Source organism: Sus scrofa, chromosome 12, assembly GCF_000003025.6.
Source record: "Sus scrofa isolate TJ Tabasco breed Duroc chromosome 12, Sscrofa11.1, whole genome shotgun sequence".
NCBI classification, from domain to species: Eukaryota; Metazoa; Chordata; class Mammalia; order Artiodactyla; family Suidae; genus Sus; species Sus scrofa.
Genome location: NC_010454.4, coordinates 14324353 through 14612710, shown reverse-complemented (window position 1 = coordinate 14612710; position 288358 = coordinate 14324353). Strand labels below are relative to the sequence as shown.

General features: G+C 40.7%; 5 protein-coding genes across 12 annotated transcripts in view; 2 read left to right on the top strand and 3 right to left on the bottom strand.

Moving 5' to 3' along the window:
• Nucleotides 1–534, top strand: part of MILR1 (mast cell immunoglobulin like receptor 1) — a 25770-nt gene extending 25236 nt beyond the window's left edge. For both annotated transcript variants that reach the window (XR_002337062.1, XM_021066766.1), the window contains one exon: nucleotides 217–534. The gene's annotated coding sequence lies outside the window, so the exon portion shown is untranslated. The remainder of the gene's footprint in view (nucleotides 1–216) is intronic.
• Nucleotides 11135–30636, bottom strand: POLG2 (DNA polymerase gamma 2, accessory subunit). The gene is given in 9 exon segments (XM_021066763.1): nucleotides 11135–11338; nucleotides 14327–14427; nucleotides 19407–19487; nucleotides 22140–22280; nucleotides 23123–23296; nucleotides 24105–24216; nucleotides 24333–24459; nucleotides 29616–29873; nucleotides 29876–30636. Coding segments are annotated over 9 exon segments (1452 nt in total). The 5' UTR covers nucleotides 30168–30636; the 3' UTR covers nucleotides 11135–11172.
• Nucleotides 31971–40999, bottom strand: DDX5 (DEAD-box helicase 5). 4 transcript variants are annotated; one of them, XM_021066761.1, is made up of 14 exons: nucleotides 40926–40999; nucleotides 40111–40289; nucleotides 38786–38951; nucleotides 38311–38407; nucleotides 38095–38228; nucleotides 37916–37981; nucleotides 37530–37671; nucleotides 37290–37450; nucleotides 37024–37196; nucleotides 36577–36687; nucleotides 35958–36019; nucleotides 35747–35806; nucleotides 34277–34501; nucleotides 31971–34071 (listed from the first exon to the last, which is right to left on the bottom strand). In XM_021066761.1, the coding sequence occupies exons 2-14, from the start codon at nucleotides 40152–40154 to the stop codon at nucleotides 33668–33670; spliced, it is 1845 nt and encodes a 614-aa protein (XP_020922420.1). In that variant the 5' UTR covers nucleotides 40155–40289; nucleotides 40926–40999; the 3' UTR covers nucleotides 31971–33667. The 4 variants fall into 4 exon arrangements, with proteins under 4 accessions (XP_020922420.1, XP_020922417.1, XP_020922421.1 ...); XM_021066760.1 differs by having other exon boundaries at nucleotides 33364–34071; nucleotides 40585–40936; XM_021066758.1 differs by lacking the exons at nucleotides 40111–40289; nucleotides 40926–40999 and adding an exon at nucleotides 39383–39980.
• CEP95 (centrosomal protein 95) lies at nucleotides 41060–104870 on the top strand. 3 transcript variants are annotated; one of them, XM_021066755.1, is made up of 20 exons: nucleotides 41060–41217; nucleotides 42932–43060; nucleotides 44688–44795; nucleotides 48358–48465; nucleotides 52237–52342; nucleotides 55878–55993; nucleotides 74452–74583; nucleotides 75911–76104; nucleotides 78115–78227; nucleotides 78415–78544; nucleotides 79117–79270; nucleotides 97230–97369; nucleotides 98949–99038; nucleotides 99921–100050; nucleotides 100810–100979; nucleotides 101082–101156; nucleotides 102176–102328; nucleotides 103801–103947; nucleotides 104226–104297; nucleotides 104555–104870. In XM_021066755.1, exons 1-20 carry the CDS (start codon nucleotides 41199–41201, stop codon nucleotides 104729–104731), a joined length of 2463 nt encoding a protein of 820 aa, XP_020922414.1. In that variant the 5' UTR covers nucleotides 41060–41198; the 3' UTR covers nucleotides 104732–104870. The 3 variants fall into 3 exon arrangements, with proteins under 3 accessions (XP_020922414.1, XP_020922415.1, XP_020922416.1); XM_021066756.1 differs by having other exon boundaries at nucleotides 75914–76104; nucleotides 104555–104760; XM_021066757.1 differs by lacking the exon at nucleotides 48358–48465.
• On the bottom strand, nucleotides 120582–244028 carry SMURF2 (SMAD specific E3 ubiquitin protein ligase 2). Of its 2 annotated transcripts, XM_021066753.1 has the most exons (19): nucleotides 243908–244028; nucleotides 181898–181936; nucleotides 173760–173868; nucleotides 167124–167257; nucleotides 164680–164745; nucleotides 160051–160135; nucleotides 158051–158134; nucleotides 154321–154523; nucleotides 151375–151459; nucleotides 147087–147245; nucleotides 141226–141421; nucleotides 139679–139782; nucleotides 137113–137227; nucleotides 133922–134100; nucleotides 132832–132969; nucleotides 129437–129557; nucleotides 126248–126449; nucleotides 124618–124693; nucleotides 120582–123972 (listed from the first exon to the last, which is right to left on the bottom strand). In XM_021066753.1, the coding sequence occupies exons 1-19, from the start codon at nucleotides 243957–243959 to the stop codon at nucleotides 123873–123875; spliced, it is 2247 nt and encodes a 748-aa protein (XP_020922412.1). In that variant the 5' UTR covers nucleotides 243960–244028; the 3' UTR covers nucleotides 120582–123872. The 2 variants fall into 2 exon arrangements, with proteins under 2 accessions (XP_020922412.1, XP_020922413.1); XM_021066754.1 differs by lacking the exon at nucleotides 147087–147245.

The window sequence follows — 288358 nt, the reverse complement described above, 5'->3', positions numbered from 1 at the left end:
GCAATGCCAGATCCTTAACCCACTGAGTGAGGCCAGGGATCGAACCTGCAACTTCATGATTATGTGAGATTTGCTTCTGATGCGCCATAATGGGAACTCTGATAAGTTGCATTTTTATTTCACGTTGTTGATACACAGAAACACAATCTTGGTGGTTCACTTTGTATCCACCAACCTTGCTAACGTCTCTTTTCAATTTTAATAATTTATCCATAGATTTCCTTTCAATTTGGAGAACAGAGAACTACTGCTGCTATTGTTACCGTCATTGCCTCTGCCACAACTGCCTCATCCAGAAACTGTAGCCCAGTGGAGTATGGAGCTTTGCTACTTGGAGACATTTGCTTTTTAGTGAAAACCACCACCTCTCTTCTACTTTCAAGAGCCCATGCACGTGCATTTGATTGGTGGAAGATATCCACAGCCATACCCTGCAGCAAGGGAACTGTAATTTTTCAAGTTTCTGATCTCACCAAATAGAAGGAGAGTTATGATGTGGCTTAAGAGAGCTTAAAAAAGAAAAAAAAAAAAAAAGCGCCAATCAAAATAGCTATCACACTAGCCAAAATATCAATCAACACTGAGGGTGAATTAACCATAGCAATTATCTTCTCAGCTCCACCTCCTAGAGTAATGAAAATAAGAACAAAACTAAATGGAACCTAATTAAGCTTAAATGTTTTTACGCAGCAAAGGAAACCCTAAACAAAATGAAAAAGACAACTCACAGATTGGGAGAAAATACCTGCAAATGAAGCGACTAATAAGGATTAATCTCCAAAATATATAAACACCTCCTGCAACTCACTACCAAAAAAAACAGACAACCCCATCAAAAAATGGGCAGAAGATTTAAATAGACAATTCTCCAAAGAAGACATCGAGATGGCCAAAAAATACATGAAATGATGTTCAACATCACTAATTATTAGAGAAATGCAAATCGAAACTACTATGAGGTAGTTACACCAGCCAGAATGGCCATCATCAAAAGTCTACAAACAATAAATGCTGGAGAGGGTGTGGAGAAAAGGGAACCCTCTTACACTGTTGGTGGGAATGTAAATTGGTGCAACCGCTATGGAAAACAGTATGGAGATTGCTCAAAAAACTAAAAATAGAATTACCATTTGATCCAGCAATCTCACTCCATGACTTGAAAAGATACATGTAGCCAAGATATAGAAGAAACCAAATGTCCATTGACAGAGGAGTGGATAAAGAAGATGTGGTACACATACACAATGGAATATTACTCAGCCATAACAAGGAATGAAATAATGGCATTTGTAGCAACATGGATGGACTTAGAAATTATCATGCTAAGTGATGTTAGATAGTGAGACACAGTATCTGAGTATAACTTAACTTTCATAGGTATCTGAAAAACTTATGGAAGTTCCCATGATGGCTCAGCAGAAATGAATCTGACTAGCATCCATGAGGATGCAGGTTTGAGCCCTGCCTCACTCAGTGGGTTAAGAATCTGGCATTGCCATGAGCTGAGCTGTGGTGTAGGTCGCAGGCATGGCTCAGATTCCTTGTGGCTGTGGCTGTGGCATAGGCCAGCAGCTACAGCTTCCATTTGACTCCTAGCCTGAGAACCTCCATATGCCTCCTGTACGGCCCTAAGAAGCCAAGAAAAACTTATTATGGTTTCCAAAGGAGACAAGCTGGGTTGGGGGAGGAATGGGCCAGAAGCTTTGGATGGAAATGCTGTTAAATGGGGTTGTGATGATTGTTGTACAACTATAAATGTAATAAAAATCATTCAGTTTAAAAAAAAAAGTTAAAAAAAAAAAGACTGAGGGGGAAATAAAGACATTTTAAGACAAAGACTGAGAATGAGGTTTCCCAATCACAATCACAGTGAAAGAACTACACAATGCACTTGATGAAGAAGGAAACTGAATACAGAAGAAGGGTGCAGGGGGTTCCCGTCGTGGCTCAGTGGTTAACGAATCATGACTAGGCACCATGAGGTTGCGGATTCCACCCCTGGCCTCGCTCAGTGGGTTAAGGATCTGATGTTGCTGTGAGCTGTGGTGTAGGTTACAGACCTGGCTGGGATCCTGCATTGCTGTGGCTGTGGTGTAGGCTGGCAGCTACAGCTTGGATTGGACCCCTAGCCTGGGAACCTCCCTGTGCAGTGAGTGTGGCCCTAAAAAGACAAAAAGACAAAAAAAAAAAGAGAAGGGTGTAGGATCTGAAGTATGTGAGTGAACATAAGTGTAGGGGTGTGTGTGAGAGAGAGGTGTATTAAGTTTGAAAACATTATCAAACTGCCATGATTTTGGAGTTTCCATTGTAGCTCAGCAGTAACAAACCCAACTAGGATCCATGAGGATGTGAGTTTGCTACCTGGCTTTGCTCAGTGGGTTAAGGATCTGGCATTGCTGTGAGCTATGGTATAGACTGCAGCCCCAGATCAGATCTGGGCGTTGCTGTGGCTGTGGCGTAGGCTAGCAGCTACAGCTCTGATTCAACCACTAATCTGGGAATTTCCATGTCACAGGTGTGGCCCTCAAAAGACAAAAAATAAAATTGCCACGATTTTGAAAGTGTGGTACTGGTATCTGGTTTTACAAGTAGAAAAATGTATGTAACAGGGGTAGACAGATAGATATAGATCTAAATACGTATGGGAGTTTAGTATATGAAAAATGTTACTTTAAACCAATGGGGAAAAGAAGCATCATTCAATATGTTGTAATATATTGTAAAAACTAGAAAACCATACTTAATAAGTTGGCTCTCCACTTCATTCTTTACAATAAAATAAATTCAGCTAGCCCAAATATTAAGGTACCTAAAAATGAAGCTATAGAAGTGTTAGAAGAAAACAGGAGGGGAGGTCCCTTCGTGGCTCAGTGGAAATGAATCTGACTAGCACCATGAGGATGCAGGTTCAATCCCCGGCTGGCCTCAGTGAGTGGGTTAGGGATCCAGCATTGCTATGAGCTGTGGTGTAGGTTGCAGTCGTGACTCAGGTCTGATGTTGCTGTGGCTGTGGTATAGGCCAGTGGCTACAGCTCCGATTCGACCCCTAGCCTGGAACCTCCATATGCCTTGGGTGTGGCCCTCAAAAGCCTTTTTGCCTTTTCTAGGGCCGCTCCTGCGCGGCATATGGAGGTTCCCAGGCTAGGGGTCGAATCAGAGCCGTAGCCACCAGCCTACGCCAGAGCCACAGCAATGTGGGATCCTACACCACAGCTCACGGCAACGCCGGATCCTTAACCCACTGAGCAAGGCCAGGATCGAACCTGCAACTTCATGGTTCCTAGTTGGATTCATCAACCACTGAGCCACGACGGGAACTCCAGGAGGATTTTTTTTTTTTAAGATTTTAATTTTTCTATTACAGTTGATTTTTTTTAAAGATTTTTATTTAGAACTTTATAATAATCTTTAGGAAGGAAAGGCTTTTCTAGGTATGACTCACAATCCAGAAGATAAAAATGACTGCTACATTTAATTAGATGAAACATTTTAAAATTATATTTAAAGATCAAACTAAATTAAAGAATGGGGGATATACTTTGAACCCACGTCTCAAAAAAAGCACGAAGTTCTACAATATGTAATGAGCTTTCACAAATCATTAAGAAAATGGCCAACGATCCAATAGGCAACTAGGAAAAGGCAGTGTCTGCGCAGTAACACCAGGGCATTACAAATACGTTGCTGGGATGAGGCACTGCAAATAGGTGTGCTCTGACCAGCTGCCCCCAGTCAAGCGTTTGTCCCCTCTGCCCCTTCTGGCCCCAGGGCTGGGGGCTTCCAACCTAAGGAGACTGCCTTATATCAGTGCTGCCTCTCCTGAAGGATGTAAAGGGGAGACTTAAGCAGAGGAATGATCAACAGTGGTTCAGGGATGTCTGAATCTCATGTCTCCTTCTTTCTCCTTTACTGCCCTACAGGGACATGGACTAGTGCTTCCCTTTGACCTTTCCCAACACACACAACCAGAGACTGAGATGTCAGGTAGGTAGTACATAAATTTACAGGTTAGGACGTTTAGACGCCTAAGGATTACAATGACCTCCAAGCATGTCTCCTTGGTCCTTCAGACATCTCATGCAGAAAGGCACAGTTGGGGAAGGGCCAGAGCAGGACCCTCTAATGGGCAGGGCCCAGAGCAGGGGCTCCTCTTGCCAGATGTAGGAAGGGCAATGCTACCTCTCTTGTCCTGGCCATCATCACCGAGGCTTTGTCAGAGCCCCTAACAGGTCTCCTTCCGCTCTTCTTCCTTTCCTTTTTTTTTTTTTTAGGGCCTCATGCCTATGGAGGTTCCCAGCCTAGGGGTCAAATTGGAGCTGCAGCTGCCGGCCAATAGCAACTCGGGATCCGTGCCAGGTCTGCAACCTATACACCACAGGTCAAGGCCACGCCAGCTCCCCAACCCACTGAGCGAGGCCAGGGATCGAATCCGCATCCTCATGAATTCTAGTCGGATTCGTTCCCACTGCGCCACAATGGGACCTGCTGCTCTTCTACTTTCCACTCTCTGCAGTGATCTTTTCCCTGTGGGCCCTGGCCACCTCTCTGACCTCATCTTCTACCCTTTTATCCTCGGCTCGGTCATGCTCCGTATTCCTTGCTCACTCCCTTCTGTCCAGAATGTGTGGCCCCAGATTTCCACACAGCTGGGTCCCTCACCGGTTGGACAGTTGGAAGGTCCTGTCCTCAGAGGCTTCCCTGATCACCTATGTAGAGCACGCTGCCCCGGGCACACCTGAACACGCCCTCCTATTTTATAGCAGTATCGCTATCTAAAACTACCTGAAATCGCCCCGGCACCAACTTGCTTATTGACTATCCCCCACCTGCCCACCCCTAGAAGGGCCTTGTCTGCTTTGTTCACCGCTACATCCCTAGCATCGAGAGTCCCTGGGACTTGAGTGCTCAAAGATGCTTTGTGAGTAAACAAAATGAACAGATATCTAAGACATAAAACATCAGGCCAGGCTTTAGGAGAAGCACATCTAACCCTGGCACTTGAATCTTAGAGCAATTTCTCCCATGCTTCCTCACAGGAAGATGTAGTGTATCAGCAAATGAACGGCCTCAAGAACATTCTTTTTTTTTTTTTTTTCTTTTTTTTTAATAGGGCCACATCCGTGGCATATGGAGGTTCCAAGGCTATGGGTCGAATCGGAGCTGTATGCCACTGGTCTATACCACAGCCACAGCAACGCCAGATCTGAGACATGTCTGGGACCTACACCACAGCTGACAGCGACACCAGATCCTTATCCCACTGAGCAAGGCCAGGGATCAAACCTGCGTCTTCATGGACACAGATTCATTTATGCTGAGCCACGATGGGAACGCCCCTTAAGAACATTTTTACGGCTAAATCAAGAATGAGTTCCACAGAACTATTTCCTATAACATCTTCCATACATATTGATGTGGTGTAATACCTAAGAGGCGTATTTGGTCTAAAAAAAATGTATAAAAGCAACTGCGTTGAAGGAAAGTTCTGTTAGAACAACACCATCTAGGTATGCAGCTCTCTGATAAATTCAATCGTTGTTATCATGGGGGTGAACATTAGAAACCATCTATAAAAATTAAGAAATTTACTTACCTGGGCCCCCATGTTAAGACAAACAGTAGGTCTGTCTGGGATAGGGCTCAAACATATTTATTTTGAAAAATCTCCACAGAAGATTCTGATGTATAATCCCGGTCGGACACCTCTGATCTGGATAATCCTCCATAAATATTACTTACCTCAACTGCAGTGTAAACATTCCAGTGAGTGCAGTCAGCTGATCTGAGACCAGGAATACAATCCTCCTGTGAAGGCTGAGGCCCCTAAGAAGACAAAGTACCTAAATAAAGGTACCTGCAGGCAGGACTGACACTTTTTTCAGGAAAGTGATTTTAAAAATTTAGATTCTCAGAGCTATATTAAAACTAAATATTAGACCCCAGGAGTTTCCGTCGTGGCTCAGTGGTTAACGAATCTGACTAGGAACCATGAGGTTGCGGGTTCAGTCCCTGGCCTTGCTCAGCAGGTTAAGGATCTGGTGTTGCTGTGAGCTGTGGTGTAGGTTGCACACATGGCTCGGATCCCACGTTGCTGTGGCTCTGGCGTAGGCCGGTGGCTACAGCTCCGATTCGACCCCTAGCCGGGGAACCTCCATATGCCATGGGAGTTGCCCAAGAAATGGCAAAAAGACCAAAAAAAAAAAAAAAAAATTAGACCCCAAATTGTGAAAATGAAATTTAAACGTTTTAAATAGGTATATGGTGGTAAGGCTGGTATTACAAGTCTGAGAGTGCCCTGGTTAAAGGGCATGATAAATATGCATGATAAAGCAAATGATCAGTCAAGTGGCATGGCATTCTAATTTTATCACCCTCGGTATTCTTGAGCATTGGGCTTCTTGTTGTGGGAAGAGATACAGATGTGTATGATAGAAGAGGTTAAGGTAAAAACCCTAGGAGTTCCCTGGTGGCTCAGCAGGTTAAGGATCTGGCATTGTCACTACTGTGGCACGGGGTTTGATCCCTGGCCTGGGAACTTCCACATGCCGTGAGTGTGGCCGAACAAATAAAACCCCAAGTCCTAAAGGGGCAGGAGAGGACTTTTGGGGAGAGATGGAAATGTTCTATATTGTCACTGTGATGGTGGTTACACATTTGTCAGAATTCATAATTTATACATTTAAAATGGGTAAAGTTTGGAGTTCCTGTCGTGGCTCAGCAGAAACAGATCTGACTAGCATCCATGAGGATGCAGGTTCGATCCCTGGCCTTGCTCAGTGCATCCAGCATTGCTGTGAGCTGTGGTGTAGTTCGCAGACAGGCTCAGATCCTGTGTTGCTATGACTGTGGTGGAGGCCAGCGGCTATAGCTCCAATTTGACCCCTAGCCTGGGAACTTTCATATGCCATGGGTGTAGCCCTAAAAAGACAATAAATAAATAGGTAAATTTATTATACGTAAATCTTAATAAAGCTGATTCACACACATACACACTCACTCTGCAGTCCTGAATCTGAATTGCAAGTATCGGTGAATTCATGACGAATTTTTTATTTTTGGGGGAAATACACACAAACACTCCCCAACCCAACACACACATATTTGCTAGCTCTGAACACTGAAAAGGTCTAGAAAGACCAGCTTCTCATAATTAGCACTCCTGGCACTCAGAGTGTGGTCTCTAAACAGTTTTCCAGTAAAAGCAACCAGGGCTCCTTGGAGAAACACTAAAATATACAATCTCCATATTGGATATTAGATGCTAAAGAAGCTATCAAAGACTACTAAAGTTGTGTCAAAAAGACTCAAGGCCAACTTGAAGAGGCTCCTACTGGCCAAAGGTAGGACAATTTGTGTATGAAAAAGAGTAACTTTAAAGAGGGTAAGTCTGGCATTTCTCTCACCTTTCCCATACCCCTAAACAAACAATAGATGAAATGTTTTTCTTTTCCTTTTCTCTCTCTCTCTCTTTTTTTTTTGTCTTTTTTTTTTTTTTTTTTTTTTTTTTTTGGTTGTTGTTGTTGTTGCTATTTCTTGGGCCGATCCCGCGGCATATGGAGGTTCCCAGGCTAGGGGTTGAATCGGAGCTGTAGCCACCGGCCTACGCCAGAGCCACAGCAACGCGGGATCCGAGCCGCGTCTGCAACCTACACCACAGCTCATGGCAACGCCAGATCGTTAACCCACTGAGCAAGGGCAGGGACCGAACCCGCAACCTCATGGTTCCTAGTCGGATTCGTTAACCACTGCGCCACGACGGGAACTCCTTTTTTTGTCTTTTAAGGGCCATACCAAAAGTATATGGAGGTTCCCAGGCTAAGGGTCAAACTGGAGCTGTAGTCGCTGGCCTACACCACAGCCACAGCAACACCAGACCTGATCTGTGTCTTCAACCCACACCACAGCTCACAGCAACACTGGATCCTTAACCCACTGAGTGAGGCCAGGGATCAAACCTGTGTCCTCAGAGATACTAGTCAGATTCGTTTCCACTGAGCCATGAAGGGAACTCCAGAAGTTTTTCTTTATACAAGCATTCTAGCTAATAAATAATAAAGAAGATAGAATCAGAATATCACCACCTGCCACCTCTAAAGAACTAACTGATCTAGGCATTGGTCAATGATTGCTAGCATTTCCCTAAAGAGAAACAACCAGACATTTACTGCCTCCTGGTGGGAAAACTCAACCTATAAAATAATCTTGCTCCCTACTCCCGTTCCCTCATCAAATTGAACTTGAAGCTGATCAAGCCTCTGCATTCAATTACCAATCTACAGGAAATATGGAGAGAGGAACCGGTTAAACTACACCTAGGAATGCAATAAGCAAAATTCAAACAGTAGAAAACACCATAATAAATAATTCAAACGCCTTTAAAAAAACAGACTGCAAGTGAGCAAGAGCTCAAATCTATAAGGATAAGAGAGGCTAAAACAGGAGTTCCTTGGTGGCTCAGTAAGGATCTGGGATTGTCACTGCTGTAGCTTGGGCCATAGCTGTGGCATAGGTTAGATTCCTGGGCAGGGAATTTTTGTCTGCCACGGGCACAGCAAAAGAAAAAAAGAAAAAAGAAAAAAAAGAGAGCAACTAAAAGACCTAACAATAAACTTCAATAAATGGCCTTATTTGGATCTTCATTCAAACAGTACAAAATTATGAGACAATTGGAAACTGGATTGATACCTGAATTTAAAGAATTTTAAAGAACTTTTTATTATTAAAATCCTTAAACATATACAAAAAGTATAATGAACTCATGTGTACCATTACACAACTTAAACAACTCAGCACTATTTTTATTTTCCATCTACATTCTATCACTTTTTTTTTTTCCTTTTTAGGGCTGCACCTGCAGCACATGGAAGTTCCTAGGCTATGGGTTGAATCGGAGCTGCAGCTGCCAGCCTACAACACAGCCACAGCAACACCAGACCTGAGCCACATCTGCAAAAGCTCTGGGCAATACCAGATCCTTAACCCACTGAGCGAGGCCAGGGATCAAACCCACATCCTCATGGATACTAGTCGGGTTCTTAACCCACTGGGCCACAATAGGAACTCCCTCTATCACTTTTTTTAAAAAACTAAATTTTAAAGCAAGCCTCAGATACATGTATTCTTACTCAAAAACTTCTACGTATGTGTTTCTATCAGATAAGGACTTTTTAAAAAAATAAAGCCATAATACCATTAGCTCATCTAAGGAAATTGTCAACAATTCCTTAATATCATCGAGTATTAATTTTTTCAGGCATTGGAATGGTGAATTAACTAAAAGATTTACAAATGAAACGATAGCTGGGACCTGCTTCAAAATAACATGGGAGGGTGATATTGGGAGGATGAGGCAAGACTGGTCATGGGTTGATGGGTGTTGGTGCTGGGGTTAATCATACTGTTCTATATATGTTTGTATTTGAAATTCTCCCTAGTAGGAAAAAATAATAACCAAAGGGTGAAAACCTGCTAAGTCAACTAAGACAAGTCAGCCAAACTTTCAAGACATTTTACACAAATTATCAGTTGGAATTTCTGTCAGGGTGGTAATGACAGTACAGTTAAACATAATAGCACATAAAGGTTCAAAGATTTCTTACAAATGTGTCTATTAGAATCAGACATGAAATACACTGGAACATTACATTATGCCATTTAAGACTAACTTTAGGTTATTTTTCAAAAATCAAGAACTGTTCTAATTTTTTTTTTTTTTTTTTGTCTTTTCAGGGCCGCACCTGCGGCATAAGGAGGTTTCCAGGCTAGGGGTCTAATCGGAGCTGTAGCCGCCAGCCCACACCACAGCCACACCAACGCAGGATCTGAGCCATGTCTGTGACCTACACCACAGCTCATGGCAACACCAGATCCTTAACCCACCGAGCAAAGCCAGGGATCAAACTCGCCACCTCACGGTTCCTAGTCAGATTCATTTCCGCTGTGCCACGACAGGAACGCCTGTTCTAATTTTTTTTAATTTAGTTTTAGGTTAATCTTTGATATTTGCCAATACACATAAAGACCCCTATTTCCTCATAACAAAACCTGCTTCAGAGAAGATAAGACAGTACGGTAACCCCAGAGGACAAACTGTGTTTGATCCAAATTAATCATGATATTCTCATTCCCATGGACAGTGACTGGCCTAATAACCATGTGATTCAGTTCTGAAATTAGTTTAAAAAAATGTAAACAAGTCTTCTGATTGGGGCATTTGGGAAAGCTTTTACTTTCCTAATTAAGAAGAGAAGAGCCTTGGCTGTGTAGCTCTAATCTCTTTGACTGTCTTCCTAACTAGCATGTGGATGAAAGGGCTAGAAATATAGCAACGACCTTGTAACCAAGAGCAACAAGCACAAAGATAAATGCCATCATACTAAAGACGGTGGAACAGAAAGAAAGCAAGAGCCTTGGTCCTGGGAGTTCCTGTTGTGGCTTAGCATGTTAAGAACCTGACTAGTATCCATGAGGATGTGAGTTCAATCCCTGGCCTCACTCAGTGGATGAAGGATCCCTAGTGCCATGGCTGTGGTGGAGGGTTGGTGGCTGCAGCTTCAATTCTACCCCTAGCCACAGGTGTGGTCCTAAAAAAAAAAAAGGCCTTGGCCCCTAACTACTGCAGAGCAAACGACACAATTACACCAGCTCTGGAGAGTCTACCCCCTTGATTTCTTGTTAAAAGCAAAACAAACTCCAATTTGCTTAATCCAGTGTAGCAGTATTTTTGTCTTATAGCTGAACATATTCCTGATATCATGAAATACATCAAGAAATATAATAAAAAACCGAATCCAAAAAAGCACCAAAAATACCCACTTGTTTTTTTTGTCTTTTCAGGGCCGCACCACAGCATATGGAGGTTCCCAGGCTAGGGGTTGAATCGGAGCTGCACCTGCCAGCCTATGCCACAGCCACAGCCACAGCCATGCTGGATCCAAGCCTTGTCTGCAACCTATACCACAGCTGGAGGCAACGCCAGATCCCTAACCCACTGAGTGAGGCCAGGGATTGAACCTGCGTCCTCATGGATCCTAGTTAGGTTCATTAGCCACTAAGCTAAAACAGGACTCCAAAAATACCCACTTCTTAAGTGCAAAGGGGCTAGAAAAAAACCAAGTTACATAAGACCATCAAATTAGGAAAGAGGAGTATTTATTATACAAATATTAAAATCTATACATTCTTAGCTGATGATATATATTTAGTTAAAAAGTCTTTTACTTTGGATATATGCATCATTTCCCTCATTGTGGTGTCTCTACTTCTCAGATGTATTAATCCATTCTCCAAAGTAGCTTCGGTAATCAGCACTGTGAAGAGGATACTCATTTCATCATATCTAAGAAAAAAAGTAATTGACCAAAACACGTGAGCACAAACAAATCATAAGTTCACCACATTACAAGCTTTAATTACTTTAGGGTCAATGCCACTTTCAAGAGTCACAAAACTCAAAGGCAAGGCTTGAGAGCTGAACTCAAACATACTTTCTTGCAATTTCCTGAATCACTTTCAAAGTAAAATTTTCAGAAAGTTTCTGACTTATTGTAACAGCTGTAAAGTCATAAAAGAAAATAAAATCTAAGAAAGAAACACTGGGGAGTTCCCTGGTGGCTCAGTGGGTTAAAAATCCGACATTGTTACTGCTGTGGCACAGGTTCAGTCTCTGGCCTGGAGTTCTTGCATGCTGTGGGCACAGCCCTCCGAAAGACTAGTACCTCAATACACCACCACCATCTGGGGTGATATTATGGATGAAACTTGAAATAACCTCAGCCTTTTGGTATGTGGATACAATCCAAGAAAATTATTTTAGATTCTTTGGGCAGTGGTTAACAATCCGATAGAACATGAGGTTCGGTCTGCCTTCTCATGGTTAAGGATCCGCGTTGCGTGAGCTTGTGTAGTTGCAGACACCTCGATCTGCGTTGCGTGCTCTGGTAGGTGGCGTACACTCCAATTGACCCTAGCCTGGAACTCCATATGCGCGGAGCGCCAAAACAGCAAAAGACAAAAATAAATAAATAAATAAATTGAACGAAGCATAAAACTTTGGAAAAAAAAAAAAAAAAAATTATTTTAGACTAAACTCTTTTTTTTTTTCGGTCTTTCATCTTTTCAGGGCCACACCCGCAGCACATGGAGGTTCCCAGGCTAGGGGTCCAATCAGAGCTGTAGCCGCCGGCCACAGCCACAGCCATGACAGATTTGAGTCGAGTCTGAGGCCTACACTATAGCTCATGGCAACGCTGGATCCCTAACCCAATGAGTGAGGCCAGGGATCGAACCACAACCTCATGGTTCCTAGTCGGATTCGTTTCCGCTGTGCCACGACGGGTACTCCCTAGACTAAACCCTCTTATAATACTACTATAATAGTAGACTTTTAAGATCAATAAGATCCAGTGTACAACAAATTATACCAAAACTCGTGCGTAATATTTAATATATAACTTAGTATGCTAACTTACTTTTTTTTTTTTTTGCTTTTTAGGGCCACACCCAAGGCATATGGAAGTTCCCAGGGTAGAAGTCGAATCAGAGCTACAGGAGCTACAGCTGCCGGCCTATACCACAGACATAGCAATTCGGGATCCAAGCTGTGTCTGCTACCTTCACCACAGCTCATAGCAATGCCAGATCCTTAACCCACTGAGCCATGAGAGGAACTCCCTAACTTACAAAGTTTCTAGTTTAGCAGATACCTGAACATAATTTACACTGGCCTTCTTTTGGCTTACCCAGTCACACTATCTCATTAATGTTTCTTTGCTTTGTAGGACTCCATCAGAAATTACCTATCTATTTACTTGCTATTGTTTATTTTGTCCTTCTAGAATATAAGCATCATAAGAACCAGAAATTTTTGTCTTGTTTGCTGCTGTATCAAAGTACATAAAACAGGAGTTCCTTGTGGTGCAGTGGGTTAAGGATCTGGCATTATCACTGCAGTGGCTCAGGTCACTGCTGTGGTGCAGGTTCAGTCCCTGGCCCAGGAACCTCTGCATGCCATGGGCATGGCCAAAAAAAAAAAAAAAGGTACATAAAACACAGTAGGTGCTTAATAAATACCTGGATAAAAATACCTGGGACAATAAAGCCTTTATTTACCATGTTAAAAACAAGTATAACTTGATAATGTCCTCATGACTCAAAGGATAAGATTTTATAACCTGAGAATAGTGGAAAATTCAAGTACAACCCCTTCATTTTATATATGATAAACCATCAGTTGCTTTATCTACAGAAACCTATTTCTCTTCTGACATCATCCAAAAGGTCTATTTTAACAAGTTACTAAAGAACTGAGGAGCAAAACACTAAGCTTCACAACTTCCACCTGAAGGACGTGTATTCACAAAAAGCTAAAAAACAAAAACCAAAACAAATCTGAAGTAGGGAATAATGAATTACTTTGCTAAGAAATACAAGTCAATGAAAACAGCAGGGGGTAAGACTAAAACAGGAAAATTAATTAGGAGATTATTTCAATAATTCAGCCAAGAGATACTAGTGACCTCGGGTAGTGGAGTAAAGATGGAGAGATGTGGACGTGCAATGTTTTTAGGAGGATGACAACAGCTGGTGATGGACTCCGTGTGGACAGTAAGGAAGAGGGAGGAGTTAATTACAATATCCAGGTTTCAGTCTCGAGCAATCGTGTAAACAGATACAGACCAGTAAGAAAACTAGTTCTCTTTCTCCTAAATGGAATTATCTCCCACTTAGTCTCAGAATGAACCACAAGGCCAGCAGGGCAAAGGCACTCCACTTAGGTTCCCGAAGAACAGATTCAACAAATGTAGCCAATACACCAAATTCCATCCCTGATAAACTCAGGTACACATACTTCACCATGTTAGGTCTGGAAGGTGCACAGAGTATCTGCTTACATACACCCAATGAATACTGTTCCCCGCTAGAGCAACTAACTAAGGGTATGTGGTTCTACTAACCAGAAAGTTAAGAATAATTTTTTTTTCTTTTTTATTTAAAGCCACGCCTGCAGCAAAGGGAAGTTCCTGGGCTAGGGGTCGAATGAAGCTGTAGCTGGAGGCCTACACCACAGCTGCAGCCACGCAGGGATCTGAGCGGCATCTGCAGCTACACCGCAGCCTGTGGAAACACCAGGTCTTTAACACATCGAGTGAGGACAGGGATTGAACCCACATCCTCACAGTCATTGTATTGGGTTCTTAATTGGCTGCGCCATGACGGGAATGCCAGGAATAATTTTAAAATACAAGAAATCTGTTACTCATTAAAAAAAATCATATAATCAAAAACTCCGAATAAACAAGTTTTAGCAACAAAAGATAATTCTTACTTGGCATAAAGTTGTTCCAATGAGGACTGTACAGTTTCCATATAACCAGGCCATACAGAAATTCCATTTTCTAGTAGTTCATTAAATAGCCCTTGACAAACCTGGGGAAAAATACAAGAACTAAAAATATGAAAGAAATAAAGGTAGCTAGAGTTATTACCCTATTTTTGTGAAACCACCAATCATCTTTTTCAATCTTTATTATTTTTTTTTTGACTGCACTCACAGACTGAGGAAATTCCGAGGCCAGGGATCAGACCATGCCACAGCTGTGACCCAAGCCATAGCAGTGAAAATGCTAGATCCTTAATCCACTGAAATACCAGAAAACTCCTTTTTAAATCTTTAAAAATGGGCATAAATCCCTTTAATTACATGGTAATATTGTTGATAATTTTATATATTGTATATTATAAATTGTACACTTCTGAAGAACTTAAACACAGCAAGACTAAATACTAGATGTAAATCTCTGAAATTTTTGTACCAAATATAAGAATTTTTATCATTCAAAACACAAATATACACAAAAGCGAAACAGTCTATCCAAAAAAAAAAAAGTTAAGTCCAAAGGGCTATGTTAACTCTAAACTCCTCTGAGAATTGAGCACTGAGTTACAGCACAACATCAGGAAGAGAAGGAAGAGTCATTAAAACAAACAAAGGAAAAGGAGCCAGAAGAGTATGAGGAAAACCAGGAGAGAGCTCTTTGTGAAGCCAACTAAAGAAAATGCTTCAAGAGGAGAATGGTTAGTTTCAGTGGAATGCTGGAGACAGAAGCCTGACTGGAAATACAGAAGTAATAGAGTAAATGACATAGTACACTGTCTTCTTTTTTTTTTTTTTTTTTTTTTAATTAATTATTTATTTATTTTTTTGGGTCTTTTTTGTCTTTTTGTCTTTTGTTGTTGTTGTTGTTGTTGCTATTTCTTGGGCCGCTCCCACGGCATATGGAGGTTCCCAGGCTAGGGGTTGAATCGGAGCTGTAGCCACCGCCTACGCCAAGCACAGCAACGCGGATCCGAGCCGCGTCTGCAACCTACACACAGCTCACGCAACGCCGGATCGTTAACCCACTGAGCAAGGGCAAGGACCGAACCCGCAACCTCATGGTTCCTAGTCGGATTTGTTAACCACTGCGCCACGACGGGAACTCCTGTCTTCTTAACAATGTTGAAGCAAAACAAAGACAAATTTTATTTTATTTACTTTTTGTCTTTTTAGGGCCAAACCCGAGGCACATGGAGGTTCCCAGGCTAGGGGTCCAATCAGAGCTGTAGCTGCCAGCCTATGCCGCAGCCACAGTAATATAGATCCAGCTGCGTTTGGGACTGACACCACGGCTCACGCCAGCTCCTCAACCCACTGAGCGAGGCCAGGGATCGAACCCATGTCCTCATGGATGCTAGTCAGGTTCATTAACCCCTAAGCCATGATGGGAACTCCAAAAGAAAAAATTTAAATGCTCTTAACCTAGGACTAAAACTCTAAAGCAGTATTTTGTTCACTGGTACTGCTGCCATAGGATGATAAACAGCATCTCTGAAAGTAGGGAAGCAATCCCATTTACCATCACATCCAAAAGAATAAAATACCTAAGAGTAAACCTACCTAAAGAGATAAAAGACCTGTACTCTGAAAACTACAAGCCACTGATGAAAGAAATCAAAGATGACACAAATAGATGGAAAATATACCATGCTCATGGATTGGAAGAGTTAGTATTATCAAAATGACTATACTACATGAGGCAATATACAGATTGAATGCAATCCCTATCAAATTACCAAGGACATTTTCCACAGAACTCAAACAAAATATTTTAAAGTTTGTTTGGAAGCACAAGAGACCCAGAATAGCCAAAGACATCCTGAAAAAGAAAAATGGAGCTGGAGGAATCAGGCTCCCGGACTTCAGACTATACTACAAAGCAACAATCATCAAAACTGTATGGTACTGGCACAGTGACAGAAATATAGATCAGTGGAACAGGATAGAAAGCCCAGAATTCAACCCATGCACCTACAGCCAACTAATCTATGACAAAGGAGGCAAGAATATACAATGGAGAAAGGACAGCTTGTTCAATAAGTGGTGCTGGGAAAACTGGACAGCCACATGGAAAAGAATGAAATGAGAACACTCCCTAACACCATACACAAAAATGAACTCCAAATGGATTAGAGACCTAGATATAAGACCAGACACTATCAAACTCCTAGAGGAAAACATAGGCCAAACACTCTCTGACATACACAACAGCAACATCTTCTCAGATCCACCTCTTAGAGTAACGACAGTAAAAACAAAAATTAACAAATGGGACCTAATCAAACTTAAAAGTTTCTGCACAGCAAAGGAAACCCTCAACAAAACGAAAAAGACAACCCACAGAATGGGAGAAAATCTTTGCAAATGAATCGACTGACAAGGGATTAATCTCCAAAATTTATAAACACCTTCTGCAGCTCCATACCAAAAAAACAAACAACCCCTTCAAAAAATGGGCAGATCTAAACAGACAGTTCTCCAAAGAAGACATACAGATGGCCAAAAAACACGTGAAAAGATGTTCAACATCACTCATTCTTAGAGAAATGCAAATCAAAACCAAGATGAGGTACCACCTTACAACAGCCAGAATGGCCATCATCCAAAAGTCTACAAACAATAAGTGCTGGAGAGGGTATGGAGAAAAAGGAACACTAGTACACTGTTGGTGGGATTGTAATTGGTGCAGCCACTGTGGAAAACAGTATGGAGATTCCTCAGAAAACTAAACATAGAACTACCATTCGATCCAGCAAGCCCACTCCTGGGCACCTATCCAGAGAAAACCACGACTCGCAAAGACACATGTACTCCGATGTTCATTGCAGCACTATTTTCAATAGCCAAGACATGGAAACAACCTAAATGTCCACCGACAGAGGAGTGGATCAAGAAGATGTGGTACATAAACACAATGGAATATTACTCTGCCATTAAAATGAATGAAATACCAGCATTTTTAGCAACATGGATGGACCTAGAAATTATCATGCTAAGTGAAGTCAGCCATACAATGAGACACCAACATCAAATGCTTTCACTGACATGTGGAATTTGAAAAAAGGACAGACTGAACTTCGCAGAACAGATGCTGACTCACAGACACTGAAAAACTTATGGTCTCCAGAGGAGACAGTTTGGGGATGGGGGATGTGCTTGGGTTATGGGATGGAAATCCTGTGAAATTGGATTGTTATGATCATTATATAACTACAGATATGATAAATTCACTTGAGCAATAAAAAAAAAAAAGAAAAAAAAACCCCAGCATCTCTGGCCTCCATTAGATGCCTAGAGCACCCTCCCCCACCTTGTGACAACCAAAAATGGTCCCAGACATTACCAAATGTCCTCAAGGGGAAGGGGAGGGGTGTGTGTCTGAGCTAGAGCACTGTCTCTCAAACTTTAGCATCAGCATCAACTGGAGGTCTTGTCAAAACAGAGGTGGCCCGGCCTTCACCCACCCCGACCCGACCACCCCTAGTTTCTGATTTAGCAGGTCTGGGAAGAATCTGCATTTCTAACAAGTTTCAGGGAAAGACCAGAGCAAAGTAAATGGGTGTTAAGGTACTGAGCATTTTGGGGGTTAGATGAAAATATAGATATTAATAAATCTCAGAAATGAACAGGGAAAAATAAATATAAAATTTACTAAGTTAGTGGTTGCCAGGAGAAAATGTGCTCTAACAGAAGGTAGAAGAGAAAAAAAAAAAAAAAAACCAACGCTCTAAGCATGATTAAGCGCAGGTGAAGACACGGGGAAATGAGAGCCCCTCACACCACGTATGAGAGTCCAAACAGCTGCAGCCAATCTGGAGAGCAGGTCTAGCTCAAATAGTGAAATTGAGGCTATATATTCATTTTATCCAAAAAAATCTCATCCCTATGTATAAAACCAACAAAAACTCTTTAACAGCCCAGAAGGTTACATGCTAAGGATCTGCTCTGTCATATGCTAAGGAGAAAATTTTAAAACAGAGTAAGACATACAACACATTACTATTTGGGTAAAACACTCAAGGGACAAAATACTACAAATATTCTTATAAACAAAAAAAAACAAAAAAGGGCCTGCAACGGTAATGACAAAAATCTAGGGAGCAAAGTTCTTTGTCCTTCAAGCAAAAACAAACCAACCAACCGGAAAAAAAAAAAAAAAAAAAAAAAAAAAAACAAAAACTCAGGAACCTCCTACCTACTAGTATTGGGGAGCCTTCCACAATCCTGGGGGAAAATGAGGAAATTAAACCATTACCTTCCCTCACCACATAAGCCTGGCTCAATATTTCTAGTGTCCTCAGGTCTGTGTCGCCCATACTGAAACAACTGCTCAATGGGGTCCTGGCTTTTAAGTATTTAATTTGACCAGATAGATTAGAAAAATCAAAATAAGATTACAGATCTAGAACCTGTGCTTACACCAACAAGTTTCTCAAGTGTTAAGTTAAAAAGGGAAGGGGTGGAGTTCTTGTCATGGCTCAGCAGTAATGAACCTGACTAGTATCCATGAGGATAAAGGTTTGATCCCTGGCCTTGCTCAGTGGGTTAAGGATCCAGCGTTGCAATGAGCTGTGGTATACATGACAGATGCAGCTCAGACCCGGCACTGCTATGGTTGTGGCGTGGCCTCACTCAGTGGGTTAAGGATCCGGTGTTGCTGTGAGTTGTGGCGTAGGCCAGCGGCAACAGCTCTGATTAGACCTCTAGCCTGGGAACCTCTGTATGCTGTGGGTGAGGCCCTAAAAAAAGACAAAAGACAAAAAAAAAAAAAAAATTAGATAAAAATTAAAAAAGCACTTATGACTGGGCATGACATTAACAGCAAAATCCACTGAATTGTATTCAGCGTCTCTAATACACTGTATTTCAAATGATCTATAATTAACCATAGTATTTATCCACAGTTTATTATTTAATTAAAACTTTTAAAAATAAATCAATCAAAATAAAACTTTAAATGGCAAACTACTCATTTACTTGGAATAATGGTTATAATTGAAATCACAACATTAAAACTTGTTTAACCCACCTGTCTTAGTTCCACTGTTGGTCCTCTTCCCACATCCAAAGCAACCTTAATAGGGGCTAAACAAGGGTGAAGTTTAAGCACCTAAAACAATTTTGGGAGGGGAAGGACAGCATATCTTGTTTAAATATAACACAAGTACCAACAAACATAGAGCTTCTTAAACAGTATTATCTGTGTGAAAATGGAAGCTAGCTGAGGTCATAAAATACCGTAGAACGATGTATCGGTCGTCTACATTTAGCTGCTCATAGATTTCTCCATTTAGATGTTCTGCAGAAGTAAGTGCACTTGATACTCTCCCATTTTCTGACAGCTCCATTTTCCCTCAGTGAAATGCCCCTTCTAGTCATCACTGCTTTCCCTACCCAGTCTGGGCCACATGGCTCATCACTTGGGACTTTCTCTAGCCCAAACCCATCACTCGAGGCATTCATTCCACCATTCAATAAACATTTGAATGGCTACTTGGGACAAGAAACAGTTCTAGGTGATGGGACAAGTCTCTGTCCCTCATAATGGGGAGAAGCAGATAATAAAATAAATAGGTAAATAATATATTTGAAGGCAGTAAATGCCAAAAAGAAAAAAAAGAAAAAAAAAAAAAAGACTGTTAGTGCTGGCAAGGGGTGAGCTGGGGGTGGGCTGTTTGCAGTTTTAAATAAGGTAGTAAGAGAAAGTCTCCTTTCTGAGGTGACGTTTGAACAGACTTGAAGGCAGCTGAGGGACAAGACATGGATTTGGAGCAAGAGCATTCTAGACAAAGGGGAGAACTAATGACAAGGCTAAGCTCAGAGCACAGAAACAATGAGATCTGTGCTTCTGGGAGGAGATCGAGTGAGGTAGAGAGGAACGGGAGGTCAAAAAGGGAAAAAAATCTGTAAAACACTTTAGGGGCTTTGGTTTTTCCTCTAAGTGAGATGAGGAGTTTACCAGAGTGTTTTGAGCAGAGGAGCAAAGAAATGTGTAAAAAGGGCGACCTAGTGTGGAGAGATGAATGCCAGTGGCTTAGATCAGAGTGCAAGCAGTGGAGGTGGTAAGAAATGGTCAGATTTAGGATATATTTTGAAGCTAGAGTCAAAGAGGTTTTGCTGATAGTTTGGATGTCGGTTATAAGAGAAATAAAGCATGCCTCTTGTTTCTCTGATAATATACCCAATAAATCCCAACCCCCAGAACAATTCTATAAATGGTCGTATCAGGCTAAATGAGCACTGCATACTAAGTCACTAACTATGCAGAGCGGTGCTACCTATGTAAGGTATGGTGTCTAATCCCGTTTAGCACTCAGTGGTGGTTGAACTTTTTGATATGGGGAAGCTTCCTTTCACATCCAAGGGGAAGAATGACTATTCTAAACTCTTGCCAATTAAACCCCTGATCCTCCATATTTTAAGCTAATAATCTTGTTTTCTAATTTCCTAAGAAAGTAAAGAATATGAGTAAAAACTTCCTTCAATGGCTAACCAGGCCTGGTAGCCTATTTATAGCTATACACATTGTTTCTTTCCTCCCTGCTCTTTCAAATAACTCTTTTTCAAGACAAAATCCCCCACCTGTGTCCTTTTTTTTTTTTCTTTTTTCTTTTTTTGACTGCCCTGTGGCATATGGAGTTCCCCGGCAAGGAATCAGATCCAAGCTGCAGTGAAACCTGAGCTGCAGCTGTGGCAATGCCAGATCCCCAACCCACTGTGCCACTCTGGAGAATGAACCCATGTCCCAGTACTCCCAACATGCCGGCAATCCTGTTGTGCCACAGCAGTAATTTCCTCACTTGTGTTCTTGATTCTGTCTGGTTTTTTTTTTTTTTTTTTTTGGCCTTGCACAAGGGATGCAGAAGTTCCAGGGCCAGAGATCGAACCCATGCCACAGCAGTGACCCAAGCCACAGCATTGATGCTAGATCCTTAACCCACTAGGCCACCAGGGAACTCCTTGATCCTGTCTTTTTTCTTCTTAGGGCTTCATGTGCAGCATACACAAGTTCCCAGGCCAGGGGTCCAATCAGAGCTGCAGCTGCCAGCCTACACCACAGCCACAGCCATGGCAGATCCAAGTCATACCTGCAACCTACACTACAACTCTCAGCAACGCTGGATCCTTAACTCTGAACAAGGCCTGGGATCGAACCTGCATCCTCATGGATGCTAGTCAGGTTCCTTTCTGCTGAACCACAATGGGAACTCCATCCTTGATCCTTCCTGTTTCTTCCAAAATCTTGCTCCATTGGTCATTTCATTTTTCTCCTATAGCTTCAATCCCGCCTCTCTATTGATTTTGAACCCATAAAGATACTCAAACTGCACATCCTAAAATAAGCTTTTCCCTTGACCCAGACCCATGTCTATCTCCTGTGATCCAGTGATCAGCCACTTGGGGTCAGAACAGGTGCAGAGAAATCAATTCTACCACTCTTGCAGGTCTGTCTTCTTAATCCTACTTAACACTCAGCTTTTGATACAAGTGGGAGCCATCAGTGGAAAGGCCCCAGGGCTAAGAATCAGAGATCACTGTCTAGCTGCCCAAGATCAAACAGAAACTTCTCTAGGATTACTCAATAGGGATTCCTGGTTCTATTCTGTTAGAACCTGCTTAATATTCCTACGGCCAGATGCTAAAAAACTGAAAAATGCTTAAATTATGATTCAGAGTTTATATTAGAAACCAAGTACACTAACATAAAGAAGAAACTTATATTTTTAGTTTCTCAAGTCTATCCTTGAAATATCAAAAGCACCTTTCTATGAAGATCTTTCTTTCTTGTGAAGGAGTTCTCCGTTAGCTGGAAGGAATCATAGAGGTATGCCAGCATGCCTTGGTCTAGATCTCCGTTTATAGATAAAACAGAAGGAACCACATTTTTTCGTCCATCTCGACCCTTCACAGAAAAGTAGAACAAAAATAAAATACCATTTGGCAGAACTACCACTTGAAATGACATTTTAGACTTACAGAATCAGAATACAAACTGATCAATGCATCTAGAAAGATTAATAAAATTAATTTTAAAAATGACCACTTGGCAACCTTTATAATAATTGATGGAGGCTGCCATCAGTAGGTTGAAATTTGGTGAGAAACAGGTTATTTACATTGTCTTAAACTATCTGCCCACAAAACTTATTATTCATCAATTAATAAGTACAAAATCCTTAACAACTTTACATTGGAGAATCCTGGTATCATTATCTTAACCAAGCGATAAAAGGTAACAAATTGATGGATATGATGCATTGAGAAGAGGGTAGCACATTTCTGTGGCATTCCTAGCAAAGATACATAAATCACGAGGAAACATGAGAGACACTCAAACTGAGGGGCACTCTACAAAATAACTGGCCTATACTCTTCAAAAATGTCAAGGTTATGAAAGACAAGGAAAGATAAAAGGATTCATTCATTTGAAGGAGACTAAGGACACATAACAACTACATGAAATACATGATTCTAGACTGGATCCTGGACCGCTAAGGGGCAGGCTGGAATAACTGGTTGCCTTTGAAGGATTCTATGGATTGCATAGTAATAGCAGATTAGTGCTTCTTTCTGATTTCGATGGTTGCATTGGGGTTACATAAACGTGTCCTTGTTCTTGAGAAACACACAGTGAAGCATTAAGAGGTCATGGGGCACCACGTCCACAGCTTATTCCACAGTGGTTCAGGAATGATCACGGAGAATCTGGGTAAAGGATACATGGGAGCACAAGGGAAAACATACGTGCAATTGAGCCACATTTTCTGGATACTTATGTAAAAGTTCTTGATCTCCTAGATTCCACAGGGTTTCTATTGGCTCCTTTCCCCAGGGAAAATTGTAGTAAAGTTTGTTTCCCTTCCGGCCTGCTTCATCCTGACAATCACTGCTGCTGAAGTTAGATGGACTCATGGCAAACTGGAAAAGAAAGTTTGTCTTATTAACTTATTAAAATAATATTAAAAATTAAATTTGCCTGCGGCAACTGAATGAAACTGGTCAAGTCCCCCCCCAAAAAAAATTTAAGTTTAATTAAATATGAGTGAATGCACTGTTGAAAATACTGGTTTTTAATCTGAAAGAACTACAGAGAAAACCTGTTGATGTTATCGAGCCTTTCTGTGGTCAATTAACAAGAGGGAAAGGACCTATGAACTAAATGGGATAATGAGGAAAGTACCACATACCATTCTTATGCTTCTGTGAAGAGCTTGATTATTTGTGATTATCCCATTTAGTTTAGGTGTTTGGAGATTTTAAGAGTTAGAGAAATAAGACAATGGCAAGATAAAAACGCTTACTTCAACTCTTTTCTCTTTAGCATACACTAAAACTGGATTGTAAATTACAGAACAATTTGACTACGAGAGAGAGTTTCCGGTGGTGAGGAGCAAAAGCTACAGCTCTACGATAGGGCAAGTGTCCCACTCTATACCAGCCAGGAATGCCAGGCTAGGGAATCTGAACTTTACCCTAAATGTAAAGTCCTACTAACCAAAGTTTCTGAGCAAGAGAGATATCAACCAAGTCTTTACCAAAGAAATTTCGTTTAATGGAATAATGAAAATCATTACAATTGTTTTTTTTTGTTTTTGTTAATGTATCATATAGCTGTCTCCTATAGCTACATCAAATGAAATTTAACTTATTAGAGAGAACTATTACCTCTGACACACTAGGACACGCTGCCTATTAATTATTAAGTTAAGGGTAATGAGTGTCATACCTTTCTCCACCACAGGAGTCGATGACGTAGCCAGAAATCAAGCCACTGGCTTGCAGTTCTTGATGAAGTAAACCACACCAGTGAAGCTTCAGTCTTTTCACCGATTCTTTGGCTATCAGAAATAACAGATAATCATTTATTTGAAAATCATACAAATTCTCCCAAAGTGAAAGTGACTCTTTAAACATAAGGCCAAGTTATTTTGCCATTTTTTGTGTGTGTGTGTACCTTTTAACAGCATCAGATGTCTGTTTAGTGTCAGAAACAGGATGAAAACACACTCCAATCTGAGCAAGGCCAAAAGGTAGCCTCTTATTCATCAGATCCAGGTAATTAACATAATGCTCCAAGGCACCTGTCAAATGATAAACCAATCATTGTATGAATCTAGTCTATAAACCCAAGTCATTTTGGTATAATTAATACACAAATTAATAATATAATGCTAACACAGCAGTAAGTATAGTAACATGGAGTACTAAGGTAGATCTTAACTGATTACCATTTAATTTTGGGAAGTGTCCCCCAACTCTTTAGTTCGAAGATTTTTAAATTCATAGTAAACTTGAAAGGACAGTACAATAAATATCTGTAAACTTGGAAGTTCCCCTGTGGCTCAGTAGTAATGAACCCAACTAGTATCTATGAGGATATGGGTTTGATTCCCTGGCCTTGTGCAGTGGGTTAAGGAACTGGTGTTGCCCTGAGCTGTGTGGTGCAGGCTGAAGACATGGCTTGGATCCTGTTCAGATTCGCGTTGTTGTGGCGTAGGCCAGCAGCTGTAGCTCTGATTTGATCCCTAGCCTGGGAACTCCATATGCCATGTGTGCTGTAGCTGCTGCCTACACCACAGCTCATGGCAATGACAGATCCTTAATCCACCGAGCAAGGCCACAAGAGGAATTCCATGACATTTTTCTTTTTGAGTACAAGCCAGTCATGGATTATCTCACATTAGATTTGTCTGAAGCTTCCTTATAATTTGGCTTAATTATTTTTAGCAGGAATAAATACGACATTGGATGCAGTAAGATATACACATCAACAGGAGGAACATAATATCAAATTATCCCACTTTTAATGAAACGAGATTTGATTATCTAGGTAGTGACTATCCATTGCCCAACATTATCCTGCTCTCCAAGTGTCTCCCACCCAATACCTTAAAAAAATTTTTTTTTCTTTTTCAGCCACCCCATGGCACATGGAAATCTCCAGACTAGGGATTGAATCCAAGCCCCAGTTGTGACTTATGCCACAGCTGCAACAATGCTGGATCTTTAACCCACTGCCCCAGGCTGGGGATCAAAACGGGAGTCTCCACAGAGATAAGCCAGATCATTAATCCACTATGCCATAGTGGGAATTCCCTTCCACCCAATATATATATACACATGTATATATATATATATTTTTTTTTTTTTGGTCTTTTTTGCCAAAGGGCTGCTCCCGAAGCATATGGAGGTTCCCAGGCTAGGGGTCCAATCGGAGCTGTAGCCTACACCAGAGCCACAGCAACACGGGATCCAAGCCACGTCTTCGATCTACATCACAGCTCACAGCAATGCCCGATCCTTAACCCACTGAGCAAGGCCAGGGATCAAATCTGCAACCTCATGGTTCTTAGTCGGATTCATTAACCACTGAGCCACGTCGGAAACTCCAACACCCAATATTTTAGAATACACTGATGACCCTTGAATTATTATACTGGTGATTACAAAATCAAAGTGGTGATTCTTCTCTAATCTCTTTTTCCTTTCTATATTTATTGCAAAGCTTCTGTAAAACAAACTTTCTTCACCTCCTCCTTCTCAATTATTTTTTTGATTAACCCTGTAGATTAGATTTTTAATTTTATTTAATGTGTTCTTATCCATTACCATCAATATATATTTTAATTTTTAATTTGTCCCAAACTTACCCAGTGGGAATCTCCTACAAGCAGCTTCTGTATCCTTTTAACATAAATCTACTAGTCTTCTAGTAATTCTTTGCTTTCTAGCACCATAAACTGTCCCCAAATCACCTTGTTCTTTCCCTGCCCAGACTGGAGTGAGCCACTTCTCCCAGCACTGGTTCCTTAGAGAAACCAAATTCTGGGTGTTTCCACTGTGGTGGAATGGGTTAAGGATCTGGCATTGTCACAGCTGTGGCTTGGATTCATCTCTGGCTCAGAAACTTTCACATGCTACAGGTGAAGCCAAAAAAAAGAAGAGGAAAAAGAAACCAAATTCTGGGTAGGTACGCTCATTGCTAATGTAATCACTTCCAGGCCCTTTCAATGAAGAAAGTTAGAATATATATTTTTAAAAACTCATGAGTTTATACTGATAGTCAATTCAAGTTTAACCTTACAATGTTTATCTTCGCCTATTTATATATATATATATATATATATATATATATATATCTTTTCTCTTACAGTGAAAATCTTGGATAATAAATTGATCCATTGATCTATTCACTTTATCCTATAATACACATATGAAATAGCTTTAGAATTACAATACCAACATTTCTTTTTTGTCTTTTTAGGGCTCCACTCGTGGCATATGGAGGTTCCCAGGCTAGGAGCCAAATTGGAGCTGTGGCCAGCCTATACCACAGCCACAGCAACTCCCCGTCTGAGCTGCGTCTGCGACCTACACCACAGCTCACGGCAATGCCAGATCCTTACCCACTGAGCGAGGCCAGGGATTGAACCTGTGTCCTTATATAGTCAGATCTCTTTCTGCTGAGCCACAACGGGAACTCCCCCAGCATTTCTACTTAGAATAAATCTAAGTTCAAGATTTATTTGTAGTTCTTTACGCACTTATTTCCCACTAAATGTTAACACTGTGTTCAAGAGTTACTTTGAGATTTCTACATCTGGTAATAGTAGCCTAACATGTTGCTAACAAGAAAAGTTGGTCAAGAAACTTAAAAAAAATCTGTTTAAAGACATAAGAGAGCTATCAAGGCAGTAAAGACTTGAGGGTCCAAGATTGGGAGAGAAAAGAAGAGCAGAGAGGTGAATCCAACATGTGCTACTTTTCCAAATTTGAAGTAGCAGAGCTGAGAAGCTGAAATGCTGAGCAGAGCTTCCCATCTTCTGGGGCCAAGAAGTACAAAAATTGTAGTTCCTGGCTCGTGGCCGGGGCGGGCTGGAAAACATCCCAGCCTTTCACTAGAGACACTCAAAAGGCACTCTAGGAGTGGAGGTTAAGTGAAAAGACCGAAGCCCAGCCTCAATAAACTTAATCCTGGATTGTATCAAGATATGCCCTAGCTGCCTGCCAAAAGCAAAAGAAAACAATGCCACCCAAGCCTCAGTTTATCTCTACAGTGAACACACAAATTACCTCGAAAACCAAGAGAGAAGTCCAAATGACCAAAACACCCAGAGAAAAACAGATATTGGAAACAGACATCTGAGTTATCAGACATAGACTTTAAAACGTGATAATGTATTCAAGAAAGTTGCTAACAAGACTGGGTGGGAGGGAAGTCTAACATATGTGTAATTAGCCACAGAAGGACAGAAGGAAGAGAACGGGGCAGTAACAATACTTGGAAACACAATGGCTGAGAATTTTTAAAAACCCATCCGTAAGTAGAGGCTACCACAATATTTCAGACATGAAATAAAGACGGCAAGGGCATTGGGCATAGAAAGAAATGGCAAACTGGTACTTAAGCTAAAACACTAGACAACCAAAAGATTTGGCAAATAAGTGGACTTAAGTCTTTAGGTTTTTTTTGTCGTTTGAGAGCCGCACCCACGGTGTATGGAGGTTCCCAGGCTAGGGGTCTAATCAGAGCCGTTGCCCCACAGCCACAGCAACGCCAGATCCGGGCCACGTCTGCGACCTACACCACAGCTCATGGCAACACCGGATCCTTAACCCACTGATCAAGGCCAGGGATCGAACCCACAACCTCATGATTCCTAGTCAGATTCGCTTCTGCTGCGCCATGACGGGAACTCCGGATTTAAGTTTCTTAAAGGCAAGGAAATGTCTGGAACATCAATAAGTACTTTGATGAATCCAAGAGAGCTATGTTTCATTTTCTAAAAGGGAATAAAAGATTGACTTTGTTTTGGGATATGATAATGAGCAGAGATTTAATTCCCCCAAAGTAAAACTACCATGGAATAATTAAAGTAGTACACATTAAAACTGTCCTATATACTCACCAGTTTAAGCTTGCTTTATTTTATTACGGAAAAATCTTTAAAAGGTTACAATACAGGTACTAATTTTCAGAAACAATGGACATTGGTTATTTTAAATTACTTCATAGTACCGCTTAATAAAAAATGGCAAGGATAGCGCTTTGCAAAGATGAGATGCTGTAGCAAGTCTGTCCTCTAAAGAACCTGATTTTTTTTCTTTTTTTTTTTTTTGGTCTTTTTAGGCTGCACCCATAGCATATGGAGGTTCCCAGGCTAGGGGTTGAATCAGAGTAGCCGCTGGCCTACACCTCAGCCACAGCAATACCAGATTTGAGCTGCATCTTTGATCTACACCACAGCTCATGGCAACTCAGGAGTCTTAACCCACTGAGTGAGGCCAGGGATTGAACCTGTGTCCTCATGGATGCCAGTCAGATTCCTTTCCGTTGAGCCACAACGGAAACTCCAAGAACCTGATTTTTTTTTCCCCCCATGTTCTATTTGACTTGAAAGGCAAATTGTGTCAAACAAATTTCTGTGTATTCACTTGAGTCACTTATATAGCTTAATTTAGTCCTATTATTATTATTATTATTTTGGTCTTTTTGCCATTTCTAGGGCCTCTCCCACAGCATATGTAGGTTCCCAGGCTAGGGGTCGAATCTGAGCCGGAGCCACCGGCCTAGGCCACAGCCACAGCAGCAACACGGGATCCCAGCCGCGTCTGCAACCTACACCACAGCTCATGGCAACGCCGGATCCTTAACCCACTGAGCAAGGCCAGGGATCAAACCTGCAACCTCATGGTTCCTCGTCAGATTCGTTAACCACGGAGCCACGACGGGAACTCCAATTTCGTCCTATTATTATATTTCCAACTCAAAAATCACCTGAAGGGCTCTTCGAACTAGACTATTGCTCAGTTTTCACTAAGAAAAACTGGGGGAGGGCATTTTCCTGTTGCTCTAGAAAAATGAGCACTTGATTAGTCTATTGTATGTAAAATTCAAAACTGTGGAAGTATTTATAAACATTTTAGAAACAATGAGCCTATGATTAATACACATGATTTAATCTCCTAATTCTAGGGCTGCTCAAGTGAACTCCAAAATTCTAGGTTGCCCTATGAAACAGCTTTACTAGATCCTAGGGCCAGATTCTTCAAGGAACAATAACGATCCCATGAACTAATTTTCTCCAGGCAGCAGTTGAAACCCAACTATTTCAAGATGAGAACCAGATAACTTCCTTTCCACGTGCATAAAGAGCCAGGTGCAATTCGTTTTAATCGAGTGAGATTGCTTTTCCACCCCAACATCTATTTTGAAGCATGAAACCGTGGAGCATACCGTGAAGAAGGTTCTCTCGTAGATTCCCAGAAGTTTTTAATAAGTTCTCAAGAAATGCTACTAGCTGTTCCTTACTCAGCTCTTTGTCTTGCAAGATTTCTCGTAGCGTTTCTGCAGAAACTAACCTGAAGGCACTGTCCCCAGGCAGCGAAGGCCCCGGTTCATGGTGGAGGGCGTCTACCGGGAAGACCTGCTCCCTGAACACCACCACCGAAGACCACCATTCTGCCGCCAGGTTCTTCCGCAACTCTATGCCCAAGGGCCAAAGCCGGGGTGGCACCCGCTGAGAAGAGAATCTCGGCTAAGCTTCCGCTTGGTGCCACTGAGAAAACGCCTTTTCTGACAGATCTCTATCAGCACCTCGCTCCCCTCATCACTAGACTCAGGAGCTTCTCTCCGCTCGCTACCGTGGGGCTCCGCAAGCCCTACGAGGGAACCGGAGCCGTTTTCTCTCAAGTACTCCGGCTGCCCCCCATCTACTCGAGTCCCAAACCCAGAAAAAAAGCACCTGCAGACTCTCTGGCAGGCCCTGCCGGCTGCACCGGAGCGCATAGTCCCCGGGAGTTAAACTTAGACCAAACCCACACACAACTATCAAGCTCCCGGAGGCGAACTGCGCAGTTGCGACGGAAGTGAGCGTGCATACGGCTAGCCCCACCCACGGAAGTGCGTCACTGTTTCTTCCGGCTGGAACCCCCTTACCGGCCTCTCCCGCTTGCAAAGGCAAATGTGGGACCCTCGGTTCTTCTCACTTCCGTCAGGCCTAGTTCGCCCTAATTTGTTGCTCTTTTTATATGTCCTCATCAACACCAATAAAGATCTTTCCATCTACTTTTCATTCTCCTGCTGTCGCCTCTATTGAGTCAGCCTTACTTTCCTTTTTGTTCAATCAGTACTTTGTATGTTGCATATTCACATTTGAATACCCCTTTTTGGAGTTCCCTTTGTGGCCAGCAGTTAACAAACCCAGCTAGGATCCATGAGGAGGCAGGTTCCATTCCTGGCCTCGCTCAGTGGGTTAAGGATCCACGCGTAGCTGTGAGCTGTGGTGTCGGCCTGCAGTTACAGCTCTGATTTGATCCCTGGCCTGGGAACTTCCATATGCCCCGGCTGCAGCCCTTAAAAAAAGCCAAGGAGTTCCCATGTGGCTCAGTGGTTAACGAATCTATGAACCATAAGGTTGCGGGTTCGATCCCTGGTCTCTCAATGGGTTAAGGATCCAGCGTTGCTGTGAGCTGGGATGTAGGTCGCAGACTCGGATCCTGAAGTGCTGTGGCTGTGGTGTAGGCTGGTGGCTACAGTTCCAATTGGACCCCTAGCCTGGGAACCTCCATGTGCCACAGCAGCAGACCCAGAAAAAGCAAAAAGCCAAAACAAAAACAAAAAAAACAAAACACCAGCCAAGGAAATGCCCCTTATTAACCTTGTATTCACAAAAATTAAGTGGTCATAGTCCTTGCAGTTCCCTCGTTGCTCAGTGGTTAAGGACTTGGCCATCACCTCTGCTGTAGCTAGTCAATCCCTGGTCCAGGAATCTCTGCATGCAGCTAGCATTAGCTGGAAAACCCAAAATGTTGGCCTTTTATTGTAATTCTAGGCCTTCCTTGCGTTTCTAGGCAAAAAGGCTGGGGCTATCCTGCCTTCCCCCATACTTCTCTCCTTTGAGTGTGCATGGGGAAAGGGGCACACACCACCTTCACACATTGTTCAAAGGGCAGCCCTTGTTACGCAGCACCTACCTCACCTGTGAAGGTTAAACAACTGTTGGAAAGGCCCAGCAATATTTTAAACCTAGTTAATATGGACGAACACTTAGAACAAAGCACTTGTGTACAGGTAAGTTGTTCCACCAAGACTCTTCTAAAACAAAACATGAGACAAACTCATAAAAAACCTTCTTAAAACAGAGTGGCAGGAGTACCTGGCCAGCTTGATGACTTTTCATTTTTACAGACCTTAGGAAAACTGCCAATAGTGGAGATGTGGTACAAGTCAGCTAGAGGAAAATAGCTGATTCCAGACCCCGTAATTTCTATTTCCAGCTTTCCTTAACCTTGAAAGGTTAACCCAGGTGAAAGAGACTACTGTATTCCACTACGTACAGCAGCTTAGCAATTGAGTAAACACGCAACAGTCAAAATTCTTCATCATGAGCAAGGCGAAGGACAGGTTCAGGAAATCATTCCATACAAGAATGTGTATGAAGTTTTTCATATTAAAAAAACAAACTAGAAACAATATTGCCCCAAAGCAATTATAGTAATTAACTGTGGAGCTGGGTAACAAGGTGTTTTCCACACCCAGGAAAACACACCAGGGAAGAGGCCTATACGCAAATAAATAAAAGAGAGAACAGGGAGAAAAATCACATTTATTAGGTTAAGACAACCACAGGCTGGACACAACACACATGCTAAAAAGTGGACTGTCTTTTAAAACTTCAAAGGTAAATAGGTAAATGTTTTCCACAGTCCCACAGTCATTTCAGTAAATGTTTACAAATTAAAAGGCCCACGTTAGACATTAAACAGTAAAATATGTAATAAATACTCCAACCTATCCCAAAAGCTTCTTATAAGTTAAAAGTCATAATGAATTTGACTAATCATGCTATTGAAAACTGTTCAATTACTAGAGGCTGAATCAGTTTTCAATGTATTAGTCCTAAAAATGCCACTCCTTACCCTGCCCCAGGAAAATTCCCATTTTACACTTTAGAGATAAGGCATTAACACCAATTAAAGTCTCACTTTAATCATCAGGATTTAAATGAAATCTCAAGGAAGACCTCTCCTCTCCTTGCAAAAAAACCTAAGTGCCAGACTCTCTGGGAAGACATTCAGGCCTACTTCTAGCCATCACTGAAATTAAGTGTTAGAAAGGTTGGTGAGCCAAAGTTAAATCTAAAACTACCTGCTGAATCTTTCTAGCAATAAACCCATGATGACCCTCACGAAAGGACCTGGATTACAGTCACTGTGCTTTTTGGTTATGTGGCTTCCTCTAGGTTAACCATTAATTAAATCTTGAGGATTTTTTGGTGTATGTTTATTTAAACATGAACAGACCTTACAGTTTGAAGTCCTCTAAAGTTCCCTGAATTACTGGACATTCACTACTCAGTTAGGAGTCCCAGGAAACCTGTGAAGACTAGCATCTCTATTACTACCTGACAGCAGTCAGCACCAAGACTACTGAAAACAAACAAATTCAAACTTACTTTTTGGCCAACCACCCTAAAAGGTATAGCCTTTCAGCTTTGTTCAGTATTTGTTATTTCTAATATAGCTATCAGCACAAATATATAGTCTCTTAAAAAAAAAGGTATTTGGAGATTTTTGAATTATAAATTTTGCAGTATGAACAAAATCATCCACATTCTCACACTAAACTGCCAGAGGGTAGGGCTATATAGTTACATTATTTCCTATGTTGCAGTACCTCATTTTACCATTCTGCCAACAAATAAACCATTATTAAATGACTCACCTGATGTTGGAGGGTACTGGCAAAGCCTTTACAATTTAGTCTAGAATTGTTAACCTAAATCAATCTAATTTTAATCTTTTGCTATAGGAATAGATAACTGTAAGAAAGGCCTTCTGATCTCCCCACTCCCCAAAACTACATCATGGAAAGGAGCAGTAAATTTAGTTCTTACGATTAAAAAAAAAAAAAACAAAACACACCTTCTAAGCCAAGTTTTACATGACATTATATATGTAAAATAAAGTACCATTTCCACTTATTTCAGTCTTCAAATATTTTTTATTGGAAGGCCATGCATTGCCTTCATTTATTGTATTTCAAATCACTGTACATTTACTTTTGTGAAAACACTGCCTGCATTTTCTAGTACAAAAAAAACCTAAAAATTGTTTCAGGAATGTAGAGAAATATCCAACTTAAATAGCGAAAAAGTGCACCATAATTACTGCTGCACTGCAGTCATTTCTGCATTTCCCATGTTTCTTAAATAACTATCTTGTCTGATAACACACAATATAAAGAGCAATTATGAAAAACAGACATTTACATATACTTCTAAAGTCTTATTGAGAATATCCTGTTGGCATCGGATAACCAATCATAGGTGCAGCTGCAGTAGCAGGATATGCATATGCCTGTTGGTTCATACCATTGTGCATATTTGGAACATTACTTCCATATTGCTGAGTGCTATCATAACCATTCTGGTAAGTCCCTGTTGGATTACCAGTCCTAAAACTGGTCTGTATACCAGCAGACACAAAATTACTTCCAAAGCTCCCATTGGTGTAATTTGCAGCACTGTAAACACCATTCTGAGTTTTTGCTCCAAAATCTCTCTTAAGCAAACTAGAGTAACCTCGGTCATAATTTTCCCTGTCTCTAAATGTATTAAATCCACCCCTTTTGCCCGCAGAGTATCTGTCCCGACGGTCATCCTTCAGGCCTCCTCTACCCCTGGAACGACCTGTCAAGAAAGAAATTGCAAATCGATTATTTCTATGGCACAAATCACAACATAAAGGAATTGGTAGCTCTACTCTTGAGAAGTATTTTCTCAACTTCACTCTGCACTGAAGGTTTTACTCACCCGCCAATCCCATTTAAATGGATCTGTAGGCGATTAATGTGACCCAAGACCATCAACATTTCTCATCCAAAGCTGGTCTTACCTGAACCTCTGTCTTCGACCAACTGAAGCAACTTGGGATTAATTGCCTGATTAGCTTCACGAAGCACAGAGATAAGGTCGCTCACTTGCTTTATGTTATTAGGTGTAAAGAAAGTGTATGCTGTGCCTGTTTTGGTACTGCGGGCAGTTCTTCCAATTCGATGAATATAATCCTCTGAGGAGTTAGGGTAGTCATAATTGATGACAAATTTCACATCTTCCACATCTGTAAGGTGTTGCAGTGTGGCAAAATAGCAATGTACGGAGTTTTGCACACCACAACAGCCAGACCAAAAATAAAAAGTTAGACAATTGTATTCCCAAGAAGGTATGGGCTGCAAAAAATACAGTTAAAATGGTTATCCATTCCCTGTAGGAATACCATTGAGATTGAAGAGAGAAAAATAAGAAGCACACGTCACTTATACGCCTCGTGACCCACCCAATAACGGAGCCTGTCAAAAGGACGTGTGTGTATTCCCTAATACATTCCCAATTCAGCCAAGTCCCCTTACAGATCATCAAGTGACATCTGAATGCTTCTGCGCAGTAGGGCCACTTAAAGGTTCACAGCAACCTCCTCGTGTGCTCATTTTGAGGACCTTTCAAGAAAAAGGTACATGGTCCTTTGCATTACACACTCATCAGAAGTTCAAATTTCTGGCCACACTGCTTGTCTTGCCAAGACCTTACAACCGCAGCTGCAAGAAAAACATACCTGTCCCCCAAAAGTTGTTTTTATGCACTGTGTCTCGTCTAGGCAAGCGCTTCCAAGAAGCCAGGATTCACTTGAGAATGTGTCTCTCTCTGGCAGGTCTCGACATGACGACTACTGTGTAGGTGAGGGAGGAACTTTCAAAGCACTGCTTTCTTTTCCCACTGACTAGGTGTGAGAAGTTGTCCCTGCTCTAGGATCTTATGTGCCAGTACTCACCAATTTGTAAAAGGCTTAGTACCTTTTAAAGCTGCTCTCTCCATTTCAAACTTGGAACAAAAATTTCATTGAACATTGAAGTTTGGAACTATTTCTTCGACATTTCAGCAAACTCACTGAAACTCAAAGACCCACAGATCACAGTAAACAGTTTGCAACAATGCTGTACCATGGCAGTCATGCAAAGCATGGGACAGAAGAAATACCACGGCAGTGAACTGTGAGGATAACTTCCATTTTTTTCCCCCGGAGAGAACAGTTTACGGGGCAGAGGTGGTATGTTCTGCCTTTTGAAGATTACTGGCACACTTTCAGCTTTTCACCTCTCTAATCGACTGGAAGCAGCCAGCCGATCACTAGTCCTCCATCCCCCTCGAGTCCTCCGATTGTCATGCCTAGGCCTTGCCACAAAGACTGCACCTTTATATGAAAAAAACTTGGAAAAAATGCAGAGGTTAAAGAAAGCAATAAACTTTCTTTAAAAAATTAATGGAGATCTTCTGGGAAACCAAGCCATGAATTCGAGTTTGTACTAACCTAGCCCTCTGGAGGCCACATCTGTAGCAATCAGAATAGGAGCTTTTCCATGTTTGAATTCTGCCAAAAAAAAAAAAAAAGTATATATATATATATATATATATATATATATATACACACACACACACACACACACACACACGAAAATAACTGACCAAAATGGAATTTAGGTTCTGGTGGTGGTGGGGAACCTTTCACTTGAAATACTTACCATTTAGAACCCAGTCACGTTCCTGTTGACTTTTGTCACCATGGATACCCATGGCAGGCCACCTAAATTAAAGAGAAGTTGTATTAATACACTCACATTTAAACATCAAAGTCTAACTGTCAGAATTTAATTAAGCACATAAACATTTTTGGTCAAAGATCCTTTTAATTTCAAATAATGTATCTACGCTCTCATTTATACCATCAGATTATCCCCATTGATGAAAGTCAAAATCCATCAGGAGCTCCCTTCATGGCTCAGGAGTAATGAACTGCATTAGAATCCATGACGACGCAGGTTCAATCCCTGGACTCTTTCAGTGGGTTAGAATCTGGCAATGCCATGAGCTGTGGTCTAAGTCATAGACACAGCTCAGATCCTGCATTGCTGTGGCTATGGTGTAAACCAGCAGCTACAGCTCGGGTTCAACCCCCAGCCTGGGAACTTCCATATGCTGCTGCAGGTGCAGCCCTAAAAACACAAAAAACAAAACAGAAAAGGAAAAAAAACCAAAACAAAAAAACAACCCACCTCAAGTCTAACGTTACTAAAGTTTCTGCCCTCCCCCTAAACTCAGCTCTTATTAATACATCTGCTTCAATGGAGGAAGCCCACATACCCATCTCTCCTCATTTTCCTAGTAAGTTCATCACATCTTCTTTTGGTTTCAACAAAAACAATGGTTTTATTTTCCTTCTCACTCATGATCTCTTCCATTAGGCGAATAAGTCTTTAAAGAAACAAAAAATTGTGAATTCTAAGTTATAGTCAGCAAAACACTAACTTCAACTCATATGGCTACAAGTCAAACACCTGCTTAAACGTATAAACAGTCTATCCTTGGTCTTGCCCCTGTTAAGACAGATCTTTTTTTCTATAGATGATAGAAACATGATGACAACCAATTACATGAACAAAGGAAGCAAAACAATTTTCAGAACAATGAATAGACCAATTTCAACAGCCAGATTCCAGTATGACTGAAAGTCATGTTTAAGGTAACCTATAAATGCATGACTCAATTTGTACAATAAAGTTGTTTTTAGAGTTATTAAGACTGACTTACTTTTCATCCTTTTCCACATCATGACACACATCCACAATCTGAAGAATGTTGTGATTTGCACTCAGTTCTAGTGCACCAATGTTTATATGAATATAGTCTTTCAGGAAATCTTCAGCGAGCTGTCTTACTTCTTTTGGCCAAGTAGCACTCCACATGAGGGTTTGCCTATCAGGCTAAAGATTTTTGGAATAAAGAAAAAGCCTTGTATTCTAAGAATAAATTTAGAGCAAAGTTTGAAAAGATAGACACATTTAAAGAGTACTTACTCTTATCTGATCCACAATTTTCCTTATTTGGGGTTCGAATCCCATATCCAGCATTCTATCTGCTTCATCAAGGACAAGGTAGGTGGTCCGTCTTAGATTGGTTTTCCCACATTCTAAAAAGTCAATCAGTCTTCCAGGTGTCGCGATACAGATTTCCACACCTTTAAACACAAAAATGTAACCAAGACATCTAGAATTTTAGCACCACCAGTGACAAATCAAACACTTTCTGTTTTGTACCTCTCTCCAAATCACGTATCTGTGGTCCCTTAGGAGCACCACCGTAGATGCAGGTGGACTTCAAGCGACACGCTCTACAGTATTCAGCAGCTACTTGCTGTACCTGTTGGGCCAGTTCTCGAGTTGGTGCCAGCACCAAGCACTAAGAAAAGAGAAAGTGGAATGAATACCTTTCAGCAGAGTTCCGGAGTCTACTTTTGAAGTGATGATATATCAGTGTTACAGCAGCACATGACTTATTTTGCTGTCCAATACCTAGAGCAGATTTGTTTCCAGATAAATGGTACAAAACAGCTAACGTCTCCACTTAAAATCACCACAAATTGTCATTTGCTTTCTACTGGACAAATCTCTGTACTTTTAAACAAAGCTTAAGGTATACTTACAATAGGTCCATCACCTCTCTCTAGGAATGGCTGATGATTGATGTGGACAATAGCAGGGAGCAAATACTGTTCAGAGAAGGGGCAAACAGAAGTTACACATTAAAATATTTCTGGTTTCTTTTAACTTCCAACCCATTTCCTCAATCACTCGACACAGAATTACAAGTTGCCCAACTTACAGATAATGTTTTCCCAGATCCAGTTTGTGCTACCCCAACCATATCCAATCCACTTAGAGCAACAGGCCATCCCTGAGCTTGAATAGCAGTGGGTTCAGTAAAGTTCTGCCTCGCAATCACATCCATTACGTTTGCTGTAATCATAAACAAGTAAGTTAAAATTAGAAATGCCGAGAGAAAGAATTTTTTTTTAAGGTAGGGAAAACTAGCACTTACCAGGAAAGTTTGCTTCATAAAAATTCAGAACTGGCTTTGGGCAGTTGTGACCTCTAACTGTAATTTCCTTGCTTCTTCTGTATGTCTCTACCTCTTGCTACAAAACAAATTACAAAAATCCAGTTGTCTTCTCATGACAACTCCCCTTAACTGAAAATGCAACCAATAAGCTCCTAAATTCATAATTGACTTAACTACTTTAAGATGGCCTTTTAAAATTTGGATCCATATAAAAACCCTAAACAAACAAAAACCACTTATTACGTTACACCCAACCATTTTAAGTAGAAAAAGTCACTTGTCTCCAAAAGTGAGTAGTAACTCCTCTTCCCCAAAGTAAGTAAGATCCTTACTTACTCAGCATGAGTTCCCCAAAACTTAGTTATGTGCAGGGAACTTCTAGTCAGATTTTGATTCACTGCAAAGTTATTAATTATTGAATTACAGCCTGAAGAAACCACATGAAATTACTTACTGCTGTTCGCCTAGCCAAATCAGGGTGTTCTTGATAAAAATTCTTCTCAAATTTGGGCAGCTCATCAAGATTCCACTTCTTTTTAACCAGTTTCTCCCCAGGGTTTCCAAACTTCTTTCCAGATAAGGGCCCTGCCCTACTTCCTCCAAATCGAGGCGCACCAAACCTGAAATTAAAAAGTCACATCTTCGAACACGTACAGACATATTAACCACCCCTTGGCACATGCTAAATATCAAAGACTTCCAGGTGGAACAGACGGTCATTCTCTCAAAAGCCACAATTAGCACCGCATCCTTTTCATTTCCCGTTGTACCAAGTACACGCCATTGAACCCAAATCATCAGCCCGGGATTTCACAGGTCGGAAAGTGGCTGCCCGAATGCCAGAAGTTCAGATTACAAGGAGCGTCAATAGTTGGGGCTACTAATCTCTCCCATGAACTTAAAAACTAAATATCTGAGAGAAAGACAAGAAAGGATAAGCCTAACAGCGATGTTATCTACCAGCTGTTCTCAAGCAAAGGAGCTTTGATTTTAATAGATAACGGAACAGCACACAGAGCAGAAAAAGGTGGGTTATCTCGCGGACACTTACGCAAGCCGAATGACTTGGAGAGATGCCCCAGAAAGGACCGCGATCAAGGTAGCAAAATTATATAAACGTAAGGAAAAAGAAAAGGAGGCGTTGGAGACTACCGGGGGAGGAGTCCCTGCCGGGCGGAGTCGGCCGGGCGGCGTTCCCGCTGGGGCGGCGCTTCCCCCTTTGTCTCGCATTTCTCTCTGCGCCACATTTTCTCGACGCTGCCATTTTGAGCTCCTCCGCCGGGCGGGGTAACAAAGGCGCCGCCGCCATGTCCGATGCCGGCATTTTGTACCCGCGGCTCAGCCACATGGCCGATTCCCGCGGTGCCGGTCACCGTCCTGCCCCCGCCGCAATAACGGCATCGGAGACGGCCCCCTCGCCACCCACAAAATTCCTGGGGCCCCCAAAACACCTTCCGAAAGGTTGCACCTAACAGCAGCGATTTCGTCCGCCTCGAAGCGCTGCGCTCCCCTCCCTTCGAAATACGCTCCTTGGAATTCTCCCAAGAGCTGATAAATCATCGAGGCCGCGATGCCCCATCCCAGACAAAAGAAGAGATCTCGAGAACCATTAACATGAAACTCCCAGGCAGTTTCAAAAATATCAAAATGGCGCAAGCCTTTGAGGGACGAGGCCCAAACATAGGCTGAGGAAGCCGAATTCCCGTCGCCACCCCGCCCCCCCGCATCGGCATCCCATCCCCCACCCACAGGGCCTGACAGGTCAGTTCCCACACTCACCCTCGATCCCGGCCGCGGTCTCGGTCACTTGAATAACTCGACATGGCGTCAATGGTTGCGGTTGGCGGGAAACAAAGCACAGAGAATCGGGTGCGACAAGTCGCTGGAGGTGGCTTCGACGACGGCGAAGCCTTGCGGGGGCGGCAGCGGCGGAGGGACGGCGATGACAGGAGCCCAAGCTGCCCGACAAGAGACCGGTGGAAATGAATGAGGTGCCGGCCGCGTCCCGGCAGCCGGTTTTATAGCCTGGACCGCCTCCTCCGCCGCAGAGAACGCTGGGAGCTGCTCTATGACCTAATCACCCCGCCCCTGCGCCGAGGCCGCACCGCCCGCGGGCGTTCCGAAATCCGCCATGTTCTCGCCCCTCCTTCTCCTCCCCCCACCCAAACCATCCCTCCCGTTTTTCACTCCTTTCAAGGGTGGGTCCATCCACCCACTACTGGGAAGCCTCAGTTTTTACTCTCTTGACTTCACCTTTTCCTTGTCTTCCACACTTCAAGGAAGTCGCCCCGCCCTTTTTCAGGTCCAGCACGAACAATGAAATGGCCCACCCAGACCAAGCCACTTGGTTCTCTTGGAAATGTTTACGTCTCCAAAGGGCCCTCACGCCCACAACCCGGCGAGACGGGTAGGCGGAGCCTGACATTGTCACGTGACTCCCCCCCCGCCCACCGGGTGAGCGGGCCGCACTACTTTTCCAGATGGCGTCGGCGGAGGAGTACAAAACGAAATCGCTCGCCGGAAGTGCAGTGCTATTGCCCGGGGAGACCGGCCAGGTCGGCTGGTTGACCCGCGGGGCTGTTAAACCCACCCACCTGAGAACTCCTTAGCGGGATCTGGTCGGCGGAGAATGGTATTTAGAGCTCGCAAACCGCCGCCCCAGCGCGTGCTGCGAAAGGAAGTGGTCCTGTGGTGACCAATCAGCAACGAGAAGCGGTTTTAACGTCCCTCCCTTTTTAATCCCTCCTTCCCGGCACTTTCGTTTGCTTCCCCCTCCTGTCAGCACTGGGTCTGCGGCGTGCGGCCCTCCCTGAGCTCCGTCCCGCGCGCACCGGGCCAAGAGTCCGACAGCGGCCTGCCTTCTCGACATGGCCGGCTCAGAGGCTGGTGAGTCTCGGCCTGTCGCTCCGGTGTGTGTGGACGAAGTCGTCCTCTCTAAATCCCCTAACGTCCCTGCCACTTTTACCTTGAGGCCTCGGGCGGGTTTGGGCGGCCGGCGGGGCTGGTGACACCCCGTGATAGTTGGCGGGCTCTCTGGGTAGGGTCTCATCCCCGCTCCCTGGCTCTTTCCGGGTTGTGGGGTGCGGTTTTGGGGGTGGGTTAGAAGGGCCCTTGCGGTGAGGCCCGTAGCGCACGCAACCTGGCTGCGAAAAGGGCAGTCGCGTAGCTTCCCCGGACTCGTATTTTTCTGGGGAATCCACCCACTCACTGTGCCTGCAGTTCTTGCATTGCGAGGACTGAGGTAGCTAGTACCTGCATCTTTATTTGAACATTGGAGGACCGGCCCTCTTTAAGATCTGTTGATGCCCCCGGCCAATAGCAGAACCGTGGTGGACTTCACTCTTCTGTGATCTCTAGACTCATTCGCTTTGTCTAGTACCGCTTTTGAAAGGCGAATTGATTTGGTTGTCTAGGACGCTTTCATCCTTTTCTCCAAGACAGCGTTCAAACCTGTTGTCATGGTTTGGTCAGCTGTGAGTACTGAACTTTGGGAGAGGGAGATAACATGCCTTGAAGACGCTTTCACACGGAAACTCGCACTTGTTTCTAGAACATACTTAAGAGAACGCACACAGAATAAAAGAACGTTCCCGTCAATTGCAAATTGTTTCAGGTTTTTCTAAGTTTCCTTTGGCCGACAAACTCTTGAAATAACTTTGCTCATCTTATCAGTATCTAGGGTAGGGAGGGTGACAGCAGGAAACTTCAGCAGTATTGGTAATGTGCTAATTTTGAATGTAGAGACGTTTTTGTGTATTTACCATATTTCTTTTCATGTGCACAAAATATAATTTAAAAAATTAAAAACTGCAGTAGTGTTGGTGTCATTACTCCAGTTCTTAACAGCCTCAGTTAATCACCACTTATTTGGGCACCAGAGAAATTCCAACTTGGGCAAGATAATTGGGTAACATCATGACTAATGCTATTGGGATTTTGAAGCAACATCTATTAATTAGTTTCTGGTGACCTTTCGTATATGAGATAATGTTCCTGACTTCTTGTAAATATATTTTAAATAAAAATCTACGTATAGCTTCTAAAATAAGGTGTAGAGTAATTTGAGATTTTAGTTTGGAACAGTAAAAATTGAGTTTGCATCATAGTTTTGTGGGTTTTTTGTTTGCCTTTTTTTTTTTTTTTTGCTTTTTAGAGCTGCACCTGTAGCTTATTGACATTCCCTGGTAGGGGTCAAATCAGAGCAGCAGCTGCTGGCCTACACCACAGCCACAGCAACACAGCATCTGAGCCTCATCCCCAACCTATACCACAGCTCAGGGCAATGCTGGATCCTTAATCCATTGAGTGAGGCCAGGAATTGAACCCAGGTCCCCATGAATGCTGGTAGGTTTGTTACCAGCAAGCCACAATGAGAATTCCTGCATGATAGTTTCGACAACATTGAAATTATAGCATTTTGTAAATCATCCCAAAAAATTAAATACATTTAAAAAAAATCATGCCTAGGACAGTCTGAGATTCTCTAACAATCGAATTTCTTATTTTCTGTAGAATACAATGTCTGCTTTTGTGAGGTTTTTTAAATAAACGTATATACTCTTTGCAGTTAGGCTGATCTTTTCCCTTCCTTTCCCAACAGATTGGGTAACTGTTGCCAATAATCTTCTCTTGAAATGTCACATACACCTGAGGATTAGAGAACTAGAAGATTGTGATGCTAATGTTTTTATTGCTCTTTATCAATCCATTTTGGGAGAAAAGGTACCAGGTAAGGGTACTAAAAAATTGGGAGTAATAGTATCTGTATCAGAGGCTGGAAGTTTCCGGTGCTTTTAGTTATGTCCTGTAGCATATATAAAATCTTAAGCTTTCTCTTTGTGTGCATCTTAGTTATATCTAATTATAGGCATTCATTGTTTTAATACCTATGCTAACCATCTATAACAACAGCCTTGGTCATCCACTGTTTAATAATCATGCCTAATGTTCTGTGAAAGTCACACCTTTTCTGTAAATGTATCTTCATAGGTTCTAAAATTGAGTGGAACTTGGAAGTTGTTGTCTTGGTATTTAACCAGTGTTGTGGGTAAGAATTGTTAGCACTGTGTCCTTGGTTAGATATCTCCGTCTTATCCATAGGTTCCTTTGCTGCCACTGTATCTTTATATAATTTATAACCATTAAGCACTAAAGCTCTGTATAGTTTCTCTTATTTTCCCTGTGTTATGGTGCTCTCCTCACTTTTTGGAGTAATGGGATGGCCTCTAACTGGTATCTTTCTTTCTTTCTTTCTTTTTTTTTTTGATATCTTTCTCATTAGTCTCAGTTCTCTTTATAGCTCAGAGGCATGTAGTTATTAGATCAGCTTTTTTTTTGGCCACCCGGCAGCATATGGAGTTCCTAGGCCAGGGATCAGATCTGAGCCGCAGTCGTGACCCAGGCAGCAGCTACAGTAATGCTGGATCCTTAACCCACTGTGCTGGGCTGGGAATCAAACCTGCATCCTTTGTGTCCCTTGGTGTCCCAGCAGGAACTCCTAGATCAATCTTTTAAAATACTTTTTTAAAATCTTTCCCCAAAACATCCATCTTCTTGAATACCAGAGGACAAATTCCAAAGTAAGTTGTTGATAAAATTTTTCTGCACTCTGGTCTATACTGATCTTTTAAACCTTTATGCCAGTAATTCCCAATAGGCTGCTGTAACAGAATATACAAGAACTCTCCTTTCACATCTGTTGAGGGTTTTTTTCTTCTTCTTTCTTTTTTTTTTTTTTTTTTTTTTTTGCCTTTTTGCCATTTCTTGGGCCGCCCCCAAGGCATATGGAGGTTCCCAGGCTAGGGGTCTAATCGGAGCTGTAGCCACCGGCCCACACCAGAGGCACAGCAACACAGGATCCGAGCCGCATCTGCAATCTACACCACAGCTCAGGGCAGTGCCAGATCCTTAACCCACTGAGCAAGGCCAGGGATCGAACCCGCAACCTCATGGTTCCTAGTTGGATTCATTAACCACTGAGCCACGACGGGAACTCTGGGTTTTTTTTTCTTTGATGGAAAGCAGCCCATGGTTATGTACTAAAGTCTTAATTCATGTATTGCCTCCCTCATTAAAGTATTAACATCTACTTGAATTTAGGGACCTCTTTACCTTCTCTAGCTTGGTGCTTATCGTAGAGCGTTTATATATGTGTATGTTGCTTGAATAAATATTAAACCATATCCAATCAATAAATGTTCAACCAATAAAGATTCTACTGTATGGAATTCAGGCTGTGCTTATCTGTACTTTATAGTTTGCTCTGTTTGAGCTGCGCTCAGAGGCCTGGTCAGAGGCAGGTAGATTAAAAACTTGGACTCTCATAGATGCAAAATTATGTAGTTTTTTTCCCACAGACCTCATAGCTATTCCCAGGAGTCAAGAGGACGAAGCTCACAATGTACAAGCAGTAATTGATTCGCTGGCTTTGGATTACCTGCAGGTCAGCTTGTCTCACATAACAGGTTGGTATCTTTTTTTTTTTTTTGTCTTTTTGGCATTTCTTGGGCTGCTCTCGCGGCATATGGAGGTTCCCAGGCTAGGGGTCTGATCAGAGCTGGAGCCGCCAGCCTACACCAGAGCCACAGCAACGCAGGATCCGAGCCACATCTGCAACCTGCACCACAGCTCACAGCAGCGCCAGATCCTTAACCTACTGAGTGGGGCCAGGGATCGAACCCGCAACCTCATGGTTCCTAGTCAGATTCGTTAACCACTGCACCACGACGGGAACTCCAACAGGTTGGTATCTTAATCATCAGGTAATTTTGCATTTTACTAAAGTAATTTGGTAGAACCTTAGACATTGTTTAACCAAGTGAGTAAGCTTGTAAAGTAGACTAAACGGCAAGATTGAGCCAAGACCATTGGTATAGTTAAGTTCACCACCCTTGGATGCTTTCCTAGGAGAGTCAAACACTGAGTTTGTGATGGGTCTGAGATATAGGAATCCTAGATAAAAGAATACCTAGTTTGAGGTATGTTTTTTTTTGGTTGTCGTTGCTTTAAAGCTACCATGCTACTTTTTTGTTGAAGCTAAAAATTAGAAACCCCTAAATGTCCATTAATAGGGACAGGTTTAATAAGTTACCATAGCTCCATCTAGGGAATTATTCTGCAGCTGTTAAAGATAATTGATGATGCTCTTTGTGTACAATGTTCCCTATTAGTGGAATGATCTCCAATATATATCATGTGAGAAAAGTGCAATCAGTTACAATGATGAGGTGCAGAGTGCACTACTATTTGTAACAACAGAAGTGGGAAGCATACCCATGCAGTTGATAAAATGCAGAAGGCCTCTATCAAAGCATATGCAAGAAACCTGTAGTACTGATTGCCTCTAATAAGAGGAACTACAGGGCTGCAGGACAAGAGTGAGGTGAAGCTTTTCATTTTATACCCTTTATGCTCTCTGAATTTTAAATCATGTGAATACATAACCTATTCAAAATAAAACCAGTAAATTGTTTTTCATCCTGTTTCCAAAAAGGGTACATGCTTGTATTCTAAAGCGAAGGTACCAAATATATTTGTAAATCCTTCTTTTTTGTAGATAGTGTGAGAATGAGGGTTATTTCAGTAATGTCTTTCAAGCTAATGAAGAGAGGGTTTATACTGTTGACTTCTTCTTGGATAGTCTTTAAAAGAGATATGTTAATCAGGATAAGTCATTTACATTTTTTATTTTCACCTTAATAAGAACTCATTTTTACAGAAATACTGTCGTGAGTTTTTTAGTGCAGTGGTAGGTGAGTAGATGTGATAAATTAGTTTGGAGAAAATTCATTTTGAGGGATAATCCTCGGGTTTTCCTGTTTTTGTTTTTGAAGTTTCCAATGGCTTTATCACCCAAATAGGGCAATTTTTGGCATTTGTACTTACTGTATAAATATACTATATACTGCAAGGTAGTATCTGCCTATAAAACTTTTTAATGCAGAGCTGCCCCTGAGAATTCACACCCACCCCATGGAAGAGTGTAAACTGCTTACCTCCTCCAGTAGACTGTAGAGCAGCTTTTTACTCCTTGTGTGCTGTGTTTTCTCCTACATCAGGAAGCACTGCACTCTGGCAGGCAGTCTTAGTTGCTGGGTTGGCAGCATATACTCCCCATCCTAGAAACCAGAAATCCTGGTTATGTCCTTAGGGGGTATGCTTGTGTGTCTTGTTAAACCAGAAAACATAGGGCTTAAAAACAAGTTTTCCGTTTAATTTTAAATAGAAGAAACCTGTCAAACATTGACTAGCCTTGCCAGTAGTATTGTAAAACACAGAATTTCTGGTTTAGGTTTGTTTTGCTTCACGACTGAAGTTATGAATGGCTAGGTTATCTCAAATGTCAGATTTGAGATTGTCCCTCTGCCTCTCCCATGCTGGTTTGAAGTCATGCCAGGCACGATCATCTCCCAAAGGACAACCCAAGTGTCTCAAGAGTTAAGTTCCATCCCCACCTGATGTTGATTGAAGTCCCTTTTGGGTAACATTAAACTTGTCAAGTTTCCATGCCTTTGCAGGCCCATTTCTTGTCAACGTTTCAACTTAGTATTTATTTTATTAAAAACCTATTATGGGCCAGGTACTGTGCTAGGGACTGTTTAAATATTAATTTCCGGAGTTCCCGTTGTGGCCCAGTGGTTAACGAATCCGACTAGGAACCATGAGGTTGCGGGTTGGGTCCCTGCCCTTGCTCAGTGGGTTAACCGATCCGGCGTTGCCATGAGCTGTGGTGTAGGTTGCAGACGCGGCTCGGATCCAGCTTTGCTGTGGCTCTGGCGTAGACCGGTGGCTACAGCTCCAATTCAACCCTAGCCTGGGAACCTCCATATGCCGCAGGAGCGGCCCAAGAAATGGTAAAAAGACAAAAAAATAAAAAAATAAAAATAAATAAATAAATAATAGTTTCCAGGTATAAAGTGGGTGTGGTGGGAGGTAAGGCTGGAGAGTTTGGGGGTGAGGTGAGATTAGAAAGGGTTTTATGGAGTTCCCGTTGTGGCTCAGTGGTAACAAATTCGACTAGTATCCATGAAGACTCAGGTTTGATCCCTGGCCTTGTTCAGTGGGTTAAGGATCACATGCTGCTGTGAGCTGTGGTGAAGGTCACAGGTGCAGCTGGGATCCTGCATGGCTGTGCCATAGGCAAGCAGCTGCAGCTCTGATTCGACCCCTAGGCTGGGAACTTCCATATGCTGCAAGTGCAGCCCTGAAAAGCAAAAAAAAATTTTTTGAAAAGTGGGGGTTTATTATTGCAGGGAGCCATGGTCAGTTTTTAATCAAAAAATGGCATAATTTATACAAAGTGAATGATTAAAATTTTGGTTTTTTTTTTCTTTTTACTACCACACCTGCAGCACATGGAAGTTCCTGGTCTAGGGGTCAAATAGGAGCTACAGCCACAGCAACCTGGAGTCCGGGCCTCGTTTGTGACCTACACCACAGCTCAGGGCAACGCTGGATCCTTAACCCATTGAACGAGGCCAAGGATCAAACCCGAATCCTCACAGATACTGTTGGGTTCTTAACCTGCTGAGCAACAATGGGAACTCTTAAAATTTTTTTAAAATTAGGAATTCCTGATGAAGTATCCAAAGTTTTTTCGTTCTGTCTTATATTAGAGTACTGCTATTGTCTTCAAAACAATTCAGCATCTAGAAATAGGGTCCCATGATCTGAAACAGTGTTCCCTCCTGTGTTTTTTTCCACCAGCCTTATAAAGTTAAGCTTAATTGCTTTATATTTTGGTTTATAAATCTTAGAGGATGTTTTCTTAACTCATTTTGCTTCTTGATAAATGGACTATGCCAGTGAATTATCAACTGTAATATTCAAGACTATCCCCTTTTTCTTCAGATATAATCAAGCATTAGGAAGTTAATGTTTTTAATGCTTATATTACTTTTTACCCTGGATTAGTTTATAATCCTTGTATCTCGAGCAATATTTTCATAGTGTTACATTCATTTCAAAATTATGAGGCTTTCAATTTCTTGGTTAATTTTTTTTAATAGCTCTGTATTCTATGTTCAGGAGAAAATATAGTGAAAGGAGATAAAGAATCTATTAAGAATCTCCTAGAAATATTTGATGGGTTGCTGGAGTATCTAACAGAACACAGTGAAACATCTCACGAGAAAAGTAAGTTTAAGAATAGAAATTTGGTTGACTTTTATTCTGTGTTATGTCTCTTTTTGTCTTTTATCTTTCTGCCTATTTTTCTCCATAGGAATTAGAATCAGTGATACAGTGTATCTGATAAATTTAATTGTAAGTTTAATTTCAATTCACACTGTTCCAAGTGGTTGAAAACTCTGTCCTAGACTATCATCATGTCCTTTGTCATCTTGGATGTTGCTTATAAATGACGTTAAAGCTAATCCATAATAGAAAACTAATTTCTGGCTAAAATTACTTATTATCCTATTAGTACATGAAATTCTTTAATACAAAATTTGCTATGTCAGAACTGCCATTTTTATTACAAATTGGGATATTGCTGAGTCATCAGCAGGAAGAGTTGGTGAGCTACTGTGTCCAGCCTATATTTAGGTTTGTGACAACCTGAAAATTTTTTTTCTTTTTAGGGCCACACAGGCGGCACATGGAAGTTCCCGGGCTAGGGGTCAAATAAGAACTGCATTTGCCAGCCTATGCCATGGCCACAGCAATGGAAGATCCAAGCTGTGTCTGTGACCTACACACCACAGCTTACAGCAGTGCCAGATCTTTAACCCACTGAGCAAGGCCAGGATCAAACCTGCCTCCCCATGGATACCAGTCAGGTTCATTACCACTGAGCCAGAACAGAAACGCCTGAGTATTTTTTTATTTTACTCTTTAAATAACTCATTTCTAAAATAAATAAATACTCTTTCAGTGGACAATTAAAATAAAAAATAACTCATTTCTCCAAATTATAGTAGTTTATTGTGTGAAGTTTTGATTTTATGTTTTTTTAATGAAAATATAGAGATCATTATTGCCATATTATTTTCCAAAAGAGTTATGGTTGTTTAAACTGAGTCAGCAGTGTATAAGAACTGTTCATAATCTTTGGCTCCATAAATCCTGTTCTAGGAATTTGCTCTAAGGAAATACTACAAAAGAAAGCTAAGTGCTTGCAGGTGTTCATGCAGTGTTATTTATCATTGCCAAAAAAATAAAACAACCCTCCTATGTGTCCTAATAGTTTGAGATTGGTCGAGTAAATAATATTGTATGCCGTGGTTAGAATACTGTATGACCTTTTGAGAATGGGTGAAGTTATCTAAAACAAGTTTCCAGCAGCAATAGCAGTTAACATAAATTCTTATACAAGTGAAGACAAGCCTGCCCCAATTTTTTTATCATTCGTAATTCTCACATTGTTGATAGTGAGACCTATGCTATGATTGTAACATCTGAAATTAATCTTCTATTCTTTAGTTACAGTTTTCTGTGTTTTGCCTTTGTTACCAAAAAGATTTAAAAGCATATAGAGGTACTTAGAAGGAAAGATTGAAAGGCACGCCACACTGGATGTTTCTTTTTTTATTGAAAAAATCTTGAGTTTTGCATGTTTAGTATATATTAAATATCAACCCAGTTACTCTAAGAAGATTCAGAGCTGCATGCCATGGTTATTGCTTTCAAGAAAATTTATACTCAAGTCAGGGAGAGGGCCATAAACATATATAATAAAAAACATTGTAGGAGAATTGTGGGGGAGTGAATGACAGGTAAAACCTAATTCAGGAGTTCCCGTCGTGGTGCAGTGGGTAACGAATCCGACTAGGAACCATGAGGTTGCGGGTTCAATCCCTGCCCTTGCTCAGTGGGTTAGGATCTGGCGTTGCTGTGAGCTGTGCTGTAGGTCACAGGTGTGGCTCGGATCCTGCGTTGCTGTGGCTCTGGCGTAGGCCAGTGGCTATAGCTCCAATTAGGGAGCAGCCCAAGAAATGGCAAAAAGACCAAAAAAAAAAAAAAAAAAAAACAACCTAATTCAAGGCTGCCAATAGGTATTGCAATGCTTTGTGGCTTTTTAGTCATTTTAGCAGTGAGAGTAAAGACGAAAACTACCTTTAAGAGATTAATTTGAAGTGTTCCAATGACAGCAGTTTTTATGTGTAGTGTGTGATTGCAGGTAGGGGAGAGATGATAGACAGTGGGGATGGAGAGAGGAGGACAGACCTAAGAGGTACTTATGTGTGAGCCTTGTAATAATGAAATCCTGGAGGGGGTTTGAAATCTTCCCAGGGTGGGTCAGTAGGATGTGATGAGCTTAGTGCTGCTATTAGGGGGCTGTTTAAATGTGGCCTTTGTATGTGATAGTACAGTAGTTGGATAATGTTTTCTAAACTCTGATTCTCACCTTTGCAGATCCAAGTTTATATAGTATTACCTAGAACTGATCAGAATCTTCAAAATGCCAAGTAATAATGGAAAATAAATCTTTATTATCACTAGTTATATCAGATGTGCTGAACAGTTACTTCTAGTACCTGAGCTAGCATTGCCATTTACCACTGAAGAACAAGGGCTTTGAAGGCAGGCTCTGGACTCACTGATGCCCCTAGCTGTACAACTCACTAAGTTTCATCTCTCACTGTATGAGCAATGCTCTCTAAGTTTTAGTTTTCTCATCTGAAATTCTTTTATGAACGTATGAATGTTAAATAAGTAGATGTGGTTAAGTAGTTTAGTACTAAACCTAACTCACAATAAATGACTAATATTGTTAAAATGTTTGGTGAATAAAGAAATAGAAAAAAGTGAAGGTGCAGAGTTCCCATTATGGCTTAGGGGGTTAAGAACTTGAATCGTATTAGTAAGGATGCAGGTTCGATCCCTGGCCTCACCCAATAGGTTAAGGATCCGGTGCTGCTGCAAGCAAGCCTGTGGGTGTAGATTGCAGACACGGCTTGGATCCCATGTGGCTGTGGCCATGTGTCTGTAGGCCACCAGCTGTGGCTCCAATTCGACCCTTAGCCCGGAACGTCCACATGCCACAGGTGTGGCCCTAAAAAGAAATGAAAAGAAAGAAGCGAAGGTGGATATTTGAGTAGAAGAATCTCTTGAAGTAGGTTGAGAACATCCAGAAGGGTAGATGTGAAGTAGGAGATTTCATCCACATTCCTCCTGAAATCACTCCCCTCATGAGAAATACTGAAAGTGTATTTCTCAGGTATGTTGCAGTAGAAAAGAGGTTGATGATCTTAAGGAAAATTTCATCCATGCTTTGATATGGTCTCACTCTTAGGCTAGGGTTTGATTGTCTTGGAGCTTGAGGTAGGCTGACACAGTCATGTTTTTTTGAAGCCATTCCCTAGTCATCTTGCCTCAGAGAGATACAAAGAATAACAAATGAACTACTGCCTAACTTAAAAAATAAAGCCATTGCTAATATAACCGTAGAAACTGCTTTTAAGGCAGTACTTGTGTTTGCTTCTTTGCTATGCAAGTAATGCATTTTCATTGTAGACAATTTCTTCTTCTTTCTTTTTTTTTTTTTTTTTTTTTTTTGTCTTTTTGTCTTTTTGCCATTTCTTGGGCCGCTCCCGTGGCATATGGAGGTTCCCAGGCTAGGGGTCTAATTGGAGCTGTAGCTGCCGGCCTACGCCAGACGCATAGCAATGCGGGATCCGAGCCGTGTCTGTGACCTACACCACAGCTCACGGCAACGCTGGATCGTTAACCCACTGAGCAAGGGCAGGGACCGAACCCACAACCTCATGATTCCTAGTCGGATTCGTTAACCACTGAGCCACAACGGGAACGCCCAATTGTAGGTAATTTCTTATTTCACTTTCACAAGAGTCCAGTTTACCAGGAAGAGGTTGCGAGTATTTTACTGTCCTCACCTCTGTCTATCCCCTGTAGAGAAATAGTTGCATTAACTTGTCATTTATTATTTTTATCTGTTCTAAACAGGTGAAACTGGACAGAGTTTTAAAGAGTCCCATCAAGGAGAACCTATAGAAGAGCCAGAAAGTACTAAAGAATCCAGATCATCATGGAAAAGAGTTTCTTTTGAGAGGTAGCATTCAGTGTCTATGAATTTAATCAAAGAACTTAAACAAGTTATGCTTTTCCTTCTGTTAAGAATTAAAATTGCACACAGTATGCCGGAATGGCAGCAAAAAGCCAAACCAAAACAGAAAAAGCTAATGTGAAAATTTTACTAACCTCTCATATTTTAAACCTCCTGGAGGGAGTTTTAAGAACCTCAAGCTGTGGAGTTCCCTTGTGGTGCAGTAGGTTAAGGATCTGACATTGTCACTGCAGTGGCTTGGGTAGCTGCTATGGTGTCGGTTTGATCCCTGGCCCACAACTTCCATGCTGCAGGCACAAGGAGGTGGGGATCAAAAATATCCTCAAGCAATATGTAATACTTAATTCTCCCATTAACCACATAATTAGATTTTACAATTTCCCTCAATCATCAAAGTACTTTGTTTCTTGCAAAAATCTTAGAAAGTACCAAGAAATAAAAAAGAAGCAAAAAAAAAAAGAATAAAAGATAACCTCTTTCAGAACTGAATAATTGCTTGTCAACATTTTGTTGTACTTTAATCTTTTTTTTTCTTTTTCTGTCTTTCTAGGGCTCTACCCACGGTATATGGAGGTTCCCAGGCTAGGGATCCAATCAGAGCTGAAGCTGCTGACCTGTACCACAGCCACAGCAGTGTGGGATCTGAATTGCATCTGCGACCTACAACACAGCTCAAGGCAACGCAGATTCTTTAGGATTCTTTACCCACTGAGCGAGGCCAGGGATCAAACTGTCAGTTTCATTAACCACTGAGCCATGATGGGAGCTCCTGTACTTTAATCTTTGGTACTGAGTTTTTCTTTTTTTTGGATTTAGTCACCTTATGTGTGTAATTTTGTTTCCTGCATTTTAAAATTTAACACATTAGGAGTTCCTGTCGTGGCGCAGTGGTTAACGAATCCGACTAGGAATCATGAGGTTGCGGGTTCGGTCCCTGCCCTTGCTCAGTGGGTTAACGATCCGGCGTTGCCGTGAGCTGTGGTGTAGGTTGCAGATGTGGCTCAGATCCCGCGTTGCTGTGGCTCTGGCGTGGGCCAGTGGCTACAGCTCCGATTCAACCCCTAGCCTGGGTACCTCCACATGCCGCGGGAGCAGCCCAAAGAAATAGCAAAAAAAAAAAAGACAAAAAAATAAAATAAAATAAATAAATAAATAAAATTTAACACATTAAGTCTTTTCCTAAATGGAAAAGATCATAATTAATCACTGTATAACATACCATTCATTTGAGTGCATCATAATTTACTAAACCACTCTTTTACAGTGGTGGTAGTTTTTTCTGTTTTTTTGTTTGTTTTGCCTTTTGGCTGGTTCTAGAGCCGCACCCTCAGCATATGGAGTTTCCCAGGCTAGGGGTCTAATTGGAGCTGTAGCTGCCGGCCTATGCCAGAGCCACAGCAACATGGGATCCAAGCCGAGTCTTCAAACTACACCACAGCTTATGGCAACACCGGATCTTTAACCCACTGAGCAAGGCCAGGGATCAAACCCACAACCTCATGGTTCCTCGTCAGATTCGTTAACCACTGAGCCACGATGGGAACTCCTTTTCTGTGTTTCTTATATTACTGTTTCTTTAATGTGATACCTACTTTTATTTTTTCCTCCCTTCTCTTGCCCATATATATATATATATATAATTATTATTATTATTATTATTTTGCCATTTCTCGGGCCACTTTCACAGCATATGGAGGTTCCCAGGTTAGGGGTCGAATCGGAGCTGGAGCCACTGGCCTACGCCACAGCCACAGCAACCCAGGATCCGAGCCATATCTGTGACCTACACCACAGCTCATGGCAATGCCAGATCGTTAACCCACTGAGCAAGGCCAGGGATCGAACCTGCAACCTCATGGTTTCTAGTCAGATTCATTAAACACTGAGCCACGAAGAGAACTCCTCTCCTGCCCATGTATTAAGTTACATTCAGAGTCAAAGACTATAAGGCTGCTAAAAGTTGCCAAATTGCTTTCTAAAAGGGTATTTATACATTTACCAGCAATGTAAAAATGCTGGATTATTGCACCCTCATGAACCAGTATTGTTGACCAATACCAGAGTTTTAAAATTTGTGCTGTTTTGGGCGTTCCCATTGTGGCTCAGTGGTAATGAATCTGACTAGTATCCATGAGGTTGCAGGTTTCATCCCTAGCTTTGCTCTGTGGGTTAAGGATCTGGCATTGCTGTGGGCTCTAGTGTTAGTTGCAGACACGGCTCAGATCTAGTGTTGCTATGTCTGTGACATGGGCCAGCAGCTGCTGCTCCAGTTTGACCCCTAGCCTGGGAACTTCATGTGCCGAGGGTGTGACCCTAAAAAGCAAAAGCAAAAAAAGAAAAAAAAATTGTGCTATTTTCATAGGCAAAATACAGTGTTATTGCAGTTTTGATTGTAGTTCCACTAAGTGGGGGTTGAACATGATACTGTGACTTTCTTTTAAATATGGAGGTCGTCATGGTTTGAAAAGCACAGGCAAAGCCTCTTCTTTTTTTTTTTTTGTCTTTTTTTGTTGTTGTTGTTGCTATTTCTTGGGCCACTCCGTGGCATATGGAGGTTCCCAGGCTAGGGGTTGAATCGGAGCTGTAGCCACCGGCCTACGCCAGAGCCACAGCAACGCGGGATCCGAGCCGCATCTGCAACCTACACCACAGCTCACGGCAACGCCGGATCGTTAACCCACTGAGCAAGGGCAGGGACCGAACCCGCAACCTCATGGTTCCTAGTTGGATTCGTTAACCACTGCGCCACGACAGGAACTCCGTAAAGCCTCTTCTTATTTGAATATAGTACATTGTAGAAAGTCTTACCTTTTTTTTTTTTTTTAGCCGCCCCAAGGCATATGGAGTTCCCAGGCCAGGGATCAGATCCGAGCTGCAGTCGCAGCAATGCCAGATCCTTAACCCACTGTGCACGGCCAGGGATCGAAACTGCATCCTAGTGCTCCCAAAATGTCACCAATCCCATTGCACCATAGTGGAAACTCCCTAGAAAATAATATTTTAAAGGAGACCGTCATAAGATGAATTTCTTGACTTTGTTTATTAGGTTTTATTTGAAAGTACACAAGTGAAACAGTAGTACAAAGGAGTTCCTGCTGTGGCACAGTGGGATTGGCAGCGTCTCTGCAGCACTGGGAGCACTGGGGTGCACTGGGGTGCAAGTTCAATCCATAGCCCAGCACAGTGGGTTAAGGATCTAGCATTGCCTCAGCAATGGCACAGATTGCAACTCTGGGAACTTCATACACCTTGGGACAGCCAAAAAAGAAAATATGAAGATCGTTAGTGGAAAGTTAATACCCTGATTCTCCTACCTTCCACACTTGTAACCAGTGTTCGTTGTTTCCTCTGTGTATTCTTTTACGCATCTAGTCCTTGACATTTTATATGCAGCTTTTTCCACCATACATATATCAATTAAAACAGATAAGCAGCTTGAATGAAGCAGCTTTCTGGGTCCTCACGGAAAGGGCCCTTAGTGGTCAGGCCAGGCACTGACTAAGCGAGGGAACTCTTTCAGGTGTTCCTTGTCGTCTGAGGTGTTGGGCCCCTCTTGGGATGGAGATGAAGCGGAATCTACAGGAGAAATAATTAGACTTGGAGACACAGCACATACCTTTTCTCTGAGAAGTAATGGTGAGTAGTTAAACTTTAAATATCAGTTATTATTCAACATACAACTATGAAAATGTAAATAGATATGTTTGAGAGTGTTTAAAAGTTGAGAATAGAAAGAGCCCTAACTGGACAACAAAACTGAAATTTCGGAATACCACCATTACCCACTAACTATTGACAGTTGTCCAAAATGGGTCAAGTGGGAGCCCCAGTGGACTGATGGGTAGATGCAAGTTTGTCCTGTGATAGATAGGACCTGATAACCTGGGAAGAAAATTCTCGTTGCAGCTTAATGGTCTGATCACACTCAGAATACCGCTAAATGTAGTTTCCTGAGCTGGGTGACTGACTTTTTTTCATGATTTCAACCAAGTCTGTATATCCAGTGGCATTTTTTCTTCAGGCTTCAGGTCACGTTTCTAGCAGTCTACTGCCGTATACTTAGTAAATCTGAATATTTTTCAAGCCCATTTTGAGCCTCTCATTTTACCCTTCTCCAATCTTTCAAGCCCATTTTGAGCCTCTCATCTTGCCCTTCTTTAGCCATCCACCCCCTGTTCTGCCCACCTTGGTTGCCTTGCTTTTCTGTTGGCATCATATTGTTTCTTTTCCTTTCTGTTCCTGGCAGACTCACTCTGTACAAAGCCCAGCCTCTGAGGTTCTGTATTCTTACAGTGTGACCTTTTTGCCTTATTTCAATAATACCATTCTCACATTGTGCTGTAATTTTGACTATTCTGTAAACTGTGAATTCCAGTGAGAGTAACCATCTCATATTCATTCAGCAAATATTTATTGAGTGCCTCCCCTGTGCCAGGCAATGGTGATAAAGTGGTAAACAAAACAGACACAGGAGTTCCCGTCGTGGCGCAGTGGTTAACGAATCCGACTAGGAACCATGACATTGCAGGTTCGGTCCCTGCCCTTGCTCAGTGGGTTAACAATCCGGCGTTGCCATGAGTTGTGGTGTAGGTTGCAGACGCGGCTCGGATCCTGTGTTGCTGTGGCTCTGGCGTAGGCCAGTGGCTACAGCTCTGATTCGACCCCTAGCCTGGGAACCTCCATATGCCGCAGGAGCGGCCCAAAGAAATAGCAAAAAAAAAGACAAAAAAAAAAAAAAAAACAGACACAAATCCCTTCCCTTATGGAGCTTACATTCCACTTGTGGAGGCTATCAATAGATAAGACAAATAATAAAATTATTTATATTCATCTTAGTATTCTAAAAATTAGCAAAACATCAGGCCCACAATAAGTATTTTTTTTTTTTTTAATGGAAGCAGAAGAATTCTAGCGTAGAAGTAAGTCCATTAAGTTATGGTAATTAAGTGGCCAACATTCTCATCCAGACTTTACTACTGGCTTGTGACTTTGGACAAGGCCCTACTTATCTGACCCCTTGTTTCTTCAAGTGTTAAAAGTAGAGAATTCAACTAGACTGTCTTCTGAAATCCCTTTTAGCATTACTATTCTGATTTCCAAGGAGTAGACACTATCTCCATTCCAAGGAATTATGTTCAGAGAAGTCTGGAAGGTCAGACAGTAGACCAAAGACACGTATTTGCCACTAGGTTGGGCAAAGTAGTGGAGTGACCAGAGTCAAATGTAATTAATGCATCTGACCCTCTGCCTTGAAGAAACATTCTTCAAGGCAGAGAGTCAGATGGAAGGGATAGTGGTTTTAGAAATGGGGCTCTGTGATAGCAAGTGCCACATAGAAAGGTTCTATCTGTTAAAATTGAATCACTTGTTTTCGTATTTTAACTGTTTAGATTATAATGCAGTTAAAGAAAAAGGAAAGATTAACAGAAAAGCCAGGCTAAGGTGTTTGGGTTTAATGTCATATAGTAACTTCCTTTTACATCTAGATTTAAATTATCAGATAGGAGTTCCCGTCGTGGCGCAGTGGTTAACGAATCCAACTAGGAACCATGAGGTTGAGGGTTCGATCCCTGCCCTTGCTCAGTGGGTTAAGGATCCGGTGTGGCCATGAGCTGTGGTGTAGGTTACAGATGAGGCTGGGATCCCGTGTTGCTGTGGCTCTGGTGGAGGCCGGCAGCTACAGCTCCGATTCAACCCCTAGCCTGGGAACCTCCATATGCCGCGGAAGCGGCCCAAGAAATGGCAAAAAGACAAAAGTAAATAAATAAATTATCAGATAAATGCCATCATATATGTTCATAGACATCTAATTTAGGCTTTAATTCTTAAGCCTATAAGTTTTTTTGCAGTATAATTGACATATATCAGTTATACAGGTATGCAGTACTGATTCTTGTATATATTGCAAAATGATTGCTACAGTATATCTAGTTAATACTCATCACCACAAAGTTACAAATTTTTTTTCTTGGTGATGAGAACTTTCAAGATCTACTCTATTAGCAACTTTCAAATATGCAGTACAGTATTTTTTTCTTAAATCTTTTTTATTGAGATACAGTTGATATACAATATTGTATGTTATAGGTGTACACATAATGATTCACAGTTTTTTATTTTTGACCTTGCTGAGGCATGTAGGAGTTTCTGGGCCACACCACAGCAGCAACCCAAACCGCTGCAGTGACACCACAGGATCCTTAACTCCCTGCACCACAAGAGAATTCCTGATTCACAGTTTTTAAAGGTATACTCCAGGAGTTCCCTGGTGGCCTAGCAGTTAAGGATTTGACAGTGTCACTGCTGTGGCTTGGCCTGGGAACTTCTGCATGCTGTGGGTACAAGAGAAAAAAAATAATAAAAGGGATATACTCCATTTATAGTTATTATCAAATATTAGCTATATTCCCTGTTATACAATATATCCCTGTAGCTTATTTATTTTATATATAATAATTTGTTCCTCTTAACCCCCTACCACTATCTTGCCCTTCTCCCCACTGCTAACCACTAGTTTATTCTATTTGCAAGTCTGTTTCCTTGGTGTTATGGTCACTAGTTTATTTTTTAGATTTCACATATAAGTAATATCATGCAATATTTGTCTTTCTCTGACTTATTTCACTTAGCATAATACTCTCCAAGTCCATCCATGTTGTTGCAAATGGCAAAATTTTCATTTTTATGGCTCCCTAGTGTTTTATTGTACACACATATATACATATATGTAAAGCATCCTTTTTCTCCATTCATCTGTTGAGGAACACTTAGGTTACTTCCATCTCCTGGCCATTGTAAATAATGTTGCTGTGGAACATTGGGGTGCACACATCTTTTCAAATTAGTGTTCTCTATTTTTTTGGGGGGGGGGAATATATAGCCACTAGTAGAATTGCTGGGTCGTGGTAGTTCCATTTTTAGTTTTTGAGAACCCTCCATACTTTTTCCCACAGTGGCTGCACCAATTTACATCCCCAACATTGTATAAGGGTTTCACATCCTCACCATCATTTGTTATTTGTGGTTTTAAATCATAATCATTCTGACAAGTGTGAGGTGATCTCTTATTGTGGTTTTGTATTTCTCTGATGATTAGCGATGTTGAGCATCTCTTGTGCCTATTGGCAATCTGTATGTCTTCTTTGGGAAAATGTCTATTCAGGTCTTTTGCTCATTTTTTAATTAGATTGTTTAATTTTTTTGATGTTGAGTTGTATGAGCTGTTTATATAGTTTGGATATTAACCCCTTACTGGTCATGTTATTAGCAAGTATTTCCTAGTTTTAAAGGTTATCTTTTTTGTCAGTGGTTTCCTTTGCTGTGCAAAAGATTTTAAATCCAACTAGGTGCCATTTATTTTTGCTTTTATTTCCTTTGCTTTAGGGAGACAGATCCAAAAAAGTATTGCTATAATTCATATTCACATTCGTATATGTCAAACAAAAAGTATTCTGCCATTGTTTTTTTGCTAGAAGTTTTATGGTTTTCAGTCTTAGATTTAGATCTCTAATCCATTATAGGTTTTTTTTTAATTGTATATGATGGGAGAAAATTTTCTGATTTCATTGTTTTACATGTTGCTGTTCTATTTTCCCAGCACGACTTATTGAAGAGACTGTATTTTCTCCACTGTGTATTCTTGACTCCTTTGTCATAGATTGAGTGTAAGTGTATAGGTTTATTTATTTCCCGTGCTCTCTTCTGTTCCATCTGTCCTGTGTGGCTGGTTTTGTGCTGTTATCATGCTGTCTTGATTATTAGAATCTTGCAGTGTAGTCTGAAGTCAGGCAGCATGATTTCTCCAGCTCTGTCTTTTTAAAGATTGTTTTGGCTATTCAAGGTCTTTTTTTGTTTCCATACAGATTTTTTTTTGTTGTCTTTTTGCCATTTCTTGGGCCGCTCCCACGGCATATGGAGGTTCCCAGGCTAGGGGTCTAATCAGAGGTGTAGCTGCCAGCCTGCGCCAGAGCCACAGCAACACAGGATCCGAGCCATGTCTACAACCTACACCACAGCTCAGGGCAACACCAGATCCTTAACCCACTGAGCAAGGGCAGGGACCCAACCCGCAACCTCATGGTTCCTAGTCAGATGCGTTAACCACTGTGCCACGATGGGAACTCCTGTTTCCATATAAATTTTAAATTTATTTTTTCTAGTTCCGTGAAAAATGCCCTTGGTGTATTGATAAGGGTTGCATTGATAGTATGGTCATTTTGACAATATTAATTCTTCAGTTCATGGACATAGTATATCTTTCCATTTGTGTCCTCTTCAGTTTCTCTCATTAGTGTCTTATAGGTTTTGGAGTACATGTCTTTTAGGTCCTTAGGTATGTTTATTCTTACATTTAGCATTTGGATTTTTTTTTTTTTTTTTTTGTCTTTTTTGGGCCACATCCATGGCATATGGAAGTTCCCAGGCTAGGGGTTGAACTGGAGCTACAGCTGCCAGCCTATACCACAGCCACAGCAATGCCAGATCTGAGGCACATTTGTGACCTACACCACAGCTCACACTGAACAAGGCCAGGGATCAAACGCATCTTCATGAATACTAGTTGGGTTTGTTACCACTGAGCCCCGATGGGAACAACTCCTGTTTTTTTTTTTTGTTTTGTTTTGTTTTTTTCTTTTAAACTTAAATAAACTGTTACAAAATAGACTTTAGAAAATAAGTTCCAAATTGTAGTTAAAAGGCTCCCCTTCCATAGATGATATTGCCACCATCAGCTCTCTCTGAATTTGCCTTTCTCTGGTATTGAAATCTGGCTGGTGAGGGTAGCTCAGCATCGTGGCAGAGCTTGGCAGGGAGTTTCTTGCAGGGCTGGTCATAGGGAAGAGCATGGTGACAAAGGCTAGGAGAGAGGAGATCCTTCAAGGACAGGAGGAGTACCTCATTTCTCCTTGGGAAAGAAGCAAGATCTGGGTCATCTTCACAGGGGAAGAGGAGAAAAGAGCTGGGGATGCCCAAACTGCTCCTGAGAGAAACAGAGATCAAGCTTTTCCCTGCAGCCTGCCTACCTCCCACCTCCCTCCCAGCCCATATTCTGATTTTTGGAGACTCGAACTTCAGAGGGAGAAGCTGAGGTCAGTCAGTCACTAGGGTGAAGGGTCCAGGAGTGTGGTTTTGGGCATGGATGGAAGGGGCAGTGACAAGTCCCCTCTGTCCACTGCTGGCACTGTTGGAGTTCCAGAGCTGACCACTGTCCACTCCTCCTGGTGCTGCTGCTGGTGGAATATTTTATTATTTTTAATGGGATGGTAAATGGGATTGTTTCCTTAATTTCTCTTTCTGATATTTTGTTGTTAATGTATAGAAATGCACAGATTTTTGTATATTATTTTTGTATCCAGCAACTTTACCAGATTCATTAATGAGCTCTAGTAGTTTCCTAAAAACATCTTTAGGATTTTGTATGTCACAGCATCATGTCATCTGCATAACATCTTAGGGGAAATGCTTTCATCTTTTCACTGTTGAGCATGGTGTTAGCTGTGTGCTTGTCACGTATAGCCTTTATTATGCTGAGGTATGTTCTCTCTGTTCCCACTTTCTGGAGAATGGTTGTTTTTTTTTGTTTGTTTGTTTTTGTTTTTAAATGACAAATGGATGTTGAGTTTTGTCAGAAGCTTTTTCTGCATTTATTGAGATGATCATAGGATTTTTGTTTTTTAATTTGTTGGTTTTGTTTTTGTTTTTGTCTTGTTGTTGTTGTTGTTGCTATTTCTTGGGCCGCTCCCGTGGCATATGGAGGTTCCCAGGCTAGGGGTTGAATCGGAGCTGTAGCCACCGGCCTACGTCAGAGCCACAGCAGTGCGGGAACCGAGCCACGTCTGCAATCTACACCACAGCTCACGGCAACACCGGATCGTTAACCCACTGAGCAAGGGCAGGGACCGAACCCGCAACCTCATGATTCCTAGTCGGATTCGTTAACCACTGCGCCACGACGGGAACTCCGCATTGTTGGATTTGATTTGCTAATATTTTGTTGAGAATTTTTGTGTCTGTGTACATCAGTGATATTGGCCTGTAAATTTCTTTTTTTGTGGTGTCTTTGGTTTTTATATCAGGGTGATGGTGGCCTCATAGAATAGGTTTGAAAGTGTTCCTTCCTCTGCAATTTTCTGGAGTAGTTTGAGAGGGATAGTTATTAACTGTTCTCTGTTTGGTATAAACCCCTATGAAGCCATCTGGTCCTGGACTGTTGTTTGTTGGGGGTTTTTAAGTTGCTGATTCAGTTTCATTACTGGTAATTGGTTTGTTCATATTTTCCATGTCTTTATGGTTCAGTCTTGGGATATTGTACGTTTTGGAGAATTTGTACATTGCTTCTATGTTGTCTGTTTTATTTGCATATAGTTGTTTGTAGTAATCTCTTATGGTCTTTTGTACTTCTTTGGTGCTGGTTGTAACTTCTTTTTCATTTCTGATTTTATTGATTTGGACCATGTCTCGCTTTCTTGATGTGAGGCTAAAAGTTATCAATTTTGTTGTCTTTTCAAAGAACCAACTCTTAGTTTCATTGATCTTTTGTTGTTGTTGTTCATTCTCTATTTTATCTATTTCTGCTTTGATCTTCATGATTTCTTTCCATCTACTAATTTTGGGTTTTGTTTTTTCTTACTTTTTTCTAGTTCCTGTAAGAGTAAAGTTAGTTTGAGAATTTTGTTTCCTGAGGTAACTTCTTTCTTAGAACTGTTTTTGCTGCATCCCATAGATTTTGGATTATTGTGTTGTTTTTGAGCATCCTGTAGATTTTGGATTGTTGTGTTTTATTTTCATGTGTCTCCAGGTGTTTTTCAGTTCCTCTATGATTTCTTCAGTGATGCATTGATTGTTTAGTAGCATATTGCTAAGTCTCCACATGTTTGTGTTTTTTGCATTTTTTTTTTATCCTTGTAGTTGATTTCTAGTCTCATAGCACTGTGGTCAGAAAAGATGCTTGATCTAATTTCAGTTTTCTTAAATTTACCAAGGCTTGTTTTGTAGCCTGGCATGTGATCTGTCCTGGAGGATGTTCCATGTGCAGTTGAGAAGAATATGTATTCCACTGCTTTTGGATGGAATGTTCTATATTTATAACTGTTAAGCCCATCTAGTCTAATGTGTCATTGAAGGACATTGTTTCCTTATTTTCTTTCTAGATGATCTTTCAATTGATGTTAGTAGGCTGTTAAAGTCCCTTCCTATTACTGCGATAGTGGCAGTTTTTCCTTTTATGTCTGTTAATATTTGCTTGATCTATTTGGGTTCATATACTTAAAATTGTTACATCATCTTGAATTGACCCTTTAATGTCTTTAATGTCTATTTTGTCTGATATAAGTATTGCTACCCCAGTTTTTTAAATTTCCATTTGAAAATGAAGTTTTTGTTTCTCTTTTTTACTTTTTAGGGCCTCACAGGATATGTAGGTTCCCAGGCTAGAGGTTAATCAGAGCTGTAACTGCTGGCCTATGCTACAGCAACACCAGATCCTTAACCCACTGAGCGAGGCCTGGGTCGAACCTGTGTCCTCATGGGTACTAGTCAGATTCATTTCCGCTGAGCCACAACGGGAACTCTTCAAATGGAAGTTTAAAGTTGCTGATCTCTTACTTGCAAATGCATTTTAACAACCCTGCATTTATATTCTCCTTCACTCATGGTTACTGTTTTGTTTTGGTTTTGTTTTGGCTGCACCCATAGAAAGTTCCCAGCCAGGTATCAAACCTGTGCCACAGCAGCAGCCTGAGCTGCTACAGTGACAAACACCAAATCCTTAACCTGTTGCACCACAGGAGAACATCTCATAATTACTGGTTATGATATCATGTCTTATTTATTTATTTATTTATTTGTCTTTTTATGGCCATACCCACAGCATATGGAAGTCCCAGGCCAGGGGTCAAATCAGAACTGCAGCTGCTGGCCTACACCACAGCCATGGCAATGCCGGATCCGAGCCACATCTGCAACCTGCACCACAGCTCATGGCAACACCACTTAACCCACTGTTTGGGGCCAGGAATTGAGCCTCTGTCCTCATGGATAGTACTTGGGTTTGTTACTGCTGAGCTACAACAGGAACTCGATGTATATCTTAATTTTTTTTTTTTTTTTTTTTTTTTTTTTTTTTTTTTTTTTTTTTTTTTTTGCTTTTTTGGCGCTCTGCGCATATGGAGTTCCAGCTAGGTCTAATCGAGCTGTACTGCTGCCTACACCGAGCCCAGCCGGGATCCGACCGCTGCACCTGCACCACAGCTCCCACGCCGATCGTACCCTGAGCAACAGGACGACCCGCCCTCATGTCTATCATTCTTACCACGATACATCTAATTGTTTTGATTATCCCTTAATTACTTACTGTGGCTATAGATGATTTTACTGCTTTTGTTTAAAAAAATTTTTTTTTTCTACAACAAAAAGACAAAAAAAAAAAAAAAAAAAAAAGGAGTTCCCGTCGTGGCGCAGTGGTTAACGAATCCGACTAGGAACCATGAGGTTGCGGGTTCGGTCCCTGCCCTTGCTCAGTGGGTTAATGATCTGGCGTTGCCGTGAGCTGTGGTGTAGGTTGCAGACGCGGCTCGGATCCTGCATTGCTGTGGCTCTGGCGTAGGCCGGTGGCTACAGTTCCGATTGGACCCCTAGCCTGGGAACCTCCATATGCCGAGGGAGCGGCCCAAGAAATAGCAACAACAACAACAACAAGACAAAAAGACCAAAAAAAAATTTTTTTTTCTTTGTATGGCCGCACTTGGAGTATATGGAAGTTCCTGGCTAGGAGTTGAATTGGAACTGCAGCTGCAGGCCCTACACCAGAGCCATGGCAACACTGGATCCAAGCCACATCTGGGACCTACACTGTGGCTTGTGGCAATGCCAGATCCTTAACCAACTGAGCAAAACCAGGAGTTGAACCCACATCCTCACAGATACTATGTTGGGTTCTTAACCCACTCAGCCACAACAGGAACTCCTAAAAATTTTTTTTATTAAAGTATAGTTGATTTTTTTTAATTAAAGTATAGTTGATTTACAGTGTTGTACTGGTTTCTGCTGTACAGCAAAGTGATTTAGTTACACATATATATTCATTCTTTTTCACATTTTTTCCCCCATCATGGTCTGTCCCAGGAGATTGGATATAATTGCCTGTGCTATACAGTAGGACATCATTGGTTATCCATTCTAAATGTAATAGTTTGCATCTACTAACCCCAAACTCCCAATCCATCCCTCTTCTTCCCCCCACCGACCCCAGCAACCACAAGTCTGTTCTCCATATCTGTGAGTCTGTTTCTGTTCTATAAATAGGTTCATTTGTGCCATATTTTAGGTTCCACATGTAAGTGATATCACGTGGTATTTGTCTTTTTCTTTTTGACTTCACTTCATTTGAGAATCTTTAGTTGTATCCATGTTGTGGCAAATAGCATTACTTTGTTCTTTTCATGGCTGAGTAGTATTCCATTGTGTTTATGTATCACATCCATTCATCTGTTGATGGACGTTTAGATTGTTAACATTGACTTTTGTGAATAATGCTGCTGTGAATATAGGGGTGCATGTATTTTTTGAATTATAGTTTTGTTCAGTTATATGCCCAGGATCATATGGTAATTCTATTTTTACTTTCCTGAGGAACCTCCATACTCTTTTCCATAGTGGTCACACCAACTTAGAGTCCGACTAATAGTGTAGGAAGGTTCCCTATTCTTCACACCCTCTCCATTTGTAGACTTTCTAGTGATGACCATTCTGACCGGTATGAAATAGCACCTCATTGATTTGCATTTCTCTAATAATTAGTGATGTTGAGCATCTTTTCATGTCCCTACTAGCCATGTGTATGTCTTCTCTGGAGAAATGTTTATTAGGTCTTCTGTCCATTTTTAGATAGGGTTGTTTCTTTTGTTGTTGAGTTGTATGAGTTGTGTGTGTATTTTGGAGATTAAGCTCTTGTTGCATTGTTTACATATATTTTTCCCCATTCTGAAGCTTTTCTTTTTATTCTTTTTATTGTTTCCTTTGCTGTTCAAAAGCTTGTAGGTTTGATTAGGTCCCATTTGTTTATTTTTGGTTTAACTCTCTTGACCTGGGGAACTGACCTAATAAAAAAATATGTATGATTTATGTCAGAGAAGCTTTTGCCTATGTCCTCTTCTAGGAATTTTATGGTGTCATGTCTGATGTTTTAAGTCTTTAAACCATTTCGTGTTTATTTTTTGGCATGGTGTGAGGGTGTGTTCTAATTTTATTGATTTACATGCAGCTGACCAACTTTCCCAGCACCACTTACTGAAGAGACCGTCTTTTTCCCATTTTATATTCTTGCCTCTTTTGTTGCAGATTAGTTGACCATAGGTGTGTGTTTTATTTCTGGGCTCTCTATTCTGTTCCATTGATCCATATGTCTGTTTTTGTAACATTATCATACTTTTGATTACTGTAGCTTTGTAGTATTTCCTGAGGTCTGGGAGTTAAACCTCCTGTTTTGTTTTGTTTTGTTTTGTTTTTCCTTCAGGATTGCTTTGGATATTCTGGGTCTTATGGAAATTTATGGTTCCATGTAAATTTTTGGATTATTCTTGTTCTGTGAAAAATGTCATGGGTAATCTGATAGGGATTGCGTTAAATCTGTAAATTGCTTTGGGTTGTATTGCCATTTTAACAATATTAATCCTTCTAATGCAGGAGCATGGGATAGTTTTTCATTTATTTGAATCTTAATCACCTTTATTCATGTTTTATAGTTCTCAGTGTATAAGTCTTTTACCTCCTTGGTTAGGTTTATTCCCAGGTTATTTGGCGGGGGGCATTTAAAAGGTAATTTTTTTATTACATTCTCTTTCTAATATTTCATTGTTACTATACTGAAACACAACTGATTTCTGAATGTTAATCTTGTATCCTGCTACTTTACTGAATTCCTTTATCAGATCTAGTAGTTTTTTTGTGAAGTCGTTGGGTTTTCTCTATATAGTATCATGTCATCTGAATATGGTGACAATTTTACCTCTTCTTTTCCATTTTGGATACCTTTTATTTCTTTTTCTTGTCTGATTGCTGCAGCTAAAACTTCCAACGTAAGACTGTGTTGAAAAGAAGAGGTGAGAGTGGGCATCTTTGTCTCATTCCACATTTTATCAGAAAGGCTTTTAGCTTTTCTCCATCAAGTAGTATATTGGCTGTTGGTGTATCTTAAATAGCTTTTATTATATTGAAATATGTTTCTTCTATACCCACTTTGGTAAGGGATTTTTTGTTTTGTTTTGTTTTGTTTTTGTCTTTTTGCCATTTCTAGGGCCGCTCCTGTGGCATATGGAGGTTCCCAGGCTAGGGGTCGAATCGGAGCTGTAGCCGTCGGCCTACACCAGGGCCACAGTAAATGCGGGATCCGAGCCCTGTCTGCAACCTACACCACAGCTCGCGGCAACGCCAGATCCTTAACCCACTGAGCAAGGCCAGGGATCGAACCTGCAACCTCATGGTTCCTAGTCGGATTCGTTAACTGCTGAGCCACGATGGGAACTCCTTTTTTTTTTTTTTTTTTTTTTAAATCATGAATGGATGTTGAATTTTGTCCATTGCTTTTTCTGCATCTCTTGAGATGATCATGTAGTTTTTGACTTTTCTTTTGTTAGTGTGGTGTATTACATGGATTTGTGTATGTTGAACCATCCTGTTGAACCTGGGATGAATCCCACTTGGTCATGGTGTATGATCTTTTTTATGTGTTGTTGGATTCAGTTTGCTAGAATTTTGTTAAGAATTTTTGCATCTGGAGTTCCCGTCGTGGCGCAGTGGTTAACGAATCCGACTAGGAACCATAAGGTTGCGGATTCGATCCCTGGCTTTGCTCAGTGGGTTGAGGATCCGGCGTTGCCGTGAGCTGTGGTGTAGGTTGCAGACTCGGCTCGGATCCCGCGTTGCTGTGGCTCTGGTGGAGGCCGGCAGCTACAGCTCCGATTAGACCCCTAGCCTGGGAACCTCCATATGCTGCGGGAGCGGCCCAAGAAATGGCAAAAAGACAAAAAAAAAAAAAAAAAAAAAAAAAAAGAATTTTTGCATCTATGTTCATCAAAGATACTGGCCTATTATTTTCTTTTTTGGTAGTATCTTTGGTTTTGGTATTAGGTGACGTTGGCTTAATGGTCTTTGGGAGTGTTCCCTCCTCTTCAATTTTCTGGGGGAGTTTGAGAAGGATCAATATAAGTTGTTTGTATGTTTGGTAGAATTAGCCTGTGAAGCGTTCTGGTCCTAGACTTTTGTGTATAGGGAGTTTTGTTTTGTTTTTAATACAGATTCTACTTCTTTTCTAGTGATTGGTCCTTTCAGATTATCTCTTTGTTCTTGACTCAGTTTTGGTGGGCTGTATGTTTCTAGAAAGCAGTCCTTTTCTTCTAGGTTGTCAAATGTATGGGCAGGCCATGTGCACTTCTGGGGGTGGGAGTGGTGAGTGGACCAGTTACAGGACCCTTGGCAGCAGTGGCAACCCCTGGGGAGGTTGTAGCAACAAGTAGTGCTGGGTCGAGGGACCCTTGGCAGTGATGATGGAGAATGCACACTCCCAGGGAGGAGGCAGGTGGTGCCTGGTCATGGGACGCTTGGCAGCATTTGGTCGTGCCCTCCTCTGGAGCCTGAGATGGTTGTTGCAGCCTGCACCTGCCCTTGTAGCCCAGGCAAGTGGTGCTCTGCTGTCTGAGAACCTGCACACACAAAGAAGTTCCTATGGCAGCACCATCCCCTTCTTTCACACTCCTCAACAATGGTGCCTTCCTTCTCTGGTGGGCCCTGGTCTCCTCCTGCACTCCCTTGGCTGTGGCACACCGCTCCCTAGTCCCCTCAGGCCGTTCCCACACAGCCAGTCCTAGTCCTGATCTCTGAAGTCTGAGCCTCAGCAACCAGACCCTGCTTGCCCCAGCGAACAAACATCTCAGGCTGGGGTGTGCCAGGAGGCAGCACTGACCGTCGGGTGTGGCATTCTCTCTGCTTTGCTCTCCTCAGACTGGCTGCTGCCCTTTCTCTCCAAGGTTTTGAAGCTCTTCTTCTACCCCTGATGATCTCACCACCAGTCAGGAGGCCTTCCAGAGTGTGGAATCCTTTCCTCTTTCACAACTCCTGCTCAGGGATGCTGGTCCTGTCCTAATTCCTTTTTCTACCTTCTTTTTTTTCTCCGTCATTTTGTCCTACCCAGTTACATGGAGATTTTCTTTTTTCTTTCTTTCTTTCTTTTTTTTTTTGGCTTTTTAGGGCCATACCTGGGGCACATGGAAATTCCCAGGCTAGGAATTGAATTGGAGCTGCAGCTGCCAGCCCACACCACAGCCACAGCAGTGCCAGATCCAAGCCCTGTCTGTGACCTACACTTCAGCTCATGGCACCGCCGGATCCTTAACTCATTGAACAAGGCCAGGGATCGAATCCTCATCCTCATGGGTACTAGTTGGGTTTGTTTCCACTGAGCCACAGTGGGAACTCATGAGGAGATTTGCTTCCCCTTTTGGAAGTCTGAGGTCTTCTGCCAGCATTCAGTAGATGTTCTTGTGAGAATTGTTCTACATTTTTTTTTTTTAATGTATTTGTGGGAGAAGGTGCATCCACATCTTACTCCTCTGCCATCTTGACCCAATCTAATATTACTGTCTTTTAATCTTACAGCTTTGCGTGTGAATGATTTCCTACCTTTACTGTATATTTGCCTTTCTCAATGAATTTTTTCATTTTGCAATTTTCTTGTTTCTAGTCACAGCCTGTACATTTTTGCATAGGGAAGTTCCTTTAACATTTGTTGTAAAGTTGATTTGGTGATGCTGAACTCTTGCTTGAATGCTTTTGCTTGTTTGTAACGCTTTTGATCTCTCCATCAAATCCTAACAGGAGCCTTACTGAATAGAATATTCTTGGCTGTAGGTTTTTCCCTTTCAAATCACTTTAAATACATTGTGCAGTTCCTTCTGTCCCACAATTTCTGCGAAAAAGTAGCTGACAGCCTTATAGAAGTTCCCCTAATGTTATTTGTTGCTTTTCTCTTGTTGCTTTTAATATTCTTTTTAAGTTTTGCCATTTCTACTACAGTGTTGTTTTGTTTTGTCCTTTTTTTAGGGCTACACCTGTGACATGTGGCAGTTCCCAGGCTAGGAGTTCCATTGGATCTGAAGCTGCCAGCCTGTGCCACAGCCACAGCAACGTGGAATCTGAGCCATGTCTGCAACCTACACCACAGCTCATGGCAGCACCAGATCTTTAGCCCACTGAGTGAGGCCAGGAATGGAACCCACATCCTCATGGATGCTAGTCGAGTTCTCTAACCACTGAGCCATAGTGGGAACTCCTTTACTGCAGTGTCTTGATGTGTTCCTCTTTAGGTTAATTTTGTATATGATTCTCTGTGCTTCTTGGATTTGGATGTCTGTTTTCTTTCCCAGATTAGAGGAGTTTTCAGCTATTTTGTCTTCAAATATATCATTGGCCTCTTTCTCTCTTCTCCTTCTGGAACTCCTATAATGCAAATATTAGTGCACTTGGTGTTTCCACAGACAGTCTTAGATTGTCCTCATTTCGTTTTGTTCTTTTTTTCTGTTTAGCATTAGTGATTTTGCTTATTCATTACTCCGCATCATTCAGTCTACTATTGATTCCTTCTGGGTATTTCTCATTTCACTTATTGTATTCTTCATGTCTGTTTAGTTCTTTATATTTTCTAACCCTGATAAGAACTTCTAACTTCTCGCTTTGTGCATCTCTTCTTCTCCCAAGTTCTTTGATCATCTTTACAATCCCTACCCTGAACTCCTTGGGAAGATTGCCTCCCTCCACCTCAGTTAGTTCTTCTTCTGGGGTTTGACCTTGTTCCTTTGTCTAGAACATTTCTTCTGTCACTGCATTTTGCTTAAGTTGCTCTTTTTATTTTTATGTCTTTGGTACGTTGGCTTTGTTTTCCAATCTTGGATAAGTGGCCTTTTTTAGGAGATGTCTTATGCTTTTCAGCAGTGCATTCCCTTCTTGTCTCCTGACAAGGGGGGGTTCTCCCTGTTATGGTTGTGTGGGTCCTCCTGTTGTGGCAGGCTGACTGGGCAGTCTAGTAAGCTTGGTTGGCCTCTGGTCTAGTTGCTTTCCAGGTCTTGCCTCACATGGAGGCTGCCAGGTTTGCCCCAGAGCCTATGCTGGCTCACTGATGGGTGGAGTCCGGGTCCAGAAGACTCTGGGCCTGTTGCCTGCCCACTAGTGGGTGAAGCCAGGTCCTAGGTTAGTGCCAGCCTACTGGCAGGTAGAGCCAGGTCCTGGAGTCCCAGAATTGGTATTGGATCGCTGATGGGGATTGATCGGGAGGGTGGGGAGTGGGTGGTTGTGGATTCCTGATACAGTTGGGTATGAGATCTGGGGTGTTACTAGGCTGACTGGGCAGTCTAGTAAGCTTGTGTTGGCCTGCTGGTGGGCAGGGCCAGGGCACAGCTGCTCCCAGGGCAGGATCTTGTCTACTAATGGGAGGGCAAAGTCCATAGGATGGGGAATTGTAGCTTCCTTGAGTCTAGTGTCTGCCCCCTGGTGGGTGAGGCTGGTCCAGAAGCTAAAACAGGCTTCCTGGAGGCCAGGGAATTCTAGGCCTGGTCCCTGCCCACAGTGGTTAGAGCTGGGTCTTGGGCCCTCTGGTGGGCAGGGCTGTGGTACAGAGGCCTGTGGACTGAGGGTATCATTAAGGCAGCCTGTTTGCTGATAAGTGGGGCTGTGTCCCTGCCCAGTTAGTTGCTTGGCCTGAGGTGTCCCAGTGCTGGCACCTATAGGCTCTTGGGTGAGGCTGGGTCTTGGCACTAATGAGCAAGAGGGAGGATTCCACAGTGGCTCTTTCCAATACCCGTGTCCACATGGTAAATGCAGCTCTCTTTAAAATGGCTGCTGCCAGTGTCTTATGTTTCCAGGGTGAGCTGCTGTTGCCTCCTGCCTGTCTGAGAGTCTCTCCAAGATCAGCAGGTAGGTCTGGCCCAGGCTGCTCTCAAATTACTGCTTCTGCCCTGGGTCTTGGATGAAGTATGAGAGATTTTATGTTTGCCCTTTGAGAGTGAAATCTCTTTCCCCCAGTCCCCTGGGACTCCCAAAAGTAAGCCTCACTGGCTTTCAATGCCAAATGCTCTGGGGGCTCCTTCCCGGTGCACGACTACTGGGCTGGGGAGCCCAGTGTTTGGGCTCAGACCTCTCACTCCTTTTGGAGAACCTCTGCAATAGAAATGTTCTCCAGTTTGTGGGTTGCCCACCTGGGAATATGGGACTTGACTATATCATGTCTGCCTCTCTTGCCTATCTTGTCATGGTTCTTTCTTTATGTCTTTAGTTGTAGAACTTTTTTGGTAGGTTCTTGTGTTTTTCATTGATAGTTATTCTGCAGATAGTTGTGATTTTGATGTGCCCATGAGGGGAGGTGAGCTCAGGATCTTTCTACTCCTACTCCACCATCCTTGCCAGATCTCCCTTCCTTAAATCTTTTGTGTAACTTGAGGAGACATCCCTCTGTAAGCACCTTGTATACAGGATACACCGCAGGTTCTCATCATGGTGCAAACCTGGCTGGCTCCCAGACGAGGCACTGCTGCTCTGTGACTCAAGTGGGGGAGGGGGTGATGAGGCCTCTGCAAGAGCTGGACTTTGCTTTACAGGTTGTGTGAGCCAGACTTCTTAGAGAGGAGAGGTCTCCAGTGCCCAGGACACCTCTAATACAGTACTAATTGAAGTCACTATACAGTGCATTATGTCTCCAAGGACTCTTTGGGGGGTGGGGGGAGACGGTAAATGAGATGTTAGGTATTAATGTTTACAATAGAGAAGTTCACAGTCTCTGCAGTGATTAAAAAGAATGTTGTAAAACAGTGTGAAGATCTTGGAGAGACATTTGAGTGTATAACTTTCAATCTGAAAAATTGGAAGTTCCACATGATAACCAAGCATAAGATTTTAGGAGAAATCCCATCAAAAAGAAAAAGTCTATGAAATGTCATTCAAGAAACTGAAGAAAAAAATGCGCCAGATCGGAGTTCCTGTTGTGGCTTAGCAGGTTAAGAATCTCAGATCTGCTGTGGCTGTGGCGTAGGCTGGAAATTTACATATGCTGCAGGTGGGGCTCTAAAAAGACCAAAAAAAAAAAGAAAGAAAATGGGCCCAGTTAAAAATTAACCAGTCTGGGGTCACTGATGACAAATTCAGTATCAGGTAGTAGAGAAATTGTGGCCCAAGTTGTGAATTTTGAACATTATATCTTAGAGGATATGCATATGAAATGTTAAGTAGGAAGATTCACATTTGAAACATTTTGATGTGAAAATGGCTGTATTGCACTGGGTTGTGGGAAAGGAGAGCACAAAAAGAGATATTAGATGGTTTTTAAAAGACATGAGCATCAATAGTCTCAAAATACAGTGTCTTAGGATAAATGGTGTGGATTTTGAGATCTGAATAAGGTGAATTTTTCTGTCATTACTGATTTTTATCAGTTGACCATATTGGTAACATTGAGTTTTCAGGGTACATTCTCATACCTTCAAAGTGAGGAATAAATTTATGGAGAAGTCTTTCATAAAGTCGAATAAAGGATAGATAAATAGTCATTTAGAGAGAAGTCATTCATCCAGTTTGTTTATGAGTTTTTGTATTACAGATTTCCAAGGGAGCAAAGTAGATATTCCCTCAATTTCAGACTATGTAACTCTCTATGTGATAATATTATAAAACTAATGCAAAATATTAAGCATTGAAAAATTAGACAAAACAATTTGTTTGGCCTATACGTTTTTGATTATAGAACCAGCCAAGACCTCTAGCTCAGAGATATACTTGTGTAGCAGTCAGCATTTCTACAACTGTGGTACATATTTTTCTAAAGCAAAGAAATGAAACATTGTGTATTACTTTGCTTTTAAGTTATATGAATGATTCTGAGCTTCAGAACTACAAATTGCTGTTTGATAGTTATTAAAAGTAATTGGTATTTTGAACAATCAGACCAGTCATAGTTCTGTGTTACGTCATTTCTGAGATTTTTATCCTCTGGGTACAAAACGCTTAGGTTTTAGCTAACAGCAATAAAAAATTTTTACCTTTAATATTTTCTTTTCTAGGTGCCCAAGGTACCAACGAAATGCAGTCTAAAAAAGACCTAACTCTACCATGTTCTAACTCACATGAAGAAGTGTTGAATCTCCCTTCATCGAGTTTTTTGTCCAGGAGTAGAACATCCTTTGTCGAAGACCGTGAGTAGGAATGTGTTATGAGTTCTTGAGACTGTTGTTGTGAGTTGGAGACAGTAGTTCTGGAGATGATTGCTTATTACTTTGGTTGCTCTACAGTTAAGGCAATACTTTTTGGTTTTACATGACCTCATTTGTAAATATTTGCTATTATGAGCTCAGATTTCTTCTTAAGATGGTCTTTGGTCACATGTCTTGCATCCACTATTTTATTATCTAAATCCTCTCTCCTCAAAGACTTTAAGAGAGTAGGACTCTCTGATACATTAGTATGTCAGTTGGTAGTCTTGAATTATTTTAACATGAAAAATATTCTCATTTCTGTATTATCTCTGGGATTTTCATATGGTTAGTATTATAGAAAATCATTGTTGATGGCTGTTTTTATAACATGTGGATGAACTGTATAATTTGTGTAGCTGTTCTTTGAGACATTTATTTTTTATTTATTTATTTATTTATTTATTTTGTCTTTTCAGAGCTGCACCCTTGGCATATGTAGGTTCCCAGGCTAGGGGTCGAATTGGAGCTGTAGCTGCTGGCCTACACCACAGCCACAGCAACTTGGGATCCGAGCCGCATCTTCAACCTACACCACAGCTCACAGCAATGCCGGATCCTTAACCCACTGAGCGAGGCCAGGGATCAAACCCGCAACCTCATGGTTCCTAGTCAGGCCCATTAACCACTGAACCACTATGGGAACTCCAGGACATTTATGTTTTTAGTTATTTTTCATTTACTTTTTAGGTAACATTTTTATGACGGTAACATTAAAATTACATTCTTCCTGCTTTAAATAGGTCCCTACTTATTTACTGAGGGTGAGTCCCTAATTTAAAAAAAATTTTTTTGGTGTGTTTTTTTGTTTTTTGGATTTTTTGTTTGTTTGTTTGTTTGTTTTTCTTTTTTGGCCACAGCATGCAGCACCTTGATGTGGGATCTTAGTTCCCAGACTAGGCATTTAATGCAGGCTGCAGTGGTGAAAGCGCTGAGTCCTAACCACCACACCACCGGGAACTCCTTTAGTGTGCTTTTTTTTTTTTAATCAGGTTTATTTTAATTTCTTATAGTTTAACTTTCTGACTGTGCTTGTGGCATGCAGAAGTTCCTAGGCCAAGAATTGAACCCAAGTCACAGCAGTAACCTGAGCCACAGCAGTGACAACACTGAGTCCTTAACTACTAGGCCACTGGGAAACTCCTTAAATCAAGTTTAAAATATATTTTTAAGTTGTGTTTGAACATGTTTATATAGGTTTATGTTTCTATATAAAATGATTTATTTCTTGGAGCTTGATTTTAATGTCTACTTTAATTTGTCCAACTAGCAGAAACTCCTTCTGTGGATATGATTCCAAGTGCTAAGAAATTAGGGGAGCCTATTCGATCAGCTATTCCTTTACATCCACCTTTCCACCCTTCAGAGCCTCGAGCTCCTTGCCCCATAGGAAAAGAATATTTGCGTTCAAGTCACTGCTCCCCCACCATGAATTCCACTGGAGAGGGCACAGCATTTTCTGTGGTGAGTGGAAAAGCTTGATTTCAGTTGGACAGAACTGTTTATAGATTTTAATAGGTCTCTGCTAGAATAATAGTCAAGGATACTGCACTAATCAGAGCACTGTACTACTTTTTTTTTGGCTCATTATTTATGTATTTATGCTTTTTGTGGGGGGGCACACCCACGGCATATGGAGGTTCCCAGGCTAGGGGTCTAATTGGAGCTGCAGCTACCAGCCTACGCCACAGCCACAGCAATGCCAGATCCAAGCCGAGTCTGCAACCTACATCACAGCTCATGGCAACGCCAGATCCTTAACCCACTGAGCGAGGCCAGGAGTCACACCCACAAACACATTGTTCCTAGTCAGATTCGTTTCTGCTGAGCCACAACGGGAACTCCAGAGCACTGTACGTCTTAAGATTTACCTCTGCATACACCTGTATGTTCTTACTGTGGGAAGATAGGGACAGGATGAGTATAAAATTAAAACATGTTTAAAGTATAAGAAAGTGAAAAATAGTCTTTCTTCCATATTCCTTCAATTCAGCGCAAACTATTAATATTTTGGCCTATTCTTCCACTCTTTTATTTGAAAATTAAATTATTTTTTATACACTCATCTTGTTCCTGTCTTCCTAGAAATAAGAATACTTAGGTATATGTCAAGGGTAAATTTATAAACATTGATACATTCTCATTAGTAGAAATTCAAGCAATGCAGAAAAGGAGCAATTAACATTAGTGACCATCATTCTAAACATTCTCTGCATCTATTTAGATAAAGTGATGGATAAAATGAGAGAAAAAAGGGATCAAAGGATAATTGTTGCATTTGGAAAAGGTTTGTGGGGATGGTGGAAGGGCTTCTGAGTTGCTGTTAATATTCTGTTTCTTGACCTGAGTGTTAAGTGGGACTATTCATCTTGAAATGATTCTTGAGCAGGACACTAACTTCAGTTTTAAGTATTTTGTCTTTTTTAGGGCTACACCTGAGACATATGGAAGTTCCTGGGCTAGGGGTTGAATCAGAGCTGCAGCTGCCAGCCACAGCCACGCCAGATCCAAGCCACATCTGTTCATATTTTGGAGGTTTTTGTCCTTCTTTCAGTTTTGGACAGTTCTGTTGACTTCTTGATATGAGATATAATGACTTTAATACTTTGCACTTGTTATTTGATAATTTTTTCATTGTCCAGTTGTAGCTATAACCCCTAAATTTTCATATTTGGAAACACATCATCTACTTTTATTTATTTATTTTTTAAGGCCTCACCCACGGCATATGGAGGTTCCTAGGCTAGGGGTTGAATTGGAGCTGCAGCTGCTGACATACACCACAATCACAGCAATGCCAGATCCAAGCTCTGTCTTCGGCCTACACCACAGCTCATGGCAACATCAGATCCTTAACCTAGAACGAGGCCAGGGATCAAACCAGCAACCGCATGGTTCCTAGCCGGATTCATTTCCACTATGCCATGATGAGAACTCCTTTTTCAATTTATTCTTTTAAAATGACTGCTTTTTAATTTAATGTAGTGATGAAATCCAAGCCCCACTATTTTTGTTTTTGTTTTCTTCTCCCCTTTTCTGGCACCACGGGGCATGTAGAGTTCCCAGGCCAGGGATCAGAACTGAGCCACAGTGGCCACCTATGCTGCAGCTGTGGCAGACACCAGATCCTTAACCCACTGTGCCGGGCCAGATGGCTAACCTGCATCCCAGTGCTCCTAAGATGCTGAGGATCCTGTTGGTCCACGTGGGCATTCCTATCTTTATATATTTTAATGGCATCCTGAGCCACACTTTTTCTCCAAGTACAAGATTATAGATATTTCTCCATTCCTTTGACATTGGGGATCAATAGGGTATTTTGACCAATGTGTTTCTAAAAAGAAACCCCAGAACATGGAAAATAAAGGGACCTAGCTTTGTGCCATGGGTCCTCCTTCTCCCCCACACCTAAAATGTTCTTATTTTTGTGTCGTCTTTGTATCTTTTTCAAATCATCTCTCCTCTTTTCAATAGGAACCAGAAAATGGAGTTTTCTTATCTTCCAAGTTGTCTAAAGATAACGGACAGGAAATGTATCCAGCTCAGGTCCAAGGCTCTAGGACAAGGAAGCTTCCCAAAGGAAAAAGGTAACATTACTTCAGGCTTCAATGGTTATAATCTGTTTGCAAAGGGATTTGAAGAGGTAAAGATATTCTCTCCTAATGTATCTATGAAGACTGATATGAAATATTTGGTAAACATGTATTATAGTTGTTTTGAACTAAGTAACGTACACTTGTCTACCTACATGTCACATGGTCGCTTTTATTATAGATATGAAAACAGAGCTGCAGTCTCGTCCTGGGATTCACCTTTCCCCCAGAGGGCAGGAGAGAGGTTAACAGAGCAAGAATTACATGCAGTGTCAGAGAAGTTATCTCAACGCCTCTCTGAACTAGATTGGGCAAGTCTTATTTTTTTATCTTTATTGAGATTACCATAGTTGGTGAACATTTAAGTAATTTTCCAATTGAAGATGAAAGTTAAGCTAAGGTATTAGAGAATTAGTTATGTCTTAGTTACTGTGAAAATCTTCTATAAGTCAAGCAGGTAGGACATAGAATGTCCTCCTAGCCCTTTATGGTATAACTGCATTTGGTACAGATTTATCCAAAATTTTATCAAATTCTGATGAAATCTAAATTAATATTGATGATTGCATTAAGTCATTTATCTTTAGATACATCTGAATAGTTTCCTTTTGTCACTAAAGACACATTTGGTATAAAATTAGGTGTATCTCTGATTTTCACAAAATAGTGCTATGGTTTAGGGGTATCATTTAATGTATTAAATTTTTATCTGACTTTTAAGTTTATTGAAACTGAATAGTTTGTGGCACTGATATAGATTCTTTAGAAACTATGCATAAACGATCTGAAAACTTGTGCCTAATGCTTTTAAAAGATTATATCTGTCTACTCCATTCAACTTGCTAAAATCAATGAAAGATGTTAAAAAGAATTTTCTTGATAGATGTTAAAAAGTGCCCTGGGCGATCGAGTTAAAGAAAAGACTGGCTGTGAAGAGGAGGATGTTGGAAATGGAGACCTGGAGAGTGGAAATGATGAGACCCTGTCTCAGCATAGCGACAGCATCATGGAGTATGGGCCCAAGAAGCGGAGGCCAGGTACCTGTCTCAGGCTGGGATGAGGACGTCCTCAGGAGCCACTTAACCGCTTTGGTCTAATGACTGGCTTTCTCGTTTTAAATATTTCAGAAACATGTGAAAGCAGAAGTAGTAGAGGTTAACAATCATATTTGCTTTACATCTTTGGGTTTTCTAAGAATTAAAATCTCCACTGTCCATTCTTTCCCTTTCCCTCAAAGAAATTACTCTCTCAAAGCTGGTATCTTTTCTTCCTGTCCCTGTTTTTTTTTTTTTTTTTTTTTTTTTTTTTTTTCAGTTTTTTTGAGATATAATTGACATATAAAAATTACATCACTTAAGGGGCAGAACATAATGATTTAATATCTGCTCATATTGTAAAGTGATTCTCACAGTAAGTTTAGTTAACATCTATAACTTCATATATTTTCTTTTTTTTTTTTTTTTTTGCTTTTTAGGGCTGCACCTGAGGCATATTCGAGTTCCTGGGCTAGGGGTCTAATTGGAGCTGCAGCTGCCAGTCTATGCCACAGCCACAGCAGTGCCAGATCTCAGCCACATCTGTAACCTTCACCACAGCTCATGGCAACACCAGATCCTTAACCCACTGAGTGAGGCCAGGAATTGAACCTGCATCCTCAAGGTTACTAGTCGGATTCATTTCCACTGCCACTCCCTCAGTTTTTTTTTTCTTATGATAACTTTTAAGATCTAATCTCTTACCAACTTTCAGATACTCAATACAATATTGTTAATTATGGTCAGCATGCTGTACATGACATTCCCAGAACTTCATCTTATAATTGGAAGTTCTAACTTTTGAACACCTTCACACATTTTGTCCACCCTTCACCCCCCTACCTTTAGACACCTTGGAATTTAAGAAAACTCCTATTAAACATAGAGGAAAGTTGATTTGAAAAAGATACAATGAAGAAAAAACATTTTGGGTATGGGGAGAAGGGAGGAGCTGTGGCGGAAAGCTGGATCCCCTTCTGTTCTCTGTACCTTCAGATTTGTTTTTTTTAAGATTCCACATATAAGTGAGATCATAGAGTATTTGTCTCTGTGTCTGACTTATTTCACTTAGGATAATGCCCTCAAGGACCATCCATGTTGTTGAAGATGGCAGGATTTCCTTTTTATGGCAGAATAATATTCCATTGTGTGTGTATGTATGTGTGTAAACCACATTTTCTTAATCCATTCATCTATTGACTGGACACTTACATTATTTGCATGTCTTGGCTGTTATAAATAATGCTTCAGGGAATATGGAGATGCAGTTTGTGTTTGTGTGTGTGTGTGTGTCTTTCTAGGGCCGCACCCAAGGCATATGGAGGTTCCCAGGCTAGGGGTCAAATCAGAACTGTAGCTGCTGGCCTACACCATAGCCACAGCAACTTGGGATCCGAGCTGTGTCTGCGACCTACACCAAGCTCAGGGCAACACCAAATCCTTAACCCACTGAGCAAGGCCAGGGATTGAACCTGTGTCCTCATGGATGCTAGTTGGGTTCGTTAACCACTGAGCCATGACGGGAACTCCACAGATAATCTTTTTGAGGTAGTGATTTCATTTCACTTCTGAATACATACCTATTATTAGTGAAATTGCTGGATTGTAATATAGTTGTAGTTTTAATTTGATGAACCTCCATACTCTATTCCATAATGCTGCACCAGTTTACATTCCCACCGAGGGCTCACAGGCTTCCCTTTTCTCTACATCTTCTCTAACACTTCTCTCTCTCTCTCTCTTTAATTCTTTTCTCTTGGTTTTTGTTTTTGAGGATAGCTATTCTCACAGATGAGTTGATATCTCATTGTGGGTTTTTTTAGTTTTGCTTTTTAGGGCCATACCTGCAAAATATGGAAGTTCCCAGGCTAAGGGTTGAATCAGAGCTGCAGCTGCTGGCCTATGCCACAGCCACAGCAGTGCCAAGTCTGAGCTGTGTCTGTGACTTACACCACAGTTCATAGCAACTCTTGATCTTTAACCCACTGAACAAGGCCAGGGATTGGACCTGCATCCTCATGGATACTAGTCAGATTCATTTCTGCTGAGCCACAATGGGAACTCCCTCTCATTGTGGTTTTGATTTGCATTTCCCTTATGATAATGATTTGAGCACCTTTTCATGTACTTATTGGCCCTTTGCATGTCATCTTTGGAAAAATGTCTAATTCTTTTGCCCATTTTTCATTTGTGGGGATTTTGGTTTGTTTGTGTTGCTATTGAGTTAATATTTAGATATTAACCCCTTATCAGATACCTGATTTGCAAATATATTCTCTCATTTGGTAGGTGGCCTTTTCATTTTGGTGATTTCCTTTGTTGTGCTGAAGTTTATTCGTTTGTATAGTTCCACTTCTTTATTATTGCCAAGGCCAGTGTCATCCAGCTTATTGGCTATGTTTTCTTCCAGGAGTTTTATGGTTTCAGGTCTTTGAAGTCTTTGATCCATTTTGAGTTGTTTGTTGTTTATGGTATAAAATTTTAGGGGTCCAGTTTCATTCTTTTGCAAGTGGCTGTCCACTTTTTCCAACACTATTGAAAAGCATCTCTTTTCTTGATTATATCTTCCTGGCTCCTTTATCATAAATTAATTAACCATATATTCATGGGTTTATTTTTGGTGTCTCTGTTGTGTTCCGTTAAGCTACATTCCTGTTTTTATTGCTGATACTATGTTTTTTTGATTACTTTAGCTTTGTAATGTAGTTTGAAGTTAAGTATGATGCTTCCAGCTTTGTTTTTTTTCCCTCAAGATTCTTTTGGCTTTTTGGCTTGTTTTGTGGATCCAAACAAATTTTGTAATTGATCGTTCTACTTCTGTGAAAAATGTTGTTGGAATTTTGATAGGGATTGCATTGAGTTTGTAGATCACTTGGGGAGTATGGACATCTTAACAGTATTAATTCTTCCAACCCATGAACACAGAACATTTTTGCATTTAATTGTGTGGTCTTCAATTTCTTTCATCAGTGTCTTATAGTTTTCAGTGTACAAGTCTTTCACTTTCTCAGTTAAATTTATTCCTAGGTATTTCATTCTTTTTGAAGTAGTTGTACATGGGATTATTTTCTTAATTTCTCTTCGTTTTTAATTTTTTTAAAAAGTGGTTTTTTGTTTTTTTGGTTTTTTTTTTTTGCTTTGCAGCACCACACCTGTGGCATATGGAAGTTCCCAGGCGAGAGGTCAAATTGGAGATGCAGCTGCTACGCAGAATTTGAGCTGTGTCTGTGACTTACACTAAAGCTCACAGCAACACCAGATCCTTAACCGAGTAAGGCCAGGAATTGAACCAACGTCCTCATAGATACTAGTTGGGTTTGTTACTGCTGAGCCATGATGAGAACTTATAATTTTTTTTTCTTTTTTTTTTTTTTTTTTTTGGTCTTTTTAGGGCTACAGCCATGGCATATGGAAGTTCCCAGGCTAGGAGTCAAATCAGAGCTGTAGCTTCTGGCCTACACCACAGCTATAGCAACCCCAGATCCTAGCTGTGTCTGTGACCTATGCCACAGCTCATGGCAATGCCAGGTCCTTTACCCACTGTGTGAGACCACAGATCAAACCTGCATCCTCATGGATACTGTTGCATTTAATACTGCTGAGCCACAGTGGGAATTCTGAGGAACTCCCCTTTTTACTTTTTTAAATGAGAGAAAAACAAAAGTTTAGTAACATTCGAGAGACCTAGGAAAATTGAGTAACTCCAGTTTCTCTGATAGTTTATTTAATATTAATGTACAGAACTGCAACTGAATTGTGTTCAGTTGACCTTTGAACAACACAGGTTTGAACTGTACAGGTCCACTTATACATGGATTTTTTTTAAATAAATAAATATGTACTACGCTACTACATGGTTGGGATTGGTTGAATCCACAGATACAGAAATACAGATATGGGGAGCTGACTATAAAATGATATTTGGGTTTTTGGCTGTGTGGGATTGGTGCTCCTAACCCCTGCATTGTTCCAGGGCCAACTGTATATTGATTTTTGTACCCTGAATTCATTTGCTAATATTTTGGTGAGCATTTTTGCATCTGTGTTCATCAGGAATATTGGTCTGTAATTTTTTTTGGTGGTGTCTGGTTTGGTTTTGGTTTTAGGTAATAATGGCCTTGTAAAGTGAGTTTGGAAGTATTTCTTCTTCCATTTTTTGGAAAGGTTTGAAAAGGATTTGGTATTCTTCAGATGTTTGGTAGAATTCACCAGTGAAGCCATCCTGGTCCTGAACTTTTATCTGTTGGGAGGTTATTATTGATCTAATCTCTTACTTGTAGTCTGTTCAGATTTTTCTGTTTGTTCATAATTCAGTCTTAGTAGATTATATATTTCTAGGAATATCCATTTCTTCTGTTGTCCAGTTTGTCAGTGTAAAATTGTTATTAGTTTTTTACGTTCCTTTGTATTTCTGTGTTGTCAGATGTAATATCTCCTCTTTCATTTCCTTTTTTCTCTTTTTAGAGCTGCACCATGGCATATTGAAGTTCCCAGGCTAGGGGTCGAATCGGAGCTGCAGCTGCCAGCCTACAACACAGCCACAGCAACGTGGGATCTGAGCTGCATCTTCGACCTACACCACAGTTCACGGCAAAACCAGATCCTTAACCCACTAAGCGAGGCCAGGGGTCAAACTCATGTCCTCATAGATAGTAGTCAGGTTTGTTACTGCTGAGCCATAACAGAAACTCCTCTCCTCTTTCATTTCTAATTTTATTTGAGTCCTCTTTTTTTCTAGGTTTAAGTCTAGCTAACGGTTAGTCTATTTTGTTTATCTCTTTGGAAATCCAGCTCTTAGATTTCATTGATTTTCTGTTCTTTTTTTTCTTTTTTTTTTTTTGGCCATGCCTTTGACATGCAGAAGTTCCTGGGCCAGAGATTGAACTCATGTCACAGTAATGATGACATCACCAGATTCTTAACTTGCAGAGCCACCAGAAAACTCCTTTTCTATTGTCTTTTTTCATCTCTTTCATTTATTTCTGCTCTGATCATTGTTATTTCCCCCTTCTACTAACTCTGCCCTTTGTTCTGCTTTTTCTAGTTCCTTGAGGTATAAAGTACGTTGTTTATTTGAGATCATTCCTGGTTTTTTTCCCTCAGTTTTATTAAAATATAATCGACATACTCCGTTGTGTAAGTTTAAGGTGTGTAATGAGTTGAGTTATATACATATATTGTGAAATTATTGCCATGATGTTTAGTTATTGTCTTTATGAGATATATAACTTTCCAATATACATAGAGCAGTGTTAACTATAGTCATCCTGTTGTTTATTACATCCCTAGTACTTATTTTCTAACTGGAAATTTGTACCTTTTGACTGCCTTCATCCATTCCATCCACCCCATCCTCCCCATCCTCCTGCATCTAGTAACCATAAATATAATCTCTTTTTCTATGAGGTTGCTGCTGCTTTTTTATTTATTATTTATCTTTAAGGTTTTTTTTTGTTTTTTTTTCCTTGGGCCGCTTCTGCGGCATATGGAGGTTCCCAGGCTAGGGGTTGAATCGGAGCTGTAGTCACTGGCCCACGCCAGAGCCACAGCAACGACAGATCCGAGCCACGTCTGCGACCTACACCATAGCACCATAGCTCTCGGCAACGCCGGATCCTTAACCCACTGAGCAAGGCAAGGGATCGAACCCACAACCTCATGGTTCCTAGTGGGATTCGTTAACCACTGAGCCACAACGGGAACTCCTTAAGATTCTACTTTTAAGTGAGTTTGGGTTCTGTTTGTTTTTTTGGTTTTACATACAAGTGAGTTCATACGGTATTTGTCTTTCTGTCTGACTTATTTCACTTAGCATGATGACCTCAGGTTCCATACATGTTGTCACAAATAATGGGATTTTCTTCTTTTTATGACTGAATAATATTCCATGTATATGTCACATCTTCTTAATCTACTCATCTGTCAGTGGATACTTACTGTTTCCATGTCTTGGCTATTGTATATAATACTGCTGTGAGCATGAGGGAACAGCTTTCCCTTTTGACATAGTGTTTTCATTTCTTTTGGAAATATTCCCAGAGGTTGAATTGCTGGATCATATGGTAATTATATTTTAATTTTTTTGAGAACTCTCCACACTGTTTTCCATAATGGCTTGTACCAATTTACAATCCCACCAACAGTACACAAGGGTTTTACTTTACTCCATATTCTTACTAACACATCTCTTTTTAATGATAACCCTTCCAAGAGGCATGAGGTGATCCTTTATTGTAGCTTTAATTTGCATTTCCTTAATGGTTAGTGGGTTAGTGATGTTGAGCACCTTTTCATGTACCTGTTGGCCATTTGTATTTCTTCTTTGGGAAATGTCTCTTCACGTCCTTTGCCCTTTTTTTTTGCTATCGAGTTATATGAGTTATTTTTATATTTTACATAGTAACCCCTTTTTAGATACCTGATTTGCAAATATTTTTCTCCATTCCATAGGTAGTTTTTAAAATTTCTTTGAACATTTCTTTTTTTTTTGTCTTTTTTTTTTTTTTCCCTGTCTTTTTGCTATTTCTTTTTTTTTTTTTTTTGTCTTTTTTTTTGTTGTTGTTGTTGCTATTTCTTGGGCCGCTCCCGCGGCATATGGAGGTTCCCAGGCTAGGGGTCGAATCGGAGCTGTAGCCGCCAGCCCACGCCAGAGCCACAGCAACGCGGGATCCAAGCCACGTCTGCAACCCACACCACAGCTCACGGGAACGCCGGATCCTTAACCCACTGAGCAAGGGCAGGGACCGAACCCGCAACCTCATGGTTCCTAGTCGGATTCGTTAACCACTGCGCCACGACAGGAACTCCTGAACATTTCTTTTTTTTTTTTTTTTTTTTTTTGTTTTTTTGTCTTTTGCTATTTCTTTGGGCCGCTCCAGCGGCATATGGAGGTTCCCAGGCCTAGGGGTCAAATCGGAGCTGTAGCCACTGGCCTACGCCAGAGCCACAGCAACGTGGGATCCAAGCCACGTCTGCAACCTACACCACAGCTCACGGCAATGCTTGATCATTAACCTACTGAGCAAGGCCAGGGATCAAACCCGAAACCTCATGGTTCCTAGTCGGATTCGTTAACCACTGCGCCACGACAGGAACTCCTGAACATTTCTTTTGCTGTGCAGATGCTTTTCAGTTTTATATGGTTCTGCTTATTTATTTTGTTGCTTGACTTTAGGTGTCATATTTTTGTTTTTGATGGAGGCATTTATTGCTGTGAACTTCCCTCTTAGGACTGTTTTGCTACATCCAATAAGTTTTGGTATATTGTGTTTTCATTTTTCTTAAGATTTAAAGATTTTCTCTTGATTTCTTTGATCCATTGGTGGTTTAGTAAGAAATTGCTTAATCTCCATATATTTGTGACTTTCTCTGTTACTTCTTATAACTGATAGCTAGTTATATACCATCATGATCAGAAAAGATGCTTGATACAATTTCAGTCATTTAAAGTTTTCAAGGAAGTATTTGAATGTTCCCTGTGTGTTTGAGCAAAATGTGTATTCTGCTTTGTGAAATAATATTCTGTGAATATCTGTTATCTGGACTAACATGTAATTTAAGTACAGTATTTCCTTATTGATCTGTCTAGATGATCTGTCCATTGTTGAAAGTGGGGAATTGAAGTCCTCTACTGTTATACTGTTATGTCTCTGTTTAAGTGTGTTAATATTTGCTTTATGTATTTAGATGCTCCTATGTTAGGTGCAAAAAACTTACAAATATTCTTTTTATGAACTGACTACTTTATCATATAGTGATCTTTTTTGTCTTAAAGTCTGTTTTGTCTGATAGAAGTATAGCTACCCTAGCTTTCATTTGGTTTCCATTTGCATGGAATATCTTTTTCCATCCCTTCACTTTCAGTCTTTGTGTCTCCCTTAAAGCTAGAGTCTCTTGTAGGTAGCACATAGTTGGGTCTTTTTTTGTTTGTTTGTTTGTTTCTTTTTTTTTAACCTACTTGGCTACTCTGTCTTGATTGGAGAATTTAGTCCATTTATATTTAATAATACTGAAAGATATGGACTTAGTGTTGCCATTTTGTTAATTGTTTTCTGGCTGTTTTGTAATTCCTTTTTCCTTCTTCTCATATTCTTCCTTTGTTCTTTGATGATTGTCTCTAATTGTTTGCTTAGATTCCTTTCTCTTTATATTTTGTGTATCTGTTACAGGTTTTTACTTTGTGGTTGCCATTAGGATTATATAAAACATCTTATATTTATAATAGTCTATTTTAAGTTGGTAAGTTTGAATGCACACTGAAGTTCTACATTTTTTTTTTTTTTCAGATTCTTTCCCCTTAGAGATTATCACATAATATTTGGTAGAGTTCCCTGTGCTATTCGGGTCCCTCTTGGCCAGCCATTCCATATACCACAGTGTGCATATTGCCAGTCCCAAACGCCCAACCCATCCCTCCCCCTGACTTGTACATTCTTATTCTTCCACCATATTTCATATTTTTGATGTTACAGTTTATATTTTTTTCTCTTGTGTATCCATTAACAAGTTTTTTTACTAATGGTTGTTTTTTAGCCTTCATACTAAATGTGACTTAACCACCACTTTTTCAACAGTAGAGTATTCTGAATTTATTTACTTACCTTTACCAATGAGCATGGTATATCTTTCCATCTGTTTGTGTCATCTTTGATCCTTTCATCAGCATCTTATATAGTTTTCAGAGTACCTTTGTTTTGTCTTTTTAGATAGGTTATTCCTAGGCATTTTATTCTTTTTGATGTGATGGTAAATGGATTGTTTTCCTAATTTCTCTTTCTTATCTTTCATTGTTAGTATATAGAAATGCAGTCGATTTCTGTGTATTTTATATCCTGCAGCTTTAACAAATTCATTGATGAGCTGTATCAGTGTTTCTGGTAGCATCCTTATGATTTTCTGCGTATACTATCATGTAATTTGCAGTGAAAGTTTTACTTTTTCCTTTCCAATTTGGATTCCTTTTATTTCTTTTTCTTTTCTGATTGCCTTGGCTAGCTAGGACTTCCAGAACTGTGTTGAATAAGTGTCTAAAGTGGGCATCCTTGTATTGTTGCTGATCTTAGTAGGAATTCTTTCAGCTTTTTGCCACTGAGAGTGATGTTGGCTATGAGTTTGTCATACATGGTGTTTATTATGTTGAGGTAGGGTCCTTCTATGCCCATTTTCTGGTGGGTTTTTATCAGAAATGGGTGTTAGATTTTGTCAGAAGCTTTTTCAGCATCTATTCAAAAGTTCATATGGTTTTTATTCTTCAGTTTATTAATATGGTATATTATTGATTTGCAGATATTGAAAAATCCTTGCATCCTGGGGATAAATCTCACTTGATCATGGTGTATGATTCTTTTAATGTATTGCTAGATTCAGTTTGCTGGTATTTTGTTGATGATTTTTGCATCTATGTTCATCATTGATACTGGCCTGTAATTTTCTTTTTTTGTGGTGTCTTTGTCTGGTTTTGGTATTAGGGTGATGGAATGAGTTTGGGAGTGTTCCTCTGTAATTTTTTGGAATAGTTTAAGAAGGAAGGTGTTAACACTTTAAATCTTGGATAGAATTCGCCTGCAAAGCCATCTGGTCTTGTACTTTTGTTTGTTGAAGTTTTTAAATCATAGTTTCAATTTCAGTACTTGTGATTGGTCCATTCATCTTTTGTATTTCTTCTTGGTTTAGTTTTGGAAAATTGTACTTTTCTAAGAAATTGTCTATTTCTTCTAGGTTGTCCATTTTATTGCCATGTAGTCTCTTAGATCCTTTGTATTTCTGTGATGTCTGTTGTAACTTTTTTTTTTTTTTTTTGCTTTTTAGGGCTGCACCTGCAGCATATGGAGGTTCCCAGGCTAGGGGTCTAATTGGAGCTACAGCTGCCAGACACAGCCACAGCCACAGCCACAACAATGCCAGATCCGAACCACCTGTGTGACGTACACCACAGTTCATGGCAATTCTGGATCCTTAACCCACTGATCAAAGCCAGGGATCGAACCTGCAAGCTCAAGGTTCCTAGTCAGATTAGTTTCTGTTGCACCATGACGGGAACTCCTGTTGTAACTTCTTTTTCATTTCTGATTTTTACTGATTTGAGTGCTGTCTTTTTTTTCTTGATGAGTCTGGCTAAAGGTTTATCAGTTTTGTTGATCTTTTCAGAGGACAAGCTTTTAGTTTCATTGATCTTTTCTATGATTTTCTTCATTTATTTCTGCTCTGATCTTTATGATTTCTTTCCTTCTGCTAACTTTGGGTTTTGTTTGTTCTTTCTGTAGTTCCTTTAGGTGTAAAGTTAGGTTGTTTATTTGAGATTGTTCTTATTTCCTGAGGTAGGCTTGTATTGCTGTAAACTTCCCTCTTAGAACTGCTTTTGCTGCATCCCATAGGCTTTGGATTCTTGTGTCTTTGTTGTCATTTGCTTCTAGGTATTTTTAAATTTCCTCTTTGATTTCTTCAGTGATCCATTGGTTGTTTAATAGCATGTTGTTTAGTCTTCACGTGTTTGTGTTTTTTGCAGTTTTTTGTTGTTGTTGTTGATTTCTCATCTTATAGTGATGTGGTCAGGAAAGATGTTTGATATAATTTCAATTTTCTTAAATTTACCGAGGCTTGATTTGTGCCCCAGAATGTGATCTATCCTAGAGAATGTTCTGTGTGCACTTGAAGAATATGTATTCTGCTTTTGGATGGAATGGTCTATAAATATCTATTAAGTCCATCTGGTCTGATACATCTTAAATAAATTAAGGCCTGTGTTGGAGTTCCCGTCGTGGCTCAGTGGTTAATGAATTCGACTAGAAACCTTGAGGTTGCGGGTTCGATCCCTGGCCTTGATCAGTGGGTTAAGGATCCGGCGTTGCTGCAAGCTGTGGTGTAGGTCGCAGGTGCCGCTCGGATCCCACGTTGCTGTGGCTCTGGCGTAGGCCGGCGGCTACAGCTCCAATTCGACCCCTAGCCTGGGAGACTCCATATGCCACAGGAGCGGCCCAAGAAAATGGTAAAAAGACAAAAAAAAAAAAAAAAAATTAAGGCCTGTGTTTCCTTGTTGAATTTCTGTCTGGATGTTCTGTCCATTGCTGTAAGTGGGGTGTTAAAGTCCCTTGCTATTATTGTGTTATTGTCAGTTTCGCATTTTAAGGTCGTTAGCAGTTGCCTTATATATTGAGATGATCCTATGTTGAGTGCATATACATTTACAATTATTATATCTTCTTCTTGGATTGATCCTTTGCTCATTATGTAATGTCCTTCTTTGTCTCTTATAGTGTTCTTTATTTTAAGGTCTATTTTTTTCTGATATGAGTGTTGTTACTCCAGCTTTCTTATGATTTCTGTTTGCGTGGAATATTTTCTTCCATCCTCTCACTTTCAATTTGTATGTGTCCCTAGATCTGAAGTGAGTCTTTTTTTTTTTTTTTTGTCTTTGCCTTTTCTAGGGCTGCTCCTGCGGCATATGGAGGTTCCCAGGCTAGGGGTCTAATCGGATCTGTAACCACTGGCCTATGCCTGAGCCACAGCAACATGGGATCCGAGCCGTGTCTGCAACCTACACCACAGCTCAGGGCAACGCCGGATCCTTAACCCACTGAGCAAGGCCAGGGATGGAACCTGCAACCTCATGGTTCCTAGTCAGATTTGTTGACCACTGTGCCACGACAGGAACTCCTGAGGTGAGTCTCTTGAAGACAGCACATATATGGTTCTTATTTTTGTATCCATTCAGCCAGTCTTTGTCTTTTGGCTGGGACATTACATTTAAGATAATTAAGATAATTATTGATATGCATGTTCTTATTGCCATTTTGTTAATTGTTTTGATTTTTTTGTTGTTGTTGACATTTTTTCTTCCCTTGTTCTCTTCTCTTGTGGTTTGACTATCTTAATGTTGTATTTGGATTGCTTTTTCTTATTTGTGTATCTATTGTAGATTTTTGTTTTGAGGTTACCATGAAGTTTTGGTATAGAAGTTTACATATATACAGGATTAAGTTATTGGTTTCTTGATTGCAGGTGCATCTATGGTATCCTGCATTTGCACCCTTCTCACGATTTCTGGTTTCGGTAGCATATTTGTGTGTGGATGATTTCCTACTTTTACAATATGTATGTGTTTAGTGGTGTGCCTTGTCATTTGCAGTATTTTTGTTTCTAATTGTAGCCTTTCCTTTTCCACCTAAGAAGTTCCTTTAGTATTTGTTGTAAAGCTGATTTAGTGGTGCTGAATTCTCTTAGCTTTTGCTTGTCTATAAAGCTTTTGATTTCTCCTTCAAATCTGAATGCAAGCCTTTCTGGGTAGAATAATCTTGGTTGGAGGTTTTTTTCTTTCCTTTCATCACTTTAAATATATCATCCCATTCCCTTCTGGCCTGCAGGAGTTTCTGCTGAAAAATCAGCCAGTTATCTAATCAGGGTTCCTTTGTTACTTGGTTTTTTTTCCCTTGCTGCTTTCAGTATTTACTCTTTGTCTTTAATTTTGGTCAGGTTGATGAATATGTGTCTTAGGTGTTCCTCCTTAGGTTTCGTGTGGGTTTTGTTTTGTCTGTCTTTTTTTTAGGGTCACATCTGTGGTGTACAGAAATTCCCATAGGGATTGGATTGGAGCTGCAGCTGCTGGCCTGTGCCACAGCCACAGTAACTCAAGATCTGAGCTGCATCTGCGACCTTTGTCACAGATCATGGCAATGCCAGGTTTCTAACCCACTGAGTGAAGCCAGGAATCAAACCCACATCCTCATGGATACTAGTTGGGTTCATTACCACTGAGCCAAAATGGGAACTCCCTCCTTGAGTTTATTTTATAGGGTGCTCATTGTGCTTCCTGGATTTGAGTAATTCCTTTCCCATGTTAGGGACATTTTCGGTTATTACCTCTTCAAATGTTCTCTCTCTTCTCCTTCTGGAACCCTTAAAGTACGGATATCTGTGCATTTAAAGTTGTCCCAGAGTTTTCTTAGATTGTCTTCATTTCTTTTCCGTCTTTATTCTCTTTTCTGTTCTGCATCATTGATTTCCACCAATCTGTCTTCCACCTCGCTTATTTGTTCTTCTGCCTCCTGTATCCTGCTGCAGTTTCCTTCTAGTGAATTTTTTATTTCAGTTGTTGTATTTTGCTTCTCTGGTTGCTTAATCTTTGTATCTTTTATTTCTTTGTTCAGCGTTTCTTGTAATTCATCAGTCTTTGCCTCCGGTTTATTTGAATCATCTTTGCTATCATTAGTCTAAAGTCTTTTTCATTGGAAATCTCCAGATCACGTAGCTGTTTTTCTGGGGTTTTTTGTCATCCCTTTATCTGAGTTACAATTCTCTGCCTTTTTTTTTTTTAACTAGATGTCTTTTTTTTTTTTTTTTTTTTTGATGGTTTTATTTTTTAATATTTTTTTAATGCCTTTTCATTTTGTATAGATTTTTTTGTGTGGTCTCCTTTTAGCAGGCAGTGGGGTTGCAGCCTTTTTTGCTTCTGATGTCTGCCCTCCTCGTGACCAAAGTTGTCAGGGGGCTTGCTGCAGGCTTCCTGATGGAGGGACTGGTTCCTGCCCACTGGTAGGTGGAGCTGATTCTTATCCCTCTGCTGGGTGGGGCTTTGTTTCTGGGCGTGATTAGAGGTGGCTGTGTGCCTGGAGGGGTCTTTAGGCAGTCTCTTTGCTGTGATCCCACCCATTTGGTTGTTTTGGCCTGGGGCTTCTCAGCCCTGATGGATGGGCCTGGATTTTTCCAAAATGGCCACCTCTAGAAGTGTTCACGCTGATGATTATTCTCAAGACCTTTGCCTCCAGTGTCCTTCCCCAACAATGAGCCACAGTCATCCCCTGTTTTCCCAGGAGATCCTCCAAGAACCGTAGGCAGATCTAGCCCAGATTCCTGTGGAGTCTCTGCTTTCCCCTGGTACGCATGAAGGCCTGTGTGTGCCTTTCTCCATTTCTCCCAGTCCTGTGGAGCTCTTACCCACAAGCCCCGCTGGCCCTCAGCGCCAAATGCTCTGGGCCTGGGAACTCTCACTCCTGTGGGTGAGCCTCTGCAATATGGTTACTTTCCAGTTTGTGGGCCGCCCACCGGCAGGTGTGGGGTTGCTTATATCACATAATCGCCCCTCCTCCCATCTCAGTATGGCCTCCTCTTTGTCTTTTGGAGTAGGATGTCTTTTTTGGTAGTTTTCAGTCTATTTTATTAATGGTTGTTCAGCAATTGGTTGTAATTCTGTTTTCATGAGAGAAGGCGGGCTCCAGTCTTCTAGTCCACTCTCTTAATCCTGTCTCAAGTTTTTCGTGCTTTCTTAGGTATTCTGTTTCTTTGTTGAAATTCTTTTTTTTTTTTGTCTTTTTGCTATTTCTTTGGGCCGCTCCCTCGGCATGTGGACGTTCCCATGCTAGGGGTCGAATCGGAGCTGTAGCCACCAGCCTACACCAGAGCCACAGCAACGCAGGATCCGAGCCGTGTCTGCGACCTACACCATAGCTCACGGCAACGCCGGATCGTTAACCCACTGAGCAAGGGCAGGGACCGAACCTGCAACCTCCTGGTTCTTAGTCGGATTCGTTAACCACTGCGCCACGACGGGAACTCCTCTTTGTTGAAATTCTTACCTTGTTCATGTATTGTTCTCCTCACCTCAGTGAGCACCTTTATGACCATTATTTTCAGCTCTTTTTTTCCCCTGATCAGTGTCTAACTTATTTTTTACTTTTAACACCTGCTTTTTGTGTTTTGCTGTGTTTATTTTGCATTTTTTCCAAATTATAGTTGATCTATAGTGTGGTATATTTTGAACTCTTTATCAAGTAAATCCCTTATCCGTTTCATCAAGATCTGTTTCTTGAGTTTCATCTTACTCTTTTGTTTGGAACATATTCTTCTGTTTCTTTATTTTCCTTGACTCTGTGTTGGTTTCTGTGCATTAGGTAAAACAGCTACTCTCCCAGTCTGGAAAGAGTAGCCTTGCATAGGAGGTGTCCTAACCATCCAGTCCATCCCTAGCTCTTGGGTGGCTCCCACATCTTTGTGATTGTCCAGGCCACTTTGTTCATTCACGATGGCTCCTAGAAGATGAGGCTGTGCCGCAGCCTATTTTGATGTGAGGTTTTCCTCATTCAGCTGATAGGTAGGAGTCACTCGGCTAGTGTCTGAATTCCTTTCAGAGAGAATTCTTCCATATGCAGTGTAGATGTCAGTGCCATGGGAGGAGGTGAGTTCAGGAGCTTCTCTTGCCATCGTGAACTGGAACCCTTTCATCCTTGTCTTTATACTGTAGCAGCTTATGTATTACTTGTCCTAAATGCTACTTCATTATGTATTTATTTATTTAGTCTTTTTTTTTTTTTTTTGCCACACATTTGCAGCATATGGAGGTTCCCAGGCTAGGGGGTCAAATCAGAGCTAGAGCTGTTGGCCTGTGCCACAGCCACAGCAACACCAGATCTGAGCTATGTCTGCAACCTATACCACAGTTCGCGGCAATGCCAGATCCTTAACCCACTGAGTGAGGCCAGGGATCCAACCCACATCCTCATGGATACTAGTTGGGTTCATTACCACTGAGCTACAGTGGGAACTCCTATTGTTTTATTTTTTTAATTTACATAGATATTGTATATATTATTCTGCAACTTTTTTTCGTTGTTGTTAACATTGTTTTAGAATTCTGTTGATATTTCCAGTTCGTTTTAAGTGCTATATAATTAAGTTCATACAGTGTACCCCATTCGTGTGTGTGTGTGTGTGTGTCTATTTCCCCTATTGTGAATATATAGATTATGGTTATGAAAGCTGCAAACAATTCTAAAACGAACAACCAGTGATATGTACAAAATTTTTTAAGCTCTATTAGAATTGCTGGATCATGGCTTTTATACTTGTTCACCATTGCCAAATTCACCTCCAACGTGACTGCATCAGTCTGTACTCATCTCAGCAATGTGTGACAGCTTCTGGTTTGCCACATCTTTTTTTTTTTTTTTGTCTTTTTGCCTCTACTAGGGCCGCACCCGTGGCATATGGAGGCTCCCAGGCTAGGGGTCTAATCGGAGCTGTAGCTGCCAGCCTCCACCAGAGCCACAGCAACGCGGGATCCGAGCCATGTCTGCGATCTACACCACAGCTCACGGCAACACCAAATCCTTAACCCACTGAGCAGGGCCAGGGATCAAACCCACAACCTCATGGTTCCTAGTCGGATTCGTTAACCACTGTGTCACAACAGGAACTCCTGGTTTGCCACATCCTTTCAGACACTTCCTATCGTTTGTTCGAATTATTATCCTGTCCTCCACCAACTAAAATTCTGTTTTTCATTCATTTTTATCTACTTTGGTTATCCTTGTTCCTCTAGAAACAGTCCATTTCTTACCCAAAACTTCTGTAACTTTTCAGTTTTTTGGGTTTTTTTTTTGTTTTTTTTTCCCTTTCCCCTCCAAGAGTGCTCTTTCCTTCTCTTGATTATTTCAGCTGTCTTCCTTTAAATTTGACTCAGGTAATCTCTAGAAACCATCATCCAGTAAACCTACATGTTTCCCTTACTATTCACATGTACATGATATCCTACTTTGAAAACATTTTAAGTTAAAATGTTTTTATTGGATCTTTAGTTTCTAAAGAATACATTGTGGACATAGTAAAATGTTACAGAAACATCATTTAAAATAGATTGTGAGGAGTTCCTGTTGTGGCTCAGTAGGAAGCAAATCTGACTAGTATCCATGAGGACGCAGATTCGATCCCTGGCCTCACTCGGTTTAGGATCTGGCATTGCTATGAGCTGTGATGTAGGTCACAGATATGGCTCAGATCCAGCATTGCTGTGGTTGTGGTATAGGCTGGCGGCTACAGCTCCGACTTGACCCCTAGCTGGAAACCTCTGTATGCTGCCATTGTGGCCCTAAAAAGACAAAAAAATAAATAAATAGATTGTGCAAGTCAATTTTACTTACCACCTTAAGATGTTAAAGTAATTTGAGGAGTTCCTGTCGTGGTGCAACGGAAACGAATCCAACTAGAAACCATGAGATTGCGGGTTTGATCCCTGGCCTCACTCAGTGGGTTAAGAATCCGGCGTTGCCTCGAGCTGTGGTATAGGTTGTAGATGTGGCTCGGATCCTGCATGGCTGCAGCTGTGGCATAGGCTGTCAGCAACAGCTCCAATTAGACCCCTAATGTCTATATATGGGAACCTCCATATCCCGCAGTGTGGCCTTAAAAAGACAAAAGACAAAAAAAATTAAGAAAAAAATTTGAAAGATTTGAATTAAAAGAGAGTGGAAAGAAAAATAAAAGCCCAGGGACATTGGATTCTCGGGGAAAACTTTAGAAAGCTATCAAACTAATTTCCTTGAGATTAGAGCCAAAGTGAATTTCTTACTTTTCCGAAAAGGGATGAAATGCCCTACTTCACAACTAGCAGATGCCCAAGCAGATATGTAAACAGTGGAATATAAAAAAGCTAGTGGAGAGGTAATTTGTTAGATCTCTTAAGCAGTATGGAATTAGGAAGGCAAGATTGCTAAGCAGGGAAGAATGGGACTCCTTAAAAAATGCTAAATCATATTAACTTTTGCTTATAAGCAGGCTGCTTTTTAAGGGTAAGATATGTATACATAGTTACATCCTCCTCCTCAGGACCTTGATAGGTGAAAGGGTAGGAGACATTCAGCTCAGATGGTTTAATGTTTTTTTTTCTTCTCCTACCAATCAAGAGTACTTAATACAGGCCTTTGTGTGCAGCATGCATTCCGCGTGTTGCTTGATTTTCAACCCAAAGTTGAATATACAACCTCAGTACTTCTTTGAGACATTTTGAATATACATTGTGCATTCATCCGTTTGCTTTGTGTGACTAAACATACAAACAAATAGAAATTAGCTATAGGGGAGAGTACATTTAAGCACATTCACAGCAATCTTTGAATTTGGTAAAACTCAACTATTTGGCTGCCACCTTAACATTTCTGGCTTTCAGAAACTTATGGTACGTGTCTCCATGTTATAGGACTTGCCGTGCATAGAAAGCTGCCCTCCAGATCTCATTCACTCTCTCCATCTCCAGTTAACAAAAACAAACAGTTCCATATGCAGAGAAAAAAGCAGCAAAAGCCAAAAGAAGCAGATAACCGCCGATTCCAAGCAAAGGTATGTCCCATCTCTTAACTGCCATTGGGCAGCAGGCGTTACCATTTACAGTCAGCCACATGCTACAGTGAACATGCTGTTGATTAAAGGCTTAAAATGCATTTAATATTCTTGAGCTGAGTGAATGACAGAATTATGTGACCTAATTTTTATGTCTCCCATTAGGGAACATAAAATGTGTACTCATAAAACTTTAAGAAAACTCATCTTGGAGTTCCCGTCGTGGCGCAGTGGTTAACGAATCCGACTAGGAACCATGAGGTTGCGGGTTCGGTCCCTGCCCTTGCTCAGTGGGTTAACGATCCGGCGTTGCCGTGAGCTGTGGTGTAGGTTGCAGACGCGGCTCGGATCTCACGTTGCTGTGGCTCTGGCGTAGGCCGGAGACTACAGCTCCGATTGGACCCCTAGCCTGGGAACCTCCATATGCCGCGGGAGCGGCCCAAGAAATAGCAACAACAACAACAACAAAACAACAACAAAAAAGACAAAAGACAAAAAAAAAAAACAAAAAAAAAAAAAAAAAAAGAAAACTCATCTTGTGAGATATAGCCATGTGCTGCAGTGATTAAGAAAAAGTAGATCAGTGTAGGCTGGTATTTTCAGAGAAGGCTTTGGAAATGAAGGGAATTTGAGATGGATTAAATAACAGGACATTTGAGTTCTAGATAGGATGATAGTGCCCAAGATGGGAATGAGAGATGCGGTGGTTAGTATTTAATAAGGAGAATATATGATTACTAAGGGACTTTCTGCTGTGGAATAGGGATTTTGAAATGCAGCATAAATTTAGAACACTACATAGTATGTCTTAGAATGGTAAAAAACTGAAACTAATTTCAGTGTCTTACAATAACATCTAATTTCAGCTCTATGTGTAACTTCCAATTTAGCACATAATTTCCATTCAGGGGAGTATAAAAATAATGTATTTTTTCATCCTGAGTTTTTTTTTCTTAAATAATGATTTTTATTTTTTTCCATTATAGCTGGCTTACAGTGTTCTGTCAATTTTCTGTTATACAGCAAGGTCACCCAGTCATACATACATATTCTTTTTTCTCACATTATCATGCTCCATCATAAGTGACTAAATATAGTTCTCAGTGCTGTACAGCAGGATCTCATTGCTTATCCATTCCAAAGGCAATAGTTTGCATCTATTAACTCCAAATTCCCAATCCATCCCCCCCCCACCAACCATAAGTCTCTTCTCCATGTCCATGCTTTTCATTTCTGTGGAAAGATTCATTCGTGCCATAGATTAGATTCCAGATATAAGTGATATCATATGGTATTTTTTTTTCTTTCTGACTTAATTCACTTAGTATGAGAGTCTCTAGTTCCATCCATGTTGCTGCAAATGGCATTATCTTTTTCTTTTTTATGGCTGAGTAGTATTCCATTGTGTTTTCACAGTTTTTATAATTATGTCAAGTTTTATGTCCCAGTTACATATCTGCTAAATAATTTACATTTATGATATATAGCCTTAAAGGAACTTAAAAGTGAATGGAATGGTAGAATCTTAAGTGAATGTATGTTTTAATAACTATATATTATATGGCCTCTTTCCTTCTAGGCAATAACTGAAGCATTTGAAAAGGAACTAAGAAGAAATAAAGTTCAAGAGAATATTGGACCTTTAGGAATAAATGAGGAGGAGGAAACAGTGGGTAAAAGTCTCTACTGTGATAAATGCCATTTGATCAGATCAGTGGAAAGTACAGAGACGATCTTTTTAAAAGGAAAAAAGAATCAATAGGGCCTTAATCATTAGCCCTTTGGAAAAAGGCAGAATTTCATTTCATCATGTGGGATTTTCTTTTATGTATACATATATACATATATATATATATGTATATATATATACATATATATATAGGGTAGCCAAGTTGCAAAAATGTGGCAAGACATGGTGCCAAAGAACACTAGCATTATTGCTTCCTGCCTAAAACTTCCTTCAGTTTTGAAGGAATCCTATTTCTTTATCAGTTCACTAGGATTTTAAAAAACAGATTTGACTGACAAGTTGAAGGGAGTAACAGAAGTCAGGAAATCCCAGTTGTTCTGTGCCTGGTTGGAAGAAACCCAAAGCATAAGTTTTCATTGCCTTTCAAAAGAATAGTTGTAGAAACTAAATGAAGGCATGGGGAAAATGCTTATGTTAAAATGTTCATAAACAACAGGATATAAAATACAATATGGTTATGACTAAACATTGTTTAAGAACTTTTACGGTCTACATGAAAAAGTTGTTAAAGGGCCAGTACATCAAAACATTAGTAGTAGTTGCATTTAGGGTGTGGGACTATGGCAACTATGAAACTTTAAAAAATTCAATGCTTTTTCAAATTCCAAGGGATGCCAGAAACCAAAAGATGCGTTTAATTTAAGGTAAGTTAAATACTAACCAGATTTTAGAAATTTGAAGTAAGGTGGTTTGGATGGGGATTATGTTAGCTATTTTTGTCAATATATAATATTTAAGATGATGTATGAAAGAGTTATTAGCTTTCTCTCATTGCTATTCTGTTTTTTATCTGCTTCTAAGGAAAAAATATACGGAGAAACTCTTCATAAAGAAACTCCAAAACGTAGTCAGCCCTGGAAGATTTACTCTAGAAAAACCACATCTCCAAGTCCAAGAAGTGGCTTGCCAAAGCCAAATAACGCAGTTCCAAGTAAGACCCACAAAATTGTACTTTATGGAAAACTGGCATCCTTTAAAAGTGTTTGCCGCAGTCCAAGGACACAGCACTGAAAACTAACAGTCTACCAGTTAGCTGGAGAAAGTTTCCATCTTTTATCACTGCCATATGCTAGATTTCTATAAAGAGAGATAAAACTCTGAAATAAGGCATTTATTTAAAACTCTTAATTATATACCAATATATTGGCACCAAACGGAGGCCAGAGCTGTGACCTGCTGTTCCAGCTTTTATTCTTCGCACTCACACTGGTTGCCTTTTCTTTGTTTCTGGGAAGTTGGTAGAACCACAGGGATGCTCCAAAGCAAGCAGAGGGCCTGTCCAGCTCCTGTTGTATTGACAGTTGGCGCCAGAGTGCAGTTTCAAAGACTGCCAGCCTTCTAACTACATCCCATCCGACACTTTGCCTCCCAGGAGGGCCGAGGAGTCTGTCTGACCACACACACAGCATCCATCCCAAGCGCTGAATCGGCTGAGCAGTTAAGATGGACTTCACAAGACCAGTATGTCATCAGTCAGAACTGTTGAGCTCATTTTCATCCTTACTGGGAGGTGCCTTCTTCCAGTCAACGATGACATGCAAAAGTAGTAACATGACTTGAGAACCGTTCTTTTCAGGCTCAGAACCACATCACGTAGATAAGCTTTGATCTACCAGGAACAAGGGATGAGATTTTTCTTAAAAGCTGTCAGCAAGTTTCTCGAGTTAAGACTTTTTTTTTTACCTTGCAGTGAAAGTGAATGAACATAGTCTCCTGCCCCTGATGCTGCAGCAGTTTCCATTTCTCTATGTTTCTGGCCAAACACTAAGCAAAATGTGGAAACAGCAAATCGCTCAGGTAGAACAGCTTAAAAAAGATGCATGTAGAGAAAATCGATCAAAGAAGAAACTCCAGGATGAAGTAAGTTAAGTTTAGGAATACAAGCCAGAAAGGGGAAGAGCTTATCCTTGAGGACCCAGTGAATAGAATTATTAACATCCTTCCCTTCTCTCCCACTTCAAGGTAGAAGAAGCCTTGCGAAGGCATGACCTCCTTACTGCGCTTGTCAAGAAAGAATATGAACATAACAGAAGACTGGTAGGTGCAGAGCAAATTGGGCATTATAATTTGAGATTTGTAAGTTGTATTAATTCTTCTTATTTGTACCCCAGCTAAATAGCAGTCCCACAGACTCACACCTCTAAGTCTTGCTTGAGGAAGCATTTAGGTCTTGAACGAAAACTGATGGGAGGGTGGGTAGGTACTGTCTGTATATAAACGGTTTCATCTAGTCTTTGTAGCAGCATTGTAAAGATAGTTTCTATGAAACGAAGAAAACCCAAAGCTTTGCGACGTTAACGTGCCCTGGGTCCCACCATAGTTGGCAAAGGTAGAGTTGAGATTTTTAAGCCAGGTCTGTCTCTACCTTCACCGCCTCTTGGAAGTCAGGTGGTTCTAGCCTAGCGCTTTTTTTGTCCTCTCCCATCTTTCTCAGGTCCCAGATAGAACGCTGAGGTTGTTAGGTCTCCATCAGAATTTGGATTGAGAATCATACATAGTAGTAGCTTATCCTCTGAGGATCATGAGAGGACAGAGGTCAGAGATGGCAAGCCCGAGGAAGAGACAGTGTAGAGACGAGCAGCGAGAACTATACTCCCGAACTGTTCATGAGAAGAAGGGGAAGCCACCGGAAACACTGCACGGGATGGGTGTGCAACACCCAGCTGAAGGCTTTGTGTACAGGACTTCATTGCACCCCCACTGCTTTGTTAAGATACCATCTCCCTTCCTTAGTTTTCATGTCAGTTCTCTTGATAACTCAGCGTGAAGGTCTTGGAGAGGGCCAGTTTTCTGCTCCTTTTAAGTGGACCCCTGGGGCAGTGGGGAGATGAGCTTCTCATTCCACGAGTTTCACTGCTGTTCTCTGCAGCAGGAGGGGCTCCTTGGAGCGGCTCTCCCAGCCGAGGTGACGGGGGCTCGGGGGGCTGACAGTCCTTCACACCTGACGTCCAGGCAGCTGGCCACGGGCCTCCATAACTGGCCGGGAGGGGGGCAGACGAGAACCCTGAAGTTGTCTTCCCCCCGTCCTTACTGCCTTTCCCCTTTCTCTTTCTTAGCAAGACTTCAAGGACCGCATTCACAGGCAGAAGTTGACCCAATCTAAGATAAAAGAAAATCGGCAGCAGATTGTTCGTGCCCGAAAATATTACGATGATTATAGGGTTCAGTTACGTTCAAAAATGATGAGAATGAGGACCCGCGAAGAAATGGTAAACTTGGCTTTGACTTTTCTGACCCACCCTGTCAGGAAGGTGCGTTTCGTCCATTGCCTTTGAGGACCACCTTCTTTTTGACTCTTGTCCCAACTCGAGTCCAAAATCCAGCTGCAAGTTGGAAGTGTTGGCCTGAGTTCCGCCTTGTCCACCCCTCATTTTGTTACCCTCCCTCGTGCACCCACTCTACCCTCGGCCTCTGCTCTAGGTCTCCATTCCCTCTGGCCTTCTGCATGTGGGCACTTCTCCAGGACCACTGCTGTAGTGGTTTGGGAACGCGTTAGACAGGAATTTAAGGTGTGGGGCACATGCTGTGAGATCTTCCCAGAAGGTTTTTAGCTGTCTCATTCTACTCAAGCTGAAATATTTAGTTGTTTGGGATTCCAAACTGGCACTAAATTTCTTCTGTAGAGTAAAACCTTAAGGTCATTATACTTAACTGGGCTAATACTCCAAAGTGGGTCATGCGATTAGCCTCGTTTCTAGAGTATACTGCTAAGGATTTGAGGGGCTCAGTAAGCGGACACTAAGGTAATGCTGGCTAACGAACGCATGGCTGCACTTTGACCAAGAATCCTTCCTAGGCAGTGCAGAACCTTAGAACAGTTTGTTTTCCTGGGGCCTGGTTTGATGATACCCACATCAACCTAATTTTTGCACAAGTGTAGATGCAGCATCTGTTTCTGCTCTGGAGTTCTTGCCCTATACATGTGGCTGCTTGAGAATTCTTTTCTGAGAGCAGTAAGGAGTCTCTGGGATACTGGAAGAGATGCTGAACACCATGAGTCATTAGAGAAATACAAATTAGAACCACAGTGAGATAAACTCTCCCCCACTAAAATGGCTAAAATAAAGTGTTAGTTAGGATGTGGAGAAGGGCTCGTGGGGTTATGAAATTGTGGAACCCTTTTGACAGTTCCTTAAAAGGTTCAACATGTGATTCAGTGCTTTTGCTCCTAGGTAACCACACACTATTTATAATCACCAAAAAGAGGAACTAACCCAGTGTTCATCAGTTGATGAACGGATAAACAAAATGTGATATATCCGTCTAGAAGAGTGTTTGGCAATAAGAAGGTATTATTGATACATGCCACAGTATAGATGAACGTTGAAGACATGCCAAGTGAAAGATGCCACATACTCTATGAAACCATTTATAGGAGATGTCCAGAATAGGCAAATCTGTAGGCATACAAAGTAGAGTGGTTGCTAGAAGGAGGTGGGAGCGGCCGCTGATGGTTATGGGGTTTCTTTTTGGAGTGAAGAGAATATTCTGAAATTACCAGTTAGGGTTGTACCGATATAGTAAAAGCACTGATTTATAAATCTTAAAAGGGTGAATTTTATCTCAATAAAGCTGTCATTTTATATCTTTGTGAAATGTAATCAGCATATATACCTCTACTGGGGCAGAATTATATTCCTACATGAAAGTTTATTTATGTTTCTGACTAAATAACTGACAGATATTTAAGAAACTATTTGAAGAAGGTCTACAAATTCAAAAGCAAAGATTACGAGACCTAAGAAACTATGCCAGAGAAAAGCGAGATGAACAAAAAAGACAGCACCAGAACGAACTGGACTCACTGGAGAACTACTATAAAGACCAGGTGGGCTCACTGCTGCTCTGACCTGCTTAATCCCCTCACCCTGTGTCAGACGGCAGCTTAGTCTGTTGAACAGTAAACCTCCACATGTTAACTCAGACCTTGTCACTGAGGTCGGACCGACCCCATTTTCAAGATTAAAGTTTAAGATAAAATAAGCTACTGCTTGACCGTAGTACAGAATCTATAGTACCCTGTTTCCATTAAAGATTTTAAGCATAAGAACTGTTACATTTGGACTACAAAGTAAGATGTGGTTTGTTTTCTTCCCTGTAAAACAGTTTTCATTGTTGGCAGAAGCTATATCACAGGAACGTCAAGAACTCAAAGCCAGAGAGAAATCCCAGGCTCAGGTAATAATTAACAGATTGAAGTCATTTACCTTCGTAAGAGATAGAAGATAACCACCTCAGGCTTTTTAAGTGGAATGAGATCCGTCTACAATTCAAAACTTTGTACGATTTTCACTTTACTTGTTCAGGTCTCTGTAAGAGCTGCTGCTGAACTATTAAAATGACTACAGCAGCTCCGTGAGCAGGAAGGTGGTGGAGAGGGAATGGGCCTGGGTCCATGTTGTGTGAATAGCAGGATGACGTGAGTTCTCTTTTAGGTGTTACATAAGGCGAAGAGGGAGCTGAGGTCTAAAATGGAGAAGGAAATTGAACAGCTGCAGAACCTGATAACACAGAACGACGATGATGCTTTCTTTCGGGAGTTGGAGGCGGAACGCTTCAAATCTCGGCTTCATCTGGCTTCCTTTCAGTACAGTAAAAATCCCTTCCTGTAAGGCCAGACGTCACCAGGGCAGAGCAAGAATTGAGCCAGTAAAGTCTAACCCAGCAGAATCACTTCTAAGGAACTTACCTGTATATTCACTCCCGATACTTTTTATGAAACTGTTTTTAAATAAACACTGTTTTCCTAAAGTTGACTTGCTTTTGAATTTAGGATCTGAAACGTTAGTAGCAGAGCGCAAGAGCAGTTAACACGCCTTGATTCTGCAGCCAGCTCCTGCGGCCCGTCGTTTTGGTGAACACACACAGTGAGGCGCACTGACCAAAGGAAAAGAGCCCTCTGATTGAGAACAGGGCTGAAATGTGGCCTTGTTATAAGGGATGGAATGTAGGGTTAAAACGTAGAGATGGGGGAGGTGCTTTTTCACGTGGAGGCTGGAAGATGAGAATTTATTCATTGTGGCTTCTCTGTGTTGGGAGAGGAGACAGGCGTGAGGTCAGACGGTCTGCGCCTCCAAAGGGCACTAGTGACGGACTGCGGGGGAGGAGGCATGATGGACTTGAAGTGGGCAAGAGGACACCCACCCTGCTTCTGCTATGGGGGCAGGTGAGGAAAAAGAAAAACCCCCTCGGGTGGAAAGTCAGGAGCGGGAGGGTCCCTTGAGAGCAGTTGAGAATGACTGCTGATCAAAGCCAGAGGATGGCAGAGGGCACCAGGGAAGGACCGGAAGGCGAAGAGAGGCTCCCATCCGAGCATTTAGGGAAGCAGCACGAACAATGATAGAGGCCCTGGAAGCCAAGAAGCATGAGGGGTGGCGTCTGATTCTCCTGGAGGAAAGAGTAGGCGGCAGATCCAATGCTGTGGTCCCGAGTGCCACCTTCTTGGAACGGCAGCTGACAATGTAGGGACTCCAGGCAGCCAGGGGCTTCCTGGCTTAAAGACGTGGGGGATCAGCCACATCGGGAGCATCCTGAGGAGAGACACGCAGACGACAGCTGCAGTGTATTGTGACAGGTCAGTCCGGCGGCTGAACGGAAAGGACAGGGAACATGCACAAGATGAGGCTCATGGCGCAAGAGCTAAAGCTTAACGCTTAATAAAAAGAAAAATGGTAAAGAACATCTAGAAAGATATGTACAATGGATCCTTGAGCAAATCAAACTTCACAGTGTGATGCTATTTTTGTTTTAAAAAGCTATGGCATGAGTGGACACAATAACTATAATGCAATATAATCAACACAATGACAATGTAGACAAGTCTGAAAGCTGGAAAAACAGTCTCCAACTGTAATACCAGGTGCAACTCTGGTAGATTAGATCACCTTTCACTGCTCAACATACTCTGCTATTGAAATTTTTTATGTAAAGGCATCGTTATGCTTTTTTTAATTTTTAAGAGGACTCTTAAGCTGCTAGTTTCGCCAGCTCTTTACCAACCTAAGTAACTAGGACTAACCGAAGAAAAGAATGGGTGAGGGAATTCACTAGGAAAGGGAAACGATTACTAAGCAAAGGTCAAAGACTAGGAGAGAAAACAAAAATATGCCAAAGTATTTCTGAAAAATAAAAAGTGGGAGTTCCTGTTGTGGCTGAACAGTAACAAACCTGTCTGGTATCTATAAGGATGCAGGTTCGATCCCTGGCCTCTCTCGGTTAAAGATCCAGCATTGCCGTGAGCTGCGGTGTATGTAGGTCGCAGATGTGGCTCAGATCCTGCATGGTTGTGGTGTAGGCTGGGAGCTGCAGCTCAAAAAACAAATGAAAATAAGCAAGTGGAGTTTCCTATGATCTAAGTACCTATAGAGAATCAATCATACTTGAAGCCAGTTTGCCCAGAAGAACCCAGAAAAACCTCATTATAATCACTCACTTGAAAAGTTATTTAGGAGTTCCTGTCGTGGTGCAGCAAAAACGAATCCGACTATGAACTGACTAGGTTGCGGGTTTGATCGCTGGCCTCACTCGGTGGGTTAAGGATCTGGCGTTGCTATGGCTGTGGTGTAGGCCAGCAGCTGTAGCTCCGACTGGACCCCTAGCCTGGGACCCTCCATGTGCTGAAGTTTACTTAACATCAGTACCTCACACAGTTTTGTTGTGTTTTGTTTTTAAACTTACAAGGAGAAAATTTAAGATCCTGATAGTTTTTTCTATTGTATTGCTTTGCTTTTTGGCCACACCTTTGGCATGCAGAAGTTCGCAGGCCAGGGATTGAACCCTCACCGTAGCTATAACCAGAGCCATGGCAGTGACACCAGATCCTTAACCCACCGAGCCACGAGGGTACTCCCTGAAGGTTTTTTTTCGTAAGCCTCTTAAGTATATATGATTTTTTTTTAAACTATGTATGTCTAGGTCTGAATATGCATTGCCTGTATCATGTGGGGCACTAGAGAATTAGCTGCCTCTTCTAAAAAATACAGGTAGGATGGAATTCCTGCTGTGCACAACAGGATCGGATGCAGGTTTGATCCCTGGCCAAGCACAGTGGATTTAAGAGATCCGGTGGTGCCACAGCTTCGGCATAGGTTGCAACTGCAGCTCAGATCGGATCCTTGGCCCGGTAACTCCATATACCACAGGGCGGCCAAAAAAAAAAAAAAAAAGAAAATGTAGGTAGGAAAAAGAAGAATCAGCTTTGAGGTAAGGCAGGAGAATACAGCCTTTAATGAAGGAACTAAGGCTACAGAGGAAATTTATTTGCAATGGAAAGAGGCATCACGCTGAAGAATGTTTAGGGGGAGCCCGCAATGGGAAAATGTGGCAAAACAGAAGACAGTATCATTAAGAGAAATGGTATAAACTAAAGAAGGAATCCAAAATTGGGGCTTAAGCTGCAGTTAATAGAGGGATCCATGAGGTCTCAAACCCAGACATGCTGAAAACATGTTTTATCTGGCATTTCAAGCCATTGAAACCATTACCCGTTAGAATTTGGTTGATGTGACCAATTTTCCTCTTTTCTTAAAAAGATTAAATTCAAACTGCCTTTAAAACTTTGTCCCTGGAGTTCCCGTCGTGGCGCAGTGGTTAACAAATCCAACTAGGAACCATGAAGTTGCGGGTTCAATCCCTGCCCCTGCTCAGTGGGTTAACGATCCGGCGTTGCCGTGAGCTGTGGTGTAGGTTGCAGACGCGGCTCGGATCCTGCGTTGCTGTGGCTCTGGCGTAGGCCAGTGGCTACAGCTCCGATTCAACCCCTAGCCTGGGAACCTCCATATGCCGCGGGAGCGGCCCAAGAAATAGCAAAAAGACAAAAAAAAAAAAAAAAAAAAACTTTGTCCCTAATAAAAAAATTCTTGTGGCACAGCAGATTAAGGATCCAGTGTTGTCACTGCAGTGGCTGGGTGTCCCTGCTGTGGTGTGGATTTGATCCCTGGCCTGGGAACTTCCACATGCTGCAGGTGTAGCTCCCCCCCAAAAAAAAATTTTTTTTTTAATACTGTGAAAAAACCACAAAACTTTTCCTCCTGCAGAGTAAAGCTGGATGCATCAGGCTCCCTGATTTCAAATTATATCACAAAGCTGTAGTACTCAAAAACAGTATGGTATTGGCATAAAGACATAGATCAATGGAAGCGAACAGAGAGCCCAAAATAAATACATGAATCTATGAACAGTTTTAATTTATAACAAGCAAGCCAAGAATATACAGTGAGGAGAGGACAGTCTCTTCAATAAAAGTGTTGGGCATCACTGATTTTTAAAGAACTGCAAATCTACTATGAGGTACCACCTCACACCAGTCATAATGGCCAGCGTTAATAAGTCTACAAATAAAAGCTGGAGAGGGTGTGAAGAAAAGGGAACCCTCCTGCACTGTTGCTGGGAATGTAAATTGGTACAACCACCATGGAAAACAGTATGGAGGTTCCTCAGAAAATTAAAAATAGAACTACCATATGATCCAACAACCCCACTCCTGGGTGTATATCTGGACAAAACTATAATTTTAAAAGATACATACACCCCTATGTTCACTGCAGCACTATTTGCAACAGACAAAACATGGAAAACAACCTAAATATCCATCGACAGATGAATGGACTAAAAAGATGTACATATACACGCTGGAATACTACTCAGCCATGAAAAAGAACAAAATAATGCCATTCACAGCAACATGGATGCAATGAGAGATTCTCAAGTGAAGTCAGAAAGAGAAAGACAAATACCACATGGTATCACTTATATGTAAAATCTAAAATACGGCACAAATGAACCTATTTACAAAAGAGAAACAGACTCAGAGACATGGAGAACAGACTTGTTGCCAAGTGGGGAGGGGAGGGAAGAAGTGGGATGGATGAGAAGTTTAGGGTTAATAGATATAAACTGTTAGGTTTAAAATGGATAGACAATAAGGAAGTTCCTACTGTACTGTTCAGGGAACTACATCAAATCTCCTGGGATAGACCATGATGGAAAATAATATTAAAAAAAAAAAAGATTGTGTGTATATATATGTATGACTGAGTCACTTTGCTGTATAGCAGAAATTGACCTAACATTGTAAATCACTATACTTTTTTTTTTTTTCCTGCTTTTTAGGGCCGCACCTGTGGCATATGGAAGTTGCCACACTAGAGGTTGAATCAGAGCTGCAGCTGCTGGCCTATGCCACAGCCACAGCCAAGGCAACACAGGATCCGAGCCACATCTGCAACCTTCACCACAGCTCACACCACCACCAGATCCTTAACCCACCGAGCGAGGCCAGGATCGAATCTGCATCCTCATGGATACAAAGTCCAGTTCTTAACCCACTGAGCCACATGGCAATTCCCAAATCAACTATACTTTAATTAAAAAAAAAAAGGTTCCTCAGGAGAATCCAATGAAAATAAATAATGTTGGGAAAACTGAACAGCCACATGCAAAAGAATGAGGCCGAACCACTAGTCTACACCATACACAAACAATTGACTTGGAACAGACCTGAAGTAAGACCTGGAACCATAAAACTCCTAGAAGAAAAACAAAGGTGGTAAACTCGTGTATCACATTATTTAATTTGTGTATGTTGAAACATCCTTGAATCCGAGAAGTAAATCCCACGCGGTTAGAGTGTATAATCCATTTAATGTATTGTTACATTTTTAGTATTTTTTGAGAATTTTTGCATCTATGTTTATTGGGGATATTGGCTTGTAAATTTTTTTTTCTTGTAGTGTCCTTGTTTAGCTTTGGAATCAGTGTAATTCTGGCTTTATAAATTCAGTTTGGAAGTATTTCTTTTCTTTTTTCTTTTTTTTTTTTTTTTTTTTTTTGTCTTTTTGAGGGCCGCACCCACAGCATATGGAAGTTCCCAGACTAGGGGTCTAATTGGAGCTGTAGCCACCAGCCTACAGCACAGCCACAGCAACACCAGATCTGAGCGGCATCTGCGACCTACATCACAGCTCACGGCAACGCCGGATCCTTGACCCACCGAGTGAGGCCAGGGATCGAACATGAAACCTCATGGTTCCTAGTTGGATTTGTTTCTGCTGGCAGTATTTCTTCTTAACTTTTTGAAAGCATTTAAGAAGCACTGACATGTTTTTTAAAATGTTTGGAAGAGGAGTTCCTGTCATGGTGCAGTGGTTAACGAATCCGACTAGGAACCATTAGGTTGCATGTTTGATCCCTGGCCTTGCTCGGTGGGTTAAGTAAGGATCTGGCGTTGCCATGAGCTGTGGTGTAGGTTGCATATGTGGCTCGGATCTCGAGTTGCTGTGGCTCTGGTGTAGGCTGGAGGCAACAGCTCCGATTAGACCCCTAGCCTGGGAACCTCCATATGCTGCGGGAGCTGCCCTAGAAAAGGAAAAAGACAAAAAAAAAAAAAAGTTTGGAAGAATTCACCAAGGAAACCATTTGGCCATGGGCTTTTCTTTGTTGTGAGGTTTTTAATTACTGATTCAGTCCTCTTACTCACTATTTTTCTGTTTAAATTTTCTAATACTCATGATTCTCTTTTTTTGGTTAAAGGTCTTTTTTTCATTTTTAAAGTTTTATTAGAGTTTATTTACAATGTTTTGATAATTTCTGCTGTACAACAAAGTCACTCAGTTATACATGTACACACATCCTTTCTTTTTCAGATTCTTTCCCCATGCAGACCATCCCATAAGGTTGGGTACAGTGTCTGGTGCTATACAGCAGGTCCCCGTTTGGCCAATCATTCCATATACCACAGTGTGCACATGCCAATTCTAAAACCTCAGTCCTTTTTGTTAACCATAAATTAGTTTTCAAAGTCTGAGTTTGCTTCTGTTCTGCAGGTAAGTTCATTTGTATCCTTTTTTAAAAATTCTACATATGTGATATCATATGTTTGTCTTTCGCTAACTTCACTTAGTACGGTAATTTCTAGGTCCACCTGTGTCGATGCAAATGGCATTGTTTCATTCTTTTTTAGGTCCGAGTAATATTCCATTGTGTATATATACCACATCTTCTTTACCCATTCGTCTGTCAGTGGACATTTAGGTTGCTTCCATGTCTTGGCTGTTGTAAAGACTGCTGCAATGAACATTGGGGGTGCATGTATCTTTTTGAATTATGGTTTTCTCTGGATTGATGCCCAGGAGCAGGATTCTATGGTAGTTCTATTTTTAGTTTTTTAGTTTTCTGAGATACTTTCATACTGTTTTCCATAGTGGTTGTATCAATTTACATTCCCACCAACAGTGTAGGAGGGTTCCCTTTCTTTCTCACCCTCTCCAGCATTTATTGTTTGTAGACCTTTTTATGATGGCCATTCTGGCTGGTGTAAGGCAGTACCTCACAGTAGTTTTAATTTACATTTCTTGAATAATTAGTGATGTTGAGCATTTTTTAATGTATATTTTGGCCATCCGTATGTCTTATTTGGAGAAATGTCTAGGTCTTCTGCTCATTTTTTGATTGGGTTGTTTTTTCTTGATATTTAGCTGCAGGAATTGTTAGTATATTTTAGAGACTAATTCCTTGTTAGTCCCTTCATTTCAGATATTTTCTTCCATTCTGTGGGTTGTCATCTCCTTTTGCTTATGGCTTCCTTTGCTGTGAAAAAGCTTTTAAGTTTAATTAGGTCCCATTTGTTTTATTTTTATTACTCTAGGAGGTGGGTCTGAGAAAATATTGCTGTGATTTATGCCAGAGAGTGTGCTGGTTATGAGTTCCTCTAAGAGCTTTGTAGTATCCAGTCTTATATTTAGGTCTTTAATCCATTTGGAGTTTATTTTTGTGTATGGTGTTAGTGTTCTAATGTCATTCTTTCCCATGTAGCGGTCCAGTTTTGCCAGCACCACTTACTGAAGAGATTTTCTTTCCTCCATTGTATATTCCTGCCTCCTTTGTCATGGATTAGTTGACCATAGGTGCATGGATTTATTTCTGGGCTTTCTATCCTGTTTCATTGATCTATATTTCTATTCCTATGACAATACCATACTATTTTGATGACTATAGCTTTGTATATAGTCTGAAGTCAAGGAGACAGATTCCTCTAGCTCCATTTTTCTTTCCCAGGATTGCTTTGGCTATTCTGGGTCTTTTGTGTTTCCATAGAAATTTTTAAATTTTTTATTCTAGTTCTGCAAAAAATGCTATTGGTTAACTTGATAGGGATTGTGTTGAATTTGTAGGTTGTCTTGGGTAGTATAGTCATTTTGATGATATTGATTCTTCCAATCCAAGAGCACAGTATGTCTTTCCATCTATGTCATCTTTCATTTCTTTCATCAGCATCTTACTGTTTTCAGAGTACCTTATGTCTTTTTATGTAGGTTTATTCCTAAGTATTTTATTCTTTTTGATGTGATGATAAATGGAATTGTTTCCCTAATTTCTCCTTCTGATCTTTCATTGATACTATATAGAAATGAAATGGATTTCTGTGTATTAACTTTATACCCTGCAACTTTACCCTATTCATTAATGAGCTCTAATAGTTTTCTGGTAGTGTCTTTAGGATTTCCTATGTAGAGCATCATGTCATCTGCAAACAGTGATAGTTTCAGTTCTTTCTTTCCCACCTGGATTCCTTTTATTTCTTCTTCCTTTTCTGATTATCATAGGTAGGACTTCCAAAAGTATGTTGAATAAAAGTGGCAAGAATGGACATCCTTATCTTGTTCCTGATCTTAGCAGAAATTCTTTCAGCCTTTCACCATTGAGAATGATGTTAACTGTGGGTTTGTCATATATTTGCTCTTTATTATGTTGATTGAGGTAGGTCCCCTCTATGCCCACTTTTTGGAGTGTTTTTATCAGAAATGGGTGTTGGATTTTGTCAAAAGCTTTTTCTGCATCTATTGAGATGATCATATGATTTTTACTCTTCAATTTGTTAATGTGGGTTATCATACTGATTGATTTGCTGATAGAGAAATCCTTGCATCCTTGGGATAAGTCCCACTTGATCATAGTGTATGACTTTTAATATATTGTTGGATTCAGTTTGCTAGAATTTTGTTGAGGATTTCTGCACTTTGTCCATCAGTGATAATTGGCCTATAATTTTCTTTTAATATATTGTTGGATTCAGTTTGCTAGAATTTTGTTGAGGATTTCTGCACTTTGTCCATCAGTGATAATTGGCCTATAATTTTCTTTTTTGTGTGTGGCATATTTTCTGGTTTTGGTATCAGGGTGACGGTGGCCTCATAGAATGAATTTCGGTTTTTTTCCTTTGCATTTTTGGAATAGTTTCAGAAGGATAGATGTTAACTCTTCTCTAAAGGTTTGCTAGAATTTGCCTGTAAAGCCATCTGATCCTGGACTTGTGTTTTTTTGGAAGTTTTAAAATCATGGTTTCAATTTTAGGATTTGTGATTGGTCTGCTCATCTTTTCTATTTCTTTCTGGTTCAGTCTTGAAAGATTGCACCTTTCTAAGAATGTGTCCATTTCCACTAGGTTGTCCATTTTATTGGCATATAGTTGTTGTAGTAGTCTCTTATGATCCTTTGTATTTCTATGATATCTATTGTAACGTTTTCATTTCTAATTTTATTGATTTGAGCCCTTTTTTCTTGATGAGTCTGGCTAAGATTTATCGATTTTGTTGATTTTTTTTTTTCAAAGAACCAGCTTGTTTTCATATCCATTCAGCCAGTCTATATCTTTTGGTTGGAGCATTTAGTCCTTCTACATTTAAGGTAATTATTGATACGTAATTATTGCCATTTTGTTCTTTTGGATTTGTTTTTGTTAGTTTTTCTCTTCCTTTCAGTCTTCTCTTATGGTTTGATGACTATTTTTTAGCTTTTTAGGGCCACACCTACAGCATATTGAAGTTCCCAGACTACGGGTCAAATTGGAGCTGTAGATTCCAGCCTACACCACAGCCACAGCAATGCTGGATCCTTAACCCACTGAGCAATGCCAGGGACCAAACCCATGTCCTCATGGATACTAGTCAGGTTCGTTACCACTGAGCCACAGCGGGAACCTCCTGGATTGCTTTTTCTTATTTGTGTATTTATTGTAGATTTTTGGTTTGCAGTTCCCATGAGATTTCGGTATAGGAGTCTATATACATGTGACTCTTTTAAGTTGCTGGTCTGTTAATTGCATCTCTAGTATCCTGCTTTTATACCCTCCTCTTCTTACAGTTGGAGGTTTTGGTATATTATTGGCGTGTGGATGATTTCCTACCTTTACGATATGTTTGCTTTTACTGGTGAGACTTCTCATTTGTAGTTTCATTGTTTCTAGGCCTTTTCTACCGAGAGAAAATTCCTTTAGTATTTGTTGTAAAGCTGATTTGGTGGTGCTGAATTCTCTCAGCTTGTGCTTGTAACAATTTTGATTTTGCCTTCCAATCTGCATGAGAGCCTCGCTGTGTAGAATATTCTTAGTTGTAGGTTTTGTTCCCTTCGTCACTTTAAGTATATCGTGCCACTCCCTCTGGCCTGCAGAGTTTCTGCTGAAAAATCAGCTGATAACCTTATTGGGGTTCCCCTGTATGTTACTGCTTTTCCTAGCTACTTTTGGTATTTTTTCTGTTTTTAATTTTGGTCACCTTGATGAATACATGTCTTGGGGGTTCCTCTGTGGGTTTTTTTTTTTTTTTGTCTTTTTGCCATTTCTTAAGCCGCACCCGCAGCATATGGAGGTTCCCAGGCTAGGGGTTGAATCGGAGCTGTAGCCACCGGCCTACACCAGAGCCACAGCAACTCGGGATCTGAGCTGCGTCTGCAACCTACACCAACAGCTCATGGCAACACCGGATCCTTAACCCACTGAGCAAGGCCAGGGATCAAACCCACAACCTCGTGGTTCCTAGTCGGATTTTGTTAACCCCTGTGCCACGACAGGAACTCCTCTGCAGGGTTGTTTTTAAATATGGTATTCATTGTGCTTCCTGGATTTGAATGAGTGATTCCTTTCTCACGTTAGGGAAGTTTTTGGTTATTATCTCTTCAAATATTTTCTCTGGCTCCCTCTCTCTCCTCCTTCTGGCACTCTGGTGCATTTAAAATTGTCCAAGAGTTCTCTTAGACCATCCTCATTTAATTCTTTTTTTTTTTTTTAATTCTGTTCCCTCTCAGTGATTTTTTTTCCATTTTTTTTATTACTCAAATGAATTTATCACATCTGTAGTTGTATAATTATCATAACAATCTGATTTCACAGGATTTCCATCCCACAGCCCAGGCACATCCCCCCACCCCCCAAACTGTCACCTCCGGAGACCATAAGTTTTTCAGTGTCTGTGAGTCAGCATCTGTTCTGCAAAGAAGTTCAGTCTGTCCTTTTTTCAGATTCCACATGTCAGTGAAAGCATTTGATGTTGGTGTCTCATTGTATGGCTGACTTCACTTAGCATGATAGTTTCTCGGTCCATCCATGTTGCAAAAAATGCTGGTATTTTGTTCTTTTTAATGGCTGAGTAATATTCCATTGTGTATATGTACCACATCTTCTTGAGCCACTCCTCTGTCGATGGACATTTAGGTGTTTCCATGTCTTGGCTATTGCAAATAGTGCTGCAATGAACATTGGAGTACATGTGTCTTTGCGAGTCGTGGTTTTCTCTGGATAGATGCCCAGGAGTGGGCTTGCTGGATCGAATGGTAGTTCTATGTTTAGTTTTCTGAGGACTCTCCATACTGCTTTCCACAGTGGTTGCACCAATTACAATCCCACCAACAGTGTACTAGTGTTCCTTTTTCTCCACACCCTCTCCAACACTTATTGTTTGTAGACTTTTGGATGATGGCCATTCTGGCTGGTGTAAGGTGGTACCTCATCTTGGTTTTGATTTGCATCTAAGAACGAGTAACGTTGAACATCTTTTCACGTGTTTTTTGGCCATCTGTATGTCTTCTTTGGAGAACTGTCTGTTTAGATCTTCTGCCCATTTTTTGATGGGGTTGTTTGTTTTTTTGGTATGGAGCTGCAGAAGGTGTTTATAAATTTTGGAGATTAATCCCTTGTCAGTCGATTCACTTGCAAAGATTTTCTCCCATTCTGTGGGTTGTCTTTTCGTGTTGTTTAGGTTTTCCTCTGCTGTGCAGAAACTTTGAAGTTTGAGTAGGTCCCATTTGTTTTCTTTTTATTGTCAATACTCTGAGAGGTGGAACTGAGAAGATGTTGCTGTCATTTACCCCCTCAGTGATTTCCACCAGTCTTAACACCTCGCTTATTTATTCTTCTGCCTCCTGTACTCTGCTATTGGTTCCTTCTAGTGAATTTTTCATTTCAGTTACTGTTTTTCATGTCTTCTTGTTTGTATCTTCCATTTCTTTGTTCAATGCTTCTCGTAATTTATCAGTCTTTGCCTCCAGGTTTTTTCCGAGATCTTGGATCATCTTTACTGTCATTACTCTAAAGCCTTTTTCATATAGGTTGCTTATCTCCAGTTTATTTAGCTGTTTTCCTGGGGTTTTGTCTTGTTTCTTCATTTGGCTCATGTTTCTGTCTTTTCATTCTCTATAGCTTTTGTGTGGTCTCCTTTTTACAGGGTACAGGGTTGTAGCCTCTCTTGCTTCTGGTGTCTGCCCCCTTGTGGGTGAAGTTGAGATGGGGGTGTGCTGCAGAATTCCTGATGGGAGGGACTGGGGCCTGCCCACTGGTGGGTGGGGTTTGTCTCAGCGTGACTAGAGGCAGCTGTGTGTGCCTGGGAGAACTGTAGGCAGACTGTGCTAATGGGCTGGGCTGTGTTCCCACCCCATTTGTTGTTTGGCCTGGGGCTTCTCAGCCCTGAGAACACCTGGGTGGGCCCAGGTGTTTCCAAAATGACTGACTCCAGGGGAGCACATGCTGGTGACTATTCCCTGAGACCTCTGCTTGCAATGTCCTGCCCCCATGCAAGCCACAGATGCCCCATGCTTTCCCAGGAGACCCTCCAGGACCTGCAGGTAGGTCTGACTGAGATCCTTAGGGAGTCCCTGCTTCCAAAGGCTTTCAATGCTGAATGCTCCAGGGGCTCTCCCTCCCAATGCCAGACCCCCAAGCTGGGGTTTGGAATTCTCACTCCTGTGGGAGAGCTTCTGCAATATAGTTATTCTCATCTTTGGGTCACCCACCCCCTGGGTGTGGAATTGCTTATATCATGAAAACGCCCCTCCTACCGTCTCCATGTGGCTACTTGTCTTTGGGTGCAGGATATCTTTTATGGCAGCTTCCAGTCTATTTTGTTGATGGCTGTTCAGGAGGTGAACGTGAGTCCTTCTACTCTGCCATCTTTCTCTGAATCTCAGCGATGATTTTTTTTTTTTTTTTTAATTTGACACCGAAACCAAAATTTAGTAAGTGGGACTACATCAACACAAAAAGCATTCTCCACAGCAAAGGAAACCATCAACAAAACAAAAAGACAACCACTGAATGGGAAAAAATATTTGCAAATAAGACATCTGATAAGGGGTTAATATCCAAAATTAAGCATTCATCCAACTCAGCAGCAAACAAACAATCCAAATATAAAATGGACAGAGGAACTGAATAGACATTTTTCCTGAGGAGATATACAAAGATTCAACAGGTACCTGAAAAGGTGCTTGACACCACTAATCATCAGGGAAATAAAAATCAAAACCATGAGATATCATCTCATACCTGTTTAACTGGCTGTTACCAAAAGACAAGAAATAAGTTTTCACAAAAGTGTGGAGAAAAGGGAACCCGTGTGCACTGTTGGGTGGGACTATAAATTGGTGCAGCCACTATGGAGGTTCCTCAAAAAAATTAAAAATAGAAACTACCATAGGACTCAACAGTTTCACTTCTAGGTATTTATCTGGAGAAAAGGAAAAACAACTAAGTGAAAAAGGTATCTGTATTCCCATGTTCACTGAAGCATTATTTACAACAGTCAAGGGGTAGAAACAAGCCAAGTGTCCACCGATGGATGACTGGATAAAGAAAATGGGTCTATTTATACAAGGTAATATTACCCCCTATTTAAAAAATACTGCCGTTTGCAACAACAGGATAGACCTTGAATGCATCATGCTAAGTAAAGTAAGAAAGACAGATACCAGAGGCTCTCACTTCTATGTGAAATCTAAAACAGCAAAAACCAGAAAGACTCCCACACGACTGAGTGCATAGACAGAGAACAGACTGAGGTAGGGAGGGAGCAAAGTGGGTGAAGGGAGGCCCAAAGGTACCACCTTTCAGTAATAAACAGGTTGCAGGGACGTAATGTAAAGCATTTTAACTATAGTTAACAATAATGCATTGCATATTTGGAAGTTGCTAAGGATCTTAAAAGTTCTTCTTAGGAGGAAAAAGTTTTTGTACCCATGTGGTGATGGATATTGAATCATTATGTTGTAAACCTGCAACTAATATAATGTGGGGTGTCAGTTATACCTCAATTTTTAAAAAATTTTGTCGTCCTAGTCTTGATGATTCTCCACCTTCTTGTTGTGTCAGCTTCATCTTGGGGAGAAGTGCGTGGTCTCAAAGGTTGAGTTTGATGGGTTCTCTATCATTACTCTCAATTCCTGGCTGAAAGTCAGAAGACTTCATGAACAGTTAAGTCAATAGGAGAAACATCCTGGAAGGTCCCATGCCCACCCCACAGGCTACTGCAGTTGCCGCTCCACTTTTGCTTATAAAATACTATAAGGGAGGAAGAAGTGGGGTTTATAACTCAGACTACTTTGATAACCTAGATAAATCCCCACCCAAATATCCACGAGAGGTATGCTAGGATCTGAGCTGTCTGGGAGAAAAGGGGATGGGGAAACAAAACCAACTGTTTTTAAAACCATGTCTGGAGTTCCCGTTGTGGCGCAGCGGAAATGAATCTGACCAGGAACTATGAGGTTGCGGCTTCGATCCCTGCCCTTGCTCAGTGGGTTAAGGATCTGGCGTTGCCGTCAGCTGTGGTGTAGGTCGCAGATGTGGCTCAGATCCCGCGTTGCTGTGTCTGTAGCCTAGGCCGGGGGCAAGAGCTCTGATTAGACCCCTCGCCTAGGAACTTCCATATGCTGCGGGCATGGCCCTGAAAAAGACAAAAAGTCAAACAAACAAACCACCAACCGCCCCCCCCCAAGTCTGATGGGAAATCCCATGGTGGCTCAGTGGGATAAAATCCCGATGGGTATCCATGAGGATGCAGGTTCAATCCCTGGCCTTGCTCAGTGGGTTAAAGATCTGGTGTCACCACAAGCTTAGGTGTAAGTTCCCTATCCTGGGAATTTTGATATGCGGAAAATATGGCCCTAAAAATAAAAAATAAAAACCAAATCTGGGATTTGAAGCCTTGCTGAGCTGAGGCATTTAATCCTGTGCTCCCATCGTGACTGACTTCTTTCCTGTACACAACTGAGTTTTCAGTGCCTCGGTCTGAATTTTAGCTTCTGTTGAGACATATGCTAGAAGCACTAGTTTGGAAGCTTTTAAACGACCATTCAAAGCTACATCTCTAGCAGCCAGTACAGAGCCTGGCACGTAACAGGAGCACAGCAGATATTGCTGAATGAATCAAGAACAAGTCACATTTAGGGCCTTTACCTTTAAAAATATATATTTAACTTTAAAATCTGATTTGTCTAGCTTGCTAAAAATCTTAACATAGGGATTCAACTCTTTTTCTGTATAATTACCTCCACTCTGTTACTAGGCTCTTGTTCTGCTGTGTACCTCCCATTGTAAGCATTTGGGATATAAAGTACAAATAAATACAGTGGGTGCCACTTCATTATAGTCAAAGGACAAACCTTTCGGGTCACCACAGAGCAGAAAAACATCATGTATTACTCAAGTCAAACTTCTGGGTGATTTATAGATGATAATACTAAAATCCTTAATGTACAAAACATTTATAAATTTTAGATAACAATCAGTAAAATGGCAACAAAGCAAATACATATGCTGCCAGAGGATGTAAAAGGTGGATGCCGAGCCCACTCTGTGAACTTGAACTCATCACGGCTGTGTCCACGCCATTTCCCAGACATTCCTTTCTGTTTGGTTTGTGCTGTGGAGAGACACAGACTTCTGGATGATAGAAACATCATATCCAGTCATTTTCCACCCACGCATTTAGCTAGACTTTAATCTGCTGCATTTACAGAGTTGGGAATTATAATTATGACTCAGTCACGGCTTCTTGGAAAAATGTAACTGATTTCTGCTCTCATCTTGAGGGTTTTACTGCTCAATGTCAAGGCAGCAAATGAGGCCCCTGTCACAGCTCTGCCCTCTAGAGCCTGGACCGTCAGAGGCCACATTACCCACCAGAAGCCACCCTCAAGCTAACGATGTGTGCCATGGCAGGAGAAAACAAGCAGCTTCTCTCCTCTCCCTGGGGACAGAGAGGGGGTCCCGAGCCCTCCAAGTCTCTGCAAGCATGAGAAAAAGGCATCATTAAGGAAGGCCTGAGAATCTTCTGAAACTTCTCATTTTATGGCTTGTATGCTGTCACTCTTCAAAGAGCCAACCGAATTTTTCCAAAACAATTCATTATAAACTCAACGTTCTTTAAAAACTTTGATGCTGTGACAGTGCAAACAGCATTCATTTTATTGCTCAACTTCGGCATGGGCACATACATAGTTAATTTTTAAAAACCATTTATACAGATGTTATTGATAAAGCTCATGTAACAACTGAGTGAAAATACAAAGAATATCAAAGCTAAAACACTCTGTAATAAATACAAATACAATGAAAATGATAAAACTTTGCTTTTAAAGTCAGTTTGAGAGAAGGAAGAATATTACATTAAGTGAACTAATTACATCTAGAAACAAAACAACTCAGCATTTGGTACAATCATCACCCTAACATAAGTACATTAAATACCACAAATGGCACCCACTGACTGTGTGCTGCAGCTTAAAGACAAGCAGAAGGAGCTGCTCTATCAAACTGTAAGGGCATCTGGAACAATCCCTAACTCCCATCAATGCAATCAGCTCAATGCCCCGGAAGTTCAAGCAGACTTAGTGTTGTAAGATAAAGCAAATTACATTGTATTTAAAAGAAAGGAAACTTGTGCTCTGGACTGTAATTACAAGAGAAAAATAAAAGACTTGGTAAAAATAAAACCCGTTCAGGGCAACAAACTATGTGCAAAACAAAATGTACACTATACACAGCACTATTTAAAAAATCTTTACACCAAGAAATAAGACCCTCTGAAACAAAACTCACCTCTGTAACTGCATATGAGCTCTACAAAGTAACCACTGTTCACAATTAAGCATTCATGATGTGAAGGCAATGTATGGAAAAGTGACATCACATATCTGAAATAACACAACTAGAGGAAGGATTAGAAAAAACCCAGCTAAGAGGGACATGTGGAAATAAATATTCACATTAAACATGAGGTGCAAGTCCAAGTTTGAATGATACATCGGGGGAGGGGGGCTGGGGTGGCGGGGGTTGTTTGCTTAGCACCTATGTGGAAGTAATCAGTAATTTTGAAAATGAAATCTAAATCATGTTTTTATAAATTATGTTGGCGATACCATAGACGGCAAAGGAGGGTATTTTCTTTTAAAGCTCTATGAAGTCATTATTATGAAGTTAAAAAGGCACTCAAAAAGCGATGGTATCTGCCTGCTCTATGTAGCGCGTTATGAGGAGGAGCGTTTCACTATTCCTGCATCCATCAGCTACGATTCCTCCAAAGTTCATCATGTACTTACTTTTACTGATAGATTACAAGAGGCACAATTACACTGCGCTAGTGCTTTAATTAATATAAAAGAGGGATGGTACTACAGGTACTCCTGTGAAGGCTGAGAACCATATCCAAGTATAAAAACCTTGTCTGTGTATTTCAAGAGGTTCTTCGGTATTACTAAGAACGCAGGAGGAAAACAAAACGGGAAGAAAAAGGTCAGCATAAGCACGTCGATCGCCACTACACAGTTTTGACTATAACCAGCTTGCGTGTAGCTGTCAAATTTGGCTGAAGAAACAAATTTAAATACTTAGAAACGACACAAGCAGTTCTCGACCTTTTTTTAAGCAGCAAATTTTCCACCTCTTTTATTCCCCCCCACCCCCTTTATGAAACCTTACATGGAATTCCAATATTTATCAAAGAGAAAAATCAGAGCTGCTCTGGGTCAAGGGGGGTGGGGAGTTAGAGGCCCTGCTCAAATACCAGCTGGGCCTTTCCGCTCCCTCTCTCTCTGTCCCTTCTCTCTTAACCATCACTCCTGAGGCACCTTGGAGCAACCCCTTGGCCCCCACAACACAGACTGAAAACCAATCCATCAAATGCAAGAACACAAAGGGCTTATTCACTTGATAATTAAGCTGTAAAATTTAAAGCTCTCTCACTGAAATTTGCTATTCCTGATTTCACATCAATGTAAAAAAAAAAATAACAGTACAGATTTCTGATAGCTGAATTTAAAAATCCACCCATGATTTCAGGTTCTTCTAACCTCTCACTTCAGAAGTCTGGTTGCCTTCTGGACCACGCAACATGCCACACACCTTGCAAGCTCAATGTGGATATTTTAAAAATCCAATGCCAATCTTCAACACCAAGGGAACTGGGATTCCCTAACCTCCAAAAATTACTCTTCGGACTCAAAGTAATGTACACAATAAAGTTAGAATCACTTCTCTTTTTAGTAATCACATCCCCTGCCCCACCATCTCCACTGCAGTTTGTTAGGTAAAAGCAGGGTTTTCTAAGCTTGCTAAATAATCTTTTGAGCAAAAGTTTTCCTTTTTCGTAATTTTAGCTGATTAAAATATGAGCAGCTAAAAAGAGATTCAGGATGGTTTACTTGATAGAAACTTACACCATAATTAAAATGTAATATAAATTAGGTGCATTTGTCATAGGAGACTTTGGTTTACAGAAACAGTATACATATTAAAGATAAACCGACCCAGCGAAAGAATGAAAATCCCATCCCATCCACGTGATCTGAGTAACTATAAAAATGCAGTATTTCAAGATGAAAAGCAAATCCAAAATACCTGACAATATTGATTGAAGATAAAAAAATTAAGATTTTTTTTAAAGTCTCTTAAAAACAGGGAGTCCCTGAATACATCTTATTGTAGCAAATAAGCTACTAAGTTTAGACTAAATGGTTGCATTAGAAATTTGACAAACAAAATTATATAGCTGTATTCCAGGACATTCATGCTTGAAAAATATAAAAAAGACTCACTTAGGCTAGGTTGAAACATATAATGCTTTTAAAATATAATGCTTTGCTATAGAAAAATGTAATTAAAACATGTAAATGGTTTAATTTTTAAAGATAATGATTCTTTTATAGCCAATTGTTTACAAAGGTAGAATAATTCAAAATAATTTTATTTCGTTTTATTTTTTACAAAGAACAAGTACAGGAGCTGTTCAAAATCATGTACTCAATCAAAATGAAATGTGACTTGTACCGACTGCTGAAGTTGTCTTGATGTTTGACAGACTTGAAATCTGTGAAGCGATTTGAATAGATTAGCTTTTATAAAAATAGTAGTAGTCTTTAAGTGTAGAATACTGCCTAACTCTGGAAATGTAGGAAAAGTCAGCATTCTTTAGGTTCAAGATATTAATTTTAAATAGCAGCTGAATGTGGCCTCATGGCAAAGCATAAAGACCTCTTTTTTTTTTTTTTTCCTTGAAAAGGAATTTCAAAATTGTCCTTTCCCCTCACAGTGTCCTACAATTTTTTTAAAGGGGGGGGGGCATTTTCCTGTATTTCAGCATTCCTTGAAAGTCTGCTGCAAGGAGGCTGTGGGTCAGGGGTATAAATAGAGTCCTGGGTCAATCCTTGGAGTTGTCATTCCACAGCAAATCCACATGTTTCTTCAATGGCTGTTAGCAGCTTTTCATACAACTTTTCATAGCTTTCATAGGGCGGAATGTCTATTCGATTGAAGCTGTAAATAAGCAAATCAGATTTTACACAGCTCATTCAAAATCGGCAAACTAGCCGAGCAAGTGTATAGCAAACATATACTTCTTAGTTTACACTAATACAGCTACATTATTCTTTGTGTCACATAGAAAACTGGAAGAGGAGTTCCCGTCGTGGCGCAGTGGTTAGCGAATCCAACTAGGAACCATGAGGTTGCGGGTTCGATCCCTGGCCTTGCTCAGCAGGTTAAGGACCTGGCATTGCCCTGAGCTGTGGTGTAGGTTGCAGATGCGGCTCGGTGGCTCGGATCTCGCGTTGCTGTGGCTCTGGCGTAGGCTGGTGGCTACAGCTCCGACTGGACCCCTAGCCTGGGAATCTCCATATGCCGCGGGAGCCACCCTAGAAAAGGCAAAACAACAAAAAAAAAAAAAAAAAAAAAAAAAAGAAAGAAAGAAAACTGGAAGAAAAAGGTTATATTTCTCTCAAGTAGAGATTACTGCTTTCAGGTTTTCCTACCAATTTCTGGATAATCTTAATCACTTATAAGAGTTACTTATCATTCCTTTTAATGGTTCACTTAGTAAGAAGAACAATAAAATGTCAAATCTGTTTGAAACTGACACCTCCATACAGGGACTGAGGGAAAAAAGCTACAGAAATAACTCACCATGTGTGGGCTTTGGGCAGGTTGTTAGTGCAGGCATCAATCTGGTGTATTGTAAAGAGTCGTGGGCCCGCAGCGCCTGCAAAGGAAGTCAACCTGGGTCAAATCACTGCATGTGCATGTATCAGTCTCCGAAATCTCAGAATAAAACTGGTACATAAACCACAGGGTCTAGAAGAGGAGAGAACTGGTGATTCCATACAAGCTGCCAAAGGGCAGTAGGAAAAGAATTCAGGTTTTAATGTTCAAGACTGAAATCCTTTCCCAACTCCTATCTTCTACAGAAAGTCAATGTCCCCAAAGTATGCCAAGAGAAGTAAATGGGCAAATTCAAGATCCAATACACATACCCATATTAAAAAAGATGACAACCAGAGTTCCCATCATGGCTCAGTGGAAACAAATCTGACTTCGTATCCATGAGGACACAGGTTCGATCCCTGGCCTCGCTCAGTTGGTTAAGGATCCGGCATTGCCGTGAGCTGTGGTGTAGGCCGGCAGCTATGGCTCTGATTCGATCCCTAGCCTGGGAACCTCCATATGCTGTGGTGCAGCCCTAAAAAGACCAAAAAAAAAAAAAGATGACAACCTAATGCAAATTTGTGCTTCATAACTCAAAATTCACTGACAGCAACAGATTGCAAACTATAGAACACATTTCTTTCTTTCTCTTTTTGGGGGTGGAGGGGTGCTGTGCCCACAGCATGTGGAAGTTCTCGGGGTCAGGGATCAAACCCACGCTACAGTAGTGGCAACGATGGATCCTTAGCCCACCGAGCCACCAGGGAACTGCAAGACTCCACGGAATAAATTTCAGTTAACATGTGACACCCCATACAAATGTATGCAGCAATCAATTTCACTTTATGCATCTGGGTAGTCTGATAATGATGAGTTGTCCAAACAGGGAATGCAAGCATGACCAGAGTATGCTTTCTCCATGGACTATGGGCAACACTGTTGAATTATGTACCAGTCTGGCTGCCTATACCCTCAGTCATCACCAGCAGCAGCTTTGAAAATGAAGAGCTTCAGAGGTAAAGGAAGCAACCACCACCCAGTGAAGTACCATAATCATTAGCCATATCACCAGTTTATCCCAAAATTAAACAGCTATTCCATGGAACACAATTCTTAAAAATGGTATGTGCCCATAAGATGGTCTGATGCCATGCATTAAGTAAAGCGTTCTGACCAAACAAATGCCTTGCACGACTCATGCTGCCTCTATTAAAAAAAATGAAAACACAGAGGGAAGAGGCATCCCAAGTGGGTAAACGTTTGCCAGGTTGAGATGTGGACGCGGAAGCAGACAGACTTCGCCCATGGGAATGAGCAACCGAACTTAAAAGCAAGGTGACCCGAAAGGGAAAGGCAGAGCATCACCACATACGGTCTCTGACATGCGCACTCACTACAGTCACAGAACACCCCAGCAGAAAAGGCTCTTGGGAGGGGCGCAAAGGAGAGGAAGGAGAAAAAGGTATCAAGACGTGAGAGTCACAGAGAGGAACAAGAGTGCAAAGAAAACCTGTTTGTAAGCACATGTTTGTACACCATCTATGTACACCAAGTACTGACCCCTTGCCCCGATTAGGAGACGCCACGCCATCTGCCCCTCTGGCTTTCTTACCTTGCAGAGCTTTGAAGCCCTGCAGAGGCACCCGGGATGAGCCTGTCACAAACTGAAGTAACCGTGCTCGTCGTTCTTCATCAAAAAACTCCACAGCCTTCCAGAACCACTTGACAACATTGCTGTCTGGTGTACAGTGTTTTAATCGAGTGTTTACCTTCCAGTCATTCACATCTATCTTTCCAAGTCCACAAATAATGAGCTGTTAAAATATTGCACAAATAATGAGTCAATGGAAACCCAAGTTTAGCCAAAAATTCCTCAGAATAGAACTTCAGATTTGCAGTGTTGGCTTTCATATGGTGTTCTTTTTTTTTTTTTTTTTTTTTTTGTCTTTTTGCTATTTCTTTGTGCCGCTCCCACGGCATATGGAGGTTCCCAGGCTAGGGGTCGAATCGGAGCTGTAGCCACCGGCCTACACCAGAGCCACAGCAGTGCGGGATCCAAGCCGCGTCTGCAACCTACACCACAGCTCATGGCAACGCCGGGTCGTTAACCCACTGAGCAAGGCCAGGGACCGAACCCACAACCTCATGGTTCCTAGTCAGATTCCTTAACCACTGCGCCACAATGGGAACTCCTCATATGGTGTTCTTAATCAAGGGTACACATCAGAATCATGTGGAAAAAATTTAAAAATATACACACTATGGAGTTCTCGTTGTGACTCAGTGGTTAACAAATCTGACTAGGAATCATGAGGCTGTGGGTTTGATCCCTGGCCTTGCTCAGTGGGTTAAGGATCCAGCGTTGACGTGAGCTGTGGTATAGGTCGCAGACGTGGCTTGGATCTGGTGTTGCTGTGGCTCTGGTGTAGGCCAGTGGCTACAGGTCCGATTCGACCCCTAGCCTGGGAACCTCCATATGCCACGGGAGCGGCCCCAGAAATGTCAAAAAGACACAAAGTAAACAAATAAATTAAAATACACACTAGGTGCTCTGGTCAGAGATTTTAATTCTCTGAATCTGGGGTGATACTAAGGATCTGTATTCATAAAAGCTCCTCAGGTACCTACTCACTGCAGGTTCCCTACCCAAGATCTGAGAACCACCACTGTGATGGACATGACAAGATGAAAAGTTCTGTAATTAAAAAAAAAATTTTAATGCACAGAAACTAGACTCGAAGAGTAAATACAATTTATGTGCCTCTCTTAAGACCTGGATCTGTTATTCTGGTTTTCAACACTTATGACCTTTGGGATTCTGGGCAATTCAGTTTACCTCCCTTGGCCAGCAGTTTCCTCTGCTATGATATGGCAGTAACATCTGTTTTACCACATCCTGTGAATGCAACCAAGAGTGCACAGGGGAGTTCCCACTGTGGCACAGTGGAAATGAATCTGACTAGGAACTATGCAGTTGCGGATTTAATCCCTGGCCTCCCTCAGGCATCTGGTGTTGCATGGTGTAGGTTACAGGTTCAGATCCTGCATTGCTATGGCTGTGGTGCAGGCCAGCAGCTATAACTCCAATTCGACCCCTAGCCTGGGAACCTCCATATGCCACGGGTGTGGCCCTCAAAAGCAAAAAAAAAAAAAAAAAAAAGACTGCACAGGAATTCAAGAAATTGTGTTGAATAAGTAACACAATCTACTTAGGTTTTATCAGGGAGTTCCCTGGAGGCCTAGTGGTTAAAGATCAGGCATTGTCACTGCTGTGGTGCAAGTCTGATCCCTGGCCCAGGAACTTCCATACACCACAGGTGCAGCCCTCCCAAAAAAGTTGTATCAAAGTACAAAATACATGAATACACTGAAAGAGAGCTCCGGCTGGCAACCCAACACAGGGTCAGTATAGATGAACTATAACAAAAAAATCACTCTGATACTATTAACACTCACACCTCCGGAGGGTGCAAGACTACTCATCTTACTAACATGTTTATAACACTGAATTGTAATAGTGTGTGGTATAAAACATAACGTAACCTGCTCATCCTATATAATTCTATTAACCCAGTATAACACTAAATTAAATATATATATAGTGATTAAAAATTTAATTTCATCAGCAGTAGAAATTATATAAAAATTACCCTAACTCAACTGAATAAAATCTCCAATGAAGCTTCTATAGGGTTCTGAAACAAGTACTCAATCATAACCAAACTAACAGGTAAGTGGTTAACCAAAGAGGATTACAGAAGTACTTGTAACCCAAAAGATGCCTCCCTGAATTCTTTTCTTCAGAGGAGTGGAATTTTAAGATCAAATTCCTTATTTACCATTATATGAACAGATGAAAATGCATCATATTTCAACTTTATTGCCACTCCTGCTGTTTTCTTCCTCCTCCTAACTACTTCCCTCTGCCCATTTCGCTAAAGAATAGTTTAATCTCAAGAGGAATGGGGATGGTAGTGAGTCAAACCAGTCTTTTTAGACTTGTTTGCTAACAGGTCTGTTAACAGACTGAGTTAGCAAGGACACTGAAGTTAATGAATAAAATCATGTTTTAAATTATCTGTAGACTTCAAATATTTATGCTATTCCTAATCACTAATTAAATTTGAGGCCTCAGGTAGAATAAAACCTCATTGCTTCTTCAAGGCGTTCAGCAGAAATTGAGATGTATTTGTTCAAGGTCTTAATTATAAAACCAGACCTAAGGTGCTTTACAGGCTAGCTTTAAAACAAAATCAGTTAAATGTTTATTATAGCTATTATTAGTAATGAATGTTTCCAAGGAGACTAAAGATGTTTCGATAGGGTTTATCCTAAGTGTTTTAATTATTCTCTCTCCGTTTTTGTCTATCGAGTGCTTTCTTGCAAAGCTTAATGTAAATCCAATTGAACTTAGGCTTTTATTCCAAATAAATTTCAGTATGGTGGACACCAAGTAATAAAGTTTTATTTCACTAAATCAATCACCAATTAGGGAATAAAAACCAACACTGGAAGAATGTACACATAAGACACAAAATCTACTGAACATAAGAACGAGTAATATGGAAAAATAAATTAAGAGTAGTCACAACATAAGAGAGATTGCTTAGTATAGAAATTCCAAACATAAAAGGCTTTTCCAAAGGAGGAAAGACTTTTCCTGTGAATTAGAATTCTCACAGAATTGCATCACAAAACTTCAAAAGCACCAGAAAGACAACTTTCCTCTAAAAGTAAGTAATACCAAAGTCCCGACCTTCCTTTGTTACACTAAATGATGCCATGATATTAATACACTGACCTCTAACTCCTTCTCATCAAATGTCTTCAGCAGATGCTGTGGAATTACTTCATTAAATCCTTTCTGCAGAGCCAGGAACTGCGCCTCAATGCCTCGTAAAAATCTCCAGTTCACATAGAGCCTGGAAACATTGGGCAGGGATTTCATATGATCAAATATATTCAGATGGGTAATTATTATCAATCTCTAGCACTGTGGCAAATTGCACTTCACAAAAATCAAGCATTAAGAACTTAGTCTAACATCTAGAAGAATCTCAGGTTACTGAGGATAGATGGATCCCGAGCCCGAGCTGTGAGGCAGTTCACCTTCAATTAAAAAGTGGTAACCTTCCCCTAACAAAAGCAGCATCAATACAGCTACTCTTCACATCAGAAAAACTCCTGTTAAACTGGAAGTTGGCCAAAGTGTAGATGGGCCTGAAGTTAAAATCTGAATGAAATTTCTTTCTCAACTTCATGCCAATGGCCAGAGAAAAAGAGCCCATTCAAGCAAAAAGGACTATTTTTCTGGTTTCAAAATATAATCGGAGAGTGCTGGGTATTTTCACATTTTGTGGGTGGTATATGGGGGAAGAGGAGGTAAAGACAATCCTTGTATCCAAAATGAGGAGAAACACTAAAAGCCAATATCAAGCACTTTTTGACTAAAACTCGTTTTTTCCTATAGGCTTTAAAGGCCCTAGAAGACGTAATTTTAGCAACAAAAAGAATACTAACATATATCTCACGTATAGCTCTACTAACGCTTTTGATTTGGATTTACAATTTTTAAGTGAATTGCTTTTTTCAAAAATCTATCTTCCCAGGAAAACCTCTCTATCCCACAAATCTCAGAACTATTCACATTCCCAGTTTGTCACTATTTCCTTTTCTAAACTTGGAGAAATAGTTCTCTACTTTAAGAAGTTACTTAATATTACATCCTTTGGAGAACCTTTTTTTTTTTTTTTTTTTGGTCTTTTTGCCATTTCTTAGGCCGCTCTCATGGCATATGGAGGTTCCCAGGTTAGGGGTCTAATCGGAGCTGTAGCCACCGCCTACGCCAGAGCCACAGCAACGCGGGATCCGAGCCGCGTCTGCAACCTACACCACAGCTCACGGCAACGCCGGATCGTTAACCCACTGAGCAAGGGCAAGGATCGAACCGCAACCTCATGGTTCCTAGTCGGGTTCGTTAACCACTGCGCCACGACGGGAACTCCAGAACCTCATTTTTATATTGTTTAAGGGGACAGAAAAACTGCACATCTATAAAAAGTTTTTCTTTGTAACTTTTTAAATTTCAAAACTATTTGGTAAAGGATAATTACTGTGTGCTATAAATATGACTGAATCCTGGAAAGTGGGATCTTGGAAGTGAGCAGTCCGTCCAAGATCTTGGAAATGACACATTACCAAATTTCAGGAAATTCCCGTTCATTCTTTTTTAAAAACTAGAGGAACTCCCGCTGTAGCTCAGGGGGTTAAGCACCTGACACTGTCTCTCTGAGGATGAGGTTCGTACCCTGGTCTTGCTCAGTGGGTTAAGGATCCAGCACTGCCACAAGCTGCAGCATAGGTTGCAGATGTGGCTAGGATCTGGAGTTGCTATGGCTGTGGCATAGGCCTTAGCTGCAGCTCCAATTCAACCCCTGGCATGAATCGGAATTTCCATTTGCTGTAGGTGCAGCTGTAAAAATAAAAAATAAAAATGAGAAATGAAAAAAAAAAGAAAAATTATACAAAAACAAAGGTGGAGACAGAGTAAAACCTTTTGAAAGCCCATTCTTTCACTTTCTTTTCCCTCTACTCCAGGCCCACCACCCTCGCCCCCTCACCCTAGGCAAACATTTTAGTTGGTACACAGCATTCCAAACACCTTCTGTGTGAGTACAAAACAATGCAGACTTTGTTCCTTCTAAGACCTGCTTTTTAAATGACAGCTTAGGCAGAATCTTTCTTTTCATATCCACACAATATTCTGTTTAATGTATGCATTTAATCATTCTCCTCCAAAAACATTTTAGCAGTTTTCAATTTTTCACAAGTAATATTAAACATCCTTATTCATGTTTCTTTAATTACTTATGTGTTTCCAGGGGCGTTCCCGTTGTGGCACAGTGGTTAACGAATCCGACTAGGAACCTGAGATTCTTCTAGATGTTTAGTCCCTGGCCTAGCTCAGTGGGTTAAGGATCTGGCGTTGCCGTGAGCTGTGGTGTAGGTCGCAGATGTGGCTCGATCCTGCGTTGCTGTGGCTGTGGTGTAGGCGGACGGCTCTAGCTCTGATTAGACCCCTAGCCTGGGAACCTCCATATGCTGTGGGCGCAGCCCTAGAAAAGGCAAAAAGACTAATAATAATAATAACAACTTATGTGTTTCCAAAGAACAGATTCCTAAAAATGGTGCTGTTAGTTAAAAGGCATATGTGTTTTCATTTTGCTAAGTGGTATCAAATTGTTTTCCCAAAAAGCTGTACCAATTAGTCACAGTCCATGAGACTGACGGGCCTCATATGTAAACTAGAAAATTTTAGCCAATAAGACTTGGGGACATATTCTGTACAAAAAAGTATAACATGCATGTTTCTGGTACATACGGCAAGTTCTACCTCTTAAAGCTGATCATCATAGTTTAATATTTAGAAGAACTTTAGATACCATGAACCAAATGATCTAACTAAACACTTCTAAACTCTCCCATCAACAGGTGATTTTGTAAAACCAAGAACATTTTCTGGCCTTTTTAAGAAATACATATAAACATATATTTCTTATGTAAACTCACAATATGCTTATGTATAAATAGGCCAAGTGCTAGTAATGAGTCTTTGGTATTCGTGCCTCTGGGCAGTCCCTCCTCCACACCAAACCTGGGCTGGCCTGTGACTGCCTTTAACCAAGAGAATACAGCGGAGTTCCAGGCTTGGGCCTTAAAAAGATCTGACAACTTCTGCTTTTGTTCTCTGAGAAACCAGCCACCCCATCAGAAGTCTGGCTATGTTTCCAGAGAAAGAGGCCAGGAGAGCGTGAGAGGCCTCTGACAGCACCCGGGGATAACCAAGGAAGCCAGCCAACGGTGAGAAGGAAGCCGCAGATGGTGACGAAGGGTCCATCCTGTCCAGCCCCCAGCCGTCCAGGTGAGGCATCAGTTATGTGAGGGGAGAGGCATTCTTACCATCGTGGCCCCAGGTGACAGACATCCCGTGGAGGAGCAGCGTGCTATCGCTATGTCCTCCACCCAAACTACGGACCCACGGGATTGTGGGAAATAAATACATGGTGGTTATTTCTATGCCACTAAATTCTGCAGCATTCTATTTTATAACACTGCCTAAATACATAAATGTTTTTCTGTATTGCCATTCTAGAACATTAAAACAGTCCTCTGGCTTAAGAACATAAAAGTGTTTACCTGACATATTCTTTTTTATTTTCTTCAGTGACAGGGATACTCTTGCCATTTGGCTTAAGTTCATGCTGAATAATTTCACCATAGGCATTATGTTCCACACAGAAGGTATGGTCCAATACACCTGTAATATCATTCTCACTAGAAAGGAAAAAAAAAGAAAGACACTTCCTTGGAAAATCTAAAATATAGAGTTTACAGATGTATTAATTGGTGAGACAAAAAAATAAGGTAGTTTTATGACATGACAAATATAGGGTCAGATTCCTTTTACTAGTTAATACGCCACCGTATCGCCTAGTTCTTAGGCAGAAAAGTCAAAAGAGCTTTAACTTCATAAACACAGGGAACGTTTTACTTCCAGAGCAAAGAGAAAGCCCTGGAAAGCTGGGCTTTACACGGGGAAACCTCAGCTATGTTTGGCTTTCAGGTAAGAAGCTCTGCCTGAATCTACGTAACCCGAGTGACCAAATGCCTGAGTAACCCCACTGAGAAAGCTACTTGTGTACTCGGTAAAAATAAGTATGGCCAATATAGCTTCATAAACAAAAGATCTCCCAAAAAACAGAACCGATTCTTACAAACATCCTTTTTAAAGTATGGTTTCAACAATCACCACTTCAGCAGAAATTTGTTATTCTAACACACGCAAAATGGAAACAGAACTTGCATCATGTTGAGGAAATTGTTATATGTAAGTTCTTTTAAAAACAGAATATACTAGATTTTTCCCTTTTATAGTAGTAACACTTGCTAACTTTTAGGAATTTGAAATATACATAAAAGCAGCACAAAGAGTCAAAGTCTTACGTGGTCCTATCACTCAGATAATCACCCTTAACATTTTCTGTGCATCATTTTTTAAATTTAAAAAAAGCATATCCATTTTGAAATGTGTATCTTTTTTTTTTTTTTTTTTTTGGCCATGCCCTCAGCATGCTGGGCCAGGGATCAAACCCACATCACAGGGCAACCTGAGCCACAGTAGGACAATGCTGGATCCTTAACCCTTAACCCTGAGCCAGCCAGGAAACATGTATGTTTTTTAAAAGCTCATATTCTAACTACAATGAACACAAGACTCAATACATACAGTATCCACACTAAACTGTTATGAAGATCTGGATCAACTAACTCCATGTCATCCAAAGTAATGGACTTTCCAAGCAACTGTTTATAAAAAGGCAACGTGAAACCACCATCAATATAATGTCCATGAAACACAGCCATTCCCATTATTCGTCCAACAAAGTGGAAATATGATAAATGTTCCTGAAATTGAAAAGAATTTATATATAAATATTCAAGTAAACACTATCAAGGGAATTTTAATAAAAATTAAGTATTTAAGCAACAGCAATTTGAAAAATAAGAAGTATCAACTTAGACTCTTATTTACAACTATTTAAATATCAAAACCAACAATCATTAGGGAGAGTTTCTACAGGGCATGCATAAGATACTCCACCCATTGCTATAAAATACTATAGCAGTGTCAAGGCCTCTCTCACAGGGCATCACTTTGTAGAGTTTTTCTTTAGAAATTAAGGTTCAAACTACTGCCCTTTGCATTTCATTAAATCACCTGCAGATCCTATTCTCTTCCCTTCCTCACATCTCCTGAGTCCTTTACAATCCTGGCTCTGTCATGGGGAAAAAAGCTTTCAATCCCATACCTTCCTCTTCCCTTGACCGAATCAGAAACTGAACTTCAAAACATCACAGATTTTTTTTTAATGTTTTTTTAAATTTTATTTTAAAATTTTATGTATTTATTTAGCTTTTTAGGGCTGCACCCGTGCATATGGAGGTTCCCAGGCTAGGGGTCAACTTGAAGCTACAGCTGCTGGCCTACACCACAGCCACAGCAACACAGGATCCAAGCCATGTCTGCGACCTACACCACAGCTCACGCCAATGCCAGGTCCTTATCCCATGGAGTGAGACCGGGGATTGAACCTACAGCCTCATGGTTCCTAGTTGGATTCGTTAACCACTGCACCACGACGGGAACTCCCAAAACATCACAGATTTAAGAACACAGATTTCACACCTAACTTGGAGTTCTGATTCTGCCAGTTCCTAACTATACATATGTGGGCAAGTTACCCCCTTGTAGGACTAATTTTCCTTATCTGGAAAAATGAGGGTAATCATGGTATCTAAAAAGTCTCTGATGAGTAAAATGAGATGATGAAGCTCAAGGCACTGGACCTGGCATACAGTAAATGCTCAACAAACATGAGCTATTATTACTACGTTGACAGTAATGGGGTCCCCAAGCAGAACTTTTATCTAAATATCTTCCCTTTATAAAGAATACCCTGCAATGAATCTAACATGCCTATTATGTTTGAATAGATTTGGTTTTTCATCATGTATTATTAATTGGATATATGTATTTTATTTTATTTTTTGTCTTTTTGCCTTTTCTAGGGCTGCTCCTGCGGCATATGGAGGTTCCCAGGCTAGGGGTTGAATTGGAGCTGCAGCCGCAGGTCTACACTCGAGCCACACACGCTGGATCCGAGCCGCGTCTGCAACCTACGCCACAGCTCACGGCAACGCCAGATCGTTAACCCACTAAGCAAGGGCAGGGATCGAACCCGCAACCTCATGGTTCCTAGTTGGATTCATTAACCAGTGCACCACGACGGGAACTCCTGGATATATGTATTTTAAACTCTTTTACTTCTCTACCTTTTCTTTTTTTTTTTTTTAGGGCCTCATCTGCAGTATATGGAAATTCCCAGGCTAGGGGTCAAATCAGAACTGCACGTGCCAGCCTACACCACAGCCAAAGCAATGCGGGTTCTGAGCGACGTTTACAACCTACACCACAGCTCAAGGCAACGCCAGATCCTTAACCCACCAAGTGAGGCCAGGAGTTGAACCCACATCCTCATGAATCCTAGTCTGGTTTGTTACTGCTGAGCCACAATGGGAACTCCCTACCCTCTATCTTTAAGCCTCACTTTTTTTTAATCTTAAAAAAAACTTTCTCTTTTTAAAGAGCAATACTGTTCACTACAAATATTTAGAAAACAGACAAGCAAAAAAACAAAAAAAACAAAACAAAAACCTAAAAACCAGTCTACGTATATATATATATATCTATATATGTGTATAACTGAATCACTTTGCTGTACATCTAAAATACAACATTGTAGGAGTTCCCGTCGTGGCGCAGCGGTTAACGAATCCGACTGGGAACTATGAGGTTGCGGGTTCGATCCCTGCCCTTGCTCAGTGGGTTAAGGATGCAGCGTTGTCATGAGCTGTGGTGTGGGTCGCAGACACGGCTTGGATCCAGCATTGCTGTGGCTCTGGAGTAGGCCGGTGGCTACAGCTCCAATTCCACCCCCAGCCTGGGAATCACCATATGCCATAGGAAGTGGCCCAAGAAAAAGGCAAAAAGACAAAAAAAATAAATAAATAATAAAATAAAATACAACATTGTAAACCAACTATACTCCAATATAAAATAAAAAATTTAAAAAAACCCAGAGACCAACACTCAGAGATAAGCTCCATCAATATGTAGTGTAGAACCTTTCAATGTTTACACATATACGTGTTTACCAAAACTGCATCATACTATTTTATAATCTTCTTTTCACTTAATATATTACAAATACCATCTTTATATGTCATTAACTATTATCCCACAACATCACTTCAGTGGCTGTATAACATGTACTTGTATGAGAAGGTAATAAAAATAATATGAAAACAACAAATTAATAACAGCTGCTAACTCTTGTTGAATGCTTTATAATATGTAATAGGGTTGCTGATGTGCGAAATACTTAATGTGCAGGGTCTCATTTAACTGTCGCAACCTTCTCCTAGGTACGAACCATGTAATTATTAGCAATAATAAAACTGAGACTTCAATCAGGTGAATCTGCCTACGGTCACAAAGCGAGTTAGCAATGGGGCCAGGATATGATCTCATGTCTTTCTAATTCCAGATTTGATGCTCTTAACTATTACTATCATATTCTGCTTCATGCTGTAATTTAATCAATCTCCATTTATGGACAACAATATTACCTCCAATTAAGGGCTACTATAAACAGTGATGTAGTAAACACCCCTGTGCCCAAACTACTGCACATCAGAAAATTTTTACTTGAGAAAATTTCTTACAGTGGACTTGCCTAGTCCAAGGACGTGACTTGGACAGGACAGTAAACCTATTTCATAAACTTCACTGACACTTAAAGATGAAAAACACTGTAGTTCACAAGGTAATCCATATCATCATAACCACAATCATACCGGATTAACTGCAGAATCAGGATTGATCTGCAATGTATAGATATCATCTCTTGAATACTGGAAGAGGCCGTAGTAAGGATTCAACATTTCATGTGACAAGAGATATAACCACTCCCTAAAAAACAAGATATGTCAAAGGAATTTGTTTTGTTAATGAATGTACTTTTACTAAGATATGCTATTAATTAATCATGTTAACAGAATTTTTTAATACAAGAAAATAAAGCACTAACTAGTTATACAAGGTCACATTAGAAAAGTCTACCATGTCCAAAAAGCAAATGAAAACTCTTCTTTTGTCATACTGCAGTCACTTCTCACTCAATTTGGGGTAATTTTATGACTTTTTTTTTTTTTTTTTTGGTCTTTTTAGGGTTGCACCCAAGGCATATGGAGGTTCCCAGGCGAGGGGTTGAATTGGAGCTGCAGCTGCCAGCCTACACCACAGCCACAGCCAACGCCAGATTCAAGCCACATTTGCAACCTATGCCTGAAATTGCAGCAACCCTGAATCCTTAACCCACTGAGCAAGGCCAGGATTGAACCCTCATCCTCATGCATCCTAGTCGGTTCTTAACCTGCTGAGCCACAACAGGAACTCCTTATGACATTTTAACATCACAGAATACAAGGATAATATCCAGAAGTACCAACTGTTCATTAGATGCTGCAGTCCAGTGATCTGCTACTTTTAATTGCAAGTCAGATTTGTAATCCATGATAAATGTAAGCTGAAGGGAAGAATACGGTTTTATTTCAAAACAATCATGTGATCTGTATCATTCTGGTCTGTTCCTATCATGGCAGACTTAGAGATACAACATAATAATTTATTCTCACTTTTGGACAAGGTTACATTTTACTGTTGGTATTGTTTTAGTAAGAAAATTCCACTATCCATTTCCAGTATCTGTGTAAACCCTGAAGCATACCATGATAAAAGTGTAAGTGGTGAGAAACTGAAAGGTGGGAACACAAGGGCAAGCCTGTGTTTTCTGGGTATGCTGCTTACCACTTCTGGGTTCCAAGTATATACCAGTGTTTTTACAACCTGACAGTAAACAGTACTATCACCTTAAGCTTATTAAATCACTTAGACTTTTCAAAGAATCAGATAATTTGTTATTCATCTTGGTGAAACTGAAATAAAATTACTAGTCCAATACTTAAGGAGGTATTGTTCTAGTCTCAATTCCCGTCATTCCTCAGCTAGGAAAGGTACTTAAGTAATATATTCTGATATTATGGATTAAACAGAGTAACTTTTCCTAGGAAATGCAGTGAAACACCATTAACAAGATGTTAAAGGAAACCATTTCAAAGTTCTATCATTTGGTTGAGCTGAAATCAATTCACTACCATTTAATACTTAAAAACTCTAGAAATTAAAAAGAAAAAAGTGAAGTCCTTTTCTTCTCACCTGATGTGTCTTACGCTTTTTATGTATGCGTTTTTTAAAATAAAATCCAAATTTTTGTTTTGTTTTGCTAAGTCTTTAAAACATGCATAAAAGCAAAGCTCAATTACTTTTGTGTTCTACTACCAAAGATCAGAAAAAGCAGAGTTCATTGCCACATCCCATTTGTCTGCCCAAACCCTGAGAGCAGTGAGGTTAAGAAATAAACAAACAACTAAACTACTTATTTGACCTACACGTGTAATTACAGCATTTAGTTTCCATCAGCAGAAAATTAAAAAGTTTTCCCAACAAGCATTCAAAATCTAGTTAAAAGCAAATCATAAGCATTCCACAGAAACTATCAAGCCTCAAGTATGATGTACAAATGATCAGTTCTAAAAATCCAAACTATCCATTTGTAGGTAAAATGGTCACAGAAGGAAAGTAAGTCTATGGTGAAAACAAGTAATGCTAATTAAATAAGAATTATGGGGCTTGGTGGAAACCCAAATTAATTTAGGTTGGATTTAGAACAGGGGAAGTGGAATTTATCATGATAGTCCTTGAAATGTTTCAATTCAGAAGCTATGGTGTTTCTGCCGCATTTATATAAAGTGAATTCTCACTCCTTGAAAAAAAAAAACTTGATGATGCACATAGCATAAACATTACAGCTTCTGTATTGAAACATTCTAAGGACAATTTACGATACACACGCATACATACACATACTTACAAACATTCCTTTACCAAAGTTAAAAAGTATGGCAATGAAAGCAAAGGAAAACAGCAGAATACACACCATTAAAATCTCAAGATTGTTCCTGACAATGTAAAGCAGAGGGGATAACATGTACTGAAGAAGAGAGAAGGAGAAAAGTCCTGGCCTGCAGGGCCTACAAACAGTCCCCAGAGGGTTGCAACGAGTTTTCAGAGAAAGTCTCAGTGGACTGCCCGGTCCACGGGGGAGATCACAAGCACTCTTCTGGCAGCAGTACCATCCTAACCTCATTAGCAATACACCTATTCGGGTATCCTTTACATCGCACACAATAGGGAGTATTACGCTAGAAAACACGTATCAATGAGAAAGCGACGCCACAGGAAATATCTTAAATTTGCGAACATGAGGATCCACACATCAGTTACTGAGAAGCAAGTCTTCACCTGGCAACTCCTCCGTAGTCAAGGCCTTCTTCTCCACGAAATTTTATCATTAATCGCTTCCAGAGATCTTTTGGTCTCATTTTCATGACTTGCCGATATGATTCCTGAAAAAAACATTTAATACACTATTATTACTAGGTGCCTTTAACCTATTACTTAAACTCTCCCTCCCATTCCACCTACAAAACATATGTTTATTTAAATAAGGTGGAAATTGTTTATCAAATCAACAGATAAACTCCAAGTGTTTGAAATCTAAACAAACTTCTAAAAACAAAATGTGATATAGCTTAAAACTACTGGAACCAATTCATTTGATAAATATTATATTAAAAGCCTACTAAGTGCAAAACTCCATATTTAAGTCCTCTGAACCATAGCAATGATTCCACTCACATCAAAAAACAGAAGTTCATAGCAGGACCAAACTTTTTTATTAACCTCTAGGTCACAGACACCGTAGAAAGTAAAGTTAAGAAAAAGAAGTTTCAGAAAACATAAGTAGTCATTAATGTAATCTTCATTAAACTGACAACTTTGTATTATTTTAAAAATACAAATGACGGACTACAAATAAGGTCAGAACTGTTCTGAGAGAAAAAAGTTGATCCTTTGGGAGAAGGATTACAAAGTCGCCCAAACGTCTACTGCCTAAGAACCCTTAATGAGTGGGAAACCCTGCCTTGGACCTCTGCCACTTACTATGTAAGAACTTTGCTATTAGAGCTATAAAATCCAAAGATAAAGGATATACTAGAAAGGAAGATTTTCAATAAATTAAGGAAGTAGTCCAACAGTAATGAAACAAAGGGATTTTCTGACTTAAGAGTCCCTTACCTTTTGGAAGAATCAGAAAATAAGGGATGGATAGTATTGTAGACTTTTAAAATTCAAATCAAATAAATATTTGCAATACATAGATCAAGCTGCACAGAGTATCTCACACTCCCTCTTACTTATATGTTTATCTTATATTAAATGTCTCCAGTATTATTGCCTTTATTCTCCACAATTAAAAAAGAAATTAATGATGAACAACAAAGTCCTACTATATAGGGAGCTATATTCAATATCCTATGATAAATCACAATGGAAAATATTTAAATAAAAGGACGTATGTATATGTGTAATTGAATCATCTTGCAGTAGCGCAGAAATTAACACAACATTGTAAATCAACTATACTTCAATTAAAAAAAATTAATGAAAATTCTTCCATTCTAGGAGTTCCCTTGTGGTGCAGTAGGTTAAGGATCCAACACTGTCTTGCAGCAGCTTGGGGTGCTGCCGTGGCACAAGTTCAGTCCCTTACCAGGGAACTTCACATGCATTGGGCACAACCAAAAAAAAAAAAAGGAAGTAAAATTCTCCCATTCTAAAGAGACCTAAGTGCCCCAAAATATACTTGGAAAACAGAATAAATCAGTGAAATTTAATTTTTTCTCTATTTTAGAGTAAGACTTGAAGTTTACCTCTTTGCTGTATAGCAGAAATTGACAGAACACTGCAAATCAACTACACTTCAATTAACTATAAAAAAAGTTTACCTCAAAAATCTCTTCCCTGGAAACCTCAATGCGACAATGGCCAGCCTGAGGCTGTTGCTGGGAAAGTTCTTGCCGCAGAATTTTTAGCTTCTGAACCAGGTCTCGTTTGTACCGTGGGACTGTCAGACACTCTGTGTCATCAGGACATAACGATACCACCTGCTGCTGCTGCTGGTCTTTCAACTGGTTCTGTCGACTAAAAGTACACAAATATTACTAAAGTATTTTAAACAAAAAAGACAGCAATCATATATTTAAAATAGCATCATACTCTAAACCAAGTCTAGCTATATCATTCTAGGCCTTATTATATTCTTAGCCTGACATTTTTGACAACAATAAACTAATTCTAAAGTTTATCTCTCAGAATTTATGGACTTGGATAATAGAGTTTTATCTCAAAAGCTTTATACAGCTGCTGAGAACAACTTTCTCAAATACCATTTCCATTTTCTTCCGCATAGTTTACCATCACTCATTTTAAAATTCAGGCACATGCCAAAGCCTGGCCCTGTTATCTAGAGTCCGTCTCTCTGGAATAGACAAACTTTGAACTGGCAGCTTGACAGGGCCCCCTTCAAGGCACGCTACAGTCTAGACCACAGGTCACGTGGAAATTATTGGCACAGAGAAATGAGAACTTTACAAACAAGTCTAAATGCTTTATGACAACTTCTTATTGTGGTAAAATACACGTAACATAAACTTTACATTTTAACCATTTTTAAGCATTGTAGTAAGTGGCATTAAGTACATTCACATTGTCTACTGTGCTGAAGTGACTTCTAACTGCACATATATGATTTACCATAAATACATGTAAATAATCTCCCAAGTACAGCAGAAATATAACAATTTTTAAAAGGCACACTGCCTAATAATATATTTATTCTTTGGCAAAAATATAAGTTGCATCTAAGAATTTTTAAGACTCTTACGATATAATGAATAGTTAATTCCAATAAACAGTCAGGAAATTAAAAGTCAGAGAATTTACTATGGACATCTATGCAGACCTTGAGTGATTCAGCTGGAATTTTACATACAAGACTACAATCTCCTAACTTACAAGTGAAGAGTAATGATAGCTATGAGGAAATAAAAAAAAAAAAAAAAAAAAACCTTCAGTTCACTAACAAATCACTCAACTTACTTTATATACGTGATTCTTAAATACCATGCTAAACTTTATACCTGGAACATTTAACTAATAACTATCCAGAGAAAAAAGCAGCTTTGATAAAAATTATAAATCACTATTTACTACTCTTGTAAACATTATAATAAAGGTGTTATATATATATATGTATGTATACACACATATATAAATCAAAACAAATATATAAAAACTCCTAAAATACACCTTAACTATATTAATCTATACTCCCCTAAAAGAACTGGTGTATACCTTACACCAAATACAAAACTCAAAACGGATCAGAGACCTTAATGTAAATCTCAAGCCACGAAATCTTTGAAACACAGTTAGAAAACTTATATGACTGATGTCAGGGAAAGATTTCTTAAATATGATCCCAAAAGCACAATGATAAAAGTACAAATAGATAAAATGAACTTCATTGAAATTTCAAAGAAACTTTCTGCTTTCAAAAGACACTATTAAGAAAATGAAAAGGAGTTCCCGTCATGGCTCAGTGGCTAACGAATCCAACTAGGAACCACGAGGTTGCAGGTTCGATCCCTGGCCTTGCTCAGTGGGTTAAGGATCCGGCGTTGCTGTGAGCTGTGGTGTAGGCCACAGACATGGCTCAGATCCCAGTTGCTATGGCTCTGGCGAAGGCCGGCAGCTACAGCTCCATTGGACCCCTATCCTGGGAACCTCCACATGCCGCAGGTGCGGCCCTAGAAAAGGCAAAAAGAAAAAAAAAAAAAAAAAAAAAAAGAAAATGAAAAGACAAGTTGGAGTCTAGAAGATCTTTCTAAAGAATATATCTGATATAAAACTTTATTTCGAACATCTAAAGAACTCTCCAAACTTAAATGTTAAGCAGTTCTCTTGTGGTGCAGTGGGTTAAGGATCTGGCACTGTCACTGCAGGGCCTGGGTCGCTGCTCTGGCATGGGTTTGATCCCTGGTCCAAGAACTTTCACATGCTTGGGCATGGCCAAAAAAGAAACACTTAAAAGTATAAAAATAAAAAACTCAGTTTTTTTCAAAAGGACGTAAAAAATTTCACTGAAGAAGATATACAGATGGAAATAAGCACATGAAAAGATGCGCAACATCATTAGTCATTACAGAAATGCAAATTAAAACTACAATAAAATACCACTATACACACCTATTAGAATGTCAAAATCAACCATACCAAGTGTATATTAGCAAGGATGTGGCTCAGCTACAACTCTCATACACTTACGGGAACATCAAATGATATAATCACTTCAAAATACAATCTAGTAGTTTTTTAAAAAGTTGAACAAATCTACCACATGATTCAGACTCAGTATTTATCAAAGAGAAGTGAGAGCACATGTCTACACAAAGACTTAAACATAAATGCTCACAACAGTTTTGTAAGAGCCAAAAACTGAAATCATCCAATGGTCATCAAGAGATAAACAGAGAGAGAAACTGAAGTCTAGCCATACAATGGAACACCACTCAGAAATGAAAAGAACTATATATGTAACAGACATGAACCTCAAATAATTATGCTGGGTAAAAGAAACCAAACAGAAGAGAATACATACTGTATGAATCCACTCATCTAAAACTCTGAAAACTGCAAATGTATAGTGACAGAAAGCAAATCGGTGGTTGTCTGAAGATGGGATGTGTCCAAAAAGGTACGCTGAAGTTCTAACTCTTGGTACCTGTGAACACGGCTGTATTTGGAAATAGGTCTTTGCAGATGCATAATCAAGTTAAATGAGGTCACACTGAATTAGGGTGGCCCTAAACCTGATATATTGGTATCTTTATAAGAAGCGATATAATAAGAAATACATTTTGGTCTTTGTCCCCAGTTCTGGATATAAAATTCCAGAAATGCTTGAACTTTCCTGAGTTACAGAGGTGAAAGGAGTGTCTTTTGTTCCAATATTTGGTCTCTGTCCCCAGGACAAGATACAGAGCTCCTAAATCTCTTAGAATTTTCTGGGTACAGGAGCATTCTTTCTGTTTCAATGGGGTGACTTGCTGGGCCCCCATATAGCATCAGAATGGGGGCTGGTCACCAGAAAGACCAAGGCCTGATTGGAAGTCCAGAAATTTCAGTCCCATCCCCCCAACTTCTGGGGAGGGGAGAAGAGCTGGAGACTGAGTTAACAATCAATCATTCCTATGTGATAACATCTCCTTTAAAACCCCTAAATGAAGGTCGGAAAGCCTCTGGGCTGGTGAACATACTTGAGGGTGCTGGGAGGATAGAGCATCTGGAGAGGACATGGAAGCTCTATCCTGTCCCCAGCCCCATACCTTGCCCTATGCCTCTCTTCCATTTGGCTGTTGGTGAGTTGCATCCTTTATTGTAAACTGCTAATAGTAAAAGAAATAATTTCTGAGTTCTATGAGCCATTTTAGCAAATTATTGAACCCAAGGAGGGAGTCCTGAGAACACCTCGATTTACAGCCAGTTGGCAAGAAGCTGGGGAGGCCTGGGACTTGCAACTGACATCAGAAATGAGGACAGCCTTGTGAGACTGAGCCCTTCACCTGTAGGGCCTGATGCTAACTGCAGGTGGTGTCAGACTGAATTCAAGATTTGTATACCTAGTTAGTGTCTGCAGGCATGGAGAATTGGTATGCTTGAGGGAAAACCCCACACATTTGGTGTCAGAAGTTTTGTGGGTAACAGTTCACAGAAGGGCATGTGAAGACAAAGGCAAAGATGAGGATGCTGTGTCCACATGCCAAGGGACAGCAAGGTTTCTGCTAACCACCAGAAGCTGGGAGAGAGGCATGGAACACATTTTCCTTCAGAAGTGCAGAAAAAACTAACCTTGCTGACAACTTTATACTGAATTCTAGTCTCCAGAACTGTAAGAAAATAAATTTCTATTGTTTTTAACCACCCAGTGTGTGCCATTTTGTTACAGCGGCCTTAGATACTAGGGAAGGGACAGTAGGAGGAACTGCCAAGAGGCTACAATGTAGTATGAGGAAACTTTCAGGGGTGATGGATATCTCCACTGCGGTGATGGTTTCTCAGGTACATAATGTGTCAAAAGTTAAACTGTAAATAAGTACAACTTGTGTGTCAATTACATTTCAATAAAGATGATTTTAAAAAAAGCAAGGCTTATCAAACAGTCTACAAATAGTGAGTTTTCTTGCGCCTCAGCAGATTAAGGACCTGATGTTGTCACTGAAGTGACTTGGGTTGCTGCTGTGGTGCAAGTTCAATCCCTGGCCTGGGAACTTCCAAATGCCACAGACACAGCCCCCCCCCGAAAAAAAGTCTACAGATAGTAAATGCCAGAGAGATGTGAAGGGAAAAAAAAAAAAAAGGGAACCCTCCTACACTGTTGGTGGGAATATAAATTGATGCAGCCACTATGGAAAATAGTATGGAGAGTCCTGAAAAAACTAAAAATGATATGATACAGCAATTCCACTCCTGGGCATATATCTGGAAAATATGAAAACTATAATTTGAAAAGATACATATACCTCAATGTTCATAGCAGCACTATTTACAACAGCCAAGACATGGAAACAACCTAAGTACCCATGAACAGATGCTCAGTTTAAGACGATGTGATATCTATATATTACACACACACCATGGAATATTACTCTGCCATAAAAAAACACTGCCATTTGTAGCAACATGAATGGACCTGGAGAAATTACACTAAGTGAAGTAAGCCAGAGAGAGAATAAGGATGTATCACTTATATGATATCACTTATATGTGGGATCTAAAAAATCATACAAATAATGGAGTTCCCTGGTGGCCTAACAGGTTAAGGATCCAACGTTGTCACTGCTGTGGCTTGGATTACTGCTGTGGCACTGGTTCAATCCCTGGCCCAGGAACTTCCCCATGTCATGGCATGGCTTAATAAATAAAATAAAATAATAATAATAATACAAATGAATTGATATATAAAACAGAAACAGACTCACAGACAGGAAATAAACTTATGGTTACCAGAGGGGAAAGGGAGGGTAGAGAGTGATAAATGAGGGGTATGGGATTATCAGATACAAACTACTATATAAAAAAATAGACAACCAACAAGGTCCTGCTATATAGCACAAGGAGCTATATTCAATATAATAACCTAAAATGGAAATATATATACATATATATACACACACATATATAATATATATACACATATACACGTATATATAACACACACATACATACACACACATATATAACTTTGCTATATATCTGACACTGACACAATACTGTAAATCAACTATATTTCAATTAAAAAAAAAAAAAAAAACCAGGGTACATCAAGTCCATTCACAAAAACTTGTGAGGAAGACTAAGTCCTGAAAATGGTAAAGAAGGCTTAAAGCTGGAGGACAAAACTGACATAACAGAAAACCCTCTGGAATAGATCCAGCTCTCCTGGAGCTATTTCTGATACACTCAGGGGAAAAAAATTCACCTACCACATAAAGCAGCCTGTCTCTGCAGATGTGCTAGGGTGCACCTTTTCCTAACATTTCAGGACAGGTTCCTATTTAAGCACAGGAACAAATACTCATACACCAGATAAAAGTAGCCATACTCTTACATAAAATGATGCTCAACAAAAGTAATTTATAATTGAAGAGAATGGACATCCGATCACATTTATTACAAAAAAAGAATCTATCAGTCTTGTTCAGATGCGCATTTTAACAGGTATTGTTTCAAAGTTTCAAAAACTTACTTTAAAACTAAATGCAAGTTAGCAGAGAGCCGAGGATCTGTAAACTGTGTTGTTCTGTTGTTATGGTCAACGAAATAAACTCTGCCTGTGGCTGTATTCCGGATCTCCCATCCAGGAGGCAATGGACCAAGCTCTTCACAATTTATGTTGCTAAGATCCCTGCAAAAACAAATATAAAATAAAAAATACCTCACTGCTGGGCTTGCTGAGCCAAGCAAGTGTAAATGACACAGAACAATTCCATGAAGTCTGAGAAAATGTATTGTTTCAGAAACTTGAGATGTTCAGCTGAAATCTTTAATTCCCAATGGTTTAACAAACTTGCATATTTAAACCCAATCCATAAAGGGCTCAGAAACTTATTACACAGCCTACATTTTCAGTAAGTCCATTCTTGGGCTTTAGTGCAATTCAGGTTTTAAATTAATATAAAAGCAATCACAACATTTGCCAACATAAACTGTACTTCAATATTTGTCTGACAAAGTAGTTTTACAAACGTCAGTGATACAAGTAATTATTTTCTAAAATATTTCCCTTCCATTATTTCTTGCTATACCATAAAATTTGTATAACTGTTCATTCCACGATTAATTTTAAGATTTTCAACAAAGCAAAACTAGAGGTGTTACTGAAATTAAGATCCTAAAAATAACCACGGTATGTACATTAAAGGATAATGGCTCCATTTTAAATTCTGAAAGCTGTAAAGCTAATGAAAGACGAGCCTGTTTAAGACACCTTAGGAAGAAGGCTCTAAGGTTTCCTGTACGATAGAAGAAGCAGAGACTTTTAACAGACCAAGGACCATTGGCATTATCCTCGCGTTCTTAAAAACACTATTATACATGACAAAGATTTATAGGACCTTGAAGAATAAATAAAAGCAAGTCTAATGTAAATTTAAACTGTAACCAATTATTATAATGGAAAATCTTATAAAAATTATGTTTTAAAAGTTAATCTAGAAAAAGATTTTTCATGAAATAATCTCTTCCTGGTCGTAGGGAAAACATAATGATGGGTACGGAAACAGTGATTTCTGACTTCTGCTTATAGGCGCCTTGGAGATTCTTCTGCCACGAACAGCTAAAGACGAGAAAGAACACACTATTTGAGACACTGCTAGCCTCAAAAGAGGCAAGGGGAAAAGTTCCAAGAATCCTTCTAAAATTTTTTAAGTGAATAGAGCTGGAGCTGGTACCTGAGTGGCAGGCAGAGTGGAGAGCTGCCAGAGGGGAGTGATTAATTGGGAAACTCAGCCTGAGGCCAGCCACAAAGCTGGAAAAGGAAACCTGGAAATTCCCCACTAAAAACTCAAAGGGAAGATGAAGGGATTCCAGGAAAACTTCCTGAATTCTCACTTTAGGTCCAAAGAACTCCAATTAAACTCTAACTCACAATCAAAGATCACCAATCACTTTAGAAAGGAAGTCATGACGACGGAGAGTCAGAAGAAATAAAACCACAGAAGTAGATCCCCAGGTACTGTTAGAGATCAAAGAGAATAGCTACAATATGTAACATTAAAAAAAAAATAAAAGGGCGCAATTACAAATTACAAATGATTATTAAAAATGAATAGACAAAATTGTAAAACAACTTTCAGAAATGAAAAGCAATTATTACGATCGAAGAAAAATTCTTTTTATAGAATGCAGAATTTGATTTTATATCATTTTATTTACAATTTCATAGATTTATAGTCATACATGGGAGGGCTCTAAAGAATTGATGAAAAGCAGAAAACTGAAAGCACTCTTTGTGAAAGTGGAAAATGATTAAAAGAAAATGGAATGTTACACAGCCATAAAAAGTATACAGATCAGTATTTAGTATGCAGTATAACAACAAAGCATTAATCATTATTTTATCTTATTTTTTTGGCCACACCCACAGCATGCAGAAGCCCCTGGGCCAGGAATCGAACCTGAAACACAGCAGTGACAATGGCAAGGGCAAGTCCTTAACTGCTAGGCCACCAGGGAACTCCTATTAATTTTTTTTGTTTGTTTTTGTTTTTGCTTTTTTTTAGGGCTGCAGCCATAACATATGAAAGTTCCCAGGTTAGGGAATTGGAAATACAGCTGCCAGCTTACACCACAGCTGAAGCAATGCAGGATCGAGCCATGTCTTCGACCTATACCTCAGCTCACAGCAAGTCCAGATCCTTAACCCACTGAGCGAGGCCAGGGATCACAACCTCATGATTACTAGTCAGATTCATTTCCACTGAGCCACAACAGGAACTCCCTATTAATTGTTATTTAAAAAAAATAAAATAAAACATTCTAAAAGGGGACTTCTCAGATAATCTGTATCCTAGATATATTTAAATAAAGTTAGTTTTAAAGTATCCAAGTTACACTATTTTATAAATGTTTTTAAAAAGTGATTATTTTAATAGAATCTAAATATTTATAGTCTGCCTTGATAAAAGATCCCCCATACAAAAGACCTATTTACTAAAGGATCCCCCCAAACAAAAGACTTATTTTATTTATTATTATTTAGTTTTATTATTTTATTTTTTGCCTTTTGTCCTTTTAGGGCCGCACCTGCAGCATATGCAGGTTCCCAGGCTAGGGGTTTAATCGGAGCTGTTGCTGCCGGCCTACACCACAGCCACAGCGATGCCAGATTCGAGCATGTCTGCAACCTATACCACAGCTCATGGCAACACCAGATCCTTAACCCACTGAGCGAGGCCAGGGATTAAACGCACAACCTCATCATCCCTAGTCGGATTGTTTCCACTGTGCCACAACAGGAACTCCAGGACTAATTTTTAAGATAACCATTTGGAGCAGAGAGACTAAAGGAAAGAAATATAATCCAGAGCATTATTTCATAAGGTCATTATTCAACAGTCAACATGAAATATTTTTAAGTCTTTATAGAAAGTCTTTATTCATTAATGAAAAACTGACACTGTTTCATTAGGAATAAGAATATATTAGCAACAGGGGTGCCAAAATCTTTCTCAATTTCAACTTCTCTTTTTTTTTTTTTTTTGGCTTTTTTTTTGCTATTTCTTGGGCCGCTCCTGCGGCATATGGAGATTCCCAGGCTAGGGGTTGAATCGGAGCTGTAGCCACAGCCTACGCCAGAGCCACAGCAACGCGGGATCCGAGCCCGTCTGCAACCTACACCACAGCTTACGGCAACGCCGGATTGTTAACCCACTGAGCAAGGGCAGGCACCGAACCCGCAACCTCATGGTTCCTAGTTGGATTCGTTAACCACTGTGCCATAACAGGAACTCCTCAATTTCAACTTCTGATGCTAAATGACATTCTTCTCTTTTTTTTCCCCTGTGGCAGGGCCAGGAATCAAACTGGTACCTCCACAGAGACAAGCCAATCTTAACCCGCCATGCCACAGGAGAACCCCTACATACTACTCACTGAACAGGCATCTCAAGATCAACTTTCGCCCAACTACGAATCATTTAGTTTAAAAAAATTTTTTTCTTTATATTTCTTTCCAATGATTTTAAATTATTTTATAGAAAGGTTCACTATAGACCTTCAATTTGATAAATAGAATCCAAAAACACTAGTTTTCATAATATATTTAACAAAACTATTATGTCTAAAAGTTAGGCACTTGGATTTTTTTTCAGTAAAAATTTTTAACTGAAAAAATTTCCTATTACTTTTTAAAAATCAACATCTTATATCATAAAGACAGAAATGGCAACCTTTATATAATAATTAATGGTAATACATTTCCTTGGCTGCCACCCTTAAAAGATTCTAATTAAGCTCTATCACAAAGTAAAACATTCTTTTTCTTTTTTTTGTCTTTTGTCTTTTTAGGGCTGCACCTGCAGCATATGGAGGTTCCCAGGCTAGAGCCTAATCGGAGCTATAGCTGCCAGCCTACACCACAGCCACAGCAACGCTAGATCCAAGCCATGCCTACAACCTACACCATAGCTCATGGCAACGCCGGATCCCTGCCCCAGTGAGCAAGGCCAGGGATCAAACCCCCATCCTCATGGATACTAGTTGGATTCATTTCTGCTGAGCCACAATGGGAACTCCCTTTCTGCAATTTTTTTAACGGTGAGAGAAATGGGGGGGGGTGTCACTGGAGGGTATGGCATTGGGACAGGATTGCAGAGCAGGTAGGACTACTAAATGCGAAACTGAAAAGATGATCAGAAAGAGCCAAACTTTTACACAAACTATTTGAAGAAGCTAAAGATTAAATAAACAAACACAAAACATATTAGATAAAATGGATATTCAACGGTATGAAGGGTATTAGAATATGTTCTTACCTAGGCACTCTTGGATCATGCCATGTGCTCACACCAGTCTGAGTATGTAAAAAATACACCTGACCTTGTTGAGTTGTCCTCTGTTCTGTAAAATTAAGAAACACTAATAATAAAAATATATTCAGAAACAAGTCAAAAACAGTGATAGACACTAGGATATTTTATCAAAAGGTTAATTCTCCAAATTTCCAATCTATTAAATTACAAAAGAACTGCTTTACAAAATCATTTGTTCAGAACTCAGAACACATTTCCTCCTGGAAACAATCTTATAAACTGTGTGAGGGTCAGAGGCCAGCTATCTAAAAGCCATCCACACTTACGATGTGGCTCAAATATTAAACAGGTTGCAATGGAAAATAGAAAATGAGATGGTCGCAGTACCAATGATAAATGAAACGAAGAAATTATATTTGTCTTAAATATGAAGCCTAAGGGGAACAGAAGGGCTCAGAGAATTTGGCCAACTTTGGGGAGATACTCAGTGGATGTGCAGAAACTTTCAACGAGTTTGCAGGCTGATAATGCTTTCATTTTTAAAATTTTTATTTATTTTTGGCTGCAGCATGCAGCAACTTGATGTGAGATCTCAGTTCCCAGACCAGGAATTGAACCTGGTCTGGAATGGTGAAAAGCACTGAGTCCTAACACCAACCAGATTACCAAAGAACTCTAGGTAATAGTTTTTTAATTATGCCTAATTTTGTATCAAAACTTATGCTTTTTGCTTTTTTCTTTCTTGAGGAAATGTATTCTCGAGACTACATTTGGACTCAAAGAGAAGCAAAAAAGATATGATACAATGAAACATACTATAACCAAAAAAGGCATATTAATCAAGCTACAAAGAGGAAGACTACAGAGTGTGCTTATTGGGCAGAAAAAAGTCAAAGGTAAAATTAAGACAAAGCATTTGGGAAGAGAGTTAGCCAAGGCAAAGAAAAGAAATTGTGCAAGGGTTTCTTCAATGGTGGTTTTTAGTCTTTATTTACATCTTCAAGCAATAAAACCACTTCAAAAAAAATCTGGGAGTTCCCGTCGTGGTGCAGTGGTTAACGAATCCGACTAGGAACCATGAGGTTGCGGGTTCGGTCCCTGCCCTTGCTCAGTGGGTTAACGATCCGGCGTTGCCGTGAGCTGCGGTGTAGGTCGCAGACGTGGCTCGGATCCCGCGTTGCTGTGGCTCTGGCGTAGGCCGGCAGCTACAGCTCCAATTGGACCCCTAGCCTGGGAACCTCCATATGCCACGGGAGCGGCCCAAGAAATAGCAAAAAGACAAAAAACAAACAAACAAACAAAATAAAATTTAAAAAAAAATCTGAGGAAAAATTCCAATATTTACTAGTATAAATTTTATTTATAAACCTACAATAAAAACCAATTTAAACTTTAAAAAAAAATTTTTTTTTGGTCTCTTTTTGCCTTCTTCTAGGGCCGCACCCACGGCACATGGAGGTTCCCAGACCAGGGGTCCAATCGGAGCTGTAGCCACCAGCCTACGCCAGAGCCACGCAACTCGGGATCTGAGCCTTGTCTGCTCGGGCAATGCCAGATCCTTAACCCACTGAGCAAGGCCAGGGATCGAACCCACAACCCCATGGTTCCTAGTCGGATTCGTTGACCACTGAGCCACGTCGGGAACTCCTAATTTAAACTTCTAAAATTATAAATATAAAAATGCTTAAAACTGGTTCTAGATAGCAACTGCAGTAATTTCAGCCTTGGTACCCACTTTACTCCTGTTTTGGTTGTGTAAAATTTTCTTTTAAAAGCCAAACCATACAAATATTATACAAGTATAATCACTCCATTGCAAACTGCTTGTCTTATAATCTCAATTAAAGAGAAATGGTAGGAGATAACTTTATTCTAAGGTCTGAATATTAATTATTCACAGCTAAATTTGACTAATTTTAGCTTCACATGAAATTTCACTTATTTCTTGCAACAAATCTGCATGATTGATACTATTATTTTCCCCATCTTATAGAAGATAAAATTGAGGCTCAGAGAGCTTAAATAATGTGTTTGGCATCATACAATTAATATGTGGCAAAGCCAGGTTATAAACCCAGGTCTGTCTGTATCCCAAGCTATATGCTAATCACCGTGCTTTAAGTAAGCCTGTGTGGCCTAGTACAATGAATGGGAAAAACTTTTTTAATTAAAGAGTTAAATACTTTAAAAAATACTGTAAATATAGAATACAAGTTAGACCAGGCATTCCCAAAGTTGGTCACTAGGTGTCACCATCAGCCCAGAATAGTTGATCTACAAAGAAAGGGCAAGGATGTAACCTGGTTAAGCTTTTAGCAAGAAAGAGGACAGTTGAGTCCACACCATCAACAAGAGTTCACAAATTGTCATTAATTTAGAAAGGTCTGCATTCAACTAAGAGAAGATTCATCTCATCTTTTACACGAAATTCTAAAATTTAGGAAATTATCTATAATAATTTTACAGAAACACAGTAGTGACTAAAAAATTTACAATAACCCACTTGGATAACCCCAAATTATAGACAATACAAATATCATATATAAATACCATGAGAAATATGCTTTCAAAATTATTTCTAAATATGTACGTCTAGAAGATTACATTACAGGTCTGACTTCAGATTGCCGTTATCAAGAACAATAAATGCCATCTTACTTTATACACTGCCTATTTACAAAGCAGTCTCAACATTGTTGCATTTGCTCTTCCTTGTGATAAGGAGAGGTATCATTCACCTCATTTCATTATAACTAAGCAAAAAGGCTGAGGTTAAACACTATCCCAAGGTCAAACTGTTAAGACTTTTCAAAGTTGTGGGGCGTATTTACATTTATTTTCATGCAGAATCCCTAAACCAGATTATTAACTTCTTTAAAAGTTGACTTTCTGGCTTTCTTAGCAAGCTGAAATCAATAATCACACTTGGTTCTTCCTCTGTTGTCATACCATAGCCTTCTGGTAGGTCTGGAGGAGTATGTAAATGTGTCCTGCTCATGTAATTTCTATGTCGTTGTGACCTGACTCTCCTCTCCGCCAGTCTCGGATCTGAAGACTGTCCACATGTTGCACCGTTTGTTCCACTAATTGGAGTATTCTCATCAACAAAGCAGCTAAGAGGTCTGCCAGGACTAGAATATTCAGATGCCGGTCTATTGAACAAATAACAAGGAAAAAAAAGTCACTCAACTCAGATATCAAAAGTAGAGTTCTATAGAAAATGCATATACTGCATTTTCTTACAAAACTTGTAAGAAAATGGAATGATTAATACAAAGATAATAATAACTTCAAGAATTCTATATAAAAGCAAACCTGAAGCCCTGAAGCACCAAAGAAACCCAAGTGACAAGCAGATTGTTAATTATATATTCAAATCATTTTACACTGATTTAAACCACAGTTTATATGAAATCCACATGCATCTGTAGATGTATTAGCTCAGAAAGCCCTACATGACTTAGCTGCAGCCTACCTCAGACCTGTGACCTGTGAGCTCATCATCCTCTCACCACCTGTGCCACACTGACATGCTTCCTGTTCCTTAAGGCTGCGCGGGTCATTCTATCTTTAGTGCTGGAAAGTACCTCTTCCTTCTACTTAGAATGATTTTTTTCCTCCTAATTTCCCTAGACCAGACTACTTTTTGTCATTCAAATCACAGCTTAAGCTTAAATATTGCCTCTAAGTGGTCCTTCTTGACCTTCAAATCTAAAGTAGCCACCCAGGCATTTGACCGAACATCACCTTACTTCCTTGGTATAGCAACTATTTGTTATTTTTCTCATTGCATCCTTGGTTTTATCTGTCTTCACCCACTAGAATATTTACTGAGAGAAGAGAGTCTGTGTAGTTTTGTTTCCTACCGTATATATGCCCCTGCACTTAGAATAGTGTTTGACATATATTTAAGAGTAGTTCTAAATACTGAATGAATAAAGGAAAGAAGAGAATCTCTTCAAAGAGCTTCCAGTCCTTTCAGGTCATCCAAACTAAGAGGTAATGAAGAGTTAGTATTTAAGCTAACATTTACAACACATCTTATACATGCAGAATGTTAAATGAGTTGGAAATGGACATCACCAAAACGCTGACAAATGAACACATTTATTTACACTCAGATATGATAAAAATAGGTCTCTGACTTCAACATAATCCTTGGCAGTTTAATACCAGAAATCAAAACTCAAAAAAGCATTTTTTATTTTTATTTTTTTTCCGTTTTAGAGCTGCACCTTCAGCATATGGAAGTTCTCAGGCTAGGGGTCAAATCAGAGCTGCAGCTGCCAGCCTATGCCACAGCCATCTGCGACCTACATCATAGCTTGCAGCAACACTGAATCCTTAACCCACTGAGCGAGGCCAGGGATCGAACCCACGTCTTCTTGGATACAAGTCAGGTTCTTAACCTGCTGAGCCACAAAAGGAACTCCTCAAATAAGCATTTATTTAAATGGCAACATAAGATAAGCTTCTATATGAGAATTGTAACAAAGGAAACTTTTTGATTCAATGAGTTAAGGAATTTATTTCCAATAAATAAAAGTAGGCTTAGCTATTGAGAAGTATTTGATAGTCTGTGTCTGGTGCAGTCCTGCTCAGGGGAAAAAAAGTAAAGGAAGCAAAAAAAAGAAAACCAAAAAAACCCCAAACCAAACCAAACAACCCAAAACACTAAGTAGAGGTGGCAAATAAACTTTTCTTTATAATTAAAAAATGGGGGGGGGGGCTTTGAGTTAGGATCTGTGTTGTCACTGCAGTGACATGGGGATCGATCCCTGTCCCAGGAACTTTCACATTCCTCAAGCATGGCCAATAAATAAATAAATAAACAAATACACAAGGACATTAAGCAACTTATCCTATTCATTTGCAATTACTTAAAAAAATTTCCTTGGGAGTTCCCGTCGTGGTGCAGTGGTTAACGAATCCGACTAGGAACCATGAGGTTGCGGGTTCGGTCCCTGCCCTTGCTCAGTGGGTTAACGATCCGGCGTTGCCGTGAGCTGTGGTGTAGGTTGCAGACGCGGCTCGATCCCGCGTTGCTGTGGCTCTGGCATAGGCCGGTGCTACAGCTCCGATTCGACCCCTAGCCTGGGAACCTCCATATGCCGCGGGAGCGCCCAAGAAATAGCAAAAAGACAAAAAAAAAAAAAAAAAAAAAAAAAAATTTCCTTGAAGTTTCTAAAAATTACCTTGCATCCCCATGTCTTTACACATTAAGCTCCAGGAAGGCCTTTCTGCCCCATTCATTATTATAGCCCAAAGGCTGAGCATGGTGCCTGATACATAACAATTTGGTGAACTGAATTATAGATGTTATCACTACTCTGAACATTTTTATCACATTCCCCTTACTGGCTAAATTCTAATATTCTTCATGATTTAGTTCAGAGATTCCCTCCTTGAGAGTTTTCCTTTGCAAGTTCTACCATCCCCTTACCCCTCTCCCCACCCACTCTAAGTTAGGTGCCCTTCCGTATGGTTCAGAGCATCTAGTACTTATCTTGGTCACAGACCTCACTGGACACAATAGAATATAATCACCCCCCAACATGACTGAATAAATGGAGATCCTGTACACACATTCTGTTACAGCCTTTCAATAATGGACTCAAAAAAACTTGAGTCCTAGAAAATAAGACGACTTCTAAATTTATTCATCTAACTCATTTATTACATATTTATTGAATACAAGAGTTCCCACAGTGGCTCAGAGAAAAAAATCTGACTAGCATTCATGAGGAGGCAGGTTCAATCCCTGATCTCGCTCAGTGAGTTAAGGATCTGGCCTTCTTTTAAGTTGTGGTGTAGGTCGCAGATGCGGCTCGGATCTCATGTTGCTGTGGTTGTAGCATAAGCTGGCAGCTACAGCTCTAATTCAACCCTAGCCTGGGAACCTCCATAAGTCACCGGTGTGGCCTTAAAAAAAAAAAAAAAAAAAAAAAAAAAGTGTATACACACACACACACATACATACACATATACCTATATATTAGTATCACCACAGGCCCTGGAGTTACAGTAACAAGATGACCTGCTAAGCAATCCTTATTAAAAATTACTTTCGGGAGTTCTCATGGCTCAAGGGGAATGAATCCAACTGGTATCCATGAGGATGCAGGTTCGATCCCTGGCCCCACTCAGGGGGTTAAGGACCTGGGAGTTGCCATGAGCTGTGGCACCGACGCACTCGGATCTCCTGTTGCTGTGGCTGTGGTGTAGGCCAGCAGAGGCAGCTACAGCTCTGATCTGACCCCTAGCCTGGGAACTTTCATATGCCCCACATGCGGCCCTAAAAAGCAAGGAAAAAAATTAAAGGAGTTCCCACTGTGGTGCAACAGGATCAGCAGTGTCTCTGCAGCACTAGGACACAGATTCCATCTCTGGCCTGGCACAGTGAGTTAAAGGATCTGGCATTGCCACTGCTGTGGCACAGATTGCAACTGCAGCTCGGATCTGATCCCTGGCCTGAGAAGTCCATGTACCGTGGCTTGGCCAAAAAAGAAAAAAAAATTACTTTTTAAAAATAACAGTGGTATTTGCTCTAAGATCTATCAATCTAGAGCAGTTTAAACCAAGAAAGGAAATCTGGGAAAGCTGATAGATAAACAGAAAGGGATGACTTCAGGAGGGCGAACAGCATAGACCACGGGAAGATACCTGTACATATTCTTACCGTGTCGGGCGTTCCCATTGTGTCGTCCTCGTTATGTGGTTTAGGTACTGGATTCTTCCAGAGGCAGTTCGCCTTTCTTCCCAGCTTAAATAAAAATAACGAGAGATAAAGTAGCAACAGGAAGCCTGGCTTTAGTGCAAACCAGGAAGAGATTTGCTATTATGCATCAGAAATGACAAACTGAAAAAGCAATACACAGAATACAGGAATTGTTAAAACTTATTTTACAACTGTACAATATATCTTCTGGAATTCTGAAGCTTCTAAAATATTTATACTTAAGTATGACTAATATCTTCCATCAGCCAAACTGAAAATTTCTCAATGTGTCAACAAGCCTCAGTTAAATTATACTAATTTCTCCAGAATTTAGTTGGGGGAAAAGACCACATTAAAAAAAAAAAATTAGACATAATTTTTTAAATTAAATTTAACTAGAAAAATATATAAAAGCTTTCTAAAGCACTTAGTCTACCCAAACTAATTTTTCTCATCTTCATATTTTCATTTTCTTTACATTTCTCTTAAAACTATGGATTTTTTTAAAAAAATCAAGTATAGTTGACACATTATATTAGTTTCAGGTACACAAATAGTGGTTCAACATTTGTAACACTACAAAATGATCACTACAACAAGTCTAGAAACCATCTGTTACCATATGAAGCTACTACAATACTGACTCTATTCCCTATGTTGTACATTATATTTCCAAGACTTATTTATTCTGCAACTTAAAAGTTTGTACCTCTTAATCCCCTTCACATATTTCATCCATTTCCCCACCTCTCTCCTCTGGCAAACCAATAGTTTGTTCTTTGTATCTATGATTCTGTTTTTGTTTTGTTTGTTCATTTGCATTATTTTTCAGATTCTACATAAGTAACATTTATTGAGTTGTATGTGTCTGTTACAAGTGTTTTGTATCATTTATCATTACATACATATATATATCATTACATGATATACATATCATTTAATTCTCATAAAGTGATTCTAGAATTAGATACCCAGATTCCAATCTTTATTCTTATGCTTACTAGTTTTATGAGTTAATCAGTTTATTTGACTTCTATAAGTTTTATCTTATATTTATAAAAGAGGATGATACCTACATAGTACATGTGCCATGGTAGTTAATGAGGTTTAAATGAAATCATTCATGTAAAGCACTGAGCACACTGTCTCACATATAGTAAGTGCTTAATAAATAATTAGCTACTGTTACTACTACTGCTTCTATTATTATTATCCTCATCCATTTTATGGACTTAAAAAACTGAGACTCAGGAGGTGGGCATGGTTAAGATGAGCAGAGGTGGGTTGGTGTTGTCGTGGTTCGATGGGTGGTGGCTGTGGTGTAGGTTGGATGCGGCTCGATATGTTGCTGTAGTCTGGTAGGCGGCAGCTACAGCTGATCGATAGCTGGAATCCATAGCTGGAGCAAAAATAGCAAAAAGACCAAAAAAAAAAAAAAAAGAGTCAGAGAAGTTAAGTATTTTTCCTAAGGCCACATAGAAATGGCAGGGCTGAAACACAAATTTCACCTGTGATTCCAAAGCTTAGGCTTTTTAGCACTGCTTCCTGTCTTTGTTTGAGAATAGTTCTGAAACCTCACTGATTTTAACTTGCAAAGTATTTTTAATTAACTTCCATGAGGTATAGTTTACATACAATAAATTATATCCATTTAAAGTGTATAATGGGTTGAGTTTTGATTTTAAAAAGTTTTCTTTTAAATATACACTATTTACAGGAAATTTATATTTGTTAAGAAGTTTGATTTGACTCAAGACTCTTAAAAAAAATATGTAACATATCTAATTCATGGCTTATTTTATAAATTCACTATGACAAGATCCCTCACTAATAATTTCCTAAGTACAAGGAAAACCTAGATTCTGAAATTAACAAATTTCTAAAATATACAAAAAACACCAACTTATCTTTTATTATTTTAAGGATATCATCTACATATTCCTCTAGTGATTTTAGCTTACCCATCTGGTAAATCATTATCAAACAAACGACTGCAGTCCACAACTTGTCCTCCTGTGCCTATCCGGTCTCTGGACTGAAGACTTACTATCAAAGAACAAAAACAAACTAAGAATCACAGAACTAGAAATAATTACTGCAATTTAAAAGATTTATCTTTAAGAGACATCTGGCTGGAGTTCCCATTGTGGCACAGTGGTTAACAAATCCGACTAGGAACCATGAGGTTGCGGGTTCGGTCCCCGCCCTTGCTCAGTGGGTTAAGGATCTGGCGTTGCCGTGAGCTGTGGTGTGGGTCTCAGCCTCGGCTTGGATCCCATGTTGCTGTGGCTGTGGTGTAGGCCGGTGGCTACAGCTCTGATTAGACCCCTAGCCTGGGAGCCTCCATATGCCATGGGAGCGGCTCTCAAGAAAAGGCAAAAAGACACACACACACACACAAAAAAAGATATCTGGCTTAGCTTACTTTAATATTTTAGATTGAACTCTAGTTTCCACTCAATTCTGCAATTTCTTTGTTAATGAGATTTTTTCCCTTTAAGGTTTTCTACATTTTATCATATTCATGGAGGAGAGTCTTTTTTCCCATTGTAATGGTGCAATGGAAGGCCATTACTGCACTTAAGAAGAGGCGTAACACAAGAAAGGTACATTTATGTACAGAGGAATTTGAAAAGTTCATATTAATTTAGGCTTAATTCTTTTTTTTTTTTTTTTTTTTTTTTTGGTCTTTTTACCATTTCTTGGGCCACAGCAACGGGGAGCCGAGCCGCACCTGCAATCCACACCAAGCTCATGGCAATGCCGGATCCTTAATCCATTGAGCAAGGCCAGGGATCAAACCCACAATCTCATGGTTCCCAGTCAGATTCATTAACCACTGTGTCACGATGGGAACTCCAAATTTAGGTTTAATTCTTGACCCATTTAAACACACACACACACATGATTCTAGCAATAAGGAAATATTTTGATTTCACAAGTCACAACAGAACATGAGGCGTTCCCATTGTGGCTCAGCAGCTAAGAACCTGACATAGTGTCCGTGAGGACGTGGGTTCAATCCCTGGCCTTGCTCAGTGGGTTAAGGATCTGTTGTTGCCACAAGCTGCGGCACAGGTTGCAGATGTGGCTCAGATCTGGGGTTGCCATGGTGGTGGCGAGGCCAGCAGCTACCGCTCTGATTTGACCCCTAATCCAGGAACTTCCATGTACCACAGGGTGTGGCTGTTAAAAAACAAACAAACAACAGTACATGATCATCCAGTATAGTATAAAACACCACTATAAACTTGGAAGCAAGAGATATGAGCTCTAGGCTGGGCTCTACTAACTAGTTTATTTAGCACTGTTGTCTTCACATTCCTGACGTTTAGATAATCTCAACCTGAATAATGAGGAAATTAGGCTAAATGATATGCCTGAGTCTTTTCTTGATCTGTTTTTGACAACTCTCCCAAAAGAGGTACAGGCAAACTTGACTATAACCCAACTTTTTAAGGAATTCATAGGTTACTATATAAAGCACGACATCTTAAAACCCTTCATTCTAGTAAGGATCTCAAAATTCTGAAGTCTTCTAGCTCTGTGAATAATTCGAAAAATCATGAAGTTTACCACATCGCTCTTTTATGTAAGTTCCAGCCATAGGAGACAACATTAGCAAACTCCTCAGTGAATGTAAATAAAACGTTAGGGTGAAATTAGACCAGCAAACTGTGCTACGCAGTTTTTATACAGAAAAGCTAAGTGAAATGCTAATCAAAATATAATCACAGCAGAAACAATGTATTTTCTCATTAACTTTGTTTAGAATAATATTAAGATTCAAAGCTAAAGGATTTCATGAACATTAATGTACATCTCCAGACTGTATCACAAAACATCTAAACAATTTTTAGGTGAGATTGTACTTCTAAACAGCCTAATTCTAGCAATATATGAGTCACAGAAATGTTATTCAGAGCACTGTTCATAGTTTTAAAACATCAGAAACAAGGTAAACATCCAATAAGGGAATGGTTCAATTATTTATTTGCTTAACATGCACCAATATTAAAAATGCTATAGAAATGTATCCACAGATTTAAGAAAGAAAAAAAAAAAGAAAAGAAATTGTAAGATTAAAACACAGCTTATTTAAAAATCTGCAAGGTACAATCTCATTTTAAAAACAGGGGGAGTTCCCGTCACGTCGCAATGGAAACAAATCCGACTAGGAACCATGAGGTTGTGGGTTTAATCCCTGGCCTCGCTCAGTGGGTTAAGGATCCAGCGTTGCCGTGAGCTGAGGGGTAGGTCACAGACGTGGCTCGACCTGGCATTGCTGTGGCTCTGGCGTAAGCCAGCAACAACAGTTCTGATTAGACCCCTAGCCTGGGAACCTCTATATGTCCCAGTGAGGCCCCCAAAAAGACAAAAGACAAAAACAAAAACAAAGAAGGTATACATGAGGGTAATGACAATGGTGGCACATTATAGGTGCTCCTTAAGTTCTCTGTCTACATTTTATTTTATAATTATAAAAAACAAGAAAAACATCAAAAGAGATGGAAAGAACTGAGTAACAATTTTAAACAGAAAAGGTTTGCAACTCTTGAATTAATCATCTCAAATTGGGAGTTTTTTTTCTAAGGTAATCTAAAAAAAAAAGCTAAATGTACAAAAATGTTTTCAAGTTTTGGTGTTACAATAGCAAAACAACTTAAATCACTGGACTTAAAGTTATAATTCGTCCTTTAAAAAGCATTAATTATAAATACTAATAATGGTTACAGGAACTGAAAAAGATAAAATAAAAAAATTTATGTTCACTGTAATTAAAATCAAAAATATACATATACATATATATGAAACTATTAGAAAGGGACATATGCATATTTTAAGTTAGTGTTCTAGTGTTCTTTTCTCCATTAGGTATTATATGCATATATTTACGATTATCTATAAAGTTCTAATTCAGCAATAACAAGTTGTTATTAAATGTCAGAACTAGACAGAACTGCAGGATCATAAAGCATAATGTTTGCGTCTGGGCCACCAACTGCAGGATCATAAAGCAGTTGGTATTATGAATACCAAATTCACAGAGCTTTAAATTTCATGCACACACGCACACTTTAATTTCTTTTTTTATGTAGCCTACTCCAGTAAGTATATTTCTAACCACTGACAATGGGGGGGGGGGGTCTTTTTTTTTTTTTTGCCATGTCTGTAGCATGTGGAAGTTCCCAGGCCAGGGAAAGAACCTGTGCCACAGCAGCAACCCGGGTTGCAGCAGTGACAATGCCAAATCCTTAACCTACTATGCCAGAAGGAAAACCCCAAGTCTGCTATTTTTATAAGTGCAAATTCACACCCAGTAAAACTATTTTGTTACTACTGAACATTAATTGGCAAACATTACACAACACAGCAAATCAATAAAGTAGGAACAATTATAAAGTTTTATATGTCAAAATTTATTTTTGATTTTTTAATACCCTTTTCAATCTAAGAATGACAGGAATTATGAATAATGCTGTACTGTTAATATTTCCCTGTGATAACCACAATAAGGCTTTTGTTATGATGCTGTGCTACTCTGGCAACTCCTGAACTATGAACCCAATTCACTGCCTTGTAAAATTAAGTCCTTCAAATACAACTAAAACTTCTCTGATAGTTTCATATAATGTAATCATTCTAAATTCTGCTCTATAATAAAATAGTAAGATTCAACTGCATTTTTCTTCAAGAAGCTTCGAAGGAGCCCACTTCAGTTGTCCTACCACTCTAGGTATCAAATTTCAATCTAGCAATTCTTAAGTCTCAGAAATTTTATAAAAGAAGTCAATTTAAGATAGCCCCACTAACCCACTAAGTATTTTGTAAGTAAGGTAACAATTTTCTCCTTTCTTCAGTCAGTGATATTCCACCATTCTTCATTCTACTTTTTTCAACTAAAAAAAAAGCTCCAATTAGACCCCTAGCCTGGGAACCTGCATATGCCACGGGTGTGGCCCTATAAAGACAAAAAAGACCAATATATATATATATATATATTACATTAAAACTATAAAGCATTAATAAACAAAGAGTTCAATAGAATATTCTCTTCTTACTCAAAAAAGTTTGAGAATTACTTTCAGAAAAATTTAATACTTCTTTCTCAGTGCCCTACTGTTTCTGTATACTTCAAATGAATTCCCTTCTAAAGGATCAACAGTTCTTCATATTAGGAGCCTATACTTTTTACATCATATAGTTGTTGTTTTTTTTGTTGTTGTTGTTTTTTCAGGCCGTACACAAGGCATATGGAAGTTCTCAGGCTAGGGGTCTAATCGGAGCTACAGCTGCCAGCCTATGCCATATCAACACGGAATACGAATCCACGCCGCATCTGTGACCTCACGACAATGCAGGATCCTTATCCCACTGCTGCACCACAAGGGAACTCCTTTTTTTTTGCTTTTTTTAAAAATTAAGTTGGCCTGGATTCTGGATCCACTATTCAAATAATTGTGCATAACTCCTTTATTACATGCCAATACAATGAGGCTATAGTTATTGTACTTTGATTTAAAAGGTATTCAGAGTTTAGGTCAGCTTAAAGAAGCCAAAATTCACATAACTTTAAATTCCACACTTACCTACTATCTGTCCTCTAACTGTATCATTGTCATTTGGCCCAAGTTTGCATAGATCCAACCTCTGATCTATTTCAAATCAACAACAACAAAAAGGCAATTAAAAAAAATTAGCTGGTATTAGCAATTCTAACATCTACAGACTGACAGTAAATTTCTACAATCCATTAGAAATCAGACCAATCATTTAAAGAATTGTTTTAATGATGAAACAAATATTTAAAATGCTCTAACTGCATACATAGTTAGTATAAATGTCTCAACAAAAGTTTTGACAAATTCAGATTTCAAAAATTCTAAGACAATGGTGCCAACATGCAGTTATTTTCTCTCCAAAGATTTCAGAACACTTTAGTCTAAGTCTTGGCTTGCCACTTAATAGTTGTCGTTCTCAAGCAATTTATCCCCCAAGTCTTGATTTTCTAATGTCTAACTGTATTACTTACCTCACATTAAATTATTTATGTAAACTGTGATATAATACTAGCCTGGCCAGTTGTAGTAAGGAACAATGTCACCCACTGCATGCTGATTTTACTTTGCTCATAGAGTTTATAATTGAATTCTTTTATAGCTGTATGCCATCTGTCTACTTAAATAAATTATGAATTGATAAAAGGAGGAGACCATATCTTAGCCCTTGCATTCTACACTCAAACCCACAGGTGTTTGAAAAATTAAATGCTACTATACATCAAAAAGGTTATATAAATTACTGCAATGAAACATTCACAAGCAATAGAAAGAAAAATCTATACCACATCTGGCTATCCAGCCACAAATAGACATTTTTCCCTTTGCAAAATAAAGGGACACTACTAAGACAGCGGCATAGTGGACCTGTGCAGAACAATCCCTCTTCTGTTCAGTCCTTCTGATGTGTCCTACTCCCTTTGCCAACAGGCCTTTGCTCTTGTTTCTCAGAGGACAGGATTTATGCTTATTTACCTTTATATCATCAAAGTTTAGAATAGCACCTGGCATGTTTAAGTTCCAATAAACGTTAGCTAAACTGAACCAGAAATAAAGTCATACGTGTGGACTTGTAAGTTTTCAGTTTGCCTGCTGCATTGCGTTAGAATAAAAAAATGGTTTGTTTTCATACGCCAGACCTTTTCCAATCCCGTCTTCTATCTCCTACTGTTCACCCTGTTAACCCAGAAATTTAAGAAATTCTCAGGTGCCCTTAAATTCCCTTCAGAATTTCTAGCTCAATTTTGTCCTTTTTAACAGTAATATTTTTATAACTAGGCTATGGTATCATTCTACATTAAAATGGGATCATTTCTTAATGTATCTAACATTTAAAGCTAAATTTATTTTTCTTTATTAATTTCCTTAGCTAGATTCTATGTGAATTTTTGCTTAGAATAGGCATCTGGGCTAAAATCCCATGACAACAGCTAGATTTGTGTGTTGTGTGTGTGTGTGTGTGTGTGTGTGTATACGTGTGTATATGTATATATGTGTACATATATGTGTGTGTATATATATATGTAAAATAATTCTGTAGAAAAAGCAAAAAAAATTCTATTGAAAAAGATATTTCCAGAGTTCCCACTGTGGTACAGTGGGTTAAGATCCGGCATTGTCTCCGTGGCAGCACAGGCCTGATCCTCTGCCAAGAACATCTGGGGTTGAGAGGTGGGTGGGGTTAAGGATCCAGTGCTGATGAAACTGTGGCATGGGTCACAGCTGCGGCTCAGATTAGATCCCTGGCCCAGGAACTTCCATATGCCACGGGTGTGGCCAAAAAGGTATTTCCATCTACGCTCCATGGAAAAGATGTTTTGTCACTTCATTACATGAGTTACATATCTGCTAATAAGTGACTTGTCAATGTGAACTTGTCAATCTAAAACAGATATCATTTCTAATGTCTCGATCTTGGTCTCATCTTCTAATTGACCAGTTTGACAAAAAATTAAGCTATAGTTAAGTTGATAATACAGCTATCTTTCACTCAAAATAATGTCTTACTTTTAGAACCTTTAATTTTTCAAAGCAGTTGTATGCATATTTTTATTTGCTAAGAATTCCTCCCTTAAACACTCCCATCACCTAAGTAAAACTCAACTTTATCTCGAAAATCCACTAAAACCAGAGAAGAGTGCTAAGAAAAGAAAAAAAAAAAAAAAAAAAAGGAATACATACTTTGACACCTTTCTTTTTACTCTTCTAGAAACCAATCATTTCTTGGCACTTATTCACTGGAAACTAGCTATCAGCTCTGATTCTGTTCTAGGCTTCACATATTTAAACTGTTTCATTCTTTTTAAAAAGTCAACAAAATAAATTCAGACCAGGACTTTTTACCAATGTTTCACACATACATAGGAAGTTAAGTTTTTGGACCCCTGCCTATCAAAAAATACCTATACGTGTGTGTGTGTGTGTGTATTTAAATATGTGTATTTAAACTTTTTAAAGCACTAGTATGTACTCACAACCAGTGTCCTTGAGGCGGTTGATGGCATTGGAAAGAAGACGAACACAACCAAGAAATCCAGCACCTTGCTTTTTATGGATCTTCTTGTGATTCCATACACTGATCGTAACTGAATCAGACTTTCCAATATACCTAAAAAAACCCAAATTACGGCATGAATAACTTGGCAAATATGAGTAGTGTAAATTTTCTTTTGTTTCTATAGTCTAAAATCACAGGTGTTTTAGAGTATGGCTAGACTCTGCAAAGTATGTTTCGAATTCAATCTATCCACAGAACTGAAATTAAATTTCTTTAAAAACTCAAAAGTAAAATCCACAAAGAATTTTTAATATATTTATCATATTTGTCACTCTCAGACTGAGTAACAATTTTGTTCATAAAAATACTACTTTTTACGATTTTAATAGCTAGTGCCAAATAACCCTATGGAAGTTGATGATTTTTTCTTTCCAAAAATAAAAATCTTAGAACTTTTATCACCGTCACATTTTAAATACATTTCAATGGCATGACCTACTACCTCAGCCAATGCTCAGTTCATTTTCAAGGGGCATTGTCAAGGCTGACAGACCAAAAATCTGACATACCTGTTATGTTTTAAAATGCTGTAGAACAAAAGCTGATTGTAACGCTTTTCCCCTGCTTCTTTCCTGTATGCAGGCCTTGAGCGAGCAGGACTCTTGCAGGTTTCACTTCACTGCCTGCAGACAAGCAGAGCAGGGAAAAGCGTTACTATACTTGTCTGTGCATATACCTGCAAGTATGTAGAGCTCTACCACAGCCAATTGTTAACATGGTGTCATCCCATGCAAAAATATAATAAAATAATTATATCAATAGAACCCTAAATATATTTCAATGACTCTACGAGGTCAAATTTTTGGTCCAGCAACCTTGACCTTAAAGTGTCATTCAGTAAAGCAATAATATTATAAAACTTCACCTGATATATTAAAAAAAATAAATAAACCTAGACCACTTAAAATTTAAATGAGTAACATGGAAGGCACACTTGAGGCCCTGGATCCTGCTATGTTAAAGCATGCCTACCTTCCTAGACTTTTAATTATGCAAGCTAATGATTTTTAAAAATTAAGTCAACTCGAGTTTCATTTCTACTGCTGCAAATAAAAATATGAACTAAAATATCTTTCAGTAATGCATGTTATCGATTTTCAAACAGATTTAAACAAACCTAACTTGGCAAGTCTGTGCTCCATGATATGTCAAAATTCTAGAATCACAATCAAGTATTAAACAGCTAAATTACCCCAATCCAAATATTAAGAAAAAAAATGCACTAAATCAGTTTTCCAAGTGGTAAGCCTGACATACAGGTATGCTAAAAGAGTGATTGCCTGAGGCCTTACAGCAGCCTACCCACCAAATCACTGTTAAACATCCGGTTAGGAGGTTGAATGTCAAAGCCCAGACAGACCTTGGGAACATACACTGAAAATAGGGGAGCTTTTGCTGTGTGAATGATTGTGTGACAGTGTCTCACCTCCCCGCCAAATGGACTTTATATCAAAATACACTTCTATTGTATCAAGCCACTGAAAATTCGGGGTTTTCTATCATTTCAGTTAGCCTGTCTTAACAGCACAAGGGACAAAACATAAAGGGCGCTGTCAGTCGTGGTATGAACTCTGGCTTTTACTCTAAGATAGGAAGCCAGTGGGGGATGTGGAACAGAAGAGTAACAAGATCTGAAAAACCTTTTAACCGGATCATTATAGAGACTGTGTTGAGAAGGACTAGAGCAGCAGCAGCAAAGTAGGAAAGCAAGGACTCTAAGGTGGAGGTCCACAGGAAAACCACAGCCCGTGAGCCAAATACAGCAAGCACAGGGTATAGTACAGTTTCGTTTGTTTCATTTTTTTCCAAGGATAAAAAAAAATTGGGGGAGGAGGGAGTTCCCTGGTGGCCTAGTGGTTAGGTCTCAGTGCTTTCACCACTGTGGCTTGGGTCTAATCCCTGGTCTGGGAATTGGGATCCTACATCAAGCCTCTGCACACTGTGGCCAAAAAAGAATTTAAGTTTTAAGGCCATATTAGAAATACTTAGAATGCCTATATATCTCCATATACATTACCACTCTTCTAATATAAAGTTATCATTTTCTATTTGCCCGCGTCTTTCATAATGTTGGAACTAGTTTCCTTGCCATTCTTGGCTCCCTCTAAGCCATTCTTCACATTATAGCCAAAGTGTCCCTTCCTGAATATAATAAATCTGATTAACAGCACTTCCCCACTTAAAAGCCCTTCATTCCTCCCCATTGCTTTTAAGAGCATATTCAAACTTACTAAGAGACTTGCAAGCACCTTCATGAGCTGGCTCCTGCTTGCCTCTCATGGCCTGTCTTTCACTACACTCCCTTTACCTTACATGAACTTACCAAATGCTGCCTCTCTGAAATGTTTTCAGAATCATGTTCTCTTTTACCTCTGGGTCTTCACAAAGACTGCTTCTGCTTAGAGCCTTCTCACCTTCTCCTTCCTCAAGTTAACTCCTACTTAAGGTCTAAGTGCTACTTTTTCTAGGATGCTCTTCCCAACTCCTACATCTGTATAAAGAAGTTCTATCTATTTCCATGGCACCCATATTCTTATCACCCTGTTTATAATTTCCTATATACTTTATTCAGCACATAACTATAAGTTCAGAGGACTAGTCTTGTTCATTGTTGTAGCTGGGTCTTTGGCTGAATTTAGATCTACTGAAGCTAAAAGAAATGGCTTTAAACAATTTGATTAAGAACTCAAGGAGCTCCTGTTGTGGCTCAGTGGGAACGAATCCAACTAGCATCCATGAGGATGCGGGTTTGATCCCTGGCCTTGCTCAGTGGTTTAAGGATCTGGCATTGCCATAAGCTGTGATGTAGGTCACAGACACTGCTTGAATCCAGTGTTGCTGTGGCTGTGGTGTAGGCTGGCAGCTACAGTTCCAACTGGACCCCTAGCTTGGGAACTTCCATATGCTATGGGTGTGACTTTCAAAAAAAAAAAAAAAAAGAACTCAAAAGCCTAGGCAGCTTCATAGAGAATAAATAAAGTGGAACATTTAGAAGAAAAGTTGAAGCTGATGGAGAGTGAAATAAATTACTATGAAGCTTAAAAGGCTAAAAACTTACAAAGTCAGAATATGAGGACAATTAACATATAACATGAGAGGTGTTAAGAAAATGGGAGTTTAGAGAGAGCATGAGATAATGGAATTAACAACCTGGAAAAAACTGAAACCAAAGCCTGCAGGAAGCAAAAGACCCCCTGAAACAAGACTATTACTGCCATCAAACCTCTGAAATACTGTCATTGTAAGCTCAATATACTCCAACGGTGAGATTAGGCTGAAATGGAAGGATTGGTGAAATTGTTTTAAAAAAATAGAAAGGGTAAATCAACTATGCCTCAATTTAAAAAGTAAAATAGGAGTTCCCACTGTGGTGCAGCAGGTAAGGATCCTGCATTGTTTCTGCAGCAGTGGGGAGTCGATCCCTAGCCCAGCAGAGTGGGGTAAGGATCTGGTTTTGCCGTTGATGTGGCATAGGTTGCAGTTACAGCCCAGGAACTTCCATATACTGCGGGTGTGGCCAAAAGAAAAGGTAAAATAATAAAATAAATAAAGTAAAAGGAATGGTACAAATTCTTGAATCCCTTTCCCAACCCAGCTCATCCTCAATCCTGGCAGGAAACCACAGCTTATTCTCTAAAACCTTCTCTACTCAGGGACACTAAGCACAGCCAAGGGAGGGAGTGACGTTTTGTAATAAAAACAGTATTAGGAAGAGGTCAATCTAGTGAATGCAGAGACCTCCTAGCATCCTTACACCATTCAGATCCAAGAACACTAGCATCTAAGAATACAAATACAGTCCCCAGGAAGAAGGGAGAATTCTGCTCAATGAAAATGTCACAGTTACTTCTGATTACCCTAGCAAGTTGACCAGCTCTACTTATGGGTAGAAAGTTTCCAATCAACATTTAAATGCCTTCCCTGAAATATAAAAAGACAGAAACCCAAACCAAACTAATACAAAAAAACAAAACCTGAGAAAAGAGAGGCAATGCAACAGAAAAAAACTATAATACTTCTTCACCAGAGAAGATACTGCATCTAAGGAAATAAGAGGAAGTTATGAAAAAGGGATCATCAGAAGGCAAAATGATACTGGAAATTAAAAATTTGAGAGCAGAAATTATAACAAAGAGGAACACTGGAATATAAAGTTGGGGAAACATCCCAAATATTTCACTGTTTTTAATTTTTTACTAAAATAAATTTTATTAAAAACTTATTTTTAAAAAAACTAAGATAAAATATGGGAGAAAAAAGATAGGACAACTAAATGCTGCATGTCAGGAGGAATAACATCTTAACAACAGGAGTTCCAGAAAAGGGAAGAGAGAAAGAAAGAAGACAGAGAAGAGAGGAAATCATCCTTGGATAGTAAATAAACAGAAAAGTTTTCCATAACTACAGAGTTTAAGTATCCACATTAAAACGTCACACTAAGTATCTAGCACTGTATTTCAGATATACCAAGTCCATCATTAAAAAATTTTAACATCAGGCATGAAAAGAATACCTTGAAGTCTTCCAGTGGGAAACAACAATCATGAAGGATCACAATCAGGAGGTCATCAGCAGTACTGGAAACTGGCACTATCCAAACTGGGCACATGGGGCTACTGAGTCTTGAAATGTAGCTAATCCAGACTGATGCACTGTGTGAGTGCTAAACAAGCCCCTGACTTCAAATACTTAGTTTAAAAGAAACAACGTGATTACTTTAAATTGATGTCATGTTGCAATGAAGATAGTTAAGATACACTGAATGAAATAAAACACAGTATTAGGCTTACACTGTGTTTCTATTCGGCAGTGCTGATCTAGACCTAGAAGAAGGTAGAGCAATGTATTTAAAATCTGAAGGAAAAGTAGGAAGCTCCCTGGTGGTCTAGGGGTTATCTGGTGCTTTTACCACTGCAGCCCAGGTTCAACCTTTGGTCTGGGAACTGAGATCCCACATTAAGAAACTGTACGCCGCAGCCAAGAAAAAAAAATTAAAGAAAAGTTATGTCTCACCTTCTAGAAGTCTATACTCAAACTACCAATCAAGTAAGATGACAAAATATATTTTCAGGTAAGATCTCAAAGAAATTTTCCCCATCGTTGTACTCTTTCTCAAGATAATAATGGAAGACATTGGGAGGTAAACAAAAAAAGACAGTCATTGGACCTAGAAGAAAGAAAGAAATTCCCAACATAATGATAAAGGCAGTCCCAGGACAACTGCGCAGGAGGTCTTAGACACCCCTCAGCCCAGACTGAAGCAGAAGGACAGAGGCTCTAGCAGGGACATCTCCAAGAAGAAAACAAAGCCAAAGTTATCTCATACGGTGAACATATGCAGAGAGTTGTTCAGTACTGTAGGAGAGATTGTGAATTACTGAATGAGACAGATGGAAAACTAAACAAATGGCAAACAAAAGTTGTTGAGAAAGAAAATGTAATCATTGCACACCATGTGACTCAGTTATGAACATTACATGACCATGAAAACATAAACACAGAATAATGGTTTAGCCAAAAAGGTTCAGGAGAAGAAGAGGGGCATGTGGATGTTGTAAGAATGAGATGAGAGAGATGAGCTATAAAAGCTAAATCATATTCTTCAGCAGGAATTTAAAAATAATATAACGCTAAGTAAATATATACACTTATATTAAAACGCTATGAACAGGCATGATATCTAGAAACAAAAGAGAATTCTAAAACAGCCAAAGTCATTAAAAAGAGTTTTGCTTTGAGAATGGGAATCAGGTATAAGAATGGGATAGAGAACTGTCTTTTCCCATTAAAAACCTTACAGTGCCAAGGGAACAGTCCTAGAAAAGGCAAAAAAAGTCAAAAACAACAACAACAAAAAAACCTTACAGTATCATTTGCCTTTTTAAAAAGGTACATGTGCCACTATGATTAAAATAAAAGTGAGAAGGAATGATCCATGTAAGAAACAAGAGGAATGCCTATGAGTGTACTCCAATTATGATTTCCGATTGTATACTCATAACTGACCTAAAGTGAAGTAGCATCTTTATTTGATTGAAAAAAAGATTGGGGGGTTGCTCTATACTGTGTATACATTCTATTTTTTTTTTTTTTTTGGTCTTTTTGCTATTTCTTGGGCCGCTCCTGTGGCATATGGAGGGTCCCAGGCTAGGGGTCGAATTGGAGCTGTAGCCGCCGGCCTACACCAGAGCCACAGCAGTGGGATCCGAGCCACATCTGCAACCTACACCACAGCTCACGGCAACACTGGATCCTTAACCCACTGAGCAAGGCCAGGGCTTGAACCCGCAACCTCATGGTTCCTAGTCAGATTCGTTAACTACTGCGCCACGACGGGAACTCCTACATTCGATTCTTCATGGGCTTATTAAGGACACTTCATCTTCTAAAACCAGCAATCAATGGGCCAAAATGCCTTCACACCAGGTTTTGTACCCCTCGGTGAGGACCAAATACACCACAGATCAAACACAGATTTCAGTGACTCTTTTCAAAGACTATATCAAATAATAGTGATTCTGTATTTTATTTCAAATAAATTGTTGAAACCTACAGGTCATAATGCTGATTCCACTTTGGATCGAGTGTATTCTTCACAGTATCTGTAGAATGGCACTGCCCAGATCCATCAACCACCACCTTAGCAAATGGATCAGGAAGTCCTGTGGAAAAAGAGGGAGTTTTTTTTTTTAATTAAAGAATATTTTGAAATGGAAGATATATTACTGATATAAAGATTAATATTTGCTATAAAACTCCATTCTTAAATTAAAAAAATAACATTAAGCTATAAATGAACAAGTGGTCCATTCTAAAACTAAGATTACAGTAATTTCTACATATGCCCCAAACTACATTTTTTATTGCTCCTGTCTCAAAACACCTTCAACTTAAACTACTTCATAATGTAGAAGTTATCACAGATCTTTACCAGTCTTTGCCCCCAGAAAGGTGAATGCTTAAAATATTCCTGGCTCTCTTGGAGCTTTCCCAAGGTTTCCCAGAGTACCTCATTTAAGGAGAGAGAGCTTATTAAATAAAGTTTTCACACAGGAACACAGGCTACAGAGAAATCACATTAGCCAAAAAGTTTTACCAAGTAATTACCATGAGGGATGAGAAATTGAAACAAAACAAATCTAATACCTTGCCTTAAAAGAGTTTACTATCTAACTAGGGAAATTAAAAAGCGAAAAGAAAGAAAGAAAAATTGTGGACATCATAATGAATTGGAGAAAAGGGAGGTGTCAAAATGACACATTTTTAGACGTTCCCTGTGGCTCAGTGGGTTAAAGATCTGGCATTGTCACTCCTGTGGTGTGGGTTCAATTCCTGGCCTAGGAACTTCCATATGATGTGGGTATGGCCAAAAAAAAAAAAAATTTACACATTTTCTATACTGAAAGACAATGATAGTAGCACTGAAAAGGGACAATTAAGTGAGGCTAGCTTGAGAAAGAAAAATACCAAGTGCCATTCTTCTAACACTGAATTTCGGATGATATCCAGGCATTCCTTTTGAAATGTTTGTATTAAAAGTCACTGAATATGGAGTTCCTGCCATGGCACAGGGGTTAAGGATGCAGTGTTGTCACTGCAGCTGCTGTGATGTGGGTTTGATCTCTGGCCTTGGAACTTCCATCTGCCATGGACGTGGCCAATAAATACATAAATTTTTAAAAACTGCTTCATTAAAAAAAAAAGTCAGGCTGGAGAGGTAAATTTTTGGTTAACTGCTCAAAGCTGATAAGGGTAGACAGCTAATTAAAGTTATTAAAAATAATACATCCCTTTCTTTTAAAAATATATAAACAAACATTTATGTAAAAAAGTTCTTTGGGGAGTTCCTGTCATGGCTCAGCAGTTAACGAAACTGACTAGCATCCATGAGGACGCAGGTTTGATCCCTGGGCTTGCTCAGTGGGTTAAGGATCTGGCATTGCCATAAGCTGTGGTATAGATGGCAGATTTGGCTCAGATCCCTGAGCTGCTGTGGCTGTGGCATAGGCTGGCAGCTACAGCTCTGATTTGACCCCTAGCCTGGGAACCTCCATATGCCACGGGTGCGGCCCTTAAAAAAAAAAAAAAAAAAAAAAGTCTTTGGGTATGTCGTCTTAAACATTTCCAGATGGAATAAAAATAACAGTAACAACAAAAACAATAAAACCTCTTAATAAACAAGTTTTTGACTGGACCGATTATAAAGAGAACACTAAACACTTACAATACTATGTCAGGCACTATTCTAAATGTTTAACATATGTTAAATCTCTTAATCCTCAAAATTACCCTGCAGGGTAAATACTACTATTATACTGACAAGGAATGAGGTACAAAGGAGGTTAAATAACTGCCCTGAGGTCACACAGTAGTAAGGGGTAGAGCCAGGGTCTAAAGTTAGATTCTAAACCCACACGCACAATCTGGTTCTTGATTTCATGCTCTTACCATGATGCTGTGTCACACCTCTTGGTACTATTCAGCTTAACAGTGAGTATAAGAGCTCAGAAAGGCAGGAAAACAATTTTTCTTCCCTTTTTAAGGGGATGGAACTCATTTGGGCTTACAAACGACAAATAGGAAGAGTCCTAAGGAGAGTATGACAGTATTTGAAGAGCTCTGAAGAGTCTAATCAAAGCTTTTGTGCTAAGGCATAAAAGTAAATACTGCTGGAAAGGTAAGACTGATCTGATCTAGCAAGAGAGGCTTAAAAGTAGGAAAATAAAGGCTTGGAATGATTTAAGTAGAGAACAGGGAGCCATGTAAGATTCCTGAGCATGGCTATAAATAAACTGTCATTTTTATCATTAAAGGTATTCAAAGAAGGAAAGGTTAGAAGCACAGAGAAGCTGTTGTCTTGTAAGCTTCATACAGTAGGATAAGAACAGTAAGATAAGTAGAATTTTAAAAGTCAGGGGAAGAAGGTGGAACTAAAAATGTTAGAGACCAAAATGACAATTTAGATGTCAGATATATTGGGATAGGGTAAATTTCCTATAGACAGCTAAAAAATATTAAAACATGACATTGGTTAAGTGTTAATAATTGCAGAAACTTTATACCTTGATATTTATACTTTTTTTTTTTTTTTTTTTTTTTTTTAGGGCTGCACCTGTGGCAAATATAAGTTCCCAGGCTAGGGATCTAATCAGAGCTACAGCTTCTGGCCTATGCCAGAGCCACAGCAATGCCAGATCTGAGCTGTGTCTGCAACCTACATCACAGCTCATGGCAACACCAGATCCTTAACCTACTGAGTGGGTCAGAGATCCAACCTGCATCCTCATGGACACTAATCTGGTTCATTTCTGCTGAGCCACAACAGCAACTCCCCATATACTCATTTTTAAGTCAAGATACTAACTGGTCAAGATTCAAGGCCAGACAGAAATCACCCAGCCAGTTCTCCAATTCCATGATTCTGCAATCTGTCAACTTCAAAAAATGAAAGAAGACTAATATTTAAGAATGTTAAGTGTTCAAGAAGAAATCTGGCAGGTTAGGATATCAATTTATTTAACTCTATCATTTTTTTTTTTTTTTTTTTTTTTGTCTTTTTGTCTTTTGTTGTTGTTGCTATTTCTTGGGCCCTCCCGGGCATATGGAGGTTCCCAGGCTAGGGGTGAATCGGAGCTGTAGCCACGGCCTACACCAGAGCCACAGCAACGGGGATCCGAGCCGCGTCTGCAACCTACACCACAGCTCACGGCAACGCCAGATCGTTAACCCACTGAGCAAGGGCAGGGACCGAACCCGCAACCTCATGGTTCCTAGTCGGATTCATTAACCACTGCGCCACGACGGGAACTCCAACTCTATTATTCTTGAAGTTTAGCCTTATTCATAGTAGTATTTCAATAACACCTAATCATTTGCAAATGTGTTTAATGGAGGAATACTTTTCCTTACACCTTCAGTAATGTTAAGTATTTTTTTCCTGGGAGGAATTCATTTTATCTTTTTCTTTTTATTCTACTATCTAAACAAATAAACAAGTAAATGTCCATCCGTAAGCAAAAGCAAACAAAAACCACATTTCTGGCTTTCCTTTACATGTTATTTTTAACTAGTTCAAGAATTAGGACTAAGAAAAACAACTTTTTCCACACACAAGTCACTAGGTGTGGCTTCCAGATGCTTAAGTACCAAAGTCTAAAGCTCCATCCTCCTATGTTTCTCTTCTGCTAAGTAATACAAAATACAAGCTCCAGGCACTAACAAAAAACACCTAGGTTTCAACTTACCTCATCATATTACACAAGAATTTAACTTGAGAGCCAAGTTGCTCTAGTGTGGTCAGAAACTACCAAGTTTTCAGAAGTTAGTGAGACCTCTAGTGGTAAAAGGAAGTAACTTAAGATTTTTTTTTAATTAATTAATTAATTATTTATTTATTGTCTTTTCTAGGGCCACACCCTCAGCACATGGAGGCTCCCAGGTGAGGGGTCGAATCAGAGCTGTAGCCGCTGGCCTACACCAGAGCCACAGCAACTCGGGATTCAAGCCTCGTCTTCGACCTACACCACAGCTCACAGCAACGCTGGATCCTTAACCCACTGAGCAAGGCCAGGGCTTGAAGCCGCAACCTCATGGTTCCTAGTCGGATTCATTAACCACTGAGCCACAACGGGAACTCCAGTGTTCTGTTTTTAAAAATTTCTCAATTCTCTCTATCATTTCTGAGTCATATAAAACAGGTAAAGCTCAGGAATTTCCTCACTGCACTAATGCACTTATGAGCTGTAAATAATAAAACGAAAACTTCAACTTAAAAATTAATTACTTACCAGAGAAAAATAAATATTTATTTATCTGCTTTTTAGGGCCGCACCCAGCGGCATATGGACGTTCCCAGGCTAGGGGTCGAATCAGAGCTACAGCTGGCCTACACCACAGCCACAGCAACACAGGATCTGAGCCTCATCTGTGACCTACACCATACCTCATGGCAATGCTAGATCCTTAACCCACTCAGCGAGGCCAGGGATAAAACCTACAACCTCATGGTTCCTAGTCAGATTCATTTCTGCTGCGCCACGACAAGAATTCCAATCTTTATTTTTGGGGAAAGAAAAAGAACATTCAACTAACCATGTTGGAGCTCAGTGACTTCAATTTGGCCCCTATACAACACCTTAACAAAGTATCTTACATTCAAAACTTTATTTAAATGTTGCAAAAAAGACAGGGGAGCTCCTTTGCACAGCAGGTTAAGGACCCAACATTGGCATGGCAGGGGCTCAAGTCACTGCTGTGGTGTGGGTTTGATCCCTGGCCTGGGAACTTCCATATGCCGCATACAGCCAAAAAAGAAAAAAAAAAAAAAAAGAGAGACAATGATCGTAGTTACATGGAAGTTAATGGTAGAATATAGATGATGGGTATTCATTGTGAAATTCTTTATATGATCCTATATGTTCGAAATTTTTCCTGCCAAAATTTTTGGGAAAAGGGTAAGTAACTTATTTTCAAAAGCTAATGAGCGTGAAAATAATTCCAAAAAATGAGTTAGCAAAACTTTTCTCAGCAAGGGTAGATACCCTAGAATATAACAGTATTATCTCAAATTATATAAATTATTCTACAAAAGATAACACAGGGCAGCGCATTTTCCCCCTATAATTAAATATCTATACTATCAGCCTATTGCTTATGCTTCACATTAAAATTACATTTCTCGGAGTTACTGTTGTGGCTCAGCGGTTAACGAACCTGACCAGCATCAATCGCAACGTGGGTTTGATCCTGGCCTCGCTCAGTGGGTTAAGAATCCGCTGCTGCGTGTAGGTTGCAGAGGCACCTTGAATCTGGCATTGCTGTGGCTGTGATGTAGTCCAGCGGCTACAGCTGTGATTGGACCCCTAGCTTGGGACCCTCCACATGCCGAGGGTTCAGCCCTAAAAAGACAAAAAAAATAAATAAAATAAAATATCTCATTCCATATGATTTAAACTGATGTACAAGCAAAAACAACCAAAAATATCAATGATGATTGCATTCTGATCAATAAACACACATTTCACTCAAATTTAATTAAGAGGTTTAGGAAGTATTATTTAATTCTTTCTTTGAAATTAATGTGGGCAGGAGTTCCCATCATGGCACAGTGGAAACGAATCCGACTAGGAACCATGAGGTTGTGGGTTCGATCCCTGGCCTCACTCAGTGGATTGAGGATCTGGAGTTGCTGTCAGCTGTGGTGTAGGTCGAAGATGTGACTTGGATCTGGCATTGCTGTGGCTGTGGCGTAGGTCGGCAGCTGTAGCTCTGATTCAACCCCTACCCTGGGAACCTCCATATGCCATGGGTGCAGCCCTAAAAAAGACCAAAAAAAAAAAAAAAAAAAAGACATTAATGTGGGCAAACTTCAACTTATAAATCAATCAAAAATAAATATGAGTCTACCACAACGGGAGGACCTGTCAGCATGAACCTGAAGTATATTCTATCTCTGACTGAGTCTCTCCTGAAGGCCTCAGGATTGGCTTTTCTGTTTTCCTTTCCACGGCCATCAAGCGTTTTTTGCATTCTGGATTTTAAAGATAATCACAGTTTCCCCTAGTTTTCTTATTCCTGAAGCAAGCTCACAACTTAAGAATTTTTATCAAGTTTTATTGCTTAAATCAATAAAAAGGGGAAAAATTCCTTCTATCCCTTTTTTCCACATACAATTTAAGAACAGATAAAAGATCATATAATTGATAATAACCAGCTCTCAGGGGGTTACAAAGAATTAAAGTAAGATTCCTCTAGATTTCCTAGGGAAACTGAGACAAGGACATCTAATATTCTATTGAAGAAGCTGTGCCCCAGGACCCTAGAGGGAGGAAAATAATTTGGGAAGGAAGACTAAGAGACAAAACTAAAGAGTGTGTCTTTAAAACTAGAGCAGCTATCTTGGGTATAAAAGTAGCTCTAAAAGAGTGCATTCCTCACTTTTCTCCTTTTTCTCCTTGTCACCTGCCTATCCGATCCTACTGGCCACTCTGCAGTCCTCCTAAGATAAAGCCCACTTCAGATCAACCTTCCGGAGGGTAAAAGGAGTATTATACATTGGTTACTAGGTTATTAGCAACAGTGATGAGAGAAGCAGTTCAGCAGTAGCCTGTGCAGAGGACATTAATGATGGGAGCAACAGGAGAGACAACTGGTCTCTCCTCCTGTGACATGCTGTGAGGAATAGGGTATGTGGCAGGACATAAATTGGAAATTGCTTAATTATGTCCCAAATTATCGTATTTAATTGCTTTCCCATTTAAGCACAGATATCATCATTTTTAAATTATATAGTTTATATTATTTTATAAACTTTAATTCGGGTTCTACTTAGGAAGACTGGAAGTAATAAAATTTCAACTGGGATGAATTAAGTATGATTTAAAAATATATCAAGAACTTGTTACCTCTTTTAATCAAACCTTTGAAAATTAACCAACTCAAATTAAATTAGAGAGCACACATAAGCCCATTTTTGCTGGCTAGTAGGACTTGAATTTAAAAATCTGGAGTTCCTGTTGTGGCTCAGTGGGTTAAGAACCAAATAGTGTCGGGGAGGATGCAGGTTCCATCCCTGGTCTCACTCAGTGGGTTATAAGGATCCAGCGTGCAGCTCAGATTCTACAACTAGCCTGGGCATTTCCATATGCCCCAGGTGCAGCCATAAAAAGAAAAAAAAAAAAAATATATATATATATATAAAATGAACTCCTCTATTTCTACCTTCAATTTTTTATATATCTTTGTTGGCTAAGACTTCTTTTTTTATGCTAAAAACTGTATTATTTTACTCAGTAATTTAAAGCTAATGTGAAGGATAGTATTACAGGGTAGAGATTTTATGGAGCTTTATATGGAAGTTCCTAGGGCAGGGGTCTAATTGAAGCTGCAGCTGTGACTACACCACAGCAACACCAGATCTGAGCCGCATCTTCGACCTAAGCTGGCTGCAGCTTATGGCAACACTGGATCCTTAACCCACTAAAGTGAGGCCAGGGATAGAACACACATCTTACAGAGACAATATTGGGTCCTCAACCTACTAAGCCACAACAGGAATTCCTATATGGTAGAGATTTTAGACAAACATGAGGGTACTTCCAAATCCTCCCTCACAAAACTTTATCCTAAATAAAGCCACGCCAAAAAAATTCACAACAGATTGGCAAAGAGACTGCAAATACAGGAACTAAATGTCTGTTTTGGAGTCTGAGACATTAAAAGCTTCTACAATCAAATGTGGTAGATATTTCTTTCCTATACTCTGGAAATTCCAAGCAGGATGAATGACTTCTCTACCTTCCAAAACTCCTGAATGCATGGGTAAAATTTCCTACAAAATGTTAGGGGAAAAAAAGTGTTTACAAAATAACCTCAAACCTTAAAGAAATCTAGTAGTATGCACACCTTCAACATACATTATATACTCTTGAACATACATACCTGTGCACACGCATGCATGCACACACACTTCACACCAATATGTGTGGGAGGGGTAGATAAAGGGAAAGGGGCTAAGGCTAAAAGAGCACAAAATCCTCCTTAAAAAATGAGATTCCAAAAGGCTCTGAATCAAAGAGTTCATAAAACAACATTGAGTGTATTTCTGAGAAATCCCTAAACCAAATAATTTTGAAAATGCTATGCTAAAAAAAAAACTACACACAATGTACAAAACAAAGTTAATTTACTTACGGAAAAAATCCTTTTTCACCAAGTTTTTTGCACAGAGTACTGTAAAGGAAACAAAAAATACATGAGAAACATTAAAATGGTGAGACTGCAGTGTTAAAGTTTCACCTTAAGTCACTGAAAACACCAGTGGATAATAAACACTAACTACAGCAAGAGATGAAATATGATCACAACCTCTGACTAAAGACTAGCAAAAGAAAGATGAACCTAATCACCATTAATGGCTGAAGGCAATAAAGTTTATAAATCTGGTATTCTAATACCAACCAATTCCCATCTTCCATCAAGATCTAGTCTCAGAGTAGCTTGGTGGAAAGGGAAAAATAGTTCTTAAGAAGGAAATATTTAAATTGGAGTTGATATGTTTTTTTAAAGGTAAAATAATTTTATACTGAAGAGGATTATAAATAAAACAAAGCTTTATTTACTTTGGCCATGTCTGTGGCATGAGGAAGTTCCCAAGCCAGAGATGGAACCTATGCCACAGCAGAGGGAATGCCAGTTCCCCAACCCACTGCACCACCAGGGAACTTCAAAACAAAGCTTTATTTTTTAAAAAATAACATTCTGTTATTTACTCTCATCTAAACTCCACAGAAACTTTAACAGGAGAGATAAATTACCTTTTTCTAAATCATCAGGCTCAATGACAAGAAAGATCTACTATATTTTCTAAAAATTACAAGTTAGGGAGTTCCTGTCGTGGTACAGTGGTTAACAAATCCGACTAGGAACCATGAGGTTGCAGGTTCGACCCCTGGCCTTGCTCAGTGGGTTAAGGATCCAGCGTTGTCATGAGTTGTGGTGTAGGCTGCAGACGAGGCTTGGATCCCGAGTTGCTGTGGCTGTGGTGTAGGCTGGCAGCTGTAGCTCTGATTCAACCCCTAGCCTGGGAACCTCCATATGCTGCAGGAGCGGCTCAAGAAAAGGCAAAAAGACAAAAAATAAAATAAAATAAAAATTACAAGTTAATTTACTGAGCTAGATATCCCAAATCCACATTCTCTGGATTACCCTGCATTACTCATAAGGTGATGGATGCACAACCTTATGAATATATTAAAACAATTGAACTGCACACTTTAAAGGGATGAATTTTACAGTATGTGAATTATTATATGTCAATTTACAAATCAATGCTTATATAGAGTCATGACTTCTTTTATTCAAACTTGTTACAAAAGGGAAACTACCAATTTCCATATATTTGTATTTTAATTTATAAAATATCTATGAAAGCAATGTTTGGTTAACATTAACTGGAAGTGTTACATTTATTGACAGTTACAATTATTAGAAGTTTAGTGTACAAAAACTCATTTAATATAACAAACCTTGGGAATAAGTCTAAATACAATTAATCACTTTAAAAGTACAAATGAAAATAATTTTGAAGACATGCAATTAGTAAATGAATAAAATCATTAAGAAAACACAAGAAACTAATTTACTAGTCTGAGTCTCTTAGGCCCTGTTTTAAAAACAGTTTTGTTTTTAAAATCATAAACACTCAAGCCTGGAAACCAAGGCCATACCTCAGAGTACCAAATCAGAAGAATTCCTTCCTAAACTTTTGTTATCATCATATAAACTTAATACTCACGATCAATACATACACCTTGCATACACAAATCCAAATTATAATCTCTAGTACTGATAAAGTATTCATGATTTTTAACCACCATCCCATGATTCAAAAAACTAAATAATTGCACATTCTATTTCAGAGCAACAGAAAATATATGAGAAATCTTCCAACTTCTTATCACCAAACCTACAAACATACTGTTTTTGACACCCATTCTTTTTTCTTGCTTCCGCTATGCCCACTCTCCGTTCTAACACCATCCTTGCACCTGTGTTGTAGATCTCATACTCAACCCACCACTTTCTCAAGAACTTGTCCCTCCAGTTCCTCTACTGATGGCCTCCATCAGTATTTACACACAGTCAAGTCTTGCCCATGCCTCCTCACTCCAGCCATCGTCCTACTTCTTTTCTTTCAAAGCTGAACTACTTAAAAAAAAAAAAAAAAAAAAAACTTGGGAATTCCCATCGTGACTCAGTGGTTAATGAACACGACTAGCATCCATGAGGATGTGAGTTTGATCCCTGGCCTCGCTCAGTGGGATAAGGATCCAGTGCTGACGTGAGCTGTGTGGTGTAGGTCACAGACGTGGCTCGGATCTGGCGTTGCTGTGGCTGTGGTGTAGGCCGGCAGCTACAGCTCCAAATGGACCCCTAGCCTGGGAACCTCCATATGCCTCGAGTGCAGCCCTAAAAAGACAAAGACAAAAAAAAAAAAAACAAAAAACCAAAAACCAAAAAAAAAAATACAAACACCCACTACACTTTGTGACTCCACTTCTTTATCTCCCATTAATGCCTCAATCCACTGCAATTTGATTTCCCCTCTTATCAAAACCCTAGGGACCTAATTACTAAATCCATCCAACGGACACTTTTCATCCTTTATTGCATTTGACTTGTGAGGGATATTTGCCACTACTGACTCCTTCCTCTTCTGGAAACTCTCTCCTTTTGGTTTTTGGGTTTTGTTTAACACATTCACCTGGTTCTACACAAAGCATAAAACTTATTCTAAGTCTTCTTTGCCAGATCTTTTTCCTTTGCTCCACTCATGGAAGTTGAGGTTCTTCAGGGCTTTGCCTTAGATCCTCTTTCACTCTATGACCTTAGGAACACAGATGCCCATCCTGTAAACCTTGGGAAGTCAGTGATCAGACCTGCATCCTCATGGATCCTAACTGGGTTCATTACTGGTGAGCCAGGACAGGAACTCCCAATCTCACCACTTCTATTCACCAAAATTTTGAAGTCCTGGCCATAGCAATCAGACAAGAAAAAGAAATAAAGGTACCTATATTGGAAGCAAAGAGGTAAAACTGTCATTATATGCAAGTGATATGATACTATATATAGAAAAACCTAAGACACCCACACAGAAAAATACTAGAACTGATAAATTCAGCAAAGGAGCAGGATACAAGATTGACATACAAAAATACGCTGCATTTCTGTACACTGACAATGAAATATCAGATAGGTAAAGAAAAACCAACTCTTTTTTAAAATTGCATCAAAAGATAAAATACTTAGGAATCAACCTGACCAAGGAAGGAGGTAAAAGACATACACTGAGAACTATAAAATACTGACAAAGGAAAATGAAGATGATTCAAAGAAATGGAAAGCTATCTCATGTTCTTGAATTTGAAGAATTAATATTGTTAAAATGTCCATACCACCCAAAGGAAACTATAAATTGAACGCAATCCCTATCAAATTAGCCATGCCATTTTACACAGAGCTAGAACAAATAACTCTAAAATTTATACAGAACCGTAAGAGACCCAGAATTGCCAAGAAATCCTGAGGAAAAAGAACAAAGCTAGAGGCATAATCCTCCCAAACAGCAGACAATACTACAATGCTACAGTAATCAAAACAGTGTGGCTGTGGCACAGTGGGTTAAGAATCCAACTCTAGCAGCCTGGGTCACTGCAGAGGTACAAATTCACCCCCCAAGGAGTTCCTGTCATGGCGCAGTGGTTAACGAATCCAACTAGGAACCATGAGGTTGCGGGTTCGGTCCCTGCCCTTGCTCAGTGGGTTAGCGATCCGGCGTTGCCGTGAGCTGTGGTGTAGGTTGCAGATGTGGCTCGGATCCCGCACTGCTGTGGCTCTGATGTAGGCCGGTGGCTACAGCTCCGATTAGACCCCTGGCCTGGGAACCTCCATATGCCACGGGAGCAGCCCAAGAAATGGCAAAAAGACAAAAAAAAAAAAAAAAATTCACCCCCCAACCTGGAACAGCGAGTTAAAGGATCCAGTGCTGCTGCAGTTCTGGCATAGGTCACAGCTGGCACTCAGATTCAATCCCTAGCCCAGGAATTCCCATATGCCATGAGTGCAGCCATTAAAAAACAAAAAAACAGTGGTAGTAGCACAAAAACAGACATATGGATCAATGGAACAGAATAGAGAGCCCAAAATAAAACTCGCACACCCTTCAGTCAATTAATCTTCAACAAGAGAGGCAAGAATATACAATAGAGGAAAAATGGTCTCTTTGGCAAGTGGAATTGGGAAAGCTGGAGAGCCACATGTAAACCAATGAAATTAGAACACTCCCTCACACTATACACAAAAATAAATAAAAAATGGCTTGAAGGAGTTCCCGTCGTGGCACAGTGGTTAACGAATCCGACCAGGAACCATGAGGTTGTAGGTTCAGTCCCTGCCCTTGCTCAGTGGGTTGACGATCCGGCGTTGCCGTGAGCTGTGGTGTAGGTTGCAGATGCAGCTCAGATCCCGCATTGCTGTGGCTCTGGCATACGCCGGAGGCTGCAGCTCTGATTTGACCCCTAGCCTGGGAACCTCCATATGCTGTGGGAGCGGCCCAAGAAATAGCAAAAAGACAAAAAAAAAAAAAAAAAAAAAGGCTTGAAGACTTAAATATAAGATATGACACCATAAAACTCCTAGAAAGGCATGTAGGCAAAATATTCTCAGATATAAATTGTACCAATATTTTCTTCCGTCAGTCTTGCAATAGAAATAAAAACAAAAATTAAACAAATTGGACCCAATCACCTGGGAATTCCCATCGTGGTGCAGCAGAAACGAATCTGATTAGGAACCATGAATCAGATCCCTGGCCTCACTCAGTGGGTTAAGGATCCGGCACTGCCCTGAGCTGTGGTATAGGTCACAGATGCAGCTCAACTCTGACGCTGCTGTGGTGTAGGCTGGCAGCTGTAGCTCCAATCAGACCCCTAGCCTGGGAACCTCCATATGCCACGGTCGCGGCCCTAAAAAGACAAAAAAATTAAAGTAAAATAAACAACCCAATCAAAAAATGGGCAGAAGACCTACAGAGACATTTTTCCAAAGAAGACATACAGACATACATAGGCATATGAAAAGATGCTAAACATCACTAATTATTAGAGAAATACAAATCAAATCTACAGTGAGGTTATCACCTCACATTGGACAGCATGGCCATCCTTAAAAAGTCTACAAACAATAAATGTTGGGGAGGGTATGGAGAAAAGGGAACTCTCCCACACTGCTCATAAAAATGTAAATTGATACAGCCACTATGGAAAACAGTATGAATCCCCAAAAGTTTAAAAATAAAGAGTTGTGATATGATCCAGAAATCTCACTCTTGGGCATAAATCTGGATAAAACTCTTAATTTGAAAAGATACATGTGTCCCAATGTTCACAGCAATGCTATTTACAATAGCCAAGACATAGAAGCAACCTAAATGTCCAACAGATGAATGAATAAAGATGGTATGGTATATATACAGTGGGATACTATTCAGCCATAAAAAAGAATGAAATAACTCCATCTGCAGCAACATGGATGGAGAGATTATTATACTAAGTGGAGTAAGTCAGAAAGAGAAAGACAAATCCCATTATGATATTACCTATTTGTGCAATCTAAAATATGACACAAATGAACTTATTTACAAAACAGAAACAGACTCAGACACAGAAAACAAATTTATGGGAGGAAGGATAAATTAGGAGTTTGGGATTAGCAGATACAAACTACTATATATACAATAGATAAACAATAAGGTTCTACTGCATAGCACAAGGAACTATATATTCAATATCTTGTAATAAATCATAATGGAAAAAACAAACAAAAACATATAAAACTGTTATATGTAGGTGTATGGGGGGGGTCACAGTTTAACAATCTGATAAAGCTCCTTGTACCACCTCGAAAAATAAATTTGAAGAGCCAATCTTCCACACATTCTCCCTGGTTTTCACCATTTTGATGACAACTAAGTTTATAAACCCAACTCTGAGCTCTCTTCTGAACTCCGGGTCAACACAGGGACACTAAATATGCCCTCAAATTAAAATCACCATCCTCCCCTCCCCCAAAACTGCTTCTCCAGTTTACTTTCTTTCACTAAAGAGTGTTGTCTCTACTCCACTGCCCCAGTCAAAATACACCATAACAACTTTCACTACTCCTACCCCTCTCCACCTCCTGGCAATTACCAGTTCTAATCGACTCTGACTCTGAAATATTCTTCATCTGTCCACTTCTATTACTAATGCCACCACCCTAGTTCAGGCCATCATCAACTATTGTCTAGGTCATTACAACCTCCCAATCCCCTGCCTTAAGCCTCAACTTCCTCCAATCAGTTCTCACATTGAACTTAACGTAATGTTTCTAAAAATATGATTTAATTCTTTCTATCAATTTCCTCTCCTAATAACATTCCAAAACAGCTTAAAACATTTCTCAAAACAGTCTTTCCACCTGTGCTCTGGGTCACATACCCAACCTACCACTTTCTCAGGAACCTTGTCTCTCTTATCTCTTTTACTGACCTCTACACCCTTAGAATACTGCCAAGATCTTCAAGCCCAAAACCTATTGGTTTACAAGCCCTTCAGGCATGGGTCCTGCTTACCTCTGACCTCATCTTCCATGACCACCCCTTTCCTCCAAGTACCCAAGTCCAGATTCCAGCTACACTAAACTTTTACTTTCTCAAATATATTCCATCTCTCACCCAAAGGCTTCATCTACCATACCCTTTGCCTGGAACATTTTCCCCAGACTTCTTCACCTACTCATCTTTTAGGTCTCAAAAGGGAAGTAAGCTTTTTAGAACATATTTCTTTTAAACTTCTGCCCACCTGTATTTTCAAGGAAGCACAAATTTAATCACAGGCACTCATCACACTTTATTATTATAATTTTTCAAGTTCAGATGGGAGTTCCCGTCATGGCTCAGTGGTTAACGAATCCAACTAGGAACCATGAGGTTGCAGGTTCGATCCCCGGCCTTGCTCAGTGGGTTAACGATCCAGCGTTGCCGTGAGCTGTGGTGTAGGTTGCAGACGAGGCTCGGATCCCGCGTTGCTGTGCCTCTGGTATAGGCTGGTGGCTACAGCTCCGATTCGACCCCTAGCCTGGGAACCTCCATATGCCATGGGAGCGGCCCAAGAAATGGCAAAAAGACAAAAAATAAAATAAAGTTTAGAATGTTGCTTATAACCATGGAGGTGGTAAACTCCATTCAACACAAATCATGTCTGTATCATTTCTATCTCCAACACCAAACAAACAGTGTGCCAGGCATCTGACGGATACTCAGTAAACTTATGAGTAAACTCCAAAATAACTTCATTGAAAGGGGGACTTTTTATACTATCTGACAGACTACCAATCTGCAAGTAATCCTAAATTGGATTTATGAAACCTTATTTTTATCATTTCCCTTTATTAAAACATACGCATCAGGTCAAATTTGACAAATTTTCTTTTAATCACAAATAAGATATTGCTGATACATGACTAAGCTTCTAAAGGGTGACTGAAAAATCAAAAGAACAAAAGAACTTTATAGTCAGGTTCAAAGTTTATAAGGAGAAATTGAATTTTAGTAACCCAGAGACTAAGGAAGATTAACACAGAAGAAACAAGATTAACTTAAAACAAAGAAATAAAACAAAGAAATATCAACATTTGTCAGACTAACTTCAACACCAGATCTCAACAGCTACTGACAATTTTTGTTTTTTGGTGGTTTTTTTTTTTGTTTTTGTTTTTTTTGTTTTTTGTTTTTTTTTGGCCACATCCATGGCATATGGAAGTTCCCAGGCTAGGGGTCAAATCGGAGCTGCAGCTGCTGGCCTACACCACAGCCACAGCAACACAGGATCTGAGCCCCATCTGTGACCTATACCACAGCTCACAGCAACGCAGGATCCTTAACCCACTGAGTAATAAGGCGAGGGATCAAACCTGCATCCTCATGGACAGTAGTTGGGTTCATTACCACTGAGCCACACGGTGAACTCACCAACAGTTTTTAAATTACTTTACACCCCAAAAGTAAAAACTCAAATTTATACATCTTAAAAGGAAACTGTCAAGCATCATTTGAGATTTGGTAACTTATTTGCATGAATAAATTATTATCCCTTGGAGCCTTTACTGTCCTTTTTCTTGGGAATGTATTCTAGGTACTAGACTCACAGCCCATTGCTCTTTCCATCCTCAGTATCAATTATAGGAGCTCATTAAATGCTCAATGAATTAATGAATTTTATTAGGACAAACTCCTATTTGTCACCATAACAAATTCTCAATTAAAGAGGTATAGGAGTTCCCGTCGTGGCGCAGTGGTTAACGAATCCGACTAGGAACCATGAGGTTGCGGGTTCGGTCCCTGCCCTTGCTCAGTGGGTTAACGATCCGGCGTTGCCGTGAACTGTGGTGCAGGCTGCAGACGCAGCTCGGATCCCGCGTTGCTGTGGCTCTGGCGTAGGCCGGTGGCTACAGCTCCGATTAGACCCCTGGCCTGGGAACCTCCATATGCCGAGGGAGCGGCCCAAGAAATAGCAACAACAACAAGAGACAAAAAGACACACACACAAAAAAAAAAGAGGTATATATCAGAATCTCCTTAAAAATGTATGCATAATATTATAATGTGATTTTTATATTTGTAGTGTTAATTTTACATTTATATTTGCATGAATTTATATTTGCAAATGTATCATTTTTTCTGTAATAGAAACTAGAGAGTTGGGCCAATATTGGGGATTGTGGTGCTAGGGAAGTGTAGCAGTACAAAGAACTTCCATTTCTGTTTTCTAAATGATTACTATAGGAGAGAAGTAAAAATTCTGTTGAGAAACACTGAACTAAATTAGAGGAAGGGACTAGCAGGAGAGAAACTTTTTAAGGTGAATGGGGCCAGAACAAAGGCTAAGGCATGCAGACTTTCTCCTATACCACTGCCAGTATTTCAGTATTTTTAATGTTTAGCATGCTTTATATGGAAGGAATACATACAGAAAAGTGCAGAAGCCTTAGGAATGTAATTCAATGAACTTTCACTAATTTCTGTACTAAAAACATTACACGAGACTCCAGCTATTTGGCAGCCACATACCAATTTTGCATAATGTTAACTACGAATGTGGCATTACACCAGCACAGTACCATTACTTCACGTTATATGAGGGACCATGTCTCACCCAGACTGTAGATTTGGCCCTAGATTAATTTTACAAGACTAATTTGATGATGTTACTGTCTCAAATTTCTTCAAAGCATTTCCTGTTCTTAAGTCTACATTCCCAAAACCTAGCTTCTTCTAGCTATTCTATTCTTCAGCAGACAGATTTGAAAAAGGTAGAGGAGATAATCAAAATAACCTAAGGTCAGCCTTGCTGGTAAACTGGTAACTCCTATTTCACACACAAGCAGATGTGACTGTCTTGAGATGCTTAATGAGAAGGGAACACTGTGCATTCATGCTTTCATTCAACATTTCCTGAACACCCACTTTATGCCAAGTGCAATAATAGATAATGCAGATAAAAAGATAAACGCCCTCAAATCTTGCAGGTTGGACACAAAGTTAAATATCATGCCATAAATGCTTTTGTTTTCTCAAGAAATATTTTTAAACTACACACAACTCTCCTTTAGTATACTTTATTTGAGGCAGTGACTGGAGGAAACTATTTGCAGAAGTGCAGATGCAATAAATATTACCACTTCATTTAAATCATTAATCTCTTTTTCTGGTTGGAAAGAAGCTATCTATATGCAATGCACTAATAATACCAGAGTATAAATCCTAACTGTAGAAAGAGAATGCTATTGCTGTTCTCACTGAGTTGTACTCATAATGAATAGCTGCCTATGCTAAATCTGAATAAAACTCCCAACTGCTCAGTATGTTCTTGCCAAAAATTTCCCTTCCTCCTCCAGATTGGAGTTGCATTCCAATTACACTGCTGATTGGAATGAGGCTGCCTGAAAGAAAGAAAGAAAGAAAAAAAAACAAACCACTCAAACATCCCAACTCTCTTCACCCCACAAAAACAGATTTTATAATATAGTACTCTTTCTGCAAGTTGTACAGTCTATTTTTTTTGTACAGACTATTTTTGAACAGAGTACTCTGTATCTGCATTTATATTAACATTGTAAAATAAAACTGAAGTACAGAATAGCACCCCTATACAAATTCCAACAAGATGGCCTAGTGTTTAAAAGTGTCTACTAATACTTTCTGATGACAGTAATTTAGATCTTTCTGCTCCAAGAAAAAAACCTCTACCTCAAACTCCTGAACAAGAAATTCAAATTCTATTGAAAACTTGTACACGATTTTTACTTTTTTACACAATATAATTTTTATGTGTGTTTTAGTGTTGCCTGAAACAGGAGCACTAGACAAAGATTCGTGTTCAAGAATATTATCCAAAAAAGTATTACAAAATGCTATACTTAGCAAAATTAACTGATACAACCCTATTTGCACAATAATGAAATGGTTACAGATGACAAATAGCATGCTGAAATATCATACAGCCATTAACATTATGTGAATATTTACTGACAAGAAAATATTTCTTAATATGCTGTTAAAAGTCCATGGAGTAAATAATACATTAAATAAAAAGGAATTTTAGTAAGGAATATTAAAGACTAGAAAACATTTAATAAATATCTACTATGTGCAAGTGTATAACAACCACTCTCTGAAATTAAGCAGTAGGACTGCCTACCTTTTAGAGAAGAAATTGAGGTTAAGGCATAAAAGACTTGCCAAAGATTACCCTGTAAGTGCTAGAGTGGAGATATCTATTCAAATAATCTAAACACAGACCCCAGATTCCTAACCACTATGCATAGAATGAAACATAGGTAAGCTCCTACTTTTTAAAAGAACTTAACATGTTAAAGCAAATACTGGTAACAGAGGTTCACAAAAACGGTAGAAACCCAGGTTGCAGAAGGGCCTTCTTCAAAACATTAGCAATTTCCCACCTTTAATAGATACAGTTTACTCTTACAATCACATTAGACCAGTTTTAACTCAATATCTTGCTACAGGGCCATTTAATCAAAGAATTTTAGGCAATTCATTTCATGCATGTTACAAAACAAACTAGGCCTCTGAGCTGTAACAATGTATTTAGTACTTGGCAGGTAATTTAATTAGTATATAGATGAAGTATAAAATATACAGGTTCTACCAAAATGAGATGCACATGCTTACTTTTTTAAAAACGTCAGCATTGGAGTTCTTGTTGTGGCGCAGCGGAAATGAATCCAACTAGGAACCATGAGGTTGTGGGTTCGATCCCTGGCCTCACTCAGTGGGTCAAGAATCTGGCATTGCCATGAGCTGTGGTGTAGGCCACCAAATCAGCTCGGATCTGGCACCGCTGTGGCATAGGCTGGCAGCTGTAGCTCCAATATGACCCCTAGCCTGGGAATCTCCATATGCCACAAGTGCAACCTTAAAAAATAAAAAGCGGAGTTCCCATCGTGGCGCAGTGGTTAACGAATCCGACTAGGAACCATGAGGTTGCGGGTTCAGTCCCTGCCCTTGCTCAGTGGGTTGACGATCCGGCGTTGCCGTGAGCTATGGTGTGGGTTGCAGACTCGGCTCGGATTCCTGTGGCTCCGGGCGTAGGCCAGCGGCTACCGCTCCGATTTGACCCCTAGCGTGGGAACCTCCATATGCCTCGGGAGCGGCCCAAGAAATAGCAAAAAAAGACCAAAAAAAAAAAAATTAAAAAATAAAAATAAAAAGCACACACACACACACACAAAAGTGAGCATTTAAATATTTCACCAAAGGCAGTTTCTCAAGTTAACCAACTGAAAATGACCTTTCTAGTTCACTCATATCAAACAACTTTTAGGTAACTACATTGAAAAATTTTTTCAAACATATTACTATTTTGCTCAAAAAAAACTTTCTAAACTAGTATCCTTTTTAACTGAATAAAACTGAAACAAGATGAGAGTGCACAAATTAAGTTTTTTTTAAAATTTAGTGCAGGGGACTTCCCATCATGGCTCAGTGGTTAACGAATCTGACTAGCATCCATGAGGATGCAGGTTCGATCCCTGGCCTTGCTCAGTGGGTTAAGGATCCGGCATTGCCCTGAGCTGTGGTATAGGTCACAGACGCGGCTCAGATCCTGCATTGCTATGGCAGTGCCACAGTCCAGCAGCTATGGCTCTAATTCAACCCCTAGCCTGGGAACCTCCATATGCAGCCCTAAAAAGCCAAAAAAAAAAAAAAAAAGCAAACTTTTTCAATACAAAAACAATGATCTACTTTGACATGATAAGTGTAGATATTATTTCTTCTAGCCACAACTGTAAATTTTTACCTTATAATAATCATGGTAAGTTTAAAATAAAGCTTCTCTTACAAACATAATCAAGTTCTGGCATAAATTCACATGTTTAAAAAAAAAAAAAGATTTTGCTAAAGCCAAACAACACCTTCAGCACGAAATAAATGTAAAGCATGTAGCCTAGATACTTGGCATGCAGTAAGCACACCACTACAGAAGCTGCTATTGTAAGAAACTATCTGAAAGCATTTCTGCTACCTTAAATTAGGATAAATTTAATCATAAAGACAAATTATTTATCCAATTTGATGATGAAAATACATAAAAGCACTGTCCTCCACTCCTAAGAACTGTAAATGCGCTATGATTTAAGGATTTCCAATGCTGTCTACAAGCTATCAGGCTAGTACTGTTGGAGATAGCCATTGCCCCTTCTCAGCTGGACACTTTCATTCAGAGACCCACTTCATAACTGGTGGCTGCTCAAGAGATTGCTTTAGCATATCAAAACTTAACCACACAATAATTTACTTTCTTCATTGAAACACGAAGAGATGGAAATCTCATTATAAAATTCAAGTACTTAGTTGCAACGAAGCCTGAACACTATTCTATGTGTAGGGGAAAAGTTTTGTCACTCTCTGGCCACTCCCAAGTTTCTCTCCTTTACCCTCTTTTTCCAGAGACACTCATAGAGACAGCATAGTATAGTGTTAAGCTATAAGCATTATGTAAAGTTAAACACTTAGAGTAAGAATGCCTGGGTTTGAATTGTGCTGTCACTTATTGCGACCCGGAGTAACTACTTAATGATTCTTTATTTCAGACATCTCATCTGTAATGATGAGGATAGGAAGCAGCCTCACGGTGTTTATTTTAAAGATTAAATAAACTGAAATACCTAAAACACCTGGAACAGTACCTGGTATACAGCCAATGCTCAATAAATACTGGGTATTATTATTCTTTCTAAAGTTTCTAATAAAATTAATCCACCAGGTTGCAAGCATCTTAAATAGCAAGAAAAGGGTCTTCTCAAAACCTGGTGAGAAGCCTGTTGTAGTTCAGGCAGCTGTAATAAATACCATAGACTGGATGGCTGAAATAACATTTATTTCTCACAGTTCTGAGGCTGGCAAGTCCAAGGTCAGGGTGTCAGCAGATGCAACGTCCAGTGAGAGCCCCCCTCTTGTTTTGCAGACAGCCACCTCCTTGCTGTGTTCTCACATGGCCAAAAGAAGCATCATCTTTTTTGAAGGGCACTAATCCTTAATCCCAATTTTGAGAGCTACACCTTTATGACGTAATTACCGCCAAAATGCCCCACGTTTTTATACCATCATATTGGGAATTAGGGCTTCAACATATGAAATATGGGGGTGAGGTGGGGCACAAAGACACATACATTCAGGCAATAACAAAGTTTATGAACTCAGCAAGATTTCAGTAACTTGATGAGTCTCAATCTGTATGTCTAGCCTCACTCCTCTCTCAAACTCCAAGTCCACATTTCAATTGCCTGCCACACATACTCACATGGATACCTCACCAGCACTCCAAATTATATGCATCCAAAATTGAATTAATCAGCTTCCCTACTGAACCAACTCTTCTTCCTTTGACCTTCCTAGTTCTATGAACTGCACCACATGCTTCCAATCATCCAGAAAACAAATGTCTTTATCTTTCCCTCTCCCTGACCACCCCACATCTAAAGCAGTTGCCATATTATATCCAGTATCACATTATCTATTTCCACTTACAATATTCACAGTTAAAGAATATATCTAGAGTATTTTATAATGTGCCCACAAATCTTGTACAGTCTTTGCTTGTCCTTACAAGTTTGTGAGTTAGGTTCTAAAATCCACAGAAAGGGAAACTACAATTCAAGAATTGTGGCCTGCCCCAACCTGTCACCTAGAGTAAATGAGCTTAGGTGGTTTTGTGTATGTGTGTGTGTCTTTTTCGGGCCACACCCGCAGCATATGGAGGCTCCCAGGCTAGGGCAAAACTGGAGCTGTAACTGCTGGCCTACACCACAGCCACGCCAGATCTGAGCCATGTCTGCGACCTACACCACAGCTCACAGCAACGCTAGAATCCTTAACCACCGGGCGAGGCTAGCAATCAAACCTGCATTCTCATGGATACTATTTCGATTTATTTCAGAAATTTATTTCAGATTTATTTCGAGTGAGCTATGACAGGAACTCCTAAGCTTAGGTATTTTGAATCCAAACTTCATCTTCCTTTTCTAGAGATTCCTCACTCTGAAGCTGTCAATGATTCCTACTTTTTCCTCTCATTAATCCCAATATTGAAATTTACCATCCTCTTTGTCCCCTAAAATAAGCCCAGGACTTTTCTGCCTTTGCCTTTATTCCAAATACTGCCCCGCTCCAGGAGTTCCCATTGAACCCGACTCGTATCATCAGGACTCGGGTTTGATCCCTGGACTTGCTCAGTGGATTAAGGATCCTGCATTGCCATGAGCTGTGGTGTTGGCCACAGACATGGCTCAGATCCTGTGTTGCTATGGCACAGGCCAGCTGCTACAGCTCCAATTTGACCCCTAGCCTGGGAACTTCCAAATGCTGCCAATGTGGCCCTAAAAAGACAAAACAAAACAAAAAACCCCAAACAAAATAAACTCCCCCCATCCCAAGTGCTATTATTGTAACTACTAATCCTCAAAATCCTATCCATTCATCAAATTTCAACTCTGTGTGAAAACTTTTCTGTTTCTCCTTTTTTACAATCTGATTTTGATCTTTGTGAACTTCCAATACTGACTTGACTTGTTTTGTATGCCCCCTCTCACTTTGCTTAAAGTTATTCACATGTTGTCTTACCCTTCCCTTTATGTCCCATTATGCTGTAAATTTCTTGAAGACAAAGTCTAACTTATTTTTAACTTACAGTTTATTATATATTATATGCACTCAAATACTTGATAAATCAATGAAAATCCTTCAAAAACTACTGATGACGTACAAGGATGAGCAAACTAAAAGGTAAATGATAAAACTTACTCCTTGCTTCTCCTAACCTAGTTTTTGTTCAAAAAATCTTTTTGTTCAAACCAGGATGGCTTCCTCAACCATCTATAAGCACTCTGTTTTCCCAAGTGGTCCAACTGCCTTTTGGAGCCCTTTCCTAATAACAGATCTCACTGAGCTTTCACTCCCACACACAATAAGAAGGTATATTCTTATGTAACATTCTCCAAATTTATTAATCTATTTCTGTAACAGAGGAAACAAGGATAAGCTCCCTGGTCATCTGCATTCTCCCAGGCTCTAAAAACTATAGTCATTCAAATACCTGATGACTTGTTCCAATAGAACAAGGTGCCAAAGATATTTAGTTTCCCAAATTAGCTCCATTTGTAAACAGAGGTTACTAGCATAAATAGGAAAGAAGACTGCAACTACAAAAAACACTGTAATTAAAATAAGAAAATACTTCTATATGACTTCATACTTTTGAAATATCTCCAGGGTTTGTTGGTGATTACTAAATTTAATAAACTTTCCATTTTAATCTGATTTATAGAGTAATCTGATTTATAGAGAAGTTATAAAGATTGTCCTAAAATTTTTCATTACTGTATTTTTCACAATTTAATCAATCTCATTAAGTTCTCATTTTATTCAGATTTCCTTAGTTTTCACATAATGTCTTTTACCTAAGAGTCCTCTGAGGGTACTACATTTCATTTAGTCATCATGTCTCCTTAGGCTCCTCTTGTATGTGACAGTTTTATCAGACTTTGTTATGATATGCATGACCTTGAGAGTCTTGAGGAATATTGGTCAGGTGTTTTATAGAATGTCCCTTTATTTTTATTTTTACGTCTTTTTTTTTTTTTTTTTTTTTTTTTTGCCTTTTCTAGGGCCACTCCTGCAGCATATGGAGGTTCCCAGGCTAGGGGTCTAATCGGGATACGAACCACGCCTGCAACCTACACCACAGCTCACGGCAATGCCGGATCCCTAACCCACTGAGCAAGGCCAGGGATCGAACCCGCAACCTCATTGCTCCTAGTCGGATTCGTTAACCACTGAGCCACGACGGGAACTCCCAGAATGTCCCTTTATTAAACCTGTCTGATTTCTCATGATTATTCTGGGTTTATGGGTTGCTGAGAATACCACATAACATCTTACTAAGGGTATATATTATCAACATGACTTATCACTGTTGATATTAACTTTGACCTGGCTGAAGGAATGTTTGTAAGGTTTCTCCACTGTAAAGGTACTCTTCTACCCTCCTTTCTATACTGTATTCTTTGGAGGGAAATCACCAGGTGCAGCTCGCACTTAAAGACTAGGGAGTTTTTCTCCCGCTCCTCAACAGTGCAACATCTACATAAATTATCTGGAATTCTGCAGGAGAAATTTGTTGATCCTCCTTCATTTATTTATTAGACCATTTATTTGTATCAGTATGGATTCATAAATAATCTTATACGCTGGATTATAATCCAGTACGACTTTATTTCATTGTTCAAACTGTTCCGGCTTTAGCCACTGGGATCTCTTTCAGTTGATTCCTGTGATCTTTTGACAGCCACATCATTGAGATGAGGGGGGCCACTTCTGTGCTTTCTGATGCAAGGAAATGCTCTAGGCTCATCTTGTATGTTCCCCGCCCCAGCCCTAGAACTGGTCATTTTCCTAAGGAGTTCTAGGATTACCAAATTTAAACATCAATAAAGACTCACATTTTTCAAATATAAACAGTTAAGCCAATTAATCCTTGGTTCCTAAGGTCTTCCACTACCACAACATTAAACTCCATGAGATCAAAAACTTAATTTTGGAGTTCCTGTCACGGTGCAGCAGAAACAAATCCAGCTAGGAACCATGAGGTTGTGGGTTCGATCCCTACCCTCTCTCAGTGGGTTAAGGATCCGGCATTGCCATGAGCTATGGTGTAGGTCGAAGACACGGCTCAGATCCCAAATTGCTGTAGCTGTGGCGTATGCCAGTGGTACAGCTCTGATTAGACCCCCTAGCCTAGGAACCTTCACATGCTGTGAGTATGACCCTAAAAAGCATAAAAAAAAAAAAGGAACTGTATTCTGAGAGCCTATAAAACCATGCGCAGAGTACATATTCAATAACTACTAAAAATACTGAAGTCTTAGAAATTCTCCACAAGAGGGACCAGGATTGAGTCACAAGATAACTCACTATTCCAATGGAATCTGCCTAGATTTGTCCTGTTTAGACTCCTGTCCTAACATCACTATGTCTAATTCACTGCATTGTTTTATAGTAAACAAAATGGCTTCCTTTTTCCACTGTTCCCCTCTCTTAATTCCATGGCAAGCCAAAAGACTGTTAACTATTTCCCAGTAAAAATTCCAAGGCAAAGGATTAATGCATATTTCCTAGATTCTTTTTATTAAAAAAAAAATTTTTTTTTTTTTTAGGACCAAACCTGCAGCATATGGTGGTTCCTAGGCTAGGAGTCAAATCAGAGCTACAGCTGCTGGTCTATTCCGCAGTCATAGCAACACAGGATCCGAGCTGTGTCTGTGACCTACATCACAGCTCAAGGCAACACCATATTCTTAACCCACTGAGCAAGGCCAGGGATCAAACCCGCATCCTCATGGATACTAGTCGGATTCGTTACCACTGAGGGAACTCCCCTAGATTCTTTTTATAATGGCGTACCACCACTTATATCATCCTGTCCAAGTTCTATTCAAATGATAGTATGTGGGGTTTTTTCTTTTGGTTGCACCCTCAGCATGTGGAAGTTCCAGGCCAGGGGTCAAACCCAAGCCACAGCAGTGACCCAGGCCACTGCAGTGACAACACTAGATCCTCACCCTCGCCCTTCACCACAAGGGAACTCCCAAATGATCATTTTGACTTGGTATGCAGAGTTTAAATGAAAGGCATAATGCCCAATCTCTATCAACCCTGGCAACAGAAGAAAAAGTATTGATAATGAAAGTGCCAAAAACTGACAATACTTGTTTACACAAAATGCCCCCTCTTTCAAACCCCCAGTTAGTATGCGTGTAAAATAAAGCATCTAAAAGCCACTGGTATCTTTTTATAAATCCATAATATGTAAAAAGGAAAAAGAATAAGCTAAACATATATTGTCTTATGTGTACACGGTTTGATTATAATTTGAAGACATATTTCCACAGCCTATCCAAAATGTATGCAAAAATAAGCCAGGATTATAATGAAATGGTTCTACCAAACTTTATATCTACAATATAATTGTAACATTCACTAAATAATTTGTGATGACTTGTTTTTTAGAGAAAGTTATTGTGGAGAAAAAGAAAACTACTCACTACTAAAACAAGTAGCCTAAAATGCAAGTCAGTCTATTTTAACCTTAACAGGATATTAAATGCTATAAACTAATTTCCTCAATAAAATGTAATTTATAGCAACAGCGACAACATGAGCCAGAGAAGAAAGTATCAGCGGCTGTATCTGTAACACATGATCCTGACCACAGCTGACTGGATGATGAGTAGCCACCAGACCTACAAGGATCCAGTCAAATCCCCTCTCCTGGGAAACTGCACTGGGAGTCAGGGCCAGTACAAGGACAGAAACATTGCACTTAGAAACAGGAGAGTCCTGGAGTTCCCGTCGTGGTGCAGTGGTTAATGAATCCGACTAGGAACCATGAGGTTGCAGGTTCGGTCCCTGCCCTTGCTCAGTGGGTTAAGGATCCGGCGTTGCCGTGAGCTGTGGTGTGGGTTTCAGGCTCGGCTCGGATCCCGCGTTGCTGTGGCTCTGGCGTAGGCCAGTGGCTACAGCTCCAATTTGACCCCTAGCCTGGGAACCTCCATATGCCGCAGGAGCGGCCCAAGAAATAGCAAAAAGACAAAAAAAAAAAAGAAAAAAAAGAAACAGGAGAGTCCTAAATGGCCCTAGGGGGCCAGGGAATAGCTAAATTCCTGAGGCTTTCCCTTTCCTGGATCCTACGGCACCTAAAGCTAGGCTGCACTTATCCCTCCAGTATGAAAACTGCATCCTCCCAATAATGTCTCTTTTTGCTTAAGTTAGTTAAGTGGGTTATCTTCTTATAACTTGAAACCAAAAAGGTCTTCATGAGAACAAAGGTAATCTACAATGCTAACTAAAGCACACTCAAAGACCAAAAGACATTTAACCAAAAGTATAAATACGTTAAACCCAAAAGTCATTATTTTATAAATCAGGAGTTCCCACTGTGGCTCAGTGGGTTAAGAACCCAACTGGTACCCATGAGGATGCAGGTTTGATCCCTGGCCTCATTCAGTGGGTTAAGATCCAGTATTGCCACAAGCTGCAGCATAGGTCACAGATGTGTCTCGGATCCTGTGTTGCTGTGGCGTAGGCTGACAGCTACAGCTCCGATTCCACCCCTAGTCCAAGAACTTCCATATGCCACAGGTAAGACCCTATTAAAAAAAAAAAAGTTTTCAAATATTAGTTGTAGTCTTAAATATCAACAAAACAATACTTGTGTTAAATAAACTGCTATGCAGACAAGAGCATATGAACATGCTTAGAGAATTTAGTATTCAACAGATACCTCTGTTCTACAGCCAGCAAATTAACATCAGCGTGGATCATGTAGATTAACAGAGATTACAGGCCAACAATATACAGAGTTAGTATCTATTAAGTTGTATCTACTCTACCACCTTAAAATCATGGTTCTTAAATTTTAGGATGCATCACATCACCTGGAGTGCTTAATAAAATACGTAAGTAGGGGGGACTTTCAGAGTTTCTAATTCAGTAGGACTGGAGTGGGGTCCCCAAAGTAAGTTCACAGGTAATGCTGCTGGTCTCGGTACCACACTTTCAAAACCACAGCAGAATAACTCTCGGGGGGATGAGATGGCGTGGTAAAGGGCCATTTTGAAAATCTGATGAAAACATATACTTAAACACACACATGCACACATAATCATATATTAAAGGGTTTATGGAAACTCAGAAGCTCATTTGCATCCTCTTCCAAAGTATTCTAGCTTAAGAAACTCATTAAAATAGTAACACAGGGCCCTTACATATCCATGTTTTTCTCGTACACTTTGGAATTTTAACCTAAAGTTTATTTCACACATTCATCCTCATTTTTTTAAAGAGCAGAGATTTTTTTTTTCATTCAAATTCCTAATTAACTCAAAGAAGAACCTATTTTCAAAACTTACCTGGAAACAATTTCACCTTGCCATGAAAAAGGACAAAATTATATCTACAAAACAGACAAAATCTCTATCTAGATTTAACTAAACAGCAACAAAGACAGACATATCTATATTCCCTTTTTAAAAATTAAACTGTAGGAGTTCAGTGGAAATGAATCTGACTAGTATCCATGAGGAGGCAGATTCAATCTCTGGCCTTGCTCAGTGGGTTAGGGATCCAGCATTGCCATGAGCTGTGGTATAAGCTGCAGATGCAGCTCGGATCTGGCATTGCTGTGGCTATGGTGTAGGCCAATAGCTACAGCTCCAATTCAACTCCTAGCCTGGGAACCTCCATATGCCCCAAGTATGGCCCTAAAAAGACCAATATATATATATAAAACTATAGGTTACAGCTAATGTAAAAACTCTTGGGAGTTCCCACTGTGGCACAGTGGAAACAAATCTGACTTGTAACCATGAGGATGTGGGTTTGATCCCTGACCTCGCTCAGTGGGTTAAGCATCCAGCGTTGCTGTGAGCTGTGGTGTAGGTCGCAGACTCAGCTTGGATCTTGTGTTGATGTGGCTATGGCATAGGCCAACAACTGCGGTTCCAATTCCACCCCTAGCCTGGGAACTTCCATGTGCCCCAGGAGCGGCCCTAAAAAAAACTCTTTTCCACCAAGAATTATTCCAAAAAGCAAGTTCTCCACTGAAACCTACACATGTAATCCACCTTACCTGGACAAAGCTTGAGAAACTCATTCTCTGAGAGCTCTCTGGGCCACTGGAAAAATCCAAATGCATAAGCACTTGTATATAATGTATAATATTTAGATCGTTTATCCTATAAGGGCAGAATATTTAGGAGTTTTGTTTCAAAAGGTTATTAGCTCCATTTTCCTGAAGAGTATCTATCCAGTGATTAAAATGTGACAGGCACAAAAAAATCTGTAAAACCTGTAAAAAATGAAAAGTCAGGAGTTCCCGTGAGCTGTGGTGTAGGTTGCAGATGCGGCTCAGATCCTGCGTTGCTGTGGCTCTGGCGTAGGCTTGGCAGCTGCAGCTCCGATTAAACCCCTAGCCTGGGAACCTCCATATGCCGCGGGTGCGGCCCTAGAAAAGGCAAAAAGACAAAAAAAAAAAAGTCGTATTGTTTCATTTATAGTTCATAAACCTTTATTCCATATTTGGAAAATCCCAGATAAAGAAAGTTTTATTTTTAGTAAGGTGTATTTTATGGAAATTAAGACGTTACTTTGGGTATGTAACTTTGATATATTTGAAAAATAGGTATATTATAGACTGAATGCTTGTGTCCCTCCAAAATTTGTATGTTCAAACCTTATCTTCAACATGATGGTGTTTGGAAGTGGAGGCCTCTGGGAGGTGATCTGGCTCTCTCTGGATACTCACCTTGGAACTGACTCAGGACACAGAGAAAGGACACTGGTGGGAATTTCAGCTGGGAGTCCCAGCTAAGATTCTGGCTGACAGCCAGGTGACCTGCCAGAAATACTAGTGAATAAACCTTCAGATAAAGGAGGCCCCCATCTTTGAAACACCCCACCTAATACTAAGTGGAACAGACAAGCTGGCCCTGCCACACCTTGAACAAATTATAAATCCTCAAGCAAACTAAATGCTGTTTCAAGCCACTAAATTTTGAAGTGGTTTACTGAACAAGAGATAATCAGAACACCATTAGATGGGTTAAGAACAGATTAAGATCCATTAAAGCTGGCATTTTTCTTTACTAGACCTCCTTTTAAAGTCTATACCACACCCAAACCTCTCTCCTAACACCCACACCCTCATACCCAGACAACTACTAACTAAACTCTGGTAAAATGTCAACCTGGTCAGTTCACCTACTGATGCCAATGCAGCAGCAAGCAGAGTGACATAATCTTAACTTGGACATACTACATAAAAAACAGAGGCAGTTAGTCATCATGGTTCCATACCACATGTATACTACAGACTATCTCCAGCCAGTCCAGTGCTTACCAACCAACAAACCCAGATATCACCAACCAATCAACAACACTCAAAGATCTGGCTCCTCTACTATGCAACAAAGATAATTCATGGTCTTTTGGCTTTAAAGGATCTACCCTATTTCTCCTGCCTTGACTTCATCCCTGAGGACCTGCTTATAGACTCTGGGCTGGATCAGGTTCCATGCTTGGCAATAGAACTTTTTCATTTGGGGCACAATCTCTGGTCTCTAATAGTCATTGTGCTTTCTTTAAGTTTGGAGGTCCCACAGAGATGGTATGACTGAGTCACCCAGTGAAGCTGACAGACAACTGACACTTAAGAATCTACTGAGCACTGGATTTAACAGGTTTTTGACACTTTCTGATAGCAATTCAGCTCATTTCAGCTCTGAGTTTGTTCTGTTCTGTCTCACAAGTTTTGGTTTATTCTGGCTCAGAGCCATCTGGTTTCTCTGGGTAGAAGAAATTTGATCTCTCTTTTTTTTTTGTCTTTTTTGCCATTTCTTGGGCTGCTCCCACGGCATATGGAGGTTCCCAGGCTAGGGGTTGAATCGGAGCTGTAGCCACTGGCCTACACCACAGCCACAGCAACGCGGGATCCGAGCCGCATCTGCAACCTACACCAAAGCTCACGGCAATGCTAGATCCTTAACCCACTGAGCAAACCCACAACCTCATGGTTCCTAGTCGGATTCGTTAACCACCGAGCCTCGAAGGGAACTCCTTGATTTCTTTCTTTGAAACGCAAAGAGAGAGGATCTATTCTACATATGTTCTGTTGTTAGTCTACCAATGTCTTGTTTAAGAGATTCCTCAGAAAACTTATGGTTTGGGCCAGATTAAGGACTTAGAGGTACTAGACTTCTGGGTCTCTCTCAACTGCCGAGCTACTCTACATACATTTGTCTACTAAATGTGTTGTAGGGACTATCAATTCAAAGAATCAACTACATGTATGTATATTCATTATAGTCCAAATACATGTCTAATAATACGGCATCTGTACACCAAGGATAGTTTCTAATTGCGGCAGCTACTTTGGGGAACTTACGCTTTCAGCAAAGTACTTGCTGTACTTCTGCAATGTCTTAAAACCCCCAAGGCAATGGTTTGCCTTCTTAAACTGATACACCAAGATATCTAAATGCCTCAGTAACTCAAAATTAGCTTTCCTGAAAGCTTCCTTGGCAAAGGCTGAAGAAAAGGCAGCTTCTTTTCTGTTCCTGACTTCTAGCCTCCAAAGCTCAGCCTTTATCCATCCCATTTTCTACAATCCTCATGTTCTGACTCTTCAGATGAAGACCTAATAGTTCTCTCACAACTTCTCCATCATCATCAGTTTCCCTAACATCTTCTTCTCTTAGATATCAGGGTCCTACCTCCTCCCCTGCTGCTGAGAATCCAACAGAGTAATGGACAGGCAATCACACAACTTCCATTATGTAGTTAATCTGCCACTCTTGAAAAGAAGGTCATGCTGTTACTTTAACACTTTGGTCAAACAGAATCCCAAAGCCCACTGAGAACCAAAGGTTTTCTTTGGAGTCTAAACTCCAAAGTATTCTAAAATACAAAAGTATTCTAAAATACTTTTTTTTTGGCTGAGCCTGCAGCATGTGCAAGTTCTGGGGCCAGGGATCGAACCCATGCCACAGCACTGACCCGAGCCATGGCCGTGACTGTGTCAGATCCTTAACCCAAAGTGCCACAGAGGAAGTCCCTAGAAGACTTTTAGACACCTACATCCTCACACTTTCCAGATCTTCACAAGCTTATATAGATGAGTAATTTCCTCAACGGGTCAAAAGAAAGTACAGGTTGGGGACCTAATGCAGATCAGAGTATCACAAATCAGACAAAAATTTAAAGAAAGCTAAAGACACAGTAAAATGTTTGCTTCTGGCCATCTCAGAAGCCTTTCTTACCAAAGTAGATTGGACAAAAATCTAAAACTGCATGCAAAATTATTCATATTCAGAAATTTTAGAAGTTCCTGCTGTGGCTGAGCAAGGTAAAGACCCAATGCTGTCTCTGTGAGGATGGAGGTTTAATCCCTGGCCTGGCTCAGTGGGTGAAGGATTCTGGCATTGCCATAAACTGCAGATAGGCCTCAGCTGCATATCAAATTCAACCCCTAGCCTAAGAACTTCCACACACCACAGGTCCAACCGTAAAAAGGAAAAAAAAAAAAGTTTATAATCTTTTAGAAACATTTTGATATAGACCTAAGGGAAGACCCCCATGAGATCTTCCCCGAGCCCTTTAGTAGATTAAAACCACAAATAACCAGATTACTGAGAAGGATGTCAGTGGACTGGCAAATACATTATTTAGACAAATTACAACAGAAAGTTGTTAAAGAATTCTTAAAGAATGAAAAGGGGAAAAAAACCACAAGTCTCCCTTGAAATTAAAAAAATTTACTCAAATTCTAACATTCCCTTCTATGACAGATAAAAGAATAAAGAATTATCTGAGGGGGTTTGCCAAATCCATAGATTTCAGCTGCTAGAAAAGTGACTATCCCTTAAAAAACTAAGGAGTTAAAAAAGTCAAGTTAGAGATAAACAGTAATGACTTATCTCTGAGCATCTGAATTATACCCTATTATACCCTCTGCTATTACTACACAAAATAAATTCTGTGTTGAAGAATAGATCTAAAATTTCTTGGATACAGGGCCTTCTGCTTCTACCTTAAATTCTTTTCTACTCTTCATAAAACTAAGAGAATAACAGTGGTGGGTAATGCCAAAAACCCTATTATTTTCCCAGTCTCCCAACTTTTACCAATTATTTGAGAGACCGCAAATGAAAAGCGTACACAAAGCCAAATTACAGCAGCCCTACACATCTTTGTTTTCTTTGAGCTAAAGAGTCCTTATATTCCTTATTTTGAGTTAAAGATTTTATTGACACAGGCAGAATATATGGTGCTGACTCTGAAAAAAAGTTCAAATGATCCCTACAAAACCATGCTTAACTACTCCAATATCCATTTAAACCTGAAGTGATTATCAGGAATAAATCTCGTATTAAGCTTTTTATTTTTTTTAATGGCCACGCCTGTGGCATATGGCAATTCCTGACCAGGGACTGAATAGAGCCACATCTATGACTTACACTGCAATTGCAGCAACACCAGATCCTTTAAACCATCTCGCCAGGCCGGGGATCGAACCCATGCTTCTGCAGTGACCAGAGCCGCCACAGTTGGATTCTTAACCCACTGCGTCACAGCAGAACTCCCTCATATTGAGTCTAAATTAGAACCAAGAGTTAGTGTCTTTTCTTAAAACTCCCCTACTGCTCCCTCAGAAACCTAATGGAAAAGACTACAGATTTGTTCAAGATCTCAAGGCAATCAACAGCACTATTATCCTTAGACTCCCAGTGGCCCTTAAGCAAACACCTCCCTATGCTAATCCTTCCATAAGTAATTTAACAGCACTTTCCATACCAGAAGCCTATTACTTACTAAGACATACCCATTCTGCATTTGGTATGCATACCCATTCTGCACCTTCTCCACTCACATGATGTTACACAATTGTTACCTCTAAGCAATATCCAACACTTCTGCCAACCATCTGAACTGTCATGAAATCGGTTTTTCTTCACTTCTCTTCAACTTTGTTCAAAACCTAATTATGCAACACGGCTGCCTCTTTGGATGAAGGGAAACCACTTGAATATTTAACAATAATTCACAAATATAATGCCCAGCTCTGATCCTACAGATATCCCCTACTGTCAACTATGATTTAATACTGTTTGTAGAAACACTTGTCTCAAAAATGACAAGGGCATTCCATTAAAGCTACAGGCACTCAAGCAGGTTCACTGTTTAATGAAACATAGGGCCCTACCTTGCTATCAAATAATCAAGGAATTCACTTCACTGGAGGGAGGAGTTAAACAAAAACTCTGCAATATCCACCCCTTTTAACACAAACACTCCACTGTTCATACTATCCCCAAATTTCAGAAACCTTTCATTTTTTCCTAGCCTACTCAAATTTTACCACCAGCACTAACGGCCATGCAATCGTTCCCTCAGAGCTCACACAAACTTCCTTTTTATGAAATCATTACAAAATGCCCAACACAGGAGTTCCCGTCATGGCGTAGTGGTTAACGAATCCGACTAGGAACCATGAGGTTGCAGGTTCGGTCCCTGCCCTTGCTCAGTGGGTTAACGATCCGGTGTTGCCGTGAGCTGTGGTGTAGGTTGCAGACGCGGCTCGGATCCCGCGTTGCTGTGGCTCTGGTGTAGGCCAGTGGCTACAGCTCCGATTCGACCCCTAGCCTGGGAACCTCCATATGCCGCGGGAGCGGCCCAGGAAATAGCAAAAAGACAAAACAAACAAACAAACAAACAAACCAAAATGCCCAACACAACTGGGACCCAATTCCACTAAAAACTCATTCTGTACTCTTTTTTTAATTGGCCACATTTGTAGCACGCGGAAGTTCCTGCGCCAGGGACTCCACCTGAGGCCACAGTAGTGACAACACCAAATCTTTCAACACGAGGCCTCTAGGGAACTCTACAAATTTTATACTCTTAACACGCACATCTCTCTAAATAGTGTCAGTGACTAACCTGATTTCCCCATCTTCTACTCAACGAGTGTAAGTTACCTTTCCTCTCCCAATAGGACCTCACCTAAAGGGACATTTCAGGTCCTCCTATTAACAGCTACAACAGCCAAACTTTAAGGTGTTGATGCATAGGTTGGTATGTCACAGTGAAAACAAGCTACTAATCCAGACCAGTGGATTTCCATGCCCCTGAGTGGCCTTAAACCAAGTCTAATTAGTATATGTGCTGCCCAAGGGAGCACTAAAGAGTCTAATTCAAAGGACTCCAGAAGCAGATGACTCCAAGAAACTTAAAATTTGCCCCAGAACCACAGATCAAGTTGATGACTATACATACTGACAGTTTTTGCACAAGATATTGGAACACAGAATAATTTGTTCGTTTAAAAAAATAATTGTTACAGTATTCTGGTGATTTAATTCAAACACCAAGTGACTGTATATTCTTAGTATAGCTGGACTGACCCTATGTTTAGTTCCTGGTACAGGAACACACATTTCCAGGTTAGCCTGTGTATTAGCAGCTAGCCATACATCATAATATTAAGACAGGCACATATATATACTCAAGACACAGACTACTTCTGGCCAGTCCACTGCTTATCTAACCAACCAATACCTATACTGCCAGCCTATCAACAACATTCAGAGACTTTGCTTTCCTAATACAGAACAGAGACATCTCATGGCTTTTGGCCTTAAAAGACAAATCCCAGTTCTCCTTCCCCTAATGATGTCCCCCAGAGCCCACCTAGACTGTGAGCTAGATCAGGTTCCCTGCTTGACAATACAATTCCTTCATTCAATGCTCAATTTTTGGTCTCTAATAGTCTTTTCTCTTTAATAACTGTTTCTAGGTTTCTCCCCACTATTAAATTCTGATTCATCTTTCCCTTCCCCCCTCAATTTAATAGCATTACAAATCCACATAGTCAACAAGGCAGTTTAGATATTAATCTTTATCCATCATCCATACACTTTCCATAGTAAATTTTCTAAAACAACTCAGGAGTTCCCCTGTGGCTCAGCAGGTTAAAGACCCACGTTTGTCATTGCTGTGGCACAGGTTCAATCCCTAGCCCGGGAACTTCCACATGCCACAGGTGCAGCCAAAAAGAGAAAAAAAATTGAAAATACACACATATTGGAGTTCCCGTCGTGGCGCAGGGGAAACAAATCCGACTAGGAAACATGAAGTTGCGGGTTTGATCCCTGGCCTTGCTCAGTGGGTTAAGGATCCAGCATTGCCGTGAGTTGTGGTGTAGGTTGCAGACATGGCTCGATTCTGGTGTTGCTGTGGCTGTGATGTAGGTCAGCGACTACAGCTCAAATTAGACCCCCAGCCTGGGAACCTCCATATGCTGCAGGTGTGGCTCTAAAAAGACCAAAAAAAAAAAAAATCGAATCAAGTAGTGAAGTCAAGAAAGGTAAGGCAGAAAAGTCTCCATTTTATCAATTAGAGCATCATTATCTTCACCGAAGAAGAGTACTGGGCAAAAACTGATTAATACATAAATGAAAGGTGAGAAATGCAGATAGAAATGAGAAGGGATGGCTCTTTTCCAAAAGCCAGACTTGAAAAGAAGAAATGCAGAAGTTAAAGGAAATGAGCTGAAGAAGGACTTTTTAATATGAGAGGCATATGTAGATATTTCGATTCTGAAAGAAGTGGAAAAGGGAACTTGATAGGGTAAAATTCCACATGCCAAAAGGAAAATTAACTGGCCTTAACTGATGAGGAGTCCAAGCTCCTATGATCTACTCTTTCACAAACGCACTTAACCAGTGCCCTCCAAAAACCACCAAAGAAATGTGGCAAGACCTAGATTCTACTTTTGAGCTCATTTCTCATTTTTATACCGTGAATAGGTGTAAAAAAAGTATCCACACAATAATAATATCGAGTGTTTACCATTTCTCAGGCACACGGCTAAGCACTTGATATGGGTTAGTTCATTAAATTCTCTGGATTAATAATATTTATTCCCATTCTACAGAAGAAAACAGAAGTTTAACGAAGATCACCAGTGAAGCTGTACTTGACTATCATATGCCTCTCATCGTCTATTAACCACCCCTAACCCTCTCTGTTTAAAAAAGGGAAAAAGGCAACATTCAATCTCCCTAAGTTTTGACTTAAGTTTGGGCACATTAATCACAAATTTCTCCATTAGCTCAGATGTCTGAAGGTAGAATGGCTAGAGTATTCGGAGTAATCCACACCACATGGTTAATAACTCAGCAGGCCCCAACATTCTCCTAACATCAACACTCCCAGGGAACGTTTGCTAAATAAATGAAATGAATTTCCAATAGAGTTACATTCAGTCAGCTGTTGACAAAGAGATGGGCAGAAAAAAAACCCAAACTTCTTTTTTTTTTTTTAATGTCAGAACCTTGTGGTGCTTTATTATTTTTGTGGGTTTTTTTGTTTGTTTTGCTTTTCTTTTTTTTAATTTTTATTATTTCCCAATACAATTTTTTTTTCCTGTTATACACCATGGTGACCCAGTTACACATACAAGTATACATTCTTTTTTCTTCCATTATCATGCTCCAAACTTCTCTTAATTCAAAACACTCAGCTCATTTGACATCTGGTTCTAAGGGGCGTTACAAATGTTTCTATCTCCCTTTAACTAAAGGGAAAGGTGATGGAGTTCCCATCGTGGCTCAGTGGTTAACGAATCCGACTAGGAACCGTGAGGTTGCGGGTTTGATCCCTGGCCTTGCTCCGTGGGTTAAGGATCTGGCACTGCCATGAGCTGTGGTGTAGGTCGCAGATGTGGCTTGGATCCCGCGATGCTGTAGCTGTGGCGTAGGCCGGCGGCTACAGCTCGGATTAGACCCCTATCCCAGGAACCTCCATATGCCATGAGAGCGGTCCTAGAAAAGGCAGAAAGACAAAAAAATAAAAAATAAAAAAAATAAAGGGAAAGGTGAGACAAAGAGGAACTGCTCAGGGGAAAAATCAAACTGTTCAAAGTCCTTCAGATCTCTCTTTCAAGAGACCTGAACAACTTAGGAAGAGAGTACAACACAGAGCACAGAGACAAGAGTAAAACATATCTGTGTTCAGGAGTTCCTGCCACGGCTCAGTGGTAATGAACCCAACTAGGATCCATGAGGATTCGAGTTCGACCCCTGGCCTCGATCGGTGGGTTAAGGATCCAGCGTTGCCATGAGCTGTGGTGAAGGTCGCAGACACGGCTCGGATCCTGCGTTGCTGTGACTATGGTGTAGGCTGGTAGCTACTGCTCCAATTTGACCCCTAACTGGGAACCTCCATATGCTGAGGTGTGGCCCTTTAAAAAAACAAACAAACAAACAAGCAAAAATTTGTGTTCAGGAGTTTCCGTCGTGGTTCAGCGGTTAGGGAATCTGACTAGCGTCTGTGAGAACGCAGGTTTGATCCCCGGCCTTGCTCAGTGCGTTAAAGATCCGGTGTTGCCGTGAGCTGTGGTGTAGGTCGAAGACACAGCTTGGATCCTGCGTTGCTGTGGCTCTGGTGTAGGCCGGTGGCTTCAGCTCCGATTTGACCCCTAGCCTGGGAACCCCATATGCTGCAGGAATGTATGTATGTATAGGCTTTCTGTTAATTTATGAATTTAATGAAATTCCAATAAAAATACTAGCAATCATTTTCTGGAGCTAGAAAAACTGGTACCTAAGTATATACAAAAATAACACAAAAGAATATGGAGAAAAGGAAAAGCTATGGGGTAAAGGAGAGACCAGCCACTGAAACAAACTACACAACTTCTATAGTTTAAAAAACCAATAGTTTAAAAAATCAAATAAACATGGGTATTGGTGCATTAATAGCCAGACTGATGGAAAAGAATAGAAAAATCCCCAAATAGACTCAATTACTTCATTATTTTCCCATAATATATTTGACAGACATCCCTTTATAGAATATATACCTATGAAATACTTGTTTACATAATTTTTATCACTGCAGCTATCAACTGATCTCCAAAAGAGAGACTGCTTCATTCATCTTTCTATCCATCCATGTAGTCACAATACCAAATCCAGAGCCTTTATTTTGACAAAGCAGCAAGCAGAATGAATTAACGAATATCCACAGGCAATGAGGATATTTTACCTCAGAGACAACTGAGAAATAACTGCAAATCCACCAATTACTGGTGAATATCATGTAATACCTTTTTTTGTCAAGGAAGTGTAACTTTTTTTTCCCCCCTTTGGCTAGACCTGCAGCATGTAGAAGTTGCCAAGCCACAGTGGCAACCTGCATCACAGCTGTGCAATGCCAGATCCTTAACCCACTGTGCCACAAGTGAACCCCCAAGGAAGGCAACTCTAAAGTAACTCTCAAAGTAAAGTCTAAATCTCAAAGATTATTTGCAGCTTGGTGTGTTTAACACTAAAAATGACCATCGCCTAGACACAAAAAGACTGGTGTTTTGTTCCCAAAATGAGGCAAACAACTTTGATGGTTTAAACAACTTTGATGGTTTATTAAAAGTAAAATTTCGAACTGTCAAATACAGTTAGCAGAAACATTAAAAATTACATCGTCCAACTCTTGTTGGCTCCTTTAGGTCTACCTTCAAATGTGGTGATTATCCCAGGGTACCATCTTAGCCCAAGTTTTTTTTTGTCATTGATTATTTTGTCTTTTTTTCTTGGTTTGTTTTTGTTTTTAGTGCTGCACCTGCAGCATATGGAGGTTCCCAGGCCAGGGGCCAAATTGGAGCTGTAGCTGCTGGCCTACACCACAGCCGCGGCAACCAGATCCGAGCCATGTCTGTGACCTACACCACAGTTCACGGCAACACCAGACCCACTGAGTGAGGCCAGGGGTTGAAACTGTGTCCTCATTTCCACTGAGCCACAATGGGAACTCCTGTCATTTATGATTTTGTATCTTCCTTCCTAATTTTCTTTTCTGGTCTTATAAAGACCTGCCTGTGATTTCCAGTACAGTGATGAATAAAAAGCAGTATTACTGTAATACTGGACTTTCTGCTCTTATTCTTTACCTTAAAATCAAATCCTCATGGATCCTAGTTGGATTCGTTAACCACTGAGCCATGAAGCTAACTCCTAAGACATGCAATTTCTATCTACGTTTAAATATCTTGTTCAAGGAGTTCCCGTCGTGGCGCAGTAGTTAACGAATCCGACTAGGAACCATGAGGTTGCGGGTTTGGTCCCTGCCCTTGCCCTTGCTCAGTGGGTTAACGATCCGGCGTTGCCGTGAGCTGTGGTGTAGGTTGCAGACGCGGCTCGGATCCCGCGTTGCTGTGGCTCTGGTGTAGGCCGGTGGCTACAGCTCCGATTCAACCCCTAGCCTGGGAACCTCCATATGCCGCGGGAGCGGCCCAAGAAATAGCAACAACAACAACAACAACAACAACAAAAAAAAGACAAAAGATAAATATCTTGTTCAAGTAGCATAATGTGTATATTAAAACAGTAAAGATGTACACCTGAAACTAGCAACAGTGTAAATCAACTACACTCCAATATAAAATAAAAATCAGAGGAGTTCCCTTGTGGCACAGAGGTTAAAGATCCAATGTTATCACTGTAGTGGCTCAGGTTACTGCTGTGGCAAGGGTTTGATATCTGACCTAGGAACTTCCACATGCCATAGGCGTGGCCAAAAAAAATAGCCAAATGCGTACAGCAAATCTAGAAAACTTACACATATACTTAACTATGAACAAGTGGTTATTTCTGGAAAAGAGAGTAATAAGATGAGGTACAGGAGGAACCTGTATTTTTTACTCTATATTGAGATTTCTACAGTGAGCATACAGATTTATAATACTTATGCAAGCGAAAAACAACAAAAATTAAAATGCTCAGTTAACAGCTACTACTTTCTGGCTTTTAAATATTTATATTTCAAAAATTTGCATTATAAAGAGAGATGTATTTGCAGTTTTAAAAAACAATAAAAGAGCCAAGAGTTACTTGCTTTTAATCTAAATTGTTATATATATACATATAAGTAATTAAATGTTTCTCCTTTTGTTCTCCACCTTGCTTCAAAGCCTCTGGATTGAACACAAACTGTCAAATTGCATTTCAAAAGCAGACAATACTGATAATTTGATTCCATATTAACATTTGTCTATTATAAAACCAGAGGGGCACACCATCTAAGTATATTTTTGTCACAGGTCCTTATTTATGTTTTTATTTTATTTTTGTATTTAATGTTCAAATACTCCAAGATGATTAGCATAATACTACAACATGAAAAGTACTGATTCCTCCATGATTTTAAGAAAAAGAATTGCTAGGCAAAACAAAGACAAAAGAATATACAATATTATTAAACTCAATTGCCCTTCATATATAAACATAATGCTCAAACATACTCATATCCCCTTAAAAAAAGATATTAACTATACTAGGTGGCAACTCTAAAGCACACAGTACAACAAACTCTAAATACACTCACAGAGAGTTGTCATAAAACCAACTATCCCATCAAACTCAAATTTATAACATAGAAAAAGGCACTCATCACAGGATAATTTCCATAAAACTATTTCAAGTAGTTAAGTTTTCATTCTTTGAACAGAGGAAAACTAAAATTACAGAAAAGGGTACCATATTGTGTTTGTACCCCCAAAATGAAGGGGGCAACTTGAACCTCTGTTTCCTTAAAACATAACCTAACTGAAAGCTATAGAAATTCCATATTTATATTTCCTTTTCATACAAATGTTATGTTTTTAGGGTTCCAAGAAACAGGTTTAATTTTTTTTCAATTATTAAAAAAGCTCTAAGTCCAATAATCAGTTGTCAAATATTTCATGCCAGACAAGAGCACCTCAGCACTTTTAAAAACAAAAAAACATTATGTATACATTATGGAAGAATTCTGAAAGTTTAGATTAGACATATTTCCTGCCCTTAAGAATTTTATAGTCTAGTTGGGAAGCCATGACTAAGAAACATAAAGCAACTACTATCAAATTAGTGCTAAACTGAACTACCAAAACATTTATAGTCAGCACAAAAGACAGACCAAAATAGGAAAGTTCAACTAACAGAACAAATATTTATCAATCACACAAGAATATGAAGGAACTACGTGTAGAAAACAAACACCATAACTAAGTTATATCGTCTAGCAATGCAGTTAAGACAAACAAGCACAATAGAAAATATTAAGCACCCTAAGTACAAAGAGTTGTGTGATTTCACAGGACAGAACTCAAACTAGCTTCTAAATAATCTGAAGAAGCTGTACAAGGGAAGTATAACTTTTAACTAAACTCTAAAGATGGGTATGATTTTTAATCAGTAGAGATGAGTCCAGAGAATGAATAACTCAGGAGAAAGAAAGACAAAATTTTTAAATGGAAAAGGGCAAAGTATATGAGAGAGTAAAAAGAAACATTTGGAGTTCCCTGGTAGCCTAGTGAGTTAAGGGTCCAGCATTGTCACTGCTGTGGCAGCGCAGGTTCGATTCTTGGCCCAGGAATGTCTGTATGCCACAGGCACAGCCAAAAAACAAATAAATAAAATAAAAAGTTCTCTAGAACCAAGGGGAAAAGACGAAACATGAAACAGTAAGGTTTAAATGGCAGACTGGGTTAATTATTTGAATGACTTGAATGACAGGCCAAGAAGTCTGGATCTTATCCTGCCAACAGTATGGAAATACTAAGGGTTTCTGACCAGGAGAAAGAACTAACCAAAGCGAAGCTCTAATCTAAACTGATAATGATGTTCAGAATGGGCTGCAGAACAAAGACTCTAAGATGAGAAACCATCTGTCATTTGTGGCAACCATCTCAATCTGATGTAATAATGACTGTATTATGATAGTGAAATGAGTAAGAACAGTTGAGGAAGGATGGGTCCAGAGATTTCAAAGGAGAAAAAGGTCTTGAGAATTAGGGTTTGGAGGAATGGGGAATTAACTATAAATCCAAAATTCCTCCCCTGTTTGGAAATGTTTATAAACTCTGGACTACCTATTGGATAAAATGCAGACTCCTTAGCCTATCATTTAATTAACTATACAATCTGACCTCAGGTGTTCCTTTCTTCCCCTCCCTACCCTACTCTAAGCACTTGACATTTTGTATCTTTTGCTTTTGTTCATGCTTTTCTTTCCACCTGGAGATTGGAACAGTTTAGACCACTGGAATTAGGTGAACTGAGAATGAGACAGAAGAAGTTCCCAAAGAGAAGGGGGCAAAACTGCAAGCATCCTTTACTTCAGCAGCTGTCACTTTACAAAATTGGTGAAACTGGCAACTAATTACCTCTGGGGGAGCCACATTAAGAAACAGCTGAGAAAACAGAGCTTCCTTACAAAACTAAAAACAGTTACTATATGATCCAGCAATCTCACTCCTGGGCACAAACCCAGAAAAGACAAAAACTAATTCAAAAAGACACATGCATTCCAATGTTCACAGCAGCACTATTTACAATAGCCAAAACGTGGAAGCAACTTAAATGTTCAACAACAAATCAATGAATAAAGAAAATATGGTATATGTACTATGGAATACCACTCAGCCATAAAAAAGAAATTATGCCATTTATAGCAACATGGACAGACGTAAAAAGTAAATCAGAAAGAGAAAGACAAAACATCATATGCTATCACTTATATGTATAATTTTAAAAAACTATACAAATAAACTTATCTACAAAACAGAGACTCACAGACACAGGAAAAAAATTACGGCTACCAAAGGGGAAGGAGGAATAAATGAAGAGTTTGGGATTAACAAAAACTACTGTGTTATATAAAATAAACAACAGGACCTACTGTACAGCACAGAGAACTACATTCCATACGTTATAATAACCTATAATAGAAGAGTCTGAAAAAGAATATATAATGTATAACTGCATCACTTTGAGGTACACCTGAAACTAACACAATATTGTAAATCAACTAGACTTCAATTTAAAAAAAAAGAAAAAAGGAAAACTAGGGAATAGATAGAAATGAATAATTTCACAGTCTTTTGTACAATTTGCCACAATATACATTTAGCTTATTCAATGTTTTTAACTTTGTAAAATCACGCAGAAAAGATATAAAAACTGGTTAACAACCTGTTTCTTCAAGTCACCTTAAAATCAATCACAACATCAGAACAAGTCCTAAAGTCTTGTTCTTCACAGTTCAAGTCAAACAACTACCCAAGGCAACTGTGTTCTTTCTCCCCCCTCATTGTGCAACGAAGTTTAAACCTTTTAAATAGAGAAAAAAAAGGGGGGGATGTCCTTGACTGCAAATCAATATAAATTTATTTATTTTGTTTGTTTGGTTTTTTTTTTTGTTTTTGTTTTTGTTTTGCCTTTTCTAGGGCCGCTCCCGTGGCATATGGAGGTTCCCAGGCTAGGAGTCCAATCAGAGCTGTAGCCACCTGCCTACGCCAGAGCCATAGCAACACGGGATCCGAGCTGCATCTGCAACCTACACCACAGCTCACAACAACACTGGATCCTCAACCCACTGAGCAAGGCCAGGGATCGAACCCTAAACCTCATGGCTCCTAGTCGGATTCATTAACCACTGAGCCACGACGGGAATTCCCAATATAAATTTATTTTTAAATGTAATAAAATAAAGTAATCCCGATTAAAACATATTTCTGGGTCACATATTATTAAAAAAAGAAAATGTTTCAATACGATTCCAAAATGGAAAGTTATCTCTGAGTAATGACTTATATTCTAAATAATTAGTAATTTTCTAAAAATAATTAGTAATTTTCAAAATTTCTAAAATGTTATCTGTATTTTTCTGTAATAAGTTTTTCTTGATGTTACAAAACTGACAAATATTTCTACCTTTACATCCTAATGGACTTAAACTGAGGATTTATTATTTAATAAGCTTTGATTCCTCCTTATATTCTTAATACAAATTACACAAAATAAGTGCCTTCCTCCAAAGAGGTTTCAGCCTAATAAGAGACATGACACAGCATTAAGCTCAGTAACTGCTCAACAAACAGGGTACAGAAAAGTATACTAGTCCTTAAGTTTTACCGCCAAAATTAACTAAAAGTTTGGGAATGTGTATTCTGTCCAATTTCCTACCCCACTTATGGCTTCAATGTGAAAATGCTGCGATACAAGATCCCAAAACAGCCATTAATATTACTAACTAGGGCAGAAATTTACATTGAGAGTCTCATTATAGAGATTTACATTGTAGAAAAAATTAACACAGAAGATACAGCTGTCCCCAAAATACCCATTCTTCAACAACCTTGCTAAAACATGTGTTTGAGAGATGCACACTTTAACCTTTTAAGAATATTTCTAGAATTTTTTTCACATTTCCTTAACAGAAAAGTACAAAACTTTCATTCTTCATAATGATGACTATTTGAAATGTCTCATTTTAGGTTAATCACTTATTGAAGTGTAGTTGCTATATATTACGTAAGTTACAGGTGTGCAAAATAGTGATTCACAATCTTTAAAGGTTATATACTCCATTTATAGCTATTATAAAATATGGGCTATACTCCCTGTGTGGTACAACATATCCTTGTAGCTTATGTTATACCTAATAGTCTGTACCTCTTAATCATGCTGCCCTTCTCCTAGGTTAGTTACATTTTAAAACTTTAAGGGTTTTTGGAGTTCGCATCGTGGCGCAGTGGTTAACGAATCCAACTAGGAACCATGAGGTCGCGGGCCCGATCCCTGCCCTTGCTCAGTGGGTTGAGGATCCGGCGTTGCCATGAGCTATGGTGTGGGTTGAAGACGTGGCTCGGATCCCGTGTTGCTGTGGCTCTGGTGTAGGCTGGTAGCAACAGCTCCGATTAGACTCCTAGCCTAGGAACCTCCGTATGCCGCCAGTGCGGCCCTATAAAGACCAAAAAAAAGAAAAAACTTTAAGGGTTTTGGTTCTTCTTTATTTTTTAGGATCACACCTGCAACAAATGGAAGTACCTCCGCTAGGAGTCGAATCAGAGCTGCAAATGCCGGCCTATGTCACAGCCTCAGCGGATCCAAGCCGCATCTACAACCTACGCCACAGCTTGGGGCAATGCCGGATCCTCAACCCACATCCTCACAAAGACAATACCAGGTCCTTAACCTGCTGAGCCACAATGGCAACTCTTAAGGTGTTTTAACACAGTTTATCACTCAAGAGAAATTCCTATCAGTTCTTAGATTCATCTTAATCATTACACATACTGTTCAAGAAATTTAAAAGCTCATCATGTAACAAAAATGACACTAAGGACTTTGAAGACAGTGTTATTTAATAGGGGAATGTACACCAAACAGGAGACAGGAGATCACTGTTGAGTAAAGTCACTTAACCTGAGCTTCTTTTTCTGTGGCATGAAATTGGACCCTAGGGGCAGGGGCAGTACACATATACAGTCCAGGCGATTCACAGAACTCAAGTGGAGCCAATTCACAGACTTCTTAAAGGTCTACATATCCCAGGTTAAGGTAATTTGTACTTGGTTCTCAGCCAGCTCTAAAACTTGAGTGTTTCTATTTCAGGTATTTTTAGCAATAAAGCCAGAAGGTAACTGAACAAAGGGGAGAAAAAGAAAAAAGTTCTAACAATAAAAGCGTGATCAACAGCACTAAGAGAAGTCCATCAAACTCAAGATTCTTTAAACATGCCATTTCTCTCAACTACAAAATTGTCAAACACTAAAAAACTGATAATGTTCACGACTGCAATGTTTTTTCACAAGATTGTATTTTGTTCCTTTATAAACAAGAGTCCCGACACAGATCCTCTTCCAAGAAAAACTACAAAGGCATTGCAGAGACTTTCAGTGAGTCTTCTTCCCTGGGCTTTAGGTTTAGGACTTTCTTTTGCCTCTCTCTGCCCTTCCTTCTGTGGCCCTTGTATTCATCCTTCAGTGTATTTTCCCTCATTTTGATGGACATATCCTTCAGTAGCTTTCCAAAAAGGGGTAAATAGAAATAATTTTTTAAGATCTGGCATGCCCCCATAATGCCTTTATACTGCTTTCATACTTGATTGCACAAATGGTTGGGTTCTAGGCAAGAAGTCATCTTCCCTCAGAATTCCAAAGGCATTGCTCAACTATCTTCCCAGTTCTGATACCGCTGTTGAGAGGTCAATGTTATTTCTTTTCGTTCTTTTTTTTTTTTTTTTTTTTTTTGTGGCTGCCCCGAGGCATATTGAGTTCCCAGGCCAGGGATCAGATCTGAGCCAAGTTGACCTAGCCTGGGAACTGCCATATACCACAGGTGTGGCCCTTAAAAAAAAAAAAGACACAGTATTGAATCATTTTTATCTAACACTAATATGTATCCTGGTTTGCATCCAGGTTTTGTGGAGCCTGGAGTTTATATAATTTGGGGGCCCCTACTTTAGAATAAGAATACAGGGAGTTCCCATTGTGGTTAACAAAGACGACTAGGAACCATGAGGTTGCGGGTTCGATCCCTGACCTTGCTCGGTGGGTTAAGGATCCGGCGTTGCCCTGAGCTGTTGTGTAGGTCGCAGACTCGGTTTGGATCCAGCGTTCCTGTGGTGTAGGCCGGTGGCTATAGCTCCGATTAGACCCCTTACCCCGGGAACCTCCATATGCCCCAGAAAAAAAAAAGAATAAGAAAACAGAATTAGGTATGAAAGCAAATATTCCACTTCAAGTAAGAAATCATAAATTTGAACAAGCTGACAAATTTCACAAACATAAAAACCAGAAAGTAATATTTTGTTAACTGACACAACCTATAACATTTTTTTCCCCAAGTTTTCTGGCTATATACTCTTAGAGTACCTTTTCCCATATGATTTTTTTTTTTTTGCAATTTGTTTTATTGAGATAGATGTAACATAACACAAAATTGACCATTTTAAATTGTGCAACTCAACGGTTTTTAATATATTCCAACAATGCTATACAACCATCACCACTATCTAATTCCAGAATATTTTCATCATCTAGAAACAAACCCCATACCTGGAAGTCTTTCCCAATTCTCCCTTTCCCCTGGCAACCACCAAAATATTCTGTATCTTTACAGATTTTCCAACTAGAACTACGTGATATCTGACCCTTTGCGTACAGCTTCTTTCATTCAGCATAATGTTTCTGAGGTTCATTCATGTTGTAGCCTGTATTAGTACTTCATTCCCTTCTATAGGTGAATACTACTCCATTGTACAGATATAGCACATTTTGTTTATTCATCAGTTAATGAACATTTGGTTGGGCTGTTTCTACCCAACTATTTGGCTATTATGAATAACGCTACTATGAATGTTTGTGTACAAGGTTTTGTGTGAACACATGCTTTCAATATAGTTATATAGAAAACACGGTCACTGCCATGGTACAGGTTCAATCCCTGCGCCAGGAACTTCCACATGCTGTGGGTTCTCCCCCAAAATAAATTAATTAGTTACATAAATGAAAGATTTTATAGTTTTAGCTGTTACATTTAGATCTTTAATCTACTTTGAGTTAATTTTTTTATAGTGTGTGAGAAATGACAGCCCAACTTCATTCTTTACCATGTGGATATCCAGTTGTTCCAACACCCTTTGCTGAAAAGACTAACCTTTGCTCATTAAATGGCCGTGGCACCCTTAACAAAAAAAAAAAAAAAAAAAAATCAACTGAACATAGATGTATGAGTTTATTTCTGGACTCTTGATTCTATCCACTGACCTGTATGTCACCCCTTATACCAATATCATATTTTCCCATGAGTTTTATAATGTTATCTTCTATAGAGATAATGGAAAAATAACTCAGTCCTTTCTCTAGCATAGTTGAACACATTTTTGTTGTTGTAAAACTTAGAAAAGTTTCTTTTAGCACAGGGCCATTATTGGTAATGTTATGTAAACTTTTAGGATTGTGGTCAAACTTGGGAAAACTATTAACAAGTCTCTTTCACATGAAGCTTTAAGATGCAGGAGAATATTTCACAGACTGGCCTTTTGGCATCAAACTTCGTTTTTCCTACACTAACCACATACTTCAGGTGCCAGATGCCATGAGATATAATCCTATGCTCTATCATCTCTACCCCTGCATGTTTATGTCACAATGCCAAATGAGTTAATACAATGTGCAGTATTCCTAGAAACCATCCCCATTCTGGGATGGCTAGCAATACCTTGACTGTACATGAAGAGACTATGAGCCATATAAACATATCCTCCTAAAACCCAACTAAATGTATCCCCAAGTCAGTTTTTCCACAGCCAGATGTCCAAAATACCTACAGCCATTCCAGTGCCACCAACATGAGAAGTATAATAGAAGGGAAATAGGTATCTTAACTGATTGTGGTTGAAATATTGTACATTTGCAAATCCTTCATAACCATGTGACAATGTACAGGAAATGTTTCTTGATCTGGGCATTGGTTATGTAGGTGTGTTAAGTGTATGAAAAGTTTTAAGCTACACACTGCACACTTATAATTTTTGTACTTTTTCTGTATGTATAATGAATGCCAATAAAACAATTTTTTTAATTGACTATGTAAACTCATTTCCAGGGCGCTTCCCAAGCCCTTAGAATCCTAAAGTTAAGCTTCATTAGTTTCACAGTAAACTCATCTCTATATTTAGCAAACTAGATGCACAAGATGTGGTTCTAGTACCACCTTGGAGACCTGGATCTTTCCAACTAGCCATGGAACTTAGAGAAGATACACATGACCTCCCTGAGAAAGTTACTCACTTAAAATGGGGAGAAGGTTAGTACAAACTCTAAGGCATCTTTCTGGTAGTTGTTATTCTGCCAATAATTATTTAGAGTACCTCCTAAGTGTTTATATTACAGTAGGCAAATGAAACACACACAGTCTCTGCCCTGCAGGAGCTCCCAATCTACCAGAGATAAAAGCTAAGGAAATCTGAAAAAAGTATGGAATTTAGTTAATAATATCTGTCACTGGGAGCTCCTGCTGCAGCTTTGAGGGTTACAAACCCAATTAGTATCCATAAGGATGCAGGTTCAATCCCTGGCCTTGATCAGTGGGTTAAGGATCTGGTGCTGTGGGATCTGGATCAGATTCCACATGGCTATGAAGTAGGCTGGCAGCTGCAGCTCCAATTTGACCCCTGGTCTGAGAATTCCCATATGCCACAGGTGCGGCCCTAAAAGCAAAAATCATCATCTGTCACTATTGATTTTTTTCTTTATATATATATTTTTTTCTTTTCTTTTTTTTTTTTTTGTTTTTGTTTTTTAGGGCTGCACCCATAGCATATGGAAGTTCCCAGGTTGGGGGTTGAATTGGAGCTACAGCTGCCAGCCTATGCCACAGCAACTCCAGATCTGAGCCACATTATCTGTGACCTACACCACAGCTCACTCCAACACCAGATCCCCTACCCACTGGATACTAGTTGAATTCATTTCCGCTGAGCCATGAGAGGAACTCCTGATGAATTAATTGTGACAAATGTAAAATCAGTAATAGGGGAAACTGGATAGGGAGTATACAGAAACTGAAAATTCTTCCCAGTTTTTCTGTAAATCTAAAACTAATCTAAAATTTAAAGTTTTTTAAAAGACAATAAACACAAAGAAATGAATATGAATATAAATCATAATCAAGTCCTCTGAAGTTAACAGTATACTGTGATAGAGAATAATGAGGGTAGAATCTACTTTAGACACAGTATTTAGGAGCTCTTTGAAATGATAAACCAAGACAGAAAAAGTAATTAAGTTAACTGGAGTAAAAAGATCCCTGCTGAATTCCTGCTGTGGCACAGTGGGTTAAGAATCCCACTGCAGGAGTTACCTTTGTGGCTCAGCAGTTAACAAACCCAACTAGGATCCATGAGGTTGCAGGTTCAATCCCTGGCCTCGATCAGTGGGTTAAGGATCCAGTGTTGCCATGAGCTGTGGTGTAGGTTGCAGATGTGGCTCAGATCCCTCGTTGCTATGGCTGTGGCGTAGGGTGGCAGCTGTAGCTCAGATTCAACCCCTAGCCAGGGAACTTCCATATGTCGCACCCGAGGCCCTAAAAAGCAAAAAAAAAAAAAAAAAAAAAAAAAAAAAATCCCACTGCAGCAGTTCAGGTTCAGGTTACTATGGAGGGGCAGGTTCAATCCCCAGACTGGTGCAGTGGGTTAAAGGATCCTCAGTGCAGTTACAGCTCAGATTCGATCCCTAAATCCAAGAACTTCCAAATGCCCCAGGTGTGACCATTTAAAAAAAAAAAAAAAAATCCCTGCAAAAAAAAGGGGATGGAGAGGCCTTCACGTAGGAAAAAGACTGGCCTTTTCAAGAAATCAAAACACTATCAAGGTTACTAAAAGGATAATGAGCAAAGGAAAGATCAGTCAGCAGGGCCAGATTATACAGAATCTTGTGCAAATAATGTCTATTTTACTCAAAACATAATGGAAAGCCATTGGAAAGCTTGAAGCAGGGGAGTAAAATTTTCCAATTTATATTTTCTTTTTTAATTTATGAAACTGCTCCATGGAGAATGGATCATAAAAGGGTTAAAGAAAAATCATGCAGGGAGTTCCCATTACAGCTCAGCAGTAGAACCAGACTAGTATCCATGAGGATGCAAGTTTGACCCTGGCCTCGCTCAGTGGGTTAAGGATCCAGCATTGCAGTGAGCTGTGGTGTAGGTCACAGACTTGGCTCCGATCTGGCGTTGCTGTGGCGTGGTACGGGCTGGCAGTTGCAGCTGCATTTTGACCCCTAGCCTGGGAACTTCCATGTGCCACAGGTGCAGCCCTAAAAAGCAATAAGAAAAACCATGCAGGCCTGCATACCTGATGAGGGAGGACTGAAATTCTTTGATTATTAGCCCTGAATTATAATATTTTTTCAATATAAAAATCATTCCAGAGAATTAAGTACTTGAATTCACATATTTCCCTAAAATATTTTATTCAAATAATACCTGCATTCTTTCTTTTTACCAGTCTGCCTCTGTTTCCATTGAGTATCTTTTTCATCCTTTACCAAATTAATTTATGGATTTTTATACTTCAACAGCAAATTATAACTCTTCTAGAAACTGTTGAACATTTTTATGCCATTTCTCTATAATAAAATTCCTGAAAATTTCAAAAGCAGAACATTTAAATAACTAAATTATAAAAGCTGGAAAACAGTATGTATTAGAATAGGATACCATGGAGTCCAACCCCTAAAACAAAAGAAGCAGCAGTAGCTACCACCGCTATCACCTATAACAATTTTTAAAATGGCTGCAAATTCTCTGCCATTTTCTTCAAGAGATGGAATCTATGTTCTTTCCCCTTGAACCTAGAAGAGCCTGTAACTCACTCACTATAATCAACAAAATACAACAAGGACTTTTCTAGGCTAAATCAGAAAAGGAGATGCAACTTTCACCTTGTTTCCTGACAATTTCTGCTGGTGGCCTATGTAGTCACATTAGCAGTTTAACTGCCCTGGAGCTGCCATAAACTAACCTGTGCAGTAAAACCACACAGCGTGGCCATTAGATGCCCTGAAGAGAGATAAATGCCTAGCCAGCCCTCAGCTATTCCAGCTCCAGCCACCATCTGAATAAAATACATGGCAGACTATGAGCCAAAACCACCCAGCAGAGACCTTTCCAAAGTCCTGACCCACAGGAAACACGAGAGATAATAAAAATTGTTTGTTTTTTAGGCCTTTAAGTTTTGGAGTAATTTTTATGCAGCAATTCTAACAAGCCTTGCAGCAAAGATATGACAATTTAGTTCAACTAACTGGGAGGAAAGGAAGAACTGGCTAGCAATAACGTTGAATTTTCCAATAGAGGCCAGCTTTCATTTATTTAAGAGATTTGAAAAAGCAACAGAATAACCCAGAGAAAGTCTAATAATAAGTAAGGCACATTCTTCCTGAAATCAGTATAATTGTACGGCCTTACAGCCTCTACAGATTGTTTCCCTGCATCATAATTCTCCCACAGTAAAACAAAGTTCATAAATACACTTAACATGCCACTGAGCAGCCAAATCAGAGTCTTGCATTATAATCCTTCTAAACATAGAAGTTATCTATCTATTATGGCCTAAATTAATTCCTGGCCTTTCTTCAACCAAAATGAGTCAATTATTGCAGAAGCATCAAAACTGCCAAACAGAGCAAAAATTATTAGATGTACTCTTTGAACTAAAAATCACCACAGATTACTAGTAAGCAGGACAAATCTTTTAAATTATGTCTCTCGTTCATCTCTTTTTTGAACTTTCAGTCATTTAATTAACAAATTATCTAATGAGCACTGTGGGTAGGCCAATATGAATAAGAACTAGTTCACAGCTACAGAGGAGCTCACAGTGCTGTGAAGGAAATATCAATTACGACTAATGAATTTTAAGTCAGTATAATAAATAACACAATGAAGTATGTTAACATATTGTAGGAATATAAATAAAGATATTCTAGATGTTTCTATGTACTCCTTCAGATCCATTCCCCATCCTTTAACCAGCGCTTAGTGTTCTAGGAGGCTGACCTTTATGGATACATGAGCTAGGCTCCCTTACCCCCTGGCTTCATTGTTTGAGAACCAACAGGAAGGGTCTCTAGGTTTCCATGACCACTCTCTCTTTTTCCCTTTCTTGCCCAAAGATGGTGTGACCTGCTACCACTGCTAGTCCTTAGGTACTGCACTATTCCCTTGACTGTACCCATTCATTGTAAGTAGTCCCTTCACAACATTCTTTCACCTTTTGTGAAAATGTTAGCTGTTTTTTATTAGGCCCCCAACCATGAGAGAGGAGCACCTAACTCAGACTAGGGAAGTTGGGAAGACTTCTCAGAGGAGATAATGCTTCAGCTGTCTTAACAGCCCAGTAAATTAGGCAGGACGACTAGGTAAGGAAGAAAGCACTGTAATATAGTCAAAGGAAACAGAACCATTAAAACTTGGAGATGTAAGAAAATTTGAATAACGAAAGGTGAAGAATTCAGGGCGGTAGAATGTAAGGTTATGAAGGGAAACAAGGCTAAAACCAAATCATAAAGGGTTTTTAGATAAAGGTAACAGACCTAGTTTCTATAATAAATTCAAAGAAAAAAGGCAGGCAGAAGAATGGGCCTTTTCTTTAAAAGAGACCTCAGACATACCAGCCAAGTACAATGTGTACATCTTTTCCGCATCCTGATTAGAACAAACGCAACTATAAAAAAGGGGAGGGGAGAAAAAGGTAAAGAAAAATTGGAAATTCATCTCTTCACAAGATGGATGAAGCTTTTTTTCAACTAGTTCATTGTCTATCAGTGAATATTTAAATATTCTATTCCTATTTTTATAAATGTAAGTGATAAGGAACCTTTTTATGATTTTTATTTTTTCCATTATAGTTGATTTACAGTGTTCTGTCAATTTCTACTGTACAGCAAAGTGACCCAGCCATACATATATTCTTTTTTTTTTTTTTTTTTTTTTTTGTCTTTTTGCTATTTCCTGGGCTGCTCCCGCGGCATATGGAGGTTCCCAGGCTAGGGGTCAAATCGGAGCTGTAGCCACCGGCCTACACCAGAGCCACAGCAACGCGGGATCCGAGCCACGTCTGCGACCTACACCACAGCTCACGGCAACGCCGGACCCTTAACCCACTGAGCAAGGCCAGGGACCGAACCCGCAACCTCATGGTTCCTAGTCAGATTCGTTAATCACTGCGCCACGACGGGAACTCCAGCGCCATGACGGGAACTCCTTCTTTTTCTTACATTATCCTCCATCATGGTCCATCACAAGTGACTAGATATAATTTCCTGTGCTACACAGTAGGATCTCATTGCTTATCCATTCCAAATGCCATAGTTTGCATCTATTAACCCCAAAACTCCCAGTCTATCCCACTCCCTCCCGCTTGGCAACCACAAGTCTGTTCTTCAAGTCCATGATTTTCTTTTCTGTGGAAAGGTTCATTTGTGCTGTATATTAGATTCCAGATGTAAATGATATCATACGATATTTGGCTTCCTCTTTCTGACTTCACTTAGTATGAGAGCCTCCAGTTCCATCCATGTTGCTGCAAATGGCATTGTTTGTTTTTATAGCTGAGTAGTATTCCCTTGTGTATATATACCAAATCCTCTTAATCCATGCATCTGTTTATGGACATTTAGGTTGTTTCCATGTCTTGGCTATTGTGAATAGTGTGGCAATGAACATACGGGTGCACATATCTTTTTCAAAGTTTTGTCCAGATATATGCCCAAGAGGGGGATTCCTGGGTCATATGGTAGTTGTATATTTAGTTTTCTGAGGAACTTCCACACTGTTTTCCATAGTGGTTGTACCAATTTACATTCCCACCAACAGTATAGGAGGGTATCCTTTTCTCTACACCCTCTCCAGCATTTGCTATGTGTTGTTAATGACGGCCATTCTGAACAATGTGAGGTGATACCTCATAGTAGTTTTGACTTGCATTTCTCTAATAATTAGTGATGCTGAGCATTTTTTTCATGTGCTTGTTGGCCATGTGCCTATCTTCTATGGAGAAATGTCTATTCAGGTCTTTTGCCCATTTTTCAATTGGGTTGTTGGGTTTTTTGCAGTGGAGCTGTATAATAAGTTGTTTGTATATTTAAGAGATTAAATCCTTGTCAGCTGCATCATTTGATACTATTTTCTCCCATTCCATAGGTTGTCTTTTTGTTGTTGTTTTATGAGGAAACTTATTTTTAAGAAAATTGTTTGTAATGATAAGCTAACAAGCTGATCAGGTCCCTAATTTTGTTGAAATTGAAGGACTGTAAACCACCTTACTTGTGAAGATTCTAGTCATCGGAGTCATTGCCTTCTTGGCAACCTCATCAATATTCTGATTTGTCTCTTTGTGTTGGAAAGGCCTCTTACCATAGGACAATGTACTATCTGGGATGGCCTCAGATGTGCCTTTCTTTTGTAAAGTGAGAGGAAGAAAATATGAAAAACTGAACAATTTTAGAGTCTGAAAATTGAGCTCCCTTAAAAATATACATGGGTTTTCTTTTCTTCTTCTTTTTTTTTTGCAGCAGCACCCCCAGCAAATGGAAGTTCCCAGGTCAGGGATCAAATCCAAGCAGAGCTGTGACTTACGCCACAGCTACAGTTCATTCTTTTATTTCACCCTCATTGTGTGTAACACTCTCTCACTGACTGTTCAGTTATTTCATCCATCGAGTCTTGTTTGTTTACACTCCAAGTTCCCTGAAAGATCAGAGTCCAAACCTTTTCTTGAAATCCCAGAACCTACACCTCAGGGTAAGGTTCATGTAAGACTCTCAACAAATATTTAATATGTAAATATCTCATCACCATTCCAAGTCCTCTTTCTAGTTGGAGAAAAAAAGACAAGAGAGAAACTCTGGAAATCAGAAGAAACTTGAAATATCATCACCAACCCTATTTTAAAGTAAAAAACTGGTTTACTATCTAAGCTTTACCACCTATCTAAAATAAGGAAGATTCAAAATAGCTGGGAAATAGAAAACTAAAATGTATAAAGATTCATATTTTACTGCAAAATACTTTTGGTACAACTAGCCTCATTTCTACAGGATGGAACAGTTGTATTAATTGTTCCCTCAAAAATCTATTACTATTCTCTGGAGTTCCCGTCGTGGCGCAGTGGTTAACGAATCCGACTAGGAACCATGAGGTTGCGGGTTCGGTCCCTGCCCTTGCTCAGTGGGTTAACGATCCGGCGTTGCCGTGAGCTGTGGTGTAGGTTGCAGACGCGGCTCGGATCCTGTGTTGCTGTGGCTCTGGCATAGGCTGGTGGCTACAGCTCCGATTAGACCCCTAGCCTGGGAACCTCCATATGCCTCGGGAGCGGCCCAAAGAAATAGCAAAAAGACAAAAAAAAAAAAAAAAAAAACCTATTACTATTCTCTTCATAACATTCAAGAAAAAATTTCATCACATAAAAGATTATCATTTCACTTTCACTGGTTTAGAGTCCCTATTATGTCAGGATCTGAATAGCAATTAAATCAGATAATAAAAAATAAGCAAAATTAAAAAAAAAAAGATGGTGGCACAGTGGGTTAAGGATCCAGCATTGTCACTACAGCTACTCAGGTTGTTGTGACATGGGTTAGGATCGCTACTCCCAGAACTTCCCTATGCCATGGGTGCAGACAAAAAAAAAAAAAAAAAAAGATAACAAATGAGAAAAAGTTAAACTACAGAGTTCTGAAAAAAATTATCTTCCCAATATTGTCAGACTAGTTACATATGTGAATTTCTTAGATGACACTACAAAAATAGATCTTTTTACAGTGACTATCCAATTGCTCTTCACTTTGTTAGGAAATAAATTTTGCAGAGTGCAAAAAAAGAGTTCTATCATGTCAAAGAAATGGCAAAAAGCCAAAAAAAAAAAAAAAAAGAAAGCTTATCTTATGGTATAGATTTTTATTAGAAGCCAGTGTCAGCTTTGACAATTTCTAATTCTCCAACTCTATTTCAAAAACTCTTATTTACATTTTGGGTTTTAGTTTGAAAGGTCTTAACTCACTGCTGACCTCTACTTGTGCAGAAATATCCCCATCTACTGACAAGAGATGAAACTGCAGGCTATTTTTGAAAGTACAAACCAGCTACAGGAACTTGGATCCAAAAATTTCTCCCAACTCCAAAATCCTGAGCCATTTCAAACTATTCTCCAAAACTTTTCCACTTCTTACCAAAAATAGGGCTGGGGGGACAAAATTAATTGTTTAAATGTTTGCTATATTAAGATAAAACTATAAAGTAGCTAATTTAACTATATGAATTCTTTATAACACACTTGTGCCCCAAGGTGTACAAAATATTTATGTTTTTTTTTTCTTTCTAGAGCCACACCCACGGCATATGGAAGTTCCCAGGCTAGGGGTCAAGTCAGAGCTGTAGCTGCTGGCCTACGCCACAGCCACAGCAATGTCAGCTCCACGCCTCATCTTCGACCTGCACTGCAGCCCAAAGCAACACCCTTAACCCACTGAGCAAGGCCAGGAATCGAACCTGCGTCCTCATGGGTGCTAGTCAGATTTGTTTCCTCTGAGCCACAACAGGAACTCCTAGGCCTATTTTTTAAGACATGATTTCATTTAGGTCAATACCTATTTTAACCATTATTAACATTGTACTTGCTCTCCTATAAGGCAGCATATAATTGGTTATGACTACTTTATTTAAAATACAATCTTTGGCATTCCCACTGTGGCATAATGGCATCGGCGGCATCTCGGCAGTATCAGGACACAGGTTCAATCAGCAACCCAGCACAGTGGGTTAAAGGATCCAGCAATGCGGGAGCTGTGGTGTAGGTTGCAACTACTGCTTGGATCTGATCCCTGGCCTGGGAACTCCATATGCCTCAGGGCAGCCAAAAAAGAAAGGGAAAAAAAAAAAAAACAATCTTTGATCTACAATGTCAAAATATAGGAATTCCCGCTGTGGCACAATGGATTAAGAATCTGACTGCTGGAGTTCCCATCGTGGCTCAGGGGAAATGAATCTAAGATCCATGAGGACGCAGGTCTGATCCCTGGCCTCGCTCAGTGGGTTAAGGATCTGGCGTTGCCTTGAGCTGTGGTGCAGGTCGCAGACTCAGCTTGGATCTAGCATTGCTGTGGCTGTGGTGTAGGCCAGCAACTAGCTTAAAAAAAAATAAAGAAAGAAAGAATCTGACTGCAGTGCTTCTGATTGCTGTGGAGGTTCGGGTTCAATCCCTGGCCAGAAGCAGTGGGTTAAAGGATCCAGCACTGCAGCATCTGTGGCAGAGGTCACAGCTGCAGCTTAGATTCAATCCCTGACCCAGGAACTTTCAAATGCCACAGGTGCAGCCATTTAAAAAAAAGTCAAAATACATTAACCTAATTCTCTAAAGCCTGAACAGTATTTCTCACATAGATTATTTCTTGTTTTAGCAGGATTCTAAAATAAATAACAATGTCATTTTAAACATGCATTTATAATTAAAAGCACAGGCACCAAGAAAATAAAAGATTTGCTTAAAGGCACAAAACTTATCAGTGGCATAACTAGGATCTGAACCCAAATTTTCTCCTTCCACAACATCCCAACCGCCTTCCACAAAAACGGTAAATAAGGTCTACATTATGGATGTCTGCTTTGTGACAGTTCCCAGGAATGCACTGTGGTCAAATAAAAAAATCTGCATAGATGTTAATACTACTGTTTCTTCATTTCTCTTAAAGAAAAAAAGTTACAAAATGTAAGTCTAAAAAGCCATAACACAGGTACAACCATTATGGAAAAGAGTATGGAGGTACTTTGAAAACTAAATACAGAATTACCATATGACCCAGCAATCGCACTCTCAGGCATACACCCAGACTAAACTTTCCTTGAAAAAGACACTGATATGTTCACTGCAGCACTATTCACAATAGCCAAGACATGGAAACAATCTAAATGTCCATCAACAGATGAATGGATTAAGAGGATGTGGTATATACACACAAGGGAATACTACTCAGTAATAAAAAAGAACAAAATAATGCCATTTGCAGGAACACGGATGGAACTGGAGACTCTCATACTAGGTGAGGTCAGTCAGAAAGAGGAAGCCAAATATCATATGATATCACTTATATCTGGAATCTAATATAAGGCACAAATGGACCTTTCCACAGAAAAGAAAATCATGGACTTGGAGAACAGACTTGTGGTTGCCGAGGGAGAGGGAGTAGGACAGGCTGGGAGTTTGGGTTAATAGATGCAAACCATTGCCTTTGAAATGGATAAGCAATGAGATTCTCTGTATAGCAGAGGGAACTATATCTAGTCACTTATGATGGAGCATGATAGTGTAAGAAAAGGAATGTATGTATGTATGTGTGACTGGGTGACCTTGCTGTACAGTAAAAAATTGGCAGAACAGTATAAACCAGCTATAATAGAAAAAATAAAAATCACTTTAAAAAATTAAAAAATAAAAAAACTATAACCCAACCCACATTTAACAGTTATATTCTTTCTTTTATATATCGCCACATTTTAAATGTGTTTATTCTCTTATCCCACCTTTTTCCAAAAAATGATTTTAAGGGGCTCACTTAAGAAAGCTTACTGAATAGAAACTTCAAGTCATACTTACTGTAATCCACTTTCATCAGAAGAGATAAAATAATAACAATAAACTTTTTAAAGGTTTATAATTGAAAATGTGAAAAGAAAAATACTGAACCCAAGCTAGGTTTATTCTGATTTCTTATATTTCCATTCATGGTACCATATAATTTTTTTTAAATGTCTGACACATGTCAAGAAATTGAGTAGTTCCCACTGTGGTGCAGTGGGTTAAGAATCCGAATGTAGGAGTTCCCGTCGTGGCGCAGTGGTTAACGAATCCGACTAGGAACCATGAGGTTGCGGGTTCGGTCCCTGCCCTTGCTCAGTGGGTTGAGGATCTGGCGTTGCCGTGAGCTGTGGTGTAGGTCGCAGACGTGGCTCGGATTCCGCGTTGCTGTGGCTCTGGCGTAGGCCGGTGGCTACAGCTCTGATTCAACCCCTAGCCTGGGAACCTCCATATGCCGCGGAAGTGGCCCAAGAAATAGCAACAATAACAACAACAACAACAAAAAGACAAAAAAAGACAAAAAAGACAAAAAAAAAAAAAAAAAAAAAAGAATCCGAATGTAGGGGCTTGTACTGCTACTGAGACACAGGTTTGATACCCAGCCTAGCACAGTAGGTTATAAAGATCTGGCATTGCCACGGCTACAGCTTAGATTCAATCCCTGGCCTGGGAAATTCCATATGCCACAGTTGCAGCCATAAAATAAAAAAAATAAATAAAATAAAAAAAGGAAATTAATAAATATTTGTTGACTAAATAAATGAAATAATAGCTCTAAAGCATTACAAGCTCCTAAATCATTATGGGGTCCTAAGTTAGACTCAATTATGCTTAAACTGTTATCAAAATATTATGAAAAGTTTCATCAATGTTTAAAGTCAGAAGACAAGTTAAAGCTACAGTAATAAAGAAAGTGTGAATTACGTGCACTCCAGTGATCAATGCAGCGCTATATGCAATAGCCAAAACATGGAAACAACCTAAATGTCCATCAACAGAAGAGTGGATCAAGAAGATGTGGTACACATACACCATGGAAAGAAATAATGGCATATGCAGCAACATGGATGGACCTAGAAATTATCATGCTAAGTGAAGTCAGTCAGACACCAACATCAAATGTTATCACTAACATATAGAATCTAAAAAAAAGGACTCAATGAACTCTTTGCAGAACAGATACTGACTCACAGACTTTGAAAACGTACGGTTTCTAAATGAGACAGGTTGAGGGGTGGTGGGATGCACACAGGTTGAGGGTTTGGGATGGAAATGCTATAAAATTTGGTTGTGATGACTGCTGCACAACTATAAATGTATTAAAATTCACTGAGTAATAAATAAATATGGAAGTGTGAATTATAAACAATAAACTGGGACATTCTCTAGTGGTACAGCAGATTAAGAATGTGGAGTCACTGCAGGTGCTCGGGTCAATGCTGTGGTGAGGGTCCAGTCCCTGGCCTGAGAACTTCCATATGCCACAGGTGCAGCAAAAAAACTTATAAAGAATAGAACTATAGGTAAAATGAACAGAAGGGAGTATAAAAATAGAATATGTATACTGTCAACTGATTTTTAGCCAAGGTACCAAGACAATCCAAAGGAGGAAACAAAAGCATTTTAACAAATGGTGCTAGGAAAATCAGATATCCATTAAAAAAAAAAAGAACCTGACCCTTACTTCTCACAGCATATTAAAAAAATTTACTATGACCCAACAATCCTACTCATTTGCCCAAGAGAAATAAAAACATGTTCACAAAGAGAAGTGTACCCAAATGTTCATAGAGGCTTTATTCATAAAGGTCCCAAACTGTTACGGCTATTTGTGAATGGATAAACAAAATGGGATATGTGTGTACAATGCAATATTCCTTAGGAATGAAAGAACAAACAACTGATATACAATATGGATGGATCTCAAAAGCGCTACATATACTAAGTGAAAGAAGACTGACCCAGAAGACTACATTCTGTGATTCCATTTACTTAAAATTCTAGAAAAGGCAAAACTATAGCAACAGAAAGTCAATCAGTGCTTGCCAACGACTGGGAAAGGGAGGAGACTGGCTGTGAAGGGGCACAAGGAAACTGGGGAAGAAAGAAGAAAAGCCATTTGGGCAATCATCTGTGTAGGAATTCCTACCTAAAATGAATCATCAAGATTTATTTTAAAAATTAAGTTTCATGTCTGCTGTCAATTTTTAGTAAGCAACCTAACAAAACTACCAAACTGAAAAAAAAACACATGTTGAAACTTAATTCATATCAAATGTGATTTTTTAAAAAGCAGTCAATGCCTTCAGAAGTTATCCTACAACAAACAAAATTCTTCACTTTGTTCAATTATACATTAGAGGAAAAATCCAAAATAAATTTAAAAATTTTAATGTTAACATTCAACTGTAAAAATGCCAAATACTTCTATCTGGAAAACTAGCATTAGGGAAATATTAGTAGGCTTAGTGTTCAGCAAAGTTGCTCTAATCAAACAAAAATACATATGACTACAATCCTAAATACAAGCCAATAACTAAGATTAGAAAATACAATGGAAATGCCACAAATATAAGTTAGCTGAAATTATATTAAAACATAGGAAGAAAACTATGACATTATCCTGAACGATATGGACAACTTGAATAAACGTAAAAACAAAGCATGTTCCTAGGTAGGAAAACTAAATATACTTAAATACCTCCTTTTCCCAAAGTAATACAATTCTCATTACAATCTCAATTAAAAAAAATTTTTTTTTTGTCTTTAGTCTTTTTAGGGCTGCACCCGAAGCATATGGAGGTTCCCAGGCTAGAGGTTGAATGGGAGCTACACCTGCCACCTACACCACAGTCCATGGCAATGCTGGATCCTTAACCCACTGAGCAAGGCCAGGGATCAAACCTGAATCCTCATGGATACCAGTCGGATTCATTAACCACTGAGCCACAACGGGAACTCCTCAATGAAATTCTTTTTAAACTTAACAATTTTAGTATATAAAATAGATAATTAACAAAGCACAGGGAAATCTACTCAGTAATCTGTAGTAATCTATTTGGGAAAAAAGAATGGATATATGTGTACATATAACTGATTCACTTTGCTGTACACGTAAAACTAATACAATAGTGTAAGTCAACTATCCTCCAATAAAATTTAAAAAATAAAAAAAATTAATTTCAATATTCATGTGGAAAAGTAAATAAACATAGCAAAAAAATTTCTGGCACAATGAGAACATTAAACTAAATTATAAAGCTACAATAAAGAAAAGAGTATGGCACTGAACAGAGATAATTATTTCAACTAATTTGTAACATAACTAAAATGATATTATATCACTATGGAAAAGAAGAACTGGTTAATAAATAATTGCTATTCAGTCATCTCATCATGTAGGGGAAAATATCTTCCGAAATCATTTTTAAAAACCCTAAAACAGCTGTGGTGCAATGAATTAAAGGTCAGGCATTGTCTCTACACCAGCTTTAGTTGCTATGGAGGTGGGGGTTTGATCCCTGGTCTGCAGCAGTGGGTTAAGGATCTAACATTGCCACAGCTGTGGTACAGGTTGCAGCTGTGGCTTGGATTCAGTCAGTCCCTGATCTGAGAATTTCCATATGCCTCAGGTGCAGCCAAAAAACAAAACAAAACAAAACAAAAACCCACGAAAACAAAGTGCTCCCTCATGGTTCAGTAGGTTAAGGATCCGGCATTGTCACTGCTATAGCTCTGGTTACAGCTGTGGCAAAGGTTCAGTCCCTGGCCCAGGAACTTTTGCATGCCATGGGCAAGACAGACAGCTGGACAGAAGGAAGGAAGGAAGAAAAGTTGGACAGATTTGACTCCTAAAGTAACAAGTTTCTTCATGTCCAAATACAACCAAAATTAAAAAACAGACTGGGGAAAATGTCTGTAACAAATATGATGACAGATTAATATATTTTTAATTATCAGGTAGATCAATAAGAAAAACACAAAAGCCCTAACCAATAACTAGGACAAGACCAAACAAATTAAGAGAAATATAATTAGTAAGCAGACAGGAAAATACTCAACTTCACAAGATAATGTTAAATATTAAATGCCATGAAGTTAGCCAACATCTTTAAAAACAAAAGCCAATTCTTGCAATAGAATAGTAAGAAGGGACACATTTATTCAATGTGCTCTAAATAAGCACAATTCTTTTGGGAGACCACTTGAGGAAAAATTAATCAAGAACCCTAAAAAGAGCTACATCCTTTAATGCAATAGCACTCTCTCTATGGAACCATCCTAAGAAAACAATCCTTTTCAAAAAGGGGGTCACGGAGTTCCCGTCATGGTGCAGTGATTAACGAATCCAACTAGGAACCATGAGGTTGCGGGTTCGGTCCCTGCCCTTGCTCAGTGGGTTAATGATCCGGCATTGCTGTGAGCTGTGGTGTAGGTTGAAGACGTGGCTTGGATCCCGCGTTGCTGTGGCTCTGGAGTAGGCCGGCAGCTACAGCTCCAATTAGACCCCTGGCCTGGGAACCTCCACATGACACGGGAGTGGCCCAAAGAAATAGCAAAAAGACAAAAAATAAAAATAATAATAATAAATAAATAAATAAAATAAAAAAAAATTAAAAAGGGGGTCAGGGTAGTTCCCACTGTGGTAAAATGGGTTAAGGATCTGGTGTTGCCACAGCTGAGGCATGGGTCTCAGCTGCGGCTCAGATTCAATCCCTGGCCTGGTAACTTCCGTGTGCCATGGGTGCAGCCAAAAAAAAAAAAAAAAAAATTATCTACCCCAAGATGTTTATAGCAATTATCTCTAATAACAAAATCTAGAAATAAGGAGCTCCTGTCGTGGTGCAGTGGAAATGAATCTGACTAGTATCCATGAGGTTGCAGGTTCGATCCCTGGCCTCGATCAGTGGGTTAAAGATCCAGCGTTGCTGTGGATTAAAGACCCAGCTCAGATCTGGCATTGCTATGGCTGTGGCGTAGGCTGCAGCTACAGCTCCAACTTGACCCCTAGCCTGGGAACCTCCATATGCCAAGTATGCCCTTAAAAAAAAAAAAAAAAAAAAAAGACACCCTCCCCCACCCCCAAAAATCAAGGAGTTCCCAGGTGGCTCATTGAGTTAAGGATCTGGCATTGTCACTGCTATGGCTTGGGTCACTGCTGTGCCCCGTGTTCAATCCCTGGCCTGGGACCTTCCGCATGTTGTAGCACAGCCAAAAAAAAAAAAACACCCAACCAAACCTCTTGGCAACTTATAACAAAGTCTTAAATGGGTTGGTCCCTGTTTGCAGTCTCATCTCTTGCCACTCACACCCAGTGCATTCGCCATAAAGAACATGTATAAAAACTATGTAAAATAACTTTTATGTTTCCAGCATTCATTCAATAAAATGCCAAAAAGCTCTTAATCCATGCTGAAAACAGGATTCTGCTTTCATGGAGCTTACAGCATAGACAAGAAATGCCATTCAGTGAGTTAGGTCTAAAACTAGAGGAAGAGCCTCTTAGTCAGAGAGGAAAGGTCAACACAAGTCAAGGAAAGATCTATGGATAAGGGTTATCTTGAGCTGAGCCTTAAAAGATGAGCAAGGATCTCAAGGGGCAAGGGTAATTCCAAATAAATGAAATTGTTTTATTTTCCACACAAAATGTCATAACAGGAGATTTGTAACAGGCTTTCTAGATAAACAACTTGAGCTCTGACATGTACTTAAATTAACCTCTCTGAGTGTCTCCTACCTCTTGGAGCTATTATGAGAATTAGAAATAATAATAGATGTAAACTTAATACAGTGTCTGGCACTTAATAAGCATTCAACACATGTCCATTATACAGACACATGAAAATGCTGATTACAACAGTATATTTCAAGGGTTCTGTGTTCTTAGAACAAAGAAAGTAACAGTAAGCAAAAACAAGGGCAGAGGGGAAAAAAAACAGTAAAAAGAGAGTTAAACATGTCGCCATAAGCCAGAATCAAACAGTTCTCTATACACACATGATGATATCCTCACAGTATGCATTACAAGAACACAATAACTTATATTCATAATGATACTGAATCATAAATAAAACATTAAGTTCTGTTAAGTATGGTCTATTCGAATGGAGTAGGGCATATTACATCTTTAAAAGCCCTCAAAAGCTTTAAAAGACATCAAAAGGGCTAAAATAAAAAATTTACATGACTGAATTGTGGACCTTCATTTATCTTGAAAATTGAGTTATATTCTAAAAATGCTAAAATGCATACTAAATAAATGACGTGTTAGTACGCTGTAACAGTTACAGTCCAACTACAGGAAAAAAGTAGAATCCACTATGAAACACATATACACACACACACACACACAGACTCTTTACTCACCAATGAAAACCAAACTACATGAAGAACCTAAGCAGGTTCAGCCCGCCTGCCTGAAGCTTAGACGAGAAGACATAAACTTAAGAGAAAAGAGCTGAGCTTCCTCCTCAGAAACCAATAAAATAAAATGAATTGGGGACATTCAAATCACTAACACACCTAAAACAAGTTATTATGATATGCAGGCCTATTCCTACTTAGAAACCTCGGAAATATAATCAATTTGTAATTTTCGAAGCGTTCAATCAATAAAATACACAGTAAACAATACTAAGATACGAGCATATCTACCATGAGACCTTTAATTTTCCTGTAGCTATAGACAAGGTTAACCTCATTACTACCGGGGATTTTATAAATTAGTAACATGAGGAGCAGCATAACAAAAACATTTAAATTACAAAAAGAACTGCAATAAATGTTCTGGAAAAGTAATCTTATTTCTCCGTATCTAAGAATCTTAAAAATTAGCAATTATACTAAACTGCTTTTTCCAGCATTTGGTTTTCAAAAGCAATGATAATATAAAAAATGCCCAAAATTTTTTAACATAATCAAAGAGTATCTTCTATCTAAATCATTCAAAGAAAAACCTAATCATAAGTAATTGTACACAAACTTCACATTTTATAATCAATTTGCTCCACAAATACTAGTTGAAATTGATAGTTTTACCTTACAGCCCATTTTAATGATCAAGTGTTAATGTGTCATAAAAAAGAAAATAGCTTGATGGACCAAGTCAGATTTTAACTACCAATGACCTGAGGAATCTCAAATTTGGGATTAAATTAGCCCTGCCTTCTTTTCATCAAAAAACACCAAACAATTCGCTAGATGACTGTGGTCTTACAAATAATACGTGGCAAAGTCTAATATCTGTTGTGGGCAGAGAGCTCATGGTTCAAATATTTCTTCTGTTTGTGTGTATGTGAGAGTGCGTGTGAGAGAGAGACAGACAGATACCATGCAAGAACTGTTTACACCTTTCAGTAAAAGGGCACCTCTACATTAAGGATATAATTGAGTAACTACAATTCATAAAGCACCTTGGAATTAAAGGCACTATAAATTTAAAATACTAGCATGGTATTAACTTAAAGCAAAGAACAATTTAAAATCACCTTACAGACCACGTGTATTGTAAACCAAATAAAAATTCAGTATGGAATCCACTTTTTTTTTTAAGTAATTTTCCTCTATTATGGAACCCGGATCTAAATGAACTGTTAAACACTTAGTCTAAAGGTATGCCAAACATTTCTTAAAGTCTTAACAAAGAATCAACCTTTTTTTTTTTTTTTTTAAACAAAATGAGGCCTAGGTTAAATATTTTATTTGGCTTCTCAAGACGGACTGAAAAGTTGGGCACCAGCTCCAGACCAATTCCTGGACGCACATCAAACACAGCCCTGTCATTTATCCAGTCAGTCAAAACAATCTTTTCCATCTAACTCTTTAATGTTTATGTCCTAAAAAGCTGCTAATTGAATCCAGCTCTTGAAATCTATTTGTTAAAATCTATACCATCTAATTTGTAAATGAACAAAAATGAAAAAATACACGTTAACTTTCCTGGCAAAACAGAAGAGAATCTACCATATGTAACCAAAAGGGAGAGGACAATGTTTTTAATATTTGAATGGTTTTCTCTTAAAATATGACATATGACAGAGACAAATTCAAAACAAAACGATTTTAAGAAACTGACAGTATCTCCAACTGTTTTTGCAATTAAGGGGATACAGTGTATTAAAAATTCCTCAGAAAAATCTAAAAATACAAAATCACTCTATAAATTAGCCCAGTATTCCACCTCCCTCCAAAAAATAAGTGTAATCTTTATCCTAACTTTACTCATGACTTTTTATAATGTATCATATGCAGTAAGGAAACCACAGAAAAACACTTTAAGATTAAGTCACACTAAAAACCTGAAACTCATTTTATTTGCAGAAAATCGAAATCCTCATTTTCTCCCTCATTTTCTATTGTGAATATAGCCTAGAAGGAATTAAATGGCCACCAGCCTATTTGATGCTTTTGGCACACCTGGAATCACAGGTTCTTTCCATGATCACGGGCACAAGACTAACTCCAGGGAGGAACAGCAGTAGATAAACTCTAAAGCAACAAAGATCCCTTATAAAGGTTTCCATTGACTCATAGGAAAATAAGGAAACTGAATGGGGGAAATGAAGGGGACAGGCATCCCGCAACCCAGGTTTTCCATTAAGAACCACTCAGTTAATAATTTTTTGTGGGTTTTCCCTAGGGAAAGCAAAACTGTCATGAAAGTAATGTATTTTAAAAATTGCAGCCAACATACAGTCAAGGCTAAATTTTCAAATACCTAATTCAGCTGCACGTTTTTATCTTCAAAGTTCAGCCAGTGGACTGGGATGTGACACACAAGCACTCAATTACAAAATTAGTCCATATAAATCTCAAAGTCTACTGTAGGCGAACATAATTAGTTTATTCTTACACACACCCCCACACACGTACACACAGATTCTCTAAAGAAAGCCATTTTTCTCATGACAAATCCGAATATCAACGTGGGTAATTTATTAACAGTGAATGTTGAAACTAGGAATAAATACACTGGTCTCTACTCTTTTCAAAGCCAAAACAATTTTTCCTTAAAATGGGGTAACATGACCATGTAAGAATATTAAAAAAAATAGCACTGTAAGCAAAACGTACCTGTAACGTTAAAGATTTAATACCCTTGGAATCATAAACACTTCGTAAGAAAAGCCTGCTATCTAGCAACCCTTCCATTCTTTTCCATTTAGAAAGGAAAGGGGTGCAGAGTTGGGAACGAGAAAAACTTTGCTTCGCTGAAGTTTATATGAGCACGTATATAGAAATGTATCCCCCCCAACCCGCAAAATGTGTTTTTAAAGCAGGTCTAGAGCTAGAAGTGAAACACAAGTTCTGCGGCCTACAAGGAACAACCCCAAGCATGTTACCCTACAATCAAACACTTCCAAAACACAGAGTGTACAATGCGCCCGAGTCGTCGGATCAGGCAGACACACCGGAAAAGTCAACCTCAGTCTCCTTCCCTTTCAAAGTCGTGCGTCTCAGGTGTGTGGCACCGGCTGCCGCCGCTGGCAGCAGAGAGGAAAGGTTTTGCAGGCGGGCATAAGTGGGCCAACAAGTTAACAACCAGGGAACACACACACACACCCTCCCGTTAAGCGCTCCATCTTTAAGGAGTGTTTACTGCGCGCAGCCAGCAGCCGGATTCAATAATCCCCGCCGCAGGAGCTCCTCATCCTCTCGACGACCCCAGCTGGGCAGGAGCCCGGGGGCTGCTCCCCGAGGCCCCGGGAGAGAGCCGAGTTTCTTCGCCACGGCTTTTCGACCTCAAAACCTCCCGGAATTCCAATCCGGGACACCCCCCCCCCCAACAAAAGACCCCCGAGTCACCCGTGGCTTTTTTAAGAATTTCCAAACAAGGGAGAGTGGTTTTGCAATTACTCTCCTGAACTAGGCCTTTCACGTCCCCGACCCCCAACTCACCGTTGATCGCGACCCTGGCCCCTCTCAAGGCCACAGGCACCCCCCGCCAGCTTGCTCACCCCACCGGTGCCCCAGCCCGGCTCCCGCCGCCCGCCCAACCCCCTCACCTGTCAGGCGCAGCTTGACGGGCCCGTTCCTCCGGCCCCCGGGGTTAGACATGTCCCCGGCGGCGGGGGCGGCGGCGGCGGGGCTACGGCCCCGACGCGGGGCCCGGAGCCGGCGGGCGGGGCGGGGGCGACGGCGAGGCGCGGCGCAGTCACCACAGCGGCCGGGGCTGGGGCCCGAGCAGCCGGCGCCGCGGCCGCCACGGCCGGAGGGTCCCGGATGTGCCGAGCGTCGTCGCCATGAGCCGCGGAGGGAGCGGGACGCCGAGCTCCCCCCTCCTCCCACTTCTCCTTCCTCCGCCCGGGCCGCACAACAAAGCGGTAGCCGCGGCCGGCCGCGCCGCCTCCGCCCGCACCCCGCCGCCTCCACGCAACCGCCTCCGCCTTTCCCTCCTCTCGGCTCCGCGAGGCCCAGGAGCCGACGGGGCTGATGGGCTGAGGCGGGCGGTGCTCGGCGGCGCCGGAGCGGGACTCGGGCTCGGCCGCTTCCTCCTCCACCCGCCCTCTTGTCTGAGGGAACCCGGTCCTGGGGCCGCCGCCGCCACTCGTCTGCTCGGGGGGGTGGGGGGGGGAGGAGAGGAGGAGACGAGAGGCGGGGCCAGCGGGGCAGGGCGGGGCCGGTGGGCGGGGCCTGTGCGGGCGCGCGCCGGGTGCCCGGGGCGCAGGGGCGCCAGGCCCGGTGTCGGCCTGGGCGCGGCGGTCCGGGCCGGTGTGCTTGGTTGCAGAAGATGCCACGCAGAACTTGAGGAAGGAGTAGACAAAGGAGCAGGGTGTTGGCGCGGAGCTCTGTGCCGCCAGGAGGGCCTTAGCGTTTGGCCCACTTAATAGAGAGAGCTTTTGTCCGTGCAATGCAGACTGCTTTTATAAGACGCCCACTGCGTGCAAGGGGCTCTCTGAGGCTGGGGCGAGCAAAGTTAGAACTAAATCCGCAGCCCTCTGGGTTGAACGTCGCTAGGGTGAGGGAAGAGACACACCGAGGGTTCCAGCAAATCCCCAGGGGTGTTTTGCAACTGATACCATAGCTGCCACCTTCATTCAGGACTCACCTGGTGAATGAGATCAGGTTACCAGCCTACTTGGGCTCTTTTTTCAGCTGTAGTGCAAGGATAGGAGGATGATAATGCCTTAAAGGGGTTATTAACAAGATAAGCCTTGGAGAACAATGTATGGAAAGCTTTCCTGCAGAACTGTATTTCGTTATCTCAGAAGGAGAAAATAAAAGCTGAAATAAAAAAGTGTACCTTACCCTTTGACCATGTAATTGCAATTGCACTCTTAGGAAGTTATTCTTGACATATCATACATAGTACAGAAGATGTTCTTTGCAAAGTTCGGTTAATAACAGAAGGTAGGAATTCCCGTTGTGGCACAGTGGAAGTGAATCCCACTAGGAACCATGAGGTTGTGGGGTCGATCCCTGGCCTCGCTCAGTGGGTTAAGTATCCGGCTTTGTGGCGAGCTATGGTGTAGGTCGCAGACATGGCTCGAATCTGGGGTTGCTGTGGCTCTGGCTTAGGCCAGCAGCAACAGCTCTGATTAGACCTCTAGCCTGGGAACCTCCATATGCCTCAGGTGTGGCCCTAAAAAGACAAAAACAAAACAAAAGATAGATGAGCTAACAGCCTAATGGTAAATCACATAAACTTCATGGGCTTTAATGCTGCCATTTAAGTGGCAATTAAGAAGATCATATAATATGGAAGAGTTTACAAATAATCAAAGTTTAAAAACAGAATAAAAAGTATGTATTCATGCAAAAGTACCCATGGGGGATTTTTTTTTTTTTTTTTTTGTCCTTTGTAGGCTGCCACTATTGCTTTTTTTTTTTTTTCCCCCTTCACTATTTAAGGATGCACCTGTGGCATGTGGAAGTTCCCAGGCTAGGGGTCAAATGGGAGATGAGCTGCTGGCCTACACCACAACCACAGCAACGTGGGGATCCCAACCAGCCTGTGACCTACACCATGGCTCACCGCAACGCCAGATCCCTAACCCACTGAGGAAGGTCAGGGATCAACCTGTATACTCATGGATACTAGTGGCGTTTGTAACCCACTGAGCTACAATGGGAACTCCCTTCCACTGCAATTTTAAATGTTTAATACGGTCTAGCATGTTTTAATCCTAATTCAATGTCAGTCTTTTTAAAAAGTCATCAGTACTGTCATTTTATTCTCCAGATGAGGTTGCCCCCAGGAACATCTCATCAGTCTGGATACAGTCCTCAATTAAAGCAATCCAAAATTATATAAAGTTCTATAAGACAGACTAGAAATTCAAGGTACAGTGCTAGAAATTCATTCAACAAATACTGAGTGCTTACTACGTGTAAACTAGTGAACACGATCCTTTAGAAATGCTTCTTTGTGCTACAGAGGCTCTGAAAATACAGTAATCAATTTCAACAATAGCTGCTATCACAATTTAAAAGACTGGGTGGATAATGGCAACAAAACTTAGCAAACTGAAGTAAACATACACATTTGCCTCATTTTAATGGCACACACTTTGTTCCCAACCACCCACCAGCAAAATTTGTAGCCTTGTATTAGGTAATAGAAGTTAGAATTTTACAATATAATGCAGGAGCTGTGGAGATTGACTGTTGTGGAGCTTATTTTTTTATTTTTTATCTATTTACTTTTTTTTTTTTTTGTCTTTTTGCACTTTCTTGAGCCACTCCCAACGCATATGGAGGTTCCCAGGCTAGGGGTCGAATCGGAGCTGTAGCCACTGGCCTATGCCAGAGCCACAGCAACAGGACCCAAGCCTCATCTGCAACCCACACCACACAGCTCACGGCAATGCCGGATCTTTAACCCACTGAGAAAGGCCAGGGATCAAACCTACAACCCCGAGGTTTCTAGTCGGATTCGTTAACCACTGCACCACGATGGGAACTCTTTGTTCTCTGTTTTAAATTGAAATACAGTTCATTTACAATGTTGTGTTAGTTTCAGGTGTACCGCAAAGTGATTCAGTTTTACATACATATATGATTTATTTTTTTCAGATTCTTTTCCCTTATAGGTTATTACAAAATGTTGAGAATAGTTCCCTGTGTTTACAATAGGTCCTTCCTTTTTGTCAAGTTTAAAGCTAAACATTCAAATATGTGACAGTTCAGAAAAAATGTACACAGGCTTGATATGCAGAAGACAACTCTGTTTAGGCTTGCCTTCATGTAAGTTTAACTCTTATTGTTTAAGGAATTCCCACTGTGGTGCAGTGGATTAAAAAACCTAGGGCAGCAGCTCAGGTTATTGTGGAGGCAGGGGTTTACCACCCAGCCCAGCACAATGAGTTAAAGGATCCTGTTTTGCCAGAGCTGTGGCTTGGATTCAATCCCTGAATGGGGGAATTTACATATCCTGCGGGTGTGGGGGTCAAAAGGAAAAAAAGATTCATATGATACCAATAATACTTTAAAGCCATTCATACCATTAAAGAGAGCTAAACTTTCATTAGATTAAATTTCAGCATTAGGTGCATTGCATCGTTTTATCATGGCAACACTTTTAGACATATTTTTAAGAAAAGAAAGGAGGAATAACAATTTTTAAGGAATTCACTCTTTTTCTGCTTCCTAAAATAGAAATCTACTTCTGGAGTTCCTTGGTGGCCTAGCGGTTAAAGATCCAGTGTTGCCATTGCTGTGACTTAGGTTCAATCCCCGGCAGAGAAACTTCTGCATGCTTCAGACGTGGCCAAAAAAAAAAAAAAAGGAAAAAAGAAATCTACTTCTAATGTAAATTGTACCTGCATATGTCTTTAATGGGTATGGGAATTGCAGAAAATCTTTTCAAAGCCTTTGTATTCCCTCAAGACTCAAATTTGCTCTCAGGGGTATTGTGCACCTTTTACTGAATCATTGTTGTAGGCATCTGTCTCAAGTATACCAACTCCACCTATTTCATACCAGTAAATATGTCTTTTTCCATAAATGCCACCTAATAGAATCTTCCAACGAAAGTGCTGTAACAATAACTCATTAAATGGCATTTTTGAGCAAAAGATTTAAGCTTTTCCAGGACTTTATTTTAATCACTTAAGGTTGTGCTCTTTATGATGGTGTTCTAGAACAGAGGTGAAAATCTACACAGGGTTCTAAGAATAATGAAAACCCTTTGTTTAAATATGTTTCTGTGTTCCAAGGCTCATGTTAAATTTGATGTGAGTTTGCAAGAAAATGCTTACCATCTGTAGTTGGTATTTTTCTTCTGCTCCAGCCATTAGTATGTTTTGTACATTGGAGAGTTGTCTCCAGTAATAAAAAATGTGTCTGAGGTAAGGTTATGTTAATAACGGTACCCCTGTGAAGCTATTTTTGTAGTGTAAATTTCACAGTTAATGCAGTTTATGTGCCATGGAAAAACCAAACATCAGGCACTCAGCAGTTTCTACCACTGCTTAACATTTCAACTTTCTTTAATGTTTAAAAATTACTTCATGTACTATTTAGTTCTAGCTTCCTCCAGATCAGCTTGTCACAGATGAAGCAGCCCAGGACAGGCCCTGCATACTTGCTCTTATCCAACTGACGCTGACCCAAATCCACTCATTTCTTCCCCCTCTGCCTAACCCAGGTCCTCAAAGTTAGGTTCACTAAAAACCCTCACATATGATTTAGGATTAAGTCACAGTCCGAGCTGGTCTCTGTGACCCCTTCTGACCCGCTCCCAGCAGACCTGGACCCCGAGGTGGAAGCTAAGGTCACATCCAGGACAAGTGTCTCTCTAGATCTGGGCTCCCCCATGCTATTCACCTTGGCTTTTGCCTTCTAGGGGTATTTCTAGGTGCACCTTGGTGTACCAAGATGGTAGTGCTTATTCCCATCCTCTTTTGAGGGAATCTGCCCTTACACGTGGCTCTAACACAGTATCCTAGGCTCCATCCACAGAGATACTGATTCAGCCGGTTGGGGTGGGATCCCGGAATTAATATTCCAAATGCTGCAGGTGGAGAGAACCCACTTTGAGAACCAGTGCATTAGACTAAGGATGAGCCTCGCTGGCCCCGATTGTACGAGGTCACTTGGCCTCGGTCAGCTGAGCCACGGAGGAATGGCTGACCTACTGGCTGATCAGACTTTCTCTCCTTGGAACATGCAGTGAGACACAGGGAAACTGAGTTCGTGGTGGGGAGCTAAGTCAAGAAGTCCTAGAGTTAGCAGCTGAGGAAGCTATTTAAAGGTTCAATTAGATACAAAAAGGAGGAAATGAGTGTGTAGAAAGAGACTAAGAAAACAGGCAAAAAGAAGTGGAGATATGAGGCTTCATAACACCAAAAAGGGAAACAAAGAGAGTGATTGTCTGACTAATTTCCTGCTAGTACTCCTGGCCCAGGAATACTTCTTACAAGTCATTTCCAAGGGATCTCACTGTGGGCAATAACCACCGCACCCCTTACTTAAGCACATTAAGGGGATCCCTCTCCCTCTCGTTCACTTTGTCTCCATTTGGAGCACCTTTTCCTCTTCGGGCTCTCCTACCCTCTCCCCCAGACACCCTTAGAGTCTGCCTTGCTCCTGCCTGTGTCCTCACCCAGAACTGAGTCTCACTTGCATCCCAGCCTGTGGCTTGGATCCTACCACCTAAGAGCAGCATTTCTAGAATCCCGTGTATTTTAATACGTGTGGCTGTCATGCTCACGAAATAGGCTTAGGGATGTGCTGCAAATACAAAATGCACGTTGGTGTTCTCCAGTGGCTCAGCGGGTTCAGGATCTGGTGGTGTCACTGCTGTGGCGCAAGTCTGACCCCTGACCTGGGAACGTGCACATGCTGTGAGTGGGGGCCAAAAAAAAATTTTTGTAAGTGGAAAAAATAAAATAAAATGCACACTGGATTTTAAAGACTTCATGTTGGGGGGAGAAGGCAAAATATCTTAATAGTTTTTATATTAATGACATTGAAATGATACTGTTATGGATATATGGGATTAAATAAAGTCTAAATTTTCCCGTTGCTTTTTCTAATATAACTACTGGAAAATCTGAAACTACAAGTGTGACTCACTTTCTGCTTCCATTGAAGGAACAGTGGTGATCTAGAGGATGATGGCCAGCCCACATCTACCTCCAGAATGTTCGCCGCCAGCCAGCTGGATGCCCCACCAGTGGGCTCTGTGCTCTGCCCAGCGCCAGACATTCCCTGTACCACTCTTTAGACCTTACCCTGCCCACCCAGTTCTGCAACCAATTTTATTTTTTATTTTTTTGTCTTTTTAGGGCTCCACCCGCTGCATATGGAGATTCCCAGGCTAAGGGTCGGAACGGAGCTGTAGCCACCAGCTTACACCAGAGCCACAGCAACGCGGGATTCGATCCACATCTGTGACCTGCACCACAGCTCACGGCAAGGCTGGATCCTTAACCCACTGAGCAAGGCCAGGGATGGAACCTGCGGTCCTCATGGATGCTAGTCAGGTGCGTTTCTGCTGAGCCACGACAGGAACTCCTCTGCAACCAGTTTCTATAGTTAGGTCAGTTCAATAGCAACCATCTCACCCTAGTGAGTGTAGGAAGATTCTGTGCCAGGACCCTCTTTCGGTCCCTATTCCCTCTCCCTGGTTTCAACTTAAATTGACAATCATATTTTGTGCCTAAGTCTTAAGATTGGACGTATCGTATAGAACAGATTCATATGTCCAGTAAAGAGATGGACTAGATGACCTCAGTTATAGGATGAATTTTGTGCCCCCAAAAGATATGTTGCAATCCTAAACTCCACCCCCTATACCTGTGAATGTCATCTTATGTGAAAATAGGGTCTTTGAAGATGTAATCAAATTAAGATGAGCCAGGAAGTTCCCCTTGTGGCTCAGTGGTAATGAGCCCTTCTAGGATCCATGAGGATGCAGGTTCAATCCCTGGCCTCGCTCAGAGGGTTAAGGATCTGGCATTGCCATGAGCTGTGGTGTAGGTCATAGACACAGCTCAGTTCTGGTGTTGCTGTGGCTGTGAAATAGGCCAGCAGCTGCAGCTCCATTTCGACCCCTAGCCTGGAACTTCCACATGCTGCACATGTGGCCCTAAAAAGAAAAAAAAAAAAAAAAAAAAAAAAAAAAAAGATGAGCCATTAGGGTGGATCCTGATTCAATGATTCAATATAACTAGTATCCTTAAAGAAGAGGAAAATGCTGTTTTAAGTCAGAGACACGCAGAAATAATGCCCCGTGATGACAAAGGCAGAGATTGGAGTGTGTAGCCTCAAGTCAAGGAATACCAAGGATTGTTGGCCGCACCAGAAGCTAGGAAAAGGCAAGGAAGGATTCCACCCAGAGTGTCAGAGAAAGTATGGTCTTTGCCTTTTTTTTTTTTTCCTCCAGCCTCACTTGCTGCATATGGAAGTTCCTGAGTCAGGGATTGAATCCGAGCCACAGCTGTGACCTACACCACAACCAGATCCCTAACCTGCTGCGTTACAGCAGGAACGCCAAGGTTTTGCCGACACCTTAATTTTGTACTTCTAGCCTTCAGAACTGTGGGAGAATAAATTTATTTTCCACCACCCAGTTGGTGATACTTTGTCAAGAGAGTCTTAAGAAATTAAAACAGGGGAGTTCCCGTCCTGGCTCAGTGGTTAACGAATCCGACTAGGAACCATGAGGTTGCGGGTTCGGTCCCTGCCCTTGCTCAGTGGGTTAAGGATCCAGCATTGCCGTGAGCTGTGATGTAGGTTGCAGACGCGGCTCGGATCCCGCGTTGCTGTGGCTCTGGCGTAGGCAGGCAGCTACAGCTCCGATTCGACCCCTAGCCTGGGAACCTCCATATGCCACGGGAGCAGCCCAAAAAATGGCAAAAAGATTAAAAAAAAAAAAGAAATTAAAACAACCTCTCAGTCCCTTCCATACCCAATTATATTATTTATCATACAAGTAAAAAGGCATAGTGTATAAATAATCTTCATCACTTGTTGCATTTACAATCCTGTACTGTTTTTTTTTGTTTTTTGTTTTTGTCTTTTGTTGTTGTTGTTGTTGTTGCTATTTCTTGGGCCACTCCCGCGGCATATGGAGGTTCCCAGGCTAGGGGTCTAATCGGAGCTGTAGCCACCAGCCTACACCAGAGCCACAGCAACGCGGGATCCGAGCCACGTCTGCAACCTACACCACAGCTTACGGCAACGCCGGATCGTTAACCCACTGAGCAAGGGCAGGGACCGAACCCGCAACCTCATGGTTCCTAGTCAGATTCGTTAACCACTGCGCCACGACAGGAACTCCCCTGTACTGTTTTAAAAAAAAATTAAGAATTCTGTAAATTGAGGCCATTTTTATGCACCCATTTTCAAGTGTCTTAAGTATACAGACTGCCCTATTATATTGGGAATTCTGAGTTAAAAGAGAATGTAATTTGAAGAGATTGCATATTTTCCAAAGCCATTTTGGTGATTTAAGCGTGGAAGTATTACAATGAAATGTTTGAAAAGTTATCTGTGCATGGTTTGCTGTAAGCTGATATCATGAAGCAACACATCTTTTCGGGATGAGGTAGCAGCCCCAGCCCCGGGGGGAAAGGGAGCGGACGCATCACTCGACTGCAACTACTTTGGACAACCGAGCAACATGAGCAGGCTCAACAAAAGAGTCATACCCAATCATCTTCAAAATAAAAACTGTAGTAGCTACAACATGATTCTCTAAGGGCGGGATGGGAGGAGATGTGGAAATATTTGTGTGATGCAGTCTTTATGGGTAATGTAGAGAATATGGGCCAGAATGAGATCAACATGGCTCATAAGCCAGTGGGTCAATGTCAACCATTGCTTAAAAATCTTCAATGGCTGCTCATTGCCTTTAGAGTCCATTCCAAACAGCTTTAGTGTCAGAGAGGGAATCTCATGATATAAGTAATTTTTTTAAAAAGCAGAAAACAAAAATGGATGTGAGGAATGATTCCAATTTTTTATTTTTATTTATTTTTTTATTTATTTTATTTTATTTTTTGCCTTTTAGGGCCGCACCTGCAGCATATGGATGTTCCCAGGCTAGGGGTCGAATTGGAGCTACAGCTGCCAGCCTATATCACAACCACAGCAACGCCAGATCCTAGCTGCATCTGCAACCTACACCACAGCTCACGGCAATGCTGGATCCTTAACCCACTGATCGAGGCCAGGGATCAAACCCGCACCCTCATGGTTCCTAGTCGGATTTGTTTCCACTGTGCCATGATGGGAACTGCCTGATTCCAATTTTTAAATAAATAGACATTTATTCATTCAAAATATGTACTAAGCATATACTAGCTGCTGAAGGCTATTTCTTAGAGCTTGTAATCTGGTGGAGGAAGACAACTAACAAGGAAACAATGCATAAAATACAAAGGAGGAGTTTCTGTCATGGCTCAGCGGTTAACGAATCCGACTAGGAACCATAAGTTTGCAGGTTCGATCCCTGGCCTTGCTCAGTGGGTTAAGGATCTGGCCTTGCTCATTGGCCTCGAATCTGGTGTTGCTGTGGCATAGGCCATGGCTATAGCTCCAATTAGACCCCCTAGCCTGGGAACCTCCATATACCATGGGTGCAGCCCTAGAAAAGACAAAAAAAAAAAAAAAGGATAAGAAGGGAATTATCTGTTGCTTTCTAGAAAGTATTTTCAATGGTTAGGTCAAATCAGTCACAGTGATTCTCCAAAGTTTTACTGAACATGTTGAGAAAGAATTTACCTCTTTCCCACTAAACATAAACTAGGAAGGAGGGGAACTGCTGGACCATGTTGTAGCCCTCAGTGGCGGCCACATTCTGAGACTGGAGTCGACACAAAAGAAGAGGGGCCAAGAGATGGACAGAGTGGAATCTGATCCTCATTATCTCATGGAGCCCCTGGATCCAGCCATTCCTAAAGCCATCACATAGCTGGGGTCAGGTTTTCAGTCACTTGCCAACAAAAGCCCTAGCTGATACCTTCAGGGAAGCAGAATCTCTGGGATAGAAACTACAGTCTGCATGATTAGTGAGATCTCCAAGTGAATAACGTTAAGGAGTTGAAGAATTAGCTCCAGAACACGGGCCAGCACACTTTTTTCTGTAAGGGGCCAGAGGATAAATAGTTCAGGCTGTGCCAGCCATGCAGCCTATACTGCAGCTACTCAGCTCTGGTATTGTAGGAGTTCCCTGGTAACCTAGTGCTTAAGGATCTGGCATTGTCACTGTTGTGGCACAGGTTCAATCCCTGGCCCAGGAACTTTCACATGCGACAGGCTCAGTTCAATGCCCCTCCTCGCAAAAAAAAAGAGGCGAAAAAAAACCCTAAAACCACTCTGGTGCATTCGGGTGTGGTAATGCAAAAGCAGCAATAGATAAATAGCTGTTTTGCAATAAAACTTTATTTACGGAAGCAAGTAGTGGGCTAGATTTGGCTCACTGTCCATAGTGCTAACCCCTGCTCTGGCTCCAAGGCCGTAAGTAAGGAGATCAGAGTCGCAGCTGGGAGGGCAGTAGAACGCAATAAGGTGTTTTTCCAAGATCTGTGAAATCTAAAGCCATTTAATGGTTGAGGGAAAGAAGACCATACAATTCTAACAAAAGCTTACGTTGTTTTTTTTTTTTTTTCTTTGTTTTTGTGTTTTGTCTTTTTAGGGCTGCACCCACAGCATATGGAAGTTCCCAGGTTGGGGGTCGAATTGGAGCTACAGCTGCCAGCCTACACCACAGCCACAGCAATGCAAGATCCAAACCACATCTGCAACCTACAGCACAGCCCACGGCAACGCCAGATCCTAAACCACTGAGTGGTGCCTGGGATCGAACTCGCATCCTCATGGATACTAGTTGGGAGCTCCCAAAAGCTAATGTGTATTGAAGGCTCACTGTGTGTCAGATGCTGCCTTAAAGGACATATTTAGGATGCTTGGGTTAGCCAAAAAAAAGAAAAGAAAAGAAAAGAAAACCTGACTGAAACATACTTTAAGTGAAGACGTATTATTTCATTTCAAAAGTAGCTCTGAGATAAGTTTGATTCCATAATTGGAGTTTCAGCAGTTTAGTGATATGTTCAAGGACCCCAGTTTCTTTCCATCTTATGCCTCTGCCTTCCTCAGCACTTTGGTTTTGCTTTAAAGTAACCATGACCCTGAGATGGCTACTACCAGCCCAGGCCTTGTGTACAGACCAAAGTGTCTTCTGAAGAAACAGATCCTCTCTCCCTCTGTCTGCTTCTCAGAAGTGAAGAAATCTTTCCCAGAAGCCCCTCCACACTAGCCTCTTTCCCTCTCAACTTTCATTGGTCAGAATTGGATCCTAGCCTACTCTTAAACCTATCATTGGCACAGTGAATGGAATTTCCACAAGTAATTGAGACCAATCAGGACTCAGCGCTGATCTAGGCTACACAAAGAATTCAGACAACAATGCAGAGGCTGCACAGACACCTGAATGAAATCAGGGTTCTCTTAGGAGGGAAATATGGGAGCCAGGAATGGATATTGGGTAAGCAACCGCAAGTGACATTATTAGATGCTATTCTTGTCCATGTTTTACAGGTGACAAAGTAAGATTCAGAGAGAGGAAAGTAACTTGCCCAAGGTCACACAGCTAATAAGTGAAAGACATTGGATTCGGACCCAGGCCTGTGACTGCAGGGCCCAAGACCTCCATCACCGCACTAAAGTGCAGAGCTGGGGACGCCGGGGAGGAAGAGGATAGTGCCAGACCCTGCCTCAAAATCAGGGAAAATTGAGCCCGTTATTAAACCTGTGATGTGAGCAGACCTCCCTAGCAGGGTGAACCACATAGCTTTTGCTGTGTAACCACCTCATAATTCAGTGTGTAGAATCCACAGTCATTCATTTAGCTCACAATTATATGGGTCCGCAATGTGGACAGGGCTTTGGTCTCACTTGGAGTCCCTCGTGTATCTTTGGTTGGCTGCCAGTTAGCCAGCAGAGTGACTGGGGACTGGCTGGCCAAGGATGGCCTCAGGTGGGATGGCTTGTCTTTGTTCCACGTGGTCTCTCATCCTCCAGCAGGCAAGACGGGGCTTGTTCACAGGGAGACGGGGCAGAGCGCCAAGAGGGAGAGTGAACTGTGTAAGGTCTATTGAGTCTTAGCTCAGCTCTAGGAAAAGTTTTTTTGATTAGGGACTGAGCTGAAAAAGGATTTTCTTTTCTCACTCCCCAGAAAGATTAATGCTATAAACATTATGTCCTATTCCCACGTAGTTTAGGGAGTATTCAGAGGTTGGCCTATTTCATGGCCAGTATCACTTAGACCTTCTAAAGGACAAGGACTCTTAACCACAGCTGGCAAATGATGCCAAGAGCTGGAACATGGATTTAGGGCAGAGAATTGGAAAAGCAGCACTATGGTCAGTGGATAGAGCCCGGGATAAGACAACATGAGAACACCTGAAAACTAAATAATTAAACCCAAAGACAAAATGACACCCAGTCAATTTATGTCCCCACCAAAAGATATTCCAAGTGGCAATCAAGAGATCAGAGCCAGACTTCCCGTCGTGGTGTAGCAAAACAAATCCGACTAGGAACAATGAGGTTGCGGGTTTGATCCCTGGCCAGTGGGTTAAGGATCTGGCATTGCCATGAGCTGTGGGATAGGTCGCAGACATAGCTCGGAGCCCAAGTTGCTGTGGCTGTGGTGTAGGTTGGTGGCTACAGCTCCGATTGGACCTCTAGTCTGGGAACCTCCATATGCCGCAGGTACAGACCTAAAATGCAAAAAAAAAAAAAAAAAAAAAAAATCAGAGCCATATTTTTTACTATCCTGATAGAATAAGTGAACTATACATTCATTCATCAAATATTTATTGTATCAAACCCTGTCAAACTTGAAATGGGTGGAATTCTTAATTTTCAAGTTACTGCCTTTAAAAATATTTTTCAGAATGACTTGTATTATTTTTACAGGAGCCAAGAGGGCTTCTCTTCAATATCAGACTTTCCTTATTTAAGGAAAATTGCAAAATTATTGCAAAATTATTAAAACATATGATCTAGTCCATCTGAAAATATTGATGTCTTTTTTCTGAATTCACTCACTACTGTCATTCATTTAAATCTATGATGGTATGGAGGCACTTAAAACATTCTGGAATTAATTTCTAAGGCAAGGCAGTGAGCACAAGTAAGTTGTTTTTTATCTTATGAACCCATTCAGAAATTTGCAGTCTTTAGGGATGAACTTACACAGCATGAAGCTTGGCCCATAGCATTTCTGAAAGTGGAATTTGATTCGTGAATTCTCCTAACAGAAGAGGGCTTGCCCAAACTAGCAACTTTCTCTAACTACAGGTGAAATAATATTCTTACAGAGTAAATCCTCACAATGTGCAATCATACAGAGTAAGTTCCCTAAACATTCTCTGAAATAGTGTTCCAGAAAACTGGAGCCATAAAAAGGATTTCAGCCAATCCAGACCATGGAGGGAATTCCTCTGCTGCATCATTATCCAGGAGACACAAGAAAGGACTTGAGGAGTTCCCGTCATGGCTCAGCCTGACTAGCATCCATGAGGATGCAGGTTCAATCCCTGGCCTTGCTCAGTGGGTTAAGGGTTCGGCATTGCTGTGAGCTGTGGTGTGGGTTGCAGACTTGGCTCAGATCGGGCGTTGCTGTGGTTGTGGTGTGGGCTGGCAGCTGCAGCTCTGATTCGACCCCCAGCCTGGGAACCTCCATATGCCATGGGTGTGGGCCAAAAAAAGAAAAAAAAGAAAGAAAGAACTCTTGAGTTAACTGAAGTGAAATATAGCTACCCTCACAGTAGAGTAGCCCGAAAGGAGAAAGTTCTGTTGGCTTGAGTTATCTCAGCTGCTACAGATTTGAGAAGAGGCATGACTATAGAAAATGTTAGAAAGTGTTCATGAGTATGAATATAAGAATATCTAGAAAATAAAAACAAAATCTATCTACTGTGTTGTTTAATGTCCCTTGCCAGTTTTCTCATTGGGAATAGCAATTTTGAGTGTGCCATTTATGATTGTGTCATAGCTAAGTAATCTATAATGTACTCAACTAATAGAATGCTGTGTTAGCCATTAAAAATGTCAAGTAAGTAAACTATATTGATACACTGAATGCGTATTTGTAATAAATTAAAGTTTAAAAACTATTTAAGAACATTGAGTTAAGCATCACCAAGTAATACATATTAACAAAAAGTTAAGAACACATGACCTAGTGAGTGATTCCACTTAAAATAAAAAAAATTTAGGAGTTCCCATTGTGGCTCAGAGATAATGAACCCAACTAGGGTCCATGAGGACATGGGTTCAATCCCTGGCCTTGCTCAGTGGGCTAAGAATCCGGTGTTGCTGTGAGTTGTGGTGAAGTTCGCAGATGTGGCACAGATCTGGCATTGCTGTGGCTGTGGCTGTGGCTGGCAGCTACAGCTCTGATTCGACCCTTAGCCTGGGAACCTCCATAGGCTGTGGGTGCAGCCCTAGAAAGACCAAAATAAATAAATAATTTTTTTTTCTTTTTGCCTTTCCTTGGGCCACTCCCACGGCATATGGAGGTTCCCAGGCTAGGGGTCAAATCAGAGCCGTAGCCCCGGCTTACACCCACAGCCACAGCAACTCGGGATCCGAGCCGAGTCTGCAACCTACACCACAGCTCACAGCAATGCCAGATCCTTAACCCACTGAGCAAGGCCAGGGATCGAACCCGAAACTTCATGGTTCCTAGTTGGATTCATTAACCACTGAGCCACGACAGGAACTCTATGAATAAATACTTTTTAAAAATAAAATATTTAAAAATGTATATTCCAGCAAGAAATTAGAAACTATCTTTTTTTTTTTTTTTTTTCTAGGGCTGCACCCATGGCGTAGGGAGGTTCCCAGGCTAGGGGTCCAATTGGAGCTGTAGCCACCAGCCTACACCACAGCCACAGCAACACCAGATCCAAGCCATGTCTGCGACCTATACCACAGCTCACGGGAACGCTGGATCCTTAACTCACTGAGCAAGGCCAGGGATCGAACCGGCAACCTCATGGGTCCTAGTCGGATTCGTTAACCAATGAGAACTCCAGAAACTATCTTAATATCTAACCATAGACAGTTAAATAAATTATGGTACATTCATATTCAGTCATCAAAATAATACTATATAAATATATTAATATATTTTTATTTTTAAAGCCTCACCCATGGCATGCAGCAGTTCCCAGGCCAGGGATTGAACCCATGCTACAGCAGTGACAACAGCCAGATCCTTAACCTACTGAGACACCAGGGAATTTCTGGAAATATACTTTTAAAATGTAAGCTACAGGGGAGTTCCCATTGTGGTTCAGCAGAAACGAACCCGACGAGTATCCATGAGCATGCAGATTCGATCCATGGCCTCACTCAGTGGGTTAAGTATCCGGCATCACCATGAGCTGTGACGTAGGTCGGCAGCTGCAGCTCCAATACAATTTCTAGCCTGGGATTATCAACAGTGGTGTATTAACTAAATGACATGATCAACTAGATCATGGCATCCTATGGGATTTTCATTTTCCTTTTTTTTTTTTAAGAAAAAAATAAGGTTTTTTTATTTTTGAAAATGTTATTGAAGCATAGCTGATTTACAATGTCCTGTTAATTTCTGCTGTGAGATTTTCACTTTCCTTTTAACTTCAATGTTTTCTGAATTTTTCACACACAGCATATAATAAAATCATACTACGTATGTTAATAATAGCACACACTATTAAACAAATTACTTCACTTCAAATTGGATAAATGGGCAGGGGAAGGGAAATGGTTAGAGTTAGGAGAAAGATTACTTCAATAAACTAAAAAGAAATACTTCTGCATTATCATCAATTGCTATAGATTCATTCTTCAGATATGTGACTGTCAACAGCAGGATTCCTAACTGAAGCCAATAATGTTGTCATTTGCAAATACCTGCCCCACCTTTACATTGGTCCAAATGGTGGTGGGATCCCTGACTCAACACCGCCCCCTTCCTGTGGTCATAGCATGTTTCGGAGGCAAGGACAGCCCCGTGCCAAATTCACGTGAGAAAACAGAAGCTTAACAGGCATCCCCTGGGTCACTTGGATTCAAAGAGTCAATTGCTCAAGCAGAAGCTGAGGGAGATGTGAAGCAACAACAGCTCCTGTGGAAACGGCTGCTGGCTCTTAGCTGACCATGGGCTCCGCATGAGTCATTCCAGTGTCATGGGCTCTTGGCTGAATCCACAGCAGGATTCTATCAGGGGTGAAGGTCATGATGGGCCCTCTCTACCTGTGGCTCATCAGCCGCCGCTATAAGCACTCCTTTCAGTTCTGGGTGCTACACTGCAAGAGGGACAAGAGAGAAAGGAATCAAGATGCTGAGGGGCTTCAAGCCCTGTCCCATGCAGGATGCTGGAAAAAAACTGAGAAGGAAAACTCAGAGGAACACATCAGCTGCCTTAAAATAACTGATAAGAAAAGAATGAAAGAATGAAGGCGTTCCCGTCGTGGCTCAGTGGAAACGAATCTGACCTGCATCCAGGAGGACGCCAGTTTGATCCCTGGCTTCGCTCACTGGGTTAAGGATCTGGGGTTGCTGTGAACTGTGTCGCAGATTCGGCTTGGATCTGACGTTGCTGTGGCTGTGGCGTAGGACAGGGGCTACAGCTCCGACTAGGCCCCTAACCCCTAGCCTGGGAACCTCCATGTGCCATGGGTGCAACCCAAAAAAACAAACAAAAAAAAAAAAAAAAAGGAAAAAAAGAAGCAAAGAATGAAATAATGCCATTTGCAGCAACATGAATGGACCTAGAGATTATCATACTAAGTGAAATGTCTGACAAATATCAGATGAGATCACTAACATATGGAATCTAATAAAAATGATACAAAATAACTTATTCACAAAACAGAAACATACTCGGAGATTTCCAAACCAAACTTATGGTTACCAAAGAGGAAACATTGTGGGGACGGATGGATTGGGAGCTACTATATATACAAAGTTGATGGATAACAAGGACCTACTGTATAGCACAGGGAAATCTATTCAGTACTCTGTGATGCCCTATATGGGGAAAGACGCTGAAAAAGAATGGAGATGTATGTATAGGTATGGCTGGTTCCCTTTCTTGCACACCTGAAATTAACATAACTTTGTAAGTCAACTATACCCCAATAAAATTTATTTTAAAGAATACCCAATATGGGAGTTCCTGTCGTGGCGCAGTGGTTAACGAATCTGACTAGGAACCATGAGGTTGCAGGTTCGGTCCCTGCCCTTGCTCAGTGGGTTAATGATCTGGCGTTGCCGTGAGCTGTGGTGTAGGTCGCAGACGCAGCTCGGGTCTTGCGTTGCTGTGGCTCTGGCGTAGGCTGGCAGCTACAGCTCCGATTTGACCCCTAGCCTGGGAACCTCCATATGCCGCAGGAGCGGCCCAAGAAATAGCAAAAAGACAAAAAAAAAAAAAAAAAAAAAAATACTCAATACAAATCACATTCAGGGGAATTAAACTTCTTGCACATGGTTTTGTAGGGAGGAGCCACAACCAGTATGGTGGAGCTGGGACTGAAATTCTGTTGAGACAGGAGGAAGCCTTTTTGAGTCAGATGAATTGGCAAAAGATACACTGGCTTTGAACCTACTCCTCAAAGTGCAGTCTGCAGAACTCTAGCGTGGACCTCAGGGGAAGCCCATTAGAAAACAAGTGCTAGGTTTCAGGGCCAGACCAGACCTACTCATTCACAACCTGCAGTTCAAAAAGATGCCTAAGGTGACTCAAATGCACATTTAAGTTAGAGAGACACTGGTCTAGACTGCACCCCCCCCCGGGGGGGGGTAAGTACCCTGTTACTCTGGAGAGAAATCTGAAGCTGGGCTCTCCTCTTTCAGGAGCGCATAAAGAACTTAAAGTGGTGGACTGGAGTTCCCATCGTGGGTCAGTGGTTAACGAACCCAACTAGCACTCATGAGGACCTGGGTTCAATCCCTGGCCTCGCTCAGTGGGTTAAGGATCTAGTGTTGCCATGAGCTGTGGTGTAGGCTAGCAGCTGTAGTTCCAAATTAGACCCCTAGCCTGGGAACCTCCATATATTGCAGATGTGGCCCTAAAAACACCAAAAAAAACAAAAAAAAAAGTTTTATTTTAGGAGTTCCTACTGTGGCTCAATGGGTTAAGGATCCAACGTTGCTGCGGTTGTGGTGTAGGTAGCAGCTGAGGCTCAGATTCAATCCCTGGCCTAGAAACTTCCATAAGCTGCCAGTGCAGCCAAAATAAATTAAAAAAATTATATCTTAGCTGAATATTCAAGAGCATTAAAAATGTTCATTAAAAATGGTCATAATAAGAGTTCCCATCGTGGTGCAGTGGAAACAAATCCAACTAGGAACGATGAGGTTGCGGTTCGATCCCTGGCCTCGCTCATCAGGTCAAGGATCTGGCATTGCCATGAGCTGTGGTGTAGGTCACAGACGCAGCTCGGATCCTGCGTTGCTGTGGCTCTGGTGTAGGCCGGCAGCTGTAGCTCTGATTTGATCCCTAGCCTGAGAACCTCCATATGCCACAGGAGTGGCCCTAGAAAAGACAAAAAAGACAAAAAAAAAAAAAAAAAAAAAAAAAAAAAAAGGAGAAACTAAAAATAATTTATTATCTACCACTCAAAACCATTGTTATCAATTTGGTATATTTCCTTTTATTGCTTATTCTGTGCAAATTTATCTTTTTGTTGTTGTTGTTGTTGCTATTTCTTGGGCAGCTCCCTCGGCATATGGAGGTTCCCAGGCTAGGGGGTCCAGTCGGAGCTGTAGCCGCCGGCCTATGCCAGAGCAACAGCAACACAGGATCCGAGCCTCGTCTGCAACCTACACCACAGCTCATGGCAATGCTGGATCCTTCCTTAACCCACTGAACAAGGCCAGGGATCAAACCAGCAACCTCATGGTTCCTAGTTGGATTCCTTAACCACTGAGCCATCTATGCAAATTTATCTATTTTAAATGATATTTTTCTGATTATAGAAGATTTGGAAAATCAGAAGTACAAAGGAGAAAATTTTATATAATCACATTAATATTTCTATTTAGCTTGTAGTTTATACACAAATATAAAAAATATTTTTAAAACAAGTTGAGGGATCATACTGTAAAATCAATTTTTTTTTTTTTTTTTTTTTTATCTTTTTGCCACTTCTTGGCTATGGAGGTTCCCAGGCTAGGGGTCTAATCCGAGCTGTAGCCGCCGGCCTACACCACAGCCACAGCAATGCCAGATCCCAGCAGCGTCTGCAACCTACACCACAGCTCACGGCAATGCCAGATCCTTAACCCACTGAGCAAGGCCAGGGATCGAACCCACAACCTCATGGTTCCTAGTCGGATTTGTCGGGAACTCCTAAAATCAATTTTATATCCAGGATTTCACTTATATGAAACCGTTTCCATATAATTAGTTAGCATTATAAGTGCCTATATAGTATTTTATCCTGTAAATATACCTGATTTATTACCCTTTCCCATAGTGAGGAACATTTAGGTTGTTTCCAATTAAAAACAATGTTTTTGGGCCATGCCCAAGGCATTTCCCCTGGAGGGCAGGCTTGCAGCCCCAGCCCCTCGCTGGCCCACCTTGGTGACTTCCTCCTCCCGTCCCCCATGTCCTTCAGACGACAGTGAGGATAAGCTCAGCCCATCAGGGAGACTCTAACACCAGTAAGCCTCATTCGGGGCAGAGTTTTCCACTCCTCCCCAACAAGGAGTTCTGCCTTCCAAGGAGTGTGGATGGAAGGGCCTTACACTCTACACTCTGGAAGCCCCCAGACGCTGACCCTTTGCCTCACTACACGTCCCAAACCACAAGGAGCCACCCAAGGGAGTTCTTCCCGAAGATCAGCCCTTCTGCTGGCAGCTTCTATTTCTAATTTTTATTTATTTTTATTTTATTATTATTATGATTTTTGTCTTTTTGAGGGCCGCACCCACAGGATATGGAAGTTCCCAGGCTAGGGGTTGAATCAGGGCTGTAGCCACCGGCCTATACCACAGCCATAGCAACAGGGGATTCGAGCCGCATCTGTGGCCTACACCACTGCTCACGGCAACCCCGGATCCTTAATCCACTGAGCGATGCCAGGGATCGAACCTGTGTCCTCATGGATGCTAGTCAGATTCGTTTTTGCTAAGCCACGATGGAAACTCCCATTTCTAATTTTTAAAATGGGAACATTTGTTTTCTGTGAACGGGAAATAAAATTCACTGGAAAATCAGAAAATACAAAGGGGTACACAGTGAAAAGTCATCATTCAATCCTATCCCAGCCCCTTGCTCAGGGATAGTATTAGGGACTAGCCAATATTACAACTCGAAAACTGATAATACATAATCTTTTCCACACCTAGTTTTCTTTAATTATTATTCCACACCAAGGCACAACTTGGATATATCTTTTTTTGGTTTTTTTGGTCTTTTTTTTAGGGCCACACCCGCGGCATATGGAAGTTATCAGGCTAGGGTTGTAGCTGCTGGCCTACAACACAGCCATAGCAACTCAGGATCCGAACGGATTCTGTGACCTACACGGTAGCTTGTGGCAATGCCAGATCCTTAACCCACTGAGCAAGGCCAGGGATTGAACCCGTGTCCTCATGGATACTAATCAGATTCATTATGGCTGAGCCACTGTGGGAACTCCCAACTTGGATATACCTTATTTAACCAACCCCTATTTAGGTTGTTTTCAATCTTGTGCGAGTCAATCAAAAATGCAGCAAATACCCTTATAAACTTAAAAGGTTTCTGCACCCAAATTCCAATGTGTAGAGAGGGATTTTTTCCCCCCCAAACCACCAAACAATGCTCGGACACCAGCTGGGTATCCTACAATTCAATTCAATTCTGACACTATCTACCTGGAGATAGTGTCAGATGCCACAGTTAAGGGCTCAGTCCTACAAAACTGCCCACACCCAGAAGCCATCCTCAAGCCCAGGTTGTTACTTGTACTTCTGACTGATTGGCTCCAGATCAGAGAGTCCAACAACCCCCTCCTGAGGTTCGATTAAATTCTTAGAGCAGCTCACAGAAGTCAGAGAAATATTTTACTTACTAGATGACCAGTGTATTATAAAAAGATATATAGGCCTTCCAGTCATGGCTCAGTGGTTAATGAATTCGACTAGGAACCACAAGGTCACGGGTTTGATCCCCAGCCTTGCTCAGTGGGTTAAGGATCCGGCGTTGCCGTGAGCTGTGGTGTAGGTTGTAGACGCGTCTTGGATCTGGCATTGCTGTGGCTCTGGCAGAGGCCGGTGGCTACAGCTCCGATTAGGCCCCTAGCCTGGGAACCTCCATATGCCGTGGGAGCAGCCCTAGAAAAGGCAAAAAGACAAAAAGACAAAAAGACCAAAAAAAAAAAAGGAAGAAAGAAAGGATATATAATTCAGGAACAGACAGGTGGAAGAAATGCATGCGACAAGGTACGTGGAAAGGGCAAAGAGCTTCCATCCTCTCCAGGAGCTCTGTTCTTGCCAATCTCCACGTGTTCACCAACCAGGAAGCTCTCAGAACCCTCTCCTTTGGAGTTTTTATGGAGGCGTCCTTACACAGGCATGATGGATTAAATCATGGCCACTGGTGACTGAACTCAATCTCCAGCCCCTTTTCCCACCTGGGAGGTCTGGCAGGTGGGACTGAAAGTTACAACCCTCTAATCACGTGATTGGGTCTCCAGGCAACCAGCCCCTAACCTTCAGTGCGGTCCAAAAGTCATATTAACATAACAAAAGACACCTTTACCACACTCCTCCCTTCGGGGGTGCCAAGGGTTTTAGGAGCTTTGTGCCAGAAACAGGACCAAGACCTGATGTATATTTCTTTGTTTTTTTTTTTCCTTTTTTTTTTCCAGGGCTTTCATTTTCATTTTTTTATTTTTATTTTCATTATAGCTGGTTTACAGTGTTATGTCAATATTCTACTGTACTGCATGGTGACCCAGTGACACATACATATATACATTCTTTTTTCTCACATTATCATGCTTCATAAGTGACTAGACATAGTTCCCAGGGCTATACAGCAGGATCTCATTGCCTATCCTATTTCTTATTATAAATCACAGTACCACACACACACACAAAAATCACAGTATCACAAAGGGGTATCATAGCTCATGAAAAATCAATGATTAAATAGTAAATATATTCACCAAACCCAAAGGTGGTGGGATAGGGACTCAAGCTAAGGTTCTCTAAGCCTAAGCCAGGGTTTAGGATCTTAACCACTAAACCAAACTGCATTTCTGGACCCTCTCAATCCGAGAAATAAAGACTGTCACTGTCCAGGTAGTTTTCCTATGAATTGTTCTTACTATGAAAGAAAGTGAGTATTTCTTCACACGTTAAAGAAAGTTTTGTGTTTCCTTCTCTGTGAATTGTTTGTTCCTAGTCTTTGACTATTTCTCCACTAGGTTATTGGCTTGTTCCCTTACCAATTTGTAGTAACAATTTTTGTTTGTTTGTTGTGCAGCATATGGAAGTTCCCAGACCAGGGATTGAATCTGAGCCTTGGCTGTGACCTACATGGCAGCTGTGGCAACGCCAGATCCTTAACCCCTCTGCCAGGCCAGAGATCAAACGGGGACTAGAGCCACTGCAGTCAGGTTCTTAAACCACTGCGCCATAATGAGAACTCCTTGGAAATCTTAATACATTGGAGAAATTAGTCTTTTTTGTATGTGAAATTGAAAATGTTTTTCACAGTTTGTCATTTGTCTTTTGACAGCTTTTATAGCAGTCTCTGCCATGAAGAAATTAGATTTTTATATGACCATATTTATTCACTTTTTTATTTTATGGGTGCTGGAATTTGTTTCATACTTGGACAAGATTTCCATTTATGAAATAATAAAAAAATTCTCCAATGGATTTTTCAAGGATTTTTATAGTTTCTGGGTTTTTTTGTGGGGTTTGGATTTTTTTTTTTTGATATCTAAATATTTGGTGCCCTTGAAATTTACCCTAATGATATGAATCTGAGGATTTTTTCCTCCAGATGGCTACTTAGTTGTCCCCAACATTATTTAAAAAAATTATCTATATTTCCCATTAATTTTTAACTCTTACGTCAAATTTCACCAGCAACTTTCAAATGATAGCTTCTTCCAGTTTAAAAAAAATACTGAGTAGACACTCTTTATGAATTAATACCAGGGATATATTAAATGTTTGTTAACAGAGACCAACAATAAGATTCTGGTTAAAGTATATTCCTGTAAATCTCCCTGATGAAATTCCTTTTAAGCAATGATTAAAAAGATTTCGTCCAAATGTAGGGGAAATGCTTCTGATGCAAATGTCAAGTGCAAAAAAGGCTATAAAATTATGCTCACCAAGAATATGACCACATTCTGAAAACATGCATAGCAAAGAATCATATGAGCAATACACCAGAATAATAGTGGTTTTGCTGGGAGGAGAGACAAGAGATTCCCCTTCCCTCTTCCCCTGAATGTTCTGAAAGTGGTGGTATCAGTAAAACTTTCAAATTTAATTTTTAATAATGGCAGCCTGTCCCTATGGGTCTTCCTCCTCTGCCTTGGGCCACCTCGCGACAGTGACTGTAAAGAAGTAAAAAGATTCCAAACCTACCTCCCAACCAAGGAAGGAAAAGAGCTCATGGTTGAAAAATTCCAACACGTTTTTGGGGAGAAAACAATCTGATGGAGGTGTGGTGACAGACACCATGGAGCCTCGAAGGACGCAGCCAGAAGGCGCTGGGTGGGGTGGTGATTAAAGCAGACCGTGTCACTTGTGGACGAGACTCCAGACTCCCCTCCTGGGAGACGTGGCTGACTCACTGTGCGTGCCCTCCAGCCAAGACACTTAGACGTGCTCCTGCCTCCTTTCTCCCAACTGAACAAGGAATGCTGTGTTTAACATCCTCTGGCTTCCACCTGGGGCTGCAGGGAGGTTAATTACTATCTGAGGAGGTATGCGGGATGGGGGGATAAAAGACCCAACAGGTGGGAGGGGGGTTATTATCGGTTGTGTAACCCTTAAAATCCTGTGATGCTCTCCTGCCACCAGAGGGTCAGCACTCCGGTTTAGAGCTGTGCAGTGCAGGGGCAACCTGATGCAGGCTGTGGCCAAACGCTCCCGTCACTAGAAGAACAGGGTAGCGAGAGTTCCCGTCGTGGCTCAGTGGTTAACGAATCCAATGAGGAACCATGAGGTTGCGGGTTCGATCCCTAGCCTTGCTCAGTGGGTTAAGGATCCGGCGTTGGCGTGAGCTGGAGTGTGGGTTGCAGATGCGGCTTGGATCCCGAGTTGCTATGGCTCTGGTGTAGGCCGGTGGCTACAGCTCTGATTCAACCCCTAGCCTGGGAACCTCTATATGCCGTGGGTGCAGCCCTAAAAAGACAAAAGACAAAAAAAAAAAGGAAAAAAAAGAAGAAAATTCACTCTAAAAGTCAGTCCCTGTCCTAGACCCTATAAAAATACAAAGAAATACAACTGCTTCCTAAGAGCCACCTAGACAATTTACATTACTTTTAAAGTCTAAGCATTCTTTTCTCCATGGGGGCAGGAACCTTGTCTGTCTTATTAGCACTGTATATTGCATTCATTCATGCAATAAATATTTACTGAGCACCTACTATGTGCCAGGTCCCAATTCAGGCCCTTGGAATACAACAGTGAATGCAAACAAAGTATCTATTCTCATTCTAGATGCTAGTAGGAGAGATAGGCAGTAAATGAATGAACAAAGAACCCTGTAATATGTAAAGCAGTGATAAATGTTTAAGAAAGATAAAGAAGGGTAAGGAGACCATGTGTGTTATTTCACAGATGTTTGTCAGGGGAGAGTTCTCTGAAGAGGACAAGTTCAAGCAGAGACTTGAACTAGGTGAGGGGTTGGCTGTGTGGATATCTGGAAGCAGACAGAGCTGCAAGAGCAAAATCCTCAAGGGAGGAACAAGAAACAGCCTATGGAAGAGTGGTGCGAGCAAAGTTGGGGCACAGTCAGAAACGGGGGTTAGGGAGAGGCAGTGGTGTTATCATAGGGCCTTTCAGATAAGGACTTTGTGTAAGCTTTTTATGGAAATACAACACAGGTAGAGAAAAGTACACAAATCATAAACGTACAGCTCAATGAATTTTCACCAGCTGGACCCACCCATCTGAGCCACCCTCTCAACCGAGCCACAGAACATTGCCAGCACCCCTGAAGCCTCTCTCATGCCACCTTGGCCATTATCCCCACAAGGATAGCCACTATGTCAACCTCCACTACCAAAGAGTTACAGCAATATTATTCCATTACCGTATTGCATGTTGTTGAACTTCGGGCAAATGGAAGCATAGGGTATTACCCTCTGGTATCTGACATTGTTCACGCCATGTCATGTTTGTGAGATCTGTCCATGTCGTTATGGATAGCCATGGTTCATTTGGGTTCATTACTGTGTGGCACTGCATGAATACACTACAATCTCTCTCTCTATTCTGCCATCAATCAACATTTGGATTGTTTCCAGTTTGAGGGCTATTTCAAATAATAGTGCTATGAGCATTCTCATCTGTGTCTTCTGGAACACGTGAGTATGCATTTCAGTTGAGTAGATATCAGGGATGGGACTTGGGGACATAGGTTTTGCTTTGATAGATGCTACCGAACTGTCTTCACTTTTTTTTTTTGGCCATGCCTATGGCATGTGGAAGTTCCCAAGTTAGGGAATGAACCTGCACCACAGCCGTAACCAGAGCCATAGCAGCGACAATGCCGGATCCTTAACCCATTGATTGAGCCATGAAGGAACTCCACTAGAAAATTTTAAAGATCACATTTTATTTCATATGACATAAAACCCAAGCTAACCAGTGCCAGAACTGAAAGCAGGACTCCAAAGTTATATCTCTAGAGGGGACCTCTACTCTGAACCACAAACCCATATCTTCGTAGCCTACTTGACAATTCCATGGGGACATATAATGGGCATTCACTTTCTCTGGCCAATACCAAGCTCCTGATACTCTGCCCCGGATCAACTCCTCCGATGGGGTCTCCATCAACTTCCTTGGGCTAAAAACATTGGTGTTATCTTTGTCTCATGTTTTTTCATGCCCTGTATTCCACCAGCAGATCCTGTGAGATCTATCTTCAGAATACCATTTGTATGGGGTTTTTGTTTTTTCTTTTTTTTTATGGCCAAACCTGTGGCATATGGAAGTTCCCAGGCTCGGTGTCAAATCAGAGCTGCAGCTTCCAGCCTACACCAAAGCCATGGCAACACCAGATCTGAGCCGCATTTGCAACCCACACCGCAGCTTGCAGCAACTCAGGATCCTTAATGCATCGAGTGAGACCAGGGATCGAACCTGCATCCTCATGGTCACTATGTCAGGTTCTTAAACTGCTGAGCCACAACACCCCTTGCTGCTACCTCTCTAGGCTACCATTATCTCTCCCCTAGTCTCCTGCAGTCCCCCATATAAGTGGTCTCCTGGTTTCCACATCCTGCCCTCACTCGCTTCAGGCTACTATCTATATAGCTTCCCAAGAGGTCTCGTTGAAACATAAAATAGATCCTGATACTCCTCTGTTAACTCTCCTGTGGCTTCCCATATCACAGGGTGACAGCGAAAGTCCATACTCCCACTCACAGGTGGCAGCGTGACATGGCTCCTTTTACCTCTCTGACTTTAACTCCTGTGCCTGTCCCCTCCTCACTCCACTGCAGCTGCACTGGCCTTTCCCCTGTTCACCCAACAGTCCAGGCACATTTCTACCTCAGGGCCTTTGCACATGCTGTTCTCTCTGCCTGGAATGCTCTTGCCGCCCCCTACCCCTACACTCAGCCTCCTTCAAGTCTTTACTGAAAGACTCCTCTTCCAGCAAGGAGCCTCCAGCCTCCTGGTTTAACATTTCACACTTCCCTCCACACCCAACATTTCATATTTTCTTTCCCAGCTTTGTTGTCTCCACTTAGCATTTATCACTATCTTACGCACCATAATTTTTTATATGTTTTATCTTGTTTATCAGCTGTCCCTGCCAGAGGATCGTACGTAATTGCCACGAGGACATTGATTTTTATGTTTTGTTTACCTCCATAGCCCAGCATCTAGAATAGGGCTTGGCACATAGTAGATACTTAATATTTATTGTATGAGTGAAGGAATGGATAGAAAGGACCTCTGCCTTAGATCCCGTCCTGGTTACCTGCGCCTGCGAAGCTGGCGCCGAATCAGCGGTGGCTTCTAAGCATCTCCAGTGAGTTGGAGTTGCCCATAGAAACATATTCCTGCTATACGCTCTCTCCCTGGCGTGCAGGGACCTGGGAAAAGCGGAGATGCTGATCAATATCTCTGACTGGGAAGGAAGATGGGATTAGGTACCAGAAATGAGAGGAAGGATGTCTCCGCCCGTCTGCTCCCAGCAGCAGAGGCTGCGATCTGCCTGGCAAGTCGCCTGCTCTCAGAAACAGGATGTGTCCAGAGAGGAAGTGACTGCAGACAGGGTTCGGGGGGGAAAATGCCCTGTGCCTGAGACAGAACACTTGAGGCTAGTCATTCTGGAGCCTTCCAAGGGTCCATTCCTGGGGGATGAGTAAATTCCGCTCCATGGGCCTGCGGTGACTCACTCTGTATCTTGGGGAATGTGCAGCCCATCCCTAAGACAGGGCGAACAGGTGTTTCCTTCTCTGGGGTTCCAGTTTGGGTGACTGACTGCTGACGGGAGAGGATGGTCATGCCAAGCCCACAGCCAGCTCGGGTGGGCTGGGAGATTAACCCACTTCTGTGCCAATGCCTCCCTGGGGATGCTGCGAGTGGGGCAATGAGGCGGCAGGTCTCGTTGCTTTGTCTGCCGCCTGGGGGAGGGACAACTCAGTGGCAGAGAGAGGAAAGAGCGCCTCTGTTAGGCTCTGCAGGAACTGTCAAGAGGGGCAGCTTTCTAGCAAGTCATTTTACCAATCTCGTAGCCCTTGATTTGAGGTCGGAGGTTAGACAGCGTAGAAGGCTCTTCATTCTCTGGGGATCTTTAGGCAACCTACTTTCTGTGCCTTCCCCGGGTGTGAGCTAGGGAGCAAGCTTGGCCTCTCAACTCAGGCGCCCAAGCAGAGGAATTTCCCAGCTTGATGGAGGTGGTCCAGCCTCCAGACCAGGGAGGCTGTGGTCTGAAGTCTTAGGTTGCAGCCAGAAGAGAGAGAAACAGTTCCTGCAGACTCTCCATGGCAGTGCTGCCCTGGTGGGCTCAAAAATGTGGACTCTGCATTTTGGCCAGAGGGCATTAATGTCATAAAATCTGTACCAGGAAACTTTTGATGAAAAACAGCTTGGCCATGTAAGACAAGAACCACAAACACAGTGCTCGGCATAGAAACGGGCAGATGCGTCAATTCAAGTTCCCAGAAGGACAGAAAAAGCAAGAAAACTCTCTCAACACTTGGTGCGACCACAGCAATCTCCAGGCAAGCTCGGCCTTATGTTTATGGCGAAACGCAGTGAGCAGCTCAAAGTTTGGAATGTTATCATGAGCACTACGATTATTATAAGAAAAGCTGCGGTATTTTTTTTTTTTCTTCCTCTCCAAAAAATAAAGCAAGCATCTTTAAGCTTGTCTTTGATATGAGGTTAAATATAGCAGGAGGTGTCATGTGGGCAGACTGCTCCTAATGCATTTATTTACAGACAAGAGCTCCTAGGGCGCAAGGCATCCCACAACCTTTTTTCTTTTTTGCGTAAGCAGTTGATTGTGATCATGTTTTCACATCAGTATGTACACATCTACATTCTTCTATATGCTTTCTCTAAACCGAGAAATAAAGTTGTCTTCCTTTCTCTTTCTTTCTTTTTTTTTTTTATGGCCACCCCCCATAGCATACGGAAGTTCCTGGGCCAGGGATTGAACCTGAGCTGTGGCCACTGCAGCTGGGGCAATGCTGGATCCTTTAACTCACTGCGCTGGGCAAGGGATCGAACCCTTACTTCCCCAGCCACTCAAGCCACTGAAGCTGGAGTCTTAAGCCACAGTGGGAATGCTAAAGAGGTCTTCCTTCGTGGAAGAAGTAGAGTCATCTCGGGAATGACCTGGAGGGGGGCCCCAAAGGAGGCATCCATTGTACTAGAAGCTCTGCTCAAGGTTCCCACAGGAGAAGCTCACTACCCCAGCCCTTGTTCAGTTAAGGAGATACTGGTCCATCTTTTGTCCAAGCCCCCTCTTCCATGGGACAGCTAGAAAGGTGCAAGGCTGCCACTAGGCTGCCTTGAGTTTCCCCTCCTGTAATTTCCCCTCGCCTTACTCCAACTTCACTTTTTCCTTCCTAGAAGCCGCAGATGGAAGGCAAAGCGACCAATCTTCCTCGTAGAGTGAACAACCCTCCTGGTTTGCCTGAGAAAGAGGGTTTTTCCCAGGACACGGGACTTAGAGTTTTAAAATCGGGTCAGTCCCAGGAACACCAGGAGGGTTAGTCACCCTATTCCCAGAATCATGGGGCATCAGGGGGACATGGTCAATTTTAACTGAGTTGCTGGAGATCCCCTTTCACAGTTCTTCCAAGGTCAGCTTGGAAATTTCTGGAAGGCATACCATCTGAGACTCCACTGGATCTGCTTAGGTCCCACGGCCACCCTGGAAACCTTCACCAGGAAAGGGGCTGGATGCCTGGGAAGCAGAGGAGAACTGGCCACCAGGAGGTGGGCCAGCCAAGGATGCCGACTGCTTCCCACTCTGCAGGGGCTCCGCGTGGCTGAGGCCAGCCGTAGCCTCTCCCCAGACTCTTGGCTTAATCTCACTGAGCCTCAGTTTCCTCATCTGTAAGTGGGAAGATGATTGCAATGCAGGGACCTGTGTCCAGCCCTTGGCCATAGCAAGTACTGAAGAAATCTCTGGTGACCTTTGAGTGGGAGCAAGGAATGTCTTAGTGGAGGTCCCTGCTGCCACCACCCCCTCAGGCAGACAGGTCCCCTCGTCCTCCCAGAGTTAGCCAGCCATTCACTCATCCCCCACCAAAGGCAGCAAGGGCAAGGGTCTTTCGGACCTTCTGGGTAAGTTTGGTTGGCGGGGGGAGTTGCACAAAGCTTTGCTTGTTAATTTTGCAGGACCCAGAAGGCACACTTGATACAACACAATGTTCACGACACTGTCTCAGACCACAAACCCCAAGAGTCTGAATGCTGAGACACTCCGGAAGTCTACAGGGTCCTCTCGTCTTCAGAGGCCCAGCCCAGCTCACAGGAATGGCATGCATCAAAAGACAGGAAGTCCTTACACGTCTGTCCCAACAAGCCACCAGACACTGGTCACCTTTATGTGGTTGCACAAGAAGTCGAGTTCTCAGGGAGGGGTGAGGTGATCTGGGACCTTCGGAGCCGAGGTGAAGCCTATGTCTGAGAAGTGAAGCCACCACAGGAAGCCAGGCTCCCCTCTGCCAAAAGGGGGGGTCAGAGCTGGGGCCTTGGCTCCCTTAAGGGATAAATGACATTTTGGGTCCTGTGTCCTTCCCTCTCTGTTTTTCCTTTTCTTTTTTTCTTATAGATTCTATAAGGAAGGATCACACATGTAATGCAAACCCCAGAAACAAGCCCCCAGAGAAACACAGACAAGAGTGGGTGGCCTTCCTTCAGGTTCTGATGTGTCAGGAGTTCCTCAGTGGAAATGAACCCGAATAGTATCCATGGGGATGCAGGTTTGATCGCTGGCCTTGCTGTGAGCTGTGGTGTAGGTCGCAGATGCGGCTCAGATCCTGAGTTGCTGTGGCTGTGGTGCAGGCTGGCAGCCGTAGCTCTGATTCAACCCCTAGCCTGGGACCTTCCATATGCCCTGAGTGCGGCCCTGAAAAAAAAAAAAGTACCCCCCCCAAAAAAAAGCAAAAAAGAGAGAGATCTAATGTGTCAAAGGCCCACAATAGTCCAGACCAGACCATGGTCGTGACGACCGTGTCTGGGAGCAAATGGGTCATAGGTGAGTCTTCGAGAGGGAGCCCCTCGGGCCTTCAGACATCAGGGGAGGCTGGCCTGGTGGGCGTCCCCAGCCACCGGCAGCTGCACTGATTACCCCACCCACCATGCACAAGTAGGACTTTCTGTCTGCATCACGATGGTACCAAAGGTGGGATCCACTGACTTGTAAGACTCTAACTATGGGGCACAGAGTTCTGGAGAAGCACAGGAAGACATTCTTAGAGTCTTATACTACGTGGGAGAGGGAAATGGATATTAAGAACAAGATCACTGGGAAAAGCCCATTGGCTCAACCAAAAGAAGAATCAAGGACATTTCCCCCAAAACTAATTGCGACTGAGGAAAGCCATCCCTTGGTGGGCTAGAAGAGAACAAAGACTTAACAATCCTAATCAATATATTTGCCAAGCGAAGTCATTAGGGAGTAAAAAAAATGAATCAAAACAAATTAAAATTGGGAGTTCCCATCATGGCTCAGGGGTTAATGAACCCAGCTAGTATCCATGAGGACACAGGTTCAATCCCTGGCCTCGCTCAGTGGGTTAAGGATTCAGTGTTGCCGTGAGCCATGGTGTAGGTTGCAGACGCGGCTCAGATCCTGAGCTGCTGGGGCTGTGGCGTGGGCTGGTGGCTACAGCTCCCTAAAATGACAAAAGAAGACCAAAACAAAACAAACAAATTAAAATTAAAATAAATTAATTGGATTGTTTTGTTGTTGAGTTGTATGAGTTGTTCGCATATTTTGGAGATGAGGCCCTTGTCGGTTGCATGGTTTGAAAAGATTTTCTCCCCTTCTGTGGGTTGTCTTTTCATTTTTTTTTTAATGGTTTCCTTTGCTGTGCAAAAGCTTTGAGTTTAATTAGGTCCCATTGGTTTATTTTTGTCTTTCTTGTCACTATTTTAGGAGGTGGATCAAACAGGATGGTGCCGTGATTTATGTTGTTCTGCCTATGTTTCCCTCTAGGAGTTTTATAGTTATCTGGCCTCACATTTAGGTCTTTAAATTTTTTTTTTTTTGGTCTTTTTAAGGTCGCACCTGTGGCATATGAAGCTTCCCAGGCTAGGGGTCGAATTGGAGCTGCAGCTGCCAGCCTACACCACAGCCACAGCAATGTGGGATCCAAGCCATTGTCTGCGATCTATACCACAGCTCACGGCAACACTGGATCCTTAACCCACTGAGCGAGGCCAGAGATCGAACCCGTGTGCTCATGAATAGTAGTCAGGGTGCTTTACCACTGAGCCGAGATGGGAACTCCTTCAATCCATTCTGAATTCATTTTTGTTTATGGTGTTAGAGAATGTGGTAATTTCATTCTTTTACAGGTAGCTAAAATTAGGGAGAACAATAAATTAAGACAGAATAAAATAATAAAATTGAGATTTACCTTGGGAATTCAAGGGTTGTTAAATATCAAAATTATAATGAGACAATAATAGCCTTGCTGGACTTCAGTCCCTTCACGTCACTCTTCACCCTTCCCCATTCTGCTGTAGGTCCCTGTCCCTGGAGCCTAAGGACCCCATCAATGGGCTTCCTTGCCCTTGTCAGTTTCTTTTCCTTTTTATTTATTTTTTATTTTTTATTTTTTGTCTTTTTGCTATTTCTTGGGCCGCTCCTGCGGCATATGGAGATTCCCAGGCTAGGGGTCCAATCGGAGCTGTAGCCACCAGCCTACGCCAGAGCCACAGCAACGCGGGATCCGAGCCGCGTCTGCAACCTACACCACAGCTCACGGCAACGCCGGATCCTTAACCCGCTGAGCAAGGGCAGGGACCGAACCCGCAACCTCATGGTTCCTAGTCAGATTCGTTAACCACTGCGCCACGACGGGAACTCCTCCCTTTTTATTTTTTTATTTTTTATTTTTGGCTGCACCTGTATCATATGAAAGTTCCCGGGGCCAGACACTGAACCGATGCCATAGCAGTGACCTCAGCCACTCCCTGGCTTCTGATGGGCTCAGCCAATAGGGGCACCAAGAAAAGACAGGAGGAGGGCTCATGACTGGGGTGCTGATTCCTCTACCTGCCTGTCTGGGCGGTCCCATCCCTTGACTGACGGTCACAGCTCCTGTTAGGCAGCCCCGTCCCCCATCTCTCGTTTCAGTGACCACTCCTACCCTTGCCAGGTCAGGCCCAGACATGGCAAAGCACTCCGACTCGTTGTTGTCTTTGTCTCCCTTTCATTAAGCTCTCCTCATCTTACCTAGCTTGAATGGGCTACCTATTTCCTGCTAGTAAACTGGGATGGCCCAGTACCAAGGGCAAGCCCCTCAAAAGAGAATCCTGTGATAGGTTGCTTATTTAATTGAGGGGAGCAGTGACAACCTCCTTGAAGGAGTGGTAGGCACAAAATAGATCATGTGTAACCCATGGCATTTGGTGGCATTATAATCACTCAACTTATTGTGGGTGGCATGGGATCTAGGACAGAAGGCAGATAAGGGACTAGGATTTGGAGTGACTCGGGCACTTAGATACTAGGCCAGTAATGGTCATTATAAAGATGATGGAGGAATTCCTGTCGTGGCTCAGTGGTTAACGAATCCGACTAGGAACCATGAGGTTGCGGGTTCGATCCCTGGCCTCGCTCAGTGGGCTAACGATCCGACATTGCCGTGAGCTGTGGTGTAGATCGTAGATGCGGCCCGGATCTGGCGTTGCTGTGGCTGTGGTGTAGGCCAGCTGTTACAGCTCCGATTGGACCCCTAGCCTGGGAACCTCCATATGCTGCAGGTGCGGTCCTAGAAAAGACCAAAAAGTTAAAAAAAAATAAAGATGATGGAGTCGCTTGTCTTCTACTGGAAAAATACATAGAGAAAATGAAACATTGAAAGCTGTCGAACTGATCAAGCAGCGGACAATGGGAAAGGCTTGGTGGCAGCTCTGAAGGAGCCCTCATTTCCTGTTCTTGCAGAGTGGACATGGCTGAAGACTGAACCCAGGGCCTTGCCCTACATGCAGCAGAAATGCAGCTCCAGTGAAATGTTGAGGGAAGGACACGGTGGGGAAGTGGTTGGACCCTGAGGTTAGGATGAGGGCATCTGGGTCCCTGCAGACAAGGGTGAGAAGTCTGAACTCTCAAATCCCCTTGAACTTCCCTTGTTCCATCACCTGTCTAGGGGAACCGACTTTTCCTTGCCTTGAGGACAGATGCTTCACAAAAGGGATAGCCGCCCTCCTCAGTCCTCCAGGGCCAAAAGGAACATTAGATTCCCAACATAGCCCAGGTGGCCTGCCCCTGAGAGGTGGCCTAGACACAGGAACAGCTGCAGGAGCTGAAAATTCAAGGGGAGAGTCTTGGGAACATATATGCATGGGAATGGATTCTAAACACAATAGCCCAAGGAGGGTAAATAAAGGCTTGATTGGGTTGCATTCCCTGACATCTGAGTGCCCAGACTTGGGCTTTGGAGTTTGGCATGAATAATCTCTTCCAATGGCTACTTCAGACTAAATTTAATTGCGATCTAGAGATAATGAAGCTAAGATGCCGAAAATTCCCTGGCACGGTTGAGCATGAAAGAAGGAGTCTGAAAACTCAAAGAAATAGGAAGGTTTAAACAAATCAATTAGATGTGACCTCTCAGCCAACGGTTTCTCCCTTCCTCTCCCTCAAGGCTTAGAGGGCATTCCCTTTACTGAAGACTTTTATAGAAACGTGATGGGGGCACCAGTATCCTTAGGGACCTCTGTGGTGACTGTCACTGTGGACTGGAGATGAGGTCAAGGGTGCCCCAAAGAAATAGGAGTCTTCGGAGTTCCCATAGTGGCGCAGCAGAAACGAATCCGACTAGGAACCATGAGGTTTCGGGTTCAATCCCTGGCCTTGATCAGTGGGTTAAGGATCTGGCGTTGCTGTGAGCTGTGGTGCAGGTTGCAGACTCGGCTCGGCCCTGGTGTGGCTGTGGCTGTGTTGTTGGCTGGTGGCTAGTGGCTACAGCTCCGATGAGACCCCTAGCCTGGGAACCTCCATATGCCCCGGGTGTGGCCATAAAAAGCAAAAAAAAAAAAAAGAAAAGAAAAGAAATAGGAGTCTTCGATTTTAATGGGAATAACCAAATTCTAGAAGGGTGGAGGCCAGACCACATGGCGCAATCACAACTTGATAAACAACAGAGGGGAATGGTAACCAGACGACAGTGGCTTGTGGGGGTCTGCAGGGATGGCCAATTGGTCATAGGGTCCCTGAGAGTTAAGTAAGTGAGCAGCGTGGTAAGATGCTACCTGACACATAAGGACGAAAAAGTCCAGAGCTGGTGGGTAGAAATCTAACTCAAATTGCTATTTTTTTGTCTTTTGTCTTTTTTTTTTTTTTTTTTTTTAGGTCCGCACTGAAGGCATATTGAGGTTCCCAGGCTGTAGGTTGAATCAGAATTGCAGCCACCGGCCTCCGCCAGAGCCACAGCAACTCGGGATCCAAGCCGCGTCTTCGACCTACACCACAGCTCACGGCAATGCCAGATCCTTAACCCACTGTGCGAGACCAGGGATTGAACCCAAAACCTCATGGTTCCCAGTCGGATTCGTTTCCTCTGCACCACGACAGGAACTCCTCAAATTGTTATGCTAAGGATTCATGTCCTCATGTGCAGCTCCCAGAGCTACCACTTCACAGACCCAGGTCCCACGGACTGAGAGAGAGGCCAAGACCTTTTGAGATGAGGTTTGGAGTGCAGTCACAGTATATACTGGGGCTCTTTCCCCACAGAGGAGCGCAGGGCCATTTACCAGGGCAGCGGTGCCCTGGGGGAAAAATATACCCAGACTTTCTAGGGGTTCTTAGATATTGGCTCTGAATGGATGTTTCTGGAGGCCCCAAAACACTCCTGTAATCTACTGATCAGAGTAAGAATTTAGGAGTTCATGTCAAGGCTCAGCAGTTAACGAACCTGACTAGGATCTGTGAGGTTGTGGGTTCGATTTCTGGTCTTGCTCAGTTCGTTAAGGATCCGGTGTCACCATGAGCTGTGGCATAGGTCACAGATGCGGCTCGGATCCCGCATTGCTGTGGCTGTGGCTGGGGCTATGGTGTAGGCTGGCAGCTGTAGCTCCATTTAGACCCCTAGCCTGGGAACCTCCATATGCCTCAGGTACAGCCCTAAAAAGCAAAAAAAAAAAAAAAAAAAGAATAAGAATTTAGGGAGACCAGGTACAAATGGAACCCCAGCCCAAGTCCGGGGCCCTGTGGTTCTTTTCCTGGTCCCCGAATGTGTACAAGGAAGTTACATACTTAGTGTAGGAGGCAGACTAATGGTGCCCCCAAAGATGTGTCCATCCTTATCCCCAGAGCCTGTGAATATGTTGCTTTACATGGCAAAGGAGAATTAAATAGAAAGTATTAAGTTCTCTCATCAGATTACCTTGAAAGAGGGAGATTATCCTGGATAATGTGGTCCCAGTGTCATCACAAGATTCTTCAAATATGGAGTTTCTATAGTGAGTGGCTCAGCGGCTAACGAACCCAACTAATAACCATGAGGTTGCAGGTTCGATCCCTGGCCTCGCTCAGTGGGTTAGGGATCCAGCATTGCCGTGAGCCGTGGTGTAGGTCTCAGACAAGGCTTGGATCCCACGTTGCTGTGGCTGTGGTGTAGGCCAGCAGCTGTAGCTCCAATTGGACCCCTAGCCTGAGAACATCCATATGCCGCAGGTGTGGCCCTAAAAAAAAAAAAAAAAAAAAAAAAAAAAATCCTTCAAATATGGAAGAGAGAGCCAGAAGAGTCAACGTGATATGAAGTGTTAGAGTGATATGAAATGAGAAAGACTTAACCAACCAGACTGACCAACCATCGCTGGCTCGAAAGATGAAGAGGCCATAAGCTAAGGAATGCACACAGGCTCCAGGAGCTAAAAATGGCAAGAAAATGGATTCTCCTCTAGAACTTTCAGAAAGACATGGAGTCCTGTGGACACTTTTAACTCGGTGAGACTCATTTCAGACTTCTAAGACTTTTTCTCTTTTCTTTTCTTTTTAGGGCCGCACCTGGGGCACATGGAAGTCCCTAGGCTAGGGGTCAAACCCGCCCCACAGCTGCAGGCCTACACCACAGCCACAGCAACGCCAGATCCCAGCTGCAGCTGCAACCTATACCAAAGCTCCGAGCAATGCTGTGTCCTTAACCCACTGAGCAGGCCAGGAATCGAACCCACATCCTCATGGATACTAGTCAGGTCTGTTACTGCTGAGCCACAGTGGGAACTCTCCATTTCAGATTTCTGACCTCCCAAACTGTTAGCAACTATGCCTTGTTCTAAGCCACGAAAGTTTTGGCAATTTGTTACAATAGTCATAAAACATCAACACATTTGGAAAAGGGCTGAACGGCCACATTGATGCTCTGACCCAGGCCATGCGAGTATCATGGTAGGAATGGCCAAGGAGAAGCTATGGACATCCCCCCACCCCCAGTACCCCGCCAGGATAGCAAATCATGTGGCAATCCCCAGGGCCAGGCATCAAACCTGCATTACAGCAGCAACCCGAGCTGCTGCCGTGACAGCAGATCCTTAACCCGCAGCACCACTATTCAAAACTCTAACACCCCTGTTTGAATAGTGTAAGCCCCAAGTGATTATGGAGAATGCCAGAAGATTGACCCAGAGTGTAATCAGGCACCAGCTGTGAGAATTTTAGCTGTTATTCTAGGCACTTAATACAGAGCTACTCACCAGAAAAGTGCTTTATTCCCTGTGCCCAGCAGTAAAAGAAAATCAGAAGCAGGGGCCAATGCAGATGATTTTTTTTTTTTTTGGCTCTTCAGGGCCACACCCACGGCATGTGGAAGTTCCCAGGCTGGGGGTCCAATCAGAGCTGTAGCCACCGGCCTACGCCACAGCCACAGCCATGTGGGATCTGAGCCATGTCTGCGACCTATACCACAGCTCAGGGCAACACCGGATCCTTAACCCACTGAGCGAAGCCAGGGATCGAACCCACATCCTCATGGATCCTGGTTATGATCATTAACCACTGAGCCCCAGAGGGAGCTCCGCAGATGATCTTTTACCATTTTGCTTTAGGGCCCCATGAGCTCTCCTTTCTCTCGTTGTAATCTAGTCCAGAAAGCGTGGATAATCTTGAACCTGTAGAACATCACGTTGGTTCATTACACGGAAGAGCTTTAAGTAGTCCTCAGCTAGGATGTCTCAGTAAAGCAACATATTCTGGAGGATGGAAGATAAGCCCCAGAGATTTTCAAAGCCTACCAGGTTGTGACGTGTTTAGGGTCCAGCAGCCTGGGCCATGTGAAAACATCCCTTCGAAAGTAAGAGATATGTTGTTACACTTGGCCTTGGCCCCCCCCCCCATGAAGATAAAGGTGCAACCCTGGTGGACCTCTGAATTTTGGGGATGGCACACGCCACTCTGCACACATTTGCACATGCCACTCTGGTGACCAGAAGTCGGCCAGTGTTGATGGGGCTTAGAGTAAGAAAGGGCTCTGGGAGTTCCCATTGTGGCTCAGCAGGTTCAGGATCTGGTGTGGTCACGGCAGCAGCTTGGGTCACTGCTGTGGCGTGGGTTCGATCCCTGGCCTGGAAACTTCCACATGCCTTGGGCTTGGCAAAAAAAATAAGAAAGAAAGGGGAAAAAAAAAGCCTACAGTGCAGACAGCTCTGCCTTTAGGCCTTAGGATTCAGCACGCCTAATGGAACCACAAGTGTCTCTGGCCAACAGAGATACGCTATGGAGCGCTGACAAGCTCCAACAGGAGAGCAGCAGATTGGAGAAAGGTCACGTCTTCTTCTAACCAATAATTATTCTCCATTTGAAAAGCAGCTTCTGGTTTGCCTCTGGTAGAAGTGTCAACACCTGATCACAGGCCACCAAGCCACAGGCACAGCCACATTCCAGCTTTCCATTATAAAATGCAGTTGGTCTATCGGATCCAGGCTGGGGAGGACCCAGAAGGTGCAAGTGTTTGTATGAGCAGGTGACAGGGAGCTCCTGCTACTTCGCCATATACCCCTTACCCCTAAAACTATGGACACATGGCAGTTTTCCTCTGATGAGTTAACAGAGGAGGAAGGACCAGTAGGCCTGGTTTCTGGCTGAGTTAGGACCGAATGCTGGCATCAGCTGAAGTAGATGGCGACTGGACCATATCCCACTCAGGCACAGCCCCCAACGCCAGGGGTGAGGGAGAATCTTGCCAGCGGGCAGGACTTCAGACCAAACATCTGGTTGTCCACTTTGTGCGGAATGAAAGATGGCCTGTGGTTTGGATCCACACTGATTCATGGGCAGTGGCTAAGGGGTTGGCTGACTGGTCAGGGGCTTGGAAAGTACAAGGCTGGAAACTTGGGGACAAGAAGTTTCTGGGGAATAAACCCACACGCACACCTACAGTCAATGAATCTTCAACAAAGGAGGCAAGAATATACAATGGAGAGAAGACAGTCTCTTCAGCAAGTGGTGTTGGGAAAGCTGGATGGCTGCGTGTACATCAATGAAGTAACACTCCCTCCCACCACGCACGAAGATAAACCTAAAGTGGCTTAAAAGACTTAAATATAAGACACGACACCTTAAAACTCCTAGAAGAGAACACAGGCAAAACATTCTCTGACATAAATTGTAGCAATATTTTCTTAGGTCAGCCTCCCAAGGCAACAGAAATAAAAGCAAAAAATAAGCAAATGGAACCTATCCAAACTTACAGCTTTTGTGCAGCAAAGGAAAGCTTAAACAAAACAAACAGACAACCTATAGAAGGGGAGAAAATATTTGCAAAGGATGTGACCAAAAAGGACTTCATGTCCAAATGACACAAATAGCTCATACAACCTCTTTTGACTGGCAGACAGATGGCAGAGGGAAAAATCTGAAAAGACAAGGCAGGAGTTCCCACCGTGGTGCAGTGGGTTAAGAATGCCACTGCCGTGGCACAGGTCACTATGGAGCTGTGGGTTTTATCCCTAGCCCTGTACAGTGGAGTAGAGGATGTGACATTGCCACAGCTGCAGCAGAGCTTGCACGTGCAGGTCAGATTCAATCCTTGGCCCAGGAATTTCCATGTGCCATGGGTGTGGCCATTAAAAAAAAAAGAAAAAGAAAAGGCAAAAAAGAAATGGTATATATATTCAATGGAATACTACTCAGCCATTAAAAATGAATGACATAATGCCAGCAACATGGATGAACCTAGAGATTGTCACACTAAGTGAAGTAGCCAGACAGAGGACAAATATCACATGGTATCACTTATATGTGGAATCTAAAATATGATGCCAATGAACTTACAAAACAGAAACAGACTCACAGACATGGAAAACTTTTGGCTACCAAAAGGGGAAAGGGGACGGGGAGGGATAAACTGGAGTTTGGGATTAGCAGATTCAAACTACTACATATAAAATAGACAGGAGTTTCAGTCATGGCTCAGCAGAAATGAATCTGAAGCAGATTTGATCCCTGGCCTTGCTCAGTGGGTTAAGGATCTGCCATTGCCGTGAGCTGTGGTGGAGGTTGCAGATGTGGCTCGGATCTGGTATTCCTGTGGCTGTGGCATAGGCTAGCAGCTGCAGCTCCAATTTGACCCCTAGTCTGGGAACCTCCATATGCCATGGGTGTGGCCCTAAAAAGACAAAAAAACAAAAATAAAAACATAAACAACAAACTCCTACTGTACAGCACTGGAAACTATATTCATTATCCTGTAATAGATCATAGTGGAATGGATATATATGTGTTTATATATCCCCTTTGGCTTATATGAAGACCAGTTTGAGTTTCAGATGAGAGCGGTAATGGGGGACCCCTGGGTGTCATTAACATTGTGTCTTTGCATAGTGATGTCAGTGCAGCCCGGGTGCGGCCCTCAAAAGACAATAAATAAATAAATAAATAAAAATTTAAAAAAATGCCTATCTATCTATCCAACCATCTTACTGGTTCTGTTTTTTGTTTTTGTCTTTTTGCCTTTTCTAGGACTGCCCCCGTGGCATATGGAGGTTCCCAGGCTAGGGGGTCTAATCAGAGCTGTAGCTATAGCAACGCGGGATCCAAGCCACATCTGCGACCTACACCACAGCTCACAGCAACGCCAGATCCTTAACCCACAGAGCAAGGCCAGGGATCAAACCCACAACCTCACGGTTCCTAGTCGGATTCGTTAACCACTGAGCCACGACGGGAATTCTCTACTGGTTCTGTTTTTCTGGAGAACCCTGACTAATACATACACCTTTGTAAATAATTGCCCCTTTTTTCTCTTTGGCTGGGCCCGTGCATGTGAAAAATCCCAGGCCAGGTATTGAACCCATGGCACAGCAGTGGCCCAAGTTGCTGCTATGATAACACCTGATGCTTAACTCTCTGCACCACAAGGAAATTCCAATACCCTTTTCTAAACTCTCCTCCAATTATACAGCTGGTGTGTGCCGTTTATTTCCAGATGTGACTCTAAGAACAATACATGTGTGACTGGTAGCTAACACAATAGCTAAGAGTATATAGTGCATTTTCTGTGCCGAGCATGGGTATAAGAACTTTACATAGAACAGAGTTTCTGCTGTGGCTCAGCAGATTAAGAACATGACACAGTGTCCATGAAGATGCGGGTTCCATCCCTGGCCTCACTTAAGGGGTGAGGGATCTGGCATTGCCGCAAGCTGCGGCATAGGTCGCTGATGTGGCTCAGATCCAGTGTTGCCATGGCTGCGGCATAGGCCCCACCTGTAGCTCAAATTGGACCCCTAGCCCAGCAACTTCCACATGCCACAGGTGAAGCTGTAAAAAGAAAAAAAAGAAGAAGAAGAAAACCTTTACATATATAAACTCATTTAATCTTCCCAAGAGCCCCATGACGTAACTACTGTTATTATCCATAATTTACAGATGGGAACCAAAGTACAGAAAAGTTAAATAACTTACTCAAGAGCACACGACTATTAGACTAAGAAACTAGTTCCAGAATCTATACTTATAACCACTGTACTAATCTGCCTCTCTTAATGACCAAGGTAGCTAGTGAGGTGCTGAGTGTTTGTAATTGTAGTGGATACTTATTCTTTTTGGTCACCCAGCATCTGAATCCTCTTCCTATGTATCTGGGGTACAAGCCCCTATGACCTGGGCTCAGCCATTCAACCATCTGTCCCATAAAAAGTAGGAAGTATGATCCTTGGGTTTTGCCCTGTCTTACCACTGAACGTTAAATCAGAAGGCAGTGGTTCAGTGATTTCATTTTGTGAGTTTAACTTAGAGACTCTCAACCTTTTTTTTTTTAGGGCCGCGCCTGTGGCATATGGAGGTTCGCAGGCCACGGGTTGAATTGGAGCAGTAGCTGCCGGCCTACACCACAGCCACAGCAACGCAGGATCCTTAACCCACTGAACGAGGCCAGATTCTGAACCTGCGTCCTCATGGACACTAGTCAGATTGGTTAACTGTTAAGCCATGACGGGAACTCCAGTATAACCACATTGATAAAAAGTTGGCCACCACTAATAAAATCAATGGTGAACAAATGCTTCAGTCTAACAGGTCTGCTTCTGGATATACACCATAAGCAAGCTCTCACTCACTCACTCAAAGAGGGATGAAGAAGAGTGTACATTGCAAAAAGCAAGGCCCTGCTGTATAGCAGAGGGAAGTATATCCAATATCCTATGATAAACCATCATGGAAAAGAATATTTTAGAAGAATGTGTGTTATATATAGCTGAATCACTTTGTTGTACAGCAGAAATTAACACAAACTGTAAATCAACTAAACTTCAATTTTATTTTTCTTTTTGGGCTGTTAATTTCTGCTGTACAACAAAGTGATTCAGCTATATATAACACACATTCTTCTAAAATATTCTTTTCCATGATGGTTTATCATAGGATATTGGATATACTTCCCTCTGTTATATAGTAGGGCCTTGCTTTTTGCAATGTACACTCTTCTTCATCCCTGGAAGTTCCCAGGCCAGGGATTCAATCCAAGCCACAGCTACAACCTACACCACAGTCGTAGCAATTCCAGATCCTTAACCACCTGTATCACAGCAGGAACACCTAAGCTTCAATTAAAAAAAAAAAAAAATACCTGGAGTTCCCATTGTGGCTCAGTGGAAACAAACCCTACTAGCATACATGAAGATGCAGGTTCAATCCTTGGGCCTCACTCAGTGGCTTAAGGATCTGGCATTACCGCGAGCTGTGGCATAGGTTGCAGACTCGGCTTGGATCTGGCGTGGTTGTGGCTGTGGCTGCAGTGTAAGCAGGCAGCTGCAGCTCCAATTGAACCCCTAATCTGGGAACTTCCATATGCCACAGGTGCAGCCCTAAAAAAATAAATTTAAAAAGTTAAAAAAAAAATGCCCATTGCAACTCTGTAATAGCAAAAAATTGCAAATTATCTGTCAATAAAAGACTGGATAAATAAATTGCGTAGAATTGTATAATGGAATACCATGGAGGAGCTTAAAAAAAAAACTAGATATGCATATATCATCATGGATAAATTTCAAAACCATATATTGAAAGCATGTTGAAGTTTAATATGTACATGATGTAATTTAAATAGAGTCAATAAATAGTTCAAACAATTCTATTTATTATTTGTGGATGCTATATAAGTTGTAGAGTTATGAGGACATCATCAGAATTCAGGAGAGTATTTAGCTCTGGAGAAAGGAGGAAAGGAAGCAAGATTGGCGAGTTACACAGCAGGAGCAGTGGTAGCAACCTCTATCTGTAATGCTTCATTTACTTAAAAACAAAAAAAATCAGAAGTCAAAATACCAAAATGTCAAAAGTTACTCAAATAGATGGTAAATACAGAGGATACTATATTAAACTCTGATCTTCTACTTGAAATGTTTAATGACTTTTTTAAAATGGAGCCCTTCTTGTAGAAATTGAGAAGCTGACCCTAAGATGCATATAGACTTAGAAAGAACACAGAATAGCCAAAATAATCTTAAAAAAAAAAAAAAAGAACAAAGAGCAAATTTGGAGGACTCATACCTTGTAATTCCAAAACTACAAACCTACAATAATCAAGGCAGTGCTCTACTGGCATACAGACAGACATACAGGAGTTCCCATTGTGGCTCAGTGGGTTAAGAACCTGACACAGTGTCCCTGAGGAGGCGGGTTTGATCCCTGGCTTTGTTCAGTGGGTTAAAGATCCAGCATTGCCAAACGCTGCAGCACAGGTCGCAGATGCAGTTTGGATCCCGCATTGTGTGGCTGTGGCATAGGCCCCAGCTGCAGCTCCAATTTGAGCCCTTGCCTAGGGAATTTCCATATGCTGCAGGTACAGCCTAAAAAAGAGAGGGAAAAAAAAAAAGATATGTAGATGAATGGAATAGGATTGAGAGTCCAGAAATGAGAGACCTTATTTTTACGATCAATTGACTTTCGACAAGGGTGGCCACACAACTCAGGGGGGAAAGATCAATCTTTTCTATAAATGGTGTTGGGACAACTGGATATCCACAAGCAAGAGAGTGAGCTGGACCACCTACCTCACACCATACAGAAAAAAAATTAACTCAAATAGAGCAAAGACCCAAGGAGCGAAAGCCATAAAACTCATAGGAGAAAGCATGGACACAAATCTCTGCGACTTTGGATTAGACAAGTG

Bases quoted from the DNA above. Each gene is read 5' to 3' on its own strand.
- DDX5 (XM_021066758.1), bottom strand. From the start codon at position 39,561: ATGCGAGACAAAGGGGGAAGCGCCGCCCCAGCGGGAACGCCGCCCGGC. The intron at 37,982-38,094 runs GTAAGTTGGGCA...TTCTCTGAACAG, and splicing joins GATCTGGGAAAACATTATCT to TATTTGCTCCCTGCTATTGT. The intron at 36,020-36,576 runs GTATGTGGGCTT...TCTTTAATTTAG, and splicing joins AGGAAAATGAGGAGAGATGG to GTGGCCTGCCATGGGTATCC.
- CEP95 (XM_021066755.1), top strand. The intron at 99,039-99,920 runs GTGGGTAAAAGT...TCTGCTTCTAAG, and splicing joins TAAATGAGGAGGAGGAAACA to GAAAAAATATACGGAGAAAC. The intron at 101,157-102,175 runs GTAGGTGCAGAG...TCTCTTTCTTAG, and splicing joins ATGAACATAACAGAAGACTG to CAAGACTTCAAGGACCGCAT.
- SMURF2 (XM_021066753.1), bottom strand. From the start codon at position 243,959: ATGTCTAACCCCGGGGGCCGGAGGAACGGGCCCGTCAAGCTGCGCCTG. The intron at 158,135-160,050 runs GTAAGCTAAAAT...TTTTTATTTAAG, and splicing joins GATAATGATTTACCAGATGG to CTGGGAAGAAAGGCGAACTG. The intron at 134,101-137,112 runs GTATGATTGTGG...TTTCAATTTCAG, and splicing joins CTGATTCTGCAGTTAATCCG to GAACATTTATCATATTTCCA.